The sequence below is a fragment of the Schistocerca cancellata genome, chromosome 2 (assembly GCF_023864275.1).
Source record: "Schistocerca cancellata isolate TAMUIC-IGC-003103 chromosome 2, iqSchCanc2.1, whole genome shotgun sequence".
Taxonomy (NCBI): Eukaryota; Metazoa; Arthropoda; class Insecta; order Orthoptera; family Acrididae; genus Schistocerca; species Schistocerca cancellata.
The window spans coordinates 1,052,183,939-1,052,472,296 of NC_064627.1; the positions used below are offsets into that span (position 1 = coordinate 1,052,183,939).

The 288,358-nt window shown below is 41.6% G+C and overlaps 1 protein-coding gene across 1 annotated transcript; it reads right to left on the reverse strand.

Moving 5' to 3' along the window:
* Positions 1-10,992: 10,992 nt before the first annotated feature.
* LOC126163040 (esterase E4-like) lies at positions 10,993-178,310 on the reverse strand. Its single transcript, XM_049919915.1, has 10 exons — positions 178,086-178,310; positions 106,382-106,510; positions 94,221-94,380; positions 90,839-91,024; positions 73,462-73,646; positions 70,923-71,097; positions 45,642-45,817; positions 34,986-35,133; positions 34,413-34,545; positions 10,993-12,480 (listed from the first exon to the last, which is right to left on the reverse strand). The coding sequence occupies exons 1-10, from the start codon at positions 178,308-178,310 to the stop codon at positions 12,231-12,233; spliced, it is 1,767 nt and encodes a 588-aa protein (XP_049775872.1). The 3' UTR covers positions 10,993-12,230.
* Between the last annotated feature and the right edge of the window lie 110,048 nt (positions 178,311-288,358).

Below are 288,358 nucleotides of genomic sequence, written 5' to 3' on the forward strand. Positions count from 1 at the left end.
AGAGAATTAATTCTGCATGTTGTATATCTGACGGAAGATTGTTTATTATATGAGGACCAACGGTGGACCTAAGATTGAGCCTTGGGGAATCCCGTACATGGTTTCTCTCCAGAAAGAAGAATATCCTATCACTACATTGGCTGAATTACTAAGTACAACTTTATGCATGATATTGTTCAGTGGTTGGCTGTAACAGTAATTACATTAAATCTCAGCACTTCTAGAATATTGTGATTCATGCAGTCAAATGCCTTACATAGACTGCAAAATATGCCAAGCAGTATTTTTTTTAATGGTTATAAAATTTGGTGAATGAATGTGTAAATGGTATTCTCAGTAGAGCAACTCTTCTGAAATCCAGACTATGATTGACTAAATATATTGTTGTTGCTCATGTGAAATACTGCTCTAGAAGACACCACCACTCAAAATTTTTGAATAACAGTTTGGTAGTTATTGACATCTCTCCAATCACCTTTCTTATAGAGATTAGATTTGCCTTAAAGTTTTGCCAGTGGGACACTAACATCCAAGTGCAACATTAATGACCAATCCCAAGCTGACTAAATAAATTCATGCACTGCAGATGTCATGGATGTACAAGCAGTGCATTTTAGCAAAACATTGAATAGCAGAATGTTAGATATGCCTCATAGAGTCACATTTCTGATACAAGGGAAAAATCCTCCATCTTGCAATTGGGTGTTCACAGCTGATGCTGGGCCATATGAAGTGCAAATTCTTGTAGAGGTGATGTGCTGGCAAAGCATACCAGAGTGGTTAGTTGTGCTGCAAAGCAGATCGTTTCTTTCCATCTTTCTTCCCCCCAAATTATTATTATTTTTTGTGAATATTTTCAATATAATCATTTATATGAAATGTGCACATAGAGAAAAATCTTGAATAGTAACTCAGGGCTTAGCCAAATTAACTAGCACCTTTTACAGACTGTTAGTCATTTAGAATCTGTAATTTTAATTACTTTACCTAAAACAGAGATAATTGTAATTACCAGTAATTAAAGATTTTCTTAGCACTGTTCATATGTAAACATATGAGGTGTGATCAAGAAGTAACAGGTATTTTCGTTTTTCTTGAAGAATCTTTATTTACTCATCAACAAATGTCTTCAGGCACTGACAAAGTACCTGGGCCAGTCATAATAAAGTATGCTAGTGTCATATCAGAACCACTCTCACATATCATAAATACATCACTGTCTGAAATAGTGTTCCCCAAAGATTAAAAATTTCAAAAATAAAACCACTGCACAAAAAGGGCAATACATACGATGTGGGAAATTATAGGCTAATACCTTTGTTATCTGTATTTTCAAAAATAATAATGACAGTCATGAAATACAGAATCATAAATTTCCGTGATTCAATCTCATGTCTGTAAACCAACACAATTTTTGCAAAGGACTGAACGCAGAATTCATTGAAAATAGTGTAATGGGACTAGACAGAAACAACAGTGCAATAGGGATAAATTTGGACTTATCAAAGACATTTGATGCTGTCCAACATAATATCTTGCTAGCAAAATTAGAAGTTACTAGTATATGAGGAGTTGCAAAAAAATATTTTCAATCTCACTTCCATAATAGGAGACAGATAGTAGAAATTACCTGAGCCAACATTAAATACCAGAGTCTCGCTTACAGATCTGATTTTCAGACTGTACCAATAGGGGTACCACAGAGAGTATTCTAGGACCTCACTCATTTCTAATTTATGTAAATGACATCAATATTCCAATCAATGGTACTCAAATAACCTTGTTTGCTGATGATACAAATCTTGTTGTAACTGATATAAACCAGATATTGCCAACATGTGGAACTAGAGTTTTGCAATATTTACTAAACTGGTTTGCAATGGACAAGTTAACGTTAAATATTTCAAAAACTAATTATATCAATTACAGGGAAACGAAGTCACAAAATGACCTGGGCCACAGAACAAAAAGTAAAGTAGTTAATAGAATAGCTTTCACAAAATTTTCAGATATCCATATAGATGAAAATTTTAGACTAGAAAACCCACATTCACTATATCACTAACAAGTTAAACTGTCCTTACTTTGCACTATGTGTAATTCGTAGTGCGTCTGGTAAACAGTGTATCAGAATTGTCAACATCTATATCTACATCATAACTCTGCAAACCACTGCAAAGTGTATGGCAGAGGGTACATCCTATTGTCCAGCTATTAGGGTTTCTTAGTGTTCCATTCATGTATGGAACATGGGAAGAATGACTGAATGCTTCTGTGCATGCTGTAATTATTCAAATGTTCTCCTCATAATCCCTATGTGAGCAATGTGTAGGAGGTTGTAGTATATTTCCAAAGTCATCATTTAAAGTTAGTTCTTGAAACTTTGTTAGTAGACTTCCTCAGAAAGGTTTATGTCTACCATCAAGGGTCTGCCAGTTCAGGTTCTTCAGCATCACTGTAACACTCTTGCAGGATCAAACAAATCTGTGACCACTCGTACTGCCCTTCTCTGTGTATGTTCAATAACCCCTGTTAGTCCTGTTTGGTAGAGATCCACACACTTGAGAAGTGTTACACCCAAGCATTTGTATGAGTTTTTCATTTTGGGAAGTGCACAATTTTACATTAATGAATGTTTAAAGCAAGTTGACCATCTTTTCAGAACTTTGAAATCTTACAAAGATCTGACTGAATATTTATGGAGCTTCTTTCAGGCAGTACTTCATTATCAATAATTGCATCATCTGCAAAATGTCTGAGGTTACTATTAACACTCTCTCAAGGTTGTTAATATACAATAAACTTCCCTGGGGTATGCCCAAATTTACTTCTACGTATGATAATTATTTTTGATCCAACATAATATCATGTGTCCTCTCTACCAAAATATTCTTAATCCAATCACAAATTTCACTTGATACCCAATATGGTTGAACTTTACACAGTAAATATAGGTGTGGTACTGAGTGAAATGCTTTTTGGAAATCAAGAAATGCTGCATCTACCTAACTACCTTGATCCAAAGCTTCCAGTGTGTCATGTAAGAAAAGTACAAGCTGGGTCTAATGTGATCGCTGTTTTTGGAATCCATGATGGATGACAATGAGGAAGTTGTTCTGTTTAAGATGCCTCATTATGTTTAAGCTCATGACCTGCACTTTCTTCGAACTACTAGTGATGGTTTATTGTTTGAGGAATCTACAGTAGATTAGAAGAGGTGCTAACTCAGCTGCAAATTCAATGTAGTACATGATAGCAATTCTGCCGGACCCTGGAGCTTTGTTCAGCTTTAATGGTTTCAGTTGTTTCTCAACACCACTGAGACTAATACTGATTTCACTCATCTTTTCAGTCGTACGAGGATTAAACTGTAGCCATTCTCCCAGGTTTTCCTTTGTAAAGTAACATTTGAAAATTGAGTTAAGCTTTTCAGCTTTTGCTTTGCCACCCTCAGTTTCAGTTTCAATCTCATTCACTGGGGACTAGATGCTAACTTTGGTGTCACTAATAGCCTTTACATATTACCAGAATTCCTTTGGGTTTTGTGAAAGATCATTTGATAATACTCCGCTATGGTAGTCGCAGAAAGCTTCACACATTGTCTTCTTGACAGCCAAATCTGTTTCATTGAGCATTTATCTATTATAGTCCTGTGCATTGTTTTACACCTGTTATGTGGTAGTCTGTTTCCTTAGAAGTTTCTTTACAGTGACTGTATACCATGGAGGGTCCCTTCCATTATGAACTATTCCACTGGGTACATATCTGTCCAGTGTATGGTCAATTATTCTTTTAAACTTGAGTTGTAGTTCCTGTACAAGCTTCTGCCCTGAGCTGTAAGTTTCAAGTTCCTCATTGAGGTATGACATTACTGATTTTTTAAATCCAGATTACTGAGCATATATATCTTTCTTCAGAGAAGGCATTTAGTAATGTTTCACAGAATGTCTTATCACACACACCACTACCAAGACTGTCATTTTCCCAATAGTTGGTTGGATGATTAAAGTATCCTCCAATGATTACAGTGACTGGGGAATGTACATATAAGTGAACTGAGGTTTTCTTTAAAGTTTATGGTCTGGCAGGCAACAGAAGGATCTAATTAACATTTTATGCCCACCCTTGATAATGATTCATGCCCAAACAATCTCACAAGCTGCTTCAATTTCTATCTTGGTGGAGTTGAGTTTTTTGGTTACTGCAACAAATACTCCACCTCCATTTCCCTTTAGCCTATCCTTTCAATATACACTTAAATTTTCTCAAACATCTCACTGCTATCAATTTTGGGCTTCAACCAGCTTTCTGTACCCGATATTGTGTGAGCTTCACTACTTGTCAGGAGTGCTTTGAACTCTGGCACTTTGTTGCAAATTCCTCAGCAGTTAACCACTAGGATTTTAATATTGTCACCTGTGGCACTTGTTTCAATATTCCACAGATGCTTCTGGGTTTTGTACAGCTATAGTTATCTGGATTGGATGGAGAGTTGCCTAATCTAAAAAACTCTCTGTGTGCACCCCATACACAGTCAGCTACCTGGGTAGCAGCCTCTGATGTGTAGTACTCACACAAACTATTTAGGCACACCCTTAAGTTCTCAACTCTATGGCGCAAGTCCAGGAAGTCTCAGCCCAGCTCATCACAGAACTTTTGAAATCTCTGGTTCACTACTTCTGATTGACCCAGAACTAAGGGCCATGATCGCTTCTACATCTACATCCGTACTCCGCAAGCCACCTGACGGTGCGTGGCGGAGGGTACCTTGAGTACCTCTATCGGTTCTCCCTTCTATTCCAGTCTCGTATTGTTCGTGGAACAATGCTGCAAACTGTGAGCTTCATTGATATTCCATGCACAAGACTGGTCTTCTCAACTTTCTCTGCCAGTTGCTGGATTGAACCAAGTATGACCTCTGAGACCAGACAACTGCAGCGGCTGAGGCAAGACATTTGTTTTTTGCCAAAAAACCCAACATGCTCTACACAGTGTCGACAAGTTGCCTTGGCTTGCTCAATCACTAGTTCTGTCTCCAGTCAAGCACAGATGGGACATCTTTGTGGACTACTCCAGTGTCATCCACAACCAACATTAACTGTCCCCCTATTGACCGACCAGGTGCAATAGGCATGGAACTCCATCCAGCAAAGTGACATCCGGCACCGGTACAACACAATGCATGCATGTTTGCATGCTTGCATTCAACATTGTGGCAGTTACACTGGTGATTAATGTACCAGCATTTCACATTTGCAAAGGCTTATCTCACATGTACATTAACATGTGATCTTTTAATATTTATCACTTAAATATGTTACCTAGACAAATGCATTTCTGAAATTTCATTACTGTACATTAATTATTTTTTGGTGTTGTGATTTTTTTTTCTTTCAGCACGTTTCTATAGGTTCCCTAGAGCTACACACATTTTAAAGGTTCCTATTGTCATCTTTTATAATTAAATTCTCTGCAGCTACATCTATACTCTTCATACTACTGTGAAGTGCATGGCAGAGGGTACATCCCATTGTAACAGTTATTAAGGCTTTTCCTATTCCATTCAGTATGGAATACAGGAAGAATGATTGCTTAAATGCCTCTGTGAGTGCTACAGGTAGACTAACCTTCTCTTCAGGACCTCTATGGCAGCTGCACGTAAGTGGTTGTGATATATTCCTAGATACACCACTTAATGTTCGCTCTATAAGCTTACTAAGTTGATTTTCACATGTAGTTTGTGTCTGTTTTCAAGCATCTGCCAGTTTAGGTCTTTCACCATCTTTGTGACACTACCACTGGCCAAACAAACCAGATTGTTCAGTGTCTCCTGTCAGTCCTATTTGGTATGAGTGCAACACATGTTACAAATTTCTAGGATGGGCCGCAGTGTGTTTTGTATGCAGTGTCTTTTGTAGACTGATTTCATTAATTTCAATAAACACCAGTCTGCTACTTGCTTTACCAACAACTGAGATTATGTAATCCTTCCATTTTGCACTCCTGCAAACTGTTACACCTAAGTATTTGTACAAGTTGACTGATTCCTACAGTTAATCATTAATATTATAGACAGAGGATACTACATTTTTTTGTTTAATGTGCTGCATAATATTACATTTAACATGATTTAAAGTGAGTTGCCAATCTTTGCACCATTTTGAAATCTTATCAACATCTGCCTGAAAATTTGTGCAACTTCTTTCAGACACTACTTCATTACAGATAACTGTAGTATCTGCAGACAGTTTGACATCACTATTAATATTATTTGCAAGGTCATTAATATACATCATGAACAGCAATGGTCACTATGGCACACATGAAGTCACTTCTACATCTGTCGATGCCTTTCTTTGTATTTTTTATTGGTGAAGCATCCATTCACTAAATATTTGATGTGGGATACAGCTGACTTTGTACATTAGTACATAATTTTACATACATATTACACAACAGTTAACACTGATTCGATTACATAAATAATTAAAGCACATGATACAGTGCAGTAAATCATTGAAATACAATACAGGCTTTCACTGAAAGCTCAATGTGTAATGATCTTTTATTGTGCTTGTCTGCAACTCATCATGTCATCTTTATGGTGAGTAGCAATCAATCCTTTTCATAATATTGTCATGCTGCAACCTGGACTTCCCATTCTTTGACTGGGCATCATTGTTCAGTTACTTTATTTTATTTTTTGTTTGATATGCCAGATGCCTTATAGTACTATACACATTCAGCATGGGAAACTTACATGCAAATGTAACAAAACATTATTCATTATAAATTTAGTTATACATATTATAGTACTTATAAACCTATAGGGCATACATGTTGTAATCTGCCAAAAAAATTAACAATTAAACAGAAACACTTACATTACAAAGCCAAGAAATGGCACAGTCTGTGAGTCTATGCAGATCCTCTAGTGAACTATCCTGAAAACCATGAGTTTCACACTCAATTATGTGCTGCATTGTCTGTTAGGTTAGGTTGTTTGGGAAAGGAGACCAGGCAGCAAGGTCAGCAGTCTCATCAGACTGGGGAAGGACAGGGAAGGAAGTCAGCCATGCCCTTTCAAAGAAACCATCCCGGCATTTGCCTGAAGCGATTTAGGGAAATCATGGAAAATCTAAGTCAGGATGGCCAGATGCAGAATTGAACCATCGTCCTCCCGAATGCGAGTCCAGTGTGATAGCCACTGCACCACCTCCCTCGGTTGCACTGTCTGTATTTCGCCGCAGTCACAGTGAGGATCGTCCACATAGCCCCACTTGGCCATCAGCTCGTTGCACCATCCAACACCAGTTCTCATTCTGTTTAGTGCCACCCAGGTTCTTCGGGATGTTGAGGCCAGGAACATGATCAACTGGATTCTTAATGAGGTGACCATTGTTAACACTTGCTTGTTGTCATAGGTGTTTCCATTATGCTATGGTGTCCCGATTGTTTGAGGAGTGATGTCATAAGGGATTTCTTGACTTTAACCATGTCAAGCCGTGCAGATCAACATGTACTGGGAGTGTGGTGTCAGCAGCAATTGTTTGCATTTCTCTTTGGATTGTGTGGTGTCTGCAGAGTGAGGGAGGTTCAATGTTTGCCATGGTGTTGGGGTAGGTCTCACTGTTCCAGTTATTGTTCTCAAGGTGTCATTTAGGTAAACATCTACTTTATAGACATGCAAACTGTTGGCCCATATAGGTGCACAGTATTCTGCAACACTGTAGACTAGAGCCAAGGAGGAAGTGCGAAGTGTTGTAGCATTACTTCCCCAGGTAGAGCCTATGAGTTTCTGGATGATATTGACTCTGCCTCTGAGTTTTTGGCTGATATCCTGCAGGTATTCTTTGAATTTTAGGTTGCGGTCTAGTTCAACAGCCAGGTATTTTGGTGCTCTTTCATGTATTATATTCTGGCCTACAATATTCAAGCACAACTTCCTATCTGATTATTTGTTATTCAGGTGCATCACTGTGCTTACTGTTTTTGATGCATTAAGGTACAGATGCCAGGTCATGTAGTAGTTATGAAGCTGCACCAAGTCAAATTTAGACCTGATTCCAATTGTTCGAATGACTCACCATGCAAAGCACTGAAGAAATGTGCAGAACAGTCAGACATTGTGAGCTCTGTCTCTGAAGAAAAGTTGATAACTGCAATAAATGACATCAAATCAAGGAATGTTGCCGGACCTGATGGAATCCTACCAGAGTTTCTAAAGAACGTAGGTCCAAGAGCATGCACATGGTTTTGCAAATTTTTCACCTCCATACTTAAGACTGGAAATATCCCAAACAAATGGAAGGAGTCGAAGATAATAGCTATCTTGAAGCTTGGAGAGGACAAGAGAGATCCCAAGAACTACGGACCTATCTCTCTGCTGTGTGTGATGCGCAAACTTCTTGAGAAAATTGGTCAGTTATTTGCTACAAAGGTTGGTGATCTGCAAATGCCAGGCATTTTATGATTATCTTGTTTGCACACATTTTTCCTAGTTGATTTCCTTTTACTTTTTCTTCCCATTGTTTCATAATTTTGTCCAAGACAATGTTGAATAAAAGCAGTGAGAGACTATGTCCTTGTATGACCCCTGTATGTATCTCAAATGGGCCTGAGATTTCTCCCACAGATTTTATTTTGGGTGTGATATCTGTTGTATGAGTGTCTTAGTTTTTCTGTCTGTTCCATATTCTTTTAATATGTCAAAGAGAATCTGCCAGGTCTATGGAGTCATAGGCCTTCTTAAAGTCCATGAATATGACTACAGTGTTGTTTGTCTGTCTGATCTTGAGGAGCATTTGCCGGTTCCATATTTGTTCAATACAGGACCTTCATTTTCTCAAGCTTGCTTGGTATTTGCCTATCTTTTATCAGCTTTTGGTTAGATTCTGTTGAGTAATGCCATGGAGAGAATTTTGTGGGTGACCGGTAATAATGAGATACCTCTGTAATCATGACGGTCTGTCTTATTACCCTTTTTTTTTTTTTTTTTTTGAGTGGGTGAATCAGTGCACAGTGCCATTCCTGTGGAATTTTCTCTGTATTCCATGTTTCTATAAGGATTTCATGGATTTTCTTTGTGATGATTTGGTATTTGAGTTTACAGAACTTGGAAATAATGCCCTCTTTTCCTGGGGCTCTGTTGTGTTTTTAGATGTTTTATAATCTCTTCTACCTCTTTTACTGAAGGTGGCTTTGTATCTGGGTTTGGAACTGTTTTCATGTAGAGTAATTTTTCTTTAGGATTCTTGCAATTGAAGAATTTATCAAAATAATTCTTAATTATTTTGCAGTTTTCTGTAATATTTGTTTCCAGATATCCATCTGTTCTTTTGAAGCAGATATTTGGAGGCTGATAACCCTTTATATTTTCCCTGAAAATTCTGTAGAAATTTCTCTTGTTATTTATCTTGAAGTCTTCCTCAATTTCATTTAGTCTATTTTTGTCATATGTCCTTTTCACTCTTCTAATATCTTTCAAGGATTGTTTCTGGACATTGTAGAAATTGTAATTTATTATTTGATTGTTTTATACCTCTTCTCACTGTAGGAAATTCCTAAGCATTTTTAGCATATTTTGTACCTACAGAATGCTAAAATTTATATCTATGAGCCTCTGTAAGTACTGTCCCCATGTATAATTATGACTCATTCCGTATCCATGCAGTTCTCTTGCATAATGGATAAATGGAACATGAATAAATAAATAAATAAAAAATAAATAAATAAAAATCATAATAACAGACACATGTTCCAGTTCAGCACTGAGACTGAGTGGCTTATGTGCACTTGACAAGTCATCTTGTTTTGATCCCATAGTAGTTCTGTTAATGGCCTTTTTTGGGAACCTGTAATTAGATTACACTAATTTCTAATCTCATGTACGTTCTGAACCATCTATGCCTTTGCATTTTTTAGCTTTGCAAATGCTTTTGATGTGTACCTGTACTCCACATCAAAAGCAAACTGCATCTTTAAATGCACTTTAAAACATGAATGCTTGATATAACATCGAGTACACAAAGGGAGTCTTAATACTTCTTGTAATGAGGAGGCAAGTAACAGATGACTTTCTTCTCACCAAATGCTGGTGGCATGTAAACAATATTTTTGCTTGCTGCTCATTTCATAGGTCCCTTGACAAGAGGTGCCTCATAGTATGTGGAGACTTTTCCTTCCTCATGCCTGTGTACCTACCTAGTGGGACACTGCATGCAATGTGAATATTACCAGTTCCTCTGTGCTATCCTTAACACATCTGCTAATGACAGGTCCTGTTGCCTTAGCATTTGTGATCTTATCCTATTGTTGGAGGCTAATCTAATCACAATATCTCAGACAAGGGCCTATGGATAGTACTGCTGACACAGGATTTTCAGGTTGAAATTTGCAATGACAACTGTAGTTTTGAAGACTGATAATAAATTATTGATATGGTTGATCAGGTCTCATCTTATGCTGGTTGAATTCTAATGTAGCTGTCACTACATGAATTTTCATAGTGCAAAATTCAGATAACACTTCGCAAACATGCGAAAATGAAAACATATTGGACACAACTTGCTAGGCAACTGTACTACTTTCTTTTCAAGACACCAATAACACAACAACCTTGGGAAATTGTAACTGTTGCTGCAGTATCTGACATTACACTTCCCACTCATACAAGTGAGATAATGGAAAGTGGCAAAGATTTTGGGAACAGGCCTAAGATGTATAAAAACAAAAGGTTTCTTACAAACCACAGTCTAGTTAGTGCAACAGTCTGAGACAGTGACAGAATAAAAATCTTCCTAGAATGAGTGCAAATACAGGTAATGTGAAAAATCAGGTGCTCTGATGTCCTAAGAGCCTCAATGGAACTACAATCTTTGACCTGAAGATCAAGGTAATGTGTAGGGAACATTGTAATATACACAGAGAGAAAAAAGAAAACCTGCAGAATGACACATTAATTTTCAGAATTTTATATTCAGTAAATTTATTACATTTAGTTATAACTAAATGGTAACAGTAATCTCATTTATGATAGCTAACTGTTTATACTGCCTGTTACTTTTGCATATAATGTTCACAAAATCAGCAAGCCTGTTTCACAATATTTTCTTTTTTCTTTAATATAAGCAGTGGGCACTGATTCTTTTTCTTTGGCTTCACCATCACAGACACTCTCCTGGAGTCCTCTGATATTCTTCTTAAAAATTATGAGCATTGAATGTAGAAAAATTGTGAAGAAATTGAATTTACTGAAAAAATTAGTCACAAATATTTAATTTCAAGCATTGTATAATAGATCTCTCAATATTGAGAGACTAGATTCAGCAAGAAAAATACAGAATATTTAAATTTGTCCTGTTCCACATACATATTAATACTTGAATGTTATCATAACAAGTCAACTAGCTTGCCACAGGGCAATGAAAACAGAAATTAAAGAAATGTCAGATGCTCTGAGCTCCCTGTGACTTCTGCACACTTCTACCCAGAGCCAGTGTCCAGAAATAGGTGGCCATTAAGTTAACTTAACAAAAAATGATAAAACAAATTAAGAGTGTAACTGATAGTAAGTCAGTGGTTACACTAGGTATATAGAAACTGACAATGTAAAGACATTAGATAAATGAATCCAATTAAAAAAAGTACAAACCTCATCCTGACATATTTTTCGCTCATTATAAGTATCATATAAAAGTTGCAGGCCATCTTCACAATTTAGCTCTTAGCTATTATTTACTTTCTAAATTTAATAGAAAACTATACTGAATCCTGAAAGAAATGTGTGCTGAAATAATTTCTAATGAGAGTCACATTTTTAACAGTATAATCACCATTTTATTACTGCAGATCATACACACATGTACAGTGTCACCTTGCAGTTGGCACACAATTTCAGTTTCTATGGTCATTTCAAGTCTATACATTTGATGCTGCTTCTCCTTGTGTCACCACACAGTAAGTGCTCTCTTAATGCAGCAACAAACATCACAAGTTCCCTCTACCAAAATTAGTATGACATGCTTTCAAACTGGGCTTCCTTCCATTTAGTATCAGTACTTATAAAACTTCACAAATTATCTGAAATTTTCTACAGTTATTGCTACAGTCTGACAGAGAAGATAGCATGAACTTTCTCAAACATCATTTAAAACTGTAAAACATCTCATTAACAATCCACTTTCAAGAGAACTGTATTGTACGTCTTGCTGCAGATTTAAGGAAGTGAGCTATTTAATGAAACACCAAAGAACTAAAACTAAAAGAACTTGTTGCACTGTTAGTCCTGTTTCTTTTGTGGTGCCAGAGGTGATATTTTGATGGAGTGGGAACAATCTGTCCCACAACTGCATCCTGTCTTTGTAGTAAAAGCCTTGTTTCATCATCAGGTCTGAGCCTATCTCCAGGTATGCTGGGCTTGAAAGGTTTAGTGGCTGCCAGTCTATGTTAATCAGGTCATTCTTCTCTGATGTTGGATTTCTGCAACAAATTAAACAGATGACCCTTTGTAATATGAAATCTATTCTTTGTTTCGTGTATACTCACAAATCAAACGACAATGAAATCTCAGATTATAAAAAAAAAAAAAAAAATCAGGTATGAACATTTACGAGCAACAAGTATCACATCTTATTAGTGACTAATGAATTATGAGACAAAACTGCTGGCCACTAATTACTTTCTGGAGGTGAAACATGCAGTACTGCTAACAGACACATAGGGAAATATAAGGGAAAGCGAGGCACAAGAGAGAATTGGACCTACAGTACTCTCTCCGAAATTTTCCCCTTGACCTTCACTTTATTTGTCATCATTAGTGGTGGGTCCCTCTCATCCTGGTGTGTGGGTAATCTATGCTTCATTTTTATGCTTCCCTGACCTCTCCCTCTGATCTAATTTTGGAAGGAACTGTTTGTTCTGAAAGCTAGAGACTGTACCATTTCATTTTTACTTTTCTATGCATTTATTGGTAGTATTACACTTTTCACACCCTGCTCAACACCCAAAGACTGTGGTCATGTGTGTGTGAGTTGCATTTGCTTGAGTATATGTGTGTATGTTGTCTATTTCTGAAGATGACCTGTTGGTCTAAAGCTTACTTTCTGATAGTCTTTTTGTTGTGCCTGTCTGTGACTCAGCATCTGCACTAGCAACTATGCTTTTCATAGCATTGTCATATTCCATTGTGGATTTTCCATTATTTGAATTTTCCATGTGTTGTGATGACATTAAAAGCCATAAAGCTTTGGAAAACACTTGCCAGCAGTTCTGTCTCATAATTTATTTACAAAATAATTTACCTGGATAGATAAAAAATCTACTCACAAAGCAGTGGCACAACACACACATAAAAGACGTTTGTAAATGGCAAGCTTTTGGAGTCAGTGGCTCCTACTTCAGGCAAAAGGTTTGAAGGGAAAGGAAGAAGGGTGAAGGAGAAGAACTATAGAGGTCTAGGAAAAGGGGTAGATTTCAGGAAAGTCACCCAGAACTGTGGGTCGGGGAGACTTACTGCATGGGTAAGTTTATTTGTTTTATCACCCAAATTTTTCATATATTGATGCCACTAACACATACAAAGTGTTTAGTGGTGGGGGATAATAATCTACTGAAATACACAAATAACACAACCAGTCACTTTCATTTTTCTTACCACTACACATTCTGGAGGACTTGTAACCCAAGGAGATAGCTCTTCAGACACTGACTCCAAAATGACATAAGTTAACAATACTTCTGGCAGGAGGAATTGAGCCAGGGGGATCAGTTATTGATACTAAGAAGAAATTGATCTGCTATGGAATTACCACACAATACAGCACTCATACTGCCTGAGCTGATCCCAGGGAACAGAAGAGACTGATTTAAAAAGAACTGCTGGATGGAGCGAGCAGTTTGTGGCTTGATTAGAAGCTTCTGTACCTTTGACTAGAGCTCTACTTGAGTGTTTTGGTGGTGTGTGGGTGTTGAGATCTGAATTGGGATATTTACCCAAGTTTTAGTTTTGGAGACACTACATGGGACCTCTTTGTTCATGGAATACATTGAAGAACATACATCTACATCTACATCTACATGGATACTCTGCAAATCACATTTAAGTGCCTGGCAGAGGGTTCATCGAACCACCTTCACGATTCTCAATTATTCCAATCTCATATTGCGTGCGGAAAGAATGAACACCTATATCTTTCCGTACGAGCTCTAACTTCTTTTACTTATCCACACAACAACCAACCCACATTGCCAACTTATTAGAGAAACAATGCATGGATACCAACTGTGCTCTTACATTATCAGTTACATATTGTTTCTGTTTACTATGATCTTTTTGGTTCAAATGGCTCTGAGCACTATGCGACTTAACTTCTGAGGTCATCAGTCACCTAGAACTTAGAACTAATTAAACCTAACTAACCTAAGGACATCACACATCCATACCCGAGGCAGGATTCGAACCTGCAACCGTAGCTGTCGCTCCGTTCCAGACTGTAGCGCCTAGAACCGCACGGCCACTCCGGCCGGCTTATGATCTTTTTATATCTTAAAGAAAATAATATGTTATTATCTTGCTATTTAGTGAGATAATAACATATTGTGTTGTTTAAGATTTAAAATCACAGTCTCTGAAAATATACCTATTAAACAAGCAAAAGGCTTAGATTTCAATTAAACATCAGCTTTTCTTCCAGTCTTTTAAAAGCAATACTTTGAAGAGATTTAGTTATAATGTCAGCAAGTTGCTCTTGAGTTGGACAGTACTGTATGTTGAATGAACCATGATTCAATTCATCACTGATGAAATGATACTTCATATCAATATGCCTGCTTCTTCTTGATATTTGACATGATTTTATCATTGCTATTGCACTTTGGTTATCCACACAGTGTCATTTTCATATTTTTATTCAGCAATTCTTCTATGAAAGTGAGGGTCAAACTTTGCTTGCATACGTGAAGCTTAAAATACTCTACACATGACCTTTGGTTGTAGCTACATAAGCAACAGTGATCTGGCAGTCAGAACTACCTTGACAGTAAGATATCTTGACAGTAATACATATGAAATCAAATTTACATCTAAACAGCTTTTCTCAGAGACACAAGACAAAGAATATTGGACCTAGTCTCTGAATATGACAGCTCAATTCAAAAAGATCCAGCAGATCATAAGGTGAGATTCTCTCTGAGATCTTGAGAGAAAAGAATATGGACATTGCCATTAGACAAGAAAATCATATAAACAGTGTAAATATTCTTCTATAGAGAGGCAGAATAGCTGAATATGGCACCCGTGGTGCAACATACCATCATACCTATGGCTGTGCTACTTATATTCACCGTAATATATAAAACATTTGTTTATTGAGTGTAAATATTGAAAATGACATCCAGCATATAACTATAAAAGTTGATGAGATAACAGTAGCAAAGGTATACCTGCCACCACAAGTCCAGCAACCACCTGAAGTTTACTTTCACTCCCTCACCCAGCTATCTATATAAGCAATTATAACAGCTTGCAAAGTGGAAATAGAATACCAGTGATCAGAATGGTATTGCACTTGAAGAATGGGCTGAAGAAAATAGTCTAAGGCTCATTTTTTATGCAAAAGATAAGGCTTGTAACAAAGCAGGTTGACACCCACCATCCTAATGTGTATGCACTCTTATTTCATGTATTGAAGTCTACATAAAATTTTCCTTAACTTTCTTTATAAAAAAGATTCTGATGTAAAAGTTGCTACATTAAGTACATAGTATACATAGTATGCATATTATCAAAATGATAGTAACAGATCCCCCCACAAAACTCTATTATTCAAATCATTCAGTTAGATATTCTGACTGCTGTGAGATAATTGGTTTTGTCCAAAATGATGGCAATTAAAAGTTATTGCAATTATAAAAATTCATTTTTATTACCATAGGAAAAATCTTGTGGGGTGAAAAATGAAATGATGCTATGGCATTTATTGATCAGGATATCCCTTTCGGGGTTTGGCCGCCGTATTGCAAGTCTCTTTAGCTGATGCCACTTCGGTGACTTGCGTGTCTGTGATGACGAAAATGGCGATGAAGGACACACAACACCCAGTCTCCTGCTGGGAATCAAACCTGGGCCCCCTTGCGTGGTAGGCAGTAATGCTACTGCTGTGCTATGGAGGCAGACATCTTGTGAGATAATAGGTATATTCAGAAGGAAAGACCACTTTACATTTACATCTACATGATTACTACAACATGCCCTTAGTTCTTGCCACTCTCCTGGCCTTAATTTATGTTAATCCTTCTGTCTCAGCATTTATTCTCAGTAAATACTCCTTTCTTCACTATATTTTAGTCTTCTACATCTTTCATTTTCTGACTTGTCTATTTTTTGCTGTTCCCCCTCCCACATCTGCTACATACACTGCACCTAGTTTTTCATTCTTATTCTCTCATGCACAATATTTTAATGGTAATCTCTGTCTTGCATATTAGCCTGTCTTCCACGTTTAAGCTCTCAGGTTTTCAAATCTCATCTTGTACATTCCCCAACAATCAGTCTTTCCTTCTCATCCTGTCCAGTAAGTCTCCCCTGACCTGGGTGACTTTTCTAAACTGAGCCCCTTACCCTAAACCTCTCCAGTTCTTTTCATTCACCCCTTTTCCTTCCCCTTCAACTCTTCAGCTCTTCAGCCAGAAGAAGGAGTCACTGGCTCCAAAAGCTTGTAAAAGTCAAATCCTTTTGTTTGTGTGTGTGTGTGTGTGTGTGTGTGTGTGTGTGTGTGTGTGTGTGTGTGTGTGTTTGTGTGTGCACGCCACTGCTTGGTGAGTAGATCTTTTTTCTATCCATTTACATTACATGATTACTCTGCAGTTTTCAATTAAGTGTATGGCAGAAGGTTCATCAAACCACCTTTATGCTACTTTAAAATTAAAGAACTAATCTTCCCCTTTTCAATAATGTTTTTACATTACCACAAACTTAATTAGCTTAAAAGCTTTTGTTAGTTACAGATTTCACCTGATCCAAAATTTCTGTGCCAGTTATAGCCAAACTACTGTAAAGTTCTGACATCTGTTGATATACTTTTGATCACCTAATTTTTCTGGGTCAATTGATGTTAATATTAACGAGCAAGTGTCCTTAATTAAAAATTACTATATTTTAAGTAACTAAATTTTAATGTGCAAGATGGATTCCATGGTCAGAAACCTGGGATCCCCAACAGCATGAGCATAAATTAATACTGCATTGATGCTGCTCAAGAGAAATAATATACAAATGAAATATGACAGAGTCAATGCCAATGGAAGATGAACTTTCCTACCTATAAAATTTATAAATCATTACAAATTAAAGAAGTTGAACAATATTAGGGTGAGCCTCTATAAGGCTAAAGCTTGCACCATTTCAATCAGTATTACTTTAGTTTTTGCTCAGGCTTGTTACCAGGTGCATACAGTGCCAATCTCGCCTCAGTTTTTGCTCTGTTTAGCTTCAGGATGCAGTTCTAAAAAATTCAGATTTACTTAATCAAGACTGAGCGGGTATACTTTGTAGACAAAATCTGTATCCATTAAAATGCATGGTTTTGATTTAGCTGAGAAATGGTATCGTGTAAAGCTTGAGATAAGCTCAGTCGAAATTTTTGCAAAGAACCTAATGGCATTGCGAAAAGACAGGCTAAACGTAGTTGGTGGTGGCATGTTTGTTGCTGTTAGAAGTAGTTTATCTTGTCGTGAAATTGAAATAGGTAGTTCCTGTGAGTTAGTATGGGCAGAGGTCATTGTTGGCAACCGGAATAAAATAATAATTGGAACCTTTTACCAACCTCGCAATTCAGATGATACAGTTGCTGAAAGGTTCAAAGAAAACTTGAGTTTGATTTCAAACATGTACCCGACTCATACGATTATAGTTGGCCTTGACTTTAATTTACCCTCAATATGTTGGCAAAAATACATGTTTAATTCCAGAGGTACGCATAAAACATCATCTGAAATTGTGCTAAGCGCATTCTCTGAAAAGTATTTCGAGCAGTTACTTCATGATCCTACATGGATAGTAAACAGTTTTGAAAACACACTTGACCTCTTAGCAACAAATAATCCTGAGTTAATAATGAGCATCAAAATGGATACAGGGATTAGTGAACACAGGGTTGTTCTAGCGAGACAATATTGTAATCCTCAAATCCTCCAAAAATAAACAAAAAATATACCTCTTCAAAAAAGCAAATAAAAATTCACTTGACACCTTCCTGACAGACAATCTCCACTCCTTCCAAATTAATGATATAAGTGTAGACCAGATGTGGCTTGAATTCAGAGAAATAGTATCGGCAGCAATTGAGAGATTTATACCAAATAAATTAACAAACGCTGGAGCTGATCCTCCTTGGTACACAAAACCGGTCAGAACACTGTTGCAGAAACAATGAAACAAACATGCCAAATTTAAACAAATGCAAAATCCCCAAGATTGGCGATTTTTTACAGGAGCTTGAAATTTAGCGTGGATTTCAATGCGAGATGGTTATAACAGTTTCCACAATGAAACTTTTTCTTGAAACCTGGCAGAAAATTCAAATAGATTCTGGTTTTATGTGAAGTATGTTAGCGGCAAGAAATAATCAATGCCTTCTCTGTGCAATAGCAATGGAGATACTATTGAAGACAGTGCTACCAAAGCAGAATTACTAAACACAGCCTTCCAAAATGCCTTCACAAAAGAAGACAAAGTAAATATTCCAGAATTCGAATCAAGAACAGCTGCCAACATGAGTAACGTAGAAGTAAATATCCTTGGAGTAGTGAAGCAACTTAAATAAATTAATAAAAGTACATCTTCTGGTCCAGACTGTATACCAATTAGGTTCCTTTCAGAGTATGCTGATGCATTAGCTCCATACTTGAAATCATATACAATCATTTGCTCAACAAAAGATCCTTACCCAAAGACTGGAAATTTGCACAGGTCACACCAATATTCAAGAAAAGTAGTAGGAGTAATCCACTTAATGACAAGCCCATATCATTAATGTCAATATCCAGCAGGATTCTGGAACATATATTATGTTCGAACATTATGAATTACCTCAAAGAAAATGGTCTATTGACACAGTCAACATGGGTTTAAAAAACATTGTTCTAGTGAAAGACAATTAGCTCTTTATTTGCATGCTACTGACAAGGGATTTCAGATTGATTCCATATTTATGGATTTCCAGAAGGCTTTTGACACTGTATCACACAAGCGGCTTATAGTGAAATTGCGTGCTTATGGAATAATGTCTCATTTATGTGACTGTATTTGTGACTTCCTGTCAGAGAGGTTACAGTTCATAGTAATTGATGGAAAGTCATCAAGTAAAACAGAAGTGATTTCAGGTGTTCCCCAAGGTAGTGTTATAGGCCCTTTCCTGTTCCTTATCTATATAAACAATTTGGGAGACAGCTGCCTTACATTGTTTGCAGATGACGCTTTCGTTTATCGACTAATAAAATCATCAGAAAATCAAAACAAACTGCAAAATGATTTAGGAAAGATATCTGAATGGTGCAAAAATTGGCAGTTGACCCTAAATAATGAAAAGTGTGAGGTCATCCATGTGAAAAAGGAATCCGCTAAACTTCAGTTACACGATAAATCAGTCAAATATAAAGGCTGTAAATTCAACTAAATACGTACCTAGGAAATACAATTATGAACAACTTAAATTGGAAGGAACACATAGAAAATGTTGCGGGGAAGGCTAATCAAAGACTGTATTTTATTGGTAGGACACTTCGAAAATGTAACAGATCTACTAATGAGGCTGCCTACACTATGCTTGTCCGTCCTATTTTAGAATACTGCTGTGCAGTGTGGGATCCTTACCAGATAGGATATCAAAAAAGTTCAAAGAAGGGAAGCACGTCTTGTATTACTGAAAAATATGGGAGAGAGTGTCACTGAAATGATACAGGATTTGGATTTGACGCCATTAAAAAAAGGTGTTTTTCCCTGCGATGGAAGCTTTTCATGAAATTCCATAAGCCAGTTTTCTTCTCTGAATGCGAAAATATTTTGTTGACACCAACCTACTTAGGGAGAAATGATCACCATGATAAAATAAGGGAAATCAGAACTCGTACGGAAAGATATAGGTGTTTGTTCTTTCTGCACGCTATACAAGATTGGGATAATAGAGAATTGTGAAGGTGGTTCAATGAACCCTCTGCCAGGCACATAAATGTGATTTTGAGAGTATCCATGTAGATGTAGAAACACAAACAAACACACAAAATTCTAGCTTTCGCAACCAACGGTTGCCTCGTCAGGAAAGAGGGAAGGAGAGGGAAAGACGAAAGGATTTGGGTTTTAAGGGAGAGGGTAAGGAGTCATTCCAATCCCGGGAGCGGAAAGACTTACCTTAGGGAAAAAAAAGGACAGGTATACACTCGCACACACACACATATCCATCCGCATATACACAGACACAAGCAGACATTTGTAAAGGCCCAAACTCTTTGCCTTTACAAATGTCTGCTTGTGTCTGTGTATATGCGGATGGATATGTGTGTGTGTGCAAGTGTATACCTGTCCTTTTTTTTCCCTAAGGTAAGTCTTTCCGCTCCCGGGATTGGAATGACTCCTTACCCTCTCCCTTAAAACCCAAATCCTTTCGTCTTTCCCTCTCCTTCCCTCTTTCCTGATGAGGCAACCGTTGGTTGCGAAAGCTAGAATTTTGTGTGTTTGTTTGTGTTTGTGGTTGTGTTTGTTTGTGTGTCTATTGACCTGCCAGCGCTTTTGTTTGGTAAGTCTCATCATCTTTCTTTTTAGATATATTTTTTCCATGTGAAATGTTTCCCTCTATTATATTCATGTAGATGTAGATGTAGATGTAGATGTGTACCATATTTACTAAACTGTATGTGAAGTGACCTTTGATCACTTCATCTTTACTTTGTGCTCTTTTACTTTCTGATGAGGTAAGAACTATTATGCTCCACATATGTCTATACTAACTACCTGTAAACATTAGAGGCTGTAAGAGACTTGGTCATCAATGGTAGAATATTAAAGACATGATTAAAAATTGGTAAACTTTCAACTGTGTACTTAAATATAAACTTATGGCTATCCATTTTAAGGACAGATCCTACATCAGTGTTTTCTGGTGGTGACCTGGCAAAACTGTGCAGTTACTAGACTTGTTCCACAATGGGTAGGTTTAGTTATGTGACAGGCTCCATTCAGATCTGTGGCTGTAACAGAGACTACAACCCACACCTCTGCTTCTTAACACAAAACTATCAAAACCAGCCCCTAAATGTATCCAGAATATTTCTAGTTGATTTTTCAAACAGCTCACACTGACCAGGCAGGTACAAAATAGGGTGCCAGATTCCAGTTATTCAAACCATTTGTAGACCATGATAGAACTTTCAAAGGGCAAACTAGGGAACATTATCTTAAGAACTTGATATAATAATCAGAAGGATATGAGTTTCACATGCAAATTATGACAGATTTGATGGTGTTATATCTCGACTGTAAAAAGAATGTGTACCAAGGGGTTACCATAAGGAGATGCAAAGACTGAATGAATCAAGAAGAGAGAAATGGATCAAAACAACAACTGAATTGGATTTTAAAAAGTCAAGCCATCACTCTGAAACTTGTTGAAGAAGTTCAGTGGAAGGAGCTCACCATCTCAAATACATTACTCAATCACACCATAACTACTTAAATCTCAAAACTCCCATGAAATAAAAAGCGTACTCAAAAAATAAAAAAAGGAGCTTAGTAACATTTGGCAGAAACACTTGTCAAAACACAATTATCTCAGGACTTCACACTAGAAGAACGAAAAACAGCTCTCCAGGACGTAAGGACAGGACAGATTTTGCTGGGATACATTCTAAATTTCAAACTCTCTGTGGGAAGAAGAGGACTGAGGTATGGCTGATCAAATTTTTTACATCAATAATAAAATCAGGATGTATACCAAAAGCTTTCAAAACTGCTAAACTTATTATTGTACTGAATCCAAGAAAACCTTTAGATAAAGTAAAAAGGTGTCATCCAACAGCATTTCTCAGCTGTTGATACAAACTTTTATTGACTTCTATTAAACAGGATAAGCACAGGAATCCGGGAAACAGATTTCAGACCAAAAAACAGCTGCACGGACTTGGTTCTAAACCTAACTACATGCATACCTACATCAAAGACGGATTTCAGAAACAACTGAAGATATCTGTAGTCTTTGTCAACTTGACCTGGTGCTTATTATACATTGTGGAAGGAAGGGCTTGTTCGTAAGCCAATCAGAGTCACCCTCTGCCAAAACACAATGAGATTAATTAATAATGTGCTCTCAGACTGGCACTTGAGTGTAGTTCAGGGTAATATCACAATCAAAGAAAGGAAATTAAATAATGGACTACATCTTGGGGTCAGTATTATCCCTCCAACTTGTCAACCTTCTGACATACCTGAAACAAGTGGAAAGAAGTTTTGGATATATGGTACTAAAATCTAACACTTGTGTTTCAGCAAACGGAGTTAAAAAGTTTTGGAAACATTCCAACTTATGACTTCAACAAACTAGTTTCATCATGTTGAGACTCAGACACAGACTTTATAAAACTGAAGTCGGCAGTTTCTACTTAATAACAGAGCAGCAGACTACAAACTGGAGGTCCGTGAAAGACACAGTGCTTTCCAATCAGAATCACTCACATTATATAGGAATGACTCTTGATAGTACACTGTTTATCTAGAAGCATCCCAAAAAGGCTTCTCAGAAATTAAGCAGACCAAACAACCTTAAGCCGAAACTCTACATTACTAACTGGGGAGCATCAGCAGATACAATTCAAATTTCTGTGCACAGCTTAGTTTTTTATATGGCTGGATATTGGGCTCTGGTGTGGCTCAACAGACCTCACATACATAAGACAGACACTCAGCCCAATACAAACATTTCTGGGCATGTAAAAACTACTCCACTACACTGGCTTCCAACACTCAGCCACTTAGTCCCTCCTGTCTTAAAGACAAGAAGTCCCGTTGGAAGAATATTTCACAATAATGAATAATATTCAAATTCCCATCCATGAAGATATTCCAGGGTTGACAACAAACTGACTTTATTCCATAAATCCAACCCTGCGACTGGCCCAGCAGCTTACTGATAGCAGTTTCACTATTGACAGCAAATGGCATGAAATCTGGAATACAAATGCTCCACCTGAAGTGCGACATCTTACTGGAAGTCTACAGAGAGCCAAGGGCTTTGAACTCCCACAGCATGAGTGTAAGAATATAAATTACATACAAACAGGACACAGAGTTATAATACCAGAAAGTATTTATGTCAGGGAGGGGAAAGAAGAAGAATAAACTAATGGAATATTTGTGCTCAGCACATTGACTTTGTACAGTAAACACAGAGAAACAAATATAAACTATTTTTTGCTATGTAGGTTGGTTGGTTGGTTTTGGGAGAGGACCAAACAGCGAGGTCATCGGTCCTATCAAATTAGGGAAGGATGAGGAAGGAAATAGGCCATGCCCTCTCAAAGGAACCAGCCTGGCATTTGCCTGAAGTGATTTGAAATCACGGAAAACCTAAATCAGGATGGCTGGACACTGCTTTGAATCATCCTCCCAAATGCAAGTCCAGTGTGCTAGACATTGCGCTACCATGCTTGGTGTGTAATGTAGGGTAATTGTTATAACGTCAAGTTTAACAAATATATTTCAGAATGACACAACACATATAAGTCTCAGAGTAAGTTGACAAGCAAGACATGTGTACACGTTAGCATTCGAATGAGCACTGAGTCCCAGTCTAACGGCCGCTGCTCGGCTGGCCGCTTGGGTGGCGCAGCTGCTGCATGGCTGGCAGACAGCGCCACACGTAGAGGACATGCGTAATTGCGCGGCGGCGCTTTGATTGATCAGCGAGTCACAATACTTTTCCCCCCTTTGAAATTGTTGCACTGGTCTTGATGGAGGTGTCCTGGAGATGGCTAACGTCCATAGGCGTTGTTTGACTCGCCGTAAAGTCTCGAGGAGGAGGCTTTCCGTACGGACGGAAGTGTCCCCGATGATAACGGGTCAAGATGACAGGAGACGTAGGGGTTGAATCTGTTGGGGCCCCCTGCGCCAATCTGCCCGTTGCGGCAAGTCCAGTTGATGTGACAGGAGACATGGGCGATGTGTCGGCGTCCGTTGGAGGGGGAGGCGAGTAGATTTGCTCTGACAGAGGATGGTCATCCAGTTCCTTCATGGGCATGTCTCCTGGTGGCGTCCATTCTTGTGCTGGCATCACGATGACGGTGAGAGGGCTGTGTTGTGAGTATTGAGAGATGCGAAGATCCCGAGCGTCAGGTAGGGCCAGAAGTGGTGTAGCGGCATTCGGAACAGGCGTTGCTGGCACACGAGGCCGAAGCTGGTCCGAATGATGCACTGCAACACCCGTGTCCATCTGGATTTCATACAGGCGTCTGCCACGGTGTCTTAAGATGAGGCCCGGGCTCCATTTTGGCCGCCTGCCATATCCCCATACCCAGACGAAGTCGTCGGCAGTGAACCGGCCAAGGGAAGGCACCTGCGGTCGAGAGGTGGGAGGCCGCAGAAGATGAAGTGGCGTGCAGGGCTGTTGGCCATGTAAGAGCTCAGCCGGGTTGTGGTCGCCCATGGGGGTGATACGTTAAGATGCCAGAAACTGGAGAAGCACATCATCAGTAGCAGAAGAAGTCAGAAGTTTCCGCATCTGAGCCTTAAATGTGAAGAGTAGTGGGGAGGCCTTCCAAAGAAAAAATGCGGGCAAGAGCATTGGTGGTTGCCGCGGTGGTAGGTGACGTGCAACAGACAATGAAAGGAAAGGCGTCAATTACAAGGAGCCAATAAGTAGCTAAAAAGGGTCCCGCAAAGTCAGCATGAATGCGCTCCCAGGGCTTCTCAGGCGAAGGCCACAGTGACAAAGATGACTTCGGGGCAGTGGCCTGTGACGCACAAGGGCCGCAGGCAGTGACCATGTGTGCTATTTCAGAGTCGATGCCAGGCCAGTACACATAATGGCACGCCAGAGATTTTGTGCGAGACACACCCCAGTGCCCTTGGTGAAGGAGGCGCAAGACCAAAGCACGCAAAGATGCAGGTACCACGACATGTGGCGAAGCATTGTCAGTGGAGAGGCGGATAACACCATCCCTAGCCGTGAGGCGGTAGCGCAAAGCGTAGTAGTTCCGCAACGGATCAGAAGTCTTAGCGGACGGGCGATCTGGCCAACCCTTCTGAATACAGCGTGAAACCCGGGAGAGGGTAGGGTCAGAACCCGTAGCAGCCGCCAGCCTGTCCCCAGTGATGGGGAACCGGTCCACAACCCGCTGCTCAGCAACATCCAGGTGGAAACACAAAAGTTTGTCCCTATCGAATGCCTGATCGGGACCCATGGGAAGGCGAGACAGAGCATCAGCATTTGTATGTTGAGCCGTTGACTGGAAATGAATCTCATAATAGAAACGAGACAAGTAAAGAGCCCAACGCTGGAGGCGGTGTGCAGTCTTGTTGGGAAGTGACGTTGATGGATGAAACAAGGAAACAAGTGGTTTGTGATCCATAACAAGATGAAATTTTGAGCCATAGAGAAAAACACCAAACTTATGAAGAGCATAAATAATGGCCAAAGCTTCTTTTTCAATTTGAGAATACTTTTGTTGGGCATCGATGAGCATTTTGGAGGCATAAGCAATGGGTTGTTCTGAACCGTCAGAAAAACGGTGTGCAAGGACTGCACCGACCCCATATTGAGAGGCATCTGTGGCAAGAACAAGATGTTGGCCAGGTCGATAAGTAGCCAGTCACGGGGCCTGTTTCAGCATAGTCTTCAATTTCTGGAAAGCCGCATCGCATGACACAGACCAGTGAAAAGGCACGTTTTTATGCAACAGGCGATGCAACAGCTGAGCCACCGAAGCCACAGACGGTAAAAACTTGTGACAGTATGCTATTTTCCCCAAGAAGGCCTGCAGTTCCTTAACAGATGTAGGGCGAGGAAGGGCATCGATCACAGCGACAGTTTGCTTTAGTGGACGAATACCATCCCGAGAGAGTTGAAACCCCAAGTACGTGATAGATGCCTGAAAAAATTGTGATTTCTGAAGATTACACTTAAGACCGGCAGTCTGTAAGACATGAAAAAGTGTGCGGAGATTTTGAAGATGTTCTTCAGTGGTGGAGCCAGTGACAACAATGTCGTCCATGTAATTGATACACCCAGGGACAGGGAGCAATAATTGTTCCAAGAATCGCTGAAAGAGAGCAGGGGCACTAGCAACCCCGAATGGCAAGCGTTGGTATTGATAGAGGCCGAAAGGCGTGTTAAGGACCAGAAACTGCCGGGAAGCAGTGTCGAGAGGAAGTTGATGATATGCTTCTGACAGGTCAATTTTAGAAAAATACTGGCCTCCAGCAAGTTTAGTGAACAGTTCTTCAGGATGGGGCATAGGGTAAGTGTCGATGAGGCATTGAGCATTTACAGTGGCTTTGAAATCGCCACAGAGACGAATATCACCATTTGGCTTAGCAACGACAATGACAGAAGAGGACCACTCACTGGAAGTGACAGGAAGCAAGACCCCTGAAGTAGTGAGATGATCGAACTCCCATTTTACCCGATCACGAAGGGCCACAGGAATGGGTCGAGCCCGAAAAAACTTAGGCCGAGCAGTGGGTTTGAGCATGATATGAGCTTCAAAGTCGTTTGCACGGCCTAACCCAGGAGAAAAAAGGGACGAAAATGTCGTTGACAAGGAAACCAGTTGAGCATAAGGAATAGCATCAGAGACAATATTGACAGAGTCATCTATGGAGAACCCAAAAACGCGAAAGGCATCGAAACCAAAAAGATTTTCTGCATTGCTCTGGTCGACCACAAATATGCGAACAGTGTAAACGATGGATTTGTAAGATACCTCAGTATTAAACTGTCCCAAGAGAGAAATCTTCTGTTTATTGTATGTCCGTAATTGCTGAGTGACAGGTGACAGGAGTGGAGAACCCAACTGAAGATACGTCTGAGAATTAATTATGGTGGCAGCAGAACCGGTATCCACTTGCATGCGAACATCTCAACCAAGGATTTGGACAGTGAGGAATAACCTCCCTGAAAGGGAAGAAGTGCAACTGACAGACAACACAGAATCAGAATCAGCGACATGTTCATGAACATCATGTATGCGGTCGGATTTGCAAACCGAAGACACATGACCTTTCTTTTTGCAATTGTGACACACAGCCCAACGTTGGGAACAATCCTCGCATGAATGTTTCGTAAAACACCGCGGACATGAAGGAAGTTGCCGGGGGTTTTGCTGCAGTTTCTTAGCGGGTTGTTTACGGCTAGGCCGAGGCTGCACGTGGGAGCGCACTGTGGCCACATTGGCAAGCGGGGACATGCTACACGCGTCGTCAACAGCGCACAGAGGTTGTATTTCCCCGACATCACCCCACGCCTCTATTTGCACCCCAGCGGCGCGAGAAATTTCAAAAGACTGCGTAATGGAGAGAACTTCATCTAGAGTCGGATTCGCCAACTGAAGGGCATGTTGCCGAACTTCTTTGTCGGGCACCCACCGGATAATAGCATCCTGTACCATGGAATCGGCATAGGATTCTTTGTGAACGTCAGTAACAAATTGACACTTTCGACTGAGGCCGTGAAGTTCAGCAGCCCAAGCACGATAGGATTGATGTGGCTGTTTTTGAAAATGATAAAAGGCAACACAAGAGGCTACCACATGCGTTTGCTTTTGAAAATAGACAGACAGAAGTGAGCAAATTTCAGCAAAGTACAAAGATGCAGGGTCCTTCAAAGGAGCCAATTGCGACAACAACCGATACATTTGTTCGTCCGTGACATGAAATGCCAAGAAGTGCTGTCGAAGACGTTTTTCATAATCAGACCAGTCTTCCGCAGTTTCGTCATAAGGAGGAAAAGGAGGTGCAGTCAACGACGAGAAACGCCCCGCATTTGATGCCGCGACGAAATTGCGAATCGCCGCTGTTAGAAGCGATTGCTGTTCAAGGAGATTTTGCAATAGTTGCTCGACAGTAGCCATGGAACCCTGTGGGTCAACGGTGAAAAGGAAAAATCCACTACCTCGTCGCTAATTGTTATAACGTGAAGTTTAACAAATATATTTCAGAACGACACAACACATATAAGCCACAGAGTAAGTTGACAAGCAAGACATGTCTACATGTTAGCATTTGAATGAGCACTGAGTCCCAGTCTAGCAGCCGCTGCTCGGCTGGCCGCTTAGGTGGCACAGCTGCTGCATGGCTGGCAGACAGCGCCACACGTAGAGGACGCGCGTAATTGCGCGGTGGCGCTTTGAATGATCGGCGAGTCACAACAGTAATCAATCTTAGTGAAGATTAAATGTGTGTGTCAGGGCAAACTAAATTAAGATGTCATGTACATCTTTGAGCAAACATCATCCGACACTCATTTAGACTTTCAGCTTTGCAGTGCTTGAGATTGTTGCTACCAAGGCAAAACTATGCTATGGAGGAAAGATTATAAGAATTACATCAGTATAGCTACATATGGTGCCCTACCAGGTGAGGAACTGTCCCACCAAGGTATAATTACAACTTGGATATGTTGAGGCTTGTTTCACCCTAAACAATTAAAAAGGACAGTGAAACAACGGAAAATCCAGATTTATGTACAGTGGTAAAAAGCTATTGGACAGTGAACTATATTTTTGTGGGGTATAAACAAGCTAAGACCATGTTTAGACAGAAAATATGCCAGTGCATAGAAAGTAGTTGGGACACTGCAAATTATGTTATGTGAAACACAACATCAAGCATATCTAAACCCACATCTACATAGATGCTCTGCAAGCCATTGTACGGTGCGTGACAGAGCCTATCCTGTACCACTACTTGTCATTTGCTTTCCTGTTTCACTCACAAATAGAGCAAGAGGAAAACAACTGTCTGTATGCCTCCATATGAGCCCCAATTTCTCATATCTTATCTTCATGGTTCTTACACGCAATGTATGTTGGTTGCAGTACAATCGTTCAGCAGTCAGCTTCAAATGCTGGTTCTCTAAATTTTCTCAATAGCATTTCTTGAAAAGACTGTTGCCTTCCCTCCAGGGATTCCCGTTTGAGTTCCCAAAGCAACTCCATAACACTTACATGTTGTTTGATCCTACTGGTAACAAATCTAGCAGCCTGTCTCTGAATTGCTTCCATGTCTTCCACCAATCTGACCTGGTATGGATCCCAAATACTCAAAAAGTACTCAAGAATAGGTTACACCAGCATCCTATATGCAGTCTCCTTTACAGATGAACGACTCTTTCCTTAAATTCTCCCAATTAACCAAAGCCAAATATTTGTCTTCCCTACCACAGTTCTCACATGCTTGTTCCATCTCATATCACTTTGCAACGTTATGCCCAAATATTGAAACAACTTGACTGTGTCAAGCAGGACACTAGTAATACTGTATCCAAACCCTACAGGTTTCATCTTCCTACTCATCTGCATTAACTTACATTTTTCCACATTCAGGGCTAGCTGCTATTTATCAAACCAACTGGAAATTTTGTCTAAGTCATCTTGTATCTTCGTACAGTCACTCAACTTCAACACGTTACTGTAAACCATGGCATCATCAGCAAACAACCATGGATTGCTGCCCGCCCTGTCAGCCAAATCATTTTTGTATATAGATAACAACAGTGGTCCTGTCACTCTTCCATGGGGCACTCCTGATGATACCCTTCTCTCTGATGAACACACTGCTGTCGAGGACAACATACTGGGGTCTATTAATCAAGAAGTCTTTTGAGTCACTCACATATCTGTGAATTTATTCCATATGCTCCAACTTTGTAACTTTGAAGGTCTATCCTTTTACCTTTCTTTATACTGAAGTTACTTGCAATTTTTTCCATTTGCTTGGGACTTTGCACTGGTTGAGCGACCTGGTGATTTATTTGCTTTCAAATTCTTCAGTTGTTTCTCTATGCCAGGTATGCATATTACTATGTCGTTCATATGGGAGAGTGTCCAATGGTCAAATGATGGTATGTTTGTATGATTCTTTAGTGTAAACAATTTCTTGATGGTGAAATTTAAAACTTCAGCTTTCGTTTTGCTATTTTCAACTGTCACACCAGCCAGGTCAACAAGGGACTGAATGAAAGCCTTAGACCCACTTGTATGACCAGAATTTTCTTTGGTTCTCTGTCAGATCTGTTGCTAAGGTGTGACAGTAGTAGTTGGTCCCCTCCCCCAAATCAACCAAACGACCAACAAATACGGTTTTTGTTCTTTTGAAACATCTATATTGACTGAAGTAACGTCTAGTTTTGTGTATGGCACTTCCAAGGAAGCATGAACTGAAATATTAATATATCAATAAATTATTGAATATACATGGTAGCATACCTAGTTTTTCATGCAGTGCAAATTTGATGTTTATATTTTGATGCTGATGATCTTGCAATAAGTGAAAAGTATCATGAATATTCTGACAGAATTTAACATTAGTAAGATAGTAATTTTGGGAAATACTACATAATACTTTGAACATTTTACTGACATTTGACTTTGATTCAGTAAAGTTAATATGTGCTTTGAGCAAATGTACAAGCTAGTATGAAACAATTTCTATCCCCTTCACTGGAGTGGACATGTAGTGTATTGTAATGTACAAAGTGTATGGGAAGATTCTCCATTTCTTATGAAGAGATGCTCTGTGGAGATAGTACCACTTTACACTAACAGATGGTGCTGGCTGTATGAACTTCATGTTAGTCTAAATTACTTAATGAATCATAGTGAACATATCACTACAGCCATTTGTCAGCTGGTGGAAACTTTTGTTGTGGTGGTGCACTTCTAAGCAGATCATTCTCACAAATTTAACATTCCTGTAATATGTAGGTTGATGAAAATTTGTCATTAAATATTTTTTTATGTTTCCTTATATTCTCACCTAATGAAAGAACAAAAAGAAAATAATGTAATCTCCAAATTTTAATCAGGGACATAAAAAAGACAGTGTTGCAATGATTTTTTTCAATTTAATGGATTCATACAGTATATTAATTTTTACCTTTGTTTGTACATAGGTCTGTGCTTATTTATCTTTTCATCTTTTTTAAGGCCATCTTTAAAAAACTGACATTAATCACATACAAGCTCATGCTGAGATACAAGGCTTCCATGCCAATGGGATGTCTAACACCAAAATTATTCAGACATTGGGTGTTGATTAAAAAATTGTTAGAGTTTGGGTTAATAGAGGTGACTGTAACGTTAGTGACAGCAACAGGGTTGGAAAACCAACAAAACAAGCGACTGAAGATAGTGGTGGCATTTGTAGCTGTGGAAAAACTGAACTGCACCATCAGTGGTGATTATTATTGAGAAAGTATTGTTCCTGTCAGTGGTCAAGCCGTCCAGAATAGTCTTTTCCCAAATCCACACAATACTGTTCTTATGCTAGAGGGAGAACAGCCCACACAGCTAAATAAGCAGTAGTGTTTCTTAAGAGAATGTTTCCTATTGGTCTGGAAACAGTCCAAACCTAAACTCTATAGAGCACCTATGGGTCAGACTACAGGATGCAGTCTTCAAAGAACCTCATCCACAAGGCAGGGACCAAATTATTTCATGTGTTCTGGAGAAATGGAACTCAGTCACTCTTGAGGAGACAGCAGTGCTCGCAGAGAGTTTTGGCAGATGAATTGAATATTGTCTTCATAATCAGGAATGCCATAAAAAATACTGAAAAAGTAACAAACTGTCCAAAATATTCATTCAAATGTAAAAATGTGTTTTTGCAAAAAAATAAAAAGTAATAATAATAAAATAAAATCTGCATGATCAAAATATTCTAAAAACACTTGAGATTTCATTTGGAAGTAAGGGCCAACATCTAAATGTAAATTATGTTCCCAGTAAACAAATAATTCAAGTTTATATGTGAATGTAATGCACCACCCAGTCTTATGCACATTTCAGTTTTGGATACAGCATAAAGGCACTATGCATATTAGATTTATCTAAATAAAGCAATTTATTTCATTTATCGTTAGGTTTTTATATGCTACTTAATGCTGTGGTTATGTGCACTTACATTTTAATTTATTCCTTAGTTGCATAAGTTTTGGTTGTATTATTTTGTTATACTTTTACCCCATCCTGAGATCTAACTCAGGGTATGCATGTCCCTAGCTGACAAGCTCCAGTTCTGGCATGATGTCTGGACCTGCTGTTTAATTTCCTTATACTATATTTGTACAGGCACTATGAGCCACTTGCAAGCATTTATGAGCTCTTTTTGCATTAATGCCTTTTTTATTGTATTACGTACAGTTCTTGTATTTTTAGGACTACAGTAATATGTTGCATACACCTATCTATTTTTGATGCTTACTAATAATGCAATAATTGTATGTACCATATTTTTATCTTTAAATTTTAAACTTTTATTTCTTGAATATTAATATTCTTCTCTAATTTGTATTTATTTGTGGTACATTTTTCTGTACAGTCTTCTGAAGAAGGGCACTAGATGCCTGAAACTAGTAAAGGAATAAATTTTTTTTGTGCAACTGGTTGCTGATTCATGGAGCTGTGTTCTATCTTTGCAGTTAAATGAAAGACAGCTTGTTTTTTTTTTTCGTACATATTTTGCTTCTTTTATTGATGAAACACCCTCCCTGGTGATTTCCAATGTTGTCAGTCCATGTGTGTTGTTCTGGAGATGTGTTTACTTGGTTCCCATACTCCAGATGGCTGATGTTGTGTTGTGTTGCATTATTTTTCTATATTTTTGTCCACCTCTACCTCCACCATTCCTTCTCATATATTTACCATCACCTGAGAAATGTGCATCATAGTGAGTCACTATTTCTTGTTCTTGTTTTTCTGATGAGTAGAATATGCTACTCCATGTCACTGATTGCAGGTATCTAAAGTTGTGCTTGGATTTTGGATGTCTGAATGATTTGAATCACCCAGTGATCTTCTTTCATAGTTCACTGCACATGCCAAGTCCAATTTCTTTTGCATGTCAAATACAATAAACTGCCTATCAATGAATGATACAGAAAGTCCGACATCTCTCTATTGATTGCTTCAACTTCTCCTTGTGATGAAACTAGAGTCGTTACACTATTTGATTTTTCCATTCTGCATCTTTTCACCACTTTTTAGCATATTTTTCTTGATGAATAAAGACATCATCTTCCATTCTTTTGATTTCAATTCCAAAACACGTTGTTGGTTCTTCATCAGCTGTAGTCTCAAATTGTTCTTCAGTTTGTGCAGAAGATTTTTCATTTTGACAGATGCTTTCTCTAAACAGAATCCCATCATCAACTTGTACAGCAAGATACATTTTTTCTCATGCATGATGTCTCCACATGATGCCTGAAGAGTTAACACTGGTATGTCACTCCAAAAATTTAGAAGACAGACCTTGATCTATCACTGAAAATGATGCTTTGCCATTTGTCAGCAGTCTGTGTTTCATGGGGTATGGCACCACTTAAAATGCAGCTGTTTGTGCTGTAAAGGAATAGCCCATGCATGGGATGGTGATCTGGTAACCTGGCTTTACCTAGTCTCTGATCAAAGGTGTGGCACATCATAGAGTATTGCAGTGAGTGCATTACTTTGACTTAGATAATAGGCACAGAGGTTATGGCAGCATGAATTACTTTGTGCACCATGCACTGATCCTCCATTAATGTGTTCAAATTTGATCAACCAAAACCATGATGTCACATGTGGTTTCGTTCTAGTTTTCCCATTCAGCCCAACATCGTGCCACTGTCACATCCGGACACCACACATACACCGGCTGGCGATATGCAGAGCTACAATGATGCCCTTTCAAACTCTGTCAAATGTGAGTAATGTTGTCACACAAGCACAGATTTCTCCATGGTCCCTCACAATGTTCACCAACTGTTTGCCATAGAGCACACCCATTACATACTTTGTAATGTCTGATAACATGTCCATGTTATGACAACAGTAATACCATCTGGAAAGCATTCTGAAGATCGCGAACTGTTGCAACTCTCATGATACACACATATTTGATGATATCTATGTGTATGAAATTAGGACTTTATTGGACCATTCCTTCCAGGTGCTAAACTTCTCTCTCTCTCTCTCTCTCTCTCTCTCTCTCTCTCTCTCTCTTTGTATGTGTGTGTGTGTGTGTGTGTGTGTGTGTGTTTGTGTGTGTGTGTGTGTGTGTGTGTGTGTGTTGTTTCTGTTAGGTTCTATACACCTACGCCAGGTAACCATTATTTGAAATTAGTAATTATTAGTAGTATTTAATATACACTGCAGATGAATTCACATGAACTTACCCATTTTTAACAAAATTTGCCCACATTTTTGTCAATTTTTTGACTGTTTGATATTCAGGATCAGTCTTTAAGAAATTTGGAAACATTGCTGAGATGAAGAATAAATAAATCAGGTCATCCTGGTGCAGAACACCTGTGAAAATGAATAAAAATTAATAATATTAGCTATAAATAACACATGAATATTATGTAAGCTGAGAATATAATTAAACAATTAAGATGTCAAGATATTACACAGAAATTTATGCAAATAATAACTATATCTTGAAAATGGTTGTCTCCATTGACATGGAAATTTAGTAACATTCCCTTGTAGACCATGTCTCTGCTCACCAAAGCCATATCTGACACAGACATCAGAGCATTGCACTTCTCAACTGTAGGTTCAATTTTCATCATAGTAGCTATTTCTTACTATTAAATTTCTGCTTGGTCATTGCAGACATCTGTCATCATGCGTCTATCCTTGCAACTTCTTTCTTTTAATTTTAACATCCTTTTTAAAACTGCTCTTTATATGAATTGCCACATACTGAAAGAAAGTAAAGTTAGAAACAATGAGTGTGGACTTACCAAGAGGTGTCAAGGTTCCTGGTTTGTATGCCCAGCTGTACCTGCCTTGGTAAGTGAACTGGTAATAATAAACAGGCTCAGTGTTCTGCTGAGATACCAGCTTGGCTACACGCTCCACTGGGAATATTACAGCAATGTCGGAATAGACCTATAAAGAGAAGCTGAAAGTACATGAAATTCAAAGAACACACTAATTTTAATACAATCAAATGAAGATTAATCTTTTGGAAATGCAGCTCCTGTAGCACAAAGACTGGAAAAAGATAAATTAGTAGTATTGTTACCAATCATAAACTTATAGTAATTTAAAATATTCATAGAAACATGCACCTGATTTTATGTGTTAACAGACTACAGACGGTTCAAGAACCATCTTCTCACACAAGTGAAATAGCACTTGGTGCCCCCCCCTCCCTCCCCCCCTTTCAGACATTACCTGCCTTTCCTTGGGATATTCACAAGAAATTTAAAAATAAGTTTAAGCCTACTGATCATGCAAATGAGTTTTTTTTCCTTTAAAAATAAGTACTACACAGAGTTCCTCTCTGACTGAAGTAAATTCTGGGATACTGTTCCGTTGCAAAATATTAAAATAAGAAACAGTTAACCTTCATTTAAGATAATTGATGAAATCTTTAAAAGCTTTTAATGGAAGCAAGAAGAACTAAATCTGTTGTATTGTTCTCACTTAAATAAAAATATGCTCTCTATTGAACTGAGTGAGAAGAATGAAAATATAATATCTCTCTTGTTTTTTTAATTGTAATAACAGAACTTTTTAATTACATAATTTACAAATTACTTCACTTTCGATTGGAAGAAGTGGGACAGAAATACAAAAAATATTGTCTAATTTAAACATACATGTTAATCATAATTCACTATTTAACTGCAGAAGTTGTATGCTACATGTAAATAAAACATGAATGCCGTTGCACTTGGGTACCTCTGGCATCCCTCTTTTATAGAGCCTCAAGCAACTTGCTTATGTTGCTTGGACTGTAAACTGGCCCTGAATATAGAATTTTTGTTGCAATAATTAAATTCTGTTAATATGAGAAGAAACTGAGAATAATGTCTGTGATAAGGGTCAAATTGATTCAATATCAGACCTCTTCTTTTCATTTATTCTTTAATCATGTTCTGTGCATCTCATCACAAAAGTGAAATTGTGAGAAAAGGGAGTGAATGAGGAAATGTTTCAAGAAAATGAAGCCACTGTTAGAAACTGTTGAAACACTATTTGTTACTACTTAAGTTAAATTAAATACTGCAAATTTTAAAAATACTGCTTTCCCTTAGTTGTGACACTGCTGCCGTTTTTCTCCAGTGGAACCTTATGTATACATACCCAGTCTGCTGCATAATTTACAATGTGGCATTCATAGAGTACAATTATTATAATGTAATGAAACCATTTACTAGGCAGAAATGAGCAAAAAGAATACTTCGCAAAGTAGACAACTGCAACATCAATAAAAAATATTCAGCTAAATAATAGTGTAACAACTACAATGCAAGAAGGATGTATAAGTTTCATGCAGACTTGGCTTAAAACTTCCTGCAGATTAGAAGTGTGCACCAGTCCAGGACTCGAATCTGGGACCTTTGCATTTTACGGACAAGTGCTTTACCATACCCAAACATGACTCCTGACCTGCCCTCTCAGCTTTACTTCACAAAAGTTCTTCTATATAAGTTGTAGGACTAGCATTACTGGAAGAAAGGATATTTCAGAGATATGGCATAGCCAGAACCTGGGGAATTGTGCCCAGACTGAATTTTCATTCTGCTGCTGTGTGTGCATTGACATGAAACTCCCTGGTAGATTAAAACTGTATGCCAGACCAGGACTCGAATCTTGGACCTAAGCCTTTTGTGGGAAAGTGCTTTACCAACTTATCCACAAAAGGGAAATGTCCTAGTTTCAAGTCATGGTCTGCCAGGAGATTTCATTTCAGTGCACACTTTGCTGCTGGGTGAAAGTTCATTCTGGTAGACTTAACTTCCTCTCCTAGGGTTCAGAGTAAGGATCTGCATTTTGAAGCAAAATTCTGCAATCAGTTCCCATTAGTCATAAACCAAGAAATGAGAATCCCTAAAAATGAATAAGAAGTTTACATAATATTTCATAATATCTATTCCTCTTGCAAATTATCTGCTAAATTTAAGGACTGAAGTCTCTTTTTACTCGTATGGCACATATGAGGGAGTGTCTGTTGTTGTAAATTTAGGTAATTGTCACTATTAAGCAAATTTCAACATGGTCTTGTTGCAGCAATAGATAAGCAGCAGCTATTTAATGACAGGAATATCTTGTTCAAATCTGTATCATTCCTCTTGAGTCCACTATGTTACATTTACCTTTGTAAGTACAAACAGAGGACAACCATATTGTGAGAATTTACATCTACATCTATACTCTGCAAGCCACTTGATGGTGCCTGGTGGAGCATCTTTGTGTATCACTGCTGTTTCTCCCCTTTTCCTGTTTCCATCATGAATAGTTCATGGGATTACAGTTGTTGATAAGCCTCTGTAATCTCAAATCTTTCTGATTTTACTTCCATAGTCTTGTTGCAAGAAACATGTAGAAAGAAGCAATACATAATTTGACTCTTCTAGGAACACATGCTCTCAGGATTTTACACCATGATGCAGACTGGCTCTCTTATGCATCTGCCACTGGAGTTGACTGAGCACATTTCCATGATGCTTTCAGGGCTACTAGATGGATGTGGCTGCTTCCAGTGGTTGTTCTGCAATTGTATACTCATGCAATGATGGGTATTTCTGTCTATTTATGCAGAATACATTACATTTCTGTATGTTAAGGGTTAATGCCGGTCCCCAGATCAACTGTCAGTCATCTGCAGGTCTTCTTGCATTTTGCTACAATAAAGCGTTGTGACTTTGTATGCAACAGCATCATCTGTGAAAAGCCTCATGGGACTTCCAACATTATCCACTAGGTCATTTACATATGTATGTTGCTATAACACTTACTTGGGGATACACCCAACATTACTTTTATGTAGAGGATTTTTCTCCATGCAAATGACATGCTACGTTTTGTTTGCTACAAACTCTTCACTCCAGTCACACAGATGGTCCAATATTCTGCACATTCATATTCACCATATAGGGGAGATGCTGACTCACAGATAGGCACAACAAAAAGACTGTCACAGAATAAGCTTCTGGCCAACAAGGCTTTTCTCATATGTGTGTGTCTGTGTGTGATCTGTTTTTGACAAAGGCCTTGTTGGCCAAAAGCTTATTCTGTGACAGTATTTTGGTTGTGCCTATTTGTGATCAGCATCTCTGCTATATGGTGAGTAGCAACTTTCCTTTCATAATATTGTTACATTCCATCTCGGATTTTCCATTGTATGACACATCCATATTCTGTTCATTAGGTAGCAATGTAGAACCATATTGAATGCCTTAAAGAAGTCAAGGAACACGGCATCAATCTGGGAGCCAGTATCTACTACTTTCCGGGTCTCAAAGATGAAAAGAGAGCAAGTTAGGTTTCACATGATCCTTGTTTTTGGAACCCGTGATCCCCATAGAGCAGATTATCAGTCTCCAGATATTTCATAATATGAAAGCACAAATTATGTTCCAAAATAGTTCACAGATCGACATCAAAGGTATAGGCCTATAGTTATGTGCATCTGTTCTATGACCCTTGCTGAAAACTGATATGACTTAGTATTTCTCCAGTCATTCGGAATGCTTCCCTCCTCCAGAGACCTATGGTACACTGTTGCTAGAAGAGGAGCTATTTCTTTCGCACACTCTACATACAGTTGCAGTGGTATCCCATCAGGCCCAGTGACCTTTCCTCTGTTGGGTGATTTCTGTTAATCTTCTATCCCAGGGTCACTTACTTTGATATTTGTCATTTTGATGTTCATCTGATGATTTAAAGGAGGAACTTCACTGTACTATTCCTCAGTGACACAATTTTGAAAAAAAGACATTTAGAACTCCTCTCTGTCATCCTATGTTTTTATGCTATATTGACTATGGAGTGTCTGAACAGATGGCTTTGAGTCATTTACTGATTGATCATAAAACCAAAACTTATTAGGAGTTTTTGTTAGATTTTTACTTTTGAATTTATTGACTGCATCCCTCATGGCTCTCTTTATTATAGGTTTGGCTTTGTTCAATTTTTGTTTGTCGGTGAGGCTTTGGCTATGTTTAAATTTGCACTGCAGCACTCTTTGCTTTTGTAGTAGCTTTCTAACACTACTTTCCAACCAGGGTGGGTCTCTCCCATCCCTAACAAGTTTGCTCAAAACATGCCTGTCTAAGGCATTTTGTACAATACTTCTGAAAACCGTCCATCTGTGCTCAACTTTTTCAGTGATAGAGATGAAATTTTCATGTTGACCACTCAAGTAATCTCAAATTTGTTTCTTGTCACTCTTTCTAAGCACAAATATCTTACTATCTTTCTTTATTTCTTATTTACAGCCATATTCATTGATGCTGTAATGGCTCAAGATCACCAATTCCCTGTTCTATAGTAAGTCAAGAAGTTCAGGCCAGTTGGTGACCACAAGAGCTTATATGTTGTTTTCATGAGTGGATTTTCTGATAACATGCTCAAGGTAATTTTCAGATAAGCCATTTATAACAATTTTACATGATTCCTACTTCCTGTCTTAATAACTTGCAACTCTCAGTCCATGGTTCGTAAGTTGAAATCGCCACCTAATACTATAACATGATCAGCAATTTTTTGCAAAATCTTCTCCAGGATTCCCTTCAAATGTTCTGCCACTACTGATTCTGTGGCAGGGGGTCTATAAAAGCATCTGATGACAATGTCTGATCAATTTTTAGCACTTATATTCAGCCAAATTACTTCGCATTCACATTCTGTACTAACCTCGTTAGATATTATCATATTTTTTTGCAGCTATAAACATGCCTCCTCCACTAGCATTCAACATATCTTTGTAATATACATTTCAGCTGAAATTTAGAATTTCATTGCTATTAACATCTGATTTCAGCCAGGTTTCTGTCGCTAGCACTATGTAGATATTGTTATTAAGAAACAGAAATACACCTTCAAACATCATTTATGGTGTACAACAGTGATCTAGGCTGTTTATAGTAGAACTAACTTGATAATGTCAAGCATATATAACACTTGGTCTGGCTCCAGCTGCCAGAGACTGGTCATGTGTGTGTGAGCTGCATTTGCATGAGTGTGTGCACGTATGAATGTTTCTGTTTTTGACAAAGGCCTTGTTGGCTGAAAGCTAACTTTCCAACAGTCTTTTTGTTGTACCTTTCTGTGACTCAGCATCTCTGCTGCATGGTGAGTAGCAACTATCCTTTTCATTATATTATTACATTCCATCTCAGATTTTCCACTGTTTTATATGTAACACTGTTATGAGCAATGATTTGCACATGTTGCATGTAATTGCTGATGGCAGAGTCTACTCCACATGTGAAAAGAGAATCCTTGGAAAGCAAGCAGAGCAAACGTCTTCTTTCTCAGTCTGGCTCTATTTTCCCAAGGGACTCCATCACCTGCCTACTTTTGCATCTCCCAATGACAAGAAATCCTACCTTGTGCACTTGTTTGGATCTTTCAGGAAAGTCAACCCGAGTTCCAACAGACATGTCCTGTGCTGGCTCACACATATTTTCAGGAGAGGGCAATACCTCAAAACTGTTTTTGAGGTGTAGGAGGAAAGTTGTGTGGTCACATTCATGATCCCATCACCATCAGATAAGAGTCGACCAACTACCACAAGCAAATAGGTGGACTCTATGATATCAGGGATCCCATGTGACATTGTAGGCTTCAAAGGTGCCAAATCATTTGTCTCACATGCCTCAGTGACATCACAGCCCAGGATAGCAGCCAGAAGCCTGTCAACCTTGGCCAGCTTCCACAGTTTATGGACAATAGCAAATTTCCCTGCTCCTCTAAAGAGCAGGTGCAGTGCCCATTGATCTTTAATCAATTTTTTTACACCACAAGTAACATTAACACTAACCTAAGAAGTCACTGAGTGCAATCTAAATTCTGTTGGTACCCTACTTCCAGTTTAACTACACTCCAAAGTCAGCTCACACAATGTAAATTGAAATTTGTGCAAAAATTTGGACAAAGTTAGTATACAGTAGTCAACACAGTATGATAATGGATACTTCTCGCAGAAGGACATGAGAACAAAAACTACCGTATTTACTCGAATCTAAGCCGCACTTTTTTCTGTTTTTTTTAATCCAAAAAACCGCCTGCGGCTTAGAATCGAGTGCAAAGTAATCGGAAGTTCTGAAATATGTTGGTAGGTGCCGCCACAACTAACTTCTGCCGTCGAATATATGTAGCGCTACACAGGCATGCTTGACAGGCACAAAGATAAATACTGGCGCCAAAACCTCTGCGTCAGTAAATAAATTGAAAAAAAAAAAAAAAAAAAAAAAAAAAAAACGATGGAAGACGAGCTTTTTTCTCCAACCCGAATTTCAACCACTGCATTTTCATACATTATCCAACGAAGTAAATACAAATTCCGTATTGTTCATCTTCGAATGTAGCAGCTTTTCAATGCACTACAAAAATCCGACTGGCAAGACCGTTTGCGATGTTTGTCAGTATGGCCAATTCTACGTTCTGATTTTTTTTCTACCTGTGAGAAGAGATGGTTGCTAATGGGAACTTTTGTGAATTCTGAATCACATGCAGTATTCTCTTCACCATAAGAATAATACGAATATAAACATTTTGCCATGTATTCTTTCGTGTTTGCTGCTATCTCATTTAACTCCTGTCTGCCTAATAAACTACGAAACTAGAGTGAGACAACACAAACGCGGAAGTATACACATATGTCATGTTCATATTCGTATTATTCTTATGCCTAATAGTGATACAGTCAGAAATGAAGCGCGCGCGGCAGTTGACTAGATTTTTAAATCTAAGGTGACTAATTTCTGTGCAGAAAATAATGTACTAAAGAGGCGTCTGCAAAGATTTTCAAACGGAGAAAAATTGTCGCTAAACTCTCGTTCAGAACATCTTCTACCATACGCAGTTTATTATTTGGTTCTTGTTGATCATTATCAAAGAAAGCAGCAGTGTAAATAACAACAAATAGCAGTCTCTTGCCATTGTTACGCTACTGAGACAATTACTCTTTTTTTTATTGTAAGCGGCGGTAGCACGCACAAAAGCAAACCATGCCGCGAGCGGCGACAGGTCATGAACATTCATTATCGGAATGCGACAAACAATGCATGACTCAGTACAGTAATGCATTTTCAGCTTAGAGTGACGAAAACACCTATAACAAAGAAAACGGCAATTATCAGATCAAAGAAAAATAAGCAATCTATTCAAACCAGACGAAGCACGTGAAAAACGAAGGGTACCCGTATAAATAAGGACCGAGCGTCTGACGCATAGCAATGGCTACCTGGTAAAGCTTAACTGCTAAGCTTACGGCTCGAACTAAACTACTGTAGCTGTATCATCATTCATTCAACCTGAATTGTGTCTCATATTACAATGGACCAACTTTGTTTCGATTTGGAGGTGCGGCCTAAAACTTTTCTCTCCCCTTGAATTTCGAGTCTCAAATTTCAGGTGCGGCTTAGATTTGTGAAATTTTTTTTTCCTTTATTTCGAGTCTCATTTTTCTGGTGCGGCTTAGATTCGAGTGCGGCTTAGATTCGAGTAAATACGGTAAGCTCAATTCTATATACAAACAGAAAACAAAAACTGCTTTTGCTGCTGGCATGTCTGCTGGGCTCCAGAGCTGTGGATACATTTGTGATAAAGCTGGTTACCTCCAAACATTCTAATTTGACTAGACTCCTAAAGATGTTTTAAGTCCAGAAAAATTTTGCTAATTTTCTTTCCAAGATTCTGATGTTAAAGTTCCTACAATGAGCACATTAAGCACTTGTCATGCAAATTATTAAAATCATAGAAACAAATTCCCCCCCCCCCCCCCCCCCACACACACACACACACAAAATTATTTCAGATCATTCAGTTCTTTGTTCTGGCTGCAATGTGCTAATTAATTTCTTCACAAATGATGGCAATCAAGAGTTAGTACAACAACAAAATTTCACATATCAGGAAAGTGTTATGAGCTAATACATAGATTTGTAAGGAAAGACCACTTTCAGATTAAAGAGCTAGTTTTTCTCTTTTCAGTGATGTATTTGCATTAGCCCAAAATTAATTCATTTAAAAAATAGTGATAATTACAAATTTCACTTAATTCAAACTTTCAGTGCCAATTATAGCCTAACCACTATGAATTTTCAGGAGCTGTTGACATACATTTGAGTGCCTGATATTTCTAAATTTGTTGACACCCACATTAATGAGCAGGAGTCAAAATAAAAAATTACTGAATTTTCAATAACTGATGTTAAACACAAAAGATAGGCATAAAGCTGGGATTCCCAATCCACAGGCATAAATTATTACAGTAATTTTAACAGATAAATAATATACAATCAGAATATAATGATTGCTCGATACCCAATAAAGGACAAACTTTTAGATCTATAAAATTTATAAACTTAAAGTTGACTCTTGCACCATTTCAGTCATTCTGCACTTAGCCTTCATTTATTATAGCTTCATTACAGCTAGTCTGCAGTTTAGCCCAGCCTCGGGACCCGTTTGCATTGCCTCTCAATTCATTTAAATCAGACTGAGAGAACACATTTTATAGTTATGAGCAGTAGACATCAAAATGTGTGTGTTTTTCTTCAGTTGAATGATATTTGTGAGTTCAGTAACAGTTAAGTGATTTTTTTACTTAAATGAATGTGAAGCAACTAATAATCACTTCATCCATACTGCATGCACTTTACTTTCTGAAGAGATACAAACTATTAGGCTCCACATATGTCCACACTAACTACCTGTTTGTAAGCATTATCAGAAACTTTTAAGGGACCTAGGTTCAAAGGACATGACTAAACATTGGTGAACTTCCAATTATGAGCTGGAAAAAGAAGCTTCTGGCTACTCATTTTAAGGATAAGTATTACAAAAGCAATTTCAGGTGGTGATCCAGAAAAACTATGCAGCTACTGAGGACTTATAATACAACAGGTAGGTTTAGTTATGAGACACATTGACTATGCGAGAGATGTATTCATTGGTCACGAGATTCAGATTGATTCAGGCAACAGTAGCACTTATGGTGGCACAAAGTTACACAAATTTTAAAGTTGCAAAAAAGAATCATTCACAATATGTGCTCTGCATGTCGGCCATTATTTAAAGACCTAAAAATATTAACTGTCCCCTCTTTATGTATCTTTGAGGTGGTTCTTTTCCTATGCAGCAGAACTTATCTATTAAAAAAAAGAATAATAATAATTTTGAACACTCATACGACACAAGACATTAAAAAAACTTTATGCTTACCTCTCATTGCTTAAAACTGCATGCTCAGACTCCTCAGTATATAGCCATGAAAATTGACAACACAATAAAATGGTGTAACATAATGAATATGAAGATAAATATTTTAAAAAACAAGTTGCATGATTTTCTAATTGAACAATTACTCTGTGGAAGATCTCATGAAATGGAATAAAAATTTATGATAGTCACAGTAGACGTAAATATTGTAAGTTTGACAAATTTCAAGTAAGTACATTCTCCACAAAGTATTATTGTAAGTGTGACAAAATTTTAAATGAGCAAATTGTAACCTTGACATGTCTCCTGTACATCAGACATTTGTACTGAAGTTGTGTACATTATGAGATGAAGAAAACACATTTCACAAGAAAACCAGTTCACTCAATGCAAAATTTTAGAATATGTTAGGTTACACTAGTCAATGTGGTAACATACAAAGATGCAGCTCATTTTTTTACAGAAGCGCATGCGAACAAAAACTACACTAAACCTAATGTGCAAAGAGGAACTGCTGCTGGCATGTGTGCTGGGCTCTGTGGCTTTGAATGGACTGAGATTACAAGCACTGCTTATTGCAATACAGGTTATAAATAAGTTTATATCAGCTGATTTTCTTCTGTTACTCATTTTACATCTTGAAGGAGTAATACATCACAATGTAACCTATGAAACACTATGAACGAATGAATCAGTGTTTGCTACTCGAATGGCTCAGCTGCTCCATGACTTGAACTGAAGACTGGAACTTGAGCCATCACAGTTTGTTATTATTCCTTATTTCTGTCTTGCATTTCAGGTATGCATCTTAGAGATGACTCTGACAGACATAAGCATTCACTTACTTCTTTTTCAATTTTCTAAAATGTGTCTCCTGTTTTCTTTTCATTTAAGAAACTGTTGACAGAGGATCCAACTCTAGTAATGCTAGCTGAAAAGCATTATGACGGTATTTTTTACTTTCCTCATTAATTTTTTAAAATAAAATACTCCAGAACAAGAGGCATTTTCCTTCCCGATAAACAGTTCGCTACAAATGGACAAATTATTGATTTAACTTTGCAAATGAGTGTAAACTATTGACAGATTTATAACTGCCCAATTTATTCATAAAATTAATTGACCTTTATTACTGAACATCTTAAAAATAAAATGTGGAAAACACATTTCACCACAAACTTTATTCAGTGTCATTTAAAGAAGAAAAATTTACTTACTTGTCCAAGACTAATCATGGAATCATTTGTTATTGGTTTATCATGAAAATAAAATTTCCGGACCTCTCTACTAATTTCTCGTGAACGTGGAGTATTACGTTCATAGAAAAAGGCTATTGGGAATACAGTCTCATAATTTTTTGACATATTTTCTGCCAAATTATCATGAATGACATCTGAAAAATAAAATAAATTAATTACAACTGATTGTTTGATATATTATATGTAAGTGTCAGATCTTATTTATTAGCTTACAATACTGTTCCTCACTCTCCTTTAATCTCCATAAACCATCATTTGTTATCATAGCACTGTTTTTACATACATACATTTGTTCAAAACAAATTAACATTGGAAAATAATGCCAAATAGTAAAATAAAAAGTTAGGAGTTTCTTGCAAGAGCTCATATGCTTGATGCCCAAAATAGTCAGATACTTGAACAAAACTGCTTATGTGGAAATGCAGTGCTATAGGTGTTATGCACTGTTGCTACCACTATAGCCATAGTACTTGAGACATATTCTGACAGATTTCAATATGCTATAGTAACATCACTCTACAAAACTGGAGCTAAGCAAACCACCTCTAATTTCAGACCTATGCCACTCCTCTCAGTCTGATCAAAAGTGTTTAAAAATGGTCTATGAAAGAAAACTGATTCTTGTAACTGAGCAGAACTTGCTAAGCAAGTCTGAATTTGAATTTTGTAAAGGGTTCACTATGCAGGAAGCAATGCAATACCTCACAAATGAAGTGAGTAGCACAAGAAAATTTATCTTGTTGATAAGTTTGTGACCTTGGCAGAGCCTTTGATTGTGTAGATCATAAAATATACCTTAGCATACTAAAGCAGTACGGCATTATGGCATTCCTATCCAGTGGATGAAAGCTCACATTCAACAGAAAACAGAGGTGTCAGGTAATTAACTGTTTCAGTTGCAAATAGTTTTACTGGTTCAAAATCATTACAGATTTGGGGCAATTAGAAGCCCATCATCAGGTACAGAAGTCTGCAAAATGGAAAGTGAAAAAGCTATAATAAGAGACTATGTAAGACAATACTTTTTAGGTATAATAATAGTGGGATCCACTCTCCAATTATAAATATGAGATTGATACGGTTGAGTTAGTCAAAATGAAAACAGGGATGTCACATCAGATAGCCACAAAATAACCTAAGAAAAGTGAGTGCTTAAAGGAAGAAAAATGGAGAGAAATACAAAGGAAACATCACTGAATGATTTTAGATAAAGTACATCAAGAGGTGCATGGTCTTCATACACTGCCCACAGCCTAGTTTTCATAGAGTGTGCCTGCATGAGCAAAGAAGGGAGGGGGAAGGGGGGGGGGGGGAAGAGTAGCAGGAGAAGGCAGAACATGATCTGCATGGGAAAGGAGTGATGTGGGCAGAAGACAGAAGGAAAAAGGCAAGGTGAAGTAGTGGGAACAGATTAGTGGAGGGTTAGGCCAGGATGACTGCAAGAATGTTTGAGAAGCAATGCTCACCTGCATAGTTCAGAGAAACTTGTGCTGGAAGGGGTACATATTGTGACAGTTTATTGTTAACACAATACACAAATTAAGTTTCTATGATTTCTTTGTCTTATACCTTGAGTCATTCCACATCCCTGAAGGTCTTCTTCTTCATAAAACATGTTGAATGAATGGGTGAATGAATTTTTGGAAATTTATGCCATCACAGGTGACACTGAGTGTCTGAAGATAGAGGGTTCTATTGAAACACTTACAGCCCTAGAGACTGAGATATCCAAGCAAACTGCAGGACTCTATACGAGATGCTCCAGCTGAGTGCCACAGAAAGAACCTTTGTTTTTATTTAGTAAAGTAGAGAAAGCAGCAGCTTTTTATAATTGGAGGGAGGCCTGTTAGCTTTGCTACACTAAATTTAAAGTGACGAAGTAAGAATTGTTTACTGAAATTTAATGGCAGTCAGTTATTGGCACAACTTTTAACAGCAGCTTCAGTTTGTTAATGAACATCTTGACTGACTTTAAATCTCTGGAGATGCTCCTTTGTAAAGGGACCCTCACAGTGTGATGGATAAACAAGAGAATAACTGGCATTATTTCTACTTCTAGGTCACTGTCCAGTACACTGAAGAATTAAGTGACATAAAGCATTTTTCTGGCAGGATGTATATTCCCTTCATTGTAGTTTTGGTTCGTCCTTACAGCACTATTATTGCAAATCACTTAAAAAATTATAAAAAAAGGTTAGTTTTGGTGTGTCAAATCCAAACAGTCTCAATGACATTTGTATATCTTACACAATTAATTGACACAGTAAAGTAATTATGTTGAGTGGCACATGTTGAAGTTGAAATTTGCAGGAATGCTGGAACAAAATTATGAATCTATGGCTGCACCCTCCACAAATTTGAAAACTGGCAAGGACTGTTCATCAGTATTGTAAAAGGTAAGTGTTACACCATCTACACGTATATCTATGTCTATACTCTGCATATCATCGCGAAGCACATGGCTGAGGATATGTCCCACTGTACCAGTTACTAGGGTTTCTTCTCATTCCATTCACTTATGGAGTGCGGAAATAATTATTGTTTGAATGCCTCTGTGCATGCCGTAATGATTCTAACCTTATCCTCACTATATGAGCAATACGAAGGGGGTTATATGATATTCTTAGAGTCATCAGTTAATGCCGGTTCTTGAAAATTTATTAGTAGGCTTTCTTTGGATAGTTTACATCTATCTTCAAATGTCTGCCAGTTCAGTTTCTCAGTATCTCTGTGACACTCTCACATGGACCAAACAAATTTGTGATCATTTTCACTGCCCTTCTGTGTATATGGTCAATATCCCCTGTTAGTCCTATTTGGTATGGGTCCCACACACTTGAGCAATGTTCTAGAACTGGTCACATGAGTGCTTTGTACGCAATATCATATGTAGACTGATTGCACTTCCCCAGAATTCTACCAATAAACTGAAGTCTACCACCTGCTTTACAAATGACTGAGCTTATCAAATAATTCCATTTCATATCCCTATAAAGTGTTACACAGGTATTTGTATGAGTTGGCCAATTACAACAACGACTCATGAAGTTATAGTCACACGATACTACATTTTTTTTGTTTCGTGAAGTGCATAATTTTATGTTTTGGAACATTTGAAGCAAGTTGCACCACTCTGAAATCTTATCAAGATCTGAATGAATATTTATGCAGGTTCTTTTAGACAGAACTTCATTATGATAACTGCATCATCTGCAAAAAGCCTGAGGCTAATATTAATATTGTCTGCAAGATATACAACATGAACAGCAAGGGTCCCAACACACTTCTCTGGGGCACACCCAAAGTTACTTCCACATCTGAAAAAGACTCTCCAGCCAAGACAACATGCTGCATCCTCCCTACCGAAAAGTCCTCAATTAAGTCTCAAATTTCACTTTATACCCATATGATCATACTGTTGTCAATAAGTGTAGGTGTGGTATTGAGTCAAATGCTTTTTGGAAATCAATAAATACTGCATGTACCTGACTGCCTTGATCCAGAGCTTTCATTATGTCATTTGAGAAAAAATCCAAGTTAAGTTTCACATGATTGATGTTTTCAGAGTCCATACTGGTTAGCATGGAGGAGGTCATTTCCTTTGAGATACCTCATTGTTTTTGAGTACAGAATACATTCTAAGATTCTACAGCAAATTGTTGTCAAGGATATTGTATGGTAGTTTTGTGGATCAATTCTACTACACTTCTTGTAGACAGGTGTGATCTGTGTTATTTCCAAGAAATGTGCACGATTATTTATTTGAGGGTTCTATGATGGATTATAGCTCAGCTGCAAATTCATTACAGAATCTGACAGGGACTCCACTGAGCCCTGGAGCTTTGTTCAATTTGAATGATTTCAGCTGTTTCTCAACACTACTGACACAAAAACTTGTTTCATTCATCTTTTCAATGGTATGAGGATTAAATTAGGGAAATAGACATTTGAAAAGGGAGTCAAGCATTTCAGCTTTTGCTTTGCTACACTTAATTTCAGTTCCTGTCTCATTTGTTAGGGACTGGACACTAGCTTTTGTGCCACTAGAATTTACATATGACCAGAATTTCTCTGGGTTTTGTGAAAGATGAGTTGACAATATTCTGCTACAGTAGTAACTGAAGGTTTCACACATTGCTCTCTTGACAGCCAAATGTGTTTCACTGAGAATTTCTCTATCTATATGCCTATGCATTGTTTTATACTTATATTGCAGTAATCTCTATTCCTGTAGAAGTTTCTTTAGATGGGCTTTAAACCATGAAGGTTCTCTCTCTTTAAAAACTATTCTACTGGGAAGATATATCCAGTGGATGGTCAATTATTCTCTTAAACTCAAGCCATAGTTCCTCTACAAGCTCCTTCCCTGTGCTGAAAGTTTCAGTTTCCTCACTGACATATGGCACTGTTGCTAATGTGGTCTTCAGTCCAGAGACTGGTTTGATGCAGCTCTCTATGCTACTCTATCCTGTGCAAGCCTCTTCATCTCTGAGTAGCTATTGTAACCTACATCCTTCTGAATCTGCTTAGTGTCTTGGTCTCCCTCTGTGGTTTTTACCCTCCACACTTCTCTCCAGTACAAAATTGGTGTTCCCTTGACACCTCATTATATGTCTCACCAACTGATCCTTTCTTCTAGTCAAGTTGTGCCACAAATTCCTCCCCTCCCCAATTCTGTTCAGTACCTCCTCAATAGTTATGTGATCTATCAATCTAACCTTCAGCATTCTTCTGTAGCACCACATTTTGAAAGTTTCTACTCTCTTCTTATCTAAACTATTTATTGTCCATGTTTCACTTCCATACATAGCTACACTCCATACAAATATTCTCAGAAAGAACTGAAATTTAAATCTATACTCAATGTTAAGTAATTTCTCTTCTTCAGAAACACTTTCCTTGCCATAACCAGTCTACATTTTATATCCTCTCTACTTTGACTGTCACCAGTTATTTTGCTTCCCAGGTAGCAAAACTCATCTACTACTTTAAGTGTCTTATTTCCTAGTCTAATTCCCTCAGAATCACCTGATTTAATTAGACTACATTCCATTATACCCATTTTACTCTTGTAGATGTTCATCTTATATCCTCCTTTCAAGACACTGTCCATTCCGCTCAACTGCTCTTCGAGGTCCTTTGCTGTCTCTGACAGAATTACAATGTCAACAGCAAACCTCAAAATTTTCATTTCTGCTCCATGGATTTTAATTTCTACTCCAAATTTTTCTTTTGTTTCTTTTTTTGCTTGCTTAATATATATATTCAATAACATTGGGGCTAGGCTACAACCCTGTGTCACTCCCTCCTCAACCACTGCTACCTTTTCATGCCCCTCAACTCTTATAGCCATCATTTGGTTTCTGTACAAATTGTAAATAGCCTTTCACTCCCGATATTTTACTACTGGCACCTTCAAAATTTGAAAGAGAGTGTTCCAGTAAAGATAGTCAAAAGCTTTCTCTAAGTCTACAAATGCTAGAAATGTAGGTTTGCCTTTCCTTAATCTAGCTTCTAAGATAAGTCATAGTGTGAGTATTGCCGCACATGTTCCAACATTTCTATGGGATCTGAACTGATCTTGCATGAGGTTGGCTTCTACCAATTTTTCCATTTATCTGTAAAGAATTCGTATTAGTATTTTGCAACTGTGAATTATTAGACTGATAATTCAGTGATTTTCACACCTGTTGACACCCGCTTTCTTTGGGATTGGAATTATTATATTTGTCTTGAAGTCTGAGGGTATTTTGCCTGTCTCATACATCTTGCTCACTAAATGGAAGAGTTCTGTCATGGCTGGCTCACCCAAGGCTATCAGTTGTTCTAATGGAATATTGTCTAATTCTGGGCCTTGTTTCAGCTGAGGTCTTTCAGTGCTCTGTCAAATTCTTCATGCAGTACATATCTCCTATTTCATCTTCATCTACATCCTGTTTCATTTCCATAATATTGCCCTCAAGTACATCACCCTTTTATAGCCCTCTATATACTCCTTCCATCTTTTTGCTTTCTCTTCTTTGCTTAGGACTGGTTTTCATCTGAGCTCTTGATATTCATACAGGTGGTTCTCTTTTCTCCAAAGATCTCTTTGAATTTCCCATAGGCAGTATGTCTTTCCCCTATTGATACGTGCTTCTACATACTTTCATTTGTCCTCTAGCCATCCCTGCTGAGCCATTTTGCACTTCTTGTCGATTTCATTTTTTAGACGTTTCTATTCCTTTTCACCTGCTTCATTTACTGCATTTTATATTTTCTCTTTTCATCAGTTAAATTCAATATCTCTTCTGTTACCCAAGAGTTGCTACTGGCCCTTGTCTTTTTACCTGCTTGATCCTCTGCTGCCTTCGCTATTTCATTTCTCAAAGCTACCCATTCTTTTTCTATTGTATTTCTTTCTTACATTCTTGTCAATCATTCCCTAATGCCCTCACTGAAACTCTGTAAAACCTCTGGTTTAGTCAGTTTATCCAGGTTGCATCTTCTTAAATTCCTACCTTTTTGCACTTTCTTGAGTTTTAATCTACAATTGAAGGGCTTATTTCAATAGTGGTACAAGTCCATTTTTGTTCATATATTTGAGTATTTTTGGTATCTCAACTGCAGATTTTGCAGCGCTCATTTTACTTTAGGACTCTGTATCTCAGAATGAACAAAAATGGACTTGTACCACTGTTGAAATAAGCCCTTCAACTCATAGCCAATAAATTATGGTCAGAGTACACAACTGCTCCTGGAAATGTCTTACAATTTAAAACCTGGTTCCTAAATCTCTGTCTTACCATTATGTAATCTATCTGAAACCTTCCTGTGTCTCCAGGCCTCTTCCACATATCAACCTTCTTTCATGATTCTTAAACCAAGCGTTAGCTATGATTAAATTGTGCTCTTTGCAAAATTCTACCAGGCAGCTTCCTCTTTAATTCCTTACCCCCATGTCCATATTCAGCTACTACTTTTCCTTCTCTTCCTTTTCCTACTATCAAATTCCAGTCCCCCATGGTGCATCATACATTTCTTCAGTCTCTATGGCACTATTGAATCTTTATCTAGTTTACTGATCATATATGTCTTTCTGCTTGTTTTAATCATCCTTTGTACTCTGGTAATCATTGTTTTAGAGCAGGCATTTAGTAATGTTTCACAGGATGTCTTATCAAGTCCAAGACTAACAAAATTGTAATTTTCCCAATTGATTGTTGGATGATTAAAGTGTTTGACAGTAATTACGATATGACTATGGAACTTCCGTACAAGCGAACTGAGGTTTTCTCTAAAGTTTTCAATTGCATCAGGAGATGAATCTGATGGGCAATAGAAGGATCCAATTATCATTTTGTATCCACTCCTAGTGCTGAGTCTTGCCCAAAGTCTCACACACAGCTTCAATTTCTATCTCAGTGGATCTGAGTTTGTTGTCTTCTGCAACAAATATACCACCTACATTTCCCGTTTGCCTACCCTTTTGATACAGACCCAGTTTTCCCCAAAAATCTCACTGCTATCAATTTCAGGTTTCTACCAGCCTTCTGTACCTAGTATTATGTGAGCTTCACTGCTTTTCAGGAGCACTTCAAACTCTGGCACTTTGTTGTGAATGCTTCAGCAGTTAATCATTAGGATTTTAATACTCTCATCTGTGGGAGTCATTTATTTTGATCTCACATTGATACTTCTGTATTTCTTACAGCTATCATCATCTGTATTTGGTGGAGAGTTGCCTAATCTAAAAAGCTTTTGTGTGCATCCCATACACAACAGATCCCACACACAACAGCTACCTGCGAAGCACCCTCTGATGTGCAATGCATATCTGACCCAATTATGGGACTCTACAGTTCTCAACCCTATGGCAAAAATCCAGGAAGTCACAGTCTAGCTTGACACAAGAACCTTCAAAGTCTCTGGTTCAGTCCTTCCACTCTACTCAGAACCAAAGGCCCATGATCAGTTCTGTGCACGATGGTGCAAATTGTGAGCTTCATTGAAGCAACATGCACCAGGCTGGTCATCTCATCCTTCTCTGGCTGTCACTGAAATGACCCAAGTATGAACTCAGAGCCCAGATGACCAACATCATTTGTTTCAGCATGCACTACAGTCTGCAATTGGTTGCACCCTGTTCCCTCAATGGCTGCTGGAATAGCCTCTTCAACATGTTGAATGAGGCCTCCAGACATACACTCTGAGTACAGATGATGTCCTTTCCTGTCTCTTGGTGCTATTTCCCTATGGAAAATCTTCTACAGAAATGAAATCTGACATTGTCAAATTGGAGTAGATGATCTATTTTGAAAGATACTTTTTCATTTATAATTGTCTTGATAGTATTTGATTCATTTGTGACAGTGTACTGGTTTCAGCTGTTACCAGTCGTAATCATAACTGAAACTCTACAAAACACCAAACAGCAAAACTGCTGTTAAATATGAAAAGTTACAAAAATATTAAAAAGTGCAAGGTAAAGAGAAAAAATAAAAATATACCCAGTATCTCCATATTTAAGTAACATTCAAATAGTCATCTAGGCCCATTGTGGTCACTTGAAATTGACAGTTGTGTCTGCTCACACATTTTACTTACACAAATGAAACAGTTTTGTTTTTAGAGGATGAATGAGCATGCTTGACTTACATGTGCAGGAAGTACAATTTAAAAAATAATAATTACATTTAAAAAACTTTACCATAATCATTAATTTTTAGATTAATCACAATTTAGAATATTAAAGAAACTTAAACAAATTGGGTGCCATTCATCCAATAAAATGAAATAAATATGTTTTTTCTCTATTATAATTACGAGCACACAAAATTATCAAAAGCAAGGAAACCAAGGATATGTAAAAATGTAATTCTTAAAGACAAAGAATTTTACCAGAAAGAGACAATAAAATGAAAACATACAGTTGGAGTTGTGTGAAGACACCTTATAGATGGGCCATGAGGGATGACTCTGCCATGTCCTGCATGCCTACAGAATTTGGAGGCAACTACAAACTGCAATGTCATCTATGGTGCATGGTCAGAAGCTGACTAATGCAGAAACTATAATACATATGCAGTCATTTCATCCACAATGGTACAAAAAGTTTTCTTTTACTCTATGATACAACACTTAATAAGATATACCTTACAACTAGAGAAAATAAAGAAAAAGCTTTAGCTCTTACAACAGATGATGGTTGCTAACAGCCATAAGAGCACAGCAGTCCAAACTTTTAATGCTTTCATTCTTTGTTTTCTATAGGTTTCATCAAGAAGAAGAACTTTCAGGGATGTGGAATGAGTTAAGGTATAGGTTAACACAAGATGTCACAGAAATTTAATCTGTATACTGTATAAGCAATAAATTATGATTTAGTGCTCTTCATGTTTACGCCACTAAATTTAATCAAGTAAATTATTAAGGAAGTTGAAACTTTGAAAAAATGTTACCACTTCACTAGTTTTACTGTATAGTTGCTGCTCATCTGCTATTAGCAGCTTACTGTTTACTTGATTACAATGGCATTTTTCAAAGAAAATGTTTTTTACACCTGTGAATACTGAGTCCTATTTGTAGTACATTATTACTTCTCACACAGCTTTATGACAAAGATTGAAACTTCCTATGCAGCTAACAGAACCTTTCAAACCCTTAATCTAGATATTCTGATAATTTGTAAAAAGAGTGGTTGATGAGATTCGTTTTTAACCTTCTTTTGAACTGGTAGTGTTCCCCAACTTGTTTCTTATTGAATATCCTACCACATTTATTCTGTATGGTCAGCTGAAACTAATTTTTATTATCTATGACAAAAAGCTTGAAGGAATAAATATATTGCAAACTCAGATTATGAGTACTTAGATCCCTTAAAAAAGTCTTTTGCAAGATGTACAGTTATCTACTTTACAAAATATTCTAATTGCTTGTTTCCGTTGGACAAATTCTTTACTTGCTTTAGGTACACTGCACTAGAAGATAATTCAACAAGAAATTATCTACTGAAAATATGCAAAATAAACCAACACTTACTTTAGACTGACACAATGAGAGATGTTTCTATGGGCATAACACACTGAACTGAGCTTCCCGACCAGCTGGGCCTCAAGGAAGTTCATTCAGTGTATAACTGTTAATGTCTACTTCTGGTGTTAAGACAGCATTATTTATTGCTTGTTTGAAATGGTGCAATGTTAGTCTTTGTGAAGTAAAGACTTCAGCTGTTACATGTGACCCACGTGTAGGCCTGTTCACTTGTCATCTGAGCCATGTCTGCTAGGGCTGAGTTTGTATCCTTCATTAGAATGCTCATATAATAAGATTATAAAACAAAAGTATTGAAGCCTCTAAATGAAAATAAACCACTCCATAACCACAATAAAGAAAGAAAAGAAAAAAAAACTAGACATGTCTCTATGATTTTAAATGGTAAAATTTCACAGAAAATTAAAAGGTGGGTTAGAAATATAATGTCAAAATTGGCTTTCCAACTCAAACACTTAAAATATGATTATATAATAAAATAGATCAGAAGGTTGAGAAACTGTACTGATTGTGACAGCTGTTGTACACTGATCATCCAGAACATTATGACCAAACGTAATAGCAGTATGTCCACCTCTGGCATAGATAACAGCAGCAACACATCATGGCATGGAAGCAATGAGGACTTTGTAGGTTGCTGGCGCCATATCTGCACACACAAGTCACCTAATTCCCATAAATTCTGGGAAGGAGGCAATGAGCACTGATGCCATGTTCAATTACAATCCAGATGTCTTCGATTGGATTCAGATCTGGCAAGATTGGAACTTGCTGCTGTGTTCCTTGAACAATTCCATCACACTCCTGGCCTTGTGAAATGGGGCATTATCTTCCTGAAAAATACTACCTCCATCAGGAAACATGATCATCATGAAGGGTGTACATGGTCTGCAACCAGTGTATGATACTCATTGGCCATCACAGTGCCTTACTTGAGCTCTATTGGAGCCATCGATGCCCATGTGAATATTCCCCATAGCATATGGAGCCACTGCCAGATTGTCTCTGTCCAGCAGTACAGGTGTCAAGGAGCTGTTATCCTGGAAGACAACGGATTCTTGCCCTCCCATCAGCATGATGAAGAAGGTATTGACATTCATCAGACAATGCAAAGCTCTACAACTGTGCCAACATCTAGTGCCAATGGTCACATGCCAATTTTAGTCATAGTTGCCAAAGTCATCATGTTAATGTTGGCATGCATGGGTTGTCGGCTGCAGAGGCCCATTGTTAGGAATGTGTGGTGCACACTTGTACTCTGGTTCATTGATAATATCTTCATGATCTGCACTCTGGGCCAAGACACCCTATCTTTGTTCCTTCACAACCTCAACACCTTCTCTCTCATCCGCTTCGCATTGTCATCCTAAAACAAGTGTACCACCTTCCTAGATATTGACCTCCTTCTCTATTATGGCTCTATCAACACCTCAGTCCACATTAAACCCACCAACCACCAACAGTACCTACATTTTGACAGCTCTCATCCATTTCATGGCAAAAAATCTTTCCCATACAGACTGGCCACGTGGGGATATCCCTTGCTCAGTATGCTGATAGCCTCATGAAGGGCTTCACAGATAGGCAATATTCCCCGGACCTAGTCTGCAAACAGATTTTCTATGCCATTTCCCCTCATGCCCCCAATCCCCCTACCAGCCCCCAAGAACCAGCCCAAAGGAGTATCCCCTTTGTCACCCAGTGGCACACAGGACTGGAGCAACTGAACCACATTCTTCACTAGGGCTTTGATTACCTATCATCATGCCCTGAAATGAGGGACATCCTATGTGAGATCCTTACCACCCCTTCTAAAGGGATGTTCCATTCCCTAACCAATCTCCATAACAGCCTTGTTCATCCCTATGCCACTCCCAGTGCCGACCCCTTGCCACAAAGATCATATTTGTGTGGAAGACCCAGGTGCATGACCTGCCCAACACATGCACCCAGCACTTCCTATTCCAGTCCTGTCACAGGTTTATCCTACCACATCAGGGATTATGCCACCAGTGAAAGCAGCCACGTCATTTACCAGCTCTGCGGAAATCATTGCACAGCTTTTTATATTGGCATGACTACCAACCAGCTGTTCACCAGGATGAATGGTCGCCACTACACTGTGGTCAAGAGCAAAGTAGACTGCAGCTGAACACAACATACTTGATTTCAATGGCTGCTTCACTACCCAAGCCATCTGGAGCCTTCCCTCCACCACCAGATTTTCTGAACTGCACATATGGGAGTTATCCTTACAGTACATTCTCCTCTCCAGTAACTATCCCAGCCTCAACCTGTGGTAACATACTGTCACCACACTCTCCACCCAACAGTTTCCACCCCCTCTGTCCTATCACCTCCTCTCCTTTCTTTTCTCCCACTCTGTTTATTTGCCACTCTCTGCCAGCTCACCTGCCCATCTTTTTCCCAGCCTCCCTGCTCCACAACCTCCTGATGTTGTGCCTGTTGGCACTCTAGTCCCCGCACATTCCACCAGACAGCATTTGTCTCTCTCACCACCTGTACACAACTATCCTTTCTCCTTCTACACCCCCTCCAGATTGTTGCTTGCATCCCATGCGGTAGTTACATTCTGGCCTGAGATGCTGGAGTTGGTGGTCATGTGTGCATGAGATATGCTTCCTTGTATGGATGAACAGTGTGTGTTTCTCTTTTGCTGATGCAGACTGCAGCTGAAAGCTTTATGTAAGTTTCTTTTAATTGTGCCTGTCTGCAACTTAACATGCATTCTTTACGGTAAGTAGCAATCTACCTTTTCTTAAATTGTTTAGATAAAAAATCTACTCACCAAGCAGCAGCAGAACACACACATAAAAGGTGGCTGTAATTAGGCATGCTTTCAGAGCCAGCGGCTCCTTCTTCAGGCAGAAGAGCTGAAGGGGAAAGAAGACAGGTGAAGGAAAAGGACTGGAGAGGTCTAGGGAAAGGGGTAGCTTTTGGGAAAGTCACTCACAACTGTGGGTCAGGGGATGAGATGAAAAGATTGATTGTTGGGGAATGCAGTGGTCCAGATTTGAAAACCTGAGAGCTTAAAGGTGGAAGAGAGGTTAATACACAAGACAGAGATTACTGCTTAAACATCATGCATGAGTTAATAAGAGTGAAAAGTGAGTGGATTGTATGTAACAGACGTTGGAGGGGGCCATGAAAAATAGACGGGTAAGATGATGAAAGATGTAGAAAAGTAAAATAGAATGAAGAAAAGAGTAGTTACTGTGAAGAAATGCTGAAACAGAAGAAATTAGTGTAAATTAAGGTGGCGAGAACAAAGGATGTTTTGTAGCACTAGTTCCCACCTGTAGGGTTCAGAGAAACAGGTGTCTGGGGGAAGAATCCAGATGGTGGGTGTTGCGAAACAGGCACCGAGGTCACAATTCTAATGTTGTAGAGCACACCCAGCAACAGGATATTGTCTGTTGCCAGTACACACCCTCTGCCTATGTCCATTCATCCTGACTGATAATTTGGTGTTGTTGTTGTTGTTGTGGTCTTCAGTCCAGAGACTGGTTTGATGCAGCTCTCCATGATATTCTATCCTGTGCAAGATTCTTCATCTCCAAGTACCTACTGCAACCTACATCCTTCTGAATCTGTTTAGTGTATTCATCTCCTGGTCTCCCTCTATGATTTTTACCCTCCACGCTGCCCTCCAGTACTAAATTGGTGATCCCTTGATGCCTCAGAATATGCCCTACCAACCAATCCCTCCTTCTAGTCAAGTTGTGCCACAAATTCCTCCCCTCCCCAATTCTATTCAGTACCTCCTCAATAGTTATGTGATCTACCCATATAATCTTCAGCATTCTTCTGTAGCACCACATTTTGAAAGCTTCTATTCTCTTCTGGTCTAAACTATTTATCATCCACGTTTCACTTCCATACATGGCTACACTCCACACAAATACTTTCAGAAACGACTTCCTGACACTTAAATCTACACTTGATGTTAACAAATTTCTCTTCTTCAGAAATGTTTCCTCGCCATTGCCAGTCTACATTTTATATCCTCTCTACTTTGACCTTCAACAGTTATTTTGCTCCCCAAATAGCAAAACTCATTTACTAATTTAAGCGTCTCATTTCCTAATCTAATCCCTGCAGTATCACCCGATTTAATTTGACTACATTCCATTATCCTCGTTTTGCTTTTGTTGATGTTCATATTATATCCTCCTTTCAAGACCCTGTCCATTCCGTTCAGCTGCTCTTCCAAGTCCTTTGCTGTCTCTGACAGAATTACAATATCATCAGCGAACTTCAAAGTTTTTATTTCTTCTCCATGGATTTTAATTCCTACTCCAAATTTTTCTTTTGTTTCCTTTACTGCTTGCTCAATATACAGATTGAATAACATCAGGGAGAGGCTACAACCCTGTCTCACTCCCCTCCCAACAACTACTTCCCTTTCATGCCCCTCGACTCTTATAACTGCCACCTGGTTTCTGTACAAATTGTAAAGAGCCTTTCACTCCCTGTATTTTACCCCTGCCACCTTCAGAATTTGAAAGAGAGTATTCCAGTCAACATTGTCAAAAGCTTTCTCTACGTCTACAAATGCTAAAAACATAGGTTTGCCTTTCCTTAATCTATTTTCTAAGATAAGTCGTAGGGTCAGTATTGCCTCACGTGTTCCAACATTTCTACGGAATCCAAACTGATCTACCCCAAGGTCGGATCCGACCAGTTTTACCATTCATCTGTAAAGAATTCGTGTTAGTATTTTGCAGCAGTGGCTTATTAAACTGATAGTTCAGTAATTTTCACATCTGTCAATACCTGCTTTCTTTGGGATTGGAATTATTCTTCTTGAAGTCTGATGGTATTTCTTCTGTCTCATACATCTTGCTCACCAGATGGTAGAGTTTTGTTAGGCCTGGCTCTCCCAAGGCTGTCAGTAGTTCTAATGGAATGTTGTCTACTCCCAGCAGCCTTGTTTCGACTTAGGTCTTTCAGTGCTCTGTCAAACTCTTCACGTAGTATCATATCTCCTATTTCATCTTCATCTACATTCTCTTCCATTTCTATAATATTGTCCTCAAGAACATATTCCTTGTATAGACCCTCTATATACTCCTTCCATCTTTCTGCTTTCCCTTCTTTGCTTAGAATTGGGTTTACATCTGAGCTCTTGATATTCATGCAAGTGGTTCTCTTTTCTCCAATGGTCTCTTTAATTTTCATGTAGGCAGTTTCTATCTTACCCCTAGTGATATGTGCCTCTACATCCTTAAATTTGTCCTCTAGCCATCCCTGCTTAGCCATTTTGCACTTCCTGTCGATCTCATTTTTGAGACGTTTGTATTCCTTTTTGCCTGCTTCATTTACTGCATTTTTATATTTTCTCCTTTTATCAATTAAATTCAATATCTCTTCTGTTACCCAAGGATTTCTATTAGTCCTCGTCTTTTTACCTCCAGGCTTCATCCATGTATACAACCGTCTTTTATGATTCTTGAACCAAGTGTCAGCTATGATTAAGTTATGCTCTGTGCAAAATTCTAACAGACGGCTTCCTCTTTCATTTCTTAGACCCAATCCATATTCACCTACTATGTTTCCTTCTCTCCCTTTTCCTACTCTCAAATTCCACTTACCCATGACTATTAAATTTTCGTCTCCCTTCACTACCTGAATAATTTCTTTCATCTCATCATACATTTCTTCAATTTCTTCATCATCTGCAGAGCTAGTTGGCATATAAACTTATACTACTGTAGTAGGCATGAGTTTCGTGTCTATCTTGGCCACTATAACACGTTCACTATGCTGTTTGTAGTAGCTTACCCGCACTCCTATTTTTTTATTCATTATTAAACCTACTCCTGCGTTACCCCTATTTGATTTTGTGTTTATAACTCTGTATTCACCTGACCAGAAGTCTTGTTCCTCCTGCCACCGAACTTCACTAATTCCTACTATATCTAACTTTAACCTATCCATTTCCCTTTTTTAAATTTTCTAACCTACCTGCCCGATTAAGGGATCTGACATTCGTTGCTCCGATCCATAGAACGCCAGTTTTCTTTCTCCTGATAACAACATCCTCCTGAGTAGTCTCCTCCCGGAGATCCAAATGGGGGACTATTTTACCTCCAGAATATTTTACCCAAGAGGACGCCATCATCATTTAACCATATAGTAAAGCTGCATGCCCTCAGGAAAAATTACAGCTGTAGTTTCCCCTTGCTTTCAGCCGTTCGCAGTACCAGCACAGCAAGGCCATTTTGGTTAGTGTTACAAGGCCAGATTAGTCAATCATCCTGACTGTTGCCCCTGCAACTACTGAAAGGCTGCTGCCCCTCTTCAGGAACCACATGTTTGTCTGGCCTGTCAACAGATACCCTTCCGTTGTGGTTGCACCTACGGTACGGCTATCTGTATCACTGAGGCCCTCAAGCCTCCCCATCAGCGGCAAGGTCCATGGTTCATGGTGGTGGTGGTGGTGGGGGGTAGTCATGCCAATGCAAAAGGCCAAACAGTGTTCACATGCCAGCATTTACATATACCAACTGTTATGTAAACACTGTTAGTCTTTTACATTGGAATGACTACCACCAAATTATCAGTTAGGATGAATGGGCATAGTCAGAGGGTGTATGCAGACAACACACAATATCCTGCTGCACGGCATGCTCTACAACATGACACTTGTGACCTCGGTGCCTGTTTGACCACACCTGCCATCTGGATTCCTCCCCCTGACACCAGTTTCTCAGAACTCCGCAGGTGGGAACTAGCACTACATGTCCTTGGTTCTCATCACCCACCTGGCCATAGTTTATGTTAATTTCTTCCTTTTCAGCATTCCTTCACAGTAATTACTCTTTCCTTCACTCTGTTTTAGTTTTCTACATCTTTCATTGTCTTACCCATCTATTTTTCACGACCCCCATCCCACCTCTGTTACATACAATGCATTTCACTTTTCTCTCTTATTAACTCTAGCATGATGATAAAGCAGCAATCTCTGTCTTGCATATTACCCTATCTTCCACCTTTAAGCTCTCGCGTTTTCAAATCTCATCCAATGCAGTCCCCAATAATCAATCTTTCCTTCCATTCTGTGTGGTATGTCTCCCAGCATGTTAGAGGAACTAGAGGTTTTTATACCAACAAAAAACATATTGACCAGATATTAAATGAACAAAGTGAATTTAACCAAAAGTTTTGTTTTAATATTTTCAAAAACTTGATTTCCTGATGATATTTTGCACCTGGTTTTTTCAATGGATAATCTGATGTAGTGCCTCTTAACAAGATAGTCATTGTTGTGTGCTTTCAATGGTGCACAGGACCTGACATCTCAGTGGACCACTTGTCGAAATGTTCCACAGGCATGCAGAACATAGTGGAGCTGTTGCTTCTTACTCATTTATAAGTGGTTGTCATACAATTCCAGCAGAAAGCAATAACAATAAAACAGCAGCTCACTTGCAGGTTATGAACCACAGTGGCTACATTGAACAACTGTCAATCAATTCTACTTTTTCATTTTATGGTCCTTTTCTGACAAAATTGTTTGCCTATATCAATGATACTTTTACTTACGGATGATTTCTTTGCTTTTTATAATTTTATATGCTCCCTAAATAAAGTAGTGAACAGACACATATGTTTCATTTTGTTAGATGAGTGGTCCCCAATTGTCTAATTTTGTTTAAACACCATAAAATTAGGAGACAGAATTGCTGGCCAGAAATTGCATTTAGTAGAAATGACAGTACTACCAATAGGGGTTCCTGCAGGTTTTCATGTCAGTAGAGTACCTGAGTCCTTCCCAGGGGACATCACCTTATCGAAGGTACCTTCAGTGCTGGTCAGGAGGGTTTGCGTGCTCCGATGAAGTCAAGAGCTGTATTAGCAGTAGTGTAGCTACTGGCAGGGTCACCCAAGCTGGAGTGGTCTTGACAAAGGAGTCAGACAAAGTGTGTCCCACAACATAGGGCAGGGAGGGCTCTATAGGCATAGTGAAGCCAGCTGCCCTAAAGGAGTAAACCTCATACAAATCCTGGTCCTCCAAGTTGGGGGTTGGACAAGTGGCTAACAACCCTTTCCTGTAAAAAAAATTCTTGTTTAGAAATCTCAGAGTAAAGAAGCTGGACGGATTTATGGACGACGACATGGCACCGTTAAAGGCAAACGAAAATGAAAAAATGATGTGTTTATTGGAACCTGGAACGTACAATCACTGTACAGGGTGGGGCCCCTGAGGTCACTGGTAGATCAACTTGATAAAACCAAGGAAGACATAATTGCCCTAAAGGAAATATGATGGACTGGACATGGAGTGCTTGATATGGGAAGGTGGATAATTTTCTACCATGGTCCAGAGAGCCACCATCAATTTGTTACAGGGTTCGTGGTAAGACAAAAATTTATTCACTGGAATAACATCTAGGATCTCACATATGAGACTGAAGACCCAATTCTCAAACTTCTCATTGATCAATGTACATGCACCCACAGAAATATCCGATGACCATGATAAAGACACCTTCTTTGAGAACCTCGAGAGAACTCATGACAGATGCCCTGTGTATGACACTAAAATAATTATTGGAGACCTAAATCCATAGATTGGTAACGAACATTATCTCCCAGCAATAGGAAAGCACAGACTCCATAAATACACAAATGACAATGGCTACAGAGTCATTCAGTTTGCACTGTCACATAATATGGCTGTAGGTAGCACTACATTTCCACACAAAAGGGTTCATAAAGCAAGATGGTGTAGCCCTGATTATCATACCTTCAACCAAATTGATCTTGTAATTATTGATGACAGGCATTCTTCACACTTACTAGATATACGAACTTACTGAGGAGTTAATGTAGATTCAGACCACTACCTTGTGATTGCGAAACTAAGAGCTTGAATATCCAGTGCAAGAAAAGTCAAAGGAACACCTCAAAGTAAGTATATGGTATCGAAGTTAAAAAAATGAAGACATCTCTAAAACGTACTCTGAGAAGCTTGCTGAGAATCTTGCATTACACACCCCTAGTATAAGGGATAACCTGGATCAGGAATGGAATGCTTTCAGGGATGTAGTCATTAAGGCAGAAGAAGAAGTGCTAGGGAAAGAAGAAAAACAACTGAGGAATTCCTGGCTTGATGAAGAATGTTAGAGAGTAAGCCAGGATAAAAATCTGGCATACAGAAAAATGCTTGAGAAATAATATACTCGTTTAGCAGTACGAAATTATTAAGATAAAAGGAAAGAAGAGAAAAACCGTGACAGAGAAAGAAAAGGGAATGGGAAAGAAAGCAGATTGAAGAACTGGAGACAAATGATGCTAGCAAATTTTATCAGAAAATTAATGGTGGAAGAAGAGCATTTAAGCTTTAAAAGTAAAATAGGGACGCTAATATCAGTGATCAAGAGGTATTGGAGCATTGGGTAGAGTATTTCAGTGAACTGTTGGATGCTTCAGAGTCCCCTATTGAAGATATCCCAGTCGCTTCAGAAGATGATGCCATGGTACCTCCCCCTTCCCAAGGAGAAGTGAACAAAGCAATTGTTCAATTGAAGAACAATAAAGCACCAGGGACAGACAATATAACATCTGAACTATTGAAAACTGGAGGAGTTGAGCTAAATCGTAGGATCTACAAGACTGCGTGCCTCATCTGGGAAAAGGAAGAGTTACCAGAAGAATGGAATGTAGGGATAATGTGTCTGGTGCATCAGAAAGGAGATCTATTTGAATGCAGCTACTACAGAGGCATAACATTTTTAAATATTATATATAAAGTACTATCAAATATCCTGTTTAGTAGACTTTCACCTATAGCAGAAGATATTACTGGAAGCTATCAATGTGGATTCAGACCAGGAAAGTCAACTTAAACCAGATATTTACTCTCCAACAAATAGTAGAAAAGACCAATGAATTCAGTGTTGGTGTGCTCCATCTTTTCATTGACTTTAAATTTGCATATGACACAATAACCAGGCCAAACTTTATGAGGCAATGCGGGAATTTTGAGTGCATGGAAAATTGGTGCGTTTAATAGAGGTTACCATAAAGTATCCCTAGTGTACTGTGTGAGTACAGTCAAGTACAGTCAAGGTTATCACCTCAGTTTCCCATTCAAACTGGGCTAAGGCAAGGAGATGGGCTTTCCTGCCTACTTTTAAACCTGTCGCTTCAAAAAGTGGTACACGAATCGGGTATTCAGACAAGAGGAACTATCTACTATAAGTCTGTATAAATGCTGGGGTATGCAGATGACTTGGATTTAATGAGCAGAACACTTAGAGATCTACAAAGTGCATTTTCAGCTCTAAAACTGAGTGCAGAGAAGATGGGCCTGAGAATTAATTAAGGAAAGATGAAGTATATGAACAGGGTGTTCAAAAAGTCTCTCCACAGTGCTGTTTGATTGTTAGCCATGCTGCAGTGAATATACCAAATCGAAACTCAGTGAAATACAAGTTATTAATTTATTGAATATTCATTTTTACTTACAAATTTTCACATTAAATGTTGAAAATGTCCCCCCTGTTGTTGAATACACAATTCAATTCATCTAATCATACGGCATGAGCAGCTAACAATCATACGCCACTGCGGAGAGACTTTCTGAACACCCCGTATAATGGCACTAACCAACCTTACAGCCCACAATAACTCTTGATGGAATGACATTTGAGCGAGTGGAATGTTTCACCTACCTGAGCTCAAAGATAGAAGCAAATGGCACCACCTTTACTGAAATTATGGCTCGCATAAGTGCTTCTAACCTATGCTACTTAGGAATTTTGCGACATTTTAAATCCAAGCTTATATCATGAGGGCTAAGTGCTGACTTTACAAAACACTGATAATGCCCAGTACTTATTTATTCCTCAGAAACATGGGCAATTATGAATCAGGGAGAAAACAAACTGAGATCACATGAAAGAAGTATATTGAAAAGGATTTTTGGACCTGTATATGAAAATGGGACCTGAAGAAGACAAAGAAATGATGAACTTTGTGATTGCTATAAGGAGGATATGTGGTCAAATTCGTAAAGCTGTGTAGACTGGGATGGGCTGGACATGTGATGTGACTTGATGAGTCAGATCCTGCAAGGAAAGCCTGCTGCAGTGAACCTGGAGGAAGAAGTGCAAGAGGACGACCTAGGTTGAGATGGAGCGATGAGGTTGGGGAGGACACTGCTAGAGTCGGTTGCCATAACTGGAGGTCGACGGCAAAGTCCAGAGAGGAATGGCAGAAAATAATTGCGGATGACAAGTCCCATCCCGCGATGTAGTGTCAATGGAAGAAGAAGAGGAGTACCTGAGTGCCAATAGATTCACAGAGAAATACATTCACTATCAAAACTTTTGGACCTAGTAGATTAGATGGGTAGATCACATAACTAATGAGGAGGTATTGAATAGAATTGGGGAGAAGAGGAGTTTGTGGCACAACTTGATGAGAAGAAGGGACCTGTTGGTAGGACATGTTCTGAGGCATCAAGGGATCACAAATTTAGCATTGGAGGGCAGCGTGGAGGGTAAAAACCATAGAGGGAGACCAAGAGATGAATACACTAAGCAGATTCAGAAGGATGTAGGTTGCAGTAGGTACTGGGAGATGAAGAAACTTGCACAGGATAGGGTAACATGGAGAGCTGCATCAAACCAGTCTCAGGACTGAAGACCACAACAACAACAGTTGCCTCCTAAGGGTGGTGAGGACCTGAGGAAGGCCTATTAAGTCCAAAAACTGGGATAGTTATATGTTCCCTTGGAAGTCTGAACAAGGGAGTTACATGTATGTTATCGTACTTCTGTGTACTGAAAACTATAACAAATATTTGTGTATCTATATTTCAGGAATGTGTGTAAAATCCTGTATCACATTTGTATTTCTTCTTAAATGTTCTTATTGTAAAACTTGACATGTCTTCTGTACATCAAATCAAATGATTTGAAAATTTCATAATGAGCTGATTAGATCACATTTCACTTTAAATTAAGTTTCAAAAATTTTTGAAAATGACAGAAAAAATAATTATTATATTGCAGTTTTTTAAACATAAAAAAATTTTAAATTGTACTTCTCACTTATGTAAGCCAAGCCTCTAAAAACAAATCCATTCCATTATATGTACAATGCATGAGCAGGAGGGCAGCTGATTTTAAATGACCACAATGGATGCCAGATGACTAATTTAAGGGAGCAGGCTAAAATGAGATAAAGAGGAAGAGGATGGGAACAGGTGCAAATGGGAATGAGGTAAGTTTAAGTGGTATCTATCTTGACCATCACCATCTGCCATCTTTACCACTATGTAACACATCACTACAATTGCCTGAAGCAAACCGGGATTGAAATTGGAAAATATAAGGGACCCAAGCCCCAATGTGTACTTGTTAGATTCTACGTAGAATATGCAAGTGAATTAGTTCCACACTCAGACATAATTTATGATAGACTACAGTGGCAGAAAATTATTCCTGATGATTGCATTAGAGCACACAGGTTACATTCATCTACAAAAATAATAGTAAAATAGTCTACACAACTATAATTATAAATGATTTTCCTCCATTTGTCAAAGAATTCTAATACATGCTCTGTATTCAGTATAATGAACTACATAGACAAAATGAACTATTCTTTGGCAATTAACATGGTGTGCAAAAATACTGACCATGAAAAACACAACTTCCATTCTCCACATATGATACCCTAAGTGGCATGAATAGAGGTTACCAAAAAGTTTTAGTGTTCTTAGACCTCTGACATACTACCAGATCATTACCACATAATCATCTACACTATGTGATAAAAAGTATCCAGACACCTCCAAAAACATATGTTTTTCATACTAGATGCATTGTGCTGCCACTTAATGCCAGGTACTCCATATCAGCAACCTCAGTAGTCATTAGACATTGTAAGAGAGCAGAATGGGCGCTCTGCGGAACTCACAGACTTCGAACGTGGTCAGGTGATTTGGTGTCACTTGTGTAATATGTCTTTACACAAGATTTCCACACTCCTAAACATCCCTGGGTCCAATGTTTCCAATGTGATAGTGAAGTGGAAATATGAAGGGACACATACAACACAGAAGCATAGAGGCTGCCCTTGTCTGTTGACTGACAGAGACCACTGACAGTTGAAAAGGGTCGTAATGTGTAATAGCCAGACATCTATCCAGACCATCGCACAGGAATTCCAAACTGTATCAGGATCCACTGCAAGTACTATGACAGTTAGGTGGGAGGTGAGAAAACTTGGATTTCATGGTCAAGCGGCTGCTCATCAGCCACACATCATACCGGAAAATGCCAAACGACGCCTCTCTTGGTGTAAGGAGCATAAACATTGGAGGATTGATGAGTGGAAAAATGTTGTGTGGAGTGACGAATCACGCTACACAATGTGGCGATCTGATGGCAGGGTGTGGGTGTGGCGAATGCCCAGTTAATGTCGTCTGCCAGCTTGTTTAGTGCCAACAATAAAATTCGGAGGCGGTGGTGTTATGCTGTGGTTGTGTTTTTCATGGAGGGGGCTTGCACCCCCTGTTGTTTTGCATAGCACTATCACAGCACAGGTCTACATTGATGTTTTAAGCACCTTCTTGCTTCCCACTGTTGAAGAGCAATTCGGGGATGGCGTTTGCAGCTTTCAACACAATCGAGCACCTGTTCATAATGCACGGCCTGTGGCAGAGTGGTTACATGACAGTAACATCCCTGTAATTGACTAGCCTGCATAGGGTCCTGACCTGAATCCTATAGAACACCTTTGACTTGTTATGGAAAGCCGACTTTATGCCAGGCCTCACCGACCGACATTGATGCCTCTCCTCAGTGCAGCACTCCATGAAGAATGGGCTGCCATTCCCCAAGAAACCTTCCAGCACCTGATTGAACATATGCCTGTAAAAGTGGAAGCTGCCATCAAGGCTAAGGCAGGGCCAACACCGTATTGATTTCCAGCATCACCGATGGAGGACGCCACGAAGTTGTAAGTCATTTTCAGCCAGGTATCCGGATACTTTTGATTACACAGTATATCAAAGAAAATGCATTCATTTAGAATATTAATCCATGCTTATGAACAGAGTGATAACATCACAACAGACACAATACAGTACATTTACCATTATACATAGTGTCCTTCACAGATAGAAATAATTTCAGACGTACCACAAGGAGAAGTGGTAGTACCAGACATTGTGCAGATGATGTGATCTGTGAAGAAGGAATGTCTGACAAATATTATAGCAATATCCAACTGAAAGTGTACAAAATATCAAAATTGTGTAACACTCATAATAGAGTGAAATGTAAAGTCATGCTCTTGTACAAACGTAGTAACTTCAGACTAAAATATTTTTCAGTAAAAATTGGAGTCAGTCACATCATATGAATAATGAAAACAACAATATGTGTGTGCAAATGAAACAGGATGGTCAGGTAAATCAAATTTTAAGTAAAACAAGTGGCAGGTTTTCAGTTTGTTCGTAGAAACTACAGATGATCTACAAAAGAAATTGTACTGTAGGCCCTATACTTAAAAACTGTTGAAGAGGGTTGTCCTTTTCAGGACACATTCTTGTACACAGATGGTGGTACAAATTTTCACATAGTGTTTGGTTGCCAAACCAGTGTAACTTCAATACTGAATAACCATAAGTGGCCTAAATTGGAAGACAGATGCCCAGTAGCACATGATAATGTGCTTAAAAAATTCCAAGATGAGCATCCAATGCAAAATCTATAAATATTCTTCAGCCCTAAGTTGTTATTATTATTGTATGAATCATTTAAGTAAAATTTGCTCAATAACAACACACACTAACACTAATAAGTAACTAAATGAGCCTTAAGATGAAAACAAAAATGTATCCAGTGGTAAATGAGTTATCATTCTTCTCAACTCCAGCCATTAATAGGTAAGAATAACGTTTCGCATAAAATACATAATACAACTACTCTTTGGCATGCACTTTGCAGTTGTCTTCTCAGTACAGATATTGATGCAAATGTAAACTTACAAAAGTACAGAATATGGTTTTAAGAGCTCAACTTTTACTGAGAATTCTACCATTTAAACTACATTATTAATTGAACAGATCTTCCTGTATTAATTTTACTCTGACTTTCAACCTTCAGTTTGTATATCACTGAGAACAATAATAATAATTTATATCCAAAACAAATGACAAACCCAAGCCTTTCCAAGAGATTTCATCTTTAGTTGTTCCTATTATCAATGGAATATGAGTGAAATTCCCTGAAAGAAACAGTTCCGTGACATCAGCTGTCAAGAATCTTTCAGCTCCATCTCCAAAATCTTTCTCAGTGACAGATCCAAATGCAACCATTGGATCAAAGCCCCATTCCTGTAAAAATAATGCATCAGACACAATTGTGGAACAGTGATTAATCTTTCAAATCTATTCTGCACTATATTCATCAGCTTCCATGACAAATACATGAATCTCTGTCCAAAGAAGAATAAGTGAAAGGCACAGTTTATTTTTGTTATTTTTTATTGTTATTTCTTTAGGTACTGGCTCATAGGAGATAGCTAATGATTATCCCACTGATGATTATGTGAATGCTTTACGTATACATGACCCACATTAAGTGAAATAAAATCAGACAGAAGACAACATTTAAAACACTGAAAATGAAGAGAACTGCATCATAATTGCACACCAATAAATATCGTGCAACTTTTAGTTACTAGTACACACCAGAATAACTGCTGTGTCCCAATCATAGAAGGTTACAGAGTGTTAAAGGCAAAAGTAGATCACATTATCAAACAAAAGAATAGGTAGTTGTCCATGAAAGCAAAAAACAACAATGAATTGAAGGGCATGGGAGCTGTAGACATACAGTATTTTAGGTAAAATCTGTCTATGACATGATGGAAAAAAAGTAAAGAGACTAATTTATTCTCAAATGATATTGTGGCATTATCTTTTGGATGCACTGTGGTTTCTAAAAGGTACCAAGTAAGCAACATATAGTTATAACTCTGGTGCCTTATAGTCCACAAGATACTACAGAACTGCATGATGGAATCCGCTCAGTTATGTCTGTAGGTTACAATCTCTTAAGAAGTCCATGATAATTTGCAAGTTTTTATATTTCTTGATGTGAGGGTAGTGGTTATAATAGTGGAAAACTGGTGTTCCAACTTGAAGAGAATAGGTAATTTAAACAGCAGTATTCTGAAGAAGGAAAAACCAATAATTATTGAATTGAAATCACTTTCTGATATTGAGTCACATGAGTAGGTTGGGAGGTGTCTGATATCCAACATAGTGTTGATGACTTGGGAAGTTTCCATGATAGAAGCGCATCCTTGTGATGAGTGTTACATGCTGTACTGCAAGTCCAGTCCATAAATTTTGTTGATTTAGAAGGATCAGGTTGCAGTTATAGTACTGACTTCCTTAGTATTTCTTCCTACTCTTCTTTCTATTATATGAGCTAACTTGAAGGATATGGTTAGCCTGTAGCATAGTTTGTAAGCATTCTTGTACTGCCAACAACTGTTGTTGACATTGTATGTCTGATGCAACAGCTGGGATCTGACAGCTGATCATGGCACTCAGAGCAGGTAAGTACTGCTATCACTAATAAATGCCTTAGCATATAAATAAGAATCTGCCATAGCTAGACCTCTTTGTAAAGTTATTTTTTGAAAAATGAGCCATCTATTTATTTATAAAACTGTATGCATCACCTGTGTGTCAAAATGCTCACCAAAGCAGTTAGCATATTTATCACAAGGGGCATAAAAAGAGTGATTTGACCAAATTGTAGGTCATTTAAGTGTTGCCTTAAAGCAGGATGTATGGGAAAAACTGGCATCTTAGTCCATAAATAACAAAATATGTTGGTAATTCTTGAAAACTGAAAATCAGTATGCTTATTCTGAAGATCAATCAAACAGCTTTGTTTCTCTTGCACCAATGTCTTTGTAAATCATCTCATATTAACAACAGGTACAATTCATTGTACAGTTGATTTAATTTTGTCTGCAGTTATGCTTTTATCAACAATTTTGGTACACAAATTAGAATATAGGCATCTGAATGTTTCTGTTGTGGTCACTAACATGTTTGCATTTGTGATGGATTTCAATTCTGTTTGAATCCAGTTCCTAAATATATCACAAATATCAATGTCATCATCTATGAAATCATTAAAAGGCTGAGTGTCCATGACTCTGTACATGTGCTTTTGAAATAGTCTGACAGCATAACTATTTGCTATAGAGCCAGGTGCACTAGTTGTTATCATGCCCCGTCTGATTACCACTGGAACCCAGAACCTTGCCTTTTGCTCTTACCAGTAGAGCTATGACTCATGCTCCATCTACTCCTGCTTTAAAAACTTTTAGAGAAGCTTCTGAAATAAAACAAAGACTCAGAACCATCAGTGTTACATACTTCAATTGTGACTTCCATAATACAACTGTTACTACACAACTAGTACGAAGCTCTCATCACAAGGGAAAAAACACTATGGTGGGACATATAATGAAGCATCAGGACAAATGCATCAGGTCATTAATGGAGTAGTAAATTGGGGGAAAACATAGTAGGAGATGAGAACAACTGGAACAAGTAGTACAGATTATTGAGGCAATACAAGGCAACAGATACTGGGAGGTGAATTAATTCACACAGCAGAGAAGTAATTACTGGACACATGTAACATATTACAACTAAAAATATGATGCTTACATAAAACTGTGTTATTGATTTTGCAATTTCCAAAGCATCCTTTTCTCTCAAGCAACTAATTATCTCTTCTGATGTTGTATCTGGGCAGTTCAGTAGTCTTGCTTGCTTTCTGGCTTTCTGTATTGGATCAGGATCAGTACTTGTCAGGTCGGCTCCACTCATTACAATGCCCTTATGAAACAAACCTGAAGAAACAAATTATTTCTTATTACAATTGATAACAAATGTCTATTATAATCTTGTTGATTTATGGTGTGATATTTGTACAATTTTCAATAGGGCTTCAAAATCTGGACTAAGATTTCTATAGCATCATAATTCTTCAATTTTTTTTTGTGTTCTTTACTGATGTAGAACTTTGTATTGCTTTTATTGAAATTTACACCCTTTCAGAGCCAGTGGCTCCTTCTTCTGGCAGAACGGTTGAAGGGGAAGGAAGAGGGGTGTAGGAAAAGGACTGCTGAGGTTTAGGAAATGAGGAGAGTTTGTAAAGTCACCCAGAACCCTGGATCAGTGGTGACTTACAGGACAGGATGAGAAGGAAAGATTCCTGTTAGGACTGCACCAGATAAGATTTAAAAACCTTAGAGTTTAAAGGGGGAAGATCGGGTAAGATGCAAGACAGAGATTAGTGATGAAACGTTGCACATGAATTAAAAGATCAGGAAGCTAAGTGCATCCTATGTGGTAGAGATGGGTGGGGTGGGGGATGGAGGTCGGGGGACAAACAGATCAGAAGATAAATTTTCTTTTTCTTTTATTTTCTGGCCTGTCCAACTCCCTTAGCCTCCTCCCCACCACCACCTCTACCTGCTGTTATTAACTTGTGCACAATGTTTTGTCAGTAATATCTGTATTGTGTAGTATCCCATCTTTCATCCTTAAGCTCTCAGGTTTTCAAATCTTGTCCGATGCAGTCCCAAACTATCAGTCTTTCCTTCTTATCCTGTCTGGTAAGCATCCTCTGATCTGGGGTTCTGTGTGCCTTTTCCAAACTCTCTCCATTTCCTAAACCTTACTAATCCTTTTGATTCACCACTCTTCCCTCCCATTTAACACTTCTGCCAAAAGAACAATCCACTGGATCTGAAAGCATGCAAATTTCAATACCTTTGTATGTGTTTTCTCCTGCTGCCACTTGATGAGTAGATTTTTTATCTACCCAGTTACCTTGTATTGCTTTTAGTTTTTGTGATATGTAACTAAAATTGATAAACTAATTACAGCAAAAAAATACACACATCCACTAAGTCAGCATGTTATAAACATATCATCATGAAGGACAACTTTCAGGGATGTGAATTCAAGCAAACACAAATTCTTGTTTAACTATTTCAAAAAAATAAAAAATGAAAAAATCATGCTAGTCCATAAATTTACATTAACATAATTCAATGACTGAATTTCTTTAAACAAAATTTCTTGGTATCTAGCTAGATAACTATCTTAAATGGAGCCATCATCATAGACAAAACTGAAAGATTATTTCCCATATTTCCATACCTACTCACCATACAGGTGAAATCAATGAAGTTACACAAATAACAATATGGCAAGGACAGATTGCTACTTATCACTTAGAAAATAATTCTAAAAATATTTCAGATTTTGGTCAAAATCCTTCTTTAGAAATAGAAAATTCATACACACATAAGGCTATTGTTTCCAGGAGCTAAGTCAGGCCTTAGTGCCAGGAGGCAGCCACTTTTTGTGTGTCAGTTGTGCTTGTTTGAATGTGTGTGAGTTTTCAACTTCTGAAAAAGGATTTTGACCAAAAGCTGAAATATTTCTAGAATTCTGTTCCATTGTGGATTAGTTCCTTCTCTATATGGTGAATAGTAATCTATCCTTGCCATATTGTTGTTATTCCATCCAGGACTTTCCATTGTTTAAGTTACATAAATATTTAATCTGAAGTAGAAGCTGTGGTGACAATTATTATAACAGAGCAGTTGACTGGGTTGATAGATGTGGGGAGAAGGTAGCGAAGGATGCAAATGGTAAGGAGAGGTTGCGGAATAGCACAAGGCAGTAGTGAGGAACACAGATGACTGAGCGGATGTACAATATATGATGGAAGGAACAGTTCGGGGAGGTGGGGGGGGGGAGGGGGGGAAGAAGCTATGAGAGATATATGTAGATGGAGAGGGGGAGAGTGGGTAGGAAGAGAGTAATTTGGAGATGGAGTTAGGGAAGGGAGAGAGAAGGGGTGAGGGGTGGAAAAGGGGGAAAGGAGTAGTGCAGACAATGACAGAAGAGAAAAGCAAAATGGCAAGGTGAGACAGTGGGAAACACTTTAGTAGAGGTTTAGGCCAGGAGGATGGAGAGAGCACAAGATAAGCTGGAGAGACAATTCCAGTTAGTTCAGATAAACTTGTTCTTGATGGAAGTCTCCAAGTCATATGTGCAGTGAAATAGTTGTTAACATCTTTTGTGTTGTAGTGCACAGTACATTCGGCAAATGGATGGTAAAGTTTGCGAATTGCCTCAGTTCAGCAATCACCACTCATGCGAGCCGACACTCATACTGTCATACTGACTCAGAATGCTGCACAGTAACTGTAGTATAACTGATTTATGATAGGGCTGCTTCTGCAACATGGAACTGCTTTTTATTGGGTACAGAATACCTGTTACTGGATGGTGGTGGTGGGCAAGTGTGTAGGACAAGTCTTGCACCTGGGTCATTCACAAGGAAGTGACTCACTGGATGTAGGATTGGAACAGAGATGGACAGGATTATATAGGTTGGCTGGACAGCAGAACATTACTTTGAGTGATATGGTTAAGATTTTTGGTATGATTACCCTCATCTCAGGACAACAATAGACAGTTGAAGACCTGGTGTAGCAAGCAGTTGAGCTCCTCAAGTCCAGCGTAATATTTAGTGATTAGTGGTGTGTGGATCGGCTGCTTGCTAACAAATTTATTGCTGTCAGAGGAGGACAAGGCATGGGAGCTCTGTTTATGGATGAACTGGATAGGACATTGTCTATCAATAAAGGCTCTGGCAGCATTATTGACATATTTTGACAACTCCTGTTTTCCAATGCAGATGCAGCATCCATGGGTGGTGAGGCTGTAAGGAAGAGATTTTTTAGCATGGAATTGGTGACAGCTGTTAAAGTAGATGAATCGCTGGTGGTTTCTGGCCTTGATATGAACAGACATATTTATGGGACCACCTGAGAGTTAGAGGTTGGCATCTAGGAAGGTGGCTCATTGAGTTGAGAAGGACAAGGTGAAATGGTTTTTAGGAGTTGGCAGTAAGGTTCCTGAGGAAAGATTGTCCTTGCCATGAGTGCAGATCATGAGAATGCCATCAATGAATCTAAACCAGATGAGGGGTTTTAGGCATTGACTAGAGATGAAGGAATATTCCAGCTGGCCCATAAATAGTTAGCATAGGATGGTGCCATATGTTTACCTATGGCAGTACCATGGATTTGTTCATACATATGGCCTTCAAAAGTGAAATAACTGTAGATCACAACATGGTTGACCAGGAGTATTTGAAAAGAGATGGTGAGTGTGGTATCACGAGGACATGGTGGCATTCCAAGGCACCATCTATGCTAACTTATCTATGGGCCATCTGAAGGAATCTTTTCTCTCCAGCCAACACATTAACTGCTTGTCTGATTCACATTTACTGATGATATTTTCATGATTCAGGCTCATGGCAAGGACAACCTTCACTCTTTCCTCAGTAACTGCAACACCTGTCCCCAAAACCACTTCACTTAGTCATTTCCAACACAATGAGCCACCTTCCTAGATGTTGACCTCCACCTCTCGGATGACTCCATAAATATGTCCTTATATATCTAGCACGCCAACCAGCATCAGTATTTTCACTTTAGCAGCTGTCACCCATTCTATACCTATAAGTCTCTTTCTTTACATGCCACACCAACTGTTGATGTCACAACTGCAGTGAGAAGCAGAAGTTGTCAAAATTGCCAATAATCCTGCCAGAGCTTTTGCTGATAGAGAAAATCATATCCAGCTCATCCATAAACATATCCTGGTACCAACTGACTGCCATACCACCCTCCATGACTGCTACTACTTGGCCAAGTAGCTCCTCAGTTGGCATCATGAGGCTGAGTGCACCCCATTCCAATCCTCTCACCAAGGAAACATTCTTGGCAGTATAGGGAATTGAAGATTGGGTCCTCTGCATAGCAGTCAGACACATTGATCACTCAGTTTCCTCAAGTACTGTGCAGCATTCTATGTGGGCCCAACAGGTAACTGACTGTTTACTCACATGAATGAGACTGCTAAACTCTGACAAACCAAAAACTAGACCAACCTGTTGCCAAATGTCCTTGTCATTACAACAAAACTGACTTTTACAGGTGCTTCACTATGCATGCCATTTGGATACTTTCATATAGCACATGTTTGCTGAAATACAAAGGTGGGAATTGTCTCTCCAGCAAATGCTGCATTCTCACAAACCCCTTGGCCTAATCCTCCACTAACCTGTTTCCCACTGCCTCAACTTTATCCTTTCCCTTCTCTTTTCTGCCCACATCACACCTTCCCAATCCAAATCATGTACTGCCTTCCCCACCACATTTCTTCCTCCCAAGTGGGTATTCTCTCTCTCTCTCTCTCTCTTTCTCTCTCCCCTCTCCCCTTTTGCCTGTCTTCTTCATTTTCAACTTCCTCTCTTTCTCCACCTCCATTCTCATCTCTCCCCCTTTCTATATCTCGTTAATTCTCTACTGTCTGTAATCCTTTCATCTTATTGTACAGCCACTGAGTCATCTATCAAAAGACCTGCCTTTTTCTAACTACTTTATGTCGTTCCCTACACCCCCCTTGCTTCCTTCCTTACCTCCTCCTCCCCATTTCCTTCAGTGCAGGCAACTGCTTTCAGTAATGATAATCAGTCTTGTCATGGCCACAGGAGTGTGCATTTGTGAATCTGTGTGGTTGTATGTGCATGAATGTGTGATCTTTTACTCAAAAAAAAGCAAAAACCCAAAAGCTAGTGTGATGTTGTGATCAAATTTATACTTTGGCTACTTCTGTAGGTTATGGGTCAGGCACTGCTTTTTAGGTCAGAGATCTTGCAAACACAAACAGATCTCTAATCTTGCAGTCTGTGGATAGCTCTCATTCTATGAAAATTATTAAAGTGCTCTACAAATATTCTATGATAAATCATTTAGTAGCTGGGGCTGTACCGAGTGGCTAGCATTCCAAAACAATGAAGATAACTTTGAACTGACAGTAGAATGTCTGATCAACAATAAACCTACATTGAGTAAGGACAAGACTGTTGTCATTAAGTTTTTATTAAATTATAAGCAATCTCAAGCAGACATAAATAATGAATCTCTGTCTACAGCTGAAAAATCTGATAAACATAAATTTTTAGGCATTTTGATTGATGAATATCTTACATGGAAAGTGCATATTGCTACACATGTAAAAAGATTAGCTACAATATTTATTTACTAAAAGTGTCACAAATATAATAACTTATGCTGTTCTTAAATACATATACTATGGATTAATCCACTTTCATTTGCAATCTGGGGCTGAAATTTGTGGTGAAGCACACACTGTCTACAAGGGGACTGCAAAAAGTAAGTTACACATTATAATGCAGGCCACATAACTTTTATTGAATGCTTCACTATACTTCAAAGTGATAAAGTTATCTTACACTATTTTTCAACATAGTCACCAAGTCTCAGTAAACAATAGTTGGAATGTTCTACCAATATTCAGTTAATCATAGATAGAAATCTGCCACTGGTCACAAAGCCATTTGATAACCAATGTGTGAATACCCTCATTATCAGAAAACCTGCAGTTCATGGTAACTGGTTCCTCTGTTTTCTGGGCATTGTCATCTATGGTTGATGTTGATGGTCTTCTTCTCACTATGACCCACATTTGTGTGGCCTTGGTCAAACTGCTGGCACATTTCACTGTGGCTGGGTGTGACATTGCATTTGATCCACGTATCACCAAGAATTTCATGGTGAATCTGTGTACAATTCAGATGTTTTGCCCACAAGGATGACACTGTCCCGCATATTTCAACTTTGGAGTATGTTTCGAGTTGCTGCATTATTCACTCCCACACTGTGATACACCTGTTGTCTATACCACAGTATAACTGAGTCTGCAGAAAACCCTGAACAGGCACTCTCTTCTGACAATGCATCATTCTTGCTGCACAATTCTTGCTGCACATTGGTCTTAGCATGGGATGACATATGTAACTTACCTTTTGAGATACCCTCATAAACGGATAGAATATCCAGGCTTCAGGCAAGAGAAATTAGGATAATTCCTAATATAAATAAACACCAGTCCTGTAGGGACCACTTTGTCAGCTATAATATGAGGTTCACTCAAAAAATTCCAGAAGATTCGTAATTTCACGCCAGCGATGTATTGGAGCGAAATGAGATTGGCATCCCTGCACACACCTGTGTTTGATGAGTAACTGCCAGATGCTTCATTGTCATTGACATGTCTGTTAGTTTCTGCTCAGTACTGTATTGAGTAAAACACTGTGCCACACACTTTGTGAATTTCAAGACAGCAGAATTAGGGGAGCAACACGTCTACATTAAATCTTGCATGGAATTCAAGAAAATCTTTACAGAGACACAGAAAAATGATGCACCAAGCATACAGTAATGAGTGCTTAAGCCATACTCAGTGTTACAAATGGTCAAACAGTTTACAAATTTCCGGATGGAAGTTAAAGATGAACCTCTTTCAGCACACCCTATGATGTCTACTGACGATGCTCATGTCAGGGTTGTCAACAGAATTGTGTGGCCAGTCGATCACTGACCGTCCAAGAGATTGCAGATTGCAGTTGGATTGTGTCATGAAATCCTGACACAGCAGCATGGAGTGCATCAAGTTGCCACCACTTTTGCCCCACAGCTCATGAGTCAAGACCAGAAAGACTTTCACCTCGCTATCTGTGAAGACATTTTGGATCATGTAAATGAGAACAAGATATTACTTAAGAGAATCATAACTGGTAATGAGCTGTGGTCTACAGTTATGATGTTGAAACCAAGGTTCAATCTTCAAAAAGGGTTAGGAAAGGTTTTCTAAAATGTCAGGTCAGGTCAAATGTTAAAGCTATACTGATAGTTTTCTTTGGCTTTGAAGCATTAGTTCATCATGAATTCATTCAACAGGGACAACTGTTAATCAGTGATTCTATCAGGACATGTTACGATGCCTGCAATAAAATGTGAGAAGGAAATGGGCTAAATATGGCGAGACAATTCACGGCTCTTGCATCACAATAATGCACCAAGACCTTCATCCCTGTTGGTGTGGGACTAGTGCACAAAAAACGAAATAACTGTGCTGCCTCATCCTCCGTACTCTCCAGACATGCCACCTGCAGACTTTTTTTCGTTTCCAAAGCTGAAAACCCCATTGCAAGGATGAAGATTTGCAACGATATACAAGCTAAAAGAAAAATCGCAGATGGCACTTCGCATGAACCAGCAAATGGGGTACCAAGACTGCTTCTTGAAGTGGAAATGACATTGGGAGTGGTGTATCAATTTTGGAGGAGAGTATTTTGAAGGAGATGATGCACAATAAAGAATAGGTAAGTGAAGAAAAATTTTGTGGACAAAGTTCCAGAATTTTTTGAACAGACCTCGCATACTGATTGTGTATGCATCATATGTGCTTAAGACAATTACGTTTGTAAAAAAGAATGAAACATTGAGCAAATGAATTGTATTTATTTTTTATTTATTTATTTATCCATCCATAGACAATAAATATCATATGGATGTTGTCCAAAGTACACATAAGTTTATGGGAAACAATTTGTGCAAAAGGTACATACAAAATTTTACATTAAGTAGTACAAAGAATAATACATACAAAAATGTACAAAAAATGTACAAAGAATAATACTTGGTCATACTAAACACAGTAATACAACTTTTTATACTTGTATACTAACAGTATTGTAACTGCATAGTCTGTCTGCCCTAAGGCTTCACTTTTGTCTTCCCTAAACAGGAAGACCTTATATTCACTACAATAATTCAGTAAAAATTTTACCACACTCAGCAGCTGTCCATGAGATATACAAAATCAACAGAAACTTTAGGGGATGAAAGACAGTGTTTTCAGTTTTGCCTTAATATAAACATTATCAGAATTGTTTATTGGCCTAAATAGTCATTTACTGGGTAAAAACATTGTTCAAGTAGAAACACATTACATTCTACTCTAAATCTGTTTTCATCTTCTAACTTTTTTATGTTAGCTGGCAGTGCATTGTAGAGTTTTGTACCAATATGGCTCACATACCTTTGTGTGTGTGTTCTTTTTGTTCACTGAGTATGGAATGCTGTGCTGTTTCAAGTATTGTAGTTACCCAAGTCGGCATTTGTTTGAAAATCTGCAAGGTGGGCCCTAACTTATAAAACACATTTGTATATACAGGGTGTTACAAAAAGGTACGGCCAAACTTTCAGGAAACATTCCTCACACACAAAGAAAGAAAATATGTTATGTGGACATGTGTCCGGAAACACTTACTTTCCATGTTAGAGCTCATTTTATTACTTCTCTTCAATTCACATTAATCATGGAATGGAAACACACAGCAACAGAACGTACCAGCATGACTTCAAACACTTTGTTACAGGAAATGTTCAAAATGTCCTCTGTTAGCGAGGATACATGCATCCACCCTCCATCGCATGGAATCCCTGATGGGCTGATGCAGCCCTGGAGAATGGCATATTGTATCACAGCCGTCCACAATACGACCACGAAGAGTCTCTACATTTGGTACCGGGGTTGCGTAGACAAGAGCTTTCAAATGCCCCCATAAATGAAAGTCAAGAGGGTTGAGGTCAGGAGAGCGTGGAGGCCATGGAATTGGTCTGCCTCTACCAATCCATCGGTCATCGAATCTGTTGTTGAGCAGCGTACAAACACTTCGACTGAAATGTGCAGGAGCTCCATCATGCATGAACCACATGTTGTGTCATACTTGTAAAGGCACATGTTCTAGCAGCACAGGTAGAGTATCCTGTATGAAATCATGATAACGTGCTCCATTGAGCGTAGGTGGAAGAACGAACTAAAATGAGCTCTAACATGGAAATTAAGCGTTTCCGGACACATGTCCACATATCTTTTCTTTATATGTGTGCGAGGAATGTTTCCTGAAAGTTTGGCCGTTACCTTTTTGTAACACCCTGTATATAAGGGAGGTATTGTTAGAACTTTAAGCCTGTTGAATAAGGGTTTACATTGTGTCTGTGTATGGTTGTGTGTTATTATTCGGATAGCCCTCTTCTCTGACAGAAAGATTTGTTTTAGACGGCAAGTGGTGGAACCCCAAAATACTATTCTGTATGTTACTAGAGAATGAAAACAGCCAAAATATGCCATAGCCGAAATATGCCATACTGGCACCCTCTGCAGTACAGACATCTGCAATAATTCTAAGAGCAAAACAGGATGAGTTAAATTTGTGCACAAATTTCATTACATGGTCATTAAAATTAAGATTATCATCTACATGAATCCCCAGCAGTTTTGTTGATGCCACTCTGTCTATGGCCTTGTCACCCAACAACAGATCAAGATTTACATTTTAACATATTTTCCCAAACTGCATATAATTTGTTATTTGCATTTAATGTCAACCAGTTTGCATTGAACCAAGTGTGGACATTGTTTATTACTTCATCAGTAGTTGTTTGCAGCATTTGCTTTTGTGCACCTATTATCACACTAGTGTCATCTGTATGGCATCTGCAGCTCCATCTGAGGTGTGAAAGTCATTTATGTAGACAAGGAACAATAAGGGACCTAGAATACTGCCTTGCAGCACTCCTATTTCCACTTTTTTTTTGCATCTGATACTAAATATATTTTGTGGTTGGAATAATCTGACATCAGTCCTACAATATGTGTTCTGTTTTGTAGGTATGATTCAAACCACTTTTTCCCTGTCCCATGAATACCTAATGCTTCCAGTTTTTCTAAAAGAATGCCATGATTGACAGCGTCAAATGCTTTGGAGAGATCTAAATTTATTCCTACTATGCTGCTGCCTTTTTCTAGATTTTTGATTATTTGTTCAGTGTTTCTGTATTTTTACCTGCCTGGAAGCCATGCTGATTTCTATTTAGTAACTTATGGTCATTGAAATATTTCTTGATTCTGTGCTTCATTACTTTTTCTTTTATTTTGGAAAATACTGGAAGGAGGGATATTGGCCAATAGTTTTCAATTCTTTTATTTTGGAAAATACTGGAAGGAGGGGTTTTGGCCAATAGTTTTCTACCTTATGCTTGTCGCCATTTTTGAATAATTGGACTTCACTTTTGACATTTTCATCCTTTCTGGAAACACTCCTTTTATTTATTTATCTACAAATTCCATTGATCCCATTATGCATATGACGCTAGGATGTAGAACGACTTGAGTAATATATGTTCACAGGTATCAATAAGTTTACAAGAGCAGAACTTGACATAAATTACATAACACTTGCAAAAATAATAATGAACTAAAATAAAGTCGTAGGAATAATACATTATGCAAAGTTTATCGTATTGCAAAAGCCTATTTGTTACAGTAAGTATATGGTTACAAATAGGAACAAAAGGAACATAAACGAACAACAGTAAATATACATACATATAAGGCTACTTTTCTCTGTTGAAGTATACAACAAGTGAGTAAAATGTTTTCTCTATTAAATATGTCTTTAGATTGTTTTTGAATGATGCACTGTTACTACGTAGACTTTTTATATAGCTCGGTAATAAGTTAAATATTTTGACACTGGAGTAATGCACTCTTTTCTGTACCCGAGTTAAACTTTTTAGTTCAAAGTGGAGGTCAGCCTTCTTTCTTGTATTGTGATAATATAAGCTTTCATTGGTTTCATAGTGGACAGGATTTTCAACCAAGAAACTCATTAGGGAAAAAATATACAGGCAGGTTGTGGAAAGTATTCCAAGTTTTTTAAAGAGCGTACGGCAGGAGGTTCTCAGGGGTACTCTGCATATTATACGGACTACTTTTTTCTGCATGAGGAAGATTTTTTTAGATGAGGGTGAATTTCCCCAGAAGATGATGCCATAACACATAATGGAGTGGAAGTATGCAAAGTATGTGGACTTTGTGACATTTATGTCTCCAAACTGTGAGATTGTCCTAACGGCAAAAATTGCTGAGGACAGCCGTTTTACAGTCTCGAGGACATGGTGGTCCCAGTTGAGCCTACTGTCTATGTGGAGGCCTAAGAATTTGATGCAGTGTACCCTTTCTATCTGATTATTGTTATTTAAAACAGTAATCTCCTGGGGGAGTTCGTGGTCAAGGCTGAAATGGATATAATTTGTTTTGCTCAGGTTTACTGTGAGCGAGTTCACTTGGAACCAGGTTAATAGTATTGTAAGTAATTTGTTGGCATCAACCTCTATATCAGTGAGCTGTTTGTTACTAATCAAAATGCTGGTGTCGTCAGCAAACATGGTGCACTTGCATGTATTGCATGAAAAAGGTAGGTCATTTACGTATATCAGAAACAGCAACAGACCAAGGACGGATCCCTGGGGTACTCCATGGAGTACAGTGCTCCAGTCTGACTCTACTACCTCTCCCTCTTTATTGCTCCCATTGAGAATTACCTTCTGCTTCCTGTTTTGGAGGTAGAATGTTAGCCAGCTTCCCAGTGCCCCAGTGATCCCATAGTGGTGTGCTTTGTTGAGGAGTATTTTGTGGTCCACACAGTCGAAGGTTTTGGACAGATCACAAAATATTCCAACTGCCTTCATTTTATTATTTAGGGATTCCAGTATATCATTTGTGAAAGAAAATATGGCCTCAGTTGTGGACATACTTTTCCAGAAACCGAACTGTCTATCACTTACGATGCCAAAGTTTTCTAGGTGCCTTACAATACTGGAGTGCAGTAGTTTCTCAAGGACTTTAGCGAAAGTGGACAGGAGGAAGATTGGACGATAGTTTGAGACTTGTGTTGTGTCTCCCTTTTTGTGGAGAGGCTTCACTATAGAAAGTTTCATGCCCTCTGGGAAAACACCCTGGTACATAGAGGCATTAAATATATGGGCTAATACTTTGCTTAATTGGTCAGAGCAGGTTTTTAGCAGCTTACTGGAGAGATTATCTACACCAGATGATCCCTTACATTTTAATGAGGCAATGGTTTTTTTAATCTCATATCTGGTTATGGGGGATGTCCTTATCTGGCTCACTGGAATGGGAAAACTGTGCTTCAGTACATCCATGGCACTTTCTAAGGATCCATTGCAACCTATTTGCTCTGCAGCACTTATGAAGTAGTCATTGAATGCATTCATAACAGTCTCTTGTTTGCTGACAGTATTGTCATCAATGTTTAGTACAATGTCTACTGGTTTACTGGCACTGTTCGTACCAGTTTCGCTCCTTATTATGTTCCAGATTGCTTTAATTTTATTACTGGATTGGTTGATTTTGGATCTGAACTATATGCTTTTTGAAAGTTTGATTACCTTACTCAAAGTTTTACAATACTTTTTATAATGATTTATTTGACTGGGGTTTCCTGATTCTTTTGCTGTTATGTACAAAATTCTTTTTTGCTTGCAAGATGTCCTAATCCCATTTGTTATCCATGGTTTTTTTGTGTTTTCTTTTGGTACATTCCTATAAACTTTTTTTGGGAAGGAGGTTTCAAATATTGATGCAATTTCTTTACTAAACAGGTTATACTTGGAATTTACATCTGTTTCGGAATATATGTGACTCCAATTTACATTATAGAGGCATGATTTGAATGTTTTGATTGTTAGTACATTTATGGGCCTGAATACCTTCCATGTTGGCTCAGTTTTATTCTGATAAACATTTATATTTTTGATGATAAGTCTTTGGCCATCGTGGTCAGAAAGACCATTTATTATTTTACTAACGCTGATACTGCCCAATTTCTCTTGGTCTACAAAAATGTTGTCAATTAGTGTGCTTGAATATGAAGTTACTCTGGTGGGAAAATTGACCACTGGCAGAAGGTTGTAGGTGTACATCAGATTTTCTAGGTCTGTCTTCCCACTACTATGTGTAAGAAAGTTGATGTTGAAATCTCCAAGTAGTACAACATCTCTTTTATAATTGAATAAGTGCAGTAAAAGCAAACCGAGCTGCTTCAAAAAGAGGTCAAGATTTCCTGAAGGTGCTGTATAAATTGCCACAATTAAAAGGGTGGAATTACTTACAGAAATTTCGATGGCACATGATTCAAAATGTTGCTCTAAACAAAAATTTTGAACATACATTTCTTTGCAATTGATACTGTTCATAACAAAAATTGCAACACCACCACCTTTTCTTTGGTTTCTGCAGTATGAAGACGTCAGGTTGTAGTCAGGTATTACCAGCCTTTCCATCCCTGAGCAGGCGTGATCCTCAGTGAAGCATAGTACATGGGTGTGATCTATGCTTCCATTGTCTAGCACATTGACTGAGAGTTCATTTAGCTTATTAAACAGGCCTCTAATATTTTGGTGGAAGATTGCAAGTTGATCCGTTACAGAGGCTGTTACAGGGTGTTGCCTAAAAAATTATTCTTAACTGTCGAGTTCACAAATGCACTCTTGTCCTGTTTTTTTGAAAACCATTTGTCTATTGTAGTTTGTTTATACAAAGTGCATCTCGTAGAGTTGAGTTGTTCTGTCATTGCTGCTTTTAGGAGAATACCTAATGCTCTCTTTCCTGCCCGGTTTAGATGCATACCATGTTTTGTAAACAACTCTCTTCACTAAATGATAAGTTGGCTATGTATGCCAGGGGCCTTGCGATTTGTGCAGCTGTCATTGTTATAATATAAACAGGCACCTCATCTAATCCTGCTGACATTTTAGGTTTCAAGCTCTTTATTACTTTGAACACTTCATGTTCATCTGTTGGATCTATCCTCATGCTACAAGCAGATTTTGGAAATTCAGGTTTTTCTTGGTTTGTAAATTTTGAACTTAATGAAGTTTTGCATTTATGAAATAATTGTTGATGTATTTGGCAAATCTTGTTTTTTAATATTGATACTTTCTGTGTTTTTGAGAATGATGTCCTGGTCTTTGCATCTCTTTCCTTTTTCAGTCTTCACAATACACCATATGGCTTTTGATTTGTTACCACTGTCTTATTAAGTTGTCATTACTCATAAATTTTGCCTTGGCAATAACTTTTTGATGTACCCTCTTGTAATTCTTAACATATTCTATGAACTGTAGATCTGTAGATGTATTCAATTTTGAATTTAGTCTCTTTAGAGTTCCACAAGAAGTTTTAATGCCAGCTGTGATCCAAGAATTTGGCTTTGTATTGTGAACTGATGTGATTCTTGACAGCTTCTTTGGAAAGCACATTTTGAAATATCCCATGAAAATTTAAGAAAAAGTTTTTTATGCATCATTTGTATTTGTTAGGGACAACACTTCTGCCAAGAACTCACTAGTTAGAATATTTGTAAATTCTACACAGTTTTCAGTGGAAAATTTACTGTTGTACATGAAGAACAGTTTTTTACCTTGCAGTGACATTGAAGGAAATTTGAGGATAAGAGCATTATGGTCTGATAATTCCAAATCAGTATTTGTTACTTCTATTTCTGTGGATTGTATATTTGGATTGGATTGGATTGTTTGGGGGAAGAGACCAAACAGCGAGGTCATCGGTCTCATCGGAGTAGGGAAAGACTGGGAAGGAAGTTGGCCGTGCCCTTTCAAAGGACCCATCCCGGCATTTGCCTGGAGTGATTTAGGGAAATCACGAAAAACCTATTCAGGATGGCCGGACACGGGATTGAACCGTCGTCCTCCCATAGATTGTATATTTGAAAATATATTATCTATAAGGCTGTTTGTATTATATGTTGTTCTTGTGGGTTCATGTATGTGTGGAAACAGATTGAAACTACATAATAGATTTAGGAATTGATTTTTTAGCCTACTTTCATTCATAAGATTTATGTTGAAATTCCCATAGACAACTACAGTGGCTCCTTCAGTAAAAAGAATGTTAAGCAGTGTTTCTAATTGATTAATGAATATGTCTGTAGGTGGTCTGTATATTGCTATGACTATGACTTTTCCCTGTATTTCATACAACTGTATAGATGATTTTCACACTCAAAGATTCAGCTTCACACCTTCTTTTGCACCTGATACTTGATTTAGTAAAGATACATACACCTCTGTTTTTGGCATTTTTTCTACAGTACTGACTTGTCAATTTATATGGATGAATATTAATGATACTTAGTTCAAAACTTCTGCACCAATGTTCCATGATGCACATCCAGTCAGTGTTTGCACTACTCATTGCTACCTCAAGTTCCAGTGACTTATTTGTAAGGCACTGAATGTTTAGACTTAAAATCTGCAGGTGACTAGGGTGAGAACTGGTTACAGTTTTATTTATGTTTTGTGCTGTCATATTTGTTCTCGTGTTCTGGTGAGATACCAAAACTCCTTGAGAAGGACAGGTTTCCTGCACCTCTCGGGACGTACCTGTACATTGGGCTGCGGTGAGTTGCTTGTTGCTGCTATTGGTGCTTTTGCTAATGTACATAATACTGCCAGATGGTGATGCTGTCTCTGACATTTCCAATGCTGGTTCTGCCACTACTGCTGTGCTTTCTTGTGAACTTGGAGTCTTCTCATTTTTCTTGTTTTCATCTAAAATAATATTTGGATGGTGAGGAACTGTAGTTCTCTTGTCATTCAAATTGCTGTCCACTGTTCTTTCTGTCAACACTTTATCTTTTTTTAAATGCTTTGCTGGTGCTGATGATGGTTCTAATACTTTTACTTCTTTTTGCAGTGCTTTTGTTATGGAGTCTGGTGATGTTGATGCAATTATCATTCTGGTTTTGAATTTATTTGGGTGGTTTTATATTTCCTTGGTTACCAGGTTTGCCAGATATTCTTTCCCCAAGCCATTCAGGTGAAGTCTGTGTGGAATCTACATCCAAAATTGCTTCTACAAACACATTTCACTTTTTTAAGATGTCTGCAAATTTTTTCAAACTGATTGTTGGCACTTTTTATTTCCATATTAACACATGCCCATCTTACAAGATCATAGCGATGTGGAATATTGACCATTACTATGTTTGCGTGAGTGAGGTTTCTCAGGCACTGTTTAAGATCGCGCATGACACTCTCTGTTTCATTGTTGTAGACGTCGTTTGCGCCTCCCAGAAGTATAACAAAGTACCTGATCATGTACCAGATGTGATTATCATCGATGTTTATATTCACTCAAATTCTTCTATGCTCGGAGGCAAATGTTTATGTAACAGTTCCTAAAGTGCTAATTGTTATATTTATGAAAATATATCACTGTTGTAAAAGTACAAAAAAATATGATGTTCAAGACTGTAAAGCGTTATGGACTAATAAAGATTATTTTTTATCATGATTTTTATTAAATATTAATTACTAATTTTATTGGTCTCACTTACACAAAAAAAGTAGGAGAATCATAATAATCAATTGTTAACACAGTCAGCAGAATTATTTTCTGATGGCTACTGCTCTCCATTAATACTTGTCTTGAGTTGTTCTGCATTTCTGAAGTTCTCTTTAATTATGAGTTATAGAGTGTGTTTGCATTGAAATTTTGTTTCACTTCATCTTGTTGATACCTATTACATTTCAAAAATTCCAAACGCCTTTCTACTAGCAAGCTACAGTAACAGCATTATGAAACAACAGCTACACATAATTGGAAATTTTCAGTTACAGATTTCTTCATTTGATAAAACAGAGGAAAGGCTGGGGAAATGAGGCTATTTACCAAATACAAGAACTAACTTTTCTTTTTTTCTCCAACTTCTGGTAGGCATTAATAAAAGACAAGTGTTTATAAAAAATTGTAAGTCTTTGTAAATTTTAGTAATACAGTACTATGGCCTAGTAATTATGATAACTAGTAAAGTCTTCAGATTCAAGGAGATACTGCTAGGTGTGATACCAGAGAAACTAAAAATGTAAGAGCAGCAACAGACAGTATTTGAGAATCTGAGGGATCCTCAGATCATAGAAAGTGAAATAATTACTCTGCACTGCATTTGCCATTCAGCAGATTCTTGGTCAGATTCAGCTTACAGAATCAGCTACTCAAGTTTCATTTTCGGTCTGTCAACCACTTTATTTCTGCTTTGTTTGAACCAGAAAAATATATGTGTACAATCTACTTGAATGGATGTGTGTACTGTTATGGACACACACACACACACACACACACACACACACACACAAACACACACACACACACACACACACACTTTTTTTTGAGAATATGTAGCGCATACCTTTAGACATTGGGGACAACATGTGCAAACATACACTGACAGCACCAGCACTATAACCAGCAAGTGTCACGCTATCTGGATCCCCACCAAATGCAGCAATGTTCTGCTGCACCCATCTGAGAGCCATCACTTGATCCTTTAATCCATTATTTCCAGGAAGAACTGAGTCTCCAGTGCTTAGGAATCCTGCAGCATAATCATTAATTTATTAAATCATTTAAAAAGTGCATTTTGTAGAATCTACGTTATTGTGTTATAGGATACAATCTGAACTAAGGCATAGTAAAATTAATTTTCATAATATTATCTGATCTTACAAGTATGAATGAAATGAACAGTATTCTCTAAAACATAATTGCAAAACATCCCATAGCCTCTGTTCCTATAACTAAAACACTTCTAATTTTGTCCATTGCCTTGAGACAACATCTGTTCCATTCCCAGCAGACTCGTGGTTTGCCACTGTCGACACTGTGTGTGCATATGGACCAACATCCAGCACTACCGCGGTTTTACTGTTGTGGAGCTGGGTCAACAGAAGCGTCCGATCTTACCCGTCGGCTTTGACCCGTGACGTAAGCGTGTTGTGGTGTGTGACGTCATTACGGCGCGGAGTTTGATTTGCGATTGTGGCGTGTTTGTAGATGTCTTGTTTTTGTTTGTCGTGCTCTCTGGTGGTGTGTACATGGTTTTCGTTTGTTTCGTGTGGTGGGGTCAGTTTTCTGTTGCTCAGGTGTTGGATTTGAAGCGGAATTTCTATTAGTGAGTTTTTTTTTTTTGGTTATTTATGTATGTATGTATTGGGTATAGGTTGGAAACATCCGATCTCACGCGTCGGCTTTGACCCGTGACGTAAGGGACCTACACATTGATCTGTAGCGTAGCCCTGAATACGAGGTTAGGTTGGGAGTTTTTTTTTGGAATGCGGCCGCGGCAGCGGCCGCCTATGATTCGAAAATATTGATTTGACACTAATGAACATGTATACGTAATATGAAGCAATTTGATGAACATATTGATCTGTAGCGTAACCCACTTGAGGTTAGGTTGGGAGTTTTTTTTTGGAATGCGGCCGCGGCAGCGGCCGCCTATGATTCGAAAATATTGATTTGACACTAATGAAGCCTGTGGGGGGATGGGGGGGGCACTGCAGACTCCCCCCCCCCGCATAACGACACATGATGATCAAATTTTGAAAAAAAAATGAAAAATTTTTTCCGTACCTGCTAAACTGCATAAGTGCCGATGTATGTAGGTGTAAGGGAAGCTTTCGTTTCTTAGTTTTCTATTGGGGGATGTGATCGGTAGGTTCTGTTGAGCTATATAGGTTAAGGGAAGTGTCCGATTATGGATAGGAATGTGTTTTTTGGTATTTGGTCAGTTTTGTGATGTTGATTTATTTCGTTGTTTTGCGTGGTTTTGAATGGCGGTCGGTGGCTACATTTCTGTATATTTAGTTTCTCCGCACCCAAAAACCCCTAATTTCCCACGCTTGTCCCGTTACAGTCATTAGGCTTTTTGTGAAACTTGTGTATTTCAGTGTTTACAATACGTATGCGATGTTTTTATATCCGCCATATTGGAATTGTTTATAGTCGTTTCCGCGGTATTTGTGACGTCATGGGTCAAAGCCGACGGGTAAGATCGGACGCTTCTGTATTTCCGTGGAGCTTTACCTCTTACTGCATCCTGACATCAAATTCATCACCTCCTTAATCCTTCTAGCCAGTCAATATCTGACCTATACTTATTTCAATACCGTATTTATTCGAATCTAAGCCGCAACTTTTTTTCCGGTTTTCGTAATCCAAAAAACCGCCTGCGGCTTAGAATCGAGTGCAAAGCACGCAGAAGTTATGAAAAATGTCGGTACATGCCGCCACAACTAACTTCTGCCGTCGAATATATGTAGCGCTACGCAGGCATGTTTTGTAGGCACAAGGATAAATACTGGCGCCAAAATCTCAGCGTCAGTAAATAAATTAAAAAAAAAAAAGTGGAAGACAAGCTTTTTTTTCTCCGCCGCGAGTTTCGACCACTGCATTTTCATACATTATCCAACGAAGTAAATACAAATTCCGTATTGTTCATCTTCGAATGTAGCACAATTTCAGTGTACTACGAAAATCTGACTGGTAAGACTGTTTGGGATGTTTGTCAATATGGCCAACTCTACGTTCTGAATTTTTTCCTATCTGTGAGAAGAGATGGTTGCTAATAGGAACCTGATGAAATTTGAATCATACAGTATTCTCTTCACCATAAGAATTATACGAATATAAACATTTTGCCATGTATTCTTTCGTGTTTGCTGCTATCTCATTTAAATCCTGTCTGCCTAATAACCTACGAAACTAGAGTGAGATAACAGCTTCGGAAGAATATACGTATCGTGTCATGTTTATATTCGTATTATTCTTATGCCTAATAGTGATACAGTCAGAAATGAAGCACGGCAAGTGACTAGATTTTTAAATCTAAAATGACTAAGTTCTGTGCAGAATTTGATGTAATAAAGAAGCGACCGCAAAGATTTTCAAACGGAGAAAAATTTTCGCCTAACTTTTGTTCAGAACATGTTCTATCATACGCAGTCTATTATTTGATTCTTGTTGATCATTATCAAAGAAAGCAGCAGTGTAAGTAACAACAAATTGCGGTCTATTGCCATTGTTTCGCTAATGAGACAATTCCTCTTTTTTTTTTTTTAATTGTATGCGGCGGTAGCGCGCACAAAAGCAAGCCGAGCCGCGACAGGCCGTAAACACGCATTATCAGAATGCGACAAACAATGCATAACACAGTGCAGTAATGCATTTTCAGCTTAAGAGTGACGCAAACACCTATAACAAAGAAAACGGCAATTACCAGATCAAAGCAAAATAAGCAATCGATTCAAACCAGACGAAGCACGTGAAAAAGGAAGGGCACCCGTATAAATACGGACGGAGCGCCTGATGCATAGCAATGGCTACGTGGTAAAGCTTAACTGCTAAGCTTAGACACGAACCAAACTACTGTAGCTGTATCGTCATTCATTCGACCTAAATTGTGTCTCATATTACAATGGACAAACTTTGTTTCGATTTGGAGGTGCGGCCTAAAACTTTTCTCTCCCCTTGAATTTCGAGTCTCAAATTTCAGGTGCGGCTTAGATTCGGGAAATTTTTTTTCCTTTATTTCTAGTCTCATTTTTCAGGTGCGGCTTAGATTCGAGTAAATACGGTAATCATTATTTTATGCATATGTTTCCCTATTAAATCACTGGTTTCTGAAAATTAGGTATTTCAATCTATAAAGAACAGGTATATCGTCTGAAGCATTGCCTAGCACATTTTTTTCTAAATTGTTAGGAGTTAATGCATTCATTTCATTTACATACCCAAAGCTCCAAGCCTGTAGTTGAGTGTCACCAGAACTATGTCTTCATCCATTAGGTACTGTGGACCAAACAAGTCACTGGTGCCTCTGTAGACGTAAAAACCACCAGGGTGAAGGAAAATCATCACTGGTCTCTTAGGATTGCCTGTTCTATCTGACAACTGGTATAATGATTCATACATGAAATTTGACAAAGAGCTAAATGGAAAGTCTTTTTAATGAATAACAGTGTAATGTAATGATCACAAAATAGAGAAGTTGGATAGCTTATTTGGTTTATGTATTTGGTTACTACATTCTGCAAATTTTTGAACAAATATTTTAAGAACTGTTTGTTTGACAGCTGTTCTTGTAACTAATTAAAATGCAGCATTATGTACATAAGTTCTGTTTGTAACAATGACAGTTTACAAGACACAATATACTTATACAACAAATATATGAAATAAGTTATACACTGAAGCGCCAATGAAACTGGTGTATGCATGCTTATTCAAATACAGAGATATGTAAATGGCAGAATACGGCACTGTGGTCGGCAACACCTATATAAGACAACAAGTGTCTGGTGTAGTCGTTAGAACGGTTACGGAAGCTACAATGGCAGCTTATCAAGATTTAAATTAGACTGAACATGGTGTTATAGTCACCATGCAAGTGATGGGACACAACATCTCCGAGCTAGCAACGAAGTGGGGATTTTCCTGTACAAGCATTTCGAGAGTGAACTGTGAAAATCAGAAATCCGGTAAAACAACAAATATCCAACATCGCCGTGGCCAGAAAAAGATCCTGCAGGAACAGGACAAATGATGACTGACGAGAATCATTCAACGTGTCAGAAGTGCAATCCTTTTGCAAATTGTTGAAGATTTCAATGGTGGGCCATCAAAAAGTGTCAGCCTGTGAACCACTCAATGAAACATTATCAATACGAGCTTGCTGAAGGCCCAATCATGAACCCTTGATAACTGCATGACACAAAGCTTTACACCTCACCTGGACCTGCCAACATCGACATTGGACTGTTGATGGATGGAAACATGTTGCCTGGTTGGACAAGTCTCGTTTCAAATTGCATCAAATGGATTGACACCACCTAATGAATCAATGGACCCTGCATGTCAGCAGGAGACTATTCAAGCTGCTGGGGGCTCTGTAAAGGTGTGCGGCATGTGCAATTGGCGTTATATGGGACTCCTGATATGTCTAGATACAACTCTGACAGGTGACATGTATGTAATTTTATCACTTGCATCCATTCATGTCCATTGCACATCCCGACAAACTTGGGCGATTCCAAGAGGACAATGCGACACCCTACACGTAAAGAATTGCTACAGAGTGGCTCCAGGAACACTCTTATGAGTTTAAACACTTTCACTGGCCACCAAACTCCCCAGACATGAACATTATTGAGCATATCAGGGGTGCCTTGCAATGTGCTCTTCAGAAGAGATCTTCACCTCCTTCTACTCTTACAGATTTGTGGACAGCCCTGCAGGTTTCATGGTGTCAATTCCTTCCAGCACTACTTCAGACATTAGTTGAGTCCATGGCACATTTTGCTGTAGCACTTCTGCATGCTTACGGGGACCCTACACAATATTAGGCAGGTGTGCCAGTTTCTTTGGTTCTTCAGTGTAGACGTAGACATGGCTTTATGCAAAGTTTCAAAATCAGACAAAAAAAGTGGCAAGATATTTTGCATCAGCATGGAACAAAAATTCTTTAATGTGCAAAACAGGCTCTTGTTGCAGTTCTTGTGACACAGATTTCTTATTTGTATGTTTAACTGTCAACAATATATTAAAAAACAAAGATGCTGTGACTTACCAAACTAGAAAGCACTGGTAGATAGACACAATAAAAAACACACAAACACACACGCAAATTTCAAGCTTTCCCAACCCACGGTTGCTTCATCAGGAAAGAGGGAAGGAGAGGGAAAGACGAAAGGATGTGGGTTTTACGGGAGAAGATAAGGAGTCATTCCAATCCCGGGAGCGGAAAGACTTACCTTAGGGGGAAAAAGGGACAGGTATACACATGCACACGCACACGCACACGCGCACACATGCACACACACACACACACACACACACACACACACACACACACACACACACATCCATCCGCACATATACAGCCACAGGCAGACATACTGTATGTAAAGGCAAAGAGTTTGGGCAGAGATGTCAGTCGAGGCAGAAGTACAGAGGCAAAGATGTTGTTGAGTGACAAGTGATGTACAAAGGGTGGCAATTTGAAATTGGTGGAGGTTGAGGCCTGGTGGGTAACAGGAAGAGAGGATATATTGAAGGGCAAGTTCCCATCTCCAGAGTTCTGATAGGTTGGTGTCAGGGGGAAGTATCCAGATAACCCGGACGGTGTAACACTGTGCCAAGATGTGCTAGCTGTGCACCAAGGCATGTTTAGCCACAGGGTGATCCTCATTACCAACAAACACTGTCTGCCTGTGTCCGTTCATACGAATGGACAGTTTGTTGCTGGTCATTCCCACATAGAAGGCTTCACAGTGAAGGCAGGTCAGTTGGTAAATCACGTGGATACTTTCACACGTGGCTCTGCCTTTGATCGTATACACCTTCCCGCTTACAGGACTGGAGTAGGTGGTGGTGGGAGGGTGCATGGGACAGGTTTTACACCAGAGGCAGTTACAAGGGTAGGAGCCAAAGGGTAGGGAAGGTGGTTTGGGGATTTCATAGGGATGAACCAAGAGGTTATGGAGGTTAGGAGGACAGCGGAAAGACACTCTTGGTGGAGTGGGGAGGATTTCATGAAGGATGGATCTCATTTCAGGGCAGGATTTGAGAAAGTCGTATCCCTGCTGGAGAGCCACATTCAGAGTCTGATCCAGTCCCAGAAAGTATCCTGTCACAAGTGGGGCACTTTCGAGGATCTTCTATGGGAGGTTCTGGGTTTGAGGGGATGAGGAAGTGGCCCTGGTTATTTGCTTCTGTACCAGGTCGGGAGGGTAGTTACAGGATGTGAAAGCTGTTTTCAGGTTGTTGGTGTAACGGTTCATGGAGTCAGGACTGGAACAGATTCGCTTGCCACGAAGACCTAAGCTGTAGGGAAGAGACCGTTTGATATGGAATGGGTGGCAGCTGTCATAATGGAGGTACTGTTGCTTGTTGGTGGGTTTGATGTGGACGGATGTGTGAAGCTGCCATTGGACAGACGGAGGTCAATGTCGAGGAAAGTGGCATGGGATTTGGAGTAGACCAGCTGAATCTGATGGAACCAAAGGAGTTGAGGTTGGAGAGGAAATTCTGGAGTTCTTCTTCACTGTGAGTCCAGATCACGAAGATGTCCTGTACCAAACTTTGGGTTGACAGGCCTGGGTGACCTCTAAGCGACCAATAAATAGGTTGGCGTATGAGGGGGCCATCGTGGTACCCATGGCTGTTCCCTTTAATTGTTGGTATGTCTGGCCTTCAAAAGTGAAGAAGTTGTGAGTTAAGATGAAGCTGGCTAAGGTAATGAGGAAAGAGGTGATCGGCGTGAAAGGAAGTGCTCCATTGCAGCGAGGCCCTGGACATGCGGGATATTTGTGTATAGGGAAGTGGCATCAATGGTTACAAGGATGGTTTCTGGGGGTAACAGACTGGGTAAGGATTCCAGGCATTCAAGAAAGTGGTTGGTGTCTTTGATAAAGAATGGGTGACTGCATGTAATGGGTTGAAGGTGTTGATCTACGTAGGCAGAGATACGTTCTGTGGGGGACTGGTAACCAGCTACAATGGGGTGGCCAGGATGTTTGGGTTTGAGAATTTTAGGAAGTAGGTAGAAGGTAGGAGTGTGGGGTGTTGGTGGGGTCAGGAGGTTGATGGAGTCAGGTGAAAGGTTTTGTAGGGGCCCTAAGGTTCTGAGGATTCCTTGAAGCTCTGCCTGGACATCAGGAATGGAATTACCTTGGCAAACTTTGTATGTAGTGTTGTCTGAAAGCTGACGCAGTCCCTCAGCCACATACTCCCGACAATCAAGTACCACGGTCGTTGAACCCTTGTCAGCTGGAAAAATGACGATGGACTGGACAGCTTTCAGATCATGGATAGCCTGGGCTTCAGCTGTGGTGATGTTGGGAGTAGGATTAAGGTTTTTCAAGAAAGATTGAGAGGCAAGGCTGGAAGTGAGAAATTCCTGGAAGATTTGGAGAGGGTGATTTTGAGGAAGAGGAGGTGGGTCCCGCTGTGATGGAGGATGGAACTGTTCCAGGCAGGGTTCAATTTGGATGGTGTCTTGGGAAGTTGGATCATTAGGAGTAGGATTAGGATTATTTTTCTTCATGGCAAAGTGATATTTCCAGCAGAGACTACGAGTGTAGGACAGTAAATCTTTGACAAGGGCTGTTTGGTTGAATCTGGGAATGGGGCTGAAGGTGAGGCCTTTGGATAGGACAGAGGTTTCGGATTGGGAGAGAGGTTTGGAGGAAAGGTTAACTACTGAATTGAGGTGTTGTGGTTCCAGATTGTGCTGACTAGAATTTTGAGGTTTTGGGGAGAATGGAGCTGGATGTGGGAGATTGAGTAGATCAGAGAGACTGGGTCTGTGTACAATGAGAGGAGGTTGAGGTTTGTTGGAAAGGTTGTGGAGGGTGAGTGAGTTGCCTTTCCAGAGGTGGGAAACCAGGAGATTGGATAGTTTTTTGAGGTGGAGGGTGGCATGCTGTTCTAATTTGCGGTTGGCCTGTAGGAGGATGCTCTGAACAGGCAGTGTGGATGTGGGAGAGGAAAGATTGAGGACTTTGGTTAGGGATAGGAGTTGACGGGTGTGTTCATTGGCTGAGTTGATGTGTAGGTGAAGGATTAAGCGGGTGAGGACTATGGATTGTTCAGTTTGGAACTGGTATAGGGACTGATGGAAAGAAGGGTTACAGCCACAGATGGGAACTTTAAGTGTGAGGCCTTTGGGGGTAATGCCAAATGTCAGACAAGCCTGAGTAAACAAAATATGGGAGCGTAATCTGGCTAGGGTGAAGGCATGTCTGCGGAGGGAATGTAAATAAAACTTAATGGGGTCGTTGTGGGGATGTAGTGAGGGTGACATGGTATTAGAAGGTGGAAAGGGTGACATGAGGCTAAAGTGAAAATAAAAATATACACTCCTGGAAATTGAAATAAGAACACCGTGAATTCATTGTCCCAGGAAGGGGAAACTTTATTGACACATTCCTGGGGTCAGATACATCACATGATCACACTGACAGAACCACAGGCACATAGACACAGGCAACAGAGCATGCACAATGTCGGCACTAGTACAGTGTATATCCACCTTTCGCAGCAATGCAGGCTGCTATTCTCCCATGGAGACGATCGTAGAGATGCTGGATGTAGTCCTGTGGAACGGCTTGCCATGCCATTTCCACCTGGCGCCTCAGTTGGACCAGCGTTCGTGCTGGACGTGCAGACCGCGTGAGACGACGCTTCATCCAGTCCCAAACATGCTCAATGGGGGACAGATCCGGAGATCTTGCTGGCCAGGGTAGTTGACTTACACCTTCTAGAGCACGTTGGGTGGCACGGGATACATGCGGACGTGCATTGTCCTGTTGGAACAGCAAGTTCCCTTGCCGGTCTAGGAATGGTAGAACGATGGGTTCGATGACGGTTTGGATGTACCGTGCACTATTCAGTGTCCCCTCGACGATCACCAGTGGTGTACGGCCAGTGTAGGATATCGCTCCCCACACCATGATGCCGGGTGTTGGCCCTGTGTGCCTCGGTCGTATGCAGTCCTGATTGTGGCGCTCACCTGCATGGCGCCAAACACGCATACGACCATCATTGGCACCAAGGCAGAAGCGACTCTCATCGCTGAAGACGACACGTCTCCATTCGTCCCTCCATTCACGCCTGTCGCGACACCACTGGAGGCGGGCTGCACGATGTTGGGGCGTGAGCGGAAGACGGCCTAACGGTGTGCGGGACTGTAGCCCAGCTTCATGGAGATGCTTGCGAATGGTCCTCGCCAATACCCCAGGAGCAACAGTGTCCCTAATTTGCTGGGAAGTGGCGGTGCGGTCCCCTATGGCACTTTGTAGGATCCTACGGTTTTGGCGTGCATCCGTGCGTCGCTGCGGTCCGGTCCCAGGTCGACGGGCACGTGCACCTTCCGCCGACCACTGGCGACAACATCGATGTACTGTGGAGACCTCACGCCCCACGTGTTGAGCAATTCGGCTGTACATCCACCCGGCCTCCCGCATGCCCACTATACGCCCTCGCTCAAAGTCCGTCAACTGCACATACGGTTCACGTCCACGCTTTCGCGGCATGCTACCAGTGTTAAAGACTGCGATGGAACTCCGTATGCCACGGCAACTGGCTGACACTGACGGCGGCAGTGCACAAATGCTGCGCAGCTAGCGCCATTCGACGGCCAACACCGCGGTTCCTGGTGTGTCCGCTGTGCCGTGCGTGTGATCATTGCTTGTACAGCCCTCTCGCAGTGTCCGGAGCAAGTATGGTGGGTCTGACACACCGGTGTCAATGTGTACTTTTTTCCATTTCCAGGAGTGTATGTTGTTGTTGTTGTGGTCTTCAGTCCTGAGACTGGTTTGATGCAGCTCTCCATGCTACTCTATCCTGTGCAAGCTCCTTCATCTCCCAGTACCTACTGCAACCTACATCCTTCTGAATCTGCTTAGTGTATTCATCTCTTGGTCTCCCCCTATGATTTTTACATTCCACGCTGCCCTCCAATACTAAATTGGTGATCCCTTGATGCCTCAGAACATGTCCTACCAACCGATCCCTTCTTCTGGTCACGTTGTGCCACAAACATCTCTTCTCCCCAATCCTATTCAATACCTCCTCATTAGTTATGTGATCTACCCATCTAATCTTCAGCATTTGTCTGTAGCACCACATTTCGAAATCTTCTATTCTCTTCTTGTCCAAACTATTTACCGTCCATGTTTCACTTCCATACATGGCTACACTCCATACAAATACTTTCAGAAATGACTTCCTGACACTTAAATCTATACTCGATGTTAAGAAATTTCTCTTCTTCAGAAAAGCTTTCCTTGCCATTTCCAGTCTACATTTTATATCCTCTCTACTTCGACCATCATCAGTTATTTTGTTCCCCAAATAGCAAAACTCCTTTACTACTTTCAGTGTCTCATTTCCTAATCTAATACCCTCAACATCAGCCGTCTTAATTCGACTACATTCCATTATCCTCGTTTTGTTTTTGTTGATGTTCATCTTATATCCTCCCTTCAAGACTCCATCCATTCCGTTCAACTGCTCTTCCAAGTCCTGTGCTGTCTCTGACAGAATTACAATGTCTCGGCGAACCTCAATGTTTTTATTTCTTCTCCATGGATTTTATTACCTACTCCAAATTTTTCTTTTGTTTCCTTTACTGCTTGCTCAATATACAGATTCAATAACATCGAGGAGAGGCTACAACCCTGTCTTACTCCCTTCCCAATCACTGCTTCCCTTTCATGTCCCTCGACTCTTATAACTGCCATCTGGTTTCTGTACAAATTGTAAATAGCCTTTCGCTCCCTGTATTTTACCCCTGCCACCTTTAGAATTTGAAAGAGAGTATTCCAGTTAACATTGTCAAAAGCTTTCTCTAAGTCTACAAATGCTAGGAACGTAGCTTTGCCTTTCCTTAATCTTTCTTCTAAGATAAGTTGTAAGGTCAGTATTGCCTCACGTGTTCCAGTATTTCTACGGAATCCAAACTGATCTTCCCCGAGGTCGGCTTCTACTAGTTTTTCCATCCGTCTGTAAAGAATTCGTGTTAGTATTTTGCAGCTGTGGCTTATTAAACTGATTGTTCAGTAATTTTCACATCTGACAACACCTGCTTTCTTTGGGATTGGAGTTATTATGTTCTTCTTGAAGTCTGAGGGTATTTCGCCTGTTTCATACATCTTGCTCACCAGATGGTAGAGTTTTGTCAGGACTGGCTCTCACAAGGCCGTCAGTAGTTCTAATGGAATGTTGTCTACTCCGGGGGCCTGGTTTCGACTCAGGTCTTTCAGTGCTCTTTCAAACTCTTCACGCAGTATCATATCTCCCATTTCATCTTCATCTACATCCTCTTCCATTTCCATAATATTGTCCTCAAGTGCATCGCCCTTGTATAGACCCTCTATATACTCCTTCCACCTTTCTGCTTTCCCTTATTTGATTAGAACTGGGTTTCCATCTGAGCTCTTGATGTTCATACAAGTGGTTCTCTCATCTCCAAAGGTCTCTTTAATTTTCCTGTAGGCAGTATCTATCTTACCCCTAGTGAGATAAGCCTCTACATCCTTACATTTGTCCTCTAGCCTTCCCTGCTTAGCCATTTTGCACTTCCTGTCGATCTCATTTTTGAGACGTTTGTATTCCTTTTTGCCTGCTTCATTTACTGCATTTTTATATTTTCTCCTTTCATCAATTAAATTCAATATTTCTTCTGTTACCCAAGGATTTCTACTAGCCCTCATCTTTTTACCTACTTGATCCTCTGCTGCCTTCACTACTTCATCCCTCAAAGCTACCCATTCTTCTTCTACTGTATTTCTTTCCCCCATTCCTGTCAATTGTTCCCTTATGCTCTCCCTGAAACTCTGTACAACCTCTGGTTCTTTCATTTTATCCAGGTCCCATCTCCTTAAATTCCCACCTTTTTGCAGTTTCTTCAGTTTTAATCTACAGGTCATAACCAATAGATTGTGGTCAGAGTCCACATCTGCCCCTGGAAATGTCTTACAATTTAAAACCTGGTTCCTAAATCTCTGTCTTACCGTTACATAATCTATCTGATACCTTTTAGTATCTCCAGGGTTCTTCCATGTATACAACCTTCCATCATGATTCTTAAACCAAGTGTTAGCTATGATTAAGTTGTGCTCTGTGCAAAATTCTACCAGGCGGCTTCCTCTTTCATTTCTTTGCCCCAATCCATATTCACCTACTACGTTTCCTTCTCTCCCTTTTCCTACACTTGAATTCCAGTCACCCATGACTATTAAATTTTCGTCACCCATCACTATCTGAATAATTTCTTTTATCTCATCATACATTTCTTCAATTTCTTCGTCATCTGCAGAGCTAGTTGGCATATAAACTTGTACTACTGTAGTAGGTGTGGGCTTCGTATCTATCTTGGCCACAATAATGTGTTCACTATGCTGTTTGTAGTAGCTTACCCGCATTCGTATTTTCCTATTCATTATTAAACCTACTCCTGCATTACCCTTATTTGACTTTGTGTTTATAACCCTGTAGTCACCTGACCAGAAGTCTTGTTCCTCCTGCCACCGGACTTCACTAATTCCCACTATATCTAACTTTAACCTATCCATTTCCCTTTTTAAATTTTCTAACCTACCTGCCCGATTAAGGGATCTGACATTCCACGCTCCTATCCGTAGAACGCCAGTTTTCTTTCTCCTGATAACGACATCCTCTTGAGTAGTCCCTGCCCGGAGATCCGAATGGGGGACTATTTTACCTCCGGAATATTTTAGCCAAGAGGACGCCATCATCATTTAATCATACAGTAGAGTTGCATGCCCTTGGGAAAAATTACGGCCGTAGTTTCCCCTTGCTTTCAGCCGTTCGCAGTACCAGCACAGCAAGACCGTTTTGGTTATTGTTACAAGGCCAGATCAGTCAATCATCCAGACTGTTGCCCTAGCAACTACTGAAAAGGCTGCTGCCCCTCTTCAGGAACCACACGTTTGTCTGGCGTCTGAACAGATACCCCTCCATTGTGGTTGTACCTACGGTACGGCTATCTGTATCGCTGAGGCCCGCAAGCCTCCTCACCAACGGCAAGGTCCATGGTTCATGGAGGGGGGGGGGGTCCATGGTTCATGGGGAGAGATAAAGGTGAACTAGAAAGCAACTGGAGTTCTGGTGGGAAAAAGACGAAAAAGTTTTGGTTTAAGCTGAGCTATGTTGATCCTGTGGTAAACTTAGGTTGGTGAACAACGATGTGTACAAAAGTTAGGTAGTTGTGTTGCCTCCAAAACACGTTAAAGGGGGCAGAAATTCGGGAAAATTTCGAAAAAGCTGTGTGTGTGAGACAGGAGGCAAAAAGGTTCCTCTTGTTAGAGAAGTAAAATTTTCAGTATAAGCAAAAATGTTTGATAACATCTAATATATCCATTTTTATTTTTGCATGTATTATAATAATTTACTTCATACTGTGTGCATGTTTATAAACGTTTCAAAGTTGTTTGAATCCAATGAAGTCTATAATGTCATTGAAAGTAATTGATGTCAGTCTTCTGAAAATGGACATCTTGTTGTTACGGGGAAATAACATTGGCCTGACAAGAGCACCCTTTTCAAAATCTCACAGCTGTGTATGTAATGCTTCACAAAATAATATATCTCCTAACTTTTAGAGGCATTTTGAGGTGCTCAGAGTAGCTTTGTATAAAAGAACAAGATTTTGTGATTGCAGTAATGCCAAACAAGATAAGTGGTCCCTTCTTGTATGAAAGTTAAAAATGCCTACTGACATAGCCAATTTTGCAGTTGGCCATAACATAGAATAAAAATGCCAACATTCCCACAAAAAAGCAGCACCGGGTTCACCATTTGCTCTCAATTAGCGGCCAGTTTACTTGGTGTTGAATTTATGTAGACTGCAGTATGTTGTAGGTCTGAAGGAATTAACCACATGATATGTTCTGTTGATTTAAAAAATGCTACACCATTTGACAAATGACATCCTAAGTGTAATATACATGCAGAACTGGTTTCTAAAATACTTCAAATTAAACAATGGTACCAGTAATAAAATGTAATTTTAAAACACATTATCTCGAAACAATACCAGAGAAGGAATGTTGCTACTCACTATACAGTGGAGATGTTGAGTCACGGTAGGCACAAAAAAAAAGAGAAATTCATACAATTATAGCTTTCGGCCATTAAGGCCTTTGTCAGCAGTAGACACACATACACACACGCACACACACATTCAAGCAAACGCAACTTGCACACACATCTGCAGTCTCAGAGAACTGAAACCACACTGCGAGCAGCAGCACCTGTGCATGATGGGAGTGGGGACTGGGTGGGGGTAAGGTGGAGGCTGGGGTGGGGAGGGGAAGGAAAATTGTATGGTGGGAGTGGCGGACAGTGAAGTGTTGCAGTTTAGACGAAGGGCAGGAGAGAAGGTGCAGAGGGGGGAGGGGGTAAGTAGCAGAAAGGAGAGAAATAAAAAGAAATTAAAAGCCTAGGTGTGGCGGTAAAATGATGGCTGTGTAGTGCTGGCATGGGAACAGGGAGGGTGCTGGATGGGTGAAGGTTGAGGCCAGGACGGTTATGGGAACGTAGGATGTATTGGAGGGAAAGTTCCCACCTGTGCAATTAAGAAAAGCTGGGGTTGGTGGGAAGAATCCATATGGCACAGACTGTGAAGCAATCATTGAGATGAGGGATATCATGTTTGGCAGTGTGTTCAGCAATGACTGCTCCACAGCCTAGAATAATGTCCAAAACTGTAAATTTGAAATTTCATCTTATAATGGAGTTATGCCTGGATTTTATCCATGAATGGAATAGGTAGGTGGTAAAACGATTTTGATTCACTATGTTCACTTCTCCTCACACTTTATGGTGGCTTGCAAAGAAGGAATGTATGTTTAGATATATGTACACACTAATGCTGTCCAGACAGTCATGTGGCCTTATTCACCAGCAAATTGCCAGTCAGAAAGAGTGTTTATGAAGCTAAGGACGCTTTTCTTATACCTGAAAAGATTTATATCATTTATGAGACCCATTTGAGGAACTGTACTCTAACATCAGGTGAATATTATTCCTGGATCCACTGTTGTAGCAGTTACAGTATACTACACACAAGTTTTCAATTTGGGGGTTTAATGGATCTGTTCCAGAGTTTAACCATTTCCTGAGAAAACCACATTTGCCAAAGTTGCTCCATGTTTTTCAAATCTTTTAATACCTGCTCCAGTATTTGAGCTAATATTTCTGGGTACCACACTTTCTTAATCACCCTTGAACAATAGCTGAAATGTCAGGGGACATACTGGAAATAAAAGACTATTATATGAAAGAAATGTTGCCATTGAATTCTTAAGTTTAGCGACTTTTAAGGCACTTATAGGGATTCTATTATGACTGAATAAACTTTACTTACGCTGGTTGTATACACATTGAGTAGCAAACAGTCTTCAGACGTTTTGTCAGTATTTTCTACCTCTGGACACCTTGCCCCATCCTCTGTGGCATCCATAACGCCTTCCCATGGATCTACTGGTTCTGGTGGCTGTAAAATTGGACTCTGGTGAGAACAAAGAATTATGTATCTACGTGCATATGTAATTGCATAGAGACCGACATTTAATAGTTCTGGCTTATGTCGCCACATTCAACACACTGAACTTGATCTTTGAAAGATGTTTTACTGGTCATAAAATGTTTACTCTCGTTTAATCTATTTAGTCCAGTTAGACACATCTGCTCAGTTGTCAATGGAAAATAAAGAATGGGTCACACAATTTGAACATAATAACTTGTAAGTTGTGGCATATACTGCACAATATCAGTACAAGGTTTATGCGCCAACCCAAACGAATGCTGCTCATCAGATCTTTCAAGCGACGCTCAATTGCCGAGAGAAAGCATCGGTTAGTTTCCAATCACGAGAAAAATTACCCTCAATTTTGTGTTACTATTCCATTGAGCGGCCCCACAGTAGTATAGTCCGATATTCATTTTATCTATCTGTATTGACAGGAGGAATAAAATGCGAAGAATAGGAAGTTCTCCGGCAGTGCATGCGTGGCAGTAGCAGCATGGACCAGGGTAGTGCTGTCTCTGCTTGGACTACTGGTTGTTGTTCGTGTTATACTGTCTCTGTTAACACAGATCGATAAAACGAATATTGCACTAGGATAATTTTGAACCGCTCAATCGAATGGCAACATAATATTGCACTTTGAAAACTATTCTGCTTATGTCGGCACTGGGTGTCGCGTGAAAGACTTTATGAGCAGTATTTGTTTGGGCTGACTAGGTACGCAGCGCAAAAACGAAATTGTAAATATCTGCCGAAACATCACAGAAAAAGCTCGTGACGACCCATAGGAGAGACTATCTGTATAATGTCAGCTGAATGTTTAGCTAGCTAGTTACACAGTTACCGGTTTACGTAACAATTTTTTTTGTCACATTTTGTGTCTTTCACGAGTGGGCCGGTTGTATTTAGGCTCTGTAGACCCAAAGGCTGAACCTATGATTTGGGCCCTACCAGGAGAAATTTTATGATCTCATAGCTAACCATCAAAAACTTTATAGCAACTTAGCAATTAAAAGCCTTAAATGCGGTATTTAAATTTTATTATTTAACTGTACAAGATTTCTGATTCGACGAATTGATGAAACAAATAAAAGAACTGAAATTATTAAGTTACGCAACACAATTTACTGACATTGCTAAGGACAACAACGTACATTAAGAAAAATAAGATTGATGTCCAGGCAATATTTAGTATTTCATTTTTAAAATAACATATTGTCAACTATAAACAAACGTTACGCATATACAAGATAACAAATGGAACGCACACTATTACTTGGCTCCTGAGCGGAGGATGATTGGAGCGAAAACTTGCGATCGGTTTGCAACACATTGACTGCTGAGCCAAGGCCCGTCTCCTCCTGGAGCAGGCAGATTACAGCTTATAAAAGAAACGATCATGTAATGAATTGATGCATCGCAGAAGTGACGCAGAAGTTGATAGCATGCCGCTAGAAGGACCAGGTACAGCCTCTTCCCCCCCTTTTTTTGTAGCTAATATTAACAATCACTAGGCGTAACAATGCACACGGATCAACATTATATCCACAACGGCTACTTACTGTTACGGAGCACAGTACTGTTACATAGCTAATGCTGGCAACGAGCGTAAGCATTCCGGAGTGGCACGAAGTCACCGGACTTCGACCGATCCTATAGGGGTCAAATAGAAGTGCGCGACAAGTAACAACCGGGTAAAATTTTACTGATATTTAATTCAGTTCAACACATTCCCTACGTATACTTAAATGAAAGTTCCAAGTAATCTTGTCGTCTAATTGGTTTGCACACATACTACATACTAATGAAGCTGCTATGCTTGTAATTGCTGCACCCACCATAATGCTGTGTTACATGGATGCTGACAAATTTTTTGAGTTATCTCCAAATGCTAGTAATATAATTACTAGGATATAAAATAGACAGGTTGGTCCATTGATCGTGACCGGGCCAAATATCTCACGAAATAAGCGTCAAACGAAAAAACTACAAAGAACGAAAACTGTCTAGCTTGAAGGGGGAAACCAGATGGCGCTATGGTTGGCCCGCTAGATGGCGCTGCCATAGGTCAAACGGATATCATCTGCATTTTTTATTACACATTCCTGTAGTACGTAAAGAAATATGAATGTTTTAGTTGGACCACTTTTTTCGCTTTGTGACAGACGGCGCTGTAATAGTCACAAACATATGGCTCACAATTTTAGACGAACAGTTGGTAACAGGTAGGTTTTTTAAATTAAAATATAGAACATTTTATTTTGGTTGTTCCAATGTGATACATGTACCTTTGTGAACTTATCATTTCTGAGAACGCATGCTGTTACAGCATGATTACCTGTAAATACCACATTAATGCAATAAATGCTCAAAATTATGTCCGTCAACCTCAATGCATTTGGCAATACGGCTAACGACATTCCTCTCAACAGCGAGTAGTTCGCCTTCCGTAATGTTCGCACATGCATTGACAATGCGCTGACGCATGTTGTCAGGCTTTGTCGGTGGATCACGACAGCAAATATCCTTCAACTTTCCCCACAGAAAGAAATCCGGGGACGTCATGAAATATGATATTTAATACCGTTTCAACCGCACGAGAGCTATGTGCCGGACATCCATCATGTTGGAAGTATATCGCCATTCTGCCATGCAGTGAAACATCTTGTAGTAACATCGGTAGAACATTAAGTAGGAAATCAGCATACATTACACCATTTAGATTGCCATCGATAAAATGGGGGCCAATTATCCTTCCTCCCATAATGCCGCACCATACATTAAGCCGCCAAGGTCGCTGATGTTCCACTTGTCGTAGCCATCGTGGATTTTCCGTTGCCCAATAGTGCATATTATGCCGGTTTACGTTACCGCTGTTGGCGAATGACGCTTTGTCACTAAATAGAATGCGTGCAAAAAATCTGTCATCGTCCCGTAATTTCTCTTGTGCCCATTGGCAGAACTGTACACGACGTTCAAAGTCGTCGCCATGCAATTCCTGGCATATAGAAATATGGTACGGGTGCAATCGATGTTGACGTAGCATTCTCAACACCGACGTTTTTGAGATTCCCGATTCTCGCGCAATTTGTCTGCTACTGATGTGCGGATTAGCCGCGACAGCAGCTAAAACACCTACTTGGGCATCATCATTTGTTGCAGGTCGTGGTTGACGTTTCACATGTGGCTGAACACTTCCTGTTTCCTTAAATAACGTAACTATCCGGCGAACGGTCCGGATACTTGGATGATGTCGTCCATGATACCGAGCAGCATACATAGCACACGTCCGTTGGGCATTTTGATCACAATAGCCATACATCAACACAATATCGACCTTTTCCGCAATTGGTAAACGGTCCATTTTAACACGGGTATGTATCACGAAGCAAATACCGTCCGCACTGGGGGAATGTTACGTGATATCACGTACTTATACGTTTGTGACTATTACAGCGCCATCTATCACAAAGTGAAAAAAGTGGTCCAACTAAAACATTCATATTTCTTTACGTACTACACGAATATGCAATAAAAATGGGGGTTCCTATTTTAAAAAAACGCAGTTGATATCCGTTTGACCTATGGCAGCGCCATCTAGCTGGGCAACCATAGCGCCATCTGGTTTCCCCCTTCAAGCTAGACAAGTTCGTTCTTTGTACTTTTTTTCGTTTGACGCTTATTTCGTGAGATATTTGGCCCAGTCACGATCAATGGACTACCCTGTATCCCGTAGGTATACAATCATGAATTTCTTTCTTTTACAAAATTCATTACATTTTGCTCATTTGACTTTTCAATTGCCCACTAAAACGCTCATGGTGGCTGTATGAACAAGGCGCAACTAGGCGGGTCCCTGCGGACAAGGAGCCCATTGGCACACAATAGAAAGTAACGGGAAAAATGAGGAAAAAGTAAGATTAGTTTTTCACTCTTTCTCTTCGTAGTAGCCTAAAAACTTTTAAGTATTCTATACACATTAAAAAAAGTTCTGCATCACCTCGGTTTCTTAGAGTTCCGGAACCTGTATAGAAAATTAGAATAGAGATCAACATAAACATCATTTCCGCGCTTTTTATTTCTCATGAAAACCACACATTGCATGTTGTACCACCACGCAGCGCGACCTTCAGAGGTGGTGGACAATATTGCCGTGCACACCGGTATCTCTAATACCCAGCAGCATGCCTGTATTCGTCGTAGCATACTATCCACAAGTTCATAAAGGCATTGTTGGTCCAGATTGTCCCACTTCTCAACCGCGATTCGGCGTAGATCCCTCAGAGTGGTTGGTGGATCACATCGTCCGCCCTTTTCAATCTATCCCAAGCATGTCGATAAGGTTCATGTCTGGAGAACACGCTGGCCACTCTAGTCGAGCGATGTCGTTTTTTGAAGGAAGTCACTCACAGCCAATATGCTGTCAATATGGTTGCACTATCGTTCGGAGGATGGCATTCACATATCGTACAGCCGTTACGGCGCCTTCCATGGCCACCAGCGGCATACATCGGCCCCACATAATGCCACCCCAAAACAGCAAAGAACCTCCACCTTGCTGCACTCGCTGGACAGTGTGTCTAAGGCGTTCAGCCTGACCGGGTTGCCTCCAAACACGTCTCCGACGATTGTCTGGTTGAAGGCGTATGCGACACTCGTCGGTGAAGAGAACGTGATGCCAAACCTGAGCGGTCCATTCGGCATGTTGTAGGTCCCATCTGTAACACACTGCATGGTGTCGTGGTTGCAAAGATGGACCTCGCCATGGACGTCGGGAGTGAAGTTGCGCATCATGCACCCTATTGCGCACAGTTTGAATCGCAACACGATGTCGTGTGGGTGCACGAAAAGTATTATTCAACATGGTGGCATTGCTGTCAGGGTTTCTCCGAGCCGTAATCTGTAGGTAGCGGTCATCCACGGTAGTAGTAGTCCTTGGGTGGCCTTAGCGAGGCATGTCATCGACAGTTCCTGTCTCTCTGTATCTCCCCCATGTTCGAATAACATCGCTTTGGTTCACTCCAAGACCCCTGGACACTTCCCTTCTTGAGAGCCCTTCCTGGCACAGAATAACAATGCGGACGTGATCGAACCGCGGTATTGACCATCTAGGCATGGTTGAACTACAGACAGCATGAGCCGTGTACATCCTTCCTGGTGGAATGACTGGAACTGATCGGCTGTCGGACCCCCTCCGTCTAATAGGCGCTGCTCATGCATGGTTGTTTACATCTTTGGGCGGGTTTAGTGTCATCTCTGAACACTCAAAGGGACGGTGTCTGTGATAACAATATCCACAGTCAACGCCTATCTTCAGGAGTTTTGGGAACCGGAGTGACGCAAAACTTTTTTTGATGTGTGTATATACCTATGTTTCTTCTAATCTTTGGTGATGATCCTTAATTGACCTTGGATATTACTGAGAGAAATGACATAGAAAAACTGCAATGAGAACATCGGAAAAAACGAATTCAGGAGCATAAAAGCAGATGTCGAAGGAAAAAAATAGGTCATACAGGGACATACTCTGCAGCTGAAAACTACTACGTCCTATCTGATACATCTCAAGCCGTGGCAGCCACAGCGGATAGACTACATACGTTACACACTAAGGAGACAGAGGGTACTGCACAAAGTGACCACCCTACTACCAACACAACTGTATGAATGTCAGTTTTCATTCTTATTTGTGTATTGGTTATTCATAGAAAAACGAAGCGTACGACAAAACTTAGTGAAAGCGGTAGTCAAAATTACATAGTTGTGTCATTTTGCTGAGCTCGTATCCCTACATTCGTTACCACATCCATAGTGTGTGTGCACTCTGTTCGCTGCATCTTCCATCGTCCTTTGAGTAAATCAGTGGGACATAAATTCAGTACTCTAATAAAAATGACATGAGCAGCATTTCCAATCCTGATTACAGTTTTATGAGATCCAAATACTTTTTCACAAAACGTTGACATTCAGACAAATGAGATTAACTTTCAACTTTCAGTCCAAACAATCACAATCAGACTGATTTTGCGGACGCAGCAGCAGTAGTAGGTCTACACCGGTAGATAAAAAGTGTAACAATGGAAGTTTTACGATGCATTATTAAACCGTACGTGAATGAACCATCAGTTAAAATTTACGAACTCACAATAGTTCTGATACGTCATCATTCTTTACAAATTTCGCATATATGTTTGATGTAATTACAATTCTCGTAAGAGTATTTTCAACATGAAAATTAGTAAAACAAATTTTTCAAACAGTTAGATGTGAATAGTTATGGGCTGCACTTGCGTTATTTTAATTGTTAACAGTTGCGGCGAAATTTAAAATTGTACAGAATTTATGTACCGTACTGTAGTGTTTTTACTTTTGTTTGAAATTACATAAATGAGTAAATGTGATTAAGTTTGCTTAGCAAGCAAATAGATCTTTTGCATAAACGAATAACAATAACATTCCTGAATGAGATTTTCACTCTGCAGCGGAGTGTGCGCTGATATGAAACTTCCTGGCAGATTAAAACTGTGTGCCCGACCGAGACTCGAACTCGGGACCTTTGCCTTTCGCGGGCAAGCGCTCTACCATCTGAGCTACCGAAGCACGACTCACGCCCGGTCCCACAGCTTCACTTCTGCCAGTATCTCGTCTCCTACCTTCCAAACTTTACAGAAGCTCTCCTGCGAACCTTGCAGAACTAGCACTCCTTAAAGAAAGGATATTGCGGAGACATGGCTTAGCCACAGCCTGGGGGATGTTTCCAGAATGAGATTTTCACTCTGCAGCGGAGTGTGCGCTGATATGAAACTTCCTGGCAGATTAAAACTGTGTGCCTGACCGAGACTCGAACTCGGGACCTTTGCCTTTCGCGGGCAAGCGCTCTACCATCTGAGCTACCGAAGTACGACTCACGCCCGGTCCCACAGCTTCACTTCTGCCAGTATCTCGTCTCCTACCTTCCAAACTTTACAGAAGCTCTCCTGCGAACCTTGCAGAACTAGCACTCCTGAAAGAAAGGATATTGCGGAGACATGGCTTAGCCACAGCCTGGGGGATGTTTCCAGAATGAGATTTTCACTCTGCAGCGGAGTGTGCGCTGATATGAAACTTCCTGGCAGATTAAAACTGTGTGCCCGACCGAGACTCGAACTCGGGACCTTTGCCTTTCGCGGGCAAGCGCTCTACCATCTGAGCTACCGAAGCACGACTCACGCCCGGTCCCACAGCTTCACTTCTGCCAGTATCTCGTCTCCTACCTTCCAAACTTTACAGAAGCTCTCCTGCGAACCTTGCAGAACTAGCACTCCTGAAAGAAAGGATATTGCGGAGACATGGCTTAGCCACAGCCTGGGGGATGTTTCCAGAATGAGATTTTCACTCTGCAGCGGAGTGTGCGCTGATATGAAACTTCCTGGCAGATTAAAACTGTGTGCCCGACCGAGACTCGAACTCGGGACCTTTGCCTTTCGCGGGCAAGCGCTCTACCATCTGAGCTACCGAAGCACGACTCACGCCCGGTCCCACAGCTTCACTTCTGCCAGTATCTCGTCTCCTACCTTCCAAACTTTACAGAAGCTCTCCTGCGAACCTTGCAGAACTAGCACTCCTGAAAGAAAGGATATTGCGGAGACATGGCTTAGCCACAGCCTGGGGGATGTTTCCAGAATGAGATTTTCACTCTGCAGCGGAGTGTGCGCTGATATGAAACTTCCTGGCAGATTAAAACTGTGTGCCCGACCGGGACTCGAACTCGGGACCTTTGCCTTTCGCGGGCAAGCGCTCTACCATCTGAGCTACCGAAGCACGACTCACGCCCGGTCCCACAGCTTCACTTCTGCCAGTATCTCGTCTCCTACCTTCCAAACTTTACAGAAGCTCTCCTGCGAACCTTGCAGAACTAGCACTCCTGAAAGAAAGGATATTGCGGAGACATGGCTTAGCCACAGCCTGGGGGATGTTTCCAGAATGAGATTTTCACTCTGCAGCGGAGTGTGCGCTGATATGAAACTTCCTGGCAGATTAAAACTGGCAGAAGTGAAGCTGTGGGACCGGGCGTGAGTCGTGCTTCGGTAGCTCAGATGGTAGAGCGCTTGCCCGCGAAAGGCAAAGGTCCCGAGTTCGAGTCTCGGTCGGGCGCACAGTTTTAATCTGCCAGGAAGTTTAATAACATTCCTTGTACACAAGAATAACATAATGATCAGCAATGAACATCAAGCGAATCCAAGGGGGAGCGGTGTGGGGCGCTGTAGGGCTGCTTGCCTCCCTGCCAGAACAACATCTCTTTCTTCTTAATCTACGTTTCTCGCAGTATTTCGTTAACGAATATAGTTATCCGAATATGGTTTTTCCCAGATTTAAGAGCTCAGAAATCCGTGTCTTGAAACAGGCAATAAAAAAATTATGTGTCTTAGTTAGTGTGTAATGAGATATGGAAGAATTAAAACTCACTTCAAATTGCTAGAGCTCTGTTAACCGTCTTTTAGCAGTCTTAGCAATTTTACCAACTGAAACATCACGCTTCTGACTGGGAGTCATTGGGAATCTGACGCGAGTAAGTGCGGGGTTTGAGAACTGAATGCTGATTTGATTCACGTGAGCTGTGTAATAGCTTTTGTAAATGTTAATGTAGAAATAAGTTTAATGGCCTTCGCCAGTGTAATGCAAGCTTTTGGACCCTCAGTGACTCATTGAAAATTTATTGTGCAGGCACGAAAGAAACAACATTCAAAGCTTAGAGGCTACTATCTTCAACGATGAATATCCCAGCAGGTAAAACAGAAATGGCTTCAGTACATCCAACTTAAAACTAATGAAACCTTAACTGGCGGATTCCTGCTATTTCCAAAACGTCAAGCCAGCTGTAATATATTGAAAATATTTCACTATTTTTGTCGTTCGTCCGATGTATGCAGTACTTCACACCAGACTGTTCAATATATTCCAAATAGAATATTATTGGTAATCGACTCGACGAACACATTTCTCTTCAACGCACACCCTCTCCACCCACCCCCTACTGTTGTCAACGGGAGGGGCGCGAGGGTTCATAAGTCTACTGTTGCGTCTCTTTAATAATTTTGCTGGCCAAACCTAGGTGTGGTAGTCGAATAGACGAAGCTATGGGTATAGAAGGGTTCAAAATTGTTATAGTATTCTATGGTTAAATGTATAACCATGGAGAACTGGTATTCACTTTAGGCACATGCCAAGTGATGAGCTAGAGGTGCTGCTTTGGCTTTATTTGTTGCATCGATATCTTGTTACAGCCGACAGGTGACTGCATTTTATGCTGCGAAACTACCTATTTGTAGATTCGGAGCACTGTCCGGGGAAAATGTGGCAGCCGCATGAGTATTGGCCACTCTCTCTCCTTTAACTTCTGTAGGCCCTCCTCACATCACGATTTTTGAGTTTGCCGCGTCAACCGCAGGACAGCTGCTCGCATTTCCGGGAAGGCTGCGAAATGATGCCCGCACAACGGTTTCTTCATAGCCCGGAAAATTTGGTAATCCGAGGGGGCCGAGTGAGGAGAATTAGGTGGGCGTGGCAGTACCTGGAACTCCAGCTCAGCTATGGCAGCCGTGGTTTTCCGACGTGTGTGGGGACGGGCGTTGTGGTGTTGCGAAAACACTTCCGTGACGGGGCACACTCTCCACACACTGCCACCAGTCGCCTGTGAATATCCGCAGTATTCACACACCTCCTTCCACAGAAACAGAAACCACGTCGTCAAGCGCTGTCCTTGATGATCACACACTATGTTCTCCGTTCTCGTAATGACAGTGGTAGGGAAAATGGGCTGCAGGTTGTTACACTTCTAGTGATTATCCTGTCACATACGGTTAGGCCGGTATTACACTATCCTATTTCTTTGTCAAAGTTGATATGTCAAATATTGATGTCTAAAAAGATTTAATAGTGTAATAGGAAACTTTGTCAAATATCGCCTTTTGTCAAAGCGATATGATCAAATCTAGAACCTCATCGTAGATCTGATCATAAAAGTCGTTCCTCTTGTGTTCACTGCAATGTGAAATTTAACCGCTTGGAGCGCTGCCACCTCTCTAAGCGTGTTTGTAAAAAATGGCTTCAAAGTTGGGACCAGCCATGGGTGGAACTCTTTTCAGTAACCTTAATTCGATGGGAGTGGGGGTACAATGCATGCCATCGATCGTGTGCTGATGGGCAGGTAGAATATGCTACAGGCATCTTCCTATCTACAACCATAGCTACAGCCAGTCACCTCTGCATTTGGAAACATCCAGGCAGCTTTTAGTAAGCCGGAATAATGGAGGTTGTCACTCTCTAAAATAAAAAAAATCTTAGATCTCCATTTTACTTTGCTATTTTTTAACTCTGGCTGCAACAAGTTCGTCTGCTTCGTACTTTTAATTTTGTGGTTTTTGGAACACTAATTCTATTAATTTGTAAGTAGGCTGTTTATTTTTTCTTATTGGCAACGTTACTTTGCGCTCTGTGTGCTAGTTTGCATTGTTGTCTGCCATTGTAGTGTTGCACAGCGGCAGCTGGATGTTAACATTGTATCAATAATTGTGTGCATTTGATTTCTTTGTTATTATAATTATGAAAAATTTTATCAAATCATTATTGGCCACTGCCCAAAACAATTTGTAAAATTTTTTGTGGGGAGCATGGGGGCTATGTAAGTAGGCTGTTTATGTTTTCTTATTGGCAACGTTACGTAGCGCTCTATTTGAAAATCACTGGCTGTGCTGTGTGCAGTCTGTGGCTAGTTTGCATTGTTGTCTGCCATTGTAGTGTTGGGCAGCGGCAGCTGGATGTGAACAGCGCGTAGCGTTGCGCAGTTAGAGGTGAGCCGCCAGCAGTGGTGGATGTGAGGAGAGAAATGGCGGAGTTTGGGAAACCTCTGGTGGCCCACCAACACCAATACCATATTCTCTACCAGGACTCAGTGGGTCTGCTCTGTGATGACCTACCTACCAATATTCTTCAAAACGTCGAATGACTCTGCTGTGGGTTTGCTCTGTTGTGGCCCATTACCTGTCAGCATGTCAAGAGTCAGCACTGTCTTTCCGTTGGAAGGACAACACTACTTCTTCAAGACTGCATGGAAATCCACTACTTCCGTGTGCATTCTCTTTTACTACTCAGACTTTGAGAAAAAAAAAACACTGTAATATTACTGTAATAAATGACAAGGACTGTCTTTATGGACTGTAAGAAAATTTTAGCCTTTGACCAACATTGTATCAATAAGTGCGTGCATTTGATATCTTTGTTATTGTAATTATGAAAAATTTTATCAAATCATTATTGGCCACTGACCAAAACAATTTGTAAAATTTTTTTGTGGGGAGCGTGGGGGCTATGTAAGTAGGCTGTTTATGTTTTCTTATTGGCAACGTTACGTAGCACTCTGTGTGCTAGTTTGCATTGTTGTCTGCCATTGTAGTGTTGCGCAGCGGCAGCTGGATGTTAACAGCGCATAGCGTTGGGCAGTTGGAGGTGAGCCGCCAGCAGTGGTGGATGTGGGGAGAGAGATGGCGGAGTTTTGAAATTTGTTATACTGGATATTATGAACTGCTATATATATTATGACTATTAAGGTAAATACATTGTTTGTTCTCTATTAAAATCTTTCATTTGCTAACTATGCCTATCAGTAGTTAGTGCCTTCCGTTGTTTGAATCTTTTATTTAGCTGGCAGTAGTGGCGCTCGCTGTATTGCAGTAGTTCGAGGAACGAAGATTTTTGGTGAGGTAAGTGATTTGTGAAAGGTATAGGTTAATGTTAGTAAGGGCCATTCTTTTGTAGGGATTTTTGAAAGTCAGATTGCGTTGCGCTAAAAATATTGTGTGTCAGTTTAAGCACAGTCTTATATATAATTTTTCAAAGGGGACGTTTCAAATTAAATTATTCAAAAATAAAAATAGTTCTTATTGCCCATATAGCGTACTAAACATTTATTTGCCTTCACATATTCCCCCTTCAGTGCTTCATAAATCGCTTCACACGTTTCTGGAACTATTTTTGGTTAATGTGCACTGTGGTATTCGAGTGCTACTAGAGTAGCTCTCTCCTGTATCAAGAAATCGTGGTGTCACAACGAGCTTCTCTTCTGCACGTATAGCATTTCTCAAGTGAGTATTCTGTTTTGTAATTTGAGAAGCCACTTTACTGAGCAAATACTGAAATACACTCTCATCCATTCATATTCGCATGCAGTGACGCCTGTGGGCTGAGGATGACACGACGGCCGGTCGGTACCGTAGTGCCTTCATCGTCTATTCGGATGGAGTTTAGTTTTTTTTTATATCAGACTTGAAGTTCTCTACTTGCAAATCTTGTAACAAATTTCACTGAATGCTTTTATTATCTCGAAGTAACTTATTTATTCACACTTTTAGCACAAACCTTCAGTCCCCTTCAAAGTACTCTCCACTTGGACTAATACACTTGCCTACTCTTTTACTCCATTTTTCAAAACATTGTTTAAATTCATCTTTTGTGATGCTCGACAGCACCTTCTTTTTCTTCACCTCAGCAGCACCAGCCAAATGCTTTCCTTTCGCATCTGTTTTCATTCTAATCATCATCATCATCATCATCATTTAAGACTGATTATGCCTTTCAGCGTTCAGTCTGGAGCATAGCCCCCCTTATACAGTTCCTCCATGATCCCCTATTCAGTGCTAACATTGGTGCCTCTTCTGATGTTAAACCTATTACTGCAAAATCATTCTTAACCGAATTCAGGTACCTTCTCCTCGGTCTGCCCCGACTCCTCCTACCCTCTACTGCTGAATCCATGAGTCTCTTGGGTAACCTTGCTTCTCCCATGCGTGTAACATGACCCCACCATCTAAGCCTGTTCGCCCTGACTGCTACATCTATAGAGTTCATTCCCAGTTTTTCTTTGATTTCCTCATTGTGGACACCCTCCTGCCATTGTTCCCATCTACTAGTACCTGCAATCATCCTAGCTACTTTCATATCCGTAACCTCAACCTTGTTGATAAGTAACCTGAATCCACCCAGCTTTCGCTCCCATACAACAAAGTTGGTCGAAAGATTGAACGGTGCACAAATAACTTAGTCTTGGTACTGACTTCCTTCTTGCAGAAGAGAGTAGATCGTAGCTGAGCGCTCACTGCATTAGCTTTGCTACACCTCGTTTCCAGTTCTTTCACTCTGTTGCCATCCTGTGAGAATATGCATCCTAAGTACTTGAAACCGTCCACCTGTTCTAACTTTGTTCCTCCTATTTGGCACTCAATTCGTTTATATTTCTTTCCCACTGACATTACTTCCGTTTTGGAGATGCTAATCTTCATACCACAGTCTTTACATTTGTGATCTAGCTCTGAAATATTACTTTGCAAACTTTCAATCGAATCTGCGATCACAACTAAGTCATCCGCATATGCAAGACTGCTTATTTTGTGTTCACATATCTTAATCTCACCCAGCCAGTCTATTGTTTTCAACATATGATCCATAAATAATATGAACAACAGTGGAGACAGGTTGCAGCCTTGTCTTACCCCTGATACCTTCATTCTAGTACACAAAAAATAAAAAAATAAAAAAAATAAAAAAAATAATGCACTGGGCAAGGTTGGGTGAGTATAGAATGTTAGGAACATGGGTCATACCATTTTTCGTCAAGATTTGTCATATAGACAGGGCTGTGTGAGCAGGGGCATTGTTATGATGGAAAAGTCACCCGACTGCCACAAATCAAGTCGCTTCCACTGCACACTGTTGCACCTTTTCAAAACTTCCAAGTAGTAAGCATAGTTACCTGTCTGACCCTGCGGAATGAATTCTGAATGGATGACTCCTCTCACATCGAAAAAACAAATCAGTACTGACTTAATGTTTCATTTCACCTGATGAGCTTTCCTGGGGCGAGACGAGCTTGAAGTCTTCCATTGGCTTGTTATTGCTTTGATTCAAGATCGCAAGCATAGTACCAAGTTGCGTCACCTGCGATAAGTTTTGAAAAAAGGTTTCAATCATTCCGAAACTCTTCTTTCAAAGCACAGCATGCTTCCAAGCGATCTTGTTTTTTTCGTCAGTCAGCAGTCGTGGCACGAATTTGGCAGCCACTCTTTTCATTCCTAATTCTTCTGTCACACTTCGCTGTGCTAAACTACAAGTCACACCTGACAGCTCCACAATTTCTTCAATAATCCGTCGTCGATCTTCGTAGATGATTGCACGAATGATTTCAACACATTCATGTTTTCGAATCGTGGAAGGACTACCAGAACAAGGTTTGCCATCAACTGACATTTCATCATTTTTTAAACTCGTAGAACGTTCAGACATTTGAGTTTTCCCCGTAGCACATTCCTTGTACGCCGTTTTAGACATTTTCAGACATTCTGTTCCACGTTTTCCGAGCAAAAACCAGAATTCCAAGCCCGCACGCTGTTCAAGATAATCAGCCATTGCAGAAACAAGAATCACACTAAACAGCTGTCACTATAAACTCTGCCGAAGCTATTGCTGACCTTCTTCATGACGGCACTCGGCTTACAGACCCTGGAATGTTCTGTCTGTGCACCCCTAGTGGAAAAATGCAATACTACACACCCTCTGCCCACCAGAAATTAGGTCGGTTTCTTGTGGTGGCCTCCCCGCATGGCGGGGGACGGGGAGGAATGGCCCATGGGAGCTCCCCCTGCTCTGCACACATCCTTCATTTTGTCGTCGAGCACATTCTGCCTCATCGACATCTCGAGCACTGGTTGAAAACAGCCAACACACACGATGACTTGCGACAGAACTTATGGAAGATGAAAACCGAGTTTATAGAACTGATTTTCGATGTCGTGTACGAGGGCTATTCACAAATTAACCTTCTGGAATCTAATACAAAAAGAAAAAAAAATAGATTCTTTTACATGCAGTCTGTATTTACACTTTGACTTCTCTACATATTCGCCGTACAAATTCATATACACTGGTGTCCAAAATTAAAGCAACAAACGGAAATTTTGCAAGGTTGCGTTTATTTTGCCATAAAAAGTGCAAACAAGTGATAGTAAACGAAAACAATGTAAAGAACACAGAACGTAAACAGCTGCACCATGCATAACAATAGACGAAAATGTTTTTCGTTTTTTCCAACTTAACAGATTTGCGCACACATTCCGACAACTGGTTAATGTGCTCACTGTAGGATGTGACCACCTCTGGCAGCAATTCAGGCCTGACAACGACGGCGCATACTGTTAAAAACGTCATAAATGTCATGTTCAGGCAATAACGCCCTTTCACCTGCAGAACTGATCACAAGTCTTGTGGGATGGTTGGTGGATGCTGACGTGATGCAACCCGTCTCCCTAGTGCATCCAGACTTGCTCTATAGGATTCAAATCGGGAGAGCGAGCAGCCCACGCCATACGTGCAGTATCTTCCGTTTCCAAGAAAATGTCAACCACTCGTTCTCTACGACGTCGAGCATTGTTCATCGGTACGAAGTCAGGGCGTACAGCAGCTCGCAACAGCCGCACGTGAGGTGCGAAGATCTCGTTACCATACCTGACAGCAGTTAAACCTTTCCCATTCACCCATACAATTTTATGAATAGATGTTCGAATGGTCGACATAATCCCTGCCCACACCATTAGCGATCCTCCTCGATATCAGTTTAATTCCACAATATTCGGGTCTCGAAATCGTGTGCCTCATTCCCTCCACATGCGAATCCGTCGAGAACTCCTCTCCAGATGTAATGTCCCCACAGAAAATACCCTCTACCACGCACCAATTAATCATTGTCAATCAAACCATCCACATTCATTCACTTTGGAAAAGTATCTGATCTGATTTTCTCGTAGCATATGCGGCGACAGCTCGACGACGCCAAAGTATTTTCTAGTGCGTTTATTCTTTGAAATAACAGAGATGCATATATGTATTCTCCATGGTTGTTAGAGTGGTAACTAGGACAGCTTCGGTAGTATCTGTTGAGGGATTGACGTGTTTCTGAGAGATACATATTTTGCTTTTCTTCTCGCTAAAGCGAGCCATTAACATTTGTGCCGCTAGCGGTTTGTTTGAAGAGAAAGAGACTGTAAACGGAAAATAAATAAGACTTGGAATCACCGGATATCTGGACATGTAATGGAGATGGATTGAATATACAATTTCCTTCATAAATAAGGTTTGTGACTTTTTTGTTCTGGAGGGAATGAACGAATGAGTTTTTTTCTGAATCATTTGATGATCACGTTGGCCCTGTAATTAGTGGGGAAGTTTCAGCTGTGTCGAAGAGAGCCTGCAATCACTGAGTCTGTGTTAAATCGTCCAAAAAGCCTTCGTACACATCTGGAATTCGCAATCTTTCGTAAAAGGAACAAATTGTCCACACGATTGATTCTCCCGACTGAATGCAGTGTTTAACAGTAGTAATAAATGTAAAGATCTCTTACAGCAAGCCAGCCGCTGATTACCAAAACGAAGGACTCCACCAAAGATTCTATTTGGCTGATTTCACGTAATGAAATATTATATTAAAAACTGTACATAGATAAAGGAGAGAAAGAGAGAGAGCGAATAAAAATAGAGAAAATACTAATAATCCTCCATTAGTCTAACTTTTCGCCTGTCTTATCACGGATCAGCCGACAAACGGGAGGCCCTTACTTTACTGTATAGATTTATGTGTGAAGGTGAAGGGATCTTAAAGGGAACAGATACACGTCTATACAGACAAGACATTACACAAAGTTAGCGGCTAGCTGCATTCATCATCTATTCTTACATGAAGAGACGGCAACTTAATATCCGTAACATTTAAAAAAAAATGTTAAACAGACTAAATCGGGACTCATCTGTAAAAAGAAAATTGACCCACTGTTCGACTGTCCAGGTGGCATGTTGACGACTCCATTCTAGACGTTCCCTTTTGTGGAAACACGTCAGAGGCACACATACAGCAGGTCTCCGACAATAAAGGCCACTCTGGCGAAGCCTCCTCTGCACCGTTTGCCTCGATACAACACGTCCAGCGGATGCTGCAAGGACAGATGACAGTTGCAGTGCAGTACTAAGGCGATTCCGTCGTGCCTTTACAGCAACATAACGGTCCCTTCTTTCTGATGTCACACACGGTCGACCCATCTCTAGTCTTCGGGATACAGTTTTGGTCTCTATAACTGTCGCCACGTTCGAAAAACAACAGAACGATTAACTTTAAGATATCGGGCCACATGAGTTTGCGACTATCCTGCTTCCATTATTCCTGTGACCTTCTACCGCAGAGAGTCTTTAGGCACCTTCTCTGTGCCATATTGCACTGCCTGTGACTGTGTACACAGCAAATGTGAAGGTGGGTCTACCCAGCAAGCACCTTCCATTTGTTAGGTGCCCTGACGTCATCGTTGGCGTGGTTTTCAGTTGAGCGAAATGTCATCTTCCATGCAGAACACGATCGTACGGACGTCTGTTGACAGTTTGTATGATTATATGCCGGCCGCAGTGGCCGAGCGGTTCTAGGCGCTTCAGTCTGGAACCGTGTGACCGCTATGGTTGCAGGTTCGAATCCTGCCTCGGGCATTGATGTGTGTGATGTCCTTAGGTTAGTTAGGTTTAAGTAGTTCTAAGTTCACACAGGACGGGGAAATAGCGGTTTGTTGCTTTAATTTTGGATACCAGTGTACACTCCTGGAAATTGAAATAAGAACACCGTGAATTCATTGTCCCAGGAAGGGGAAACTTTATTGACACATTCCTGGGGTCAGATACATCACATGATCACACTGACAGAACCACAGGCACATAGACACAGGCAACAGAGCATGCACAATGTCGGCACTAGTACAGTGTATATCCACCTTTCGCAGCAATGCAGGCTGCTATTCTCCCATGGAGACGATCGTAGAGATGCTGGATGTAGTCCTGTGGAACGGCTTGCCATGCCATTTCCACCTGGCGCCTCAGTTGGACCAACGTTCGTGCTGGACGTGCAGACCGCGTGAGACGACGCTTCATCCAGTCCCAAACATGCTCAATGGGGGACAGATCCGGAGATCTTGCTGGCCAGGGTAGTTGACTTACACCTTCTAGAGCACGTTGGGTGGCACGGGATACATGCGGACGTGCATTGTCCTGTTGGAACAGCAAGTTCCCTTGCCGGTCTACGAATGGTAGAACGATGGGTTCGATGACGGTTTGGATGTACCGTGCACTATTCAGTGTCCCCTCGACGATCACCAGTGGTGTACGGCCAGTGTAGGAGATCGCTCCCCACACCATGATGCCGGGTGTTGGCCCTGTGTGCCTCGGTCGTATGCAGTCCTGATTGTGGCGCTCACCTGCACGGCGCCAAACACGCATACGACCATCATTGGCACCAAGGCAGAAGCGACTCTCATCGCTGAAGACGACACGTCTCCATTTGTCCCTCCATTCACGCCTGTCGCGACACCACTGGAGGCGGGCTGCACGATGTTGGGGCGTGAGCGGAAGACGGCCTAACGGTGTGCGGGACCGTAGCCCAGCTTCATGGAGACGGTTGCGAATGGTCCTCGCCGGTACCCCAGGAGCAACAGTGTCCCAAATTTGCTGGGAAGTGGCGGTGCGGTCCCCTACGGCACTGCGTAGGATCCTACGGTCTTGGCGTGCATCCGTGCGTCGCTGCGGTCCGGTCCCAGGTCGACGGGCACGTGCACATTCCGCCGACCACTGGCGACAACATCGATGTACTGTGGAGACCTCACGCCCCACGTGTTGAGCAATTCGGCGGTACGCCCACCCGGCCTCCCGCATGCCCACTATACGCCCTCGCTCAAAGTCCGTCAACTGCACATACGGTTCACGTCCACGCTGTCGCGGCATGCTACCAGTGTTAAAGACTGCGATGGAGCTCCGTATGCCACGGCAAACTGGCTGACACTGACGGCGGCGGTGCACAAATGCTGCGCAGCTAGCGCCATTCGACGGCCAACACCGCGGTTCCTGGTGTGTCCGCTGTGCCGTGCGTGTGATCATTGCTTGTACAGCCCTCTCGCAGTGTCCGGAGCAAGTATGGTGGGTCTGACACACCGGTGTCAATGTGTTCTTTTTTCCATTTCCAGGAGTGTATTTTCTGTACCGTGACGCCAGCTCCTTTATCCCTCCATCAAAGAATGGTGGAGACAGGTGCCTCTGCCGGTTGTTGGCAGCATCCTTGGCGTCATCATCGGTAGTGAAGTGCTGAGCAGTCAGCCAGGCCTTCATCTTGGCGAGGAGATGAAAGTCGCTTGGTGCCAAGTCCGGACTACAGGGAGGATGTTGAGAAATCTCCCAGCCAAAAATCTAAGTTTTTCCTTCGTTCGAGTTGCAGTAGGCTACGTCGTCGCGCATTGTTGTGAAGGTGAATGATTCCTTTGGTAACCGTCCTGCTTGACCTTCGGAATTTCGTAAGAGTCTCTTATCTCACAGTACTGTCATGCGTTACTCACATGAAATCTGTTGTCGAAATTACTTTGAGATAAAAAAAAGTAACCATCATTTTGCAGTCTGACATAGTCCGCTTGAAGTGTTTGGACTTAGTGAGAGAATGAGTGTGCATCCACTGAGTGGAATGTATCTGAGATTCAAAATTACACGTACTGCACCCATACCTCTTCCTCAGTAATAGTTTTGGTCAAAATTCCTTCCTGTCCTCGTGGTAACGCTGAAGGAAAGTCACGCTTGAACCCATTATTTCATTTTTGTGAAAATCAGAAATTTTGATGCAGACCATGCACAAAACATATGGTAACCTGACCTCTCTCTGACACTGTTAAAAAGGATTGTTCTTTAAAACTGAGGCATCTCTTCAGAAAAATAAGAAAATGTCAATCGCGATCTCGCACAGGCAATTTTGTCGATATGTTGCACAACTTCACCAGTGAAATCTGCATGTCTTCCTCGACCACTTTCATCGTACACATCTGTGAGACCAGCCTCGAATTTTCTGCAGCAGTCCCTCACGACAGTAGTAGTGGGGTAGTAAGGCATTATTCCAATTTTGATATCAAACTGATATGCAAATTAATTAAATTGATCAATTAATTACCCTCCAAACACGCCCTCCCCCACCCTGACCGAACCCACACCCAACCCCGGGTGATTCTGTGTGTTTTTCTCTGCCTGCAAGAGGGCCCCAGGCCCCTCCCCATCCCTATCCCCTACCCCATGTACCCTCCTGCACGTGGGCCGCAACCCCCTCCCCCTCCCCCTCCACTGCACCACATACCCCATTGGCCGGAATTCCGAATTTTGGCGGGAATTCTGAATTTTGGTAAGAATTTGTTTGTCTCAGGGCTGTACCAGTGTCCGACCTCACCCCCACCCAGGAACTGGCAGGAAATTAAAAATAGTGGTACCCTTTATAGCACTCGAATCCAGGTCCTCCTGGATGGAAAGCCCAAGGGCACCCCCTAAACAATTATATCATCAGAGGCTCTTGGAATTGATGGGAAATTAAAAATGGCAGTGCCATTTCTGGGACTTTAACCTTGGTTCTACTGGATGGAAAGCCCAGCACATGGAATCTGTCCAGATGCAGGAGAGAAAGGATACGTTAGTGTACTTTATTTATTTTGGTTGTGAAAATGAAGTAAAGATAGGTCCTAACTATGTAATTAATCATAAAGATCGGCCTAATTACACAACTATATGTGTAACGCTACACGAGGGCAGCCTAAAAACGCAATACGATTAAAAAACAGATGATGCCATACAACTGGTGTTATCCTGCTGTAAAAAAAATCGAAACTAGTGACAGACACACTCAAACTTTACCCTTCACCTAGAAGCTGGCGGGAAAAAGGCAGGGGTGTTAAAATACTGTCTTTATTCTTTTTGCGTGGAAATATGTACAACTGACAAGATGCTGGTGTTGGACAGAGAGGAGTTTAAAAAGTGTATTACCTGTAGGCAAAGAGCTGAGGACAGTATCTATCGTTGTTTGACGTCAGAGTTCGCTACACCTGCTCAAAAGCTACCCTGCTGCCCAGGTAACTGAAGCCAATACATGCTACCACAACTGACGGAAAAAAAAATCATCAAAGTTCTAATTACACTTCAAAATCGTCATGGAAAAATCACTACTCATAATGAAGAGGTCATAATGCAACACATGTACTGGGGAAAATCGTCGCCCCAAAAGACTGCATAGGGGGCAGTAGTTGAACGTGCGTTCTCCTCAAGAGGCGTCCATAAACTGCCGAAAATCGTGACAAAGTCCGGTCCCAGCGCGCCAGCCCGGCGCCAACGCGCCTTATCGGTCGCGATTGCGCAACCACGCAACTTGTTTTTTCTGCAACGCGGTCCTAGTAAAACTAGGGACCGCGTTGCGCGAGCCGTTCGAATCGCGCGCCACAGGCTACCCAGCCAATCAGTAAATATACTGGACGATCTCAACAATGGATATTTAAGAAAGAATATATTGGCTACTTTATTCACCCTGAAAAGGAGACCTCACATACCGTGAGACCATTCTCTAGGAAGGCCTCCGGCTGTGCGACTGAGAAGGACTCTTGAGGTTTTAATTCTATTAAGGCTATAAGAATCTAACCTAAATCAATGTCTATAGCCTTCAAAGCACGATAGACAGGAACGCTGCGCCGCAAGCGACGTCGCCATGCACGTCGCCTAGGCATTGCTGTGGCACGCTTGCGGCGCAGCGTTCCTGTCTATCGTGCTTTGAAGGCTATAGACATTGATTTAGCTGGACAGTTTAACAAGCAACAATTAATTGGAGGTCCAAATGTGTTTCGAGGACTCCGCCTGAACTTCACATATGATGTACAAGCTCTGTTTGGAGGTAGTACATGGCTCACACTTGCTGTAGTGTGGGGCAATCATTGTGATTATGGTGGCCTTGAAGCATTTCCAGATGCTAACATTTTATGTTGGAAAACATGGAGTATAGCTGAGACAACAGGACTCTTGGCTAAAGTTCCATATGGCACACTTGTTCCATCTATGCCATTTGTGTTGAGTACTAGAAGAAAGAAGAAAGTAAATGCAGACGAGTATCTGTTTATATGGGCCAAAGTCGGGAATGGAAACTGTAAAATAAAGATTACTGGTGACTGTATGTTGTATTATAGACAATAAAGATTGATCCACTTACCTGAGAACCATCCTTATCTATCCCGTGAGATTTTTTTTTAAAATTAAAAACAATTATCACTTATAACTTAGTGGCCGTACCTCTCTTGGTTGTTCGCTAGGCGCTAGCGCTAAGCCTCCCCTCATCCCTCCCTTCCCTCCCTCCCTCCATCCATCCAACTACAGGGAGGACACAGTCTTTTTCAAACGGCCGGCTGCTCCGCCGTGCTTTGTGCGGTCGCTAACCACCTTGAGGTGACGCTCCTTCGCCAACACAATAGCATGTATAGTCAACTAAACAATAGGAGATAAAAGGACAGCCACCCAATAGCAACTTGTTTGTCTAAAATATAGCGACAGAGCCCCCACACTTCACCCCCCTGGTCATGTCTGGCGAACAACTACGGTAGACATGCCCCACCCCCTTCGCCCCCAGCATTCCGCCGTTCTGTGATGGAGAATGACTGTATTAATCGTCAACGCAATTTTTTCTTGCAATCTGTTAAATGTATTTCTAGGGAAGACTGGATCCCTCTGGAACAACAACGAAATTCCGAAGAATGCTCCAGATCGTTTTTTCAAATGGCTAGCTGTTCCGCCAAGCACTTTTTCTCTGGTCCACTGCCACCCCTATGCAGTGACTGGTCTCACCAGCCTGTTCGCTATCCTCTGCGGTCGCTCACGGTACGCTGCCATCCTTGAGGCGATGGTTCTTTGCCAACACAAAATCAGTTATAGTTAACTAAACAGTGGGAGATAAAATGACGGCCACCCATGTGCAACTTGTTTGTCTAAAATATAGCGATGCAGACCTGCCCTGAAACACGTATATATTCAGTAGCAGCGATGGCGAGGCATGACAGAATCTCTGACCAGAGAGTTATTTATCGTTGCTAGTCTGCGCTTGACCGTGCGAGAGCTCAGTACAGTTGCGAGTTAGCAGTTCAGTTGCATGTAGGGAGTCGGTAGTTACAGTTGCGAGTTAGCTGTTGTGTGTGAGGAGTCGGCGGGCGTCGACATCGGCCTCTGGTCAAGATTCAGGACGAGGTATATATTGTTAAATAAGGTAATGAAGCAGCATTGCGCTCATCTGATAATGTAATGGATCTTAAGTGTAATTAATTTGTTCAAGAATCGCCCCAATAATAATTTTGTTTTCTAACCAAGCATTTTAACAAAACAAACATTTTATTGAAAGAAAATTTCCCATGCATTTCCTTTGCTTTTCCTCCAAGAATCAATTTATCACTCTGGTTATTGCACAGGGCCTAAGGTTAGCGCAGCTGACCTTATAAAATTTATCAGGTTTAGCATAACGTTAATTTTGTGGGGACTTAACATTTTTGCACATTTTCATTATCATAGACTTTCTTTTATTTTTGCTGGGAGGCTACGTTTAACACGATTCCCATTAACATTTAATTATTGTGCTTTTTTTCAAAATTTTCTTGGGAGGTTACACTTGGCTCCATTTATATTAAATAATTGTCATTAGAAATTCTGTGGGGAGGTTACACTGCATTTGAATCATTATTAGTCAGTAATCTTGTGGGGAAGTAACTTTTGGCACGTTTTCGTTATCAGAGGTCTTTCTTTTTATTTTTGCTTGGAGGTTACGTTGAGCACGATTACCATTAACATTTAAAAATAATTTATATCTTTCATTTTTGTTGGGAGGTTACAGCCCCCACACGCACGCCCCTGAGTCAGCGGGCGCCCCTGCGGTGGCGACCTCACACAGACTGTGCACGTCCTCAATGGCTCCCATAGCCCTGTCATTATGTGATGGAGAACACTTTCATTTAGCGTCAACGCAATTCTTCTTGCAACTGTTAAACGTACGAGGGTAAGTCAATTATTATCAGCAAAGTAGTTATAAAATTTTATTGTAATCAAATAGGAGACTTACAAGAACATCATTTTTCGACATAGTCTCCTTGCGTTTCAACGCACTTGGTCCATCGTTGTACAAGCTTACTGATGCCCTCATAAAAGAAGGTTCTCGGTTGAGCTGCGAGCCAGGAATGCACCGCTTTTTTCACTGCTTCGTCCGAGGCAAATCGCGGCCCCTTAACGCCTGTTTGAGTGGACCAAACAGTGATAGTCAGAAGGGACAAGATCGGGACTATATGGAAGATGATCGAGTACTTCAAATGTTAGTTTCTAGAGCGCTTCAGCAGTCTGGGCAGCAGTAAGCGGACGGACATTGTCGTACAACAACACAACGCCTTTTGACAGCAATCCTCGGCGTTTGCTTCGAATTGCAGGCTTTAGCCTGGCAGTAAGCGTCTCACTGTAACGTACACTGTTTATTGCTGTGCCCCTTTCCCCGTAATGTTCCAGTACTGGACCTTGTGCGTCCCAAAAAACCGTAAGCACCAATTTTCCTGCGGACGGTTGGGTCTTGAACTTTTTCTTGCACGGCGAATTTGGATGTTTCCATTCCATACTCTGCCGTTCACTCTCCGGCTCGTAATGATGGATCCATGTTTCGTCACCAGTAATGATCCTGTCTAAGAAATTGTCCCCTTCGTTACCACAGCGATCCAAATGTTTTTTGCAGATGTCCAAGCGCGTTTGTTTATGCAACTGTGTGAGTTGTTTAGGGACCCATCTTGCACAAACTTTATGAAACCCAAGTCTGTTGTGGATGATTTCTTAAGCAGAACCGTGACTAATTTGCAGACGATGTGCCACTTCGTCAATAGTTAATCGTCTTTCTAAGAGAATCATTTCACGTGAACGCTCAATAGTTTCTTCATTTGTGGCGGTAAACGGTCGTCCGGCTCCTTCATCGTGCGTAACACTTGTGCGACCATTTCGGAATTTTTCAATCCATTCGTAGACACTCCGTTGTGGCAAAACACTGTTCCCGTACTGTACCGAAAGTCTTCGATAAATTTCGGTCCCTGATACGCCTTCCGACCACAAAAAACGGATTACTGAACGTTGCTTTTCTTTGGTGCAAATAGACAGCGGAGCAGCCATGATTAACAGCACGGCAGCGATAAAGAAACTAACCTAGCAGCTTGAAAATTACAAAGCTATAACAACAAATAAACAAAGCATGCGTCATCAACGTAAAACGACAGTACTACCAAAATAAACAAAAATATAACTAAATTGCGGATAATAATTGACTTACACTTGTATTTTTCGGAAAGACTGGAGCCCTCTCGAACAACAACGAAATTCCGGAGAAGGGATCAGATGGCTTTTTCAAAAGTCGGCTGCCTTGAAAACTGGAAACTGGAAGCCTTCCCCGTAAAGAGACTACAGTATATCAGAGCAGCCTCACACCACAGAGTTTTCGCAACAATGCCCGTTTGCGAACACTTTGCTGGGCTATATACTCGTACATTTCCGAATTATGGCTGGTTCTCATAAGCAGTGTTATTCCCTAAGTATTAAAGAGAAGAATCATTGTGGTTATCAGATTTAAGCCATCCTTAGAATAATCTGTAGGAGAGTTGACCGATGTCACATATATCACCTGTAGTAGTGTGGGGGAGGGGTGTACTCGAGAGCCGGCCGGGGTGGACGAGCGGTTCTAGGCGCTACAGTCTGGAATCGCACGACTGCTACGGTCGCAGGTTCGAATCCTGCTTCGGGCATGGATGTGTGTGATGTCCTTAGGTTAGTTAGGTTTAAGTAGTTCTAAGTTCTATGGGACTGATGACCTTAGAAGTTAAGTCCCATAGTGCCCAGAACCATTTGAACCATTTTTTGTACTCGAGAGCTGTGGTGTCAGAATGAAATTGCTACATTATCCTACACATGAGCAAAACTATCTAATATGAGACCAGGACTTCTTTGTGCAAGTTGAATGCTACCGGAGCTGTGGCGATGCTACTGATAACAGCAATAAGACAGTTACATCTCGGTTGTTGACTGATTAGATGCATACTCTCTCATAAGAAGTTGCTGCTTGCTCGTGTGCATTTTCCTGCATCAGTGTTTGTGTGGTATCAGCTGTCAAGAATATTCAAGTCGGTTTTTCTTTGCTCTATTTCCTCGTGAGACATAGCCGCACCCGTCAAAAACGGTACTCCTACTACAACAACAACTACTACTAATGATATGCACGACTGACATGGGAAGTACGATTGAGGGTACGTACGTTTCCTACTTAAAAAGACATATAAATCGATTAATTTCGTAAGAGATGGAACAAAAGTCGTTCTAGTTGGTTAGAGCAGTGGATATACACTGACGATGTCATCCTAGGCCACCAGAATAGTGTGGAAGGGCTTAAAAACATAGCGTTTTTAGGTGCAGAACCATGTAATCATCGAAGCGTGCGTTTATGCCGTACTATCATTTCTCTCATGCTGGTACATTCCTGGTGCTGATTCTGAACAGTGAAATAATACTTCAGAATTGATTGCATGATTGATTTACGTGAAATGTTTCAAACTCAATCCATCTGGAGCTCTATCATGTATGAGCCACACGTTTCTTCCTAACCGTCTGTTACACCAACGCAACACTCTTATGTTTGCTATACACCTGTAAGAAGTGCTACCCTTCTCGACAGGCGCGCATCTGGTTAGATCTTGTGCTTTTGGATGGGTGCCGTGGGTAAGAATGGTATTGCAGGGAGGATTTGTCAAGGACAATGTGGGAGGGATCTGTCAATCTTCGACTTTATCCTACGAATGCGACAATACTCTGTGACGCGCATCCACACAGGGAAAGATGGCTAATAGTAATCGCAAATTCTGCTCCATGATCGATGCGCTGGAAATATGTAGATAACCTCATTGCATCGGTATAGGACGTTGTCTGGTATACTTTAGCGTATATGGTGGAATGGAAGTACTAGCACAGTCATCTAGCTGCATTCGCAGTCTAGTATATGATACTTGCAAGGTAGTGGAGCAATGATTTAGCGATGATGCAGAAACTGGGAAGCATTCTACTGTGTTCCTGACTGGGGTTGAAATTACGGAACAACTGGACATCTGCTACTTGGCACTGTGGGGCATGGGAAGAAACGTAGACAGTTGTTTGGAGGCGTTCCTCAATGCTCCAGAGTCGTCCTATATCCATATGCTGCGATGCCCTCCACGCTTTTATTTTTAGTTTTTCATCAATAACACAACAGTACCTCTTTTTAATTATACTACCTCGCACGTACTGTGAACAGCACCTTTCGGCGATGGTCAACACCGGAACAGTGATCATGCACTTGACTGCAAAATGAGGAAGCAATGCGCTCCGAAACGAAACACCGAGACATCCTTTACCCTTTCGCTGTGGAAGATGAGATTAACTGTGCAGGTCATCACCTTCGGATAGCTGTTGGAAACGCTCTACAATACAACAAACTCTTCCAGTTTCCATATGTTGCAATGACTTCCACATTTTTGTCAATGAGAAATATCGTTCCTGTGTTTCATTTCAAACAACTTGTATGTTGTGGGAGCTGTATAGTTTACACCATGCGTTGTTCAGCTTTCTGTGAGAAACGCGTTAATGTCGATTTAGCAGCAGCTGACACAGAACTCGAAGTAATGGTAGAAAAACAAAGTGTATGGAGGTATACACTGATTGGATGTTACAAAAGAAAACAATGTATTAAACTCTTATGAAGGAACATCAATGTTAACACATGGTTTAAGAATCATGAAAGAAGGTTGTATACTTGGAAGTGGCCTGGAGACACTGGAAGATTTCGGATAGATTATATAATGATAAGACAGAGATTTAGGAACCAGGTTTTAAATTGTAAGACATTTTCAGGTGAAGATGTGAACTATGACCACAATTTATTTGTTATGAACTGTAGGCTAAAACGGAAGACCGCAAAAATGTAGGAATTTAAGAAAATGGGATCTGGATGAACTGAAAGAACCAGAGACTGTAGAGAGTTTCAGAGAGAGCATTAGGGAACGATTGACAATAACATGGGTAAGAGATACTGTAGAAGAAAAGAATGGTTAGCTTTGAGAGATGAAATAGTGAAGGCAGCAGAGGATCAAGTAGGTAAAAAGACGAGGCCTAGTAGAAATCCATGGGTAACAGAAGAATATTGAATTTAATTGATGAAAGGAGAAAATATAAAAATGCAGCAAATGTAGCAGGTGAAAAGGAATACAAGAGTCTCAAGAATGAGATCGACAGGAAGTGCAAAATGGCTAAGCAGGGAGGACAAATGTAAGGATGTAGAAGCATATATCACTAGGAGTAAGATAGATACTGCCTACAGGAAAATTAAAGAGACCTTTGGAGAAAAGAGAACCACCTGAATGAATATCAAGAGCTCAGATGAAAAACCAGTCCTAAGCAAAGAAGAGAAAACAAAAAGGTGTAAGGAGTATATAGAAGGTTTATATAGGGGCGATGTACTTGAGGGTAATATTATGGAAATGGAAGAGGACATAGATGAAGATGAAATGGGAGATATGATACTGCGTGAAGAATTTGACAGAACTCTGAAAGACCTGGGGAGTGGACAACATTCCATTAGAACTCTTGATAGCCTTGGGAGAGCCAGACATGACAAAATTCATCCATCTGGGGAGCAAGATGTTTGAGATGAGCGAAATGCCCTCAGACTTCAAGGAGAATTTAATAATTCCAATCCCAAAGAAAGCAAGTGCTGACTGTTGTGAAAATTACCGAACAATCAGTTTAATAAGACACAGCTGCAAGATACTAACACGAATTCTTTACAGACGAATGGAAAAACAGGTGGAAGCCGACCTCGTGGAGGATCAGTTTGGATTTCCTAGAAATGTTAGAACACGTGAGGGAATACTGACCTACGTCTGATGTGAGAAGATAGGTTAACGAAAGGCAAACCTACGTTTGTAGCATTTGTAGACCTAGAGAAAGCTTTTGACAATGTTGACTGGAATACTCTCTTCTAAGTTCTGAAGGTGACAGGAGCCAAATACAGGGAGCGAAAGGCTATTTACATCATCATCATCATCATCATTTAAGACTGATTATGCCTTTCAGCGTTCAGTCTGGAGCATAGCCCCCCTTATACAGTTCCTCCATGATCCCCTATTCAGTGCTAACATTGGTGCCTCTTCTGATGTTAAACCTATTACTTCAAAATCATTCTTAACCGAATCCAGGTACCTTCTCCTCGGTCTGCCCCGACTCCTCCTACCCTCTACTGCTGAATCCATGAGTCTCTTGGGTAACCTTGCTTCTCCCATGCATGTAACATGACCCCACCATCTAAGCCTGTTCGCCCTGACTGCTACATCTATAGAGTTCATTCCCAGTTTTTCTTTGATTTCCTCATTGTGGACACCCTCCTGCCATTGTTCCCATCTACTAGTACCTGCAATCATCCTAGCTACTTTCATATCCGTAACCTCAACCTTGTTGATAAGGTAACCTGAATCCACCCAGCTTTCGCTCCCATACAACAAAGTTGGTCGAAAGATTGAACGGTGCACAGATAACTTAGTCTTGGTACTGACTTCCTTCTTGCAGAAGAGAGTAGATCGTAGCTGAGCGCTCACTGCATTAGCTTTGCTACACCTCGCTTCCAGTTCTTTCGCTATGTTGCCATCCTGTGAGAATATGCATCCTAAGTACTTGAAACCGTCCACCTGTTCTAACTTTGTTCCTCCTATTTGGCACTCAATCCGTTTATATTTCTTTCCCACTGACATTACTTTCGTTTTGGAGATGCTAATCTTCATACCATAGTCCTTACAGTTCTGATCTAGCTCTGAAATATTACTTTGCAAACTTTCAATCAAATCTGCCATCACAACTAAGTCATCCGCATATGCAAGACTGCTTATTTTGTGTTCACATATCTTAATCTCAGCCAGCCAGTCTATTGTTTTCAACATATGATCCATAAATAATATGAACAACAGTGGAGACAGGTTGCAGCCTTGTCTTACCCCTGAAACTACTCTGAACCATGAACTCAATTTACCGTCAACTCTAACTGCTGCCTGACTATCCATGTAAAGACCTTTAATTGCTTGCAAAAGTTTGCCTCCTATTCCATAATCTTGTAGAACAGACAATAACTTCCTCCTAGGAACCCGGTCATATGCCTTTTCTAGATCTATAAAGCATAGATACAATTCCCTGTTCCACTCATAGCTCTTCTCCATTATTTGCCGTAAGCTAAAGGTCTGGTCCTGACAACCTCTAAGAGGCCTAAACCCACACTGATTTTCATCCAATTGGTCCTCAACTAATACTCGCACTTTCCTTTCAACAATACCTGCGAAGATTTTACCCACAACGCTGATTAAAGAGATACCTCTGTAGTTGTTACAATCTTTTCTGTTTCCATGTTTAAAGATTGGTGTGATTACTGCTTTTGTCCAGTCTGATGGAACCTGTCCCGACTCCCAGGCCATTTCAATTATCCTGTGTAGCCATTTAAGACCTGACATTCCACTGTATTTGATGAGTTCCGACTTAATTTCATCCACCCCAGCCGCTTTATTGCACTGCAATCTATTGACCATTTTTTCCACTTCCTCAAACGTGATCCTATTTCCATCGTCATTCCTATCCCATTCTACCTCGACATCTGAAACATTACTGATCGCGTTTTCACCTACATTGAGCAACTCTTCAAAATATTCCCTCCATCTGCCCAAGGCATCCACAGGATTCACCAGCAGTTTTCCTGACCTGTCCAAAATACTTGTCATTTCCTTCAAATGGCTCTGAGCACTATGGGACTCAACTGCTATGGTCATAAGTCCCCTATAACTTAGAACTTCTTAAACCTAACTAACCTAAGGACATCACACACATCCATGCCCGAGGCAGGATTCGAACCTGCGACCGTAGCGGTCGTGCGGTTCCAGACTGTAGCGCCTTTAACCGCTCGGCCACTCCGGCCGGCTGTGTCATTTCCTTCTTACCTCCCTTTCGAAGACTGCTAATTACACTCCAGAATGGTTTTCCAGCAGCTTGACCCATAGTCTCCAACCTGTTTCCAAAGTCTTCCCACGATTTCTTCTTGGATGCTGTAATTATCTGTTTGGCTTTGTTTCTTTCTTCAACATAACTTTCTCTGTCTACCTGGGTTCTGGTATGTAGCCATTTTTGATACGCCTTCTTTTTCCTTTTACAGGCTGCCTTGACTGTATCATTCCACCAAGCTGTTTGCTTCTTCCTACTTTTACACACTACTGTTCCAAGACATTCTTTAGCCACTTCTAGTACTGTGTCCCTGTACCTTGTCCATTCCTTTTCCAATGACTGTAATTGGCTACATTCAACTAACTGGTACCTTTCTGAGATCGCTGTTATGTACTTGTGCCTGATTTCCTTATCCTGAAGTTTCTCCACTCTTATCCTCCTACATATGGACCTGACCTCCTGCACTTTCGGCCTCACAATCCCAATTTCACTGCAGATTAAATAATGATCAGTGTCATACAATTTGTATAAATACCAGACGGCAGTTATAAGAGTCGACGGGCACGAAAGGGAAGCAGTGATTGCGAACGGAGTGAGACAGGGTTGCAGCCTATCACCGGTGTTATTCAGTCTGTATGCTAAGCAAGCAGTAAAGGAAACAAAAGAAAAATTCGGAGTAGGAATTAAAATCCCTGGAGAAGAAATAAAAAAATTGAGGTTTGCCGACAACACCGAAAATCTGTCAGAGACAGTAAAGGACCTGGAAGAGCAGCTGAACGGAATGGACAGTGTCTTCAAAGGAGGATATAAGATGAACATCAACAAAAGCAAAACGAGGACAATGGAATGTAGTCGAATTAAATCAGGTGATTCTGAGGAAATTAGATTAAGAAATGAGACTCTTAAACTAGTAGACGAGTTTTGCTATTCGGGAAGCAAAATAACTGATGACTGTCAAACTAGGGAGGATATAAAATGTAGAGTGGCAATGGCAAGGAAAGCGTTTTTAAAGAAGAGACATTTGTTAACATCGAGTATAGATTTAAGTGTCACGAAGACTTTCGTGAAGTTATTTTTATGGAATGTAGCCACGTATGGAAGTGAAACATGGACGATAACTAGCTTAGACAAGAAGAGAATAGAGCTTTTGAAACGTGGTGCTACAGAAGAATGCTGAAGATCAGATGGGTAGATCACGTAACTAATGAGGGGGTACTGAAGAGAATTGGGTAAAAGAGGAATTTGTGGCACAACTTGACCAGAAGAAGGGATCGGTTGGTAAGACACGTTCTGAGACATCAAGAGATCACCTATTTAGTATTGGAGGGAAGCGTGGAGGCTAAAAATCGTAGAGGGAGACCAAGAGGAGAATACACTAAGCCGATTCAGAAGGATGTAGGTTGCAGTAGTTATCTGTAGATGAAGAGGCTTGCACAGGATAGAGTAACATGGAGAGCTGCATCTCACCAGTCTCTGGACTGAAGACCACAACAACGTGTAGGAACAATGCAGTAACCCTCTCGTGTGACTGATCGTCTGTTGGATAGGTCTTCCTCCAGTACAGACGACAAAACTTTGTGCAGATCTGCGCAAACGACTTCGAACACTGGCCTCCACCTCCAATGGAACGATACGTGTATATTTAATATGCTCGATGACAACATGCAGACGGTAATTGTTTTTCGATATATCGGAAGAGAGAGACGCGGTAAAATCTTATAGGAGGTTGTATTACAAGGTGTGCTATAACTGGTTAAAGTTTCGATACAGATAGTTCTCTCAAAACTACACCGATTTTGCTCACAAAGCTAATAGGAATCGGCTGTATTTATTCTCGTGGAATCATGACTTTATATTATCGTCACAGCTGCGTGTTTAAAAAATAGGTGTTATGACACGTCCTATGTTATTTCTCACTTCATAACCTCTAATTATAAATGGACACCACTTATGTTACACATAGCTAGTTGTGGAGCCTAGAAAGGGTGGTGTTTTTTTCCCCGACATGGGAGTAGATTGCGTGAAACAGGCTGTGCTGATCAAATTGTTTACAAAAGACTAGAACGCGAGACTCTGCTATTGTATGACAGAACCTTTACAGACATGTCGGTAGAGGTGAGTTCTGCATCAAAAACGTTAAATGTAAGCACGTAGACGGTAATTGGTTTCGATGTAACTGACTAGAGAGAAACGTAATAAAATAAAAAATAAATAAAATAAAAAAATAAATAAATAAAATAAAAAAAATAAAATAAAAAAAAATTACAAGACAGGCTCTCACGATTTGTTTCGTAAACGCCACTATGATATAGCATTGCATTGGTAAAACGAGACATGCCATCGTGTACAAAACAGCTACGTCGTCTTGAATTATGGCTTGTTGTTGTTGAACATAAAATGATTGTGGTTTTTTTCTGACATGCGAGCAAATGGTGTGAAACGTTGTACGCTGTAATGTTATTTCACGTGTCTGAAATGTTTATAATCTTATGTGCAGTTTATTTACAGACACTGATTTGAAGGTGGTATACGCTCTCAGCTCGTGTAATTTGTCCATGAAGCTAGAAGAAATTGCTTTACATAGATTTTTTTTTCTTCAAAGTTTAAATTATCGCTTTTTCTTCACTCCAATGACGGTTTCGAAATAACGAGGACATTCTGCGGTGATCGGTAATTTTCGCATCAAAACAACGGAAGTTTTTTTTCCGATTTTACGCAGGGTGGGCATGTCTCTGCTGATAGTCTGTAATCAGTGGCGGTGCACTTCGTTGGATGCCCCAAAATAATGAGGTGTGATTTGTTACCTGCAGTTGAACCTAAAAACTGTACTGATTTTGCCCATAAAACTAAAAGAAAATGGACTGCACCTATTTTCGTGGAAAGCGCACATTCATTATCGTCGCCATTGCGTTTTCTTTTTTTTAAATAGATGCTTGATTATAGGAGATGTGATGATGTTAAATACAAATAATACAGTCCAATGCTCAGAACGGTGTGGGGCCGAGTTACGTAGGATATCATGGGTGTCCCTTTATACAAACAACCTGCTGTCCGGATAGCCCTCATTTACCTCGGTTTAGTGTTCAGAGATGCCGGCACTGGGCTTTATTGTAGCGTAGCTTTTGTTGGCGTCGATAATGCTGACCATCCAGCAATGTGCATGCGAAGGCGCATTGTACAGAAGACACTGTGGTATGAAGCTGCTCTGATGCCTGCAGTCGCTGTAGGGGAAGGCTTCCTGTTTTCCAAGCAGCCAACTTTTGAAAAAGCCATCTGGACCGGAATTTTGTTGTCGTTCGAGAGGGGTCCACACTTCCCGAGAAATATGTTTAACATATTGCAAGAAAGAATTGTGTTGACGTTAAATAAAAGTGTTCTCCATCGCAGAAGGACAGGGCTATTGGAGCCATTGAGGCTGTGCATAGTCTGTGTGAGGTCGCCACCACAGTTGCGCCCCCTGAGAGTGGTGCGTGCTTGTGGGGGTAGGTCGGCATCGCTATATTTTAGAAAAACAAGTTGCACTTGGGTGACCGTCATTTGATCTCCTACCGTTTAGTTAACTATATCTGCTTTTGTGTTGGAAAGGATCATCGCCTTAAGGCGAGCAGTGTACCACGGGCGACCGCGGAGGATAGCGGAAGGCGTAGTGAGACCAGTGACCACAGAGGGTGGCAGCGCGCTGCAGAAAAAGCACTCGGTCGAGCAGGTAGCTATTTGAAAAAGCGATCTAGAGCATTCTTCGGAATTTCGTTGTTGTTCCAGAGGTGTCCAGTCATCCTAAAAATACATTTAACAGATTGCAAGAAAGAACTGCGTTGACGATAAATACGACTGTTCTATATCGCACAACGGTGGACTGCTAGGGGCGAGGTGTGGAGTGTCTGCTGTGGGTGGTCGCCAGACATAGCCGCGCTCTGACTATGGAGGTGAAGTGTGGGGGCAGGGCTCTGTCGCTATATTTTAGATGAACAAGTTGCCCTTCGATGGCCGTCCTCTTATCTCCTATTGTTTAGTTGATTATACTGTACATGCAATTACGTTGGCAAAGGAGTGTCACCTCAAGGCGGTTAGCGACAACACAAAGCATGGCGGAGCAGCTGGGCGTTTGAAAAAGCCTGTGTCCTCCCCCATCTGTGGATGAATGGATGGAGGGAGGGAGGGAGGGATGGAGGGAGGGAGGGGAGAGGTGATGGGAGGTAAGAGGGCCTCGATTTTTGGCAGTCTGTGGACGCCTCACCAGGAGAACGCACGTTCAACTACTGCCCCCTCTGTAGTCTTTTGGGGCGACTATTTTCCCCAGTACATGTGTTGCATTATGACCTGTTCATTATGAGTACTGATTTTTTCATGACAATTTTGAAGTGTAATTAGAACTGTGATGAATTTTTTCTATCAGTTGTGGTAGCATGTATTGACTTCGGTTACAACGGCTGCAGGGTGGCTTTTGAGCAGGCGTAGCGAACTCTGGCGTCAAACAACGATAGATACTGTCCTCATTTCTTTCCCTATAGGTTACACACTTTTTAATCACATCTCTGTCCAACACCAGCATCTCATCCGTTGAATATATTTCCAGCCGGAAAGAATAAAGACAGTATCTTACATCCCTGCTTTTTTTTCTGCCAGCTTGTAGGTGAAGGGTCAAGTTTGAGTGTGTCTATCACAAGTTTCAAGTGGTACTGTGAAACTTTCTCCCGGCAGGATACCACAAGTTGTATAGTGTCGTCGGTTTTTGAGCTGTATTGCGATTTTAGACTGTCCTTGTGTAGCACTATGCATGTAGTTGTGTAATTAGGCCCAATATTTATGATTAATTACGGAATTAGAACCAATATTTACATCATTTTCACAATCAAAATAAATAAGCTACACTAACCTAACCTTCCTCTCCTGCATCTGGACAGTTTCCATGTGTTGGAGGGTGTACTTGCTCTTTCCATCCAGTAGAACCAAGGCTCGAGGCCCGGAAAGGGCATCGCCTTTTTTAATTTCCTGTCAGTTCCAAGCGCCTCTGGTGGTATAATTGTGTTAGGGGGTGACCTTGGGCTTTCCGTCCAGGAAGACCTGGGTACGAGTGCTAGAAACGGTACCATATTATTAATTTCCCGCCAATTTGGGAGGGGGGGGGGACGTCGGCACAGCCCTGAGACAAGGATGTCTCTACCGAAATTCGAAATTCCCGCTAAAATTCGGAATTGCCACCAAAATTTGGAAGTCCTGCCAAAATTAGAAATTTGCAATAAATTCGGAATTCTCGCCAATAGAGTACGTAGGGGGGGGGGGGGAGGGGGCTGGAACCAACGTGCAGGCCCAGAAAAACACACAATGTCATCTGGAATGGGTGTGGGTGTGGTCTGGGGTGAAGGTGGGTGTGGTCAGGTGTAATTAATTGATGAATATACTTAATTTTCATATTAATTTTATATCAAAATTTGGCTGATGTCCCCACTACCCTACTACTGATAGTATCACTCATAACACTCATAACACCATTCCTATACACAAGCCACAATTGACGATGAATCTCAACAGCACAGACTCCTTCTGCTTGCAGGAAACGAATGACAGAATGTACCTCGCATCTGGTACGAGGCGCAGTAACACCGCCCAAATCAGTCACTTGCTGCTCCTACACTGATGAATGCAATAGAGAAGTGACTGGCGCAACATTACCTTCAAAAATCTCCTTTTCCAACCACGCAGGCGAAATGATTTTAGCCAGCTGGAGGTTAATTTATAAGTAACTCAGTAATAAGTAACTGAATCCGTTTTACTAGACCGACCAAACAACAGTTTCCCGAGTGTCAGTTGTTTTACACGAAAGATGTTTGTAAATCAGTTGTTCTGATTTAGTCTGCAGGATGAGATGAGATTACCACTACTACCTTTGTTATTTTTTACTGAAAGGAAGTACGATTTCCTTACGTATCTCAGTGAATTCATGATAAGGAGCAGATTGTTGCCGAAGAGATGCCCAAAAACCTTATTCATGCTGATGTATGGGTGCGAACCTCTTATTACACTCAAATCAAGAGAGATATAACAGAGGGTGGGAAAGATTATTTATATCTTGTACAGAAAGCAGACTGCGGTTATAATAGTCGAATGACGTGAACATGAGGCATCAGTTGAGATAGAGCTGAGACAAGGGCGTAGTCTACTATACTATTCAATCTATTCATTTAGTAAGCAATAAAGGAAAGCAAAGAGAAAAGGGAATTAAAATTCAGGGAGTAGAAACGGTCAGGAAGGCGCTGAGAAAAAAGTAATCGCTGGTGGAATTTTACTGCATTCCAAAATTTTCGAGACTTGGAACGTTTACAAAACTTCCAGTGAGTAAAGGCACATTCTAATTCTTGCGTACACAATTAGCGAATATTTTGTCACTAGCCATTTACTATGTATGAAGTCCGCCCCAGGTAGCTGAATGGTCGGATCCTCTGGGTCAATCCTCTGGGTCCGGGTTCGATTCCCGGCTGGGTCGGGAAATTTTCTCCGCCCAGGGACTGGATGCTGTGCTGTCCTCATCATCATCCTATCATCCTCATCGACTGCTGGTCGGCGAAGTGGCGTCAAATTGAAAGACCGGCACCCGCGAACGGTCTGCCCGACGGGGGCCCTAGCCATACGATTAAATAAAATAAACTGTGTGTGAAAAAGAGCTTTGCCATTAAAAGAGGAACTGTATATAAAAGTTTACGCATTAGCCTGTAGTACAGAACATAGTGTTGTTGCCAAGCAGTTCGATTTTGCTAAGTCAGCAAACATATCATAATTCATGAGTATCTATCCTCTAATAGAGATAAAATACGTTTCTCTTCAACTAAATAATGGACGCGAGTAACCTGCTCAGTCGAATGCTTCTTTTCATTCACTCCGCACAAAATCACTTTGTCCGAATGAAGTACCGTTTAGCAAAGCCGACGGCCCAGCGACTCTTCTTTACTCTGGTGTGTTTGGTGCAGGGTGTCGCCTTTTAGTGCAGCCAACTATCTGATTATGGTGATAATAGCGACGCACTTGACAGAAACGAGCGGGCGACCCCGGGCAGGGTTCTGACCTCACGCCAAGTGAAAGGCAGCCATCTTGTTGGCCAGGCTCCAGCGCTGGAACGTGTGCCAGCTAGGTACGATGCTGTTTGCACTCGCTGTCAGAGGTAGCCACGGAGCGTTCTTCTCCGGAGACGAAACTGTCCGCATTATTCCAGTCGGAGCCTCAGAGTTGCCTCAGTTGAACAGGCATCGAAGGAAATCCAGAGAATCGGTGGTGGCGGGGTAACGTCGCTTCCTCGATTCCTGCGTAACGAGCGAGGAGTAAATTTCACCTCAGATACTTTTGTTATGCTGAAGATATTGATAATTTATTTTCACTTTGACGAACAGGCACTTTGGCCTTGCCACACAGATCGTGCAGTGTGGTATCACGAAAAGCGGAGGAGCCGCCGGCACCAGCCAGAGGGAGTTCCAAAAAATCTGAGGATGGCTTTAACATAAGCCGAAACCGGTCATAATAAACAAATCTACATATACATTTATAATCCGCAAGCCACCCAATGGTGTGTGGCGGAGGGCACTTTACGTGCCACTGTCATTACCTCCCTTTCCTGTTCCAGTCGCGTGTGGTTCGCGGGAAGAACGACTGCCAGAAAGCCTCCGTTCGCGCTCGAATCTCTCTAATTTTACATTCGTGGTCTCCTCGGGAGGTATAAGTAGGGGGAAGCAATATATTTGATACCTCATCCAGAACGCAGCCTCTCGAAACCTGGACAGCAAGCTACACCGGGATGCAGAGCGCCTCTCTTGTAGAGTCTGCCACTTGAGTTTGCTAAACATCTCCGTAACGCTATCACGCTTACCAAATAACCCTGCGACGAAACGCGCCGCTCTTTGCTACTACTAGGTCATTTGTATATATTGTGAAAAGCAATGGTCCCATAACACTCCCCTGTGGCACGGCATAGGTTACTTTAACGTCTGTAGACGTCTGTCCATTGACAACAACATGATGTGTTCTATTTGCTAAAAACTCTTCAATCCAGCCACACAGCTGATATTCCTTAGGCTCTTACTTTGTTTGTCAGGCGAGAGTGAGGAACTGTATCGAACGCCTTCCGGATGTCAAGAAAAATGGCATCTACATGGGAGCCTGTATTAGTAATTTCTGGGTGTCATGAACAAATGAAGCGAGTTGGGTCTCACACGATCGCTGTTTCCGGAATCCATTTTGATTCCTACAGAGTAGATTCTGGTTTTCAGAAATGACATGATATGCGAGCAAAAAACATGTTCTAAAATTCTACAACAGATCGATGTCAGAGATATAGGTCTATAGTTTTGTGCATCTGCTCGACGACCCTTCTTGAAAACTAGAACTACCTCTGCTCTTTTCCAATCATTTGGAACCTTCCGTTCCTCTAGAGACTTGCGGTACACGGCTGTTAGAAGGGGAGCAAGTTCTTTGGCGTACTCTGTGTTGAATCGAATTGGTATCCTGTCAGGTCCAGTGGACTTTCCTCTGTTGAGTGATTTCAGTTGCTTTTCTATTCATTGGACATTTGTTTCGATGTCAGCCATTTTTTCGTTCGTGCGAGGATTTAGAGAAGGAACTGTAGTGCGGTCTTCCTCTGTGAAACAGCTTTGGAGAAAAGTGTTTAGTATTTCAACTTTACGCCTGTCATCCTATGTTTCAATGCCATTTTATCATCCCAGAGTGTCTGGATATGCTGTTTCTATCCACTTACTGATTTAACGTAAGACCAGAACTTCCTAGGATTTTCTGTCAAGTCGGTATATACACTCCTGGAAATTGAAATAAGAACACCGTGAATTCATTGTCCCAGGAAGGGGAAACTTTATTGACACATTCCTGGGGTCAGATACATCACATGATCACACTGACAGAACCACAGGCACATAGACACAGGCAACAGAGCATGCACAATGTCGGCACGAGTACAGTGTATATCCACCTTTCGCAGAAATGCAGGCTGCTATTCGCCCATGGAGACGATCGTAGAGATGCTGGATGTAGTCCTGTGGAACGGCTTGCCATGCCATTTCCACCTGGCGCCTCAGTTGGACCAGCGTTCGTGCTGGACGTGCAGACCGCGTGAGACGACGCTTCATCCAGTCCCAAACATGCTCAATGGGGGACAGATCCGGAGATCTTGCTGGCCAGGGTAGTTGACTTACACCTTCTAGAGCACGTTGGGTGGCACGGGATACATGCGGACGTGCATTGTCCTGTTGGAACAGCAAGTTCCCTTGCCGGTCTAGGAATGGTAGAACGATGGGTTCGATGACGGTTTGCATGTACCGTGCACTATTCAGTGTCCCCTCGACGATCACCAGTGGTGTACGGCCAGTGTAGGAGATCGCTCCCCACACCATGATGCCGGGTGTTGGCCCTGTGTGCCTCGGTCGTATGCAGTCCTGATTGTGGCGCTCACCTGCACGGCGCCAAACACGCATACGACCATCATTGGCACCAAGGCAGAAGCGACTCTCATCGCTGAAGACGACACGTCTCCATTCGTCCCTCCATTCACGCCTGTCGCGACACCACTGGAGGCGGGCTGCACGATGTTGGGGCGTGAGCGCAAGACGGCCTAACGGTGTGCGGGACCGTAGCCCAGCTTCATGGAGACGGTTGCGAATGGTCCTCGCCGATACCCCAGGAGCAACAGTGTCCCTAATTTGCTGGGAAGTGGCGGTGCGGTCCCCTACGGCACTGCGTAGGATCCTACGGTCTTGGCGTGCATCCGTGCGTCGCTGCGGTCCGGTCCCAGGTCGACGGGCACGTGCACCTTCCGCCGACCACTGGCGACAACATCGATGTACTGTGGAGACCTCACGCCCCACGTGTTGAGCAATTCGGCGGTACGTCCACCCGGCCTCCCGCATGCCCACTATACGCCCTCGCTCAAAGTCCGTCAACTGCACATAGGGTTCACGTCCACGCTATCGCGGCATGCTACCAGTGTTAAAGACTGCGATGGAGCTCCGTATGCCACGGCAAACTGGCTGACACTGACGGCGGCGGTGCACAAATGCTGCGCAGCTAGCGCCATTCGACGGCCAACACCGCGGTTCCTGGTGTGTCCGCTGTGCCGTGCGTGTGATCATTGCTTGTACAGCCCTCTCGCAGTGTCCGGAGCAAGTATGGTGGGTCTGACACACCGGTGTCAATGTGTTCTTTTTTCCATTTCCAGGAGTGTAGAATTTTACTTTCGAATTGACTGAACGCTTCACGCATAGCCCTCCTTACGCTAACTTGCTATTGCGCTCTCGACTGTTTTTTAATTAAAGTTAGCACGAGATCGCTGCACTCCACGGACAATGTTGTTTACATTAATAAATTTCCACAGGTCTTGGTACAGCCCTGCACTGCCCTGATCACCTATGTGACTAAAGGCAGTACCCTCACACAGCTAAACTGGGCACAGCAACAGTAAATACACGCCACTCAGACCTTATCAGCGACCTGTCTTCGACTACTGCCAATGCCGTGTCATACTCCACGCAATCCATTGATCCCATGAAGGCCAAGGACCAAGGGTGCGAAAGAGGAGAGCTGAAAAAGCTAAAACATCCATTGCTGTTTCAGATGACTTTCAAATTTGGTCGAATGGTTTTGAACAGTCCTTAGTGGTTCCGCTGTATGTACCAGAACAACAATTCCTGTCGTCCTACACTCCAAAGGCGTCCGTCCAATGGGGTTGCAGCCCAACGTCCATACAGAAGGACTGAATCGTCCGGGGGGTGTCAGCACTGTCGAACATTGTCAATAATTTAATCTCTTGCTCACCACACTGAGAACTGCCAATTTTAGACCGCGAAATGTGTGTGAATCAACGCCCCAAGGGAAGTGGTGGTTTCATTGGCGCCGCTTACGCCATCTCCCGAGGCCTTTTCTTGCCGATTATGAGCGTCAGTGTGTCTGAAATGTTTTCCTCAGCCACCTATTAAGAAATACGTGTGGTTTCAACGTTGGGAACCGCGGTCCTGGCCGGCCAGTGTGGCCGAGCAGTTCTAGGCGCTTCAGTTTGGAGCCGCGCGACCGCTACGGTTCCAGGTTCGAATCCTGCCTCGGGCATGAAAGTGTGTGATGTCCTTAGATTAGTTGGGTTTAAGTAGGTCTAAGTTCTAGGGGAATGATGACCTCAGATGTTAAGTCCCATAGTGCTTAGAGCCATTTGAACCATTTGAACCGCCGTCCTGACCCCCAACGGAGAGGCAACAAAGAAGGGGTGACATTTGAGTCAAATGGGGATGTGAAGATTTTCCCATAGTCTGACATGTCCATGGTGGCCTTGGGCAGGATTGTGCTGATATTTAGTGAGAATGTGACACCATTAACCCACCTCACACGAACTTCTGAGCTCTGGCCTTTTTTCTTCTTCTTATTTTTTTCCTCACGTAACTAACACCTTGCTGTTTGAATTGTCGCTGAGTCCGAGGGTGTCGTCGCAGGGCACCATGCTTTCACATCATTACAGAGGAAGGTTGTAGGCACCTTCAAACCAAATTTCAAATTTCTTCGTAGCGATGGGAGGTAATGACGGGATTTTAAAAAAGTAACCCTTTGTGTTTCGCAATGTACATATTTTCGAAACAGTTGAGAGAGTTGTTTTACTACATAAAAATCGGTCAGTAGAAGTCTGTGTTAAGGCTCAGTGCCTGGCACACAACTGGTTTCTCGCTGGTTATCACACTCCGAGCCGTGATAAGACGTGCGTCAGCTCAGGTAACCCTGCTACACCTTCAGCGCTTTTCCACTGACGCATCATTTATGTGAATTACATTCAACACGCCTTATTTCTTGTTCAAAGGCAGTATGTGCACAGGATGCACTTCATCCCCTTGTTGACAAAGTGGTACAATAATAACCTTTCGTTTTCCAATTTTTGTGGAATTTGGTAGTGGATAGCCATCTTGTTGTAATTAATTGCAAAGAGTGCGAGCAATAATAGATCATTTATTTACTTGTTTTGTCCCTGGCACTTTTCAAAAGTTGTTTTCAGTGCTGTAACCGATGGTGGGTTTATGAATGCTGTATGTCCCAGCGTCTCGACAGAAAGAGCCCTGTTTCGAGGTGCAGCGATGATTTATTTCCTCTGCGACTACCGTTTTTCCTTTGTTGTGGTCGAATTTGCTCCTGCCAGTGTTACGACACCGGCTAAAGCTCCTACAAAGTTTTATTCTTCTCGATGATTATTCCTCTTTGTCTGCTAGTCAGCTGTTTATGTTCATGTTAGCGCCAAAACTGTCTCTTGTGAATGTCTTATATTCCCCTATTGCTATCTGGGTAACGTGAATAGTGGTAGAATGGAAGTGTATATGTTTTAAATTTTACTCTTTAATTAAATAAACAGGCTGCCGCTACGCTGTATATAAGTGATTCAAGACTACATGAATGATATCCAGAATGCATGTTACTTTTTTTTAGACTGCTGCCTTCTTCAGAAATTGCATACTATTTACTATGTATTTCATTCAACTGCGCTATGCTCGGACCTGTACGTCTTTACCATACCATTTGGCTACTCTCTGTCAGTTGTACTTTCCCTTCTTAAGCATGGAACTTCAGGCTTCAATGACTGTTTCTGACTTTTACTTATAAAATCAATCTTTACTCAGGTTCAATTGTTTGACTCAAGTCCCATACAAAGTTCACCCCTTCGGCTTCTACATACCCCTCCCAGCGCTGTTGCCACTGCTGGAAGCAACGCTGGAAACCCTCTTTTGATACGGCGTACAGCTGCTCCATCGAATTCTGTATAATGTCTTCCTTGTTCTGAAATCTGGCCCCTCTCAGAGTCTTTTTCAGTTTAGGGAAAAGCCTGGAGTCACTCGGTGCTAGGTCAGAGGAATAGGGAGGTTGGCAAACCGAGGCCGTGTTGTGTTTGGCCAAAAAACTCTTGAGTTTATTCATAACGATGAGCATGTGCCTTATTGTGCTGAAGGTGCCACTTGCCTCTGCCCACAAGTTGACCCGTTTGTGTCTCACTGCTCCACGAAGTCGAATCGGAACCTCTTGGTAGTATTCCCTGTTGACATTATTACCTTGAGGGGTGCACTCATGATGGACCACGCCACTGGAGTCAAAAAAGACGGTCAGCATCACTTTCAAGTTGCTGCGGATCCGCCTCGCTTTTCTGGCTCTCGAGGATGATGGATGCTTCCACTGCGATGATTGGAACTTTGTTTCTGGTTGAACCCATCACCCGAGACTCATCACCAGCGATCACTGCGTTAAGGAAATTTGGGTTTCCAACATGCCCTGTGCGATATCTGAACGAAGTTGCTTCCACTCAGCTGTTAGCATCTTAGACACAAATTTTTCTGAATTACTCCTGTGGTCCACATGTTTAGTTAAAATGGAATGAAAGAATCCACTACTAATTTTAACCTCGTCTGCAGGTTCTATGATCATGATTCGTCTATCCTGTGCCACCTAGATCCTTACGTGATCAATAAGAACCTCAGTTGCGAATGCTGAGGGCCCGCCTGAACGTGCTTCGCTCTTCACGGATGAGCTGCCATCTTTTGAAGCGGTTGTACCACTTCTTCATCTGTATAGTACACATTTCTTCTTCCCCAAACACTTGTCGAATCTTGCGGTATGTTTCAACCTGAGAATCACCCAGTTTAAAACAAAATTTGATGCAATAACGTTGTAGTACTGAAACAGAGGATGACAGACTAAAGGCCGAAATAGTAAACGTCTTTTTCCAAAGCTGTTTCACAGAGGAAGACTGCACTGTAGTTCCTTCTCTAGATTGCCGCACAGATGACAAAATGGTAGATATCGAAATAGACGACGGAGGGATAGAGAAATAACTGAAATCGCTCAAACGAGGAGAGGCCGCTGGACCTGATGGGATACCAGTTCGATTTTACACACGGTACGCGAAGGAACTTGCCCCCCTTCTTGCAGCGGTGTACCGCAGGTCTCTAGAAGAGCGTAGCGTTCCAAAGCATTGGGAAAGGGCACAGGCCATCCCAGTTTTCAAGAAGGGACGTCGAACAGATGTGCAAAACCTATATCTCTAACGTCGATCAGTTGTACAATTTTGGAACACGTATTATGTTCGAGTATAATGACTTTTCTGGAGACTTGAAATCTACTCTGTAGGAAACAGCATCGGTTTCGAAAAAGACGATCGTGTGAAATCCAGCTCACGCTATTCGTCCACGAGACTCAGAGGGCCATAGACACGGGTTCCCAGTTAGATGCCGTGTTTCTTGACTTCCGTTCGATACCGTTCCCCGCAGTAGTTTAATGAACAAAGTAAGAGCATATTGACTATCGGACCAATTATGTGATTGGATTGAAGAGTTCCTAGATAACAGAACGCAGCATGCCATTCTCAATGGAGAGAAGTCTTCGGAAGTAAGAATGATTTCAGGTGTGCCGCAGGAGAGTGTCGTAGGACCGTTGCTACTCACAATATACATAAATGACCTTGTGGATGACATCGGAAGTTCACTGAGGCTTTTGCGGATGATGCTGTGGTATATCGAGAGGTGGTAACAATGGAAAATTGTACTGAAATGCAGGAGGATCTGCAGCGAATTGACGCATGGTGCGGGGAATGGCAATTGAATCTCAATGTAGACAAGTGTAATGTACTGCGAATACATAGAAAGAAAGATCCTTTATCATTTAGCTACAATATAGCAGGTCAGCAACTGGAAGCAGTTAATTCCGAGAATTATCTGGGAGTACGCATTAGGAGTGATTTAAAATGGAATGATCATATACAGTTGATCGTCGGTAAAGCAGATGCCAGACTGAGATTCATTGGAAGAATCCTAAGGAAATGCAATCCGAAAACAAAGGAAGTAGGTTACAGTACACTTGTTCGCCCACTGCTTGAATATTGCTCACCAGTGTGGGATCTGCACCAGATAGGGTTGATAGAAGAGATAGAGAAGATCCAATGGAGAGCAGCACGCTTCGTTACAGGATCATTTAGTAATCGCGAAAGCGTTACGGAGATGATAGATAAACTCCAGTGGAAGACTTTGCAGGAGAGACACTCAGTAGCTCGGTACAGGCTTTTGTTGAAGTTTCGAGAACATACCTTCACCGAGGAGTCAAGCAGTATATTGCTCCCTCCTACGTATATCTCGTGAAGAGACCATGAGGATAAAATCAGAGAGATTATAGCCTACACAAAGGCATACCGACGATCCTTCTTTCCACGAACAATACGAGACTGGAACAGAAGGGAGAACTGATAGAGGTACTCAAGGTACCCTCCGCCACACACCGTCAGGTGGCTTGCGGAGAATGGATGTAGATGTAGATGTAGAATTATAGAAAGAACCATCCGACGAACGGATCAGTATCAACAGTGGCACGTCATGAGATGCTGTGGAGACGTTTGTAATTTGACTCAAAGCCTTAGTGTAAAGTAAGTTAACCAGGAATAGGGAATCACTACCACGACACTTTGTAGGCCAAATATTGGAGATAAAAAGGGCTTCTGCAACCAGGATTCGAACAGACTCTCCGTTCATCGAGTGCTAGGACACTAGAGGATGTCAAACCAAACATCTATCTGCCATCTAATTTCCAAACTTATTTTATTTGACCACCAGTTTCAGCGAATTATTACGCCATCTTCAGGCCTCTGGCTAACATGTAGGAAGATTCCGCATCGGTTCTGGTCAAAATAGGGACCAGCGTTAGAATACTGGTATCTGTAGGTTTCTGCTTGCTATAGCGATCACTTCAACTATAATCCACCAACTATAATCCACCGACTGTTCAGATCTATTGCGGGGTAACTATGTAGATATAGATGTAGGGAGGAGAAAGGGGGAGCCCTAATGTGAAGTGGAAATAGATGGGGAAACTATCTACTATGGTAGGGAAGGCATGGGTGGGAAGGTCAAGGGACGCAGAAAGCGAGATACATGGTGTTCGAGGATTTGGAGGGACTTCGATGGGGCAGAGATCTGAGCAACATTTGGTGGGATGGGGATCATTGCAACATTTACATAACAGAGGATAGGTCATATAAAGGTTTTGTAAGTGTGGAGAATAGTGAAGGGATGTAATCCCCAAGTCCTGCCTGTTATTAGTTTTATTCTATTGTACGATATCTGTTGGATGGTTGGTAGGTGAGGCTTCACATTATCTACTAGCCGAAGGTTAGTTAAAGATTTTTTAACTGTGTTACTTAACTGGATAGGACAGTCGTAAATGGTAGGGTAAAAGTCGTGGAGGTGGAAGGTGCAGTGGTTCATACTATAATTATTACCTGTGTTTTGGAGGAGTTGATCTTGAGGAGCCATTGGTTCCACCTGGAGGTAAACTGACTGAGGCAGATTTGGATGGATCATTTGGATGTCTGAAGTGTAGGGTAGAGGGTGAGGAAGGCGGTGTCATCAGCATACTGAAGAAGGTGGACTGGTGGGGGTGGTTTGTACGTCTCACCAGTGACAGAAGATAAAGGAGAGAAAAGAGGACACAGCCTAGGTGCACTCCTGCAATGGGATGGAATGTAAACGTACTGGTGCTGTTAATAATAGCAAAGGATTGGCGATTATATACGAAGGATGCAAAAAAAGAAAAAGATTCAAATGGCTCTAAGCAATATGGGACTTAACTTCTGAGGTCATCAATCCCCTAGACTTAGATCTACTTAAACCTAACTAACCTAAGGACATGACACACATCCATGCCCGACACAGGATTCGAACGTGTGACCGTAGCAGCAGCGCGGTTCCAGACGGAAACACCTAGAACAGCTCGGCTACAGCGGCTGGCAAAGGATGCAATTAGATAGACTTAGTTAATTGGAAGTGCATAGGTATGGAGTTTGAAAAGGAGACTCGACTGCCATACTAGGCTGTAGGCATTGTCTAGGTCGAGGGAGACAAAAACAGCAAACTTACGGGAGTTGAGTTGTTGGGACACATGGTGGGTGAGGTGCAGAAGCTGGTCATCAGAGGCGAAATTGGAATGGAAGCCAGACTGGTTAATGGGAAGGCGGTGGTGTTGGTTCAGTTGTTGATGGATGTGTCAGGAGAAGAGGGATTTGAAGACCCTGCCGAACACTGAGGTGAGGCAGATGGGGCGATAGGAGGAGGTATCAATAGGGGGTTTGTGCAGTTTGATGAATAGTAGCAATTTGGGGATTTTCCACAACTCAGGAGAGTAAATTGTGCAGAGGGACAATGGTATAAGGGATTACAAGAGAGACTAGAAAAGAGAGGGGTCATTCTTTAAGCTGTCAATAAATGATGCTGTCGTGACGAGGGGATTTGTTGCATTTTCTGTGAAGTAGTTGTATTATAATTGGTGTATTTAATTCTATTTGTGGTATGTTGTCCAAGCACTGGAAGCTAGGACCCAGGCATTAGACAGCAGTGTTTGTAGATTTGTGGATGGTAGGGAACAGGGCGTAATGAAAACGATGGTCATCAGGGATGGAGATGTCGGAGAGATAGGATGCAGAGTGGTCACCTTTGCTCAGATTCTCAGGTAAGGGATTGTTGTGGAACAGTGGATAGTGAGGTATGGGGTTACTGCCAGTCAGGCGCCAGACGCGGCGTTTTTGTGCATTTAATAAATTACTGTTAGTCTGTATTTGTTGGTGGCCTGTGAGTGTATCCCTGTCACGTGTTTGCAGAAAGGAGCAGTACATGCCATGGGATTGTCAGAGGAGGAGTAGTGATTTTGGGGAGAGGGTGGAATGGTGAGGATGTATTGTCTTGGTAGGAATGAGGGTGGACACAGCATCTGACAAGATCCGCTGTAGGAAGGGTGTGGTATGAGGGACATCGTCAGGTTCTGAAAGGCCTACGATTTTCAGTAGGTATTTCAGTTGGTGTGGGAGCAGTCTTGCATAATTCTTCGATAGAGACTGGAATGGAGTACAAGAGGATGAGGTTATTTGTAGGAGATGGCGAGAAGTACAGGTGGGTGGTTACTTCCATTCAGATCGAGGACATCTGCAGTGAGGTGTCCAAGGAGGTTGGGGCGGTGTTGCTTTCGGGATGGGTGTAGGGTGAGATGGAAACAATGTCACCTTGCAGGGAATCGGTAAACAGATGCCCTGAAGTTCTGTGGGGGATCTATTATGGATGCTGAGGTCAGCGGCAATAATATAGCTGGAAAAGGTATGATCTTTTTGGGCGAGGAAGGCATAGTGAGTACCGTTTTGAAATTGAAAAAAAGACTTGGTAAGATATCTCAATAATATTATTTTTACATGAAAGTCTGTACCTTAATCTACACACAGACGCCATTACAGTCTGATTCTTACTTGTTTACGTTGTGTACTGAGTGTTTAAGATGCCCCCGATAATTGTAAGTCCCGCCGGCTGTGAAGTACGGGCTGTTATAGGATTTCTTATTGCTAAATGCCTAAAAGCGATCGATATTCATCGTGAGATCTGTGCTGTTTACGGAGAAAACATTATGAGTGATGGAATGGTACGAAAGTGGGTGAGAGCATTTAAAGATGGCCGCACAAAGTTTGGTGCAGGAAGTGGACAATAAGGTGAGAGAAAACAGACGCTTTACGATTGTAATGCAACGGATGTTGCTGTAAAAGGATTTGGTACTGCCGTCGATCTGTTATAAGGGATAAGAGTGGTTCGTGCAGGTGAGGACTGGAGGAGGTTTAGACAAGATTTTCAAGGTGTGTAGAGAGGAAATAGACTTGGTTGCGGAAGCAGATAGCTTGAACGTTGAGATGGAAGATGGATTGGGCAGCAAGGGAGATTTGTTGGAGGGTGTGTGAATGTTGGAATGGATGGTTGTTTTGGAGGAGAATCGTTATGACTCTGATAATGCCTTCAGCACTGGGAGGTGGATGTAGGGAATTGTTGATGTGAACAGGGGTGTCAATCGGACGGATTGGGACAGTGAGTTCAGGTCAAAACACTATGAACGAAATTGCTGGTATAGGAGATAGCTGAAAATGCAATAAGCGACAACAGCATGACGGTCACAAGTCTAAGAACAGAGAAAAACGCAAGTAATAAGAAACTAGCAGTAAACGACGGCAGGAAGACAGCCTGAATGTTCGACACATGTATTTGTTTGTGACGGAGAGGCAGAGAGTACGTATAGAGGCTGTGGTACGTTATACGGAGTTCTTTGTGTTGCCAAGCCACACTACCTCGAGTTTCGGGAAGGCATTGGTTGGAGGAGGGGACCAAACAGGAATGTCATCGGTCCCATCGGATTAGGGAAGGATGAGGAAGGAAGTCAGCTGTGTCCATTCAAAGTAACCATTCTAGCATTTGCCTGAAGAGACTTAGGGAAATCACGGAAAACCTAGCTCAGAATGGCCAGACGCGGGTTTGAAACGTCGTCCTCCCGACTGCGAGTCCAGTGAGCTAGCCACTGCGCCACATCACTCGGTGGGAGGTCATTTTGCGGCTATTTTGAATGCAAAAGACTTTGTATCCACAGTACAAAGTGCAAATTACTCTATGAAATGATCTTGTTATGCTTTTATACATACGTAGTAATTTTGAAGAGATTGGATGTATAGAAGGAGGTGGATGAACATAGTCCAATAAACGCAGGAAGTCAGCCGCATTGAGTGTATGCTAATGTGCTTTAAAATTGCCTGTCAAATGGTACAGGATACGTTCCATTATATGTGACCTTGAAAAGCCACATATGTTCGTCTGCATCTACACTCTGAAAACCACTCTGAAATGCATGGCAGAGGTTTCTTCCTGTAATACTGTAGTTGACTGATTCCAGTTGTGACAGTACAGATGTTAATTGTTTTATCTATGCTCATCAGCCGAGTATAATCGTCTGCTTCGACTATGTTCAGTGTGGCTACCATGCACATAAAGTCTCACGCGGGGAAATGTTCCTGGACTTAACAGGTGAAGAGTGGCGGGTGACAGACCGAATTCAATGCAAGCGCCGTGTCGTAAGTAGGAAATGCGACAGGAAGGAGAGCGAGGGGGAGAGGGGAAGATAGTTTTCCTGCGTGCGGGTCGCCAGCTGCGCACCTAGAGGTGGCCCCCTGCAGTGGTCAGCCTGATCGTGGTGCAATCGGCGAGGTCTTCTGCGTGGCCACAGTTCTATAGGAGCACTCCAAGAAGAAACTCCCCAATCTGGCTTGTGGGTTTAACTAAATCAATAGAAATAGGCTGACATCGATCGGTATTGATTGCTTTCTGGTTGCTGCCAACATCAGTTACCAAATCACACTATGTCTGCCACCGAGCGAGGTGGCGCAGTGGTTAGCCCACTGGACTCGTATTCGGGAGGACGACGATTCAAACCCGCGTCCGGCCATCCTGATTTAGGTTTTCCGTGATTTCCCTAAATCGCTTCAAGCAAATGCCAGGATAGTTCCTTACAAGGGAACCTCCCCATCGCACCCGCCTCAGATTTAGTTATAAGTTGGCACAGTGGATAGGCCTTGAAAAACTGAACACAGATCAATCGAGAAAACAGGAAGAAGTTGTGTGGAACTATGAAAAAAAAAAATAAGCAAAAGATACAAACTGAGTAGTCCATGGCCAACATAGGCAACATCAAGGACAATGTGAGCTCAGTAGCGCCGTGGTCCCGTGGTTAGCGTGAGCAGCTACCGAATGAAAGGCCCTTGGTTCAAGTCTTCCCTCGAGTGAAAACTTTAATTTTTTATTTTCAGGGCAATTATTATCTGTCTGTCCGTCCGTCCGATGCGAGGTAACTGCGCCGTAGTATGGCGACGCTACACCTAAACAACATATTCCTGTCATGTGACGCACATGCCGTCACCAGTGTCGTATAGAATATATCAGATGTGTTTTTCTGTGGAGGAATCGGTTGACCTATGACCTTGTGATCAATTGTTTTCGGTTCCCATTGGAGAGGCACGTTCTTTCGTCTACTAATCGCACGGTTTTGCGGTGCGGTCGCAAAACGCAGACACTAAACTTATTACAGTGAACAGAGACGTCAATGAAAGAACGGACAGATTATAACTTTGCGAAAATAAAGAAAGTAAACTTTTCACTCGAGGTAAGACTTGAACCAGGGATCTCTCGTTCCGCAGCTGCTCACGCTAACCACGGGACCACGGCGCTTCTGAGCTCAAACTATCCTTGATGTTGCCTATCTTGCACATGGACTTCTCAGTTTGTATATTTTGGTTATTTTTTTCATAGTTCCACAAAACTTCTTCCTGTTTTCACGATTGATCTGTGTTCAGTTTTTCAAGGCCTGTCCACTGTGCCAACTTATGACTAAATCTGAGGGGGGTGCGATGGGGAGGTTCCCTTGTTAGAAATGGCACGGCCGACTTCCTTCCCCGTCGCTCCCTAATCCGATGGGACCGATGACCTCGCTGTTTGGTTTCCTCTCCCAAATCAACCAACCAACCAACTAAATTTGCCTAAAAGTTTTTCGGTTCACTTGCCACGTCAGATTCGGATAAAATTCCAAACTTTCGATGATAGAATCCATCGTTATCCTCAGGGACTAAAAGCGACCGTCGTGAAATGGCAGAGTTCCCTCTTTTATACCAACAGGACGGCATCTGATTGGCTGGATTACGTGATGACGACGCGTACACAGGTGGCGCGCTCTACGTCCATAGACGCTGCTTGCGCACTCTATCTGTCGTTGCTTGCAGTGCCGCCCATCGCAGCAGGCGGTGAACTGCGAGAAGTATTCCTCTGAGTTTTCTCCTTGTCAAGTGCACGCTTTCGTGCGTTGCTAAGCGCATGGCCGGTGTCTCTATTGAAGTTGTTTTCACGAAGCCTAATTTCAATAGGTCGATGCGTGAGCACGTATTCTCGTTTGTTCAAATAAAATCACGTGCTTATTTAACAGGCTGTACGCTGCCACCACCGACCTACCGGGACTCCATCTCCACCCAGGTCGAAAGACACCCTCTTACCTATCGCCACCCTGATGACATCATCCACGCCTCGTCCTTCCTTCATAAGGTAATTACTGACGCCGTGGAGGCCCATGTTCCTACTAAAACCATCCACCCACACCGTCCCACTCTCCCTCCGCGGGCTGTCCTCCTCCTCCGTGAATCCCGCCGCCTCTATCGCTCCTCCCTGTGCACTCGTGACAGGGATACACACCAACGCCACCGGCAAATACAGCGACACGTACGGAACCTTATTACAGCAAAGAAACGCCGAGACTGGCGCCAGACCTGCACACGACTCAACGCCACCCTCCCTATCAACTTCTCCGAGTACTGGTCCGCCTTCCATCGCCTTACTGGTTCCCTTTCCGCTCCCCACTACCCCCTTCTCCATAACGACCGCCCCCTTCCTGACAACCTCAGTAAGGCCAACCAGTTCGCTTCCCACCTTTCCGAGGTCTTCTCCATCCCAGATGATCCCCACTTTGATTATTCTCTTTTCCCCACCATCATGAAACATGCGATACCTCAGTCACTCCACTTGCTCCTAATTTCCAGTACTTGGGGCAGTTGCACCCCTCTGACATAAACACTCCCATCACAGCACAAGACATTAAACTTATCCTCTGGTCCAAACGCAACACGGCCCCTGGTCACGACTGTGTCACCTACCGCCACCTTCGAGAAAGCCCCTATTCCTTCCTGTCTGTCCTCGCCCATCTCTATAACGTCATCCTCTCTACTGGCTTCTACCCTGACCTATGGAAGACCTCCGACATCCTCTTATTCCTCAAACCCAACAAACCTCCTTCTGCCGCCTCTTCCTATTGTCCCATCTACCTCACCTCCATCTTCAGTAAGGCCTTCGAATCCATCCTCTCCCCTGTATCCATCAGCACCTTACTCAAAACCACCTCCTACCCTCCTTCTCTGCTGAAGACCAACTCCTAAACCTCGTTAACCTTCTGTCCCTCCAGCTCAACTCCCGTCGCTCCGACATTTTTGTTTCCCTTGACCTCCAAAATGCCTATGACTGTGTATGGCATCCCGGTCTCCTCTTTAAAATCCAAACCTACGCCCTGCCTGTCAATTTTGTCTGTCTGGTCGCTTCCTTCCTCTCGCACCATCCTTCCTACGTCACCCTCCACAACACCAACTCCCGTATCTTTTATCCCACTGCTGGCGTCCCCCAGGGCTCTGTCCTCTCCCCTCTCCTTTATCTCTTGTATACGGCTGATATATCCAAGCCACCCCCACCAGTCCACCTTCTCCAGTATGCTGATGACACCGCCTTCCTGGCTCTCTATCCTACACTTCAACAGTCCCAACGTACCCTCCAAACCCACCTTAACCAGTTCACCACTTGGTGTAACCAGTCGTTCCTCCGTCTCAACCCCTCCAAAACCCAGGCAATCATCATAGTCCGCAGCACTCGCTCCTTTCGTCTCCATGATTTCTACCTCACCCTTTATGGTCGTCCCATCCAGCTCTCCCCCACCCTGAGATACCTTGGCCTCACCCTCGACCGACACCTCACCTGGACCCCTCATCTCCAGACCGTCCAGCAGAAAGCCCATTCCTGCCTCCGCCTTCTGAAACTCCTGTCTGGCCGGACATGGGGATGGCATCCTTGTACCATCCTCCACACCTGCAAATCCCTCATCCGTCCTATCCTCTGTTATGCCACCGTTGCCTGGATCTCCGCCCCCACCCGCTTTTACAAGGCCCTCCAAATCCTTGAACGCCATGCGCTCCACCTTGCCTTCCGTATCCGCCTTCCTTCCCCCACATGGTTTCTGTATGAACTGATCCCCTTCCCCCACCCCCTCCTATTCCTCCAACATCTCTGCATCCTTTACATTGTCCACAGGCTTGATCCCCCCCACCCTCTGGTTTCCTCCTTCCTCTCCACCCCCCGCCCCTTCCCCCACACAGCTCCTGTATGAACTGATCCCCTTCCCCCACCTCCTCCTGTTCCTACAACATCTCCGCATCCTTATATAGTCTGCAGGCTTGATCCCCCCCCACCCTCTGGTTCCCTCCTTCCTCTTCACCCCCCGCCCATTGCCGCACCTCTATCGCTGTATCCCTCCCTCTCTCCACCTCCACACACTGCATCTCCTTCATCAGGGCAATTTCCAGTGCCTCCCTCTCCCGGATGACGAACTTCACCGTGACATCTACCCATCCTTCCAACTATAACCTGGCCTTGTTCCCCTCCTCCCCAGGGCCCCCTTTTTCCTCTCCCCTTCTTCTCCCAGAGCGGCTTTTCCTACTTTCCCTCCCCCCCCTTAGACCCTGCACCCCATACTTGCCTCTTTCCTTCCCACATCCCTCCTTACCTGGCCCTCTTCAGCGCGCCCCCCCGCCCATCTCCCCCCTCTCTTGCCCTCCCTCCCTTCTTCCGGTCTCCCTCATCTCCTTGCGCCTGGCAGATCATCGTCAATGTGCCATGTCAGTGTTGTGTTTAGTGCTGTTTCTCCTGTGCGTCAAGAGGTGTGATTTTAATTGTGTACTGCCTTGAGGTTCGCTGTCAGTGTTTGTTATGTGCTACGCCATCTGTCGATACTTTTTATGCTCCGGTCATACTGTGCCTTGTGTTCTTTTAATTGTCACAGTGTGTGGCTTTTTGTGTACGCTACTTTTTTACAGTTTTTTATCTCCATTTTACAGTCGCCCCTTTTTTGTCTATTGCATTCCATGGTGTTCCCCCTTTTTTATATCTATGTTCACCATATTCTCTCCTTTGTATATTTTTCACTGTCTTCTATTGTTTGTTCTATGTCTTTCGGCTGAAGAGCAGCGCATATGCTGCTGCCAGCCCGCCCCAATGGGGAATTGAAATACAATAAAGGAAAAAAAAAGCCACCACCGATTTAGCCAAAAGTGTATATGTTAGGTGACGCTGATGCTCGACGCAACAATCGGTAAGCGTCCGTACAGACTGGCCCACGTAACTCTTGCCACACTGCCAAGGAATGTTCAAAATTCCTGGGACTCCTAGTTCGATATTATCTTTAAGCGATTGCAATATTTCTTTAATTTTTCTGGGTGGCCAGGAGACTGGTCTGATTCCTTGCCTGGTTCAAATGGCTCTAAGCACTATGGGACTTAACATCTGAGGTCATCAGTCCCCTAGACATAGAACTACTTAAACGTAACTAACCTATGGACATGACACATATCCATGCCCGAGGCAGGATTCGAACCTGCAACCGTAGCAGTAGCGCGGTTGTGGACTGAAACGCCTAGAATCGCTCGGCCGATTCCTTGCCTGTTTAGGACTCATACCTGCCTTGATAGTTGTTGCACAGCAGAAAAGAACGCCGCTTTGAGCTGGTCCTCTCGACTTGTTTAAGTGGCGTCGCGTCTTGATTTTCTCAATAGCATTGATCTAATGTCACGGACAATTCCCGTTCCTTCTGAACACCGTCTGCAGATGCACAATCTCGGAACCGAAGTGGTCCATGTCCGAAATAGTTCTCGCTCCGTGTGCTAAAGTGTTCAGCATAGCTGTCTTCTGAACTGGATTGCGAAAACTACGCCCGTTGAGAAAGTTGTGGAAAGTTAAAGCATGAAACAAAGGGTGGGCGCTGCTAATAAAATACACAGGAAGAAGACAGGTGAAATAGTAGACAGACAATTAAAAAACACGGCGACAGTGTATGCGTCGGTTTTCTATAGGCAGAATGGCTGAATCGTCCGTCTGATTTCCGTTCGATCAGCACATCTAAGAAAGGTACCTTCCCGTCCATCACCACCCCCTCCGTAAATCTATTTAGAGAGCGGAAGGAAAAATCTATGGACATAGAGGGCGCCACTTCTGTACGCACAATCATGACGTAATCCAGCCAGTCGGATGCCGTCTTGTGGGTGTAAAAGAGGGAACCTTGCCAGTTCACGACAGTCAGTTTTAGTCCCTGGCGACGATGATGAAGTCTATCTTTTTTTTTTCTTTATTGAATTTCGATTCCCCCTAAGGGGGCGGGCTGGCAGCAGCTTAGTACGCTGCTCTTCAGCGTACAGAATTTTTAAAACATAAAAAGATAAGAAACAATAAAAGCAGGCGATGAAACGGTGACTTAAAGTGTTAAACGGCGGAAAATTGTGGAAGTTAAAGCATGAAACAAAGGGTGGGCGCTGCTAATAAAATACACAGGAAGAAGACAGGTGAAATAGTAGACAGACAATTAAAAACACGGCGACAGTCTGTTTTCTGTTCGCAAGAGATATAATAATCACACCCAGTGACAGTATGATGTCCGTTCGCAACACTTCAGGAAAGACGCACAACACTTAACAATCACTGGAAACACTGCACTAAGCATGAAGATGATACACCACAGCCAAGGGCAGATGGAAGGAGGGGCAGGACCTGGACATATGAGGGGAAAAAAAGGTGAGAGGTGAGGAAAAACGAAAGAGGGGGAACCGATGGAGGGGGAGGACTCATAAGGGGGAGGGGGGGTAGGGAGAAGCGAGAGGGAATGGGGAAAGTCGAAGGAGGCAAATGCAAAAGGACTCGGGGGAGAGAAGGGAGGCACAGAGAGGGCAGGCAGGGAAAAAACAGGATGGAAGGGGGAGGGGGAGAGGGAGCCCAGGAAAAGGACAGAGGAAGGAGGGGGAGGTGAGTATCAGAGTTGACAGGAGGGATAAATGGAGAGAGAGAGGGCATCATCTGGGAGGGGGAGTTGACAGAAGCCACCTTGGGAAAGGAGATAAAGGGTATGGAGATGGAGGATAGGGGGGACACAACAGTGTAGACGCGGCAGAGGGCAGGGGTCGGAGAGAAGAGGAGCAACCAGGGCATGAAGGGGATCAAGGCGACGGGAGGGGTAGAGTATGCGGATATGTTCGAGGAATAAGTCTATCATCGAAAGCTTGCAATTTTACCAGAATTTGACGCGGCAGTTGAACCGAGAACTTTTTATGCCCTGTAAAACTTGATAGCACTATGTTTAGTCCGTCTATGTCTGCGAAAGCGCAGGTGAAATGGTGAGTTAACGAGCGTTGGAATATTGGAAGAGGAGTACCAGTTACGGCGTTTGCCTCAAAACCAGAGGCAACTTCCCAAAAACTTAGGTCAGAACTACAGATGGAAACGATTTACGTATAATTTAAGTCGAGGACAATAATCTATATGATCGAAAGCATCCAGGGGCCCTACGTAATTGACCACTGGATGTCACGAGAAGAGGACCCCCAACACAACAGCAGGTGGCAAGTGCTGTGTTGTCAGTAGAGAAGCAGTAAGGGCCGAATGAGTCGATCCGGAGAGCTCAGTGATTTCGACCGTGGACTGGTCACTGGGTGACACCTGAGCACATATCCAGCATTTCAACCACCCTAAAGCTGCTCAGATCGACTGTTGGTGAGGCGACTGAGAAGTGGAAATCAGAAGGAATAACCGCGAAGTGGAAATCAGAAGGAATAACCACAGGTACACCAAGACCAGACGGACCTCGTGTACTGACGGAAAGGAACAGTATAGTCGTGCATTGCGGAGAGCTGTCGTAAAAAATCGCATGAAACGAGCGGAAGGAATCAGTCGTTAATTCCGATGCGGTAGCAGTAGTCCAGCTAGCACAGTGACTATGCGCAGGGAGTTAAAAAGAATGGGGTACAATGGGCGATCAGCTTCCCATAAGCGACACATTTCTGTAATCAGTACTAAGTGATGCTTGAGGAGGTGGGAAGAACGACGTGGATGATTCAAACGAGTGAGTTAGTGTTATGAATGGCGCTGTACCCTGTGGAAACGCTACACTAGGTTTTGGGTTTGGCGAATGCGTGGAGAACGTTACCTGCCATCATGTGCGGTTCCAACAGTAAAGTACGGAGGAGGTGGTGTTGCGTTATGGGGTGTTTTTCGTAGTTAGGGTGTGGTTTCCTTATTGTGCTTAAGAAAACGCTAAAAGCAGAAGGATTTGTACACATTTATAGCATTATGTACTGGCTACACTAGTTAAACACTTCAGATAGGAAGACTGATTGTATCATCCCTCTCATACAGCAGCATCTCTGAGGCTGTTCGTGGAGAACAACATTCCTGAAATAGATTGGCCTGCCTAGAGTCCCAACTAGAGCGCAATGGAAAACCTTTGCGATAAGTTAGACTGTCGACTCTGCTCCAGATCGCTCGTCCAATATCACTATCTTTTCTGGCTTCGGCCCTTGAGGCAGAATGTTCTACTATTCCTCCACAGACATTCAGACATCACATTGAAACTGACTCTTTCGCCAAATAACCTGCTCGCACAACGACTAACTGTGCTGCGATCGAGCGTCGTCCTTATACGTCTTCTTCAATCCCTTGTGAATATATGAAGGGCTTATTTCAATAGTGGTACAAGTCCATTTTTGTTCATTTTGAGATACAGAGTCCTAAAGATAAATGAGCGCTGAAAAATCTGCAGTTGAGATACCAGAAATATTCAAGCATACGGCTTCTTGCTAGAGATGAACCTTTCTTTCAATTTGTTTGTTTGGATCATTAATTTCAGAAGCATTATAGGCAGAAAAGTGGAGGTAATGGACTTGTACCACTATTGAAATAAGCCCTTCATATGTCGCTATCTCGTTCCCACAACACAGGAACTATATAACAGCACGTTGCTTCAGACGAACATTAAGGGCAGCTGTTATCTTGACGGAGTACCGCTACAGCATGGCTGGAGGAAACATACTGCATTACATTTGAACACAAGTAGCAATAATGTTTCTATGACGTCCGTGAATAACAGAGATTTAGAACAAAAGTTGGGGCTTTGAAAATAAAAAATTAAATAAATAAAAGAAAAATGTCGGTCATTTCTTTTGGGATGACCATCGTACTTTCACGGCTTTTTTTTTAACTTAAAGAAATACTGAGTTACGGCGAACGTTTTCTTGCTTTCTCAGCCTATAATGTCGGATGTCGCTTGATGGCCAGTGGTTGAGTACCAGACTGTGAAACGGAATCTGGGAGTCGAGCTGCAGCCGTCCTACCATATTTTCGATCGTTCGTCGCGTCCTGTACCTCTGGTAATGATTGGTTAAAGTAAAAATGCCAACTTACACCGTCGTTCGCAGCCCACGGCAAGCTGTAGATCCATCTATAACTGGCTAGGTGAGTTTGCTCAAGGGGAAGAGACTAACATCTCAATTCCTTCCTGAGCCTATGTGCTATTCCCTTGCCTATTGTCTACTACGGGGTCAGGATCTGGCGAAGAAGGCTTTTTCGGGCTGGAGCACATGTGCCAGTCTTCCTCTAATCAAAAAAATGGTTCAAATGGCTTTAAGCACCACAGGACTTAACATATGAGGTCATCAGTCCCCTAGACTCAGAACTACTTAAACCTAACTAACCTAAGGACATCACACACATCCAAGCACGAGGCAGGATTCGAACCTGCAACTGTAGCAGTAGAACGATTCCGGACTGAAGCGCCTAGAACCGCTCGGCCACAGCGGCCGGCTTCCTCGAATCTTCCTAAATAGTTTGTGGCCGGAGACTACTTGGCTGGCTTTCAGGAGGAGTAACTTCCCCCACGACGGCCAGTGTTTCCAACACCTGTGGCAGAAAAATATCTTAAGTCTCTTTTCAGAAGGTAACGCCTTACATAAGCGCTCTAAGTATAAGCATGAAAAGTGCAACGAGAATGTCTGCGTTCTGCTCCTGTTTCTAATTGGATGAATGACCTATATGTTGAATAACTTCATGATTAAGTTTTGTAGCTGTTGAAATCGTCCAATCGGCCATCAGCCCTCGTGCTGTTGAGGTGACAAGTCGTCAGCTCCCTGAGCGATGTTTGCGTTCTAAAGTGGTTATCATTTAGGAAGTCTGATATTTTTAATCTTTTCATGATGAACGAAGTTTCTTTCCTGGTATAGAAAGCCTACAAATCATTGGAAAGTTCAGACCAGTACGTGGGCATCGATTTCTACTTAAGCATTTTCTTGTTCTTATCTGCAAATGTTGTGGATTAATGAGTGTGGAGTTGATGGGAGGCCTCAGAGCAGAGCATGAGGACATTACACTGAGGCGACACAAGTCATGGAACACCTCCTAAAATCATGTCGAACGTCCTTTTGCCCAGCGTAGTGCAGCACCTCGACGAGGCGTGGGCTCAACAAGTCGTTGAAAGTCCCCTGCAGAAGTATTGTCATTTTCTATTTGTAGTTCATTGTCGCTATTTGACTTTACATACACTCCTGGAAATTGAAATAAGAACACCGTGAATTCATTGTCCCAGGAAGGGGAAACTTTATTGACACATTCCTGGGGTCAGATACATCACATGATCACACTGACAGAACCACAGGCACATAGACACAGGCAACAGAGCATGCACAATGTCGGCACTAGTACAGTGTATATCCACCTTTCGCAGCAATGCAGGCTGCTATTCTCCCATGGAGACGATCGTAGAGATGCTGGATGTAGTCCTGTGGAACGGCTTGCCATGCCATTTCCACCTGGCGCCTCAGTTGGACCAGCGTTCGTGCTGGACGTGCAGACCGCGTGAGACGACGCTTCATCCAGTCCCAAACATGCTCAATGGGGGACACATCCGGAGATCTTGCTGGCCAGGGTAGTTGACTTACACCTTCTAGAGCACGTTGGGTGGCACGGGATACATGCGGACGTGCATTGTCCTGTTGGAACAGCAAGTTCCCTTGCCGGTCTAGGAATGGTAGAACGATGGGTTCGATGACGGTTTGGATGTACCGTGCACTATTCAGTGTCCCCTCGACGATCACCAGTGGTGTACGGCCAGTGTAGGAGATCGCTCCCCACACCATGATGCCGGGTGTTGGCCCTGTGTGCCTCGGTCGTATGCAGTCCTGATTGTGGCGCTCACCTGCACGGCGCCAAACACGCATACGACCATCATTGGCACCGAGGCAGAAGCGACTCTCATCGCTGAAGACGACACGTCTCCATTCGTCCCTCCATTCACGCCTGTCGCGACACCACTGGAGGCGGGCTGCACGATGTTGGGGCGTGAGCGGAAGACGGCCTAACGTAGCCCAGCTTCATGGAGACGGTTGCGAATGGTCCTCGCCGGTACCCCAGGAGCAACAGTGTCCCTAATTTGCTGGGAAGTGGCGGTGCGGTCCCCTACGGCACTGCGTAGGATCCTACGGTCTTGGCGTGCATCCGTGCGTCGCTGCGGTCCGGTCCCAGGTCGACGGGCACGTGCACCTTCCGCCGACCACTGACGACAACATCGATGTACTGTGGAGACCTCACGCCCCACGTGTTGAGCAATTCGGTGGTACGTCCACCCGGCCTCCCGCATGCCCACTATACGCCCTCGCTCAAAGTCCGTCAACTGCACATACGGTTCACGTCCACGCTGTCGCGGCATGCTACCAGTGTTAAAGACTGCGATGGAGCTCCGTATGCCACGGCAAATTGGCTGACACTGACGGCGGCGGTGCACAAATGCTGCGCAGCTAGCGCCATTCGACGGCCAACACCGCGGTTCCTGGTGTGTCCGCTGTGCCGTGCGTGTGATCATTGCTTGTACAGCCCTCTCGCAGTGTCCGGAGCAAGTATGGTGGGTCTGACACGCCGGTGTCAATGTGTTCTTTTTTCCATTTCCAGGAGTGTATTATTCATGACTGAAATCACTTTTATGTGCATCTGTTATGTTCATCAAACTCATGTAAAAGCACAATGGACTTGCGCACCAACACGATAGCTAGCTAGCTACAGAGCTTTTAATCATTGACTCAGAAGTTGTGAGCAGTTTAACCTTGTCTCGCGGGTCAAGGCGAGGATGGCGATCCTTATACAGACTGATTTCACAGTGTGGCAGAGCAGAGAATTTATAAATGTTTCCGATTAAACTGGTCAAACAGTACGTGGCGTAGTTCGCCTCGCGCGCCGCGCACTGCCGGGATTGGTGTGGATTCTGACAGTGGCATTGGCGAGTGTGACTTCCCGCGGTGCTAGGGAAGCCTCGACGCACGGTGGGGAGCATTTTAAGAGAAAGACACGGGCATAGGCACCGGGCCTAGTAAGGCAAATTGGTGTTCAAGTCGACCTTCGGGACGGGGACAAGTACACTTTTACCTTTCTTCAAGCGAAATACTGCACGGTTTACTACTTTCTGGCTGATACGCAGAACGCAGCACGCAGGCATTACGCAGAAAACATACCCATCTGTTCACGTTCTGTCCGTTACCTCTGTAAACGATGCGCACACAGACAGGAGAAGAACATATCTTGCACCTTCAACTTGTGACAGAGATGAGAAATAAAAGGTGTCAATCTGGACTCACTAGAAAAAGCGTGTGTTCATTCATAGTCATTAATACAAATACAGCCGCCTTTACGTGGTCTGTTCAAAAAATTCCGGACCTTTGCCCACAGCATTTTTCTGCGTTTACCTTCTACTTATTGTGCATGGTTTCCTTCGAAAGACCGGGTGATCAAAAAGTCAGTATAAATTTGAAAACTGAATAAATCACGGAATAATGTAGATAGAGAGGTACAAATTGACACAAATGCTTGAAATGACATGGGGTTTTATTAGAACCAAAAAATACAAAAGTTCAAAAAATGTCCGACAGATGGCGCTTCATCTGATCAGAATAGCAATAATTAGCATAACAAAGTAAGACAAAGCAAAGATGATGCTCTTTACAGGAAATGCTCAATACGTCCACCATCATTCCTCAACAATAGCTGTAGTCGAGGAATAATATTGTGAACAGCACTGTAAAGCATGTCCGGAGTTAGGTGAGGCACTGGCGTCGGATGTTGTCTTTCAGCATCCCTAGAGATGTCGGTCGACCACGATACACTTGCGACATCAGGTAACCCCAAAGCTAATAATCGCACGGACTGAGGTCTGGGGACCTGGGAGGCCAAGCATGACGAAAGTGGCGGCTAAGCACACGATCATCACCAAACGACGCGCGCAAGTGATCTTTCACGCGTCTACCAATATGGGGTGGAGTGCCATCTTGTATAAACATCGTACGTTCCAGCAGGTGTTTATCAGCCAGGCTGGGGATGATGAGATTCTGTAACATATCGGCGTACCTCTCACCCGTCACGGCAGCAGTTACAAAACCAGAATCACTCATTTTCTCGAAGAAAAAAGGCCCGATAACGGTAGATGTGATAAATCCAACCCATACCGTGACTTTCTCGTCGTGCAATGGAGTTTCCACGACAGTCCTAGGATTTTCGGTAGCCCAAATTCTGCAGTTGTGGGCGTTGACAGATCCTCGGAGCGTGAAATGAGCTTCGTTGGTCCACAACACTTTACTCAACCAATCGTCATCTTCCGCCATCTTTTGAAACTCCCACACCGCAAATGCCCTCCGCTTCACTAAATCGACAGGTAACAGTTCATGATGCCGATGGATTTTGTACGGATAGCATCGGAGGGTACGCCTAAGTGCCAACGAAACAGTACTGTATGGAATGTCGGTGCGACGTGCGACTGCACGAGCGCTGACTTCCCCGTGCATAGACGAACCCGCTACAGTCTCCATTTCTTCCTGAACTGTCTCAGCAGCATTACGCCTTGTGCTCGGTCGGCCACTACGGTGTCTATCGTCTAAACAACCCATGGCTTCGAACTTCGAAATCATTCTCGCCACAGCTGCATTTGTCAACGGACCTTTACCCGTTCGAATCCCCTTCCTATGGCGATAGGATCGTAACGCTGAACTAGCACATTCCCCATTCTGATAATACAGCTTCACGGAAAACGCCTTTTCAGGTAATGTTAACATGCTGCGACTGCTGGCGCATCTGATTCTCTCTCTCATTACAGCTCCTTTTATACACGATTGTCATGCGCAGTCACGTATTGCTGTCAAGCGCCATCTGTCAAACATTTTGTGAATTTTTTTTTAGTTCTAATAAAACCCCTTGTCATTCGAAGCATGTGTGTCAATTTTTACCTCCCTATCTACATTATTCCGTGGTTTATTAACAGGGATGAATCTGCGGTGCGTTATTGTGATCAAAACCCCATCAATAGTCTCGACACATTTCAGGCCGTTTCCTTCTCACATTTTCTCGCAGGCGTTGCAACACAACCCAACAGCACCATCGATTAACAGTATTCCACGTGGCACCAATTCATGACGAACTTATCCTTCAAAGTGAAAGAAAACTATCGGCATGGCTTTGACATTTGACATGACCTGACGAGCGTTTTTTGGTCTTGGAGAACCTTACCCGACCCATTCTATAGATTTAACCATGGTCTCTACAACACAATCGTAGACCCACGTCTCATCACCAGTTATGGTTCTCTTAGGGAACATCTCCTTCTCATTTGCGCGATCCAAAAGCTCTCCATAGATTGCGAGGTAAATATCTTTCTGATGCTAATTCATTAGCCGCGGGACAAAAAGACGAGGGCTAGTAGAAATCCTTGGGTAACAGAAGAAATATTGAATTTAATTGATGAAAGGAGAAAATATAAAAATGCAGTAAATGAAGCAGGCAAAAAGGAATACAAACGTCTCAAAATAGATCGACAGGAAGTGCAAAATGGCTAAGCAGGGATGGCTAGAGGACAAATGTAAGGATGTAGGGGCTTATCTCACTAGGAGTAAGATAGATACGACCTACAGGAAAATTAAAGCGACCTTTGGAGAAAAGAGAACCACTTGTATGAATATCAAGAGCTCAGGTGGAAACCCAGTTCTAAGCAAAGAAGGGAAAGCAGAAAGGTGGAAGGAGTATATAGAGGGTCTATACAAGGGCGATGTACTTGAGGACAATATTATGGAAATGGAAGAGGATGTAGATGAAGATGAAATGGGAGATACGATACTGCGTGAAGAGTTTGATAGAGTACTGAAAGACCTGAGTCGAAACAAGGCCCCGGGAGTAGACAACATTCCATCAGAACTACTGACGGCCTTGGGAGAGCCAGTCCTGACAAAACTCTACCATCTGGTGAGCAAGATGTATGAGACAGGCGAAATACCCTCAGACTTCAAGAAGAATATAATAATTCCAATCCCAAAGAAATCTGGTATTGACAGATGTGAAAATTACTGAACTATCAATTTAACAAGTCACGGATGCAAAATACTAACGCCAATTCTTTACAGACGAATGGAAAAACTGGTAGAAGCTGACCTCGGGGAAGATCAGTTTGGATTCCGTAGAAATATTGGAACACTTGAGGCAATACTGACCCTACGACTTATCTTAGAAGCTAGATTAAGGAAAGGCAAACCTACGTTTCTAGCATTTGTAGACTTTGAGAAAGCTTTTGACAATGTTGACTGGAATACTCTCTTTCAAATTCAGAAGGTGGCAGGAGTAAAATACAGGGAGCGAAAGGCTATTTACAATTTGTACAGAAACCAGATGGCAGTTGTAAGAGTCGAGGGACATGAAAGGGAAGCAGTGGTTGGGAAGGGAGTGAGACAGGGTTGTAGCCTCTCCCCGATGTTATTCAATCTGTATATTGGGCAAGCAGTGAAGGAAACAAAAGAAAAATTCGGAGTAGGTATTAAAATCCATGGAGAAGAAATAAAAACTTTGAGGTTCGCCGATGACATTGTAATTCTGTCAGAGACAGCAAAGGACTTGGAAGAGCAGTTGAACGGAATGGACATTGTCTTGAAAGGAGGATATAAGATGAACATCAACAAAAGCAAAACGAGGATAATGGAAAGTAGTCGAATTAAGTCGGGTTATGCTGAGGGAATTAGAATAGGAAATGAGACACTTAAAGTAGTAAAGGAGTTTTGCTATTTGGGGTGCAAAATAACTGATGATGGTTGAAGTAGAGAGGATATAAAATGTAGACTGGCAACGGCAAGGAAAGCGTTTCTGAAGAAGAGAAATTTGTTAACATCGAGTATAGATTTAAGTGTCAGGAAGTCGTTTCTGAAAGTATTTGTATGGAGTGTAGTCATGTATGGAAGTGAAACGTGGACGATAAATAGTTTAGACAAGAAGAGAATAGAATCTTTCGAAATGTGGTGCTACAGAAAATGCTGAAGATTAGATGCGTAGATCACATAACTAATGAGAAGGTATTGAATAGGATTGGGGAGAAGAGAAGTTTGTGGCACAACTTGACAAGAAGAAGGGATCGGATGGTAGGACATGTTCTGAGGCATCAGGGGATCACCAATTTGGAATTGTGGGGCAGCGTGGAGGGTAAAAATCGTAGAGGGAGACCAAGAGATGAATACACTAAACAGAATCAGAAGGATGTAGGTTGCAGTAGGTACTGAGAGATGAAGAAGCTTGCACAGGATAGCGTAGCATGGAGAGCTGCATCAAACAAGTCTCACGACAACGGGACGAACTTAGCGGCAACACAATACGTTCCTAGATACCGTGTCAGGATTTCATGAAATGATCCAACTGGAATAGTACATTCTTCTGCAATCTCTCGGACAGTCAGTCCTCGATTGCCACGCATAATTTCGTTGACGTTCCTGACATGAGCATCGTTGGTAGACGTCGAGAGGCGTCCTGAACGATGGTCATCTTTAACTTCCTTCTGGGCATTTTCAAACCTCATGAATCGTTTGTAACGCCGAGTACGGTTTAAGCACTCATCACTGTAGGCTTCCTGCTTCATTTTATGTGTTTCTGTAAAGGTTTTATTGAGTTCCACGCAACATATAATGCAAACGCATTGGTCCTCTAACTCTGCCATCTCGAAATTCGCAGACTCTGGGACAACTTTCTACTCAATACAGCACTCAACAATAACTAACAGGGCCGGCCTCTGGGGCCGAGCGGTTCTAGACGCTTCAGTCTGGAACCGCGCTGCTCCTACGGTCGCAGGTTCGAATCCGGCCTCGGGCGTGGGTGGGTGTGATGTCCTTGGGTTAGTTAGGCTTAAGTAGTTCTAAGTCTAGGGAACTGATGACCTCAGATGTTAAGTCCCATAGTGCTTATAGCCATTTGAATCATTTGAGTAACTAACAGACATAAAACAGTGAAACTTCTCGCAGTTACACATTAATCACAGGCGTGAGCAGGGATGCCAACCGCATTTTACACCAACACACCATTGACGTGAAATTCCGAATTCTGCGGAATTTTCTGAACAGACCTCATGCGTTCTTTTGGGTTCTTATAAAATACTGCCGTGTGATCTCTCTTGTTTTTTCAGCTAGTTTTTCAATATTTTATGTTTTTTTGATGATTGACTACCTGCTTCCGTAGCTGAGGTGTGGTGGCATGTGGTCTTTATGCCATCAGTTCGAATCCTACCGGTGTAAGAATTTCCCACTGCCATTATTTATCCACTTAGAAGAAAGGAGTAACTTATTTTTCATTCTGCTGAATACTTGCTTAGTACCAAAGGACTTTATAATGATTTACTTCTTTCAGTCGGACACTACAGCTTCAATAAATTCCAAGAAAGACAAAACCATTTCTGCATGTCAGACTACAATAACGACAAAAAACAATACAGAAGAGTACGTAAATGAAATCATTTCCACTTTTGGCTGTTAAAACATTATTTATTGCGATTGCAGTTCGAAAACAACAACATGTCGAAATTGCAGTCGAAATAGGTAATTTTTCAACAGGCAAAAGCGGAAATGATTTCATTTAAAAATTTCACAAAGGCTATGTGGACCTAGTTATCATCGAACTTCTGAAAACGGAATCCGATTGCTTCTTCAAAAAACAATCAAATAATTGAAGGACGATTAGTGTTTAATGTCCCGTCGACAGTGAGGTTATTGGATACGATATCTGTTCTGCAGAATGAAATAAAAACATTTATCCCAACTAGCCCCTGTGGAAATGAATTTTTTGTTTTGTTTTATAATTAGTAATTCACTGTCGTTCTCTGATGTTATTTAAATGGACTACGTCGCGGTCAGTTTTTGTTATGGGCTTTCGGGAATTTATACACTATCATTTTCCGCAGTCTTTTCTTGTATCCTTCTGATGCTGTGCTCCCGATCTTGTTGGTAGCAGTTCTAAGTTGTTCTTTTCCGTATTTTTTCCTTTGATGAAAGACCGTGGTTGTTGCGGCAATGTTCGTATTGTATTCCAAGTATGCCCTATGCTTCTCTGTGATTGTGTCTTCAAGTTCTGGCAACCAAATATTTAAATCTGGTTTCGTATGATACTTATTTTCCTATCTTAATGCTTCATTAGCTTCTTTCCTATTGCATTTGACGTATTTCACAATTCATCTTCAGTACTGACGTGAATACTATCATTACATCAGTCTTTTAATAACCTCTTTTGCTATAACATTTCGGTACTTCTTACAATCAATACTCTTTACAAACTTCTTGCCCATTCTATGGTTATGGTATTTTTGCCCTTTATAAAGTTCAGCGTCGGTATGTATCCGTAAGATGTTGAGGAAATGGTCTGATGCTGTGTCGTAGCTTCTGTATACGCTCAAGTCAGTTAATTGTCTGTGTAGTTTCGAATTTACTAAAACAAAATTTATTATTGATTAATACCCCCACATCGGGCAATTATATTTGCATACAGATTTCTTTACCTTGAATTTATCGTTTTTAGGTAATTTAGAGTTACAGATCCCATAGGGATTATTGTTTCTGGAAGGCATTTGTAACAGTTATGAATCTGTCATTCTAACCCTTTTATGCTACCACACATCTTTAATTGATGTATTCATTGTTTTATAGACTTTTTCGCTTTCTTAATTTTAAAGGGCGTTACTGCTCTATCTGTGTTCATATTTCCTTCTACCTCACTATATAGCATGATATTATATCATATATATTTAGTAGTTTTAATTTTTTCTTAGTTTCAATAATTTGTGCAAACTATGTTCTTTGACGAATTGATTTGTTTCGAATTTCTTGCTAACTGTTAGCAATACTTCTGAAATTTCGTGTTGAAAATCTAATTTTTGCCAGAAATCCATGCAAACTTGTTTTCTATTCTTACTTGAGTTTCTGCGCTTATTTCTGTTTTTATATATTTTACGGTGCAAATTTGTGGACTGAGAGAAATTATTATTGTTCCAGCACCTGATTATTTGTCATTTGCTTAATTCCTAATCAGGATGACCTGGGTTTGTCATCAGTGTTTGTTTATCTGTGATAGCTAGCATCACTTTGCAGTAAGAGGCTCCCTCTCACCCCTTCGTTAAGTTGGTTAACACATGTTTCCACATTCTCTACTACGGCTTATCCACTCTTTATAACCATGACAGTTACCATACTACTGCTGCTATAGCTCACAGCTTCTTCAGAGTACGGTAGCAACATACTATAAGGCAGTGTCAGACAGGCAGTCTATAATAACAAAAGAAGACAGAACAATATGGAATGAGCATCTACTGAGAATGCAGCCTGAAAGACTGCCAATGAAACTAAAAAATTCGTACCAAAAGAATAAAAATATGTTGGTTAATCAAGAAAAACAGAGTACTATGACGGGCGGTAATTGGCATAATGCAGAAGTTTAAGAACAAGTATTAGAACGACAAAGAAGAAGAGGACAATGGAAAGGAGGATAGGGACACGTGTGAGGAGGAAAAGGAGACATTCTAGAGGAAGAAAAGAAGGGAGGTGCACAAATAGGAGGAAAGAGAGAAAGTGGAGGAGGAGGAGAATGAGGAGGAAATGAGGATGAAAGAAATGAGAGACAGAATGAGAGAATGAAGAGGACAAGAAAGAGTAGGAAAAGGAATAGGAGAAATGGGAATCAATGAAAAAGTAGATGAGGAAAGGAGAAGAAAACTGAGGAGGAGGAAAAAAGGAAGTGAAACTGAAAATAATGAAGGGAGATTCGGAGGAGGAAGAGAAATGACAGGAGGAATATCGTCGTATGAAGCTGCCTAGAGAATCTCAGGGTCACAGTGCTCCATGAATTTTACAAAAAGGTGCGACATAGTCACATTGAAGATGCATTAATGATTGGTAAAGCAAACTTTGGCAAGGATGTTCTAGATGAAGACTATGGTTCAAATGGCACTGAGTACTATGGGACTTAATGTCTGAAGTCATCGGTCCCCTAGGACTTAGAACTACTTAAACCTAACTAATCTAAGGACATCACACACATCCATGCCCAAGGCAGGATTCGAACCTGCGACCGTAGCAGTCGTGCGGTTCCAGACTAAAGCTCCTAGAACCGCTCGGCCACAGCGGCCAGCGATGAAGACTATACATTATACACACGGAAGTGAAATAGAATAGAACTGTACAAACAATTTATGACGTTTATTGCTCTAACCAGAGTTTACAAAAAAAGAGAAAAACTGATTTTAGAAGGCAGTTCACACTAGACATTAATTGAGAAATAAAGGGAAAATGTTCGCGCCTCCCTTCCGTCCAAATACTGATGGTTACAACATCAGTGTCGAGACCATTTCCGTACAACGGAACTTTACAGAGTTTTTTGTTTATATTTCTAACTACGCAAAGTGCAGACTCGTTGTCCACGCATGAAATCTGAACACTATTTATTTTTCAGACGTTGCGTCGCTTTTACGGGGGAATACCGTCAGGAGAGGTGAGCAATGGAGCAACGATTAGCTAGCAGCAAAAGCACACAATCCACCAGCGTAAGAGAGCGGATCGAGAAGAGTTCTTGACAGCCAACAAACAGACTGTACTAGAACAGGTTACGTGACGCCTCGACGTCAAGACGTACTTTCGCAGAATCCATGAAATGAGGCGATGCGTAGTGGAACGCCTCGTGAAAGTACGTCACCGATCTACCACGCCGAGGAAGCCTCGGTAGCCAGAATAGCTCGCTTATGTGATGCACGTAGCGCAGAAGCTGCGTACCTTGAAACGTCGCTCGCCAACGGGTGGCCGTGCGTAAGGCACTCCTCGGAAGGAGAATATCTGACGTCCGTCCAAGGACCATAGGATGCTGCCCCGCACTTGGCCTAAGGGCGTCTGCACCTCGGGGAACGCTGGCGTCGAGGTGGCGTCATCGGCGTCGTCCGCCGCGAAGCCGACAACGCACAGCAACAAGGCGGCCGCCACCGCACGTCCGCTCCCAAGCATGTCTGCTGAGACACTGCCGCTCGACCGCCTCCGCCGCTGCTACGTAACCTGGCGAGACCGCGCTGCTGCGTGTCCAGCCGGTTCTTCCTAGATAGTGCTGCGCGGTGCGGTGCCTTCCGCAACCACTTGTACCGAATCCGCTCCAATCGAGCGCTTCTCGTCTTCTTGTTGGGCTGCAGTCACAGTGGCTCCGATATCGGTGGATACCGCCGACGATCGATCGTCTCCGGCCGATCTTTTCAAGTCAGTACGCCACTACGTGTGCGGTAACACTATAGCCGATCCTGTCTCTCGAAAGTACAGATTTCTACATCTACATCTACATTTATACTCCGCAAGCCACCCAACGGTGTGTGGCGGAGGGCACTTTACGTGCCACTGTCATTATCTCCCTTTCCTGTTCCAGTCGCGTATGGTTCGCGGGAAGAACGACTGTCTGAAAGCCTCCGTGCGCGCTCTAATCTCTCTAATTTTACATTCGTGATCTCCTCGGGAGGTATAAGTAGGGGGAAGCAATATATTCGATACCTCATCCAGAAACGCACCCTCTCGAAACCTGGACAGCAAGCTACACCGCGATGCAGAGCGCCTCTCTTGCAGAGTCTGCCACTTGAGTTTGTTAAACATCTCCGTAACGCTATCACGGTTACCAAATAACCCTGTGACGAAACGCGCCGCTCTTCTTTGGATCTTCTCTATCTCCTCCGACAAACCGATCTGGTACGGATCCCACACTGATGCGCAATACTCAAGTATAGGTCGAACGAGTGTTTTGTAAGCCACCTCCTTTGTTGATGAACTACATTTTCTAAGGACTCTCCCAATGAATCTCAACCTGGTACCCGCCTTACCAACAATTAATTTTATATGGTCATTCCACTTCAAATCGTTTCGCACGCATACTCCCAGATATTTTACAGAAGTAACTGCTACCGGTGTTTGTTCTGCTATCATATAATCATACAATAAAGGATCCTTCTTTCTATGTATTCGCAATACATTACATTTGTCTATGTTAAGGGTCAGTTGCCACTCCCTGCACCAAGTGCCTATCCGCTGCAGATCTTCCTGCATTTCGCTACAATTTTCTAATGCTGCAACTTCTCTGTATATTACAGCATCATCCGCAAAAAGCCGCATGGAACTTCCGACACTATCTACTAGGTCATTTATATATATTGTGAAAAGCAATGGTCCCATAACACTCCCCTGTGGCACGCCAGAGGTTACTTTAACGTCTGTAGACGTCTCTCCATTGATAACAACATGCTGTGTTCTGTTTGCTAAAAACTCTTCAATCCAGCCACACAGCTGGTCTGATATTCCGTAGGCTCTTACTTTGTTTATCAGGCGACAGTGCGGAACTGTATCGAACGCCTTCCGGAAGTCAAGGAAAATAGCATCTACCTGGGAGCCTGTATCTAATATTTTCTGGGTCACATGAACAAATAAAGCGAGTTGGGTCTCACACGATCACTGTTTCCGGAATCCATGTTGATTCCTACATAGTAGATTCTGGGTTTCCAAAAACGACATGATACTCGAGCAAAAAACATGTTCTAAAATTCTACAACAGATCGACGTCAGAGATATAGGTCTATAGTTTTGCACATCTGCTCGACGACCCTTCTTGAAGACTGGGACTACCTGTGCTCTTTTCCAATCATTTGGAACCTTCCGTTCCTCTAGAGACTTGCGGTACACGGCTGTTAGAAGGGGGGCAAGTTCTTTCGCGTACTCTGTGTAGAATCGAATTGGTATCCCGTCAGGTCCAGTGGACTTTCCTCTGTTGAGTGATTCCAGTTGCTTTTCTATTCCTTGGACACTTATTTCGATGTCAGCCATTTTTTCGTTTGTGCGAGGATTTAGAGAAGGAACTGCAGTGCGGTCTTCCTCTGTGAAACAGCTTTGGAAAAAGGTGTTTAGTATTTCAGCTTTACGCTTGTCATCCTCTGTTTCAATGCCTTCATCATCCCGGAGTGTCTGGATATGCTGTTTCGATCCACTTACTGATTTAACGTAAGACCAGAACTTCCTAGGATTTTCTGTCAAGTCGGTACATAGAATTTTACTTTCGAATTCACTGAACGCTTCACGCATAGCCCTCCTTACGCTAACTTTGACATCGTTTAGCTTCTGTTTGTCTGAGAGGTTTCGGCTGCGTTTAAACTTTGAGTGAAGCTCTCTTTGCTTCGGACGACTATCGGTGAAACTCAAATCATGTTTTATCTTCGGTCAAACTGACCGGTGTTCTCGCACACGAAATATGGGGAGCGAGAGACAGATACGTTTAGTCTGTGAAAGAGTTAGTCTGTGGCATCTTGAGTATGAAAATTTCATAATCGAAATATAGTTCGGAATCTGTGGACTGAAATCACAGGTTTATTCGAAACCTCAAATAGGCAAAATCATCACTGGAAATTTTAGGCATAGATTATAACATCAAAAACGTACCTTACACTACTGGCCATTAAAATTGCTACACCACGAAGATGACGTGCTACAGACGCGAAATTTATCCGACAGGAAGAAAATGCTGTAATATGCAAATGATTAGTTTTTTCAAAGCATTCACACGATGTTGGCGCCTGTTGCGACACCTACAACGTGCTGATATGAGGAAACTTTCCAACCGATTTCTCATATACACAACAGCAGTTGACCGGCGTTGGCTGGTGAAACGTTGTTGTGGTGCATCGTGTAAGGAGGAGAAATGCGTACCATCAGGTTTCCGACTTTGATAAAGGTCGGATTGTAGCCTATCGCGATTGCGGTTTATCGTATCGCGACATTGCTGCTCGCGTTGGTCGAGATCCAATGACTGTTAGCAGAATATGGAATCGGTGGGTTCAGGAGGGTAACATGGAACGCCGTGCTGGATCCCAACGGCCTCGTATCACTAGCAGTCGAGATGACAGCCGTCTTATCCGCATGGCTGTAACGGATCGTAGAGCCACGTCTCGACCCCTGAGTCAACAGATTGGGACGTTTGCAAGACAACGACCATCTGCACGAACAGTTCGACGACGTTTGCAGCAGCATGGACTATCAGCTCGGAGAACATGGCTGCGGTTACACAGACAGAAGCGCCTGCGATAGTGTACTCAACGACGAACCTGGGTGCACGAATGGCAAAACGTCATTTTTTCGGATGAATCCAGGTTCTGTTTACAACATCATGACGGTCGCTTCCGTGTTTGGCGACATACTGACGGATCACCGGGCGTCATGGTATGGGGTGCCATTGGTTACACGTCTCGGTCACCTCTTGTTCGCACTGACGCCACTTTGAACAGTGGACGTTACATTTCAGATGTGTTACAACCCGAGCTCTACCCTTCATTCGATCCCTGCGAAACCATACGTTTCAGCAGGATAATGCAAGACCGCATGTTGCAGGTCCTATACGTGCCTTTCTGGATTCAGAAAATGTTCGACTGCTGCCCTGGCCAGCACATTTTCCAGCTCTCTCACCAATTGAAAACGTCTCGTCAATGGTGGCCGAGCAACTGGCTCGTCACAATACGCCAGTCACTACTCTTGATGAAATGTGGTATCATGTTGAAGCTGCATGATCAGCTGTACCTGTACACGCCATCCAAGCTCTGTTTGACTCAATGCCCAGGCGTATCAAGGCCGTTATTACGGCCAGAGGTGGTTGTTCTGGGTACTGATTTCTCAGGATCTATGCACCCAAACTGCATGAAAATGTAATCACATGTCAGTTCTAGTATAATATATTTCTCGAGTGAATACCCGTTTATCATCTGCACTTTTTTCTTGGTGTATCAATTTGAATGGCCAGTAGTGTATATCCTTATAGCTACTGTACTGGATCCTCTTTGTGGTAGGTTGTGATTAGTTGTCTACAAATTATTATTACTGCTTACTGGCGTTTTATGGCAGTAGGGTAGTGATACTGTTAATATGAAGTGGTCTGCAAATGTGGTGCACAGTACATATTTCCACTTTTAAGTGCTTTAGGTTTTCATAGAGTACCTTATGCTACACCTTGCGCTTGTCTTTCACTCGTGTGCTAACTGACGATCACTGAAGGTTAATTGACATACGTCAGCACAAGTTTGAATAGGTACACCGAAACAGAGTGTTTATAACTTGCTTTTCAAGGTCACCCCGCATTATCTAGAATATGTTACGTAACGTTTCTCCCGTCGTCTCATATATTTGTAAAACTTGTCTGGTTGTTCCGATAACCGAGGACAGAGTGTATAGTACTCGCCACGTTCTTTGCGAGACAGAAAACCTCATTCGCATGCATTAGGCTTCTCTTTAACAGCAGGAGCCGCTACGCAGCAGTCGCTTCCAATCACAGAGGCCTCGTGGTATTCACCCCACCCAAGAGATTAAAATCTAACCTACTTCATACATACAAAAAATTCTAACCTAACCTCATTGGCACCGCCAAAAACTGACGAAGGAGATAGGGCACAGTATGACCACGCTGTCGGCCGACGTTACAGGGCGACGTCTGGCGACGCTGTCTGACGACCGTTGTCGGTGCCAATGTGAACGCTGTCTTAGGCTGCGTTGGTAGTTGAACTGACGACGGTCGTCAGATGCCGTTGCCAGAGGTCGCCGGTGAGAGTCGACAGCATAGTCACACTGCGTCCGATTTGCTCTGCCGGTTTTTGCAGGGGTCAAGGGCGTCGGGTTATGTCAGCTTATGTTAGAATCTGTTCTAGGTATGAAGTAGGTTAGATTTTAATCTCCTAGGGTGGGACGGATACCCTCAGACTTCAAGAAGAATATAATAATTCCAATCCCAAAGAAAGCAGGTGTTGACAGATGTGAAAATTACCGAACAATCAGTTTAATAAGCCACAGCTGCAAAATACTAACACGAATTCTTTACAGACGAATGGAAAAACTGGTAGAAGCCGACCTCGGGGAAGATCAGTTTGGATTCCGTAGAAATGTTGGAACACGTGAGGTAATATTGACCTTACGACTTATCTTAGAAGAAAGATTAAGGAAAGGCAAACCTACGTTTCTAGCATTTGTAGACTTAGAGAAAGCTTTTGACAATGTTGACTGGAATACTCTCTTTCAAATTCTAAAGGCGGCAGGGGTAAAATACAGGGAGCGAAAGGCTATTTACAATTTGTACAGAAACCAGATGGCAGTTATAAGAGTCGAGGGACATGAAAGGGAAGCAGTGGTTAAGAAGGGAGTAAGACAGGGTTGTAGCCTCTCCCCGATGTTATTCAATCTGTATATTGAGCAAGCAGTAAAGGAAACAAAAGAAAAATTCGGAGTAGGTATTAAAATCCATGGAGAAGAAATAAAAACGTTGAGGTTCGCCGATGACATTGTAATTCAGTCAGAGACAGCAAAGGACTTGGAAGAGCAGTTGAATGGAATGGATGGTGTCTTGAAGGGAGGATATAAGATGAACATCAACAAAAGCAAAACGAGGCTAATGGAATGTAGTCGAATTAAGTCGGGTGATGTTGAGGGTATTAGATTAGGAAATGAGACACTTAAAGTAGTAAAGGAGTTTTGCTATTTGGGGAGCAAAATAACTGATGATGGTCGAAGTAGAGAGGATATAAAATGTAGACTGTCAATGGCAAGGAAAGCGTTTCTGAAGAAGAGAAATTTGGTAACATCGAGTATAGATTTAAGTGTCAGGAAGTCATTTCTGAAAGTATTTGTATGGAGTGTAGCCATGTATGGAAGTGAAACATGGACGGTAAATAGTTTGGACAAGAAGAGAATAGAAGCTTTCGAAATGTGGTGCTATAGAAGAATGCTGAAGATGAGATGGGTAGATCACATATCTAATGAGGAAGTATTGAATAGGATTGGTGAGAAGAGAAGTTTGTGGCACAACTTGACCAGAAGAAGGGATCGGTTGGTAGGACATGTTCTGAGGCATCAAGGGATCACCAATTTAGTATTGGAGGGCAGCGTGGAGGGTAAAAATCGTAGGGGGAGACCAAGAGATGAATACACTAAGCAGATTCAGAAGGATGTGGGTTGCAGTAGGTACTGGGAGATGAAGAAGCTTGCACAGGATAGAGTAGCATGGAGAGCTGCATCAAACCAGTCTCAGGACTGAAGACCATAACAACAACAACAGGGTGGGACGGATACCATGACGTCTCTCTGCCTGGAGACGAGTGTGGATTTTGCTCTTAGAAAGACGCTAAATGAGTGTGAATAACGCAGAAGACTTTGTATTCAGGGCAGCCACTGGCTGCATCTATAATTTTGAAGATAATAACGCTTCAGATGTAAGTACTTATTTATAAGCACGGCCGGTTTCGCAGCATTGTAGCTGCATTATCAGGCGCATTAAAATCATATTATGAACAAAAAAGAGAATGCGACAAACCAGCGTTTAGAGTCAGCAATTTTTCGCTGTATAGCGAAACATAGCATAAACCAACGTAGGACGCTCCCGTGAGCTAACGAGTCCCCATATACCGAAAAAGTGGTCAAAACCGGCCGAAATACCACATTTGAACCATTTTACCACCATTTACGTGTTTTTTTTCTGTGGAAAACATCGGCACTTATAATAATTTTTAAGAAAATTAGGTCTTTCAACACATTGTAAGGGTTGGCCCAGCTTTCCATCAGCCTAGTCGTCGATGTACACGTGTAATTATCTGCCGATGCTCATACGCGCTCCACATGAACCTTCTCTCCATGTCGTTATATGGCGCTTCCACAGTTCCGTCTTGACACGCCGCCTCTTATTACACATCCAGTGCGAGCGCTTACGATGGTAAATGAGGGACTGGTGATGACAAATTTTAAGTAATCCCATAGATGATAGTATGCGGTGGGTTTTTGACCAATTTTTCGGTATATGAGGACTCGTTATCTCACCACATACTGGCATCACGTGAGTGCACCACGGGAGCGTTCTAAGTTGATTAATACTACACTGCAGCTGGTATAGGCGTGCGTATTCAAGTACAGAAATATCTAAACAGGCAGAATACGGTGCTGCGGTCGGCAACGCTTGTTTAAGACAACAAGTGCAGTTGTTAGATCGGTTACTGATGCTACAATGGCAATTTATCAAGATTTAATTGAGTTTGATCGTGGTGTTATGGCCGGCGTTCGAGCGATGGGACACAGCGTCTCCGAGGCAGCAATGAAGTGGGGATTTAACTGTACGACCATGTAATGAGTGTACCGTGAATATCAGGAATCCGGTGAAACACACAAATCTCCGACATCGCTGCTGCCGGAAAAAGGTCCTACGACGACTGAACAGAATCGTACACCTTGAAAGAAGTGCAACCCTTCCGCAAATTATTGCAGATTTCAGTGCTGGGCCGTCAACAAGTTTCAGCGTGCGAACCATTCAACGAAACATCATCGATATGGGCTTCGGAGCCGAAGGCCCACTCGTGTACCCTTGATGACTGCACGACACAAAGCTTACTCCTGGGCCCATCAACACCGACATTGGACTATTGATGACTGAACACATGTTGCCTGGTCGGACGAGTCTCATTTCAAATTATATCGAGCGGATGGACGTGTACGGGTATGGAGGCAACCTCATGAATTCACAGAACCCTGCATGTCAGCAGGGTACTTTTCAAGTCGGTGGAGGCTCTGTATTGTGTGGCGTGTGTGCAGTTGGAGTGATATGGGACCCCTAGATACGACTCTGACATGTGACACCTACGTAAGCATCCTGTCTGATCCCCTGCATACATTCATGCCCTTTGTGTATTCCGACGGACTTGGGCGGCTCCAGCAGGACAGTGCAACACCCACACACGCCCAGAATTTGCTACATAGTAGCTCCTGGAACACTCTTCTGAGTTTAAGGGGCTCCGGAAAGGCTCAAAATCATGAAAAGTTCAATTTTCACTTTTTTGCGTTTTCTGAATCTGCAGACTATTACCTTTTAATAGATATATAATTTATTCAATTCCGAAGACTACAACTATTTTTAAATTTTTTTTGAAATGTGTTCTACATGGGCGTGACCCACTGTGGCGCTGTGCGATATGTTAATTACCTTGGTGACGGTGGTTCTAAAAGTTTCAAACATGTTCAAGGACTGAAGCCCTATGGTGATGATGTTGTAGTGCAGAAATTTGAGTGTATTGGACACGTACAGAAGCGAATGGGAACAAGACTTCGGCGACTGAAAACTTCGTACAAAAAACAAAAACTCAGTGATGGTAAAGGGTTGGATGGGAAGGGAAGGTTAACTGACAGTGTAATTGACAAAATACAGAACTATTATGGAATGGCTATTAGGCAAAATACACAAAGTGTCGACGAAATGAAGAAGGCTGTTTAGGCTCTTTTTTTCATACTTCTTCAACCGATGAAAATCCCCAACATAGCTTGTGTCCCAAAGAAGAAGACAGTTGGTGTAAATATAACAAAGGATTGCTAACTGGTGAAGTGTACACTCATAAGCATAGTCTGCCTCAGGCAATAATGGAGGTGATAAAACCTATTTTCAGAGACTTAGCAGCACCTGAACTGTTGAAAACTCAAAACTCAAAACCCCAATGAAAGTGTAAATAGTGTTATATGGTCGAGAATCCCCAAGACTGTATTTGTTGGAATAGAAACACTTCACTTTGGTGTGTATGATGCTGTTGCGACTTTCAATGATGGCAACATTGTAAGGTGCAAGGTATTTAGAAATATGGGAAATATGGGAATGAAGATAGGTTCTAACATGGTACGAGCGATGCTTGCTTTAGACAAGGAACGCCTTCGGGCTGCAGACAGGGCTGTAAAGAGTCTAGAAATACAAGCAAGAGTAAACAGGAGGAGGAACAAGAGGAAGCTGGAGGAGGAGTTTGCAGAGGATGAAGATAATCCATCCTATGGACCTGGAATGCGCTAAAAAGTTAATCCAATCTTTGTCGCTCGATTCCCAAAACTTTTATTTTCTCATACTAATTACATGTTTTCTAAGGATCTTCCAAACATATTTGTTTCAAACTTTCAGTAAATGTTACACAGTACCTTCTGCATAATTTAACACAGCCTTTTTCCAAAAAACTGTATATTTTTGAATATATAAATAAAAAATTGCAAAAAAATGTTGTGAATTTTCATTACAATTGAAAACAAATCATCTTTAATAACTGAACTAAAATTTTGTAAAATACCTGTTTTAAGTTGTAGCCCATATTCCAATAAATAATCTGTAAAAAGTTCAACTTCCTACCTCAAATACTTTGTGAGGAAAGATGTAATTTATAAGCGTTATTTTAACATTGCAAGTATAGCGCGTTCCGGAGCCCCTTAAACAGTTCACCGGCCACCAAACTCCCCAGACGTGAGCTTTATTGAGTATATCTGAGACGGCTTGCAACGTGCTGTTCGGAAGAGATCTCCATCCACTCGCACTCTTACGGATTTACGGACAGCCCTGCAGGACTCATGAAGTCGCTTCCCTCCAGCACTACTTCAGACCTCAGTCGAGTGCATGCCACGTCGTGTTAAGGTGCTTCTAGCGTGCTCGCGGGTGCCCTATACGGTGTTAGGCGGGTGTGCCAAGTTCTTTGGCTCTTCAGTGTACCTTATAACTGACGCTCGCTACATAGCAAAAAAATTATTGACTATGAACCCTAAGTCATCCAATTCTCTTTTTTGATCAGAATATGACTTGATTTTATTGTACCTGATGATTCAGCTGTAATGCTGCGAAACCGATCGTGCTTATAAATGAAGTACTTACAGCTGAAGCGGTGTTACAGTATCTTCAGCACGTGAATGAGCTACATCTGTCTCGAGAAGAACATGGCGAGTATTCTCTACTCTGTCCTCATTTATCAGAGTAACCAGGCAAGTTCTACGAATGTACGAGATGAAGGAAGAAACGTTCTCTTACATACTCGAGATGATTCGTGGTGATCTTGAAAAGCTAGGTTACAAACACTCTATTTTGGTGTATTTATTTGATGCTGTGCAGACATACGTCACTTAACTTTCAATTACCGTCATTCATCGTACGTTTGAAAGTCAAGCATAAAGTTTAAAATAAGATACTCTGCACAGCAAACGCACTGAAAAATGGAAATACTCAAATCACATTTGCAAACCACTTCATATAAGAAATAGGCCAGTAAGCAGTAATAATAATTTATAGACAGCTAATGCCCGCATACCACAACCCAAAACAAAGACTCGCTATAGTAAGTATAAGCATAAGATACGATACCTTTCTCACTTTGAAACGTCCCCTTTGAACAATTATACATGACTGTGCTTAAACTGACACACAATATTTTTTAGCGCAACGCAATCTGACTTTCAGAAATCCCTACGAAGGAATGGCCCTGACTAACATTAACCTGTACGTTTCACAAATCACTTACCTCACAAAAATCTTCGTTACTCAAGCTACTGAAATACAGCGAGCGCCACTACTGCCAGCTAAATAAAAGATTCAAACTACAGAAGGCACTAACTACTGATAGGCATAGTTAGCAAATGAAAGATTTTAATAGAGAACAAACAATGTATTTACCTTAATAATCATAATATATATGCCATCCAGTCTTACAAATTTCAAATCTCCGCCATTTCTCTTCCCACATCCACCACTGCTGGCGGCTCACCTCCTACTGCGCAACGCTACGCGCTGTTCACGTCCAGCTGCCCAACACTACAATGGCAGACAACAATGCAAACTAGCCACAGACTGCACACAGCACAGCCAGTGATTTTCATACAGAGCGCTACGTAACGTTGCCAATAAGAAAACATAAACAGCCTACTTACAACTTGAACAGATTGTTCTTTGAGATTGTAATTTACGGCTAAAATTCCCTATAAGGAATTTGCCTATTTGTTGTTTCCCATAAACCAGCGATTTCCGCCCATGGATTCCGGACTGTATGCCGGTTAGGATACTTTCCATCCTCAGGATGCCACAATCTCATTCTCTCTTGGACTAAACTTATAGTATCTCATAATCCACATTTAGTATGTGACAACGTCTGTCGATTTGTCCAACGAATGAAAACCGATCTGAATTCGACTGGTTGTTGTTGCTCACTGGTGTGATCGGCTACAGGGTGACCGCACACGTATTGGCGTACTGATCCGAAACGATCGGCTGTTTCCGGCCGATGTCAGTCGTCGTCGGAATCCACGAATATCGGGACCGCTGTGGCCGCACCCTAACTTCGCGCACTGCGGTATTTCTCAGTATTCTTCAGTTCAGCGCCCCCTTGCTGCCTTGGAATCCAAGTCAGCGCAACCCCGCCCCCTCACACCCCACTCTCCTATCCGTCATCGCCATCTCGATTCTTCCTAGTTAAGCGTAGTCAAAGCGGACAGTTAAGTGGACAGAGCGTATTACAGTCTTCATTTATAATTCACGGCACGTCTAGTTTCCTGCCCCCCTCCCCCCTACTTCCCCCCCCCCCCCACACGCACACACACCAAGGGCAGCTCTGGCATTGCTATAGCGTTAGCACGTGATTAGGGGTTGTGGTCGACAGTGTTTACGGCGCTGCTGGTACCGTGGAACAGTGCAGGACGAGAGTAGATCCACCTTCTCTTCGAACGTGTTACATCTCTCGGAAGCCTGCACCGTTAGTGTGGTCGGATAGCCTGTGGGGCGTCAGCAACAGTCAGTATGGAGTGCGCAGAGCTCGAGGCAGTGGCCATTGTTGGCAGCTCAGTCTGCGCTAGAGATGGGCAAACTGAAACACGTAACTGTTTGGAAACAAATGAAACAGTACAATGTAATGTTTCGATACGCTGTTTCGAAACAGTGAAACAGTTTGTGTTTTGTAATCTAATAAACCTAGACATTTTATCATCTTGAATGTCTACTGTATAGGTATGTCCATATAAACACAAATGAGGTGCGAGAGCGCTAATCATATCGCAGAAAGTATGAAACTATCACTTGGGCGTCTTAGCAGTTTCGTATTTCATGCAGCAAATGCGCTGCTTTCGTGTCGTGTGACTTTCATACTTTTCAATTGGCTGAGGACAGCCATAGCTGAAGACAGAAGAAACACCACGAACGGAACTGGAGGTGGGAGCGAACTGCAGAAACAACGGATATGGTACTGGGATCCCCACATTCCGTTTGTATGGGTAATATACCCATCCTGATAATTTCCATGCACACAAGGGGAATAATTGTGGATAATAGGCACAGTGACTATAGACTCACAAATAACGCCAAATAATTCGAATAAATAACAAAATATAACAGAAAAAAATTTTGTCTCTCAAGGTGTTTCGAACCGTTACTATAAATTCACCATGCTTCCCAGCCCTTCCCGTTCACCATTACACTATCAGTGATATGTCAAACAGATTTCTTGCAATTATACCTACATTAAATTTATGTATATGTATAATAACTGTCACTCTACGCCTTTTTTTTATTCAAAATGTTCTAGGCTTACTTGCGTTTCTTAATATGATTACTGTACTTGAACAAAGAAACGTATGTTATTAAAAAAAAGTGTAATGTAACTGAATGATTTTCACATATTTATTATTTTGAATGTGAATAGTATGCGTTGTTTTATTGTTTGGTTAGTGTTTATAAAGCAGATGTTACGCCATTTCGGAATAGGACAGTCAGCTAGAAACGAAGCTTTATTTTCGGATATCCTAAGCTTCATGCTATTGCTTGTCAAAAAGATTTCGACACTCTTGAAAGTGTTTCACGAAGTGGTATGTTGTGTTTCAGTACCTGTGCCGAGCCCGAATCTCGTCCGACACAGAGCGGAATGAAACATCACTGTTTCGATACAATCAGTCCGTTTCAAGCACAGGTGGACTGAAACAGCCTTATTTTGAAACAACGATACAGTTTCTGTGTCTGGCTCGAGATCGAATCTGGTCCGGATATCCGAGACAGGGGCGGAATGAAACACCACTGTTTCGAAACAGTGAACCACAGCCGTTCCGAAATACTGAAACAGTTCCACGTATCGATACACTGTATCGAAACATAGAAACAGTGGCCAAGTCTAGTCTGCGCTTGGAGGCGGTCAGTGGTAGACCAGTCAGCACGAGCCAGAAGGAGCAGCGATGGACGGAGGGGTCAGTGGCCCAATGGAGAGGAAGGAGCCTATTTTGGGAGAACCGATAACAGGAGCCTCGACAAGCTCTTGTCATGTGGTGCTGTCGTGCGGACGTCACCAGCGGTGAATGCAGGGCTTGGAGCGTTTTCGAGCGGTTGGTGTCTTTCACCCATCTGGGAAGATAGCGATTCCAGTGGAGGCGGAGAAAGGGGCTTCTGTATGTGAAGAGGATCGCTACTGTAGTGCTGTAAAGCTGCTGATCGTTGCACTCTAATGCTTTAGTGCTTCGATACAGTGAACTGTGTTGTGTACGAGCAGTATGGTGGGTGTGCTGGTTAGCAAACAACAGTACACACGGAATTCTGTAGTTATCGTGTAATAACTTGTGGTTATTGATTGATTGCACACTGGGTGTGCACATGTATTCTCTGTGAATGAGAGCCATTTTATTTGTTAAATTACACGCTGTGAGCATGATTAATTGAATTACACAGAAAGCCTGTCTTTAGAACTACACTGCGAGTCTATCTGATTTTTTGATGCAATTTGTATTAAGAAAATCACCTTGTTATTTGTTCTATTTGAGTCATGAGTTTCTACATGTTATTCTATACAAGTTCATGGACATATTTACATATGCAGTTTCTAGAGCGTCCACGGTGGCCTGTTGTAGTAGCTACTTGGTGATGACAGTGGTAGTAGACAAATATGTAAGCGCATGCTATTTAGATCTTAATTAAGTCTGAGAGGTGTTTTGGTATCTTACGCTTAATTGCAGAAGCTGTATCTGATTTGGCTCCTCTCTATGGTCGAGGGACTTACGCAGTAATTGTCCCGTTGTTGGCCGGTTATGTACCCAGGCGAAAACGTTACATTTTAATTCTGTTCATCGAATAGAAGTTATATTAGCTGTATTTTATTCTTTGACCCCTGCTTAAGCAATTATAGGGGGCACAGAATTGTATTCTGTTTCGTTGTTATTGCATTATTATTGTGTTATTCAGAAGTATTTTATGTTTAGTAAATTAATTGTTAAATTAAGCCCCATATCTGCACAACCCCCCAGCCCGAATCCCACTCCACCCAAATCCTGCTCCACAGCCCCAACCTGATCAGGTTAAATAAATGTATAAATACTTGTATAAAAAGGTATGTGTTGGCATTCTAAGAAAAGAAACTCTTGAAGATAAATCTAGCGTTTCCGAAATGTTTTAGTGCATGATACAAAGAAAACTATTTTGTGACTGAAGGCGGTATTAGCACACATGTTCTACTGAGTTATCACAGTCACTTTTATTTGCATCCTAATGGAATTATTTTTATTTTCTGTATCTGACTACACCTAAAAATGATAATTCATCAAGATATGGATAATAATATCGCAGAAATAATATTATAATAATATATCAATATTAATTGTAAGAAAAACAAATTTCAAATTTGGTTTTGCGATTAGCGACAAAGATACTTTTCTCACTGCATATTATAGAGTTTCGATTGGTGCCGGCTGTGTTCTGATTCTGTCAGACCAGATGGTCTTCTGCTGATTGTAGTCACATGTTTCATCTCCATTCAAGCATCCCCATCTAACGAGATTGGTGTCACACGTGGAAACTCCCGTCTTCAGTCCGTTAATGGACTTCCAAGTGAAGTCTTGGAGGAGGAAGCCTGCAGAGGCTGTGGCCCCAGTTCCATTCTGTGAGTTTCCACATTGCCAGTAAGTGGCGGAATTGTTCTTAAAAATCTCCTCCTTGAGTTAAGTCTGGACAGTGAGATCTGATGGGTCATGCAGCGGGTGGTTTAGATCAGCAATTTGTTTCTTCCACTCGATTTCTGCTGTGACGAATCTCCTTGTAAGAGATAGAATAATTCCTGTAATTGAATAAGTTTTCTCCATAAGTGTGGGACTTAAATGCCCCGACATAATATTTCCTAAGCGAATGTTGTTTTATAGCCATTATGCTGTGGTCCAAGGGATATTTTTGTGCCTAACGATTCATCTCATACACTCCTGGAAATTGAAATAAGAACACCGTGAATTCATTGTCCCAGGAAAGGGAAACTTTATTGACACATTCCTGGGGTCAGATACATCACATGATCATACTGACAGAACCGCAGGCACATAGACACAGGCAACAGAGCATGCACAATGTCGGCACTAGTACAGTGTATATCCACCTTTCGCAGCAATGCAGGCTGCTATTCTCCCATGGAGACGATCGTAGAGATGCTGGATGTAGTCCTGTGGAACGACTTGCCATGCCATTTCCACCTGGCGCCTCAGTTGGACCAGCGTTCGTGCTGGACGTGCAGACCGCGTGAGACGACGCTTCATCCAGTCCCAAACATGCTCAATGGGGGACAGATCCGGAGATCTTGCTGGCCAGGGTAGTTGACTTACACCTTCTAGAGCACGTTGGGTGGCACGGGATACATGCGGACGTGCATTGTCCTGTTGGAACAGCAAGTTCCCTTGCCGGTCTAGGAATGGTAGAACGATGGGTTCGATGACGGTTTGGATGTACCGTGCACTATTCAGTGTCCCCTCGACGATCACCAGTGGTGTACGGCCAGTGTAGGAGATCGCTCCCCACACCATGATGCCGGGTGTTGGCCCTGTGTGCCTCGGTCGTATGCAGTCCTGATTGTGGCGCTCACCTGCACGGCGCCAAACACGCATACGACCATCATTGGCACCAAGGCAGAAGCGACTCTCATCGCTGAAGACGACACGTCTCCATTCGTCCCTCCATTCACGCCTGTCGCGACACCACTGGAGGCGGGCTGCACGATGTTGGGGCGTGAGCGGAAGACGGCCTAACGGTGTGCGGGACCGTAGCCCAGCTTCATGGAGACGGTTGCGAATGGTCCTCGCCGATACCCCAGGAGCAACAGTGTCCCTAATTTGCTGGGAAGTGGCGGTGCGGTCCCCTACGGCACTGCGTAGGATCCTACGGTCTCGGCGTGCATCCGTGCGTCGCTGCGGTCCGGTCCCAGGTCGACGGGCACGTGCACCTTCCGCCGACCACTGGCGACAACATCGATGTACTGTGGAGACCTCACGCCCCACGTGTTGAGCAATTCGGCGGTACGTCCACCCGGCCTCCCGCATGCCCACTATACGCCCTCGCTCAAAGCCCGTCAACTGCACATATGGTTCACGTCCACGCTGCCGCGGCATGCTACCAGTGTTAAAGACTGCGATGGAGCTCCGTATGCCACTGCAAACTGGCTGACACTGACGGCGGCGGTGCACAAATGCTGCGCAGCTAGCGCCATTCGACGGCCAACACCGCGGTTCCTGGTGTGTCCGCTGTGCCGTGCGTGTGATCATTGCTTGTACAGTCCTCTCGCAGTGTCTGGAGCAAGTATGGTGGGTCTGACACACCGGTGTCAATGTGTTCTTTTTTCCATTTCCAGGAGTGTAGTACTGTAGGCTTCATCACAGGCTATAAAGTCTCAGATAGCAGTTTCACACTTAAACAAGTTCAGTAAGCCAAACTGTTTGTATGTATCCAGCCAACAGACCAGTCTTAAAGCCGTCGGCACACGGACCGTGCATCCGAACGTTAAGCGTTGAGCGTGCCGAGTTTGTGGCGTCATAGCGTCAAATGGCTCTGAGCACTATGGGATTTAACGTCTGAGGTCATCGGTCCCCTAGAACTTAGAACTACTTAAACCTAACTGACCTAAGGACATCACACGCGACCGTAGCAGTCGCGCGGTTCCGGACTGAAGCGCTTAGAACCGCTCGGCCACCGTGGCCGGCTGATTGCGTGGAATAGCACGTTGGGGAGTCTTTCCGAACGTGCAGAGCAATATGTAGAATGTCAGATATTCTGAGCGTGCGTCTGAGCGTTGACCAATGAGATGGCACAACGCCACCTACGTCACACGCACGTCATCTCCCTTCAGCTCAGAGTTGTGAGGCGCCATACTGACATTCATTTCAAGCCTATACGTATATATGCCGTTTCTAAGCACCAGCAAATTGAGAATCACTCGAAAACACGTTGTTAACTGTGTGATGCAATAAAATAATGAGAAACATCATATTCGTGGCAAAAGAATTATTGTAACTTGCGTATTATTCTATACCATTTGAAGGAAACGACACACTGAGGATCCACCAAAAAAGCATTTTTCCTGGTACAATTTGTTATAATTAAATTTCAACGAGCAACATAGCTACGATTAAAGCTTTTAGCAAGTGGCAACATGCTAATATTGGCTACCAAATATGCGTCGGCGGTTCAGCGTAGTGAGGAGCGTTACTGATTCCTGAAAGAGATGGCTGGTGGTTCGCGTCTACCCTCGTTTAAAATTTTCTCCCTAACATTCACGTTTTTAATAGGTTTTGATGCTTTATTATTAGTTTAATGTAAGTATATACTATAATATTTGATATTATGTAAATATAAGTTCACTTTTTTTTAGGAGTGAGTGTGTTCAACTCGCTTAATCTACAGAACAGCTTGCGCTACTTGTATAAAGATATTTTGCTCCTTTTTCTTTTACGTTTCGTAATTCACATGTTGCAACAATTCTGCTACTAGGTAGGAGCAGTGATCAAGTAAGAATGACCTTGGGGTTTTACCAAAACGTGGGAATGATGAAATAATGTTTGTCTTATGTGGAGATGGCTCAAATGGCTCTGAGCACTATGGGACTCAACATCTTAGGTCATAAGTCCCCTAGAACTTAGAATTACTTAAACCTAACTAACCTAAGGACATCACACACACCCATGCCCGAGGCAGGATTCGAACCTGCGACCGTAGCAGTCCCACGGTTCCGGACTGCAGCGCCAGAACCGCTAGACCACCGCGGCTGGCAATGTGGAGAACTATTGCAAATTTATATCGCACTGTCTGTAATGGAACGTTTATAAGCCTGTGTCCTTATTAATTGGACATGGTACTTTCCTTTTCATCTTAAAATATGTACATGGATTTTGAAGTTTTTGTTTGTGTATGTTACATATAGAACGATGTGACTAGCATATGGACAATGGAGGAAATGTGCATTTTAATAGAGCTAACGTGGGAATTTTAGGTGCGCCGGTTTAGTTAACAGTATGATTTACGAACCAGAAACATCCCGCAACTGCCGCTGGAGTGCGTTGTGATCGCATGTACCACGTTGGGGTCCACGTACCGTATGCACAAGTCGCATCTTTCTGAACGTTCATCACCAAGTTGAACTCAGCACCCTCAATGTTGACGTTCGATACCCGACGGCTTTAGCATCAGACCACTGCCTAAGATCGCAGAGCTGCACTCATGCGTCTTATGGAGCTTGTATTGGAGAAGATTTGGCACTGTTTGCTTTATGTAGCTCTAAGGTCCGCAATTTGTCTAATCTGAAATCTTCTTCTCTGCTGTGAAACTTAATTTTGTGCTTTTGAATTTCTTTTCTTTTTGTAGTTCCTATGTAGACTTGACCGCATGTGCAAGGGATTCTGTATACTGTTACCGTGGCAAGCGGCGGGTGCATCCTAGCACAGTAATTGTTAATTCTTGACACACCCACAGTATCGGAGAAGCGAATTTAGCGCTTTCCAATCCCAGGACACGATATACTACTGTCGACTTATTCACGTTTCTTAGGCGACAAGTGTTGTTGTTTCTTAAGCCGAGTATTAATATTTATTTTTGTAGTTCCTGCATAAATTTGATCGCATGTGCAAGGGATTTTGTGTGGTTCTGCTATGGCAAGCGGCGGGTATAGATCCTTTGCAGTTGATGAAGCTCTTCCTCCAACTACTGTGGTTCACATAGTATTTTAGTTTGGTCTACCAACGGTTTAATCAATCTTCTTTTCTGCTTTGGATGTTGACTGAAATTTATGTGAAGATATCTGTCATTGTTAGTGTCCTTTCTGTAAACTTTGAGCCCTAAAATTCCATCAGTATATGCTTTATATTAGAATTTATATAAATCAGAAAATTTAGAAATTATGAGCATTATTCGACTCCATGAGGCCATATACTCAAAGTATCGTCAACATGCCAAAACCAAAATGAGGGTTTCATCTAGATACTCTCCACTGCACAGTATACAGTAGCCTACTGATTACAAATATGAGTTCAGATTATCACGTCAACAATTTCATTTAAGGTCATAGAAAAAAAAAAAACACCGTGGACATACACTGGTAGACAAAAAGAGTCAAGCACGCATGAGAGATTGTCAGATGCCAATGTAACTTCGTGCACGTGCACACCGTTAGCGAGTTCGTAAATGATTAGAGTAGTAACTCTCTGTGACAGGTAGAACGGCCACCATGGCTTTAGTGTTGTTCGTATTTAGTGCTGTTACCAGGCCTGCTAGGGCATATAAGGGCTTAAACAGCTTCAGATGTTGAGTGATCAGTGTGTAGCTCACAGAGACGCCACATACTAATGTGAGACAGCCTTTTCAGGGTTTGAAAGGGGCCTCATTGTAGTTCTCTATTTGACTGGATGGTTGAATCGTGAAATACCCAGGTTTGTTGGGTATTTCCGATGTGACAGTTGTCGGCGAGTACATCGGCGACGTCACATTCTTCCAGTTTTGTGGCGACGTCCCATTCTTCCAGTGTTTTGTCGGATAGGCACAGTGGTGCTACTTTTGACATCATGGCGTGCGGAGCCATCTGCTAAGACATCAGGTCACGGCTGGTGGTGATTGGGGAACACTGATCTCACTACGGTGTGCCACGGACGACCTACGCTCTCAAGTGTTACCTTTCGTACGGCAGTGTCGTAATGCCGTTTTCCTACAGGGGAATGCTCGTCCACACATCGCAGTTGTCTGTATGAGCTTTCTCCGTGACGTTCAGACACTTCTGTGACCAGCAAGATCCCCAGATCTGCCTCCGATAGAACATGTGTGGGACCATTTCGGACATCATGTACGAGGGCAGTTCAATAAGTAATGCAACACATTTTTTTTCTCCGCCAATTTTGGTTGAAAAAACCGGAAATTTCTTGTGGAATATTTCCAAACATTCCCGCTTCGTCTCGTATAGTTTCATTGACTTCCGACAGGTGGCAGCGCTGTACGGAGCTGTTAAAATGGCGTCTGTAACGGATGTGTGTTGCAAACAACGGGCAGTGATCGAGTTTCTTTTGGCGGAAAACCAGGGCATCTCAGATATTCATAGGCGCTTGCAGAATGTCTACGGTGATCTGGCAGTGGACAAAAGCACGGTGAGTCGTTGGGCAAAGCGTGTGTCATCATCGCCGCAAGGTCAAGCAAGACTGTCTGACCTCCCGCGTGCGGGCCGGCCGTGCACAGCTGTGACTCCTGCAATGGCGGAGCGTGCGAACACACTCGTTCGAGATGATCGACGGATCACCATCAAACAACTCAGTGCTCAACTTGACATCTCTGTTGGTAGTGCTGTCACAATTGTTCACCAGTTGGGATATTCAAAGGTTTGTTCCCGCTGGGTCCCTCGTTGTCTAACCGAACACCATAATGAGCAAAGGAGAACCATCTGTGCGGAATTGCTTGCTCGTCATGTGGCTGAGGGTGACAATTTCTTGTCAAAGATTGTTACAGGCGATGAAACATTGGTTCATCACTTCGAACCTGAAACAAAACGGCAATCAATGGAGTGGCGCCACACCCACTCCCCTACCAAGAAAAAGTTTAAAGCCATACCCTCAGCCGGTAAAGTCATGGTTACAGTCTTCTGGGACGCTGAAGGGGTTATTCTGTTCGATGTCCTTCCCCATGGTCAAACGATCAACTCTGAAGTGTATTGTGCTACTCTTCAGAAATTGAAGAAACGACTTCAGCGTGTTCGTAGGCACAAAAATGTGAACAAACTTCTCCTTCTTCATGACAACGCAAGACCTCACACAAGTCTTCGCACCCGATAGGAGCTCACAAAACTTCAGTGGACTGTTCTTACTCATGCACCCTACAGCCCCGATCTCGCACCGTCGGATTTCCATATGTTTGGCCCAATGAAGGACACAATCCGTGGGAGGCACTACGGGGATGATGAAGAAGTTATTGATGCAGTACGACGTTGGCTCCGACATCGACCAGTGGAATGGTACCGTGCAGGCATACAAGCCCTCATTTCAAGGTGGCGTAAGGCCGTAGCATTGAATGGAGATTACGTTGAAAAATAGTGTTGTGTAGCTAAAAGATTGGGGAATAACCTGGTGTATTTCAATGCTGAATAAAACAACCCCTGTTTCAGAAAAAAAGTGTGTTGCATTACTTATTGAACTGCCCTCGTATACCAAGGACCGGTTACAACAGCTCTGGGCCAGCTTGCTGGAACAGTCAGGAGACGATGAAACAGCTTTATGACACCCTTTCCTACCGAGCGAGGTGGCGCAGTAGTTAGCACAATGTACTCGCTTTCGGGAGGACGATGGTTCAAACCAGCGTCCGGCCATCCTGGTTTAGATTTTCCGTGATTTCCCTAAATCGCTTCAGGCAAATGTCTGGATGGTTCCTTTGAAAGGGAACGGCCGATTTCCTTCTCCATCCTTCCATAATCTGATGGGACCGATGACCTCTCTGTTTGGTTCGTTCAAAAAATGTTCAAATGTGTGTGAAATCCTATGGGTCTTAACTGCTAAGGTCATCAGTCCCTAAGCTTACACACTACTTAATCTTTATCCTAAGGACTCGAACCTCCGCCGGGAACAGCCACACAGTCCATGACGGTCCGTTTAACCAACATCCTTTCTAAACGTGTCAGGTGGAGCGCAACCTCATACTGATAAGTGAGCTTCTACAGCTAAGTTCTTTGTAAATGTTGTAATCACCGAAAAAACGTCACATACCTTCTCAACCCATGAACTTTCGTTGCGTTTCCTCCTCCATTTCAGAAAGTGTATAGCAGACCATAGTGACTGATTTTCGAGGTAGCAAAACCAAATCTGTTTGCCATGAAACTCAAGTAGTATTGCAAACTCGGTCTTCATATGCATTACTCATTCAGGACATCATATCACCTGCAATATTCATTTCTGGGCGTTTGTTCCTGATCAGAAAATACTCCCGCCTATGTAATACTGGAGTCTGTATAATACTTAATCTAAAAGTTTTAGGATACCATATACACCGTGTAATACAAGCTCCATTTAATAACAACCGGAAACGTTGAATAAAAATACAGAACTTCGAGAAAGTTTTTGCTTTTTTTTGTTATTTTTGGTGGTGTCCTAGACCTGTTATGAAATGGGGTTGTCGCACCTGCATCACGAATAGGATTCTGGGGATCAGTGAAATAAGACAGCGCTACATTTCAGGTTTACACCAACGTGGATCAGCCAAGTGTCATTAGATTTCTGTTAGCTGAAGGGTTGAAACTAATTGAAGTTCACCATCAGATGGCGGGGCAATGTGGTGGAAGTTATTTGAATCGAACACAAGTGTACGAGTCAGTAGGTAAGCTCAAATGGAGCGCAGAAGGTGCTGGACGCCCTGTCTGTGGAGTCGCGGAGAACAATTGGCGAGAGCTGATGACATGGTACGGGAAAATGGGCGCATTACAGTGAGTGATATTGTAGCAGCGACTAACGTTTGTGCCGGATCAGCCCACTACATTGTTCGTGATGTACTGATGTTCAAGAAAGTGTGTGCGAGGTGGGTTCCAAAACGTGTGACGTGAGAAATGGAAGAAATGTACACGAATTTTTCAGGGAGCTTTTGCCACAGTACGAGGCTGACGGGAACGCGTTTCTTCGCCGTAATGAAACGGGAAATGAATGTCGGGTGCATTCTTACGAACCTGAACGAAAGAGGGCTTCAGTGGAGTGGTGAATTTTTCAACTCCATGAAGGTGCGAACTGAAAGAAGTACTGGTAAGGTCACGTTGATTTTATTTTGGTGCCATAAGGGAGCAGTTCGTGAACATTATATGCCGAGAGATCAAAATGTGAACAGTGCGACGAACGCAAATCCTATGTGTGAAAATTTGAAACCAACAATTTCGAGTACTGGTGGTGTCCGGTGGCGTCCTGTTGCTGCATGACAACGCGAGGCCACACACTGCTAGAGACACCTTAGATACCAACAAAGAGCTCAAATTCGTTTGCTTGCCACACACCTCGTATTCCCTGTATCTAGCACTATCACATTCTTAACCCGCTGAACGAATGTCTTGGTGACTCAAGATTCGCTGATGATGAGGAAGTGCAGGCAGCAGTGCATAACTGGTTACGCACACGCCCCCAAGAATTCCTTGCACATGGAATTGAGAAACTTGTCCAGTGCTGGAATAAGGGCATAGAACTTGAGGGAGATTTACACTACTGGCCATTAAAATTGCTACACCAAGAAGAAATGCAGATGATAAACGGGTACTCATTGGACAAATATATTATACTAGAACTGACATGTGGTTAAATTTTCATGCAATTTGGGTGCATAGATCCTGAGAAATCAGTACCCAGAACAACCACCTCTGGCCGTAATAACGGCCTTGATACGCCTGGGCATTGGGTCAAACAGAGCTTGGATGGCGTGTACAGGTACAGCTGATCATGCAGCTTCAACATGATACCACATTTCATCAAGAGTAGTGACTGGCGTATTGTGACGAACCAGTTGCTCGGCCAACATTGACCACACGTTTTCAATTGGTGAGAGATCTGGAGAATGTGCTGGCCAGGGCAGCAGTCGAACATTTTCTGTATCCAGAAAGGCCCGTACAGGATCTGAAACATGCGGTCGTGCATTATCCTGCTGAAATGTAGGGTTTCGCAGGGATGGAATGAAGGGTAGAGCCACGGGTCGTAACACATCTGAAATGTAACGTCCACTGTTCAAAGTGCCGTCAATGCGAACAAGAGGTGACCAAGACGTGTAACCACATGCACCCCATACCATCACGCCGGATGATACGCCGGTATGGCGATGACGAATACACGCTTCCAATGTGTGTTCACCGGGATGTCGTCAAACACGGATGAGACCGTCATGATGCTGTAAACAGAACCTGGATTCATCCGAAAATATGACGTTTTGCCATTCGTGCACCCACGTTCGTAGTTGAGTACACCATCGCAGGTGCTCCTGTCTATGATGCAGCGTCAAGGGTAACCGCAGCAACGGTCTCCGAGCTGATAGTCTATGCTGCTGCAAACGTCGTCGAACTGTTCGTGCAGATGGTTGTTGTCTTGCAAACGTCCCCATCTGTTGACTCAGGGATCGAGACGTGGTTGCATGATCCGTTACAGCCATGCGGATAAGACGGCTGTCATCTCGACTGCTAGTGATACGAGGCCGTTGGGATCCAGCACGGCGTTCCGTATTACCCACCTGAACCCACCGATTCCATTTTCTGCTAACAGTCATTGGATCTCGACCAACGCGAGCAGCAATGTCGCGATACGATAAACCGCAATCGCGACAGGCTACAATCCGATCTTTATCAAAGTCGGAAACGTGGTGGTATGCATTTCTCCTCCTTACACGAGGCATGACAACAACGTTTCACCAGGCAACGCCGGTCAACTGCTGTTATGTGTATGAGAAATCGGTTGGAAACTTTCCTCATGTCAGCACGTTGTAGGTGTCGCCACCGGCGCCAACCTTGTGTGAATGCTCTGAAAAGTTAATCATTTGCATATCACAGCATCTTCTTCATGTCGGTTAAATTTCGCGTCTGTAGCGCGTCATCTTCATGGGGTAGCAATTTTAATGGCCAGTAGTGTAGTTGAAAGATAAGTAAGTCTTGTATTTCATTCTAGTAATGCATTCTTCAAAAAATTCCCGGGTTTTTACTGAATGACCCTTGCATGTGGATGAAACTCCGCTGATGTGCGACCACTAGTTTAGAGAGTTCATCATTTTATTAGTAGTGTACTTTACCTACTCGGTCGTTAGTAATTCCGGGAGGCTGTAGCAGCCCATCCCATTGGCACTGAAGCACAGGGCTGTTACTCAATGACAATATGGTGTATAAAATCGCCGCAGTGGAGAAAGCTGGGCGTAGGTTGTGTTACACTTGTTTCTCTTTAACGCGTCACGCATACCGCAGCTGCTAGAGCCGAGCTTGATGCGTGTCCTTGACTGCAGAGCTAGCGGTTCTGGCCGCAAGCAATAGAGCAGGCTGACGTCAAACGCGAGTCTGTGAGCCACAAGTGACGGTGAGTTGCAGCGTCCAGAACAGGGCAGACCGTTGATTTGTGGCGAGTTAAAACCGAATCTTAGGGCGGAGTCTGAATCTGGGTGCTTGCCTTTTGCTTACAGTACTCTTCGGCAAGCGCCCTACAAGTTAACTCAAAAAGTCCACAGTTGCATCTGTAGTATGCTAAATACTGCACAGAGCGTAGCAAAGAGTACTTTTATTAGGTAATGTATTAACACTTTGCCGCCCAAACGTCTCATACAAATCTACTCGCTTGGCGCCGGCATCGCTAATTCGGCTTGTCGCCGGCCGTTCTTGACATTATCGGGAGATTATAAATGGTTAGGTTTTAGTAATCTCATTGTTAGTTCTCATAAGTTCTCAACCCTGTTCCCTTACTTTCATGAAATTTCGAAGATATACATATGTAAATAAATACAAAATTAGTTTGTTTCATACATTTGTTTACGAGGTGCATTCAAGTTCTAAGGCCTCCGATTTTTTTTCTCCGGACTGGAAAGAGATAGAAACATGCGGATTGTTTTAAAATGAGGCCGCGTTCATTGTCAATACGTCCCAGAGATGGCAGCACCGTATGGCAGATGGAATTTTACCGCCAGCGGTGAGAATGAGAACTGTTTTAAATACTTAAAATGGCGACGTTTTCCTTACTTGAACAGCGTGCAATCATTCGTTTTCTGAATTTGCGTGGTGTGAAACCAATTGAAATTCATCGACAGTTGAAGGAGACATGTGGTGATGGAGTTATGGATGTGTAGAAAGGGCGTTCGTGGGGGCGACAGTTTAATGAAGGCAGAACATCATGTGACAACAAACCGAAACAACCTCGGGCTCGCACAAGCCGGTCTGACGACATGATCGAGAAAGTGGAGAGAATTGTTTTGGGGGATCGCCGAATGACTGTTGAACAGATCGCCTCCAGAGTTGGCATTTCTGTGGGTTCTGTGCACACAATCCTACATGACGACCTGAAAATGCGAAAAGTGTCATCCAGGTGGGTGCCACGAATGCTGATGGACGACCACACAGCTGCCCGTGTGGCATGTTGCCAAGCAATGTTGACACGCAACGACAGCATGAATGGGACTTTCTTTTCGTCGGTTGTGTCAATGGATGAGACGTGGATGCCAATTTTCAATCCAGAAACAAAGCGCCAGTCAGCTCAATGGAAGCACACCGATTCACCGCCACCAAATAAATTTCGGGTAACCGCCAGTGCTGAAAAAATGATGATGTCCATGTTCTGGGACAGCGAGGGCGTAATCCTTACCCATTGCGTTCCAAAGGGCACTACGGTAACAGGTGCATCCTACGAAAATGTTTTGAAGAACAAATTCCTTCCTGCACTGCAACAAAAGCGTCCGGGAAGGGCTGCGCGTGTGCTGCTTCACCAAGACAACGCACCCGCACATCGAGCTAACGTTACGCAACAGTTTCTTCGTGATAACAGCTTTGAAGTGTTTCCTCATGGTCCCTACTCACCTAACGTGGCTCCTAGTGACTTTTGGCTTTTTCCAACAATGAAAGACACTCTCCGTGGCCGCACATTCACGAACCGTGCTGCTATTGCCTCAGCGATTTTCCAGTGCTCAAAACAGACTCCCAAAGAAGCCTTCGCCGCTGCCATGGAATCATGGCGTCAGCGTTGTGAAAAGTGTGTACGTCTGCAGGGCGATTACGTCGAGAAGTAACGCCAGTTTCATCGTTTTCTGGTGAGTAGTTAAGTAGAAAAAAAATCGGAGGCCTTAGAACTTGAATGCACCTCGTATTTACATTGTTTTGGTACTTAGTATTTCTCTTTCGTATGATATGCAGCAAAACAGTCTCTAAGATGTAACGCAACTCCACAAGACTTGCACATTAAGTTTGTTGTTCTTCTTTTTTGTTTTTGGAACATACATGGCAGTTTCTTCGTTTTCGTTTATTCGTTTCGGAAATAAGTATTAGTTGCTGTTGCTTTATGTGAGTCTGTCAACTGGATCGTGATGAGACGTACGCGACGTAGTGGCAACCTCCAAGTTTTGCTCAGGAGCAGGTATATGGTCTTTCATTCACGAATCAGGCACTTTCAATAAAAAGTCGTGAAATCGGAGACTTTTGTGTTCGGTACTGAAATATTGAGATGTACAAATGCATTAAATAATGTGCAATTACAGAGGCACATGCAAACCTTTTTTTTGACCATTTTATAGTATTTCTGTGTATAGGGTAGTAACTCAAATATTGGTCTGCCAGTTCCACTCCTTTCATGTATTTGTTGTAGTCTGATATAGTTTAAGGTTTTTTTACTGTGCATTTGGTTTTTCTACTTTTCTTTAAGTGTCAGTCAAAGTGGCATTATGTAGTGTAGAGATCATTCATACCGTTTTAGTTTTCGAAGCTCTCCATACGTGTGCGAGTACTTCACCTTTCCGTTGATGACAAGCTTCAAACACATTGACTTTTGCGCGCTTTAATTTTTCCGGAAATCTATTTTGCCGTATCGTTCCACAAACTCGAATTTTTATTTTCAAATAACTTCTGTGCTAGTTCTACACAGTTATAATAATTATCCATGTAGCGCTACTGCCACTTTCCACAAGAAGGTGTCAATAGTTCCATCACTATTTTTGCTAAAGGCTGTCCAGCGCCGGATTATATCCTGAATGAGGAAATGTATCCCGTAATCGAATCACACAGCATCCGAATGAGTATGCCATATTTCGTAATTTTCAACGGATTGTGAACTTTAAAATTTAACCGTCCACGCCACGGTATCATTCCTTCATCAACTGAGATGTTTTGACGTAGATTGAAAATTTCTTTAAACTTTTTGGAAAAATAATCAATTACGAATTGCAGTTTGAAAAATCGATCGGCATTATACGGTTTATTTTTGTTGTCGGAAAAATGTAAAAATGATAATATTTGTTCAAATGTGTGTAAAATCTTACGGGACTTAACTGCTAAGGTCATCAGTCCCTAAACATACACACTACTTAACCTAAATTATCCTAAGGACAAACACACACACCCATACCCGAGGGAGGAATCGAACCGTCGCTGGGACCAGCCGCACAGTCCACGACTGCAGCGCCCAAGACCGCTCGGCTAATCCCTCGCGGCTAATATTTGTCTGAATCGGTTGCTGGACGTCGTTTTGCGAAATATCGGCGTGTCTACCAAAGGATTCGTTGACCAATAATCATCGCTCCTTGCTTTCTTTACAGTTCACATAAAGATAGGAAGCCCAAACCTTTTTCTAAATTCGGGTCCCGTAACGTCGACAAATTTGGAATTTTTTTTATCCGGTTTCGTTCTATTGCAATTTTGACTGTAGTACATGTTGGTTTCGTTGCATCGTTCCCAATGTATAATTCTACGATATCCATACGCCCTTTGTATCTTTGGGAAATATGTTTGGACCCAGAGGTCCTTCAAATTTATTATTGGTCCTCGGTAAATCAAAGTCTGACCACTGTGCACTGTCTTCGTCTGATTCATCCGAATCAGTTGGCAACTGTAGCATTCGCCGAATTCTTCTTGGACGTATTTCACTATCTTCCGACGATTCTGCTTCACATTCATTTTTTTGATATCCAATGTCTTTTTCCCATCGGTCAAGTCGTCCGGAACGTCAGACAAGACGTCCGCACATTCATCGTAAATAATCGTATCGTCTCTTTTGTCTGCCATGCTGAAAGGGCACAAGTACTTATAAAAACAAAAAATCCTCTTGACATATGTAGCTTTTTGTTACCTAAACAAAACACCAACAGAATGCAAAAGACACAAAAGTGCTGTCGCCGGCTTCTGCGAGATACTACGCTCACGACACCACTGTGGTGTCGCCGGCCGTTGACCGCTACTTCGCGCACAGCACAGCGTTAAGAACCATTCTAGGTGTACGTTCCATCTCCACAGTTAATCTGGCATTGCTTGAACAGTATTCCTATACTGGCCGTAAAAGAGTTTTGCAAGCTTTTTTTTTTTCCAGCCGAGCACCTCGTTGTGTCTGTCCCACGAATGGAACTAATACGACTGTCCACTTCGCCAGCAACTGAAACTTTGTAATCACCCCACATCTTACACCCGTACATTATTGATCCCACATGTTTGTACGACTTAACTGACTCAAGCTGAGACTCTCTCGAGCAGTCAGAGGTTCCCGCGATTTTTATTTTATAAAGAGCACAACTTTATTTTCTAGTTATCTGTGTAAGTATAATATACAGGGTGATTCTGAGGTCATCAGTTCCCTAGACTTAGAACTACTTAAACCTAACTAACCCAAGGACATCACACACACCCACGCCCGAGGCCGGATTCGAACCCGCGACCGTAGGAGCAGCGCGGTTCCAGACTGAAGCGTCTAGAACCACTCGGCCACAGAGGCCGGCCCTGTTAGTTATTGTTGAGTGCTGTATTGAGTAGAAAGTTGTCCCAGAGTCTGCGAATTTCGAGATGGCAGAGTTAGAGGACCAATGTGTTTCCATTATATACAGGGTGATTCAAAAAGAATACCACAACTTTAGGAATTTAAAACTCTGCAACGACAAAAGGCAGAGCTAAGCACTATCTGTCGGCGAATTAAGGGAGCTATAAAGTTTCATTTAGTTGTACATTTGTTCGCTTGAGGCGCTGTTGACTAGGCGTCAGCGTCAGTTGATGCTAAGATGGCGACCGCTCAACAGAAAGCTTTCTGTGTTATTGAGTACGGCAGAAGTGAATCGACGACAGTTGTTCAGCGTGCATTTCGAACGAAGTATGGTGTTAAACCTCTTGATAGGTGGTGTATTAAACATTGGTATAAACAGTTTACAGAGAATGTGTGTTTGTGGAAAGGGAAAAGTTCTGGACGGCCGAGAACGAGTGATGAAAATGTAGCACGCATCCAGCAAGCATTTGTTCGCAGCCCAGGAAAATCGACTCGCAGAGCTAGCAGAGAGCTGCAAATTCCACAATCAACTGTATGGAGAGTTCTACGAAAAAGGTTAGTTATGAAACCTGAACGTCAACTACCCGAGGCGATGGATCGGCCGCCAGGCAGCCCGTGACAGAGCACTTCATCACTGGCCTCCAAGAAGCCCTGATCTTACCCCCTGCGATTTTTTCTTATGGGGGTATGTTAAGGATATGGTGTTTCGGCCACCTCTCCCAGCCACCATTGATGATTTGAAACGAGAAATAACAGCAGCTATCCAAACTGTTACCCCTGATATGCTACAGAGAGTGTGGAACGAGTTGGAGTATCAGGTTCATATTGCTCGAGTGTCTGGAGGGGGCCATACTGAACATCTCTGAACTTGTTTTTGAGTGAAAAAAACCTTTTTAAATACTCTTTGTAATGATGTATAACAGAAGCTTATATTATGTTTCTTTCATTAAATACACATTTTTAAAGTTGTGGTATTCTTTTTGAATCACCCTGTATATTATCAAGCGGTAACGTGGTACTGTAATTTCATTTTCATCGACCTATGTCATTTTAGTGCATTTTATTGATTTCGTACATAACCCTTGTGCTATTCCCACATACCTTTTGGGGAAATCTATGGTTCGGAAATAATAAGGAGCAAGGCCGACAGGCGTGCTGAGAGGGCGTAATGATTATATTAAGAAAGAACACATATGTAAGCTGACTTCACGATAAGCAGAAAAATTCAGGTTCGATTACTGACCTGAAACAAAATTTTCGGTTGTCAACTACATACTCGTTAATGCTATGGACTAAGTCATTAATGAAAAACATAAACATTGAGATTGATTATCGAATTTCTCGTAGCAGTGCAATCAAAGATTTCACAGGGTGCACATCATATTTTCTACTACCATTCTGTAAATTCCCATTTTTATTTATTCATTTATTTAACATGTTTAGTCAGAATATGTAAGCCATAGCTGAATTGACTTGGAAAATGTCAGTAGATTACAAAATGCCGATTACGAAACCCCAGACAAAAGAAACAAAGAAATTAAGAAAATACATCAAACGAGTCAAAGGGTGTACGAATAAAAAACGTGTTACAGAGAAAAGTTCGCGACAGCTGCCATGACCTCTTTTACAGAACAGGAGAGCGACATAAGAAAACTTTTGGGTTTGGATCCGATCACTGGGGGTTTTATCACTCAACTTTTCCAGTTATTCTGGAAGACATTTGCAGAAAATGAAGATTGCTATATAGTGCACGCCTTACTCTACAACGCTTAACGAAGCGTCATCCAGGCGCAAATCATTTTTCCGTCTGATGTTCACTGAATGAATGTTTTAGTTTCTTTCGAATAAGTCAGATCGTCAACAACAAACCCCATGACTGAGTATATGTACAGGGACGGCAGACTTAGAATACCGAAACATCTGAACAGCGATCTACACCAATTTCGTGAACTGACGTCGCAGATCCGTCCCACCTCGCATTATATTCGGTACGATATTGCAGTGCCTGTGTTATTCTGACTACGATGTAAAGTTTCTTTGGACATGCATCCATGTCCAAAGGAACGGCCACTTCGGCGGCTACAGCCGTTATGAAATGCACGACTCACGGCCAGACCCAAACTTCCATACGTCATCAACAGCGCGTCCAAAGGAACTTTGCATTGTAGTCAGAATGAAACAGGCACTGCAATATCATATTTCTCTGCCGATATCGGGCAGTAACTTTCAAGTTAAACGTCTGACCTGTGCGGGAATATACGAGGGTGAGTCAAATGGAGACGGCCGGTGTGACTGAGCGGTTCTAGGTGCTTCAGTCTGGAACCCCGCGACCGCTACGGTCGCAGGTTCGAATCCTGCCTCGGGCATGGATGTGTGTGTTGTCCTTAGGTTAGTTAGGTTTAAGTAGTTCTAAGTTCTAGGGGATTGATGACCTCAGATGTTAAGTCCCATAGAGCTCAGAGCCATTTGAACCATTTGAGTCAAATGAAAACCTTAAATATTTTTTAAAATATTATTTATTGTGCAGAAGTGGTACAAAGCTGTATCACTTTTCAACATAATCTCCCCCAAGCTCAATGCAAGTCCTCCAGCGCTTACAAAGTGCATAAATTCCTTTAGAAAAAAATTCCTTTGGTAGTCCGCGCAACCACTCATGCACCGCGTGGCGTACCTCTTCATCAGAACGGAACTTCTTTCCTCCCATTGCGTCTTTGAGTGGTCCAAACATATGCAAATCAGGTGAGTATGGTGGATGAGGAAGACACTCAAAATGCAGGTCTGTTATTGTTGCAACTGTTGTACGGGCAGTGTGGGGCCTTGCAATTGTCATGTTGCAAAAGGACACCTGCTGACAGCAATCCACGTCGCTTTGATTTGATTGCAGGTCGCAGGTGATTTTTTTAGGAGATCTGTGTCTGATGCACTCGTGACAACGGTCCCTCTAGGCACATAATGCTCCAAAATGACGCCTTTTTCGTCCCAAAAGAGAGTCAGCATAACCTTCCCTTCTGATGGTTCTGTTCGAAACTTCTTCGGTTTTGGTGATGAGGAATGGCACCATTCCTTACTCGCTCTTCGTTTCCGGTTGGTGGAAGTGAACCCAGGATTCGTCCCCAGTAGCGATTCTTGCAAGGAAGCCATCACCTTCTCGTTCAAAGTGTCGAAGAAGTTCTTCAAAAGCATCAACACGCCGTTCTCTCATTTCAGGAGTCAGCTGCCGTGGCACCCATCTTGCAGACACTTTGTGAAACTGGAGCACATCGTGCACAATGAGGTGTGCGGACCCGTGACTAATCTGTAAACATGCTGCAATGTCATTCAGTGTCACTCGGTGGTTTTCCTTCACTATGACTTCAACTGCTGCAGTGTTCTGTGGAGTCACAACTCGTTGTGCCTATCCTGGACGAGGAGAATCTTCCACTGAAGTCACACCATTTGCGAACTTCCTACTCTATTCTTGCTGCTGTGACAAACATGCATCACCGTAATGAACCTTGATTCGTCGGTGAATTTCAATAAGTTTCACACCTTCACTACGCAAAAACCGAATAACAGAACGCTGTTCTTCCCTGGTGCAAGTCGCAAGTGGGGCGGCCATCTTTATACCGATACTGCGACGGTTATGTGTGCATCTGCACTATGCTGCCACCTACAGGCCATTCTGAACGCTGTTGGTAGTATGCTTACCAACTTACTGGATAACGGCGCGGTATTTTGATTTGTTATTACAAATTTAAGGTTTTCATTTGACTCAACCTCGTACTCAATGGATGTACGAGTACAGGTCGTAGAAACATGGCTTACGACATATGGAAGTTTGGGTCTGGCTCTGAGTCGTGCATGGATAGCCAAATGGTAAGGCGACCGCTCGCGATAAGCGGGAAATCCGTGTTCGAGGCCCGGTCCGGGACAGATTGTCATTGTCGTCATTCCATTCTGCAGCTGATGGTTGTCCTCATTCGCAACTGCGATTTCGTTTAACGCATTATATTGGCTGAGACAATCTTACGTTAGTTACAACCCAGAATTCCTTCAAAATACAAAACCATACGAGATAAAATATGAAAGTAAGCGAAGTAGTTAAGTGTTTTGGTGACTGGGACAGTGAACATTATTGTAATAGTGAAATTAGCAGTATTCAGTATTTGCACAAGATCTTGAATGTGGTGATACTTCAGAAAAACCTTTTCATCTACCTTCAGTCCCAACAATTTAAAATGATCGACATCACGCACTGTATTACCATCTTGGGATAGTTAAATTTCGCTTATATAAAAGTACAGTGTCAGAAACAGTAAGCGTTGCGTTTTTTTGATGTTAAGCAATACTCTGTTACCTGGAAGCCATGTACTAAAGTCATCGTCTGCCCTATTAACTACACCATTTACTGTACAGTCCACGTCTTCCACAATCACACTTGCGTCATCTGCAAGGAGAAAATTCTTCATGTCATCTGCATTTGTAACAAGAAAAATAACAGATCTAGGATAGAACCCTGTGGTAGCCGCCACTTTACGTGACCGCAGTCAGATTCAAACCTCTTCCCTGTTTATTGACACTGCAGGACAGCAACCTGCTGCTTCCTACTTCCAGATATGAAGCGAGACATTGTCGAGCTTTTTCCCTAGTCACGTTATGTTCGAACATATGTAAAAGTGAAACTTCCTGGCAGATTAAAACTGTGTGCCCGACCGAGACTCGAACTCGGGATCTTTGCCTTTCGCGGGCAAGTGCTCTACCAACTGAGCTACCAAAGCACGACTCACGTCCGGTACTCACAGCTATACTTCTGCCAGTACCTCGTCTCCTACCTTCCAAACTTTACAGAAGCTCTCCTGCGAAACTTGCAGAACTAGCACTCCTGAAAGAAAGGATATTGCGGAGACATGGCTTAGCCACAGCCTGGGGGATGTTTCCAGAATGAGATTTTCACTCTGCAGCGGAGTGTGCGCTGATATGAAACTTCCTGGCAGATTAAAACTGTGTGCCCGACCGAGACTCGAACTCGGGACCTTTGCCTTTCGCGGGCAAGTGCTCTACCACTGAGCTACCGAAGCACGACTCACGTCCGGTACTCACAGCTTTACTTCTGCCAGTACCTCGTCTCCTACCTTCCAAACTTTACAGAAGCTCTCCTGCGAAACTTGCAGAACTAGCACTCCTGAAAGAAAGGATATTGCGGAGACATGGCTTAGCCACAGCCTGGGGGATGTTTCCAGAATGAGATTTTCACTCTGCAGCGGAGTGTGCGCTGATATGAAACTTCCTGGCAGATTAAAACTGTGTGCCCGACCGAGACTCGAACTCGGGACCTTTTCCTGGTAGAGCACTTGCCCGCGAAAGGCAAAGGTCCCGAGTTCGAGTCTCGGTCGGGCACACAGTTTTAATCTGCCAGGAAGTTTCATATCAGCGCACACTCCGCTGCAGAGTGAAAATCTCATTCTGGAAATATGTAAAAGTATTTTTTGGTCCATACAGCCTAATATTTTGATTAAAACAAAGAAAAAATCCACCCAGAATTTTTAATGAGTTACAGAGCACCATTAATGCGAGGTACAGTATTTGGGTCACAGCCCAAGAAAAGTTGGACATATATGGTAGTGTCTACTTTACAAAGTCATCCCTTACTGTCCTGAAATGATCTCCTCTTAAAGGACCACGTATCTCAGTGGGGATTTTATTTCTGCTGAATATAGATTCTTCACCTTCTCCCCTTCCCTTGGTCTGACTGAATAATTTCCTTTTCTTGTTGCGATTTCTGTAAGGTCGATGTACGCTGTTGCAGAGCAGAACGCAGGAGCTACGCTTGGACGACACGCCCGCATCGTATTTCCTGGAGGTCGCGGAATGTCGTCATGTATAGGAGAACCAGTTATGAAGCCATCCTGTGGCAACAACGGAAAGGAGGCGCCGACCGGGTGTGCGTGTTTTGTGCTGCTTGCATCTAGAGTCGGTGTTGGTTTAAGAAACTCTTACCGTCTGTTGTGAGGGACTAATGGGACATCGCTCCTCGCATATGTCGTTCCTCAGTATTGCTAAACCGCTATCCCAGAACCCGACATCATTTGCAGGTTGCCTTGCTAACGGCTTCCAGGGGCAAAAAAATTTAGATTTTAGTATTTCATATAGTTATTGGCCGAAATTACAAATTAAAAAAAGCTTGCATAATCTGTTCATTAACAGGTATAGTCCTGTGTTAAAATTTTAACATAGTAAGACAATATGTTACAGTTAGAGACTGTGTACCTGTCTGGAGACAGATTAACTCACGGCGCGCAAATACCCGGACTACACTCATCCAGTATTTGAGAATGAGAACATAGCGGCTTGCAGCAGACTTTAAAAATAATTTCAAACACCTTTACAAAACTTTTTCTCGCTGAAATCCCCCACAAAATTATGAAAGGAATAAAGTTTATCGTTTACCACATTTTCTCTGCTCATGCAGCCAAACTTTAGCATCTGCTATGACTCTTTAACATATTACCTCTTTACTACGGACCCTACTCGGAACACAGTATTCTGGCAGTATTCACATATACTATTGAATGTATTTGCAATATTATATTATTGTATGACACACAGTTCAGGAGATATTACTTCATAAACACTGAGATGCATAGAAAACAAGCTTTCGTTTACACTGGAGTGCAAATTACCGTGTTTATATTCATGAAGTGTTTCGTAATAAGAACTCTACTTTAAGCATAATTTCAACTTTTTTCCAAAACATTTTCTCTCTCACATGCTTAAAAGTCAAGTATTTAACACATTTACTCGTTGTAAAGTAATCAGACGTTTGAAGATTTTTATATATGGAAGTTATATTCTTTAAAGAATCTGGGGTTTACTGGTTTCTATGTGCCGTCCTTTTTACAACAAAAATGGCAAACAGAGTTGACCTCTGTGAACTAAAAATAAAACCAATTGTTATTGATTCCTATGTTAGTATATTACTACATGTTACTACCACAAACATATTACTAACAAAACGTCTGTAAGCTACAACAATACATATGGATGAGTCAAAGAACGCAGATGGTAGTGTACGTGCATTCTGTGACAAAATGCGACGGTAGGAAGCCAAATACAAATTGAATACTGAACTCCGCTACCAAGATTGCAGAACTTATTACCATCTTGAAAGCAACAAAGGATGTCCACTTATTAACACACACACACATGTCATTGTTTTATCGTGCTCTAAATCTGCTATGATCTTATTAAAGCTCTGCCTAAGGTGCATTCACACCAGACGATAGCCTGCCTTGTGGAGTCCAATACGTGTCTGTTGACTAAAAGAGATTATGACATCGTAGTGTATAGAGTAAAAGTACATATAATACATCAGGCAATGAAATACGTGTCTGTCTCGCGAAGAAAGCCATTTGCGATGAGAGAGAAGAGCACAACTTGGTACCTTCCGTAAACTCTGTCTACAAGACAAAGCTCCTCGTTAGAAACGAGAGTACAATGAATTGTGAGGCTTGCAGACGACAAGGGAAAGACACAGTAGTAGTAGTAGTAGTAGTATAAGGGCGTTTGTAGCACACTTTTTATATCAAATTGATATGTAAATTAAATAAATTTATCAATTAATCACACCTGCCCACCCGTGCCCCCGATCACGCTCACCCCCACCCCCAGATGACGTTACGTGTTTTTCTCAGCCTGCATGTGTGCCCCAGCCCCCTCCTCCCCCTCCCCTCTCCCTCACCCCCCACCCCCAACCTGCCCTATTGGCGGGAATTTCGAATTTTGGCCCCAATTTCGAACTTCGGCGGGAATTTCGAATTTTGGCGGGAATTTCGAATTTTGGTGGGAATTTCTTTGTTCTGAGCTGTGCTAACATCCCCCCACCCTCGGAAATTGACCGGAAATTAAAAATAGCTTGCCCCTTCCGGGACTCGAACCCTGGTCCTCCTGGGTGGAAAGTCTTACTGCACCTCCCCAACGCAATTAAATCACCAGAGTCGCTTGAAATTGGTAGTAGCCAATCGTAACGCAGCATCCGAGCACAATGGCGATATAAGGCAGACCCAGCAGCTCTGCAGCCTCAGTTGCGGTCAGTCACCCAGAACGAAGCGCCAGTCGAGATCGTCCAGCGCCGTCCAGCCACAGAAGCAACGGAATACGAAGAAGCCGCGGAAGAGTAAGTACCCCTCACTTAATGGGGTGAACTCTGTCGTACAACAGCGTGTATCGTGCAGCAGTTGACCGCCGAGTGTCACCTGAGCCGTCCTCCTACGGACATCTATTGCCCTGCTCCAACTCTATCCATTACAACAGTGTACAATGACTCTGCACTCCGTGTGAAATCACGTAACACATCCATTAATCTACAGCACACCACCGTTCAAAACTTTTTTCGATCTACAGATGGTCCTATCGATTGTGTTGGAAAGACTGAACAGATGGCTGCCTAATGTTAAATCTGTGTGTAGAGACATTGCAGAGTATGTAAGTATGAACTGTGTGCATGTAGATGACTTTGAACAGTGGGTCAGTATGGTGCCGGCGAAAACTAATGTACTGCCAATAAGTTTGAGAGAAATACATGCTGAATTCTGTGCTTACAAATGGCTCTGAGCACTATGGGACTTAAGATCTGTGGTCATCAGTCCCCTAGAACGTAGAACTACTTAAACCTAACTAACCTAAGGACATCACACACATCCATGCCCGAGGCAGGATTCGAACCTGCGACCGTAGCAGTCGCGCGGTTCCGGACTGCGCGCCTAGAACCGCTAGACCACCGCGGCCGGCTCTGTGCTTACAAGAAGGCTATATTTTCTATATTCTGTACTGGCGTTGAGATAAAGATAGAACCAGTTGATGTAGCGCATCCTCTGTATGATTACTGAGTAAAAAAGGTATGTAACCATGTATGTGTTTTTTATTTCCTACCTCTTATTAAATTGCAAATACTAAAGCTATTGCCCCAGTAGTTTCATTGTAAACATGCAACAGCAGAAAATTATGTCATTTAACTAAATTCTCCGTAAAAGCCCATTGCACGCCAGTACCTGAAATGGCCGGTATCATGGAAAGGGCATAGTGTTCATTATTTTCTACAAAAATGCATTGCACCCCAGGACCTGTCGTAGTAGGTATCATGGCAGGGTGGGCATCAAGACTTTGTTGTAAACGACTGGAGCTGTGAAGGTGCGCAAGAATATCGGAAGAAGAAGAATGGCGCACTCCTTCCCGACAACATACGTGCAATAATTGTAGGTCCATCCAACTGCTGCAAGACAAATGTTCTCATGTCGCTGCTAACACATCCCGATGGAGTCCGCTTTCAGCATGTATGTGTATGTTCAAAAACACTGATTCAGCCCAAATACCAACTATTACAGGAGATTCTGCAGGGTGCAGATGGTGTGACACACACGACAATAAGTGAGAGCAGTGATATCCCTCCACCGGAAAAAGTGAAGCCAAAAACAATGTTCACATTTGACGGTGTTGCTGTGGAAAACCAAGATCGAATTAGGCGATGTCTCTGTTTCGGTCGCCATATGTATTTTATCTGAGTCAGACATATTCCAGAAATCTAAAACAGCTGGTGAGGGATAATACAAACCTAATTATAACATTCAAACAGGACAGTCTGAATTTAAAACAAATTTACCAGGCTCAAGTAGGAACCGACATGTCATTAAATGATTTTGTAAAGATATGTGCAGATTGTTAGAATCAATCACAGTATGGGTTTCTCGTTATTGATAAAACAAGAAAACTGAATGACGGCAATTGTGGACAAAACTTCCAGGAGTTCCTATATATACACAGCCATGCGAAGAGGTGAGTACATCAGTATACGAACCACCATGGATAAATTCGCACGCATGCCGGGATCTCAGTTTGATACGATGGGTGTACATAGACAAAACATTCGCTTGTGCGTGGATGCGAAAATTAAAACTCTCGAACATAAAGTTGGAGTTGTACACAGGGAACAAGAGACGTATTGTCAAACCCTTCTGATACTGAACAATACACTAAATGATCTGGTAAATGCAATCGAGAAGTAAGTAAACGGTTTAAATGACGGGGGAATAGCTGTCATTGAGAACGGGACACTGTACGAACGGGTTAACGCAATTGAAAAGAAAATAGGCAACTTAACTGAAGGGAATATAGCTGTTACTGAGAAGGGCGACAGAATAATAATAAGAAGAGCGGATGTATAAAACTTCATGCAGCATAGAAGTCCGATTAATATACACCGACATATCGATTAAGCACAAAGTCATCGAGGCACGAAAGCCCGTTCGTGAGAAGTTACCGTTTCTGAGGTTAGGCATTTGAAACTGGATCAGACACTGCGAGAAAACTTTAAACCAGTTACTGAATTTCTCGATGAACTCTCAGCGAAATTCCGCAACGACGACGATGACGCTATTGGCGATTTCATTAACCGTCACAGCGATGCTAGGATAGACAAAATATTCGGTGTTAGTGGTGAGAAACCATACATGTTGGGCACACAGCCTATAACTTTAAATGAAAAAAACGATACAGATCGCTGATAAACAATTCCGAAGAACACCCGGTCTACTGAACCTTATATTCCGAAGACCCACAAAAACTGTAACTTATTCGCCTAAAGATCTGGAAATGTATCGTGAAATATTGCTCTTAACTGATTTGCATAAGAATGCAAAAAGTCGAAGCTAGGTGAAATACAGATCCATTATAAGACCTATTTTGGATGGCGAAAAAAATATCAGTGGTGATGGTACTTACATTCGACATAAAAGAGTGAGCAATCGACTCCCGCAGTATATATATATATATATATATATCACTACGACCCCAGTGAGCTAATAGACCGGCTACGAGTGCTCATGGCATCAGCTGCCGCTGGTAATACAGCTCATTCGAATGAAGCTGTTTCAATAATTCCTGAGCTTAGAGAGAGAGGCATTATCGAATAAGTATGGAGACTGTAGTTCGAGAACTGCACAAACCAGCACGCAAAACATACTCTCGAAGATATGTTACGATTAAAGGTTTCGACGACCTGTGGCAGGCAAAAAGGAATACAAACGTCTCAAAAATGAGATCGACAGGAAGTGCAAAATGGCTAAGCAGGGATGGCTAGAGGACAAATGTAAGGATGTAGAGGCGTATCTCACTAGGGGTAAGATAGATACTGCCTACAAGAAAATTAAAGAGACTTTTGGAGATAAGAGAATCACTTGTATGAACATCAAGAGCTCAGATGGAAACCCAGTTCTAAGCAAAGAAGGGAAAGCAGAAAGGTGGAAGGAGTATATAGAGGGTTTATACAAGGGCGATGCACTTGAGGACAATATTATTATGGAAGTGGAAGAGGATGTGGATGAAGATGAAATGGGAGATACGATACTGCGTGAAGAGTTTGGCAGAGCACTGAAAGACCTGAGTCGAAACAAGGCCCCCGGAGTAGACAACATTCCATTGGAACTACTGACCGCCTTGGGAGAGCCAGTCCTGACAAAACTCTACCATCTGGTGAGCAAGATGTATGAAACAGGCGAAATACCCTCAGACTTCAAGAAGAATATAATAATTCCAATCCCAAAGAAAGCAGGTGTTGACAGATGTGAAAATTACCGAACAATCCGTTTAATAAGCCACAGCTGCAAAATACTAACACGAATTCTTTACAGACGAATGGAAAAACTTGTAGAAGCCGACCTCGGGGAAGATCAGTTTGGATTCCGTAGAAATACTGGAACGCATGGAGAATACTGACCTTACGACTTATCTTAGAAGGAAGATTAAGGAAAGGCAAACCTACGTTTCTAGCATTTCTAGACTTAGAGAAAGCTTTTGACAATGTTGACTGGAATACTCTCTTTCAAATTCTAAAGGTGGCAGGCGTAAAATACAGGGAGCGAAAGGCTATTTACAATTTGTACAGAAACCAGATGGCAGTTATAAGAGTCGAGGGACATGAAAGGGAAGCAGTGGTTGGGAAGGGAGTAAGACAGGGTTGTAGCCTCTCCCCGACGTTATTCAATCTGTATATTGAGCAAGCAGTAAAGGAAACAAAAGAAAAATTAGGAGTAGGTATTAAAATCCATGGGGAAGAAGTAAGAACTTTGAGGTTCACCGATGACATTGTAATTCTGTCAGAGACAGCAAAGGACTTGGAAGAGCAGTTGAACGGAATGGATGGTGTCTTGAAGGGAGGATATAAGATGAACATCAACAAAAACAAAACGAGAATAATGGAATGTAGTCGAATTAAGTAGGGTGATGTTGAGGGTATTAGATTAGGAAATGAGACACTTAAAGTAGTAAAGGAGTTTTGCTATTTGGGGAGCAAAATAACTTATGATGGTCGAAGTAGAGAGGATATAAAATGTAGACTGGCAATGGCAAGGAAAGCGTTTCTGAAGAAGAGAAATTTGTTAACATCGAGTATAGATTTAAGTGTTAGGAAGTTATTTCTGAAAGTATTTGTATGGAGTGTAGCCATGTATGGAAGTGAAACATGGACGGTAAATAGTTTGGACAGGAAGAGAATAGAAGCTTTCGAAATGTGGTGCTACAGAAGAATGCTGAAGATTAGATGGGTAGATCACATAACTAATGAGGAAGTATTGAATAGGATTGGGGAGAAGAGAAGTTTGTGGCACAACTTGACCAGAAGAAGGGATCGGTTGGTAGGACATGTTCTGAGGCATCAAGGGATCATCAATTTAATATTGGAGGGCAGCGTGGAGGGTAAAAATCGTAGGGGGAGACCAAGAGATGAATACACTAAGCAGATTCAGAAGGATGTAGGTTGCAGTAGGTACTGTGAGATGAAGAAGCTTGCACAGGATAGAGTAGCATGGAGAGCTGCATCAAAACAGTCTCAGGACTGAAGACCACAACAACGTGGCAGGCGGATCTTGTCGACATGAGGGAGTATTCACTTGTGAATAACGGATTTAAATATATTTTAATGGTCATTGATACTTATTCTAAATATGCCTGGGCATTACCTGTGAAAGCGCAAACAGGGAAGGAATTTAAGATGTGTTTGATGGATTGCTGCATACGCGGACGAATCGAAGCCCAGACGACCTTCAAACAGATCACGGCGGAGAGTTTTAGAGTAAATATTCAAGGCTGTGATGGAGCGGTATGGAATACATCACTACTCGACGTCCACCCACCTGAAGGCGAGTATTGTGGAGCGTCTGAGCAGAACAGTGAAAACTCAGATGTGGATGCAGTTCAATCTTCGTGGCCCACACAGATGGATCGATATCCTCCTGCAAATAATTGCACCGTACAATCGAACTAATCATCGCACAATAAAAATGAGACCAATCGATGTTCGCGATAATAAACTTCTAGACACAGTATACAATTGTATTAAAATGGTAGATCCGAGCAAACAGCAATTTAATGTAGGTAATTTAATAAGTATCTCAAAACACAAGACAACGTTTGAGAAATCTATATGCCAAACTGGTCAACAGAGATATTCACAGTTTCCAAAGTGCAGAGAACGAGTCCTAAAACCTACCTCTTAAAGGACAACAGTGGTACTGAAATTGCAGGATGCTTTTACAGACAAGAGTTACAGAAGAGCTCTGGACCAGATGTGTGTCTCGTAGAGGTCATATGGCGTCGAGGGAATAGAGCGTTGGTTAAATGGCTTGGTTTTTCGCGCATCACAGAACAGATGGATTGACCCTGACGATTTGTTATATAACACGGAGCGCAGACCACAAGTACCCCAGTAGTATAATATGCCTGATAGGAGACGCATTAGAGGAGGTATTCTCGACAAACTACCAGTCGACTTACACATTCCTGGATATAACTACAGTGGACCTGGAACAAAACTTAAAAGTCAATTGGCACGCGGTGACAAGGGAATAAATCTACTCGACGTGTATGGAACACGGCATCACTTACGCAGGAAATAAAGATCGGCATACCGCCGATCGAATTTTAGCTGATAAAGGTAAGGCAATACGTATGAGAAAGGATGTTTACGTGTGAGAAAGGATGTTGGTATAGGTCAACGCATTGCAGCATTTGCAACTGAGAAAACTATACGTGGTAAAGTTAAGTTGGGTTTGGGTGCGAAGAAGTTAAAAAAAAAAAAAAAAGGAACTTGAAACCATACAAGCAAGTACTAGATCTCTTCATAAACAAAAAAAAAAGCCCCCTAGCAATCCTACCAAACAGGGAGCTTAGAAATACAGATCTGCTTAAGTTTGTTACGAAGAAATTCAACATTCAGAGGTGTGTTTATGCGGAATATATTACCGAAGACTATGTGGAAATCAGGAGAACGCGGAACTGTGAATCTGGATGTAGCAGGAGGACCTGGAACACACGAGGTAGCATATGTTAAAAAAATAAATACAAATAACGTCTACTATTTCGACCCATTCGGCGACTTGCAGCTCCCAGAAGAATTACAACGATATTTCACAGGCAGAAGACGTGTTCTACAATTTTCGACGCTACTAAGACGTTGATACATTCCTGTGTGGTAATCTATGTATCATGTTCCTTCTGACTTTTACGAATGATATATAAGGCCGGGTATTAAACACCCATTCACCAGTCGACGTTTAGATGCAATGTCGTACACTCTGACATTAAAAGAACGATCGTCTGTATTACTTGCGAATTACTTCCCGCCAGTTAATTTAGGCGTTGGAGATTGGAGCATCACGAAGGTTGGACTGGATACATACAATACCATCCCAAATATCACAGAGGCCAACAATATACAGCATCTGGAAGTTAATGGTAAAGAAGAAATCGTAGAAACTGAACCTGGTGCACATGATATTGACGATTTAAACGAAGTTTTAAAACAACTGTGGAAAAGGGATTGAGTTCCTTTCAAACATCAGTACACTTAAATCTGAAGGAAGGATGGTGAATGCTTCGATTGACTTTAAGCAGGAAGGTTCAATAGCCCACTACTGGGTTTCACAAAGGGACAGATTTTGAAGACAGATCCCAATAAATTTAACAAATCTGACCAGACAGTGGATATTCTCCCCGTCATTACAATCCGTGTTTAGTATAATATTGCAACGGACTCATATCTCAACGATAGACTGGTTCATTCAGTTTACGGATTCTTCCCATCTGCTGGAACAGTGTATAAGATTGTTGAAACTCCTACCACCGCTATATACCTTCCTGTGACACTTCAGACATAGGACTATATGGAGCTGCATATTGTGGATCAGAATAACCAGCTTGTTGACTTTTGTGGTGAGGAAATCATTGTACAACTACATCTACGACGAGATGGTTGTAAGGTATAAAATCAGCACACGCAGCGCACAGCATAGCACTGCGCAGCAGAACTGCAAGCTGGTAACATGTGCGAACTACAAGTTTCTTAAATCAGTAGGCTTGATACCTCGCAGTGACGACGTCGCTCAATATATCTCACCCAGTGGAATATGATGAGCGAATCATACGCCAGGAATACTTCTCGCATAAACCTTAAGCTCAACGACATTTAACAAGAACGATGAAATTAGGATTGTCATCCAGCATCAAGACGCTTTAACTCTTCCATGCAAGAGTTTCATATATTTGGATGGATCCTTTAAGTAAAAGGATGGTAATCATACAGTGGGATCAAGGCTTACGCGTAATGCTTTGGCATTCCTGTTCCAGGAAGTACGTTATGAACTTAGTGGGGTAGCGTTTGATCGTATGTGTAATGTTGGCAAAGCATCAACCCTTAAAACGTACGTCTCATCATCATCCTCGGATTTGAATGGCTTAGAAAATGCAGGATGGTTCATAGACGAGCCTGTGGGCAGAACAGCAGAAGATTACCGTCGATTTACTGCATGCGTACCACTAGAAATGCTTATGGGGTACTTTGAGGGCATGCAGTAAGTTTGGAGGCGTGTTTTTTAAGTAAGTACCGTTTTGCCACACCGCGGCCGCAGCGCTGCGGTCGGCGTTCTGCGCATGCGCACTGGGTACCTACATCTGTTGTCTACGCACTGACGCCATTACAGTCTGATTCTTCCTTATTTACGTTGTGTGCTGAGTGTTTAAGATGCCTCGGATAATTTTGAGTCCTGCCGAGTGTGAAGTATGGGCTGTTACAAGATTTCTTAGTGCTGAAGGCCTAAAAGCGAGCCGGCCGCAGTGGCCGTGCGATTAAAGGCGCTGCAGTCTGGAACCGCAAGACCGCTACGGTCGCAGGTTCGAATCCAGCCTCGGGCATGGATGTTTGTGACGTCCTTAGGTTAGTTAGGTTTAACTAGTTCTAAAGTTCTAGGGTACTAATGACCTCAGCAGTTGAGTCCCATAGTGCTCAGAGCCATTTGAACCATTTTTGAACCTAAAAGCGATCTATTATTCATCGTGAGATCTGTGCAGCTTACGGAGAAAACATTATGAGTGATGGAATGGTAAGAAAGTGGGTGAGAGCATTTAAAGATGGCCTTACAGACGTGCATGATGAACAATGGAGTGGGTGTCCTTCGGTCGTTAATGAAAGTTTGGTGCAGGAAGTGGACAATAAGGTGAGAGAAAACAGACGCTTTACGATTTCCTCCTTGCGGGATGACTTTCCTAATGTTTCTCGTAGTGTTTTTTATGGCATTGTGCTCGAGCACTTGAATTACCGAAAATTGTGTGCACGTTGGGTACCGAAAATGTTGACGGATGTGCACAAAAGCAAACGTTTAGACAGGGCATTGACTTTCCTTGAGCGGTACCACAACGACAGTGATGATTTCTTAAGCCAAACTGTTATGGGCGATGAAACATGGGTGGCCTACGTCACACCAAAATCAAAGCAACAGTCCATGGCATGGCAGCATTCAGATTCACCCAGAAAAGTGAAGTTCAAGCAAACAATTTCTGCCCGGAAAATCATGTGCACAGTTTTTGGGACAGAAAAGGAGTATTGCTTGTGGAATTTCTGCAGCTTACTGTAAGACATTGCACAATCTGCACCGTTCAGTTCAGAACAAAAGACGAGGCAAGTTGAGCAAGAGCATCGTTTTGCTGCAAGACAATGCCCGTCCGCATGTGGCGAGTCAGACCAAAGATCTCATCACATCTTTTCGATGGTGGGGCGTAGCGCCGTATAACGATCCTGCCTTGGAGGCGGGAGATGTGTCTCAGAGCTGGATGGTGACAGATGGTGATGCGAGACTGGATGCGCACGTAGTTTATATATATTAGCCGATAGAGGACAATATTGGATAGGGGGGCTGTGATTTTAGTTTCGATTGTGCCCACTAGAGTGCACTAAAGTAATAGAATGTTTTTCATAAACTGTTCTAGTATTTTCATAAAGTGTTATTATGTCTTTTTGTGAATGTAAAATGTTATAAATGTGTTTTAGCGGTATGAATGATGCGTGAGTGTGATTTATGGTTAATATGAAGGTAATTGTTTAACGAGTTATGTAGTAGGATTTAGTGTGGGAACATTTCGAAGAAGTATGGATATGAACAAAGGGGATTTTTGTGGAATAGATTTTTAAAGTAAGTTTATGGTAAAGGGAAAGTTAATTCAGGTATAAATAACAATAATAAATAACTTCATGCATAAAAAAAACTTCAGCATATTAGATAATTACGTCGGTAAAAAGTGCAGTCGTTAGGTTTACTACTTTGCGATTGGTCATTGATGAAAAGCGCGGACTGACGCGGGAGAGTGTTGTTTTGCTATTGGCTGTTGAGTAAACTGGCCAATGGTAAAGCAATATTCTTCGCGCACCTTTCTCTGCTGGTAGAGAAGACTTAGAGTATTCTAGGGAGGGGTCGAAGCCTAGCCATGAAACAGATCGGACGTGTGTAGTAGTAGTTCCGATGGAAATGATAAGTTGCCGGATCTAGCAGTGTTTCATACATCAAAAGTGTTGGAAAGTGACGGCATAATTATTCAGATGTGTGTGTAGAAATTTCTGAATTTTTTAAGTGAATTTTGTGACGAGAAAAGACATATATTCCGCGTGGCGTATTGAGCAGGTCGGTGGCTAAAAACTGTGACTGGATTTGGTACCGACAGACTTAATATTTGGCGAGCATTATCAATAAAAAACAATCAGTATTTTTGTAGCTATTACGTTTTCGGGAAATGCAACACCATAAACTTGCTAACGTGAGTGAAAGGGATTGTGATTGACTGTGTTAAGACTAGCACGGGCTTGGCAGTGATACTTGTTAACGTAAGTTTCAGAATATATTAATTGAGGACAAAATTTCCAACCTTTCATTTCGTGTTTCTCCAGAAACGTAGATTAGTGACTTTAATTGCAGCCTGGTTCACGTCGAAGTACAGTAGGCTGCACTCGGCTATCCTACTGATGATCTGCTGAGACACTGTTCACAGGTAGGAGCAGGTACGTCGTTAAGGGACGGACAGAACCGCGCCGCCGCAATGGGAAACTATAGACCATCCTCCGTACAGCCCCGATCTTGCGCCCAGTGACTACCATCTGTTCCTGCACTTGAGGAAACACCTGGGCGGTCAGCGTCTTCAAGACGATCACAAAGTCAAAACAGTGGTGATGCAGTGGTTAACAAGTCAGGCGGCAGACTTCTATGAGGAGGGTATTCAAAAACTGGTACAACGTTGTGACAGGTCCTCAATATTGACGGAAATTATGTAGAAAAGTAGATTAAGGTACAGGCTTTCATGTAAAAATAAAATTATTGAAATACCTTAGCACGTCTTTTTTTAATTTCAAAATGGTACTTACTTAAAAAAACATGCCTTGTATTATGAATGCTAAACAAGAGCTTATTCTGGTACGGAGCGCAGCGGATAGCAACGCATACATTCAAGGAGCTCAAGAGGAGAATCAGATCGTCATCAATAAAATTATATGGAAAATGGCGCACATCTCTGTGGCAGACGAAGAACGTTTGAAGCTTTTAAAGCTTCTGAATACCGATACATATCTGCCATTAATTTTCCACTCGTGGGAGGTTTTTGAGTACCCACTGCTATTGACAGTGAGCAGACAAACAAGGGTTATTAAAGCCTCGGTGCAGCTGGTAACACCAAGTTTCGTCATACTTGCATTCCAGACCAATAGAAGGGGGAATATAGCAAATGATTCCACCATCTTTGACAACTGTAATTTAATTAATGCCCAAGTCTACTTGAATTCCGAATTCTATCGGTATGATAATTTACTGCAACAGTTTGGCGGGGTGGGGGGGGGGGGGCGGGGGGTTTATTGAGGGAGGAGACCAGACCAGTGAGGTCATCGGTGACATTGGATTAGGGAAGGACGGGGAAGGAATTCGGCCTTGCTCTCTCAAAGGAACCATTCCAGTATTTGCCTGGAGCGATTTAGGGAAATCGCGGTAAACCTAAATCAGGATGGCCGGATGCGGGATTGAACCATTGTCCTCATGAATGCGAGTCCAGTGTGCTAACCACTGCGCCACCTCGCTCGGTAGGCTACAATGAGATCAGAATGTATACATTCTTGCATTTGACTTGTTTGCAAGATTCCATGCTTCTTACTCTGAAGGTGTTGAAGAGGAAGGATGCCTATTCAGTCCCATGTGGCTCCCCCTGTCGGAGGTTTGAGTCCTCCCTCAGGCATGGGTGTGTGTGTTGTCCATAACGTAAGTTAGTTTAAGTTAGATTAAGTAGTGTGTAGGCTTAGGGACCGATGACCTCAGCAGTTTGGCCCCATAATACCTTACCACAAATCTACCTACTCAGTCCATGGAAAGTCAAGGAGCTGGCACCAATCACAGTGATAGACTGTTCTAAGCAGAACGAGACAGTTAAATCAGGGCTGATAGATGTACGAATCGAATTTGAATTTTCATTAAATTTCCCAGAACACACAGCAGCGTATGCTCTAGTTCTACATGACTGTATGATTTACTATTGCCCACTTACTGGTGTTGTGGAGCGTGCTATATAAATGACAAAGCGCTGTGGCATGCCCAGAGCTTTTCACAATGACAACTTGCAGTGTGAATGTCGTTGCCGACATTCAATGTTTCTATGGTTCAAATGGCTCTGAGCACTATGGGACTCAACTGTTGAGGTCATTAGTCCCCTAGAACTTAGAACTAGTTAAACCTAACTAACCTAAGGATACCACAAACATCCATGCCCGAGGCAGGATTCGAACCTGCGACCGTAGTGGTCTTGCGGTTCCAGACTGCAGCGCCTTTAACCGCACGGCCACTTCGGCCGGCAATGTTTCTATGATAATGAGTGTAGACAATTTGTATTTTAAGATGTTACACTCATAGCATACACAGAAGATGCTGATATAATAGAGACATTCTCAGCAAGAATTAAATCACAGAGGCCTTTCAAGGAAGTGAACTGTGCTACAACATGGAGGAGTGCAAAGTGGCTAAAACGTTTCTTTCATGGACTCGACTGGGACGATCCTGGTATACCTTATAAAGAAATGATGACGTCACTTGGAATATTAGATCATTCTGAGACCATCACCTACGTCAAAGGCGTTGAGAAGATCGCATGGATGCAGCGAATCTTCAAGTTTGCATCTATTCAAGACTTGGAATGCTATTGGTGTCCTGCTATCCATAAGCTCAAGAAGAAGAAGATGTGTGAAATTAGTGTTGTGCCTACTTATGAAATTGTAAAATTACTTTTAAGTTGGATTAATGATAATAAATGATTTTTTACCTCACATTCTGTGTTTTTCTTTCTTTCTACCTAGCTCCTACTTAGATAGCATGTAGCTTTGCCCAGATCCTATGTTTGTGGCTTTGTTAAAGCACAGGAGATATAATTTCAGCCATGTTTGCTATACGTCTTTGGAAGCAGACACGATCACACGCCGCCTGCTCCCAAAAACCTATACATGCAGCATGATGGGCGAAATCCCATGCAATCATTACATATATTTTGTTTCCTCCATTTTAAACGTCTCCTCCTTCTTAAACGTCACCTCCTTCATGCTTTAAACTAATATCTTGTGCACCTTGCACAGCCTATATATTCATTTGTAAGGATAGGGATTTGTAAAATAACAACAAAGACACATGGTAGCGAATAACAATTTTTTATTCAGAAATAAATACTCACAGTAGTAATACAGCTTTACATTCACAAATCTTGTTGTTTTTACAGTACACGAAGTAATACTGCTTTTAAATTCACAGTTCTTATAACTGTTTGAATTTTTTATTTAAAGTTCATAATTTTTGAAAATAATAGTACTAATTGAAAATTTTTTTTTGTACTTTACATTGCAGTATACTGGTTACAGCTATTACAGAGGTAGAGTTTCTCTTACACTATTACTAGCGAAATTCCACCCAAACAGAAGACTTAATTTATACTTTTAACTGGGTGACTCTAAACATTTTCCACGTCAAGCAGCTGAAATAATTTAGTAATACAATGAAGTGAATGGCCCTAGAATGTTCATCCCAAACAGCTGCACTAAAATGAACTGGGTGGAACTCATACTTAAAACTAAAGTGCGCGTCATTTATGACGGCAGCCGAGTTTAGGTTCGTTCTGCGCATCTGACGTCACAAAACACAGTCGCCGATGAACAGAGAACGACGTTACCAGAGCTCGACTGCAGTACAGAGCACGGACGAGTGTCTTCAGTTTTAGAAACGTTCAGTCATAAATAAAGTAACTGAACGAAAGCAATGTCTTGATAGCAGAATTTCTTTTATAGAAAGTTTGGAAAAAGCATTATTTATACCAATTGCTTCATATTCTATTAATTAATTTAACCAAACAAGCAATAAGCCTCCTAATTCAGATGAAAGCAAGAAAAGGTGTTTGTATCATTCTCACTAACCGGTTTTTGGCAATAAAGAACAACGGTAATTGTTTATTTCGTATTGTACTTCGACGAAACGCGAGCAATTCATAGTCATACCAACAGTGTTTGTCGGTATTTCGCGTCCTAGTTTAAAGTTCTCCAGGAATGATGTTGCATGATGAGCTGTGTTAGCGTAATGGTTAAAGTGTTTGGCAGCTAAGCGAAGGTTCTGAGTTCAAACCTTGTTCTGAGCTTAATATTTTCTTTATTAAAAAACAATATCGAAGTGTCTCACTTCATGAATTTTATTCGTTTGAATGTAATTTTTTGAAATTTCTAGTGGCAACTGAAATCAACCGTACAGAAAGCATACGCTTTGGACTTTTACCTCTGTAAGCTCTTCAAAATTTCGTGCAGTGGTTTACTACATGTAATGCTGCACAATAACTGCGTTGAACATCGAAACAAAATTAAGTCATTTATGGGGGGAAGGTATCAGTCAAGAAGATGTGTAATAATCAAATTTTTGGGCCAAATTGTTTTTGTGAAATCGAATGATAAGTGTGTCAAAGCAGTCGGAACACCATGTATGTATCTGCACAGGCGAGCAGTGCAGTTATGACAAAATCGCGCACAGCGCGGAATGCGGGGAGCACGTCTCTGTAGCAGCGAAAGGGTTAATGCGGCCGTGGTGGCTTTACTTCATAAACTGTGCGCTCCCTCTAAACGTTAAGTTTGCTTGGTGCATGCAACTGGCAATGCAGCAACCTCCCGCGTCTGGGCGGGCATGCGCGAACCGCCAAGCTAAAAGAATTGAACTATAGTATGACTTGGATAGCTAGCACTAGGTGAAACTTAAAAACTTATCTATTTACACATGCACTCATCCACTCACACACGCACATGAAGTTCAAAAGTAAGAAATAATATGGTAAACTATTTTTTCCTTCATTTACATTTTTTAACTTTTTTGATGATTTTGGTTCAATTTCTTACATGTTTTACATACATTGCACAGTTTTAATTTTTTTATAATTTTTTCCCTGTACACACTGCTTATATAGTTCTGCCTAGATATTATGGTATATATATATATATATATATATATATATATATATATATATATATATATATATATATATATATACTCACACTCAGGCTGACACATTTATACAGAACACAAACATCCACACTCAAATGCACTCACAAGCATACAAGCAGATGCACATAAGCACTCACAAATTCAGACACGCCATACATCACACATACAATATATAAACTATGATAAAAGAGCCATACTATTAGGTACAAGCTCTCACTCAGCCAGTCACTCACTCATTCACTCTCATTCACATCGTCAGAGCCCCCACTGCCTCTCGTGTGAGTATGGGAGGGTTTTGATCCCATCATCACTAATGGCTCTTTTATCGTCATGAGGTGACAATCCGACATAAGATTGCAGCACAGTGTACACCTCGTGACCCCGCGATCGAATACTAGTTTGCTCTACGAAATGCAGTGGTTGTGGCGGAGCACTGCGAACGCCGCCGTACAGGCACTGCAAATGATCTTCGACCTTGAGGGCACATAATGCCGTATGTCGCACACCCTTAGCCCGCCTTTGGGTGGCTCCATTTATTGTACGGTATGTATACTTTTTGGATCTTAGACCCGCAAACTCCACAATCGGCAATCCATCCGCCTCATCTTTCATGAAGCCGATAACCTTCTTGTTCTGAGGAACAATACTGTAAGGATTCTCGGCTGCGGATCCCGATGTGTCGAATTCATAACCGGGACACCTAATTACTTTATATGGATTGCAGTTCTTCACGCAGTAGATGAAGCTATCTGTATCCACATAAAATAACTTTGGTTCCATGAAAAGAGTTTTAGCAAACTCATAGTGGAAGCTGTACCTGTGGGGTTTGGTGATGTCCAGTATGCTCGTACCCAAATAGATTGGTTTTGTAAACTCTATTCAAACCTTCTACATCTCCACAGCAACAAAGTTCTCATTGAAAAAAGTGACCTGCTTAAAATTTGGCCTGGCGAAGCAGTTTCTTACCCATCCTATTCGGTCCTAATCAAAATGTTGCATTCACTTCTTCATTTCTTCATGGTTTTACCGATAATGGAATTATTCATTAATTTGTAAAAGTCTTTTTCGAAATCACTAGTCGCAACCGCTCTCTTTTCAGTGTTTAATTCCATATACTCCTTCAACCAGGGCGACTGATTAAAGGAAATACCCCGGCTGATTCTACCTAGCTCCATCCATGAGCTGAGACACAGCAGGAGATTACAATAATGAGTTACATACGTCTGCTTGTGTCCAACAGTGGTCATCAGTTTAGGGATAGTGCTTCCTCGCGGAACTTGTTGCTCTGGACATAACGGCAAGTAGCTTGTCATTTCATGCAAACTACAGGGTATATGAGGCCTGCCTCCACCACATACCCTACATCAGCATCAGCAGCCAGACCCCATATTTTTCCACCTAATCCCTCTAATTCGTTTTCGGGCACCCATTAAAATCCACCAACTGGTAGTGGCTGCATCATGGCATGCCAGTATAATTGATTCACATCCAAATATAGAATATAACTTGAATTGAGAGATGCGCTAAATCCTGCACCCATATTGTATGGAAAGTATAAGTTGGAATATGTGTCCACTAGTTCCAGATTGGAAACTATAAGCAGCAATCGGGAGATTTCGTGGCGTGGTGTGGCGATTTGTACATGTTGCCAACTATGTGGCGTAGAGTGCATTTGTCATCTGGTATTCTGCCTGTAATGTCGCTCGCTTAGCTGTGCTGTTACTGTCAGTGTGTAGTAGCTGTGTTTTCACTGCTTCGAAAATGTGTGATGACCCGGTTGCTGGCCCATCGTGGGAGTTACCATCGACTCCAGTTCAGAAAAAGAATCTGGTTAAACCCAGCACGTGTTGTAAAGTGATGATGAATGTAGTGAAGTCCTGCGACGATGAGAAAAACCGAAAACCACTGCTACATCCGATTTGGCAGTCTTCCCTCAGAACTGCGACATACATTGGAAAGAGAATGCGTAGTATTGTGGGAGTTAGAGAATTTGCCAGCAATCACCCTGACGTATCTCCAGGAACTCCTGGCAAAAAGAGGTTAGTTTCAGTTATAATCCTATTAGAGAATCTTTCTAAATATCTCCATTTTTGGTTGTAATTAATCTAAAATGTGTACTCTTTTACTGATAGAGCCAGTAGAAAGACAGATGCTTACAGTAATGACTAATCGTACACTTTAACACACTTCTGAAGATATCTGAATGCAATTCGACTCTTTTGGGAGTGCAACATTACAGGTGACATGTCGTCTGAAAATCTGTTGACTCTCTTCATGCTGTTACTGAGGAAGGCTGGAAAGGTTTTGAAAAAAGGTACAACAGCTTGATCAGGAGTACTGGAAGCATGATGGTGTGATAGAAATAACCATTGACAACCTCATTGTCGACGTCAGCACTTCAGATACCAGTGATGAATCAGAGAAAAAGATTATGTGCGAAAGTGAAACTGTTAAGGCATCGGAATTATCACAAGCTTCAGCAAAATTGGCCGTTTCCATTCTTGTTTTATTATAGATTTTGTTGAATGTTATTATAGCTTTGCTGAAATCTGTGGCATCCAGTAAATTAAAAAACAAACAGTAAGTTAGTATCTTCCATTCCTACGGTCGTAAATTGTTCTTTTACCTGCTTGCCTCCCCCCCTTGAACCATGGATCTTGCCGTTGGTGGGGAGGCTTGCGTGCCTCAACGATACATATAGTCGTACCGTAGGTGCAACCACAACGAGGGGTATCTGTTGAGAGGCCAGACAAACGTGTGGTTCCTGAAGAGGGGCAGCAGCCTTTTCAGTAATTGCACGGGCAACAGTCTGGATGATTGACTGATCTGGCCTTGTAACACTAACCAAAATTGCCTTGCTGTTCTGGTACTGCGAACAGCTGAAAGCAAGGGGAAACTACAGCCGTAATTTTTCCCAAGGGCATGCAGCTTTACTGTATGATTAAATGATGATGGCATCCTCTTGCGTAAAATATTCCGGAGGTAAAAAGCCCCCATTCGGATCTCCGAGCGGGGACTACTCAAGAGGACGTCGTTATCAGGAGAAAGAAAACTCACGTTCTACGATCGGAGCGTGGAACGTCAGATCCCTTAATTGGGCAGGTAGGTTAGAAAATTTAAAACCAGAAATGGATAGGTTAAAGTTAGATATAGTTGGAATTAGTGACGTTCGGTGGCAGGAGAAACAAGACTTTTGGTCAGGTGAATACAGGGTAATAAATACAAAATCAAGTAGGGGTCATGCAGGAGTAGGTTTAATAATAAATAGAAATATAGGAGTACGGGTAAGCTACTACAAACAGCATAGTGAACGCATTATTGTGGCCAAGATAGACACGAAGCCCATGCCTACTACAGTAGTACAAGTTTATATGCCAACTAGCTCTGCAGATGACGAAGAAATTGATGAAATGTATGATGAGATAAAAGAAATTATTCAGATAGTGAAGGGAGACGAAAATTTAATAGTCATGGGTGACTGGAATTCGAAAGTAGGAAAAGGGAGAGAAGGAAACATAGTAGATGAATATGGATTGCGGGTAAGAAATGAAAGAGGAAGCCGCCTGGTGAATTTTTGTGCAGAGCATAACTTAATCATAGCTAACACGTGGTTCAATAATCACGAAAGAAGATTGTATACATGGAAGAACCCTGGAGATACTAAAAGGTATCAGATAGATTATATAATGGTAAGACAGAGATTTAGGAACCAGATTTTAAATTGTAAGATATTTCCAGGTGCAGATGTGGACTCGGACCACAATCTATTGGTTTTGAACTGTGGATTAAAACTGAAGAAACTGCAAAAAGGTGGGAATTTAAGGAGATGGGACCTGGATAAACTGACTAAACCAGAGGTTGCACAGAGTTTCAGGGAGAGCATAAGGGAACAATTGACAGCAGTGGGGGAAAGAAGTACAGTGGAAGAAGAATGGGTAGCTCTGAGGGATGAAAGTAGTGAAGGAAGCAGAGAATCAAGTAGGTAAAAAGACGAGGGCTAGTAGAAATCCTTGGGTAACATAAGATATATTGAATTTAATTGATGAAAGGAGAAAATATAAAAATGCATTAAATGAAGCAGGCAAAAAAGAATACAAACGTCTCAAAAATGAGATCTACAGGAAGTGCAAAATGGCTAAGCAGGGATGGTTAGAGGGCCAATGTAAGGATGTAGAGGCTTATCTCACTAGCGGTAAGATAGATACTGCCTGCAGGAAAATTAAAGAGACCTTTGGAGAAAAGAGAACCACTTGTATGAATATCAAGAGCTCAGATGGAAACCCAGTTCTAACAAAAGAAGGGAAAGCAGGAAGATGAAAGGAGTATATAGAGAGTCTATAAAAGGGCAATGTACTTGAGGACAATATTATAGCAATGGAAGAGAATGTAGATGAAGATGAAATGGGAGATACGATACTGCGTGAAGAGTTTGACAGAGCACTGAAAGACCTGAGCCGAAACAAGGCCCCGGAAGTAGACAACAATCCATTAGAACTACTGACAGCGTTGGGAGAGCCAGTCCTGACAAAACTCTACCGTCTGGTGAGCAAGATGTATGAGACAGACGAAATACCCTCAGACTTCAAGAGGAATATAATAATTCCAATCCCAAAGAAAGCAGGTGTTGACAGATGTGAAAATTACCGAACTATCAGTTTAATAAGTCACAGCTGCAAAATACTAACGCGAATTCTTTACAGACGAATGGAAAAACTGGTAGAAGCCGACATCGGGGAAGATCAGTTTGGATTCCGTAGAAACGTTTGGACACATGAGGCAATACTGACCCCACGGCTTATCTTAGAAGAAAGATTAAGGAAAGGCAAACCTAAGTTTCTAGCATTTGTAGACTTAGAGAAAGCTTTTGACAATGTTGACTGGAATACTCTCTTTCAAATTCTAAAGGTGGTAGGGGTAAAATACAAGAAGCGAAAGGCTATTTACGATTTGTACAGAAACCAGATGGCAGTTATAAGAGTCGAGGGACATGAAAGGGAAGCAGTGGTTGGGAAGGGAGTGAGACAGGGTTGTAGCCTCTCCCCATTGTTATTCAATCTGTATATTGAGTAAGCAGTAAAGGAAACAAAGGAAAATTTCGGAGTAGGTATTAAAATCCATGGAGAAGAAATGAAAGCTTTGAGGTTCGCCGATAACATTATAATTCTGTCAGAGACAGCAAGGGACTTGGAAGTGCAGTTGAACGGAATGGACAGTATCTTGAAATGAGGATATAAGATGAACATCAACAAAAGCAAAACGAGGATAATAGAATGTAGTCGAATTAAGTTGGGTGATGCTGAGGGAATTAGATTAGGAAATGAGACACTTAAAGTAGTAAAGGAGTTTTGCTATTTGGGGAGCAAAATAACTGATGATGGTCGAAGTAGAGAGGATATAAAATGTAGACTGGCAACGGCAAGGAAAGCGTTTCTGAAGATGAGAAATTTGTTAACATCGAATATAGATTTAAGTATCAGGAAGTCGTTTCTGAAAGAATTTGTTTGGAGTGTAGCCATGTATGGAAGTTAAACATGGACGATAAATAATTTGGACAGGAAGAGAATAGAAGCTTTCGAAATGTGGTGCTACAGAAGAATGCTGAAGATCAGGTGGGTAGATCACATAACTAATGAGGAGGTATTGAATAGAATTGGGACGAAGAGGAGCTTGTTTCACAACTTGACAGGATAGGGTAGCATGGAGAGCTGCATCAAACCAGTCTCAGGACTGAAGAGCGCAACAGCAACAACAGCAACAACATCAATAACAAATGCAGCTAATCTGCAACCTATCCAATACGAAAACTGGCTATAACTCTGCCAGTGTCTGGTGCGTTGTTCGCTGGTGATTTCAACCAGACCTTGATATGTGGATTCAGCTGTGCACAGGAGCCGTTTGTCATTATAACCATCAAGATGAACGTGGTTGAATAAATGCCACCTCCGTCACATCAGTGTCATGCCGTTCCCTATATGAGACAATTTATTTAATTATTTCATTTGTTTGCTATTAGATGTAAAGTTGGCTGTCAAGTGGCTTTGAAAAATAGTCCTGACTATTAACATTTGGAGCAAAGTGACAGAGTTCGAAGCGTCCCTAAAAGTAGTGAGCTCACGCAATAATAGGCACAGAAAATTGAGAATTAACTGGCAATATCGATTGTTATTCTGCAATAGTTATAGAATATTTCAGTTAAAATGAAAAATTGTGCTAGAGCAGGACTGAAATCCAGAGTAGTCACGAACGGTCACAATAACCAGTTCGGTTCTCCAAGTACACTTCCAGGAGCGGTAGATTTGTCCTGGTCTCTACTGAGGAGAGGAAAGATTCTCTCATCCCACACAGGAATCTCGGCAATAATACAGTGCGAGCACGAGGGAGAGTGGGCACCAGCGCAAATGGAGGTTTGGGCCGCTCCTGGAAGTGTGCTCGGTTAGCTGAAATTGTTAAAGGGACTGTTTACGAGAAGCGGGAAATTTGGACTCAAGTCCCAGTGCGGCACAAATTTTCATTTGTTTTGAAATATTCCACAGCTGATGCAGAATCCTAATCGCAGGTTGCGAGCTCATTCTTAAATGAATGCCGTTGGTGATTGTCAATGCAGTTCCAGACGTGCACTCAGCGCAGAAAGTTGGTTAAAATCCAGAATGGATAACAGTGGGAAAATTTAAGTGTGTATCGAAAGTCTAGGCAAATGGGAAACTATTGTATTTGTCACAGTAAACAATTCGCTCAAGTATATCGAGACTGCATGCATAATTGTTGGGCAAGACTTAGTGTCAAGTGTGGGCATAATATTACAATTGTATCTTGCTGCCGACCAACGGAAAAATCTTTATAGAAAATTTGAGTTATCTAGTACGATAGTTCCCCATCCATACTGAAAACAACCTAGGACAAAGAGTTCTAAAGCCCACTCATGATGGAAGTATATTGGATCTAATGGCAACAAAAAGATCAGACCTATTTGAGGATGTTCATACTGGAGGATGTTCATACTGGAACTGGTATCAGCTGCAATTGTAGCAAAAATGATTACCGGCTTACAAAAAACAACTAAAACTGGTAGAGAGATTTACATGTGCAGAAAACTAGATAAAGCGGCAGTATTGTCATATCTCAATGAAGAACTTGAAACCTTTAGCTCTGAAACGTGCGTGTAGAAGAACTGTGCTTCAGGTTTAGGAGAATGGTTCACAATGTACTTGGCAGATAGATATGAGATTTCAGATCAAAGATAAATGTGTTTCACACCAGAATTCACGGAGCTTTCACGGAAGCTTATTTAAATCAAATATTATTTGCGCTTAAGTAATCTGGAATCCCAAAGAAAGAAAGTAAAAGAGAAAATATATTATAAACGCACAAAGAAAGGAGAGTGCAGATATATTAGTATTTTTTCTGTTACTTACATTACAGAGAAAAGGTTCAGAGATGCAATTTACTTGTCTTATATATAAAATTAACTGAACTTCTATTTTGCGTTAGGCAGAACATAATTATAATATTAGGAAGGAAACGCTTCCTAATGTTCTGCAAAATTATATTTATTCCATCACGAACCAGATTTCAGCTTCTCAGATCGTCCTCAGGTAGCAACTGAATGTCGCAAACACAGGTAAAACGATATGTGACTTACACAGATATTATTTACACAGAAGATACTCAAGATATAAAATGATGATCTCTAGGATGTTTACATTGAAAATATTACATTTTTATCACATAGTAATAATTACATTAAGTAAAGAGGGAAAAGTTTCTTACGTGGTGGTACATTTAACACCACCTCATATCCGTCCCATTATATGAATACGCCTATCAAAAGAACTACACACCATCAGTCATACGGCATCAAGTAATGGCTACAGCTCTGCCCTGAGTGGCAGTATACTACAGAAAAAGAAAATGCGTGAAACTACACCATATCCGTATGCTGGCCAAAATTGGTACATCATCCCACATACTACGAAAATTTCAGATAACCTCAATAAAAAGTTGAGTCCCGCAACTACAGGCCTGCATTTTATAATACTAACGGAATATCTAAATTTTTATCCTATAGTAAACGCAAATGCAACCCTTGGCACAGAGTTATGTATATAAAACGACATGCAAGCATTGTGGAAAAATATTTACTGATCAGTCAGGCACAACTATGGCAGTTAGGTTATCTGAACATCAGAGAAGCTTGAGATTGAAAAAGAAAAATTCAAGCTTTGACCACCATCCAATCCTTCATGTGATGTAGAACGTGAAGTATTACATTCTGTGAAAAAAGAAGGAAGATGACCCCGCTGGAAATACTGGAGAACAACAAACATGTGAAACTGAATGCCGCTAAGTGTTAAATGATCAAACTCAGTTTACTTTTATCCTGTTTTAAGTTAACTTTAGCTACAAATAATAAAATGAAATTGTAAATGCAAAATTATTCTCCATCAGTTGTTAAATGTATTTCAACAAAAAACTTTTCCTTTTTAGTGAATGTAATCATTTCTGTGTGACAAGAAATGTAATACTTCCATATGTCAAAAACTTTCATGTAACTATTTTTGTATCTTTTGTACATTCAGTGCAAATAATGTCTGCATAAGTCACATGTCATTTTATCTGTGTTTGCAACATTCATTTATCACATCAAGATGGCCTGATTGTGAGAAGCTAAAGGCCGGTTTGTTACCAAATAAATATAATTTCGTAGAACACAAGAAAGTATTTCCTTTTTGTGGAGAGTGCAGTTTCAATAATTATATCTATGATTTACGTAAAATAAAATCAAAGATAAAAAGCACGTTTGCTGCCGTCGTTATCTTGTGCTGAGTTGTCTTCAGTTATTTTTCAATTTAGTAAAACCAACTAATAATAATCTTTAACATTTTCTGAGTGTTATTTAAGGGCGAGAAACTGAAAATTCATGAGGTTATGGTCCCATTTTAAAACGGAATTTGTAATAAAATAAGTGGCCACGAGTGGACGCTCATGTATAGCTTTCTCGAGACGCCAACTAAAGTGGAAAAATATCATATTCCTTTGTTTGATTGAAACGAATTTCAGCAATTGGAAATTAAACACGGAAGCTGTTCTCGAGAAACTCCAACTTTTACCGTTTGTGTTAGCTAATTATCTCACAACGATTGAATCGGTGGACGTAGAGGCGGACACGTAGTGTATCGCAAAGGAAACACGACTGGCTGAATTGGCTAAATAGGATCGAAAATGTATCATCTTATTCAACACATCGCCGACAATCACATGGAATATACGGAAGATAAGGTAACCTTTTTCGACTTATGGACATCTCTGTGCAATACGTTTGAGAGAAAAGGAATTACTCGTCAACTTCTGTTGAGAAAACAGTTGTTAACTACGAAATTAAATGCGAAAAATGATATGCTAGTTAATCGCTTTCTTAAGTTTGATAAACTGATTAGGGATTTATGTTCGACTGCAGCTACTGTCGAAGAAACCGACATCGTATGCCATCTACTTTTAACGATGCCTGCATAATACAATGTAGTGGTTACTGCAATCGAAACGCTCTCAATGAAAGACTTAACGCTGAGCTTCGTGAGAAATACACTTCTTGATGAAGAATCGAAGCGGAAGGGAGTCGTCGGGAAAAACAAAAATGAAGATACGCCGCCTCCTACAGCTTTTCAGACTCAACGGTTTCAGAAAACAGGTTCGTCAGATGCCAGTAAAACAACAAAACAGCAAGTAACTTTAGGGAACTCATTCAGCTTTACTTGTCATCGTTGTCGAAAGCCTGGTCACAAAAGGGTTAACTTCAGAGCTAAGTTACCAAATAAGAAATCAGGAACGAGCAATTAAGTGGTCGTGGCTAACGTCAAGGAGTAAGGAGGTTTTTGTTTTGCAGCATCAAGTCAAGATCATCAGTGAACAACATAAATTGGTTCTTGGACACTGGAGCAACGGAAAAAATTGGTTAGCAGTAAGATACCTCTCACTAATTTAATGACACTGGAGCAGCCAATTAAAGGAAAAGTAGCTCAGTCAGGCATATTTCTTGAGACTAAAGTAAAAGGAGAAATTAAAGCCATTAGTGTTGTACAAGGAAAGGAAATTCAGATAACTATCAAATATGTTGTGTCTATGCGTGATCTTATTTATAACTTGCTGTCAGTTAGAAAATTGGAAATGAATGGTTTTAGTATCAAGTTTGAAAAACTCAAGGTTCAATTAAAAAGGGAAAAGAAATCACTGCCACTGCGAATAGGACTGAATCTCACGTATATATTTTAAATTTTTTGCAACACAAAAATTGTCAGGTGCTTCAATTGAAACAAATGTAAAACTGTGTCACCGCATATTAGGCCATTAGAATTATGATACCATTAAACGCCTTCAGTCACAAGTTGATGGTATGGAATTGGACACTTCAGCAATCCTCACAGACCGAAGCTCTGGTTGTGTGTAAGGAAAACAATCACAGCTGTCATATAGTCACACTAGGGAACGTGTCACCACCCCTCTTCAGTTGATTCACACTGATCTGCGTGGGCCAACCTCACGAGAATCATTCGACGGTTCCCGTTTGTCGACGAATTTACACTTTTAACAAACAGGGAAGTTTGACAGCAAATCTTTGAAGTGCTACTTCCCTGCTGTTGTTCTAATGGCAACAGACTTTGGTGTCCAGAGGAAGGAAAAACAGTCACATGAAGTAACTCGCTATCTGAAGATGTTTCACTCCATGGCTACAGCTCATTTCAACTTGAAGATCATCTGATTGCGGTGTGACAATGGTCGTGAATACATGTCGAACGAGTTGAAGTAATTTTTTGAAGAACAACGAATACAGTTTTGAGTTTACAATCAGATACACTCCTCGGCAAAATGGTGTCTTGCAGCAGACGAACAGAACTCTTATTGAGAAGGCTCGCTGTTTGATACTTTGATGTAAATTAAATAGGACGTTCTGGCCATAACCTGTTCGTATTGATGTTTACCTGCTAAATAGAAGTCCTATTGCAGCTTTGAAAGGAAAGGTTCCTGCAGTTTTGTGGTACAACGAGAAACCTAATTTGAGTAAGCTGAGAGTATTTGGATATATTGCTTATCTACTGGTACCAAAGGAATTGAAAACAGGGAAGTTTGACAGCAAATCTTTGAAGTGCTACTTCCCTGCTGTTGTTCTAATGGCAACAGAATTTGGTGTCCAGAGGAAGGAAAAACAGTCACAGGAAGTAACAGTGTATTCTGTAAAGTAAGATTTTACTTTCACCGACGACTGGATTCCGGAATCTGTACAGGAATCATCAGAGAAGAAACACAAAGACGATAATGGAGGAGAACTCACCGAAGACTATGTTAAATCATATAGTGGAGGTCATGAAAGAATTCCCGTACCGTAACTGACCAGTGACGAAGAGTAAACTGAAAATGGAGCTATTTGACGCTCTCCCAGGGTAAGTAACCCTCCTATATCCTAGATGACAATGCTGTTCTTGCACTGAATGCTGAATCATTCGTCGATGATGTATGGAAAAGCTACCAGGAAATTGCAACTCGTGAAGGTAAGGAATACTGGTATAAAGCTATACTAGACGAAACTAAATCTATAAAGGAAAACAAGACTTGCATCTTTGTTAAATTACTCCCTCGAAGGAAAGCCATTCGCAGTAAGTGGGTGTTTAGATTGAAGAAGGACGAAGGTGGAAAAATCATAAGACTTGTGGCTAAAGGATGTTCACAGACAAAAGGATTTGACTAGGAGGAAACATATGCACCAGTGGCTCGACTTGCAACTGTTAGAATGATGCTAATTATTGCAATCCAACAAGGGCTGGTTCTGGAACAATTTGACATTGCCAGTGCTTTTCTTCATGGATTACCCAAGGAGGAAACATACATGGTAATTCCTGAAGGTCTGCCTATTCCTGAAGAACTGAAAGGCACAACTGGTTCGGTTTGCAGGTTTAACACGGCTTAAAGAAAACACCATTAGCACAGAAAAATTCTAATCATACATTTCTTATCTCTATAAGATTCACGCAGTCACAAGAATATAAATGTCTTTACTATATGTATTTAAGGGAAGTTGTCATTTACATTGTGACATTCAGATGGTAGGAAATAATGGAGAGGAAATGGAAAGAGTGGAATTTAAGTTAAAGAAGAGTTTTAAATAAACGAACTAGGAGAGCCACAACCATACTTACGAATCGAGATTTCAAGGAACAAAGAAGAAATGTATCCGTGCCAAACGTCATCTTTGAAGAGTTTGCTATCACGATTCAACATGCAAGATTGTAACCCGGTCGAAACACCTATGGAAGTTAAAATGGAAATCAAGGAAGGAGAAAGGATCGATAAGCCACGCAGAGAGTTTGTAGTGCTACAACGATGAAAATTAATATTACGACGATGTCAAACCTTATTTACATGATTTAAAGAAGTATTCATGATATTAAAAATGTAATTATAATTTTATTATTTTCATTTTTGTGCTCAGTGTATCAAAGACTTTCTAGTGCACGGAATAAATTAGCATTGTTTGTACTACGAAACTATATATGATTGTTAAGGGTTAAGCATGTAATAATTCGATGTAAGACATTTTGTTGAGTCTGAATTTTGTTCTCGTACTGGTCGGTAGAGAAGGAAAAGTTCCTTAATCGAAGTGAAGGTATAAAGGCTGTAAAAAGGAGAGAGATAGAAGGTAAATACAATTTATTCAAAACAAATATCTCGAAGGTGTAACGCTTTGTGATTTCCTATAACTAAAAATTGCTAGGTCTAATCTGAGCCTGTCCTGAATAACAGCGAAGAACATTTATGTTATCATATATTTTCTTCGTTTGACCACGGTTGTGATTCGCATGTTTCTTTTTGTTACGCGACGTGTTATGAATATTTTCATTATACGCGCAAAAGTGCACACAGCTTTAATCGAACCTGCGTCTTTCGGAAACGATAACTTTTAATCAGTACGATTACGCAAATACCGTCTAAATCGCAACCGTGATCGCAAAAGTGTTTCCTGGACCAAATAATTCTTATAAAATGTGTATTCTCCAAAGCGAGCAGCATTGCACTATCGCTGACTCGCAACAATCGAAAGAGTAAAAAAAAAACGGTGCTTAAATGAAATTGCCACCTTTTAATAATTATTATTATCCCATCAAATAAATAAATAGCAATTCAGTGGCTATCCAATCAATAAACAGAAGGGGCAATTCAGTGGCAACCTATTGACAGGACTAATACGTGTGTGCTTATGTGTGTTTTTTCTTTTTGTTTCATGCTGTAATCAGCGGAAATCTACGACGACCCTAAGCACGATATTTTTGCTGCACCATTCCACCCCAGCGGCAGCAGAACGAAGCACTGCGTAAGATAGGCACAACATCGTCTTCAACCTGGTACTGTAAAAAAAAAAATTACATTTAGTGAGTGTGTCCTCTTAGGAAGCTATCAGAGTCAATTATATTTAAATAACTGCGAGAAGGATCAGTAAAATACAGCATCAAGTGTTTCCAGTAGAGGTTAACTGAACGAGATTGGAACTGAATTTTAATCAAACGAAAGTGAACATTTATAGTACTGATTCCAATTTGGTGCAGTGTAGTAATTATTTTATGTTTTGTGTGACGGAATAATTGATGTGTTGCGTGTGACTTATTCCCGATTAGACTTGTACCCAAACATTTGCAAACATGGTGAAAACAGTGCGACGTGTAAGAAAAGCTACACAGCAGGAAGTAACTGTAGAACATTCAGAGGAGGAAAATAATAACTAGTGATGTAGAAATTGATAATATTTTTTTCAGATCAGACAGAGGATATAGAACAGGATACTAATATTAAAGTCAGTGATCCATCTGCTGTAGAACACTCAGGCAGAATACAGACGGTAGTTCAAGTGCGTGCTGAAGCATAACCACACGAAACACCAGTTACAGTCGATTTACCACCGGTAGAGCCAACACAAACAGTAATGGATCCATTTTTTCTCTTAATGATGAAAATGGAACAAATGTTTAAAATACAGGAACAATCACAGGAACAAATGTTTAAAATACAGGAACAATCACAGATACAGCGAGAACAAGAAACTGCTAAACAGCTTGCAACTGAGATTAATAATAATTTAGATAAATGTATTAGCAGAGTAGATGAACGGACTAGGACCTTGGATGAACGCATCAGTCAATTAGAGGAGCGTACGCAGTTAAGCTTTTCACAGTTCTCAATAGAGATAGATCAAAAGCTTCAAAACCGGTTAAAAGAACAAGATCGCCAGCTGCGACAGCAAATACTGTAGATGCCCAGTTGTCTGCTATACAGAACAACATTTCAAATATACAACAAACATACCATGACTTACCACAGAATGTAAAGCAGGTAACCCAGGATGTGGACAAATTACAACAAACACACACTTCTTTAGAAGCAGAAATACGCAACATAAGTACACGTATAGAAAACCTTACGGTCGATAATTAAAAGGTAATAGAACAAAAATGCAAAGAACAAGAAGAATGCGTTGTGACCACATTCAACACATGGCTAAATGACAAAAAGAAACAAATTAGTTCTGTTATACAGAAGGAACTACCTGTGATGTTACAACGAGCAGGAACACAACTGATACATGAAAACAACACAAAGATTCATGAACTCCAGACTGAATTACAAAACGTGCAGAAAGTGTTTAATGAAACACGTATGCAAACATATCATAACAGTTCACCGGAGTGTGTTAGTATCACAGAAACACACCCTGATTATTATGAAACGCCTTTAACTGAAAGTAGGGGGCAGACGGGCAATAATTTCAATCCAACACGTGGAGTAACATCCGTTTATCAGGACAATACACAATCATTGGTGACTCAGGATGCTTTAGTGAAGAATTCACAGTTTCAGAAGTTTACCAATGATAAGAACGGACCCCATCCAATTGTGTTTATCAAAGGGATCCGCGGAATAATGCCAAAAAGTTGGAACGAAAGGGAGAAAATTGTCTTTTACCATTACCCATATTCAAGGTGAGCCAGCGTTGTTCGCGACACAGAAAGCTGAACAATGCAGCTCTTTCGATGAATTTGAACGAGCTTTTCTAAACAAGTATTGGTCGCGTGGGGTACAAGAACGATTAAGAAAAGAAGTTTATAGTCCTGAGCCATTTAATAGAAAAGGCGGTACTTTGCGGAAATATTTCGAAAAGTATCTGGACAAAGTGAAATATTTATCCACACATTCCTGAGTGTGACGTTTTAAAGATATTAAAGGAGAAGTTACCGCGTGATCTAAAGGAGAAATTGTCTCACATTCCTGAAGACAACGTGGAACATTTTCTATCTGTGCTGGACTCTTTAGATTTGGTTATCGAAGAGGACAGACACCATTATGGGAATAATTCGTTGAATAATGGTAATGGTAATGGCAATGGGCGAAACCACAAGAACAATAGTAATAGAAACACCTACTATGGGAGTCAAAATCATTGGAATAGTCCGAATTATTCAGGATGGCAGAACCACAATATGAACACAAATGGACAGTACAGTAATGCACCGAATCACAATTATCATCCACAGAACAATAGTGGACAAAACAATAACGGAAACTTTTCAAAGAAACGGAAACGAGATTTTAGAGCTAACGCCAATTACAATAACGGTAATTTTTCAAATAATCAGCAAAACATGCAACCACCACATAACTGGTCAACACAGAATTATGCACAACAGCAATGGCAGCAGCCTAGGCCACCGCAATATCACAACAACAGTCATGTACAACCCCCGTACAATACAAATATGTCAAATAACATGCAGCAGCATATGAATGCGCAGCCATGGCAACCACCGAATCAAAATATCAAGATCATTGAGGTAAGTGAACCGCAACCAGCAATCAGTACCAGTCAGTCAAACTAGATGCGACGACATTCTGCTCCCGTGTGTCAGTCGCAGGGTGTCTAGGGGGCACTTGCATGAATGATGTTAGTAATAAAGAGCAACCAAACGTGCAGACAACCAGCTGTAGTAACAATGAGAATGTGTGTCGCATAGAATCAGCAGCGATCGGGTCGAACGACGCGAAAAATGCAGTGTGTAGGAATAATCCTGTTGATGTTGCTCAGCAACGTAGTTCAACTATGCTGATGTTAAGATATAATGACGGAGTCGATATACGAGAGGAATTATGTTAAGATTTTCGGAAGAAGTGTAATTTGTTTGAACGGGAAGTTGTACAAGCAGCTATAGTTCGTGATATTTATGGTATTCAAACTACGGTGATTTTAGATACTGGAACATCTGTTTCTGTGCTGAATGAATTGTTCTTTCTTCACTTAAGGAAGATTAGAAAGATTCCGGTTTTTCCAGTCACTAATTGTCGAGTTACAGGAGCCATTAGTCAGAAAGCCCAACTAGTTCGGGAACAGACACGGATTTGTATTAATTTTGGAATGGGAGCCAAAGAGTGCACCTTCCTTATTGTAAAGAATTTAGCCGTGAACTGTCTCCTCGGATTAGATATTTTGCGAGAGACGGAAACTATAATCGATCTCGCAAAGGGTGAATGCAACATGTGTTTAGGTGACACGAGAGTCAGGTTAGACTTGGTAAAGACCAAAGAATTGCATGGCAAATATTGTCAAATTTTAAAGATAGAACCGATTCGCGCACATTTATGGCGGCTTCAAGATAGTTTCAATTGCAGTACATTCCCGGTCATGGAAGATGTGAAGAATATCCACCTCTCCGAAATAGTAGAAAAAGTACAACAATCCTCTGCTCTTGACAGTCTGCAACAAAAGCAATTATTAGACACACTTACTAATTATCGTAAAGTATTTCTGAAAAAACTTGGACTAATTAAAGGTTACGTGTACGACATGCAAGTGTTTCCCCACGAAATTTACTGTCATCAAATGTACCCAATACCCAGCGCGAAAAGGGAAGCAGTAACAAAAGAAATTAGACGAATGCTGGAATGGGGAATCATTGAGACCTCGTTATCACCATATAATAACCCACTTTTACCGGTAATGAAATCTGATGGAAGCATGAGGTTGGTTCTCGACGCTCGCCGGATTAATCAAATTATTATGCCTGTCAGGACGCGGCCTGAGAATCTAGAAGAACTATTACACAAGTTCCATGGGATAAAGTATCTATCAAGCCTCGACCTCCGCGCGTCATACTGGCAGGTGGTCTTAACGCCAAGATCTAGGAAATATACAGCATTTATTTATAGAGGAAGAAGCTATCAATTCAGAGTATTGCCATTCGGATTGAATGTCAGTGCTGGAGTCTTTATTAATGCGCTTGACACTGTCCTAGGCCGGATTTGTTAGAGCAAATTACTGTATATGTGGATGATTTATTGATTGCTTCACCAACGAGGGACGAGCATATCAACTTGGCATTACACAAATTTGAACTTGCAGGTGTTACGGTTAACCTTAAGAAGTCCAAGTTTGGGAAGATGGAGATAAAGATTCTGGGACATATAGTGTCATCCGAAGGAATCTTCCCTGATACTACGAAACTCGAGGCTATCAGAAATTGTCCATATCCGGCCAACAAAAGACAATTAAAGGCATATATGGGTCTTGTATCATTTTTCCGAAAGTTCGTGCCTAATCAATGGCTTAACAGCGAACATCTATTGGGGCTTCTGAAAAAGAATGCGCCGTGGGTGTGGACTGACCAGTGTGCACATGATTTCGACACGATCAAGCATTGCTTGTTAAGTGCTGAAATCTTGCACCATACAGATCTCAGTAAAGATTTTTGCATACCCTCAGATGCTTCATGTACTGGGTTAAGTGCGCGTTTATTTCAAACAGAAACAGTAGACGGACACGAGGAAATAAAAGTAATATCTTTCGTAAGTCGTGTATTATCGGAATGCGAACGCGCATATTCCACTACAGGGCTTGGAGCATTGGCAGCGGTATGGGCGTTTCGCAAATTTCATTATTATGTTTATGGTAGACACGTTCGGGTATACGAGGTGCATTCAAGTTTTAAGGCCTCCGATTTTTTTTCTAATTAACTACTCACCCGAAATCGATGAAACTGGCGTTACTTCTCGACGTAATCGCCCTGCAGACGTACACATTTTTCACAACGCTGACGCTATGATTCCATGGCAGCGGCGAAGGCTTCTTTAGGAGTCTGTTTTGACCACTGGAAAATCGCTGAGGTAATAGCAGCACGGCTGGTGAATGTGCGGCCACGGAGAGTGTCTTTCATTGTTGGAAAAAGCCAAAAGTCACTAGGAGCCAGGTCAGGTGAGTAGGGAGCATGAGGAATCACTTCAAAGTTTGTAACCTCCCAGCAGAGAATTAATGATAATGAAAATGTGAGCCAAGAGTAACCTTCCCACAAAATATAATAACTTACAATTAAATGAATTTTTAAATATTGTAACCTCTGAACAAAATTGATTTTAATGTAACCTCTGAACAAAATTGGCTCCCATTTATAGTCTCTGTGCAAAGAATGCATTCACACTTAATATTCCCACAAAATTCTTTTCTCATTTAATCTCAAGTTCGGAATAGAAAAATTCCTAAACACCAAAATAATAAAAAAAAATCTGTAACCTGATAAATTTTATGAGGACAGCAGCGCTGACCTTCGGCCCTGTATTATGAATAAAAAAGCAAAAATTCTTACCTCAATAAAAACCGCAATTATATCTGCTCCATGTTCTGCACTTATATATATGTATATATTCTGTGATTGTAAAGTTAGATAATTAAGAAAAATTTGTTGCTCATGGCAAGTCCAATTGACTCATCATCGCTGCCAAATTTTTGCCCCCCCCCCTCCCCCCCAGTGGAGGTTTATGTAAGATGTATACATTATCAGCGATGGGCGAGGCATGTCAAAATCTCTGACCAGAGAGTAGTTTATCGTTAGCTGTTGCTAGTCTGCGCTTGACCGCGCGAGTCGACAGTAGTAGTCAGTCCGTGCTAGTCCGTGCTAGTCGGCGGGAGTCGACATGCGTCGGCTGTGTGCTTTGCTCGCGACTCTGGTCAGGACTCTGGAGGATAAGTATTGTTGTAGAAGGTAAAGAAGCAGCCTTGCACATATTTAATCATGTATGTTAATTGTAATTTAATTTGTTCAAAGAAATGCCCCAATAATAATTTTTATAATATAAAGCAACTGTTTTAAAGGAAAGCATTCATTTCAATTTAAAAATTTTCCAATGCATCATCATTGCTTCCAAAAATAAAAAAAAAATAAATGTACGTCAGCATTGCATGAAGCTGGATCGAAAAATTCCAACTTAAGAGCATGTAACGCCGGAAATGCATATCCTCCTATTTCCATCTATTGTACTATAAATTTGTTTTCCTTATTTTTGTTACCTGAATATATAACATTTCTGTGTCTTTGTATATTGTAATTGTTTTACTATTTGTATATATATATTTATGCATTTATGTCGATGTATAATTGGTTTGTTTCGTAAATATTATTTGTATTTTTACGCTGGGTCTTGCCTAGGGAAAACTGCTATCGAACGATTACATCGATAGGTCGTGTGAAGAACGAAAGTGTTTAGGATCTTTGGTAGTGTTAACTCTGCCGCGTGGAGCGCGGGCTGGGCAGAGAGAGTCTGGCTGGAGTAGCAAGTGGAGCAGGTGTGTTGTGTGACGCTCCCGCGAGTTGCCGCGCTTTCGTGGTTTGGCAGCGTGTAATTGCGCTCGACTTGCGATGATAGTTTCTGTCATGGTGTCGCGGACGGGAAGCATTAGCTGGCGCACATCAAGAGCCCGTTTCGCCTGGTGACCGTGTCGAGAAGAAGGCGCGCCAACATCCAGCTTCTGCAACAGCGACGGCCGACAATGAGTGATTGTCGCCACCTCCTCGATCGACGCCTTCAAACCTTCAATCAACCAACAAGGAAGACTGGACGCACGTAAAGTTTTAGAACTGTATGGCAGACCTCAGCTTTTAAAACTGTTCAAATCACAAAATTACAGCAACGTAGCATGAACCTTTGTTGCTCATTGTCCCAGTTGCATTACCAAGCAGGGTCCCTTCCTTTTCCGAAATGAACCCGAGTGTCGTTGAAATTCAAACGCCAGCATTAAAGTAATATAGCTAATTCTATTTCACTGCTTTAATTTCAAAGTTCAGTTAAAGTATTCATAGCTGGCTACAATATTCAGATTACGCAAGCACAAATTAAGAGTGCGAGTTTCGTTACCATATTTTAGCTTACCTGTGACTGCAGCTCAGCTTGGTACGTACTAAATTTTACTATTGTTAATTGTTCAGAATCATTTAATTCAAGTTCAAAGTTAAATCTCTTATTTCTAAATTGCGTAGATTCAAGTAGCTTTTGAAATGATTGTTGAGGTAGTCCAAGACTAACTGTATTTTACTGAATTTCGGTGTGCTTCAGAAAGAAAGCTCACTATTAACTTCAGTCACTAAATTAACTTTCGATTTTCCGGTTTTATTAATTCTTGTGCTATATTAAGTCAGAGTGTAGCGAAATTTATTACTTCTGACAAACTTTCAGTTTTCACACTACACGTGTCAACCTTCAGTTGCCACGTTCTAGTGCTAATTATATGTGTAATAACCTTTCTTTTTCAGTTAATATAGTAATTGTCCTTAGGGCTGGCGACCGTAATTTCCCCCAAATCTCAAATATCTAATTACCGCTAGTTAATTGTTAACGTAACGGCCACACATTTACTTTCTTTATTAACTTTACCCCTTTTCAAAATTAATTTCCACCAGTTTCATTAGCATTTCTCCTTTCATTTAGATGTAACCCTTTCCTCCCTCTTTACCGACAAATTAACTTCGGTGACGACTGCTTTTCCCAAATTTCCATTAGGTACACGCGGTTTAATTTTTCACTGTCATTAAGGTCGATAAGTGAGGGGGAGGTTACAAGCAGATATAATTGCGGTTTTTATTGAGGTAAGAATTTTTGTTTTTTTATTCAGAATATAGGGCCAAAGGCCAGCGCTGCTGTCCTCATAAAATTTATCAGGTTACTAAACTTTTTTATTACATTTCGGTGTTTAGGAATTGAATTTTGTGGTTGCATTAAATGTGAATGCATTTCTGCACGGAGACTATAGATGGGAGCCAATTTTGTTCAGAGGTTACATTAAAATCAATTTTGTTCAGAGGTTACATTAAAATCAATTTTGTTCAGAGGTTACAATATTTAAAAATTCATTTAATTGTAAGTTATTATATTTTGTGGGAAGGTTACTCTTGGCTCACATTCACATTTACATTCTTTGTGGGGAAGTTACACTTGGCGACATCCGGACAGGATCGTATTTCTTTGTGAATGTTCTAAGAAGTAGTCATATATCTGCTCTTATTTACTTAATGTAGTTTGCATCTGACGCAACGCATTTACTAATTTGTCGCTCTTTCTTTCACATATCATCAGCAATTTGTTGCTCTTTGTTGTATTTGTGTTTGTTGCATTTTGCATTGTACTTGTTTCATTTGTGAATAATTTTGATTTGTGTAATAATGCCGCGAAAAACTGTTAACAGACATCGCCATGTACGATGAGTGAAATAGCCAACTCGAATAATTTGACCAATAGTATTTGCGACAGTTTGTGTAATAACTATAATCCTCCATTTACAGACAATCAGTACGTACCGACCGCTAGTAATGATTTTAATCCTAATGATGAACAAATCAATTCAATTGTGTCGTCTGTTAATTTAACGACAATTGATCGCTGCCCAGCTTGACACACACGGTTTGCAACATTTACGTTATGAACAGACAAATTTTTGTAACGAAAATGAACAGAGTACTCAAAATATGTCAGATTTATTTAATTCCAGTGTAGTGACCAACAGTGCACATTCGATTGGCAAACATTTTCAAAAGTCACAGAATGACCAAATGGTTACACAAAACGTGACAATTGCAGATACACCATCACACAGTACAGAGAATAGAGCCGGTAATATTGGCTTGGATCAAATTATGGCTTTATTGCTACAAATTAATGAATCGTACAAACAACGTAATGAAAATTTCAAACAATTCTGTGAAAAACAAAACAACCATTTCAAACTACTTAATGAAAGTTTCGACAACCATTTAAAACAACTTAATGAACTAATTAATGAAAGTTTCTAACTGTCGAACGAAAAACACGACTACTTTAATGAACAGAACGAACAATTTAGTGAACAGATTACAGCCGTTACCGTGCAACGTGATTATACTAAAGAACAATTACGTGAGGATACTAAGACTTGTGCTACGAACAATAGTGAAGAAACTAGATCTGTTGCACAAGAATTAGGTAATAGACATGCAGGCACAACAGAATCATTTAGATATGAAATTAATGCAGTCGCTGAACAATGTTCTGAAAACGCAATACAGTTACGCGACGAGTTTAATTTAAAGTCACCAGAACTTTCACACACTGTGGATACGGAAGTCGATAAAACATGTGAACAGCAGAACAACCAAATTGACGAACGTATTAAAGTAACAGAAATGAAAAATGTTTCAGTTACTAATACGTCATAGCATACGGCACATTCCGAACATTTGTCACACTCACACAGCCAGTATCATTTAGGCAATTTACAGAGACTACGTGACTTAGAATACGAAGTGACACAGACAAATAGATACTTATGCAATCGTGAACCTGTTCCCACATTCAGAGACGATAACGTTGATCACGAGCAATTCTTATCCGTAAGAAAATCTAAAGTATTTAAAAATGACAGAGCACAGGTACACGACGAGTTTAATTTAAAGTCACCAGAACTTTCACACACTCTGGATACGGAAGTTGATAAGAAATTTGAACAACAGAATAGCCAAATTGACGAATGTTTTGAAGTGACAGAAATGAAAATTGTTTCAGTCACTAACACGTCACAGCATACGGCACATGCCGAACATTTGTCACACTCACACAGACAGTGTAACTTAGGTAATTTACAGAGATCACGCGACTTAGAATCCGAACAGACACAGACAAATACACTCCTGGAAATGGAAAAAAGAACACATTGACACCGGTGTGTCAGACCCACCATACTTGCTCCGGACACTGCGAGAGGGCTGTACAAGCAATGATCACACGCACGGCACAGCGGACACACCAGGAACCGCGGTGTTGGCCATCGAATGGCTCTAGCAGCGCAGCATTTGTGCACCGCCGCCGTCAGTGTCAGCCAGTTTGCCGTGGCATACGGAGCTCCATCGCAGTCTTTAACACTGGTAGCATGCCGCGACAGCGTGGACGTGAACCGTATGTGCAGTTGACGGACTTTGAGCGAGGGCGTATAGTGGGCATGCGGGAGGCCGGGTGGACGTACCGCCGAATTGCTCAACACGTGGGGCGTGAGGTCTCCACACTACATCGATGTTGTCGCCAGTGGTCGGCGGAAGGTGCACGTGCCCGTCGACCTGGGACCGGACCGCAGCGACGCACGGATGCACGCCAAGACCGTAGGATCCTACGCAGTGCCGTAGGGGACCGCACCGCCACTTCCCAGCAAATTAGGGACACTGTTGCTCCTGGGGTATCGGCGACGACCATTCGCAACCGTCTCCATGAAGCTGGGCTACGGTCCCGCACACCGTTAGGCCGTCTTCCGCTCACGCCCCAACATCGTGCAGCCCGCCTCCAGTGGTGTCGCGACAGGCGTGAATGGAGGGACGAATGGAGACGTGTCGTCTTCAGCGATGAGAGTCGCTTCTGCCTTGGTGCCAATGATGGTCGTATGCGTGTTTGGCGCCGTGCAGGTGAGCGCCACAATCAGGACTGCATACGACCAAGGCACACAGGGCCAACACCCGGCATCATGGTGTGGGGAGCGATCTCCTACACTGGCCGTACACCACCGCTGATCGTCGAGGGGACACTGAATAGTGCACGGTACATCCAAACCGTTATCGAACCCATCGTTCTACCATTCCTAGACCGGCAAGGGAACTTGCTGTTCCAACAGGACAATGCACGTCCGCATGTATCCCGTGCCACCCAACGTGCTCTATAAGGTGTAAGTCAACTACCCTGGCCAGCAAGATCTCCGGATCTGTCCCCCATTGAGCATGTTTGGGACTGGATGAAGCGTCGTCTCACGCGGTCTGCACGTCCAGCACGAACGCTGGTCCAACTGAGGCGCCAGGTGGAAATGGCATGGCGAGCCGTTCCACAGGACTACATCCAGCATCTCTACGATCGTCTCCATGGGAGAATAGCAGCCTGCATTGCTGCGAAAGGTGGATATACACTGTACTAGTGCCGACATTGTGCATGCTCTGTTGCCTGTGTCTATGTGCCTGTGGTTCTGTCAGTGTGATCATGTGATGTATCTGACCCCAGGAATGTGTCAATAAAGTTTCCCCTTCCTGGGACAATGAATTCACGGTGTTCTTATTTCAATTTCCAGGAGCGTAGATTCTCATGCAATCCTGAACCTGTTCACAAAGTCAGAGACGATAACGTCGATTATAAGCAATTTTTATCTGTAAGAATATTTAAGGTATTTGAAAATGACAGAGCACAGGTACATGCTTTGAAATGGATACGACAATTTATTTTTGAATTTTTACCAGCATTTCGTGTAATGCAGAAACTAGAATTAGGATGGATACAGCAATTTGCTTCTGAATTTTCACCAGCATTGCCTGTAATGCAAAAGCTAAAATTTATGCAGTGCGTAATTAACCTCAGGGGATTCATTACGCTTTAATGAATATTTGCTGTAGCGTGCACAGGGCCCCGAGCCGTAGTAGTGCTGTTTCATCTTTAGTTTTCTGCACTGCTGCCTTCTCTTCTACTATCCTTTATATCTATCAAAACAGCTCTTTAACTATCGCTCTATCTAGGATTAAGAATGAGTAAAGAAAACCCGATAAGACAAGTTTTACCGAAAGTGACAGTTATCATTAGACACTTCAGAAATGACAACCAACAGAACTTTAATAACAGGCAAAATTTTAATTATCAGTATCGTCAAAATCATCAGCAACAGGAACCACATTTTGGTAACAATAGAGGTTTTTCTCCGCAACAGCAACAAAACCAACCGGTTAGCATACCTAACCAACAATGTAACGCCCAAGGTCAACCAAGCTTTAATGTTTTGCCGCGTACGCGTATAGCGTCGGCCCCAAGAAATAGCAACGCACAGCAACAAGGGAATCAGTATGTACAGAAAACACACTATTTCACATAACACATCATGGAATGAAATAAAATGCACACGCACTGTAGTACTCTTTTGCATTTTTACAACAAATAAACATATCAAGGAGTGAAAGAAAGTGCACACGCACTGTAGAAGTATTTAGCATTTTTACATAACATATCATGAAATGAAATAAAGTGTACACGCACTGTAGTACTCTTTTGCATTTTTACAACAAATAAACATATCAAGGAGTGAAAGAAAGTGCACACGCACTGTATAAGTCTTTATCATTTTACAAGAATTTAAACGCGTTGTATAAGTGTTTACCATTTTACAAGAACTAGGAAAGGAATGGGAAGGATTGCGTCATGGTTGTAGCACTTTAGGTTGCACGCAGCTGCACTGAAGGACCATATCTTTCTATAGAAGCACAACACCAAGTGAGACAATCTGAAGTTCTTTTCCTTGAAGTATTAATTCACTTAATTATAGTAATCATTGGCATCATAGATCATCTTATTACAGTAATCAGTGGCATTCATTGGCCAGTTAGAAAGCATTTTTTTGTGTATTGTTCAGAAGTGATCATTCAAAATGAGTTAATTATTGGCATAGCATTTATACATAATTAATCTAATTATAGTAAACATTGGCATCATAGGTCATCTTATTACAGTAATCAGCGGCATTCATTGGCCAGTTACAAAGCATTTTTTTTGTGCTAGCAATGCATTGCGTTGGGATCGATAATTAATAACAATATTTGCTTTTGAGTTATTGCTGCAAATGAAGATGTGTAACGTCATTCGTCATGAGTCAGCTGTAGCAAGGTTATGAAACAAGTAGAGTATATGTGATCAAATTCATAAATGACATAGGTTTAATGAACAATTGCTTATAGCACATTAATTTCATGAATAATTTCTCCTGCAAAATATACAAAAATGGATTATTAAACTGAAAGAAGAAACGCACATTATGCTGAAAAGGAGTGAACTTCGAATTAACAGGTAGTGAAATGTGTATAAAAAATACATATGTTCTCTAGCTGTCCTTTCCAAAACCTTCAGTCATCATACTATGCGATATAAGACATACTGTCAAAACGAACTGCAACAAATACTTAAATAACTACATAGCATAAATACATAAACTTCAACATTATCCTCATCTGTAAAGAAAAAAACTTCATTATCCATATTATCATAACTCCATTATTATCACCACCTGTAAAGAAAAACTTCATTATCCATAATAGCATATTCTTCATCATTATTCATCACCATTCATTATCATCTGCAAAAAAAGTCACTTCATTATCCATTATACAACTATTCCTTATTGCTAGCATATTTCATCACTAAAACTAAGATGTGTAGTTCTGTCTGACAGCCTGCATCAATCGCCTCGTATTCTGAAAGAAAAAATTAGTTAAGACTGCTGTTCTACGATGTGTATAGTATATTCTTGTTAATGCTTGTTAATTCTGATCCATTAACTCTTTCTCACGAGGTATTGCATCTTCTTTCGTTCATTCCGAAGGTGAAATTCCCATGTCTGTTTAATTAATTAATTAATTTTTTTACACGTTATTGCTTTCTGAAAATGATAAACAAAGATTAATGTCTTGCATTTAAATCACATACCCACTAAATAAAAACTGGTTTATAGTAACATAATTGAGCATACAGCATAGCATGACAGAAAACGTAATATGTCAAAAGCATAGACAGTGTTCAGAGGCAAAAATGTACACAGTGTATCACAATGTAGCAGCACAAAAAAAAGTAGTCACGATGTTGAGATATCATAGGGCAAAAATGGTAAAGTCAACTGGTGTTTGTTATATCTTAAATATTTCATAGTGCATACAAATAAAACCGGAAAACAATCATACATACATGAAAAATGATGACAAGAAATGTGACCTACTTTGTGTTCAGCTTGTATGTTGTGTAGTTAATAGAGGCGAGAATTGAAGACTTTAATGGAGAGAGAATTTAATAAAATTAATATGTCACTAGATAAAATTGCATAATTATTCATAAGATACGTAAGTTCATCTGGAAAAATGTGCACGGTCTGATGTGTAACGACAAGAAGAGCGACCTGCTAACGTTACCTTGCCGGGCACTTGCCAAGAAAAAATACGACAATCATCAGTAAGTAGTCACATAAATATAATTGCATAAGTGGTCATAAAATGTGTAAGTTCATCTGGAAAAATATGCACGGTCTGATGTGTAACGACAAGAAGAGCGACCTGCTAAACCTTACCTTGCCGGGCACTTGCCAAGAAAAAATACAATAATCATCAGTAAGTGTTCATGTGAATATAATTGCATAAGTGATCATAAGAAAATTAGGAAATGGCATTACAGTATGATAAATCATAAAGTATGTTCATTCAATAAAACGTTTGATGTTGGACACGTGGTGGTTCCCTTTGGTTTTTCTAGTTCTCAAAGTTTCGACGTGTACTACATTGGGGTGAGGAATGCTGCGAATCCGATATGGAACTGCGTATAGAAGCTCAAATTTACTGCATCTACTCTTTCCTCTGTTGGATAAATAGTGTGTACGTACTAATATCTTCTGTCCAATGAGAAAGTTGCGGCGTGTACAAACCTGTTTTTGCTGTCTTCTCCGGCACTCTGCGGCACGTTTGATGTTGTTCAGTGCAATGACAATTATTTCATGGTGTCGTAGTCGACGCGATGTAGGAAAGGTTACTAATTCTTTAATTTTGTTAGGTGGTTCAACATTTTTCAGTATAACAGACGGAGATAGAATAGTAGATTCATTTGGTATGGAATCAATTACATCCTGGAATAAGAGTATGTGTGTGTCCCAATCAATATGTTTTTTATGGCAGTATATTCTACACAGTTTACCAATTTCTTTCATTAATCGTTCACAAGGGTTCGAAGAAGCATGGTACCTGGATATATAGAACGGAGAAATGTTTCTAGCTCGTAACATACGTGTCCATATAGCAGATCGAAACTGTGGTCCATTGTCGGAAATTACTTTCAACACATGCCCTACTTGAAATAGAAAATGTTTTGCAAATGCTTTCGAAACAGTTTTAGCAGTAGCTTTGCGTAACGGAGTGAAGGTAACAAATTTTGAAGTGAGTTCAACAGCGACAAAGATGTAGCAAAAACCTCTATTAGTTCTGGGAATCGGACCAAAAAATGTCTACAGCGGCCATATATCTCAATTTAACAGGTACAATGGGATGTAATGGAGGAATATGTGAAGTCGTGTCTGATTTAGCTTTCTGGCAGATTTTACATGACGCTAAAACTCGTCGTATACGTTTCTCCATGTTGGTAAAATAACAGTTCTGTTTCAGTATAAGAAAACATTTTCTGGCTCCATAATGCGCGTAACTTAAATGAGTATACCAGCTTAATTTGTTAACAAGTTCGTCAGGAATGCATAATAACCAGTTGTTGCTGTCAGGGTGAGAGCGGCGAAACAGAATATTATTGCGTACAGTGTAATGGTAACATTATTCCTATCTTGCCAAAGGTGTTTAATTTCTTTCCACACGTTGTCTTTACTCTGCTCTTGTGCTATGTCTTGTAATGACGACGAAATGAAATTTTCAAATACAACTTTTTGAATGTACATGACGCTGAAATTTGCTTTGCAGAAGTTGGTTGCGATGTCTTGCTGATTGTTGCTGAGAGAACGGGATAGTGCGTCTGCTACAATATTTTGTGTGCCGGGAATGTGAACAATTGTGAAATTAAATTCCTGCAAATAAAGTTTCCATCTACTTAATCTGTCGTGTGTAAATTTACCCGAAAGCAAAAATTGTATCGCTCTATGGTCTGTATAAACGGTGGTATGTCTTCCATAAAGAAAATGCCTAAATCTGGTAAAAGCCCAAACAACACATAATGTTTCCAGTTCTGTAACAGAATAATTTCGTTCAGTAGGTGACAGAATGCGACTTGCAAAAGCGATGTTTTTAATTACTGTACAACCATCTTCTTCAATTTCCTGAAAAATATGTACGCCCAAAGCGGTGTTAGAACTATCGGTGGAAATGGAAAATTTCTGGTAAGATCCGGGTGCGATAAAAGTGGTGCATTCAACAAGGCATGTTTCAAATAACATTCTCGTGAACAAGATTCTGCGTGTCAAAATTATTGCTTGCGTTACTGGAAGATGCGACCTGTATAGTATCTAGTCAAATTCTATCTGACGTGCTATTATTTTCAGGAGGATGCTGTGGCATTTCGATTATTTGAACTGTTCTGCTATTTCTTCCTGACGTATTACGTTCGGAATGATATCTACTGTCTGGTTCATTCATGATAATATGTTGTTGCTGATGTTCTTGCTGCTGATAAGATCGACTGTTATTAAATGTACGCTGAAAATAGTGCTCATTATTTTTACGTCTGTCATGATAATCAATTGTATACGGTGCATTGCGATAGGAATTGAAATAGTGTGTTTTCTGTACGTACTGATTTCCTTGTTGCTGTGCGTTACTATTTGTTGGGGCCGACGCGAAACATTACAAGCTTGGTTGACCTTGTGCATTACATTGTTGGTTAGGTATGCTAACCGGTTGGTTTTGTTGCTGTTGTTGGGAAAAACGTCTATTGTTACCAAAATGTGATTCCTCTTGCTGATAATTTTACACATACTGATGATTAAAAAAATTATTTTTTGTCTGTTATTAAAGTTCTCGTGGTTGTCATTTCTGGAGCGTCTAATGAAAAATTGTCACTTTCTGTAAAACTTGTCTTATCAGATTTTCTTTACTCTTTCTTAATTATAGATAGATCGATAGTTGAAGAGCTGTTGTGATAGATATAAAGGATAGTAGAAGAGAAGGCAGCAGTGCAGAAAACTAAAGATGAAATAGCACTACTATGGCTCGGAGCCCTGTGCACGCTTCGGCACATATTCATTAAAGCCTAATGAATCCCCTGAGACCGCTGCAAATAAATTTTAGCTTTTGCATTACAGGCAATGCTGGTGAAAATTCAGAAGCAAATTGCTGTATCCATCCTAATTCTAGTTTCTGCATTACAGGTAACGGCAGTGAAAGTACAAAAATAAATTGTCGTATCCAGTTCAAAGCGTGTACCTGTGCTCTGTCATTTTCAAATACCTTAGATTTTATTACAGATAAAAATTGCTTATAATCGACGTTATCGTCTCTGACTTTGTGAACAGGTTCAGGATTGCATGAGAATCTATTTGTCTGTGTCGGATTCTAACTCCCGTAGTCTCTGTAAATTACCTAAGTTACACAGGCTGTGTGAGTGTGACAAATGTTCGGAATGTGCCGTATGCTGTGACGTGTTAGTGACTTAAACATTTTTCATTTCTGTTACTTTAATACGTTCGTCAATTTGGTTGTTCTGTTGTTCACATTTCTTATCGACTTCCGTATCCAGAGTGTGTGAAAGTTCTGGTGACTTTAAATTAAATTCGTCGCGTAACTGTGTTGCGTTTTCAGAACATTGTTCAGCGACTGCACTAATTTCATCTATATGTGATTCTGTTGTGGCTACATGTGTATTATTTAATTCTTGTGCAATAGATCTAACTTCTTCACTACTGTTCGTAGCACAAGCCTCAATTTCTTCACGTAATTGTTCTTTAGTATCATGACACTGCGCGGCAATGGCTGTAATCTGTTCACTAAGCTGTCTAGAATTGTTGTCTAATTTTTCATTAAGGTTGTCATGTTTTTCATTAAGTTGTTTGATCTGTTCACTAAGTTGTTTGTGATTGTTGTCTTGTCTTTCATTCTGTTGTTTGGAATTTTCACTAAGTTGTTGTTTGAAATTTCACTAAGTTGTTTGAAATTTGCACTATGTTGTAGCAATATTGCCATAATTTAATCCAACCCAATATTACCTACTCTATTCTCTGTGCTATTTGATGTCATACCTGCAGTTGTCACGTTTTCTGTAACCATTTGGTCATTCTGTAATTCTTGAAAAGATTTGTCAATCGAATGTGCACTGTTGGTCACTAAATCGGAATTAAATAAATCTGACGTATTCTGATTACACTGTTCATTTTCTTTAGAAAAATTTGTCTGTTCGTCACGTAAATTTTGCAAACTGGGTGAGCATGTTTGGGACTGGATGAAGCGTCGTCTCACGCGGTCTGCACGTCCAGCACGAACGCTGGTCCAACTGAGGCGCCAGGTGGAAATGGCATGGCAAGCCGTTCCACAGGACTACATCCAGCATCTCTACGATCGTCTCCATGGGAGAATAGCAGCCTGCATTGCTGCGAAAGGTGGATATACACTGTACTAGTGCCGACATTGTGCACGCTCTGTTGCCTGTGTCTATGTGCCTGTGGTTCTGTCAGTGTGATCATGTGATGTATCTGACCCCAGGAATGTGTCAATAAAGTTTCCCCTTCCTGGGACAATGAATTCACGGTGTTCTTATTTCAATTTCCAGGAGTGTATAATAGTGGATTGATAATTGGAGAGAAATACAGTCATCACCATATTCTACCAGCAGCCATCATGGAAGAAGTGATGCACATCTTCAGAGATCAGGCTGACGGAAGTCTCCTGATGAAATGTCTTCATGAAAGAACTCAGAACCCCAACGAGTGCTTGAATAGCATAATATGGCATCGCCTCCTAAAAACAACATTTGTTGGACTTAATACATTGCATTTTGGAGTGCACGATGCTGTGGCAACCCTCAATCTTGGAAATATTACTAAATGTCAGGTTCTTGAAAAGTTGGGTTTGCGTGTTGGTTCCTCCACAGTACGTGCTATGTTGACTTTAGATCGGCACAGACTAAGCCATGCACACAGTATAGTCAAGACATTAGTGAAAAAACCAAGGCAGGTTCGAAGGAGTACCAAAAGAAAACTTGAAGATGATTATGAAGACCGTGAAGGGGGTGTTAGCAATGGATCGGGAATCTTTTTTATCTTCTTTCTGCGTTCGCCGTAAGTTTACTTTTTTACTTCTTCTAGGAATATTATCTCAGCTATTGTTGAATCTAGAAGGCTGAAATTTTTGTGACATAGTCACTTTGGCTTCTTGTAAATACTGAAACAACGATTTTTGAATTATCTGATTTAAAAAAGATTTAGAAGTGACTATGTAGTGAAAAGTGATCCAAAAAAATTAAAGTAAGGTTAATATAAAATTATTAATTTTAATTTTAATAATGAACAGCCTCAGTTGCAGTATTAAAATTAAAATTAATATTTATACAGTTGCTGACAGGGCCGCGAAATGTTGAAGATAATTAATATAAAATATCTCTGTAAGTAATTACTTTTACAAAAATCTGTTGTTTCAGTTTGTGACAACATGTCCGTAAAAACTTTATCTCTCTGGCTCCAGCAGTTTCTGAGAAAATTTTTGCTATAGTAGTTATAATTTAACATTGCGGGGATAGACATTTCCGTCTCCCCTTGTTCTTCAAAATAGATGCCATCAGGTCTGTTGCTAACAGCACAGTGTTTTTGAATAAGAAACACATTGACCACACTAGGGAGAACAAATCTCTTCACTTCAACGTTTTATTAAAAGTTTTCTGTGATCTGCAATGGTTTTGCACTTGTTTTACTTTTTAACAATCTCACTTCATGCCGCCATCTGCGCCACAGATCCTCCGGCGCGGATGTTGCCTCCAGGAAGGAAGCCCTCTGCATCATAGCGAACGTCCCGTCAGTCTTCTTGTCGTATCCCTTGATCTGGGGAGGACAGCCTCAGGTTTCACAGAAGCTGCAGCACCTGTCAGTCCCCAGCGTCCGTCATCGCACCACACGCAGGTCAACACAGGTCTCCCCTATGATCTGTTATATTCATTTATACAGTTAGTCCTCCATCGCGACACAGACATTGTCATCTCTTTTTCTTGGAGGAAAATCTTCAGGTGTCTTCTGGGTACTTCGTTAAATTATTTCACTTGTGACACCGCGTTTCACTCTGTTCGATTTTGAGTATTCCCCTATTTCAACTCCTTCATATTCGATGATATCCCTGAAGTGCACACGGTGCTGAAGAACATGTTCTGAGGTTCCAATTTTTTGCCAATCGTTCTTGCCTCTCATTGTCATTTGAATTGGATATAACGATTCTTCCTCTTTTCTGTCACACCAAGCTCTGCTTTGTCAATCGACCTTATCATGAACTTATATTGCAACAATTCCGAGTTTCCACCCTGTTGATTGTAGCTACACTTCATTACGATATAATATGCCGCCACATGCTCCTCACTAGACTGTGAAGTTATGATGTTTTGTTGAAGCAGGTGCTCAGTTATGATTTGTAGATTAATTGCATGGTTTATTAATTACGTATGACACTAGTTCTTGCACTGCGAGCCACCACCTTTCATTTTGTCTTTCATTATAGCACAGTGTAGATTTAGCGTAAGCATCCAGAGTGAACATAAGTTTCTTCCTATGTTCCATTATTGCTATCTTCTAAAGATTTTTAACGTATGGTTATATATCGTGACTGCACTAAAAAGTTATGGTAGTATCCTAATATCTGCCAGTTATGTGTGTAGTTCGAGTTTATTCACCAAAAACCTGACCAATCTTTATCACTATCACCCTCTTATCTAAATAGATAATAGCAGCCATTGGCTTATTCCACTTTGTTATTACTTGAGCTGTAACTGGCATGAATGAAATCTGCGTTATTTACTGTGTGGCACTTGATTGCATAGTATTTTGAGCTATATTTCTTCAGTGTTATCATGACATCGTTCTGATTCTTCGTACTTTGGACAGTTGCATTACTAAACAAATTTACTATTTACGCTTGAAGTCCCATGGTCGCAATATATTACAAGTGCTGTGTGTGAACATAGAATTGCAGTCAAAGAAGCCTACGAGCAAATGCTTTATGGCGATACATCATTACCAGCTGTCTGCACAGCACATCAGCACCACATACTTCCTCTCTTCTCTCTTAACACTTTGTGGAGCAAGATTTGTAACTGAGCTGTGTCTGTTTGTAATTTATTGACGTTCAACTAAATTCAGTCCACCACTTCTGAATCGGAAAATTAATTTGATCAGCTAATGGGGGCGATTTGACGTATTGCCTCAACCAATAACTGTAATTACTTTAGTCTTCCAAGTATTATTGAGTGTACACAAAGTTCGTTTAATCTGTGAAGGAAAATTATCTGTAGATTGTGTACTTTCACACTATATACCTTCCCCACGTAATGACTTCTTGGTTTCCATTTTCTTTGTAGGTTTTATCAGTATGTCTGTCACTTCTTGTTCCTGGTATGTTCTATGACTGCTATAGAACTTGTGGCAACACGTATTCCTCTTTGTCACTGTCCTTCTGTGGTTCATTAGTACTCTTGAGTCGAAGTCAAGGGTTATTTTCTTTATTTTTTTTGTCCATATCAACCTGGCATGAGAATCCGTCTCAAAAGCCAGTCTTCGGGCATGTAAGCTAGAGTGTATTTCGAAGACGTTGAACTGGAAAGTGCTTGGAGCTAGCTAGCTAGAACTACAGGCGTCACTTGGCCGAGACAGACAGTGCCTTGTGTTTGAACATGACTTATCCTGATTGCTGAGCTGTGTGCTGCATTTACGTGCTGACTGAAGCTGAGGGTTTGCATCCTTCTGCCTCCCATCTGACAGCTCCTTCTTCTTCAGTGCCTCTTCGAAAGTTTTTGGTCAATAGAGACATACTAAATGAGATCGCTAAAAATCAGTGCCTTTAGTGGCTATTTCCCGCTACTTTCTTCGCAAAGCGTTAGACTACAAACATCACCTCAGAACGTCCATCACTTGCCACCTGTTGATAACTTTGGCGATGTACAGAGGTGTTCTCCCTCTGTTGTCCACGGCCGACTTGTCTGCTCCTGCTTCCAGCAGCACAGTTACCACATCCTGGTGCCCCCTCTCTGCTGCCCTGTGCAGCGGCGTAAGCTGCCACCTGTCCCTGGTGTTCACTTCTGCCCCGTTGCTCAGCAGACAACCGACTGCCTTCGCATACCCCATCTCCGCTGCCCACTGGAGGGCTGTCTTCCTATACCCGTCGCTTGTCTCAACATCTGCCCCAACAGCGAGCAGCACCCGCAGTTCCTCCACTGCTCCATCCTTAGCTGCCTGCAGAAGCCTCCAATTCAGATCCTCTGCTGGCTTGGTGCTGCAAAGAAACAGTGAAATCCTTCCACTCTACTGCAGACTCACGTATCTTTTTTTTTTTTTTACTTTATTGTTATTTTGACACCTGAGCAAGCAGGTAGGCTGGCAGCAGCACAATACGCCGCTCTTCAGCCGAAGAGAGTACAAGGAAATAAACAGAGAAGAGACATCACTTAGAAAAACGGCGGGAAAAAACAGTAGACTCATGAACATAAAAACACAAGAAGCCGTTCACACTCGAAGACAATCCACACTACGAACTGTTGACACGACGCACAAACACTGAAGAAGACAATGGCACTGGTGAACAATGGAGTGTGACGACGAAACTGAACACTAAACACGACGGCACACACGATACACTGATGGCGATGACCTCCGGCGCGCGAATGTTCACTCAGCGTGTACGAGTCCGGAGACCTGCCAAGAGTGGAGGTGGAGGAGGAGGAAGGGGAGATGGGAGAGGGGAGAGCAGAGATGCCATGGGCAAAGGAGAGAGGGGGAGGGAGGAAGGGGGAGGGGAAGCCCGGAGGAGAGGGTAGGAGGGAGGGGGGAAAGGAAAGAGAAGGGAAGGGAAAGGGGGGGAGGGAGGGTGCCTAAAGGAAAGGACACAGGAGGTGGGGGGGAGGATCAAAGTTGATAGGAGGGGTAGATGCAGGGGAGGAGGACATCATCAGGGAGGGGGAGCTGGCGGAAGCCACCTTGGGAGAGGGTAAGGAGGGTGGAGAGATGGAGACCAGGTGGGATGTGGGAATACAGGCGCGGCAGCGGGCGGGGGTGGGAGAGGATCGGGGACACGAGCGGGTGAGGAGGATCAAGTTTACGGGAGGTGTACAGGATCCGAATCCTTTCAAGGAAAATGAGGAGGTGGGGGAAGGGGATGAGATCATACAGGATCCGCGTGGGGGAGGGGAGACGGATGCGATAGGCAAGGCGGAGAGCATGGCGTTCAAGGATTTGGAGGGATTTATAAAAGGTAGGGGGCGCGGAGATCCAGGCTGGATGGGCGTAACAAAGGATAGTGCGGATTAGGGATTTATAGGTGTGGAGGATTGTGGAGGCGTCCAAACCCCACGTACGGCCAGAAAGGAGCTTGAGGAGACGGAGGCGGGAACGTGCCTTGGCTTGGATTGTCCGGAGATGGGGAGTCCAGGAGAGGCGACGGTCGAGGGTGACGCCAAGGTACTGAAGGGTGGGAGTGAGGGCGATAGGACGGCCATAGACGGTGAGATAGAAATCAAGGAGGCGGAAGGAAGGGGTGGTTTTGCCTACAATGATCGCCTGGGTTTTGGAGGGATTCACATATCTACTGAAGAAAAGTTATCTAGTAGCAGTTCTGAATACACACAGTGAGAACTGTCTGGCAACAAGCGACAAATCCACAATTTTCTTACATCTGTGTTAGAGAATAGTAGGAAAGTATATTAGGATATAAAAGACAATATTATCTCCTTGTCGCTATTTCCATTCACTTTCTATTAATAATTCCTATTATTCATCATATATAAACGAATTCAGTTGTCATGTTAACACGTAAGACGACTAGTTTCAACCGCAATTCGCAGTCGTATTCAGGTTATATGATCGTCTCCGCAATAACTCGTCAATTCACGAAATCACAACTGCAGTAGCTATTGTGTGGCCTGAAGATGACTGCAAAGTGTAGTTGAAATTGGTCGCCTAATATGAAGGAAGTATAGTAATCTAGACACTGTAATAAAAAGTTTTATACGTTACTGAGAAATCATATACTCCGCAGTTCAACTGTTTCAAAATTCATGAAAATATCAATCATTGACTGTCAGTTCCTGTATCTTCAGTACTTCCCATTTTGGTCATACTGGAAGCTCAACAGATAACACATTAAAAGAAAAAAACCCAATAAAAGGCAACGTTTCAGGGCAGAATCCTGGTCCTGCAAATATTTTTAACATGCAAGGAAGTTTAAAAACGGAACACGCTCTTCTGCAGAGTGAAATATTCATGCTTCAGGTTATTCTGTCAAGGGAGGCTGATCTTGTTTATAAATATCCTGTTTGTTTCTGTATAAATGTTGTTTCCATGTATAGATCATAGATTACCTTTCCTACCAAAACCAACAGAAGAGGAACTTTAGCACGTACCTAATATTGCACAGTAAAGTGACAATAAACTTACAAACTATCAATAAAATGAGAAAGAGTAGCAATATTTCCAAACATTTATATGAAATACAGGGTTATTACAAATGATTGAAGCGATTTCACAGCTATACAATAACTTTATTATTTGAGATATTTTCACAATGCTTTGCACACACATACAAAAACTCAAAAAAATTTTTTAGGCATTCACAAATGTGCGATATGTGCCCAGATACACGTGTCCTGTAACGTTTTTTTCGCAGAAGAAAAAGGGGCCGTAAACTTTAAACCGTGAGATTGCACAAAACACGTTAACTTTTGGTGAATTGCGAATTTTCTGCACGAATGCGTGAGGATTCTCTACCGCCCAGATTCGCACATTGTGTCTGTTCACTTCACCATTAAGAAAAAGTGTTGCTTCATCACTGAAAACAAGTTTCGCACTGAACGCATCCTCTTCCATGAGCTGTTGCAACCGCGCCGAAAATTCAAAGAGTTTGACTTTGTCATCGGGTGTCAGGGCTTGTAGCAATTGTAAACGGTAAGGCTTCTGCTTTAGCCTTTTCCGTAAGATTTTCCAAACCGTCGGCTATGGTACGTTTAGCTCCCTGCTTGCTTTATTCGTCGATTTCCGCGGGCTACGCGTGAAACTTGCCCGCACGCGTTCAACCGTTTCTTCGCTCACTGCAGGCCGACCCGTTGATTTCCCCTTACAGAGGCATCCAGAAGCTTTAAACTGCGCATACCATTGCCGAATGGAGTTAGCAGTTGGTGGATCTTTGTTGAACTTCGTCCTGAAGTGTCGTTGCGCTGTTATGACTGACTGATGTGAGTGCATTTCAAGCACAACACACGCTTTCTCGGCTCCTGTCGCCATTTTGTCTCACTGCGCTATCGAGCGCTCTGGCGGCAGAAACCTGAAGTGCGGCTTCATCCGAACAAAACTTTATGAGTTTTTCTACGTATCTGTAGTGTGTCGTGACCATATGTCAATGAATGGAGCTACAGTGAATTTATGAAATCGCTTCAATCATTTGTAATAGCACCGTAGTTTTTGATTTTTTGTGTGAACACATTGTAATACATAGTTGTTTATTTTTGGGACTGTTAATCACAACATGTCTCTCTAGTTATACGAAATATCTCTAGCAGATTCCACAATAAGTAAGTACAGAAAAGTGTATTTTAAGTTTCTTTCTCCAGTAAAGAGGACGGACATTGTTATGAACACCAATGTTATGTACTATGCGTGTACCTCATAGAAGTGAGACCTTGCTCTCCTCTGAAGTGCAAAATAGTTAACATGAAGCAAGAATTTAACATGATGTATGAAGGAATATTAAATCTGATTTCTATAACACACACAAGGCTGACAGAGACGAAAATCCCGTTGACTGAGATTATACTACACGGTTGCAATTTAACTAATTGTGTTGCAAGAGCTGCAGTGTGGGCTGTATATTTCGCAGGACGCTGAAACATTGTAGGAATGTTCACTAACTGGTGCGCTCGTAGAGTATGCTGGTAAAAAAATAATAGTTCCACTTTCTGCCACGAGGTGAAAATATGTCACTGTAAGCAGTCAGAATTTGAACTTTTCCTGTTTTCACGTAACTATGCTGTATGTCGCTTCGTGATGTGCGTTAATTCCTTTTGTGAAGTGACTTGTTGTAAGAAGGCTGAAGTATTCCATACGAAACGCAATGGCTATTGAGAATAAAGACCATGCACTGTTAGTAAAGTTGTTTTATCAGAATGGCAGCAATAGTAGCGCTGCACTGTAGAAATGTCGCCGCCAGAAATAGTCACGGAGAGGCCCAGTGTCAATAAATAGGCTAAAGAATATAATCAAGAAATTTTAAGAAACAGACGAATTAGACGGTGGAACAGGAGAGAGAGGCGGTCTGTTCCCATGGCAGCTGTTGATGCAGTTGTTGTAACTACAGCTGACCGTACACAACGAAGCCTCAAATTCTGCAGCCAGTGCTCGATTTCTGTGACAGGAATTATCTCTCCTCTGATCAATGGTTCAAAAGTTTTGTCGGCGCATTTTACACTGGTATCATTGCAAGATTCAGAATGTGCTTCAAATGAAGCCCCGAGATAGGCTACAACACCGTATCTTTGCCCTTTGTTTTTTGGCATGCATGAAAATGGATGACATGTGGCCAGGTATTATTATTTGGTCAGACGAGGCACATTTTACTCTTCGCGGTGCCGCAAATGCACAGAACTGCCGCATATGGGGCTATACTCCACCTCACCATGGGCAGAAACATCCACTGCACTCAGCTTACGTGACTGTTTAGTATGGTTTCACATGCTCCTTCACTCTCGGTCCATTTTTATTTGAAGAGATTACATCCCGCGGCTTGATAGGTGTACTGTGACATCTGCGTGTTGTAAGGACCTCCGTGTGCAATACGTGATTCCGGCTTCGCCAAAACGGAACTGTGTCCACACTACTATTTTCACGTAAAGTGGTGTGAGACCACACGTCATTTGCCAGGTGAAAGACTTGCTCTGAGAAACCTTCGGTAATGACGGCATTATCTGTAGGCGATTTAGTCCGCAGTTCGTGGTCGTGCGGTAGCGTTCTCGCTTCCCGCGCCCGGGTTCGATTCCCGGCGGGGTCAGGGATTTTCTCTGCCTCGTAATGACTGGGTGTTGTGTGATGTCCTTAGGTTAGTTAGGTTCAAGTAGTTCTAAGTTCTAGAGGACTGATGACCATAGATGTTAAGTCCCATAGTGCTCAGAGCCATTTGAACCATTTTTTTTTTTCTAGGCGATTTAAAGAGGTGTTGAATTACAGATCCCTTGACTTAAATCCATATACTTTTGGTTGATGGGATATCTGAAGATCGTGACTATCGGTGATGTATCTGGAATCTTTCTGATCTAAAGGATAGTATACGACGACCTTTTGCTCTGCTTTCGTTGGATATGCTTCGGGCAATTGTCGACCGCGCCAACCTATGGTTGCAGCATTTGCTGTTTTAGGAACCACATTGAACACGTGTTTAACTTGTGACATTATCTCTTAACAAACGTACCAGAACCACCGTTATCATGTATTTCATCGTTCCTCCCCTTTTCCTGCAGCCACACCACATTCTGACTGCTTACTGCTCCATATTTTCGCCGGTTGGCAGGTGGTAGAACTATTATTTTTTCAGCACAATCCATGAGCAGACCGATTAATGAACACACCTACAGTGTTTCAGTGGTCTGCAGTGTATACAACCTGAATGCAGCACTCGAAACACAGCCAGTTCAATTATAACCAACGGATACACTATTGTATCAACAGTGCTCAAATTCAGAAGTTTTGGAGTTGTTCATTTACCTATCATGAAACAAAGCAGGGAAACGTATTAACATCGTTGTGTGTGTGTATTGCTATTGAAATGACCACCAATAGTAAACTGGTGATGCCCACTGACTTATATTTTGTATACTACTACACTACGTAATCAAAAGTATCCCGACACCTGGCTGAAAATGGCGCCCTCCATCGGTAATGCTGGAATTCAATATGGTGTTGGCCCACCCTTAGCCTTGATGACAGCTTCCACTCTCGCAGGCATTTTGTATACTACTACACTACGTGATCAAAAGTATCCCGACACCTGGCTGAAAATGGCGCCCTCCATCGGTAATGCTGGAATTCAATATGGTGTTGGCCCACCCTTAGCCTTGATGACAGCTTCCACTCTCGCAGGCATACATTCAAGTTGATGCTTGCTCCCCCATTCTGGAACGCTTGTTGGTTAAAGCCCATGACGAGTGTTTGACGAGGATAGCTACAACTTTACAGCGTGCCGGACAATACGCCGGGTTGCTTTCAAAACTGGTGAAATAGAACTTATCGAATCAGTTAACGTAGAGGAACGTGATCAAAAGTATCCCGACACCTGGCTGAAAATGGCGCCTTCCATCGGTAATGCTGGAATTCAATATGGTGTTGGCCCACCCTTAGCCTTGATGACAGCTTCCACTCTCGCAGGCATACATTCAATCAGGTGCTGGAAGGTTTCTTGGGGAATGACAGCCCATTCTCCACGGAGTGCTGTGCTGAAGAGAGGTACTGATGTCGGTCGGTGAGGCCTGTCACGAAGTCGGCGTTACAAAACATCCCAAAGATGTTCTATAGGATTCAGGCCAGGACTCTGTGCAGGCCAGTCCATTACAGGGATGTTATTGTCTTGTAACCATTCCGCCACAGACCGTGCATTATGAACAGGTGCTCGATCGTGTTGAAAGATGCAATAGCCATCCCCGAATTTCTCTTCAACAGTGGGAAGCAAGAACGTGCTTAAAACATCAAAGTTGGCCTGTGCTGTGACAGTACCACGCGAAACAACAAGGGGTCCATGAAAAACATGACCACACCATAACACCACCGCCTCCAAATTTCACTGTTGGCACTATACACACTGGCAGATGACGTTCACTCGGCATTCACCATACCCACACCTTGCAATCGGATCGCCACATTGTGTACCGTGATTCGTCACTCCACACAACGTTTTTCCGCTGTTCAGTCGTCCAATGTTTACGCTCCTTACAACAAGCGAGGCGTCGTTTAGCATTTACCGGCATGATGTGTGGCTTTTGAGCAGACGCTCGACCATGTGCCCTAAACATTAACTGGATGTTTCGAAGTTGCATTCATTATGCTCACTATAGTTCCTGTGGTAGTGCTGCCATGTTGCAGTATGGCAACATTTCAGCTGTAGTTATCGATTTATGTGGGGTGGGCAGTAAATGTAGGAACTAGAAATAAGTGAATCAAGCTGACAGTCTTCTGTTCCTGCTTCCATGTAGCATTCCTCAGAAAGCTATTGATGAATGTTAAAAATACGTTAGAAGTTCAGAACAGAAGAAAAATGTCTAGAGCCTATTGCTATTTTTTTATCCAACAATAATAGTATGCATACTTACTTAATAGTGAATTCCATATGAAAATTCGTTATGAGCTGTGAATTCTGAGGAATAGACAACTTTATTACTGTGCACACTGGGCAGTTCATATCAGACTCTGCCACATCTTCATACAAAGCTGAACACACAGCTGGCAGAAATGTGCCCAAACCAAAACCAGTAATCACTGACAAACTCATTGTAAGTAAGATATCGATGGTCGCAAACTAGAACAGCAATCGCGGACACAGAAATCCGTGATAGATCTCTTAAGGTTGATGGTCTAGCAGTGACTGGGTGGCGGGATTTCACAGACAATATACAGGGCGACGTGCGCGCCGCCAGTGCCGGAACGGTGGACTTTCCCCCTTGTCTTGTGGCAGCAAAGACCTTGTAAAAAATAACTAGACTCACTGATGGCGCTGCAGTCGCGGGATAATTTGAACCTTCGGCTGGACGCCATTATAGTGGTTGTAGTCTGATGTGTTGTGTAGTACTGTTGTTTATGAAGACCCTGATTCAACGTTGTATATTTGTTGGGGCGTACATACAGTATTTGTTACTCGTAATTCTACTGTCTGTACGTTCCAATCAAAAGAAGTACAATGGTGAAGAGTTGTGCAGCGATTAATTGTACAAATAAATTCGAGAAAGGAACGAATATTACACATTTCACAGGTATGTGGATATTTTAAGTTGTTTTGTATGTCAGTGCACTTGCTTAGTAAATGTTTTTGTAACATGGTATTAGCATAATGTCTGTGCATATATTTGCAGGTTTCCTTTCTCAAAACCACAGCTGTTACAAAAATGGTTACACGCTGTCAGGAGGCAAGATTTCCGACCGACAGAATACCATTTTATATGTTCCGATCATTTTGAAGAAAGTTGTTTCCTTGAAAATTACGTAAATCGCAGAAAGCTGAAAGATGATGCTGTTTCCATCCATCTTTCGTTTTCCAGACCATATACAGCAGAAGATAAATTTTTCTTTGTGAACCACATTTTATTTTAACTATAAAAAGTTGAGTTGCAAGCAACACGAAATTTGAGTTAGCACGCTTTTTATCGTTATAAAATGCAACTGAATGTGTGTAATTGTAATCCGATTTCACAACTTCTCTCGATGGAACAGTTGTTGAGTTTTATTTATTATATGAAAAAACCACACATATAAACTGAAGTGTACATCTTCGAAAGTAAATATTGTGACTAATGCGATACTGGATGCCTGCCTGAAGTCTTGTTTGTTGTAGCTGGCTGATCGGTAGTGTTTTCATGGTCTAGGTTAGGTTGAAACTTGATAATTTGGTCGTGAGTTGCCAAAGCACTACGCCATATAAAAAGCACTTTTCGTCATAAAATCTAAAGCAAGGTAGAGTCAGAAAATATCTATTAACATAGTGGGCAAATCTTCGAGTATTTTGATGCATTTTGCGTACATCTATCGTAAATGAACTACGAAAAATGCTAGGGGTCCAGTGCATAACTTTTAGCTACGGCAGATTCCACGTACTACGTAACATAAATTCATAAACAGTGACTAGTTGCTGTTTGTTCATAAATTAAAAACTATATTGTAGTAACGTATTTACATGAGGCATTATGTTTGTGACCTAACTCTAGGGAAGGCATTTTATAACCGAAAGCGATGTATAAACATTCGAAATCCGCGCGTCAGTTCACCACTCTAATGGCCGCCGCCCAGCTATTCAATTTGCCCGCTCTTCACAGTCGACCACTCGTGCGGTTGTGGGGGCCTGTGTGGCAGCCTGCTCATGTGACATCTTTGGCGGGCGCCATATTAAGTAAGGCGCGACGCTGAGCACGTTGTCCTCACTGTCCATAGCGGCGTCCTTGTTGGACATAGAAAAATCCATGTTTAGCTGGCTACAAGCAGATTTTGTTTTCTGGGAGGACTAAATTGCTAAAAAGGTTTCAGAAAGTGTATAGGTATTGATTAAATTTCAGTTTGCATATCTTTTTCCAGTGGGAAAACTTTTAAAACAACATGCAGAAAAACAAACAGATTAGAAATAATAAAATAATATTATAAGAAATAATATTATAAACTTCTAAAAATAATATTAGAAACTTAATGGTATTCATCATAATCAATGATTCTGGAAAGCCTCCAACTGTGTCATCCATGATTTAAATAGTGGCAACTGCACCATTTTCATGCTTAACATGTCACCTTTCGAGAATTCATTCTCGTTGCCAAGTACATTTGTTTATGCAAGTGTATTTTGTGATGTTGACTTTGTGATTTTCTGCTTCTCCTTCACTGTAGTTGTCTCTTTGAAGTTATACTGCAATCGGAAAATTTGACAAGATAAATCTTGGGATGTTTTTATATGCTAATTTTAGAAATAGTATTGTCTTCCATCTACTTACTTACTACTTGTGCCTCCTCCATTAAGCACACACACAAACCATCACAATGTTTCTTTTTTGTTTTTTTAGTCAAAACATGTTACCGGGACATTATGTTAGTACGGTTTCACAAAGAGTTTGTACACTGTCAGAGGTGTTACATTTTCTGTGGATTACATTATTTACATGGAGTTGTCAGTTGTAAAATTTATTATGTTTCCATTACTGACTATTGCTGACTTTTAAATAATCGATTGCGTTTTATATTCTGTTTTGTTGCAGATGTTGAGTACAGGCATCCAGATATACACAGGAAGCCTACATACAAAACGATGGTACACAAAGAAAACAAAATTCCGTTGAACAAACATAAAAGGCAAAAACTGCAGTGACTAATGACTTCACCATTTCAATGATAGACAAAATAGGGAAACAAATAGCAAAAAAGAAAGAAAGTGCTGGCTCTTTAGAAGGAACCAGCAATACATTTTTGTAGCAGCAGCATACCTTACGTAGGCAACATTTCTCAAAAAACAGAAAACCTCCTTAGGTCACGTAAAGTGCAAGTGACTTCTGCACAAACTACAACAGAAATTAGTGCACACTTTAAACACTAGAAAAGATAAATTCTCAGACTCAGGAATGTACAAAATCACACGTAAAGCTTGCTCACGCTACTACATAAAACAGACTGCCAGGCACTTTCATATTGGGTTTCCTGAACACATTAATGTTAAACACATAACCGATTCAAAAAAAATCAGAAAAGGCAACACACATAAAAGACCCTGGACACGCATTCAAAAACATATAAGAAGATGGATGGAAGTAAGGAAGGTTGGATTTAACGTCCCACTGACCGAGGTCATTAGAGACGAAGCTCGAGATCGGATTTTGCCAAGGATGGGGAAGAAAATCGGCCGTGTCCTCTCAAAGGAACCATTCCAGCATTTTCCTAGAGCTACTGAGGAAATTCACGGAAAGCCTAAATCTGGATGGCCGTAAGTGTTTTTGCATCGTCGTCCTCTCTAATGTGAGTGCAGTGTGCTAACCACTGCGCCACTTCGCTCTGTCAATAAGAGCATCTTAAGATATTTAATGCAGGAGCTGGGAATTTTTGTAAACAAGAAGCAGGGGAAAAGAATTCTCGTTGACAAACTAATTAGTGAATCAGTTAAATTTTCAAATGTTTTTCATGTATGTAAGTGCAGTAATTTCCATAAATATGTTCATTTCTTCATGAACTCTACACAACATTTGTAACAAAATAGAATATAAAGCACAACTGACAATTTAAAAGTCAGTAATAGTCAACAATCGTAAAAAAATAAATTTTACAATTGACAACTCCATTTAAATAATGTAACCACAAAATATGTAACTCCTCTGACAGTGTACATGTTTTCATTACAAAACCACACAGTGTAACTGATTGTTTGTGTGTGCATAATGGAGTAGGCACAATACCTGTCAACAGACAGAAAAAATACTATTTGTAACTGTGGCATATAGAAAAGTTCTAGATTTATTTTTCAGATTTTCCGATTACAGTACAACCTCAAAAAGACGACTACAGTGAAGGAGATGCAGAAATCAACATGTAAATATCACAAAAAAACATATGTACGAAAATGAACTTGACAGTGGAAATGAATGCAATACAAATGACGTGCAGTTTTCATTATATAATTCATAAATATTAGAATCAATTTTTACTAAAGTTAGAAGCAAAGTAACTCATAAAATTTTTCACGTTTTTTTTTAATCTTCCTCTCTTAAAAAAGAACTCATTCATATCTGATCTGCATTTTTTACATCTCTAAATGCCTTTTACTGTATGGTTAAAAACTCAATAATATTTTCAGAGAATATTGTTTACCACATGACAAAGTATGCGAGGCCAAGGAGTGTGAAAGAGCTTATTCTCATTTGTCAAATAACCTCTTGTTCTGGTCTCGTCATCTTCTGCGATAGTACCAGAAATATCTGTTCAGAAATATCTATTCAGTGACTTGTTATACGAGGTGTGATCAGAAAGTAACGGAAGTTTTTGTTTTTCTTACGGCATCTTTAATTTATTCATAAACAACAATTCTGTGCCCTTTAAAGTAATTCCTCTCAGATATAAAAGACTTGTGCCAGCGCTTTTTCCAACCTTGGAAGTACTTCTGACATTCACTTTTCATTATGGTGTTCAGCTCCTTCAGCAGTTCTATTTTTATGTCATCAGTGGTAGCAAAACGACGTCCTTTCATAGTTCTTTTCAGCCAAGGAATACAAATAAGTCCTGGCAGAGGGCCGTTTCCAGCGAATGCGGTGGCTGAGGCAACATAACGGTTTGTTTTTTACCAGAAAATCACAAACAAGCATTGAGGTGTAAGCGAGAGCAATATTGCGATGCAATTTCCACGAGTGGTTTTGTCACAATTCTCGTCGTTTGCTTCGGATTGCTTCCCGCAAACGGCGCATAACTTCCAGGTAGTATTCCTTAGTGACCGTACAACTGTAAGGCATGAACTCTGTCCTATGGTAATCGAAGAAAACAGTGGGAACAACCTTCACATGCAATCGAACTTACCGAAACTTTTTCTTTCTCTTCAGGCAGCTTCCACTGAGACGACTGGGACTTAGTTTCGACGGCATATCCGTATACCATCATCACCTGTTGTAACGTTTGTAACGCCAGAAATGCATATCCTCCTATTTCCATCTATTGTACTATAGATTTTTCCTTATTTTGTTACCTGAAGATATGACGTTTCTGTGTCTTTGTATATTGTAATTGTTTTACTATTTGTATATACATGCATTTATGTCGATGTATAATTGGTTTGTTTTGTAAATACTATTTGTATTTTTACACTGGGTCTTGCTTAGGGAAAACTATGCTATCGAACGAATACATCGATAGGTCGTGTGGAGAACCAAAGTGTTTAGGATCTTTGGTAGTGTGAACTCTGTCGCGTGGAGCGCGGGCAGAGGGAGAATCTGGCTGGGGTGGTGCAGTGGAGCATGTGTGTTGTGTGACGCTCCCGCGAGTTGCCGCGCTTTCGGGGTTGGGCAGCATGTAATTGCGCTCGACTATAATAGTTTCTGACACGGTGTCGCGGACAGGAAGCATTAGCTGGCGGACATCAAGAGCCCGTTTCGCCTGGTGACCGTGTCGAGAAGAAGGCGTGCCAATATCCAGCCTCTGCAACAGCGACGGCCGACAATGAGTGACTGTCGCCATCTCCTCGATCGACGGCTTCAAACCTTCAATCAACCAACAAGGAAGACTGGAAGCACGTAAAGTTTTAGAACTGTATGGCAGACCTCAGCTTTTCAAACTGTTCCATTTTCATAACTAAATTACAGCAATGTAGCATGAACCTTTGTTGCTCATTGTCCCAATTGCATTACCAAGCAGGGTCCCATCCTTTTCCGGAATGAGCCCGAGTATCGTTGAAATTCAAGCGCCAGCATCATTCGATTTCACTGCTTTAATTTCAAAGTTCAGTTAAGGTATTCATAGCTGGCTACAATATTTAGATTACACAAGCACAAATTAAGAGTGCGAGTTTTGTTACCGTATTTTAGCCTACTTGTGACTGCAGCTCAGATTGGTACATACTAAATTTTACTATTGTTAATTGTTCAGAATCATTTAATTCAGGTTCAAAGTTAAATCTCTTATTTCTAAATTGCGTAGATTCAAGTAGCTTTTGAAATGATTGTTGAGGTAGTCCAAGACTAACCGTAATTTACTGAATTTCGATGTGCTTCAGAAAGAAAGCTCACTATTAACTTCAGTCACTAAATTAACTTTCGATTTTCCGGTTTTATTAATTCTTTTGCTAAATTAAGTCAGAGTATAGCGAAATTTATTACTTCTGACGAACTTTCAGTTTTCACACTACACGTGTCAACCTTCAGTTGCCACGCTTCTAGTGCTAATTATATGTGTAATAACCCTTCTTTTTCAGTTACTATAGTAATTGTCCTTAGGACTGGCGACCGTAATTTCCCCCAAATCTCAAATATCTAATTATTGCTAGTTAATTGTTAACGTAACGGCCGCACATTTACTTTCTTTATTAACTTTACCCCTTTTCAAAATTAATTTCCACCAGTTTCATTTGCATTTTTCCTTTTATTTAGATGTAACCCTTTCCTCCCTCTTTACCGACAAATTAACTTCGGTGACGATTGCTTTTCCCAAATTTCCATTAGGTACACGCGGTTTAATTTTTCACTGTCATTAAGGTCGATAGGCGAGGGGAGGTTACACCTTCCTTAGAAGTTCTGGATCGGCGTCGACGTCATTCAGCAATTCTTAACGATGTCTGCGCGATGTCTTTTTGGTCGAAATTTAATATTTTTGGAAGAAACTTTGCTGCTACACGTTTCATGCCCAAAACATCAGAAAAAAATACTTGACATAAGCCAAAGGATGTGCCGAAATCATCAACGAGCTCTCTGATGGTGAGATTTTAAAAATAGGTTAAGTCATTTTTTTCTTTCTTGAAACAACCCCCAAGCTGTGGCTAAGCCATTTCTCTACAAAGTACTGTTTTTTTACATGAGTGCTATTCTGGAAAAGTATGAAGGAGAATGTCTGTGAAGTTTGTGTGGTGTCACCGCCAGACACCACACTTGTTAGGTGGTAGCCTTTAAATCGGCCGCGGTCCGTTAGTATACGTCGGACCCGCGTGTCGCCACTATCAGTGATTGCAGACCGAGCGCCGCCACACGGCAGGTCTAGAGAGACTTCCTAGCACTCGCGCCAGTGGTACAACCGACTTTGCTAGCGATGATTCACTGAAAAAATACGCTCTCATTTGCCGAGACGATAGTTAGCATAGCCTTCAGCTACGTCATTTGCTACGACCTAGCAAGGCGCCATTATCAGTTACGATTGATACTGTAATCATGTACCGTCAAGAGCGACGCTCATCATTTATGGATTAAAGTTAAGTATTCCACCAGGTACGTCCGTCTTTTACTTAAGTCTAATTTCCTTGACCTGTTCCAGACCTCACGCCAGCCTGCGTGAGCTAAAACGCGTGCCTTTCGGCTTCCTCTAATATATCGGTGTTGGCTCTCCTGCCAACCCACAACAGTTTGTTAGGTAGAAGGCAGAAGGCAGAAGGAATGCTGTGGGTGTGGGTTTTGAGTTGCACTTAAATTGCTCAACAGGCTAGAGTCCCAATCTGTCACACATTTTTACTCTACCAGGATGGTTCAAACACTATAATGTTTTTGCTGGGAAATATTCAGTTTAACAACAAACTTTGTTAGATGCACCATACAAATGTATTTTATTTAGTAGGCATCAATGTGATTTTCCAGAACCATTTTCTGTACTTCCTCCACATTGTCATCAGTAATTAATATGCTAGGCCGCCCAGGGTGGTCGTCGTCTTCAACGCCTTCTCGACCTTCTCTGAAAGACTTATATCACTCTTAAACTCTTGTCTTTCTGATAATAGGTTCGGCAAAAGCCACAGTGAACATTTCGATTGCGGTGCTCCACATTATTTCATTTTTCAAGGAAAATTTAATTCAGTTTCTTTGATCCATCATTTTCGTAAAGGAAAATTCTCCGAGCACTCGAAAACAGATATAACCTTTTCAGCTGTCAACTATAAACTAAAAAACTATAAACTATAAACTCAGAAAACAGCTTAAAATGCAAACATACATCAGAAACATGTGCAGGCCTACCATGAAGATAAAAAAACTGTATAATCGGATATAAGAAGGCTGCGAAATTCAAGAATTCCCATCATTTTTTGATCAAATCTCGTATGCTAATCACCTTTATTTGGCCAACGTCTCTTTCGTCTGTTTAATACTGCAGGCTTCCGATTTCTTCCCCATCGCCTGTGATAGTAGCAGGCATCATCAGATGGACTGCAGCAGTCTGAACTCCGACGTGCTCGTCAGTTAACTGAACCGTTGGGTGCCTCTGTCAAGTGGAAAACGCCTCCTGCTCCATATCATCAGGTATCTTGCATGACTAAATTACAGGAGGATTTGTTGTTTGGTGTGCGAGTGCTACCATGCCTCAGTGTTGATCACCTTAGGTAGGGAATGGTCATGTCCAACTACGGGGCGCCCTGTTGTGTTATCTATAGTGGTGAAAGGTCTTGTTTCGCACGTTTCCAGTTGTTGGGTTTGGCAGTGGAGCCACACACTCGGTGAAAAGAACGTGTTCAAGTGCAAGTTGAGAACAACTTTTTCCTTCACCATGATGAGTGTAGCAGGACTCAGTGTACCCAGCAGTTTGGCTGATGGCGGCCCATCCAAAGATGTTAGTGGATTTGATGGACAGGATGATGGATAAACACAACTATGATTATAACGTGTGGCCCAGTAGTTCAATAAGTACCAGACTACAAATCCGAAAGTCTGAGGAATGGCCTCTAGTAGGTGCTAGGATCTGTTTTTCAGTTATCATTTGTCTTACTTCTGGCAATGATTTGTCAGAGCGATAAAAGCTGGATTCCACCTTGGACTGGAGTCAGCGTTAAGCTGCAGGTACCCCTACAAATCGGTCAATTCAGAGGCCAGAGGAAAGCAAAAGCACACCAACTCCAGTGGGGTCGTGCCTAGTAAAGCACAGCGTTTAGAATGAAGACAGCTCGGAAAGTTCCTGATAAACTACACTGAGGCGTCAAAAGTCATGGAATCGCGATACGCGCCTATTCGGACGGCTGTAGTCAGGTGAATCATATGAAAAGGTTTCTGAAGTGATTATGGCCACACGACGGGAATTAACAGACTTTGAAAGTGAAGTGGTAGTTGGAGCACGACGTATACGACATCCCATTTCCGCAGTCGTTAGGGAAGTCAGTATTCCGAGATCTACTGGTTCAAGAGTATGCCGAGAACACCAGATTTCAGGTATTACCTCTCACCATGGAAAACGAAGTCCCCGTCAGCCTTCACTTAACGACCGAGAGCAGTGGCGTTTGTGTATAGTTGTCAGTGCTAATAGACCAGAAACATTTGGTGAAATAAACGCGGAAATTAATGTGGGACGTACCGTTAGGACAGTGCGGCGAAATTTGGCGTTAATGGGCTATGACAGCAGACAACTGATGCGAGCGCCTTTGCTAATAGCTTCGGTTGAGCCCTAGACGACTGGAAAACCGTGACCTGGTCAGATGAGCCCCGATTTAAGTTGGTAAGAGCTGATGGTAGGGTTCGAGTGTGGCGCAGACTCCACGAAGCCAAGGACCCAAGCTGTCAACAAGGTGTCAACACGGCCCTGCGCAAGCTGGTGGTAGTTCGATAATGAAGTGAACTGTGTTTACATGGAATGTACTAGGGCCTCTGGGTCAAATGAACCGATCGTTGACTGGAAATGATTATGTCTGGGTACCTGAAGACCATTTGCTGCCATTCACGAACTGCATGTTACCAACAACTACGGCATTTTTGTGTATGACATTGCGCCACGTCACCAGGCCACAATTATTCGTGATTGGTTTGAAGAATATTCTCGACAGTTCGAGCCAATGATCTGGCCATCTATGGAATAATCGAGAGGTCAGTTCGTGCACAAAATCCTGTATCGGCTACATTTCGCAATTTTTGACGGCTATGGAGGCAACATGGCTCAATATTTCGGCAGGGGACTTCCAACAACTTGTTGAGTCTATCGCACGTTGAGTTGCTGGACTACGCCGGGCAAAAGGATGTTCGATACGATATTTAGAGGCATCCAGTCACTTGTGGCCTCAGTGTAGAACTCTATACAGTACGAAGACTCGCATCTCGAACCTTTGCCTTTTGCAAGTAGTCGCTCTCTTCATTAAGCTATCGAAGCATGAGCCATGACCCGCCATACGAGCTTTACTCCTGCGCGTACTTCATCCTACATTCCGAATTTCTCTTAAGTTTTCCTGCACGCCATGCTGGACCAGCACTCCTGGAAGTAAGAATAAAGTCACTTAGCCACAGCATACAGGTTCGTACTTGGATAGTTGAGTCGGAAAAGTAGTACCCCACGAAATATAAACGTTCCTGGTTCGAGTTTCAGTCCGCCACGCAATTTTAATCTGCAAGGAAGTTCCATTTCACCACCCACCACGTTGAGGAGTGAAAATTCATTCTGTAGACAGTGTTATTTATGAGAATGAAAACCACGTCGTCTCGTAGCAAATTTGGATAGCAGGTTCGGTGCTGTGACGTGTATACGTAATCATGGTACTTACCACATAGGAAAGATGGTGCCATTGGATGGGGTAGTCATCGGCAGTTGGCAGGGTCCTGTCAGTGGCGCAGCTGCTATGGCTGTGGCAGGCATCAAGCCGTAGCCTGTCTGGGGTCTCATTCCATCAGGTGGTCGTGCCTGCGGCAGATGGCGAAGATCTGTGTGTGGCACAACTGCGACTGGTACACCGTGGAGGTGGCCCTGGAGCCACGTCCCAGGGGTCAGCCTCCCATCTCCGGTGTCTGGAGCGCTGCACACAGGAACACAATGTCAGTGGAGACTTGCTGTCTTACAAAGAGGAGTCTTTAGTCTAATTTTAACCTAAGGACTGATTACATGGCACTGAGTAGACCTATGTGGAGTAGCAACGTACACCACGCATATGCAATCAGACGATAGCTACACGGGGTGGACAAAGATATGGAAACACTAAAACACAACAGATTTCCATGCTTAATTCCAGTCGTCTCGGAATGGGTAAATATAATTCCTATATTATCGTCAAGGAAATCTTATATCATTCTTCCTGCAAAATAGAGGCAAGTTCAGACAATGTTCACGAAGGTAGATAACCATCGTGCACCCCTCTCTCCCAAGACCACTAGGCCAGAATAATATTGAAGTCTAGTGACTGGCGGTCAGAGGAGATGCGACAATTCATCTTTGTTCTCACAAAATCAGTTCTGGATGATGCGAACTGTGGGAAAAAGGCTCTGTCGTCTTGGAACATGGCGTCACTACTGAGGAACAAATATTGTACAATTGAATGGGCCTGATCAGCCAAAATGTTCACATAATCTTTGGCGGTAATGTGACGTCGCAGTGAAACCATGGTGCCGATGGCATACCGCGATATGGCTGGCCAAATCATCACCGAATCCCCGCCATTTTTCGCTCTTTGAACGTAAACTCAGCCGGAAATAGAAACAATGTGAAACAGCACTCGTTCGACCAAATGACATTCTTGCGTCGCTCCAGGTTTTGTGGTTTCGACACCACATTTTTCTGTTATGAGCATTTGCATCACTGAAGAATTGTTTTGGGATTCCAGCTTGTCCTTCGGTTCCCTGCTTGTGGAGCTCCATTCGTGTTGTTTTGGTGCTGAAAGGTTTCGCGAGTGCAACATTTAGTTATAAGTGTATTTTGCAGCTGTTGTTCTTGTACTTTTCGTCACAAACCTCGTCAATGACCTTCCATCACCATCACTCCACACAGACTGTTACTTAAAGGATAATGTTCTTCCGCTTTCCCTCTATGCGGCATAAATCTTCGATACACTGACTCTTGAAACACCAAACACTCCAGCTCCATTGGTTATGAAAGCCCCTACCATACTAGCACCAACAATATACCCATGTTAGAACTAACTTAGCTCCAACATAATGCACTCACAACTATGCAGTGTCTTTTCTGATGCCGACTCACACTTAGCAAAGTGTTGAGGACATTTACATGTGCCATTCGTGATAAACAACGCAACCTGCACGCTTCGGTAGCATCTGCACTTATTTTCAAGCATGCATTTCTGGCGGTGTTTCCATATTTTTGTCCAATCCCTGAAGCTTACAAAGAATCATAGTTTCATCGTCAGAGATGTTCTTGCATGAGATGGCCTGCCGCTTCAGCTGAGTGATGCTGCTGCCTTACAAGAAACGAAATATTACATTCAATATTATACATTTAACTACACCTTTGGTAAACACCGAAGCGAATAAAGCTTTGCGCGAGACTTTGCCATGTTAATACTACCAAATGAGTTTCTGCCTCTTACCGAGTTTAAAGCTTTCATGAATTAGTAACTTCCTGACAAGTCCATATACATTAGGCAAAAGTCATTGAAGAAACCTGATGATGTATCTAGCCTTTGATACGACACAGAAAAACAATTTTCTATAAAAACTTTGTTATGCAATAGTTTTCATTTTGACCAACAGTATGATATACGTTAAATTATGCCAATCTCATATGTTTTATTGCCCAATGTGTGACGGACTAAATGTGATATGTCTCTGACAATCCATCGGAAACAGTGGAGCAGCAGCCAAACATGAAGTATTTGAATAATGAAAACAGAAATCACAAGCTGTATTTGAATTCAGACATGCTACCAGTTTTGACGAGAAAAAGCGTCATCTTCAGGCCCCAAACACAATCTGTCATTAATGTACAGACCTCAATGACAAAGACCAACAGAGTCCTCATAGAGAAACAGTACGATTTATTAAGCATGTTGTGCCAGCATGTGCAACCAACGAAGTTGAGTGTAGTGAGGCCAAAATCAACTGGGTTCCATAACTTCCAGTAACGAGCCCACTAATGGTCGTTGGACCATGGTGCCACATGATACTTTTTGTAGGAAATCATTCCACATCCCGTAGCTGGAACACGACTGTGTAGGTCGTGAGGTTAAGACGATGTTGTCATGGAACGTTATCATGCCTTCGCACTCCCTCTCCTTTGTTACTGTAACAGAACCTAGCAGAGAAGTACGTCTGGTCCTAGACGCATGTGGAATTAACAAAATTATAATTACATTATGTATATTACCTTAGAATTTGGAAGAGCAGCTGCAAAAGTTCCTCAGTGCACACTACTTATCAAACCTAGATTTGAGGACCTCTTACTGGCCACCTCTTATTGGCTGATCCCTTTATCAGTTGAATCTAGAAAGTGCACATTGTTCACACTGGCGGGAGCTATCAATTTTATGTTTGACCTTTGGTCTATTTGTGAGCTGTAGCGTATTTATTATAGCACTAGACACTTTGCTCAGTCGTGACACGACAGATAAGGTAATGTTATATGTTGATGACATTGTAATTGCTACTGCCACATGGAAAGAACACCTGGGCGAACTAGATAAGATTTTGTGCAAATTTTCAGAGCCGGCCGGGGTGGCCGAGCGGTTCTAGTCGCAACAGTCTGGAACCGCGCAACCGCTACGGTCGCAGGTTCGAATCCTGCCTTGGGCGTGGATGTGTGTGATGTTCTTAGGTTAGTTAGGTTTAAGTAGTTCTAAGTTCTAGGGGACTGATGACCTCAGATGTTAAGTCCCATAGTGCTCAGAGCCATTTGAACCAAATTTTCAGAGTGGAGTGGCAGCTAAGCTGCAAAAGTCGGAGTTTGGCAGAGACGAAATTCAGTTTCTAGGTAATTTTATTTTACGATCATGTACTGTACATGATCCTGATAAAATCAGTGCAATTAAGAATTTTCCTGTCCTTCTTCTGTTGTTTTGTACTGAACCAATTGCCGTAAAGCCCATTACTCTGAGGTTTACTAAAGAAGGACGCCATTTGGTGTTGGTCCGATATTTGTCAAACAGACTTTGACGCTATTAAAGATGCACTTGTGAATTCCGATATCCTACGCCACCCTGACGTTAGACTTTTATATTGCTACTGACACATCCTTTTTAGGAATCAGATCTTACCTGTTTCAGATGCCAGTGAGAGATGGTAAAGTTGAGTTTGATATGATCAGGTTTGCGGCTAGATCTTAGTCTTATTGCGAATGTGGATATTCAGCTAACAAGCTTGAAGATCTAGCTGTCATTTGAGTTTTTAAGAAATTTAATTATTAAGTTTATGGTGAACATATTAGAGTGTACTGTGATCACCAGGCACTTAGCTTTCTATTAATGTCTAAGTTACTGCACCCTAGAATTTCTAGATTGACGGTATATCTTCAAGAATACGACTCTGAAATAATGAATACACGAAGTAAGAATACTGTCGTCACTGAGACACATTATTGCGTCTGTCACAATTGAGGAACTGAACTTTCTGATCTCACTGAACAAATCGCAGATTACAGAATGCTTTTGATGAAAGACACCCGCTATATGTCACATTATTTAGGCATATAGCAACATTGCGGGATTCAGATCCTAGTGGCATAAGGTAAAAATGCTTCTATCAGATAATCTGCCTTTACAAGATTTACAATGATGTATTTATTCTACCGACACAATTTCAATTGTAATAACTGGTGTTAATGTATTCTAATGCCTGAAGAGAATCTTTAGTTTGACATATTCGCTGTGTTTGCTGTCATCACAGTGCTACTAAATGGTTGTTGAAACTGAATTTATATTGCTATTTCCAAAATATGCACATATACACAGAGCAGTCTGTAAAAACCTGCCTCCTGTGTGTGTCAAAGCTAAGTAAAGAAACAAATGCTGTAATATTGAACTACACCCAATACTACCAACGCCCACCCGGTTAGCTGTGCGGTCTAGCGCATGCACGGTTTTCCGTATTGGGAAGGAGTACCTGATCCCCAGCACGAATCCGCTCGGCGGACTTGTGTCGAGGTCCAGCCTGTGGATGGTTTTTAGGCGGTTTTCCATCTGCCTCAGCGAATGCGGGCTGGTTCCCCTTATTCCGCATCAGCTACACTATGTCGGCGATTACTGTGCAAACAAGTTCTCCACGTACGCGTACACCACCTTTACTCTACCATGCAAACATAGGGGCTACACTCGTCTGGTGTGAGACGTTCCCTGTGGCGGTCCTCCGGGGGTCGAACCACACAATAACCCTGAAAGAATGGTTCGGTGTGGGGCGGCGGAGGGGTGAAGTGGACTGCGGTAGTCGTCGTGGGGTTGTGGACCATTGCGGCTGGAGCGGGGACGGAGCCTCTCCGTCGTTTCTAGGTCCCCGGTTAACATAATATACAATAGAACACAATACTACCAACACAACCGATCC

Bases quoted from the DNA above. Each gene is read 5' to 3' on its own strand.
- LOC126163040 (XM_049919915.1), bottom strand. From the start codon at position 178,310: ATGCTTGGGAGCGGACGTGCGGTGGCGGCCGCCTTGTTGCTGTGCGTT. The intron at 106,511-178,085 runs GTACGCAGCTTC...CCAATTTTACAG, and splicing joins TTGGCGAGCGACGTTTCAAG to CCACCAGAACCAGTAGATCC. The intron at 12,481-34,412 runs GTAAGTTCATGT...AATTTGTTGCAG, and splicing joins GCAAATTTTGTTAAAAATGG to AAATCCAACATCAGAGAAGA.